Source organism: Alosa sapidissima, chromosome 20 (assembly GCF_018492685.1).
Source record: "Alosa sapidissima isolate fAloSap1 chromosome 20, fAloSap1.pri, whole genome shotgun sequence".
NCBI lineage: Eukaryota > Metazoa > Chordata > Actinopteri > Clupeiformes > Clupeidae > Alosa > Alosa sapidissima.
This window is the reverse complement of record NC_055976.1, coordinates 8,099,568-8,384,806: the sequence shown is the minus strand read 5'-3', so window position 1 is coordinate 8,384,806 and position 285,239 is coordinate 8,099,568. Positions and strand designations below refer to the sequence as shown.

The 285,239-nt window shown below is 42.7% G+C and overlaps 17 protein-coding genes, 5 long non-coding RNA genes and 1 other non-coding gene across 37 annotated transcripts in view; 7 read left to right on the top strand and 16 right to left on the bottom strand.

Moving 5' to 3' along the window:
- The window catches only part of drp2 (dystrophin related protein 2), a 138,809-nt gene extending 121,009 nt beyond the window's left edge, over window positions 1-17,800 (bottom strand). Inside the window, 1 exon segment of the mRNA XM_042074445.1 lies at window positions 17,285-17,800. The gene's annotated coding sequence lies outside the window, so the exon portion shown is untranslated.
- On the top strand, window positions 9,293-16,454 carry LOC121694324. The gene is made up of 3 exons (XR_006025728.1): window positions 9,293-9,558; window positions 14,668-15,441; window positions 16,355-16,454. It is a non-coding gene; the product is annotated as an uncharacterized LOC121694324 (long non-coding RNA).
- A 605-nt stretch (window positions 17,801-18,405) lies between the features above and the next one.
- On the bottom strand, window positions 18,406-35,055 carry cenpi (centromere protein I). Its single transcript, XM_042075120.1, has 20 exons — window positions 34,772-35,055; window positions 33,923-34,060; window positions 32,589-32,707; window positions 32,238-32,345; window positions 31,413-31,461; window positions 30,969-31,015; window positions 30,468-30,557; window positions 30,106-30,234; window positions 29,092-29,223; window positions 27,278-27,398; window positions 25,615-25,709; window positions 25,018-25,135; window positions 24,712-24,776; window positions 24,222-24,331; window positions 22,602-22,737; window positions 22,063-22,187; window positions 21,121-21,172; window positions 20,416-20,634; window positions 19,063-19,104; window positions 18,406-18,912 (listed from the first exon to the last, which is right to left on the bottom strand). Exons 1-20 carry the CDS (start codon window positions 34,944-34,946, stop codon window positions 18,712-18,714), a joined length of 2,271 nt encoding a protein of 756 aa, XP_041931054.1. The 5' UTR covers window positions 34,947-35,055; the 3' UTR covers window positions 18,406-18,711.
- A 585-nt stretch (window positions 35,056-35,640) lies between these two features.
- On the bottom strand, window positions 35,641-38,309 carry tmem35 (transmembrane protein 35). Its single transcript, XM_042074541.1, has 2 exons — window positions 38,082-38,309; window positions 35,641-36,989 (listed from the first exon to the last, which is right to left on the bottom strand). The coding sequence occupies exons 1-2, from the start codon at window positions 38,199-38,201 to the stop codon at window positions 36,627-36,629; spliced, it is 483 nt and encodes a 160-aa protein (XP_041930475.1). The 5' UTR covers window positions 38,202-38,309; the 3' UTR covers window positions 35,641-36,626.
- Window positions 38,310-38,829: 520 nt separating this feature from the next.
- On the bottom strand, window positions 38,830-44,651 carry arl13a (ADP-ribosylation factor-like 13A). 3 transcript variants are annotated; one of them, XM_042074648.1, is made up of 10 exons: window positions 44,591-44,651; window positions 43,046-43,153; window positions 42,654-42,724; window positions 42,131-42,380; window positions 41,780-41,885; window positions 41,149-41,348; window positions 40,930-41,023; window positions 40,488-40,764; window positions 40,005-40,121; window positions 38,830-39,683 (listed from the first exon to the last, which is right to left on the bottom strand). In XM_042074648.1, the coding sequence occupies exons 1-10, from the start codon at window positions 44,608-44,610 to the stop codon at window positions 39,586-39,588; spliced, it is 1,341 nt and encodes a 446-aa protein (XP_041930582.1). In that variant the 5' UTR covers window positions 44,611-44,651; the 3' UTR covers window positions 38,830-39,585. The 3 variants fall into 3 exon arrangements, with proteins under 3 accessions (XP_041930582.1, XP_041930580.1, XP_041930581.1); XM_042074646.1 differs by lacking the exon at window positions 44,591-44,651 and adding an exon at window positions 43,772-43,882; XM_042074647.1 differs by lacking the exon at window positions 44,591-44,651 and adding an exon at window positions 43,772-43,882 and having other exon boundaries at window positions 38,830-39,650.
- Window positions 44,652-49,272: 4,621 nt separating this feature from the next.
- xkrx (XK related X-linked) lies at window positions 49,273-57,406 on the top strand. The gene is made up of 3 exons (XM_042073869.1): window positions 49,273-50,490; window positions 54,705-54,967; window positions 55,432-57,406. The coding sequence occupies exons 1-3, from the start codon at window positions 50,126-50,128 to the stop codon at window positions 56,349-56,351; spliced, it is 1,548 nt and encodes a 515-aa protein (XP_041929803.1). The 5' UTR covers window positions 49,273-50,125; the 3' UTR covers window positions 56,352-57,406.
- A 351-nt stretch (window positions 57,407-57,757) lies between these two features.
- Window positions 57,758-63,347, top strand: nox1 (NADPH oxidase 1). Its single transcript, XM_042073862.1, has 13 exons — window positions 57,758-57,853; window positions 58,001-58,096; window positions 58,491-58,601; window positions 58,915-58,999; window positions 59,567-59,712; window positions 59,831-60,012; window positions 60,715-60,841; window positions 61,023-61,115; window positions 61,389-61,630; window positions 61,977-62,139; window positions 62,359-62,505; window positions 62,745-62,869; window positions 62,986-63,347. Exons 1-13 carry the CDS (start codon window positions 57,809-57,811, stop codon window positions 63,110-63,112), a joined length of 1,689 nt encoding a protein of 562 aa, XP_041929796.1. The 5' UTR covers window positions 57,758-57,808; the 3' UTR covers window positions 63,113-63,347.
- A 487-nt stretch (window positions 63,348-63,834) lies between these two features.
- Window positions 63,835-82,342, bottom strand: cstf2 (cleavage stimulation factor, 3' pre-RNA, subunit 2). Of its 5 annotated transcripts, none has more exons than XM_042073863.1 (15): window positions 82,204-82,342; window positions 81,622-81,700; window positions 81,267-81,442; window positions 80,473-80,609; window positions 79,867-79,986; window positions 79,425-79,547; window positions 76,806-76,905; window positions 76,272-76,334; window positions 75,378-75,437; window positions 71,970-72,120; window positions 69,596-69,768; window positions 68,383-68,522; window positions 68,204-68,284; window positions 64,570-64,693; window positions 63,835-64,149 (listed from the first exon to the last, which is right to left on the bottom strand). In XM_042073863.1, the coding sequence occupies exons 1-14, from the start codon at window positions 82,280-82,282 to the stop codon at window positions 64,571-64,573; spliced, it is 1,605 nt and encodes a 534-aa protein (XP_041929797.1). In that variant the 5' UTR covers window positions 82,283-82,342; the 3' UTR covers window positions 63,835-64,149; window position 64,570. The 5 variants fall into 5 exon arrangements, with proteins under 5 accessions (XP_041929797.1, XP_041929799.1, XP_041929798.1 ...); XM_042073865.1 differs by having other exon boundaries at window positions 68,428-68,522; XM_042073864.1 differs by having other exon boundaries at window positions 81,273-81,442.
- Window positions 82,343-83,154: 812 nt separating this feature from the next.
- trnav-uac lies at window positions 83,155-83,227 on the bottom strand. The gene has a single exon. It is a non-coding gene; the product is annotated as a tRNA-Val (tRNA).
- A 1,957-nt stretch (window positions 83,228-85,184) lies between these two features.
- On the top strand, window positions 85,185-107,067 carry bcorl1 (BCL6 corepressor-like 1). Of its 4 annotated transcripts, none has more exons than XM_042074644.1 (13): window positions 85,185-85,441; window positions 90,132-90,286; window positions 94,685-94,779; window positions 95,049-97,670; window positions 98,519-98,666; window positions 101,008-101,520; window positions 101,975-102,186; window positions 102,495-102,743; window positions 102,892-103,058; window positions 103,407-103,552; window positions 103,999-104,076; window positions 104,484-104,652; window positions 104,918-107,067. In XM_042074644.1, the coding sequence occupies exons 3-13, from the start codon at window positions 94,774-94,776 to the stop codon at window positions 105,360-105,362; spliced, it is 4,755 nt and encodes a 1,584-aa protein (XP_041930578.1). In that variant the 5' UTR covers window positions 85,185-85,441; window positions 90,132-90,286; window positions 94,685-94,773; the 3' UTR covers window positions 105,363-107,067. The 4 variants fall into 4 exon arrangements, with proteins under 4 accessions (XP_041930578.1, XP_041930577.1, XP_041930576.1 ...); XM_042074643.1 differs by having other exon boundaries at window positions 90,132-90,290; XM_042074642.1 differs by lacking the exon at window positions 90,132-90,286.
- Window positions 107,068-120,372: 13,305 nt separating this feature from the next.
- On the bottom strand, window positions 120,373-122,488 carry mid1ip1l (MID1 interacting protein 1, like). Its single transcript, XM_042075005.1, has 2 exons — window positions 122,331-122,488; window positions 120,373-121,849 (listed from the first exon to the last, which is right to left on the bottom strand). Exon 2 carries the CDS (start codon window positions 121,757-121,759, stop codon window positions 121,274-121,276), a length of 486 nt encoding a protein of 161 aa, XP_041930939.1. The 5' UTR covers window positions 121,760-121,849; window positions 122,331-122,488; the 3' UTR covers window positions 120,373-121,273.
- Window positions 122,489-124,549: 2,061 nt separating this feature from the next.
- On the bottom strand, window positions 124,550-130,246 carry tspan7 (tetraspanin 7). The gene is made up of 8 exons (XM_042073951.1): window positions 130,014-130,246; window positions 128,786-128,974; window positions 128,510-128,584; window positions 128,308-128,403; window positions 127,414-127,569; window positions 126,304-126,387; window positions 125,900-125,999; window positions 124,550-125,558 (listed from the first exon to the last, which is right to left on the bottom strand). The coding sequence occupies exons 1-7, from the start codon at window positions 130,098-130,100 to the stop codon at window positions 125,931-125,933; spliced, it is 756 nt and encodes a 251-aa protein (XP_041929885.1). The 5' UTR covers window positions 130,101-130,246; the 3' UTR covers window positions 124,550-125,558; window positions 125,900-125,930.
- A 5,283-nt stretch (window positions 130,247-135,529) lies between these two features.
- srpx2 (sushi-repeat containing protein X-linked 2) lies at window positions 135,530-145,972 on the top strand. Its single transcript, XM_042073947.1, has 10 exons — window positions 135,530-136,089; window positions 140,220-140,297; window positions 140,984-141,175; window positions 141,320-141,496; window positions 142,024-142,147; window positions 142,242-142,363; window positions 142,943-143,122; window positions 143,736-143,869; window positions 144,280-144,401; window positions 145,250-145,972. Exons 1-10 carry the CDS (start codon window positions 136,017-136,019, stop codon window positions 145,428-145,430), a joined length of 1,383 nt encoding a protein of 460 aa, XP_041929881.1. The 5' UTR covers window positions 135,530-136,016; the 3' UTR covers window positions 145,431-145,972.
- sytl4 (synaptotagmin-like 4) lies at window positions 145,727-156,319 on the bottom strand. Of its 4 annotated transcripts, none has more exons than XM_042073943.1 (17): window positions 156,134-156,319; window positions 153,979-154,107; window positions 153,335-153,550; window positions 152,747-152,856; window positions 152,328-152,451; window positions 151,846-151,980; window positions 151,477-151,624; window positions 151,262-151,361; window positions 151,045-151,148; window positions 150,778-150,867; window positions 150,302-150,480; window positions 149,426-149,528; window positions 148,479-148,640; window positions 147,785-147,890; window positions 147,510-147,621; window positions 147,107-147,315; window positions 145,727-146,576 (listed from the first exon to the last, which is right to left on the bottom strand). In XM_042073943.1, the coding sequence occupies exons 2-17, from the start codon at window positions 154,083-154,085 to the stop codon at window positions 146,434-146,436; spliced, it is 2,148 nt and encodes a 715-aa protein (XP_041929877.1). In that variant the 5' UTR covers window positions 154,086-154,107; window positions 156,134-156,319; the 3' UTR covers window positions 145,727-146,433. The 4 variants fall into 4 exon arrangements, with proteins under 4 accessions (XP_041929877.1, XP_041929880.1, XP_041929879.1 ...); XM_042073946.1 differs by having other exon boundaries at window positions 147,510-147,618; XM_042073945.1 differs by having other exon boundaries at window positions 153,979-154,103.
- A 496-nt stretch (window positions 156,320-156,815) lies between these two features.
- Window positions 156,816-160,110, bottom strand: trmt12 (tRNA methyltransferase 12 homolog). Of its 2 annotated transcripts, XM_042073948.1 has the most exons (7): window positions 159,899-160,110; window positions 159,434-159,602; window positions 158,923-159,118; window positions 158,606-158,753; window positions 158,153-158,262; window positions 157,871-158,028; window positions 156,816-157,292 (listed from the first exon to the last, which is right to left on the bottom strand). In XM_042073948.1, exons 1-7 carry the CDS (start codon window positions 159,949-159,951, stop codon window positions 156,864-156,866), a joined length of 1,263 nt encoding a protein of 420 aa, XP_041929882.1. In that variant the 5' UTR covers window positions 159,952-160,110; the 3' UTR covers window positions 156,816-156,863. The 2 variants fall into 2 exon arrangements, with proteins under 2 accessions (XP_041929882.1, XP_041929883.1); XM_042073949.1 differs by lacking the exons at window positions 159,434-159,602; window positions 159,899-160,110 and adding an exon at window positions 159,287-159,419.
- On the top strand, window positions 159,596-162,027 carry LOC121694039. Its single transcript, XR_006025655.1, has 3 exons — window positions 159,596-159,938; window positions 161,158-161,198; window positions 161,520-162,027. It is a non-coding gene; the product is annotated as an uncharacterized LOC121694039 (long non-coding RNA).
- A 2,674-nt stretch (window positions 162,028-164,701) lies between these two features.
- Window positions 164,702-189,026, top strand: zdhhc9 (zinc finger DHHC-type palmitoyltransferase 9). 2 transcript variants are annotated; one of them, XM_042074036.1, is made up of 9 exons: window positions 164,702-165,667; window positions 174,383-174,543; window positions 178,919-179,077; window positions 180,717-180,854; window positions 181,217-181,265; window positions 181,983-182,085; window positions 183,790-183,893; window positions 184,286-184,400; window positions 185,497-189,026. In XM_042074036.1, exons 1-9 carry the CDS (start codon window positions 165,501-165,503, stop codon window positions 185,686-185,688), a joined length of 1,188 nt encoding a protein of 395 aa, XP_041929970.1. In that variant the 5' UTR covers window positions 164,702-165,500; the 3' UTR covers window positions 185,689-189,026. The 2 variants fall into 2 exon arrangements, with proteins under 2 accessions (XP_041929970.1, XP_041929971.1); XM_042074037.1 differs by lacking the exon at window positions 164,702-165,667 and adding an exon at window positions 169,264-169,381.
- A 1,002-nt stretch (window positions 189,027-190,028) lies between these two features.
- On the bottom strand, window positions 190,029-199,470 carry sash3 (SAM and SH3 domain containing 3). The gene is made up of 8 exons (XM_042074038.1): window positions 199,272-199,470; window positions 195,856-195,951; window positions 193,466-193,588; window positions 192,926-193,067; window positions 192,567-192,727; window positions 191,772-191,984; window positions 191,389-191,533; window positions 190,029-191,176 (listed from the first exon to the last, which is right to left on the bottom strand). Exons 1-8 carry the CDS (start codon window positions 199,332-199,334, stop codon window positions 190,953-190,955), a joined length of 1,167 nt encoding a protein of 388 aa, XP_041929972.1. The 5' UTR covers window positions 199,335-199,470; the 3' UTR covers window positions 190,029-190,952.
- Window positions 199,471-202,465: 2,995 nt separating this feature from the next.
- On the bottom strand, window positions 202,466-215,141 carry xpnpep2 (X-prolyl aminopeptidase (aminopeptidase P) 2, membrane-bound). The gene is made up of 21 exons (XM_042075213.1): window positions 214,943-215,141; window positions 214,468-214,532; window positions 213,907-214,017; window positions 212,447-212,510; window positions 212,095-212,199; window positions 211,906-211,992; window positions 210,332-210,475; window positions 209,766-209,867; window positions 209,352-209,433; window positions 208,819-209,017; window positions 208,261-208,350; window positions 207,099-207,208; window positions 206,779-206,856; window positions 206,525-206,596; window positions 206,328-206,388; window positions 205,902-205,971; window positions 205,671-205,775; window positions 205,389-205,448; window positions 204,572-204,648; window positions 204,222-204,311; window positions 202,466-203,102 (listed from the first exon to the last, which is right to left on the bottom strand). Exons 1-21 carry the CDS (start codon window positions 215,124-215,126, stop codon window positions 202,902-202,904), a joined length of 2,157 nt encoding a protein of 718 aa, XP_041931147.1. The 5' UTR covers window positions 215,127-215,141; the 3' UTR covers window positions 202,466-202,901.
- An 8,667-nt stretch (window positions 215,142-223,808) lies between these two features.
- On the bottom strand, window positions 223,809-224,489 carry LOC121695065. The gene is made up of 3 exons (XR_006025993.1): window positions 224,378-224,489; window positions 224,103-224,273; window positions 223,809-223,963 (listed from the first exon to the last, which is right to left on the bottom strand). It is a non-coding gene; the product is annotated as an uncharacterized LOC121695065 (long non-coding RNA).
- A 10,207-nt stretch (window positions 224,490-234,696) lies between these two features.
- LOC121694379 (macrophage-expressed gene 1 protein-like) lies at window positions 234,697-237,552 on the bottom strand. Its single transcript, XM_042074527.1, is given in 3 exon segments — window positions 234,697-236,584; window positions 236,587-236,617; window positions 236,840-237,552. Coding segments are annotated over 3 exon segments (2,091 nt in total). The 5' UTR covers window positions 237,287-237,552; the 3' UTR covers window positions 234,697-234,971.
- Window positions 237,553-253,097: 15,545 nt separating this feature from the next.
- On the bottom strand, window positions 253,098-253,996 carry LOC121694609. Its single transcript, XR_006025839.1, has 2 exons — window positions 253,812-253,996; window positions 253,098-253,744 (listed from the first exon to the last, which is right to left on the bottom strand). It is a non-coding gene; the product is annotated as an uncharacterized LOC121694609 (long non-coding RNA).
- Window positions 253,997-260,073: 6,077 nt separating this feature from the next.
- On the bottom strand, window positions 260,074-264,737 carry LOC121695001. Its single transcript, XR_006025976.1, has 3 exons — window positions 264,598-264,737; window positions 261,114-261,250; window positions 260,074-260,945 (listed from the first exon to the last, which is right to left on the bottom strand). It is a non-coding gene; the product is annotated as an uncharacterized LOC121695001 (long non-coding RNA).
- Between the last annotated feature and the right edge of the window lie 20,502 nt (window positions 264,738-285,239).

The window sequence follows — 285,239 nt, the reverse complement described above, 5'->3', positions numbered from 1 at the left end:
TAAATTTACTGCACCGAGACACACAGAGACACGGCGAGCACGAAAGAGCAACGCTCTGAGTTAATTACAGAACAATAACGCAGCGAGAAGCGGCTCCTCTTACCTCTGTCTGCTCTGGCCTCTCACTATCCCTGCCAATTAATTCAGCCTCCAGATCAGTGGGGCCCCCAATCACCGCTAACAGGAACTCTCTCTCTCTCTCTCTCTCTCTCTCTCTATCTATCTGCCTCTCTCTCTATCTTTAATGTCACTTTCAGGAGAGAAAATGAGCGGCTGTAAATTTGCTGCACATTCCCAATCACCATCCCCTCCTTGCGGCAGCATGGGGCTGTATTCATATTTGATGAGCAGCTATAGCTCAAATCAAAGACTAAAGCTACTAAGGCTGGCAATGAGCTTAGATCACAGTAGAACACAGGGAATGGGGTGGGGGGAGGGGGGGAGGGGGGAGCTGGGTTAGACAGGAGAGTTAATCAAATTGAAGGTAGAAAAAAAGTGTTAAGAGAAAGAGAAGAGGGAGAAAACGACGGAATGATAGATAAGAGACAAGCGGATGTGAAGAGGAGAAGAGGAGAGGATGAGAAGCTAAAGCCAGGCAGAAAGAGGTAAAGGAAGATAGTGAAGCGCCTGAGAGTGGCTGGTGGCCACCACCACCACCACGCCCTCCATCCCACCAGCCCCCTGCTTCATTCACATATCCGTGAAATGTCAGCCTTTTCAGCGGCAGCCGAAAATTGAGCAGCAAACTCGTCTTGACCTCAGGCTAGAAGGAGCGAGCGACTCGGAGAGAGAAAAAGAGAGGGTGGGAGAGCGAGAAAGAGGGAGGAAACGAGAGAACGGAGGAAAAAAGCCTTGTCATTTCCACACTGCAGAGAGCAAACTAATCTGTGAGGCTTGGCTGAGGTGGGTGTGGATAGGGTGTGTGTGTGTGTGTGTGTGTGTGTGTGATGGCAGGGGGGTGCAGAGGCAGCAGCTGCCACAGATGAGCAGCTCCTCCTTATTATTTAAAAAAAAAAAGGAAACGTCTCCAACATTTATTTCCGAACGTTAATTTCAGCGCGCTATCGGCCCTGTTTCAGGGGTGAGGGATGAAGGCAGCGCGGGAACAAATTGCTTTTATGTTCGGGAGCGCCTTCCCCACCGGACACCGCTGGAGCGGGGAGCAGCATCCGCTCTAATTAAATTCCCCCTGTCGTATTTAAAATGATAAGATGTAATTAGAGCATTTTAGTTCCATTTATATATATAAAAAAGACGCACCACTCTTGGGTTCCCCCCCCACCCACAACCCCGTTCTTGCCATTCTGCTCTTTCCTGAGTTGCGTTTTTTTTTTTTTTTTTGGTGCAGTGTTTGGGGTGTGCCGCAACGGTGGAGAAAGTTCCGCATGCAATTAGCTACAATTTGGCGAGTTGCTATAGAGATGACCGTCGTCTTCATTTGGCAGTTGGAAGCACGGGCAAACAAACGCGCGTGCCGCACACCTACCAGTCCACCTGCTGTGGGTTTTATATGCCATTCATGCTGCACGCGGACAGGAGGGAGCAATCACTCACACATACCTGCACACACACGCTCACATTCCACAACACCCCCCCCCCCCCCCCCCCCCCCACACACACACACACACACACACACACCATCAGCATCCATCCATCCATCACTTGTCCTGTTGCACGTTTTCAGAAAATTCATCTTCACAACACACTCACTCACTCATACACACACCTGTCACTCTACCACACACACTTTCCGCAGATGCCCCTATCTCTGCGAAAGCAGCCTGCTTCTCCATCACCTGTGGTGTGAAGTGAGAGAAGAGGGGGGGGGGGGGGGAGACGAAAAAAATATATAGAACACAGCCATCTACCTCTCACTTTCTCCCTCCTTTTCTCCCTCCTGCCACACTTTCCCTGTCCTCCATCACGCACTACCCAGCCCTCCAGCCCTCCAGCCCTCCAGCCCTCCAGCCCTCTCGGTGGGGCGGGAAGGGGACGGAAGACGTGTGACTCCGTGGGGGAAAAGCTTCTCCAGTCACCTTCAGCCTTACCGTGCCGCCCCGACTCTCCAGAGAGAGAGAGAGAGAGAGAGAGAGAGAAAGAGAAAGAGAAAGAGGTAGAGGAGAGTGTGTCAGATGAGATCAATAGAAGTCCCAGACATTAAGGGGCCTCTCCTTTCATTCTCTCTGAATGGTGAGCCGTCCCACCTTTAAAACGCCCACCTTCCACTCCCTCACCCCACCCCCCTCTTTCACCTTCAGCTGGGGCAAAAAGGGAGGAAACCATTAGAGACGGCTTCCTTTCTTTTCATTTCTCCCCAGGTTCTGTTCTTTCAGCTCTTTTTTCCCCCCTCTCTCTCTCTCTCTCTCTCTCTCTCGCTCTCTCTCTGACTCCCATTTATTCCTTGTCCCACTTGCGAGATGAGAAACCAGCTGGTGGCTGTCTGGGTTTTTGTGAGCAAAGCGAGAAGGTGAAGGTTCAGGTAAAATGGCCAGGTGAGCTCAGGATATGTCCTGGTGAAAGGATTATAATCGGAATGGCCGAAGTACGATAATTCCTCATCGTTTCCCCTTATTTAAATTCACAGCGTCATCCAGAGGGAGTGTGGGCAGGTCAGTAAATAAGGAAGTCGGCAAGCAATTAAGTGAACATATAAACAGACCATCTCAACAAGGACAAACTAAATTGTAGAGGCCTACCGGGTACCTTGGAAACAAGTGGATGTGTGGAGAAATAAAAAAAAAAAAAGAATGTGCCATGGACATGTTTTTTTCAGCTGTTGCTTCCTTACGAAGTAGGATTCATTAGCCAGCACTAGCTCATGAGTTTGTTTTTCAGTGGGCAGAGTAAAGTTATGAAAGTGGGGGAGGTGTGTGCGTGAGTGTGCGTGAGTGTGTGTGTGTGTGTGTGTGTGTGTGTGGAGTAGATACAGAAGGAAGAGTGGGAATGAAAGGTAGTATTATGAGATAGCCATACTGCCTAATGACTCTAGAAATGCCTGCTAATAGATGGCATCTCAATACAGTCGTTTGCCTGGAGTCTAATGAGCACTCAGAGGGGGGTGGGGTTGGGGGTGGTGTGGGCTGTCTCCATTTGGTTGACATCTGTGTGTGTTTGCTTTGAATTTCCATGACGCAGGATAGGGAACAGACACACGCACACACACACATGGACACATAGAAATCTGCAATCAGCGTCTGTCATAAATCAGATACAATGTAGAGTGATAACGAGACACAGGGCTAGGTGAGTGGAATGCAAAACGCTGGGCAGAGAATGAAGGTAATTACTGAATCCAATTACATGGGTGTGTGTGTGTGTGTGTGTGTGTGTGTGTGTGTGTGTGTGCAGCAAAGGGAAAGACGAAATGAGTTGGAGAAATTTGTGTGTGTGTTTGTGTGACAGCATGTTCTTTCACACACAAGCTCTTTACAGGAACACTGCTTCTACACTAACAGTCTGTTATGTGTGGGCGAGGCAATACAGATTCCAACAACAGAATCCCTCCCTCTCTTGCTATACTGTTATACTTTGCCACACACACACACACACACACACACACACACACCACTCCCCATCACACTGCCAAGACAGTGGGCTGTAATATATGCCACCCGACCATTCAGTGATTCTCCTCGTACTGCTGCGTACTGCTGAGCAGGCCAAATTGCCCCACATTGTTCCCAGCTTAAACAGGCCACAGGGTCTTAAGTCAAACCGGCAAGACAGATTGTTCTGCCTGTATAGTAATCGCTTAACTTCATTATTTTTCACAGCAGAAACGAGAGCTTTTCCAATTTGGGGTGCCCATGTCGCACTGGGCAATGTGACAGGAGGCACAAAGTTTGGGCCGTTTCACAGCGAGGCTGGCAACAACAGGTGGAGCTCTAATGAGAGAGCGCCGTTGGTATGGGTACCAACACTCAGCCAAGCCACGTCATTACAGTGTCTTATATTTCAGCAGAACTTATATTCAGGGGTCACAAGAACATAAAGGAAGCAAGGTAGGTGAGAATAGCAGTAGAAGAGTCAATACAGTACGATACAACACGATAGCCCTCTGCAGCAGCAAAATAAAGATCAGGATCAGCATTAAAGTTTAATATGTTCTCATTGAGTTATGGCAATCGCATTTTGCCACCTACTTCAAAATCTTGCAACAACTACTGAGCGAATCCATACTCCGGATACAGAATACTTACTCAGGAAAAGGATGTGTCCTGGGGTGATTAAAATCCTGGCTGGCTGGCTGGCTGGGAGTTCAAGACATGCTCAATCCATCCCTGTAATGACTTATGATATGATTTACACCATTCCTGTAACCTCTTACATCAGCGACTCAACAGCAACATCTATGCAGTGTATTCATATGTAGTAGGCATTGCGGTCTGGAGAGAGGGGCTTCTCATGCGCTTACTGTGGACCTTGAATTATCCACCTCCACAACTGGTCTACTGATCCAGAGAACACTCAGAGAGCAGATGTAGGTGAGGATGAGCATTAGGTGAATATGGGGCCGGGGGGGGGGGGGGGGGGGGTTTGTATTCGTGACGGTGCAGATAGGTACAAGAGGTGAGGTAGCAGGCCTACAGTGGGGTGCGGTGGTGGGGTGGCTGAGGGGTGGGAGGGTGGTGTCAGGTCTAATTAGCAAGCGGTGCTGGAGGATCATTACTCAGCCGGCGGGAGATGAAGGTCTGCGCCGGGAGCGGCGGCTTCACCTTAAAGAGATTTACACCCGCGCCGCCTTCCCCCTCCAGCGCAACGACAGGCCCTTTGATAAGGGCAAGCCTCCCCCTGTGATAGTCTCACGCACACACACACACACAGACACACACACAATAGCACACAATAACACACTAACACACACACTCTCTCTTTCTCGCTCTCACTCACACACAAATGTACAGAGATGTGTCTGCACAAAGGCACAACCACTCATATGCATTCTAAAAAAAACCTCCTTTCCAATTATCGGTTCCTATGCATCGTCTGGGAAAGCCGCGGGCCTAAATGTCAAGTTTTCCTTAAAATGAACAAAAACTCTGTCTGTGCTCTCTCTCCCTCTCTCTCACTTGGCATACAAACCCTCCAGTTGACAAACCCTCCATCTTTTTCTCACATCAAAGACATCCAGCACCTCCTCCACCCAATCCCACCCACATGTACACTAAACAAGATCCCCTCCTATCCCTGGGGGGCCCGATCGAAGCACCCTTCCAGTTAGCCATCGTGGTGGCTGACCTGCTTCCACCACAAGGCTCAGCATCGACAGCTCTCAATCAATAACACCCCCACACCCCACCCAACCCCCCGCACTTGATAACTCACAACTCCCATTCAGCAATTAAAGACCCACACTCTTCCACGGGCTTCTCCATGCCACAATCATTCACAGGTCCTCTTTTTTTTTCATTAAAATGGGCTCGTGGCCAACAATCTATGGCGTCGGCGGCAAAGCTGTGGTCTCTGTGGTCTGCATTAGGAGAGTCACGTTTGAGAACTCACCACAAAAAAAAAAAATCAATGCTTGCTCTTATTACGTCTCACCACTTTGTCATGCAGTACAGTTGTCTGTTTTAAGCTGCAATGCTGTAATGAGTCGTCCTACGGATGCTTGGATCCTCCTCCTCTTCTTCTGCAGGTTATTATCAGGGAAGATGGGATATTGAGCCCTGATGTTTAATGTATGAAGGCCCAATCTCTGTTTTGACTAAGCATTAATATCCCAGCTTAGCATGACAGACTAAGACAGCTGTGTGATGTGAGCCTTGAAAAACTGTGCTTGTTGATGGCTGCCGCCGCCGACGACTGCTGCTTGTTTTTACATCTGTGTTTGGGCTCCAAATAAGAAGCAAAGCCAACACATGTGCACGCACACACACACGGGTCAAGTGCAAGATGAAAATCCTGGTGCATAATTAGTGAGTAATGTGTTGGACGTGGGAGGCGTGTGGGCCGAGGGCTCAATGCAGTGAGGCTACTGGAGATTTGCGGATCTCACAGCTGGGCTGGAGTTTCATATAGAGTGATACGAATGTCTAAAAAATCTCATTGCAGACATCTTGATGAAAAACAACAGGCCGTCTATAATGAGCTCACTGAAAATGAATTCATCCCCACAAGAAACACATGGCATTGTTATTGTCACCGTCACATTATGAAAGACAAACTAAATTGGCTACTACCCACCAAATTAAGGAGTGTCCTTAAATGCTCCATAGAGACTCCTACTGTATGCAAGGCAAGGGTCTATTAATTTCAATGGCCCATGATTCAGCTAAAAGAGTTTGATATTTACTTAATCTTTACTTTATCTTTTTCAAAATGGTGCTTCACGGGGCTTAGCTAATTAGGTGCCATCTTACAGATGTAGACAACGTAGAGTACAACGTATGTTGTCGATCAGATTAGCGGTTCCATAGACTCTATGAGTGGTTCAGATGACAATTTTCTGCTGGGAGGATCAGTCAATCCATAGTCCAGATGACGATTTGAAGCCATTGGAAAAGTGGCACATAATTGGTTTGTTTGTGAACATGGTGCCCAAAGTAAGCACATGTCAGACGCCATTTTTAAAGATGGTGGCGGCCAGCTGCGATGCTAACTGGCTGAAGCTATTCCCTCCACCCGTCTGCTGCGGAGACCACGGTAGGATGGGAAATGTAGTCCTCAGCCTGCTAAGGCGCTTCTCTCAGCCACCACTTCCTGACCCATCTGCTGTGCTGCTGTCCAGCTCAGCCCCTGTGATCTATTTCTCCCCAACGCCCCCTGTCCCCAGTTCTCTGGCCCAAGCCCAGAGCTTGTTTAATAATTCATGCTGCGCAGGCTCCCTGCAGAGGTGCACGGGCGTCCCCTCACCCTCTCTTGGCCTGGTGGGGCTTTGCGTGCTGGAGCGCTCTGCCACGCACTGGGTCCCTTCGGCCCACACCTGCTCTGCCTCGCCCGGCAGCCCATGGTGACGAGGCTGACACTGGCATGCCAGAACACGAACACGAACACACACACACACACAGAGACACACACACACACACACACACACAACTCAACACAACACAACACAACACAACACACACAGACACACACACACACACACACACACACAACACAACACAACACAACACAACACAACACACAGACACACCCCCACACAACACAACACACACACACACACACACACGGTGCCCTGAGCACGGTCAGGTCTTTAAGCCTGGCAAGACATGGCCTCGCCTCGCCCTCAAAGCTTCTCCATTTAAAAAGCGAGGCCTGGTCCACTTTAGGTCCATGGGCCCTGGGAGGCAAAGCCCTGCCAAATCTCTGTGTCCCGTATTAGCAGCATGAAAGGCTGTGGATACGGCCTGACAGCCCGAATTTGGGTGAGAACTTTTGATGTTCCAGAAAAAAAACGGGAGCGCACGCAGGCACGATCTGAGCCGAAAGAAAACAGAGGCGAGCGAGGGGGAGAAAAATAAGGGGGGGGGGGGGGGGGGGTTTGAGAAGAAGAAAGAGAGACAAAGCCGCACGCTCAAAGACCCAAAACCATGCCTGAAGGAGGAAAGCAACGCTACTCCAGCCGTATTGAGGTCATCATCTCTCTCTCTCTCTCTCTCTCTCTCTCTCTCTCTCTCTCTCTCTCTCTCTCTGCTTGCACCTCTTGCCTCCTATTATGGCACAGACATCTGCTCCGATGATTGCGTCGTCAAGTCTTGACGGAAAGGCAAGCCGAGATCGTATCAGAGGCTCGTCATTTTCAGCGGGGTCCATTTGCATTTTAAATGTGACGCAAGGCATCTTTCATTCAGGCGAGTGGGGGGGGGGGGGGGACACACACACACACACTATGCATAACATGAGATCTCGTTTGAAAAGCACAAAAGCCACGCTCGCTAATGATGCCGGATGGCAATGAGAGGAAACGCTGAGGCCATCTTAAATCCAATCCGAGGTGGCTGCCGAAGCCGAACAAATTTTTTCCTACATCCCGCCGATCGTTCCAACCTCACCCAACCCATCACACCTGTCAGGTGAGGGGCCCTCCGGGAACTGATCAAGGGAGCGACGGTGCAGCCGCTCCCTGTACAGTAAACACTGAATGTGCTCTCCATGTTTGCCTGGTGGCGGAATAATGAATCCGGCGCATACTAAACACTCGTTTAGCATCTCCAACAACTGCATGTAATTTCAATTAATAATGATGATGAACAGTCATTAACAAAGCAGCATGGCTAAATGAATCATCACCGTCTTGATCGAAAAAGAGCCCCATTTTGTTGGTGGCTAGTGTGAGCTGTAGGGCAACCAAACACGCACGCACGCACGCACACACACACACACTAATCCAGTCTGCAGGAGTTTAGAGGCCGAGAGCTGTGCAGGATTCCCATTTGCCAGCTATTTTATGCGAGCCCTGCTCCTGCTCTCCTGTCAAAGCCCTGAGATGGGTAGCGCTAACCTGGGGATAGGTTTAGGCTGCAATTCTCTCTGTAACACCCTGTTTAATTCAATCCCTCTTCTTTATTATCCATTAAATTTGACATTGAATGGAAATGTGCCTTTGGCTCAAATAGGCTTGCCGGGTGTTTTGCAAGAAAGACACATGCAGATACACCTTGGGGGACCATATAGTATTATACAACCAAACTGAAAAGGGAAACATTTTGTCAAACAAACAAATAGTGCCCTCCCTGTGAAAAAAATGGAATGCTATTTATTTCCATGGAAATGGGGACATTAAACCTTGAAGAGATAACAAGAGAGAATTACTTAGGAAAGGTTAGACAAGATTGGATAAGCAGAACGATGCGGGACATTTCTGAGACTCGCCAGAAGCATCCAAGGACATTTCCCTCAAATAGTGCACACACGATAGAAGGTAATCTACGCCAGTAAGAGTCCTGAGTGAGGATTCCACATAAGAATCATCTCTGAGAGATATCGGAGATGCCACTTGCACTTAGTTGACATTTTTTTTCTGCGAGCAGCACTAGGGAATTTTCCACCACTCTGCTTCCTGGCACCCGCATGAGTCAGTGTATTTGTTTGGTACAGTATTTGGTATTTTCGACTGGCGAGATCGAGCGAGAGCGGAGGTCTTACGAGATGAGATTTAAATCCGCCATGAGGTTTGTGCCAGGTTCGCATTCATTGCTTTATTTCTCTCTCCGCCTCTCTCTCTTTTTTTTACGTGACTCACCGCTTTTCTTCACCCAGACGTAGAACTCAGAGGAGCAGTGCTCTAAACATAAAAGGGCAGGGTGAGAAATGATTAGCATTTCCTAGCGGACCTTACAGTAGCACAGCTTGTAACCTGTAACCCGACCTAGGCATGTGTTTGTGCTTTTTGAACAACAGAAAAGAGGGAAAAAGGGCAGAGAGTGAGAACAGATGTTAATCCAGAAGGGTCCGCCACAGCTTATCTCAGGTCATCTGTGGGACATTGAGGAGTTCAGCTGCACAGGAGAGAGAAGAGGACAGAGAGTGTGTAGCGGTACCCATGACCACGCTGCATTTCACATGCTTACTTCTGCACATCTGGAAGACAAGCTTGATTGCGTGTCTAGAAAGGTCAATTTCTTTCCTCCCTCAAAAAAATGTGTAAAGATGAGAAGGTCAAGCCTGAGATATAATAACATGGCTGAACTACCCAAATGAGATTCAGTGGGTGGGCTTCTGGCAACCATGAGTTAGTCTTGTATGCACTGCTGTGGTTTGGCAAAGAATATTGACAATTTAGCAAAAAAACAAAACAAAGTGAATCCGAAATGGAGTGAGGGGAGATACAAGAACCTAATTCTCTCCTCTCGTCAACACTCCCTCCTGCCTTGCAGGCCAGCGCGAATAATGATCACCCTGGACAGAGCAAGTTCCCACTGTTTCCATAGGAACCAATCACCTAACAACAAACCTACCGACACTATTGTCAAGTCAAGACAACCTAATGAGATAAACATCATCATCATCATCATCATCATCAACCAAATCTCAAAGGTAGAAGATGAAGAAACACTTTTGAGAGGGTAAAAGGGAGAGAGAGAGAGACAGAGAGAGAGAGAGAGATAAACAGACAGGGAGAGAGGGAGAGAGGGGGGAGAGAGAGGGAGAGAGGGGGGGGGAGAGAGGAGAGGGAGAGAGGGAGAGGGAGAGAGAGAGAGAGAGAGAGGAGAGAGAGAGAATAAGAAAACAAGCTTCGGAATTACAGCATTTCCTCCTCCACCTTCCTCATCAGCCCTCACAGTCAAGACAAAAGACAAAGATCGGCTCACGCTTCAGACCGCACACACAAGATCCGCGCAATTATGAATGGTGAGGAGTCAAAAGGAGAATGAGCAGGTCTCCGTTTCAATAACTCTCCGGGGCCGGTGTGTTATAATGGGCCGCATTAGAGTTAAATTGCTGTTTGAAAAAAGGGCTAGACTACAGAAAAAGCGATTAATATGCGGGCCTCCGTTTTAATAAGAAAGGAATTATGAGGTGTAATGATAAAAAATCAAGACAGTACCCCCGGAGACCGGGAGGCAATGGATCTGACGGATGCTGGAATACAGGGTAATCACCTACCCTTCTCAATTACTACAGAACATCTAATGCTGTTCTCCATCCCCCCCGAAGATTTCAATGCATGCTGGCCAGCCCACCGTTAACAACTGACAAAACAGCTATATACATATTTCGCAGGGTCCCTGGCAGTTCAGTCATAATTAAAGGAGAAAATATGCAGTATCGAGAGCGCTCAACAGGTTCAATACATCCTAATTAAAACTGCCTCCATCCACTCTACACTCGTCTTCTTTCACAAGGGATAGAAGGAGAGAGTGTGAGAGAGAAAGGGGGGATGGAGAAAGAGCGGAGAGCAATGTATATCCTTCTGCCCATGTGAATAAACGCCATCCATTCATCGTGCGTACGGTGACACCAATCCAAACGGAGCATCTCTGCTCTTAATGAATGCCCTCCCCCCCCCCCGCCTCCCTCCACCTCTCTCCCCCCTCCAATACACTGCATTCCGGCAGCCTGACAAACAGCATGGCAAGCGCAGCCACTAATGGAGCAAGCACTCGCACGTCCCAAATAACAGCAGACAGAATTCATTACCGCGCCGGTGGAGTGACCTTTTCAGTTTGATAAATCATAAAGAGCCAGTCGGAGCGGGAGCCCAAGCGCCGCTAGGCCCCGCCGGATGTGTGGGGAAGGCCGAGGCCCTGTGATAACCGATCTCTTTCCCCAGGTCTGGAGCGGTTATCGACCAGGCCAGCACACGGCACACACAAATACACACGCACGCAGAGATACGCTTGCACTCTCTCTCTCACACACACACGCACACACACACGCTCGCATGCAGACAACCTCACACACAGACATGCTCTCTCTCTTTTTCACATACTCTCACTCACTCACTCTCACACCACACACACACACACACACACACACACACACACACACACAGAGACATTAGTAAAGCTGAATCCAGGCCTGAGAGAGTCCTCCTGTCCATCTTCTCTCCTCCCTGCATATGGCCAGTGGCAAGGGTCCGCTGCAACCGCTGCTCGAATGTCAGCCACCACTGACAAAAGCACAACACTAAAAGACAGCCCCTACCCTGCCATTTAGACATAGAGCCCCTCCAATTGCTACACATCAACCTGAAACCTGTCATGCTCATTTGCTCTCTCTCTCTCTCCCCTTTTCTTTCCCTCCCTCTAACTTTCTCTCTCTCCTTCATTCTACCTCATTCATTCTGACTATAAATCTCCTTTGGGGAAGCATTAAAAAAAAAGAGCTCCCGAAAAGCTCTTCCCTTTTTTTCTTGGAGAAAGCAGAAAATGGGCTTTTTTCCCCCCTCCACTCCCCCATCGCCCCCCCCCAACCACCACCACCATTGTTCAGATGCTGAGTGGCCTGTTGCAGTTAATTTGATCCAGTCAGCCTCTGAATGGAATATTTCAATCACCACCCAAGTAGAACACTGAACTAATGACATACACCACCAACGGGTGGGGAGGAGAGCTTCTTCACTCCGCGCAGCCTAATGGATGTTTAAAAATAAACAACAAACCAAGGCTACAAAAACCTGGATTCCTTAGAAGGCAAAGACCAACACATGCTACGCTATTCATGCCGTGCCGCCAAAAACGTCAGCTGGGGTAGCGCAGATGAATTAATCACAACTTGTAATATCTCAATCCGCGCATGTGATTCGAAGATGGAGAATGTATTACTTTGTCACATCACGCCAGTCAATGAGCTTTAATCATTTGTCTGACAGATGGGCTTTTGAAGACATTTCCCGTAGTCTTGTCTGACATCCAAAAGCACACTCTGCCTGATCTTCCCCTCATACACATACAAAAACTTTCAACCAAGAGTGCACAGAATTTGTAACCCTGTTTACATAAAGGGCCATTGTCAAATTGCCATAAAAATACCCCTTTCTGCCTTGACAGATCAAAATGAAATTGAAGAGAGTAACATAGGAATGAAAAGCAATTACCCTTCATGAGCACCTCAAGTCATCCATCTCAGAGCCTTGCGGAATTGCCAGGGCTTTTACAAGAACAGAACATGAGCCAGAATACATACACACAGGCACACACATACTACGAACAGTGTAGTCTACTGTAAATATCAAAGACAAGAGCTGGGGGTGGCTTATTTCATAGAGATAGATGGTGGAAAGGTTGGCAGGACAGAGAAGCTAATCAGAGGCAGCTCTAGGCAACAAAAATGGCAATCAACTACAGAATAGTGAGGTAATATATGTGTGTGTGTGTGTGTGTATGTGTGTCTGTGTGTCTGTGTATTTAACAGAGATAGAGAGCAAGGACGGGAGTCTGTACACCTAAAGATACAATGCATTAGTGCAAAATACAACACGAATAGAGACTTAATTTATTAAATACCACTCATTCCTCACCACAAAACGCACTCAAATAATTTAGCTTTGTTTAATCTTTAATTTGCACCAATCACACTGTTTAAATATTCATCTGTGTTTGCAGACTAATAGGTTGCTGGCGATGCTTCCTGTGAAAGCCATTAGCAAGGCTAAGGCAGGGGCGTCTCCTGCTAAATCCAGAGGCCATTAAGACAAATTAAAAGCAGGCCACTGCGGCAGCCAGCTACCGTACCCTCGACTCTCTGCAACCCCAATAGCGCAACTGGAGTGACCGAAACCAGTCAAATCAAGGCCCTCGCATCTCCACAGAGGCAAAGCTCTGCTCCACTTGAAGTTCTCTCTGAACTGCAGTTCCCACATAAACTACATTTAGCATCTGTGGCCTAATCTGTTATGATAGAATTAGGGGGATTCGCTTTACTGTGTTTCTGCCTATTACTGACTAATTATTACAATCTGGAGAGAGGGCCAGAGAGACCCTTAGCCTGTGTTAGTGTGAGTGCCAAAAAAATAAAAACTGTCTATTTCTGTGATGCTTTTATTCTGCATTCTGCATTAGATGTTTAGGGGATAATTTCCGTCTGAATTGACACAGTTTTGTGGGAAAAGTGGTGGTGGAGGACGTACTCGCTGGAGAGAGCAGAGGGAGAGCGAGGCTAAATAAATATATTTACTCGGCGAGCCGAAGCATTATTCAACCCCCACCGTGTTTGAAAGGCTGACAAAACGCCAGACGAGAAAGGCGCATACGTCAACACGCTCCAGGGTGGCAGGAGGGGGGGGGGGGGGGGGGGGGGGGGTGTGGGAGCACACCGGTGCCTTACCGCAACTCAAGAGTGCTGCTGTCGCCTGACAGACAAAAGAGCGAATGCCTGCCCTGTTCCGCCACGCACGTCAGTAGGAAGGGGCAGATGGGATATCTCACTCAAAGCACAACAACTCCAAAAAATAATACACAGGCAACAAAAAAAAAAAAAAAAAGAAGGCAGTGTATGAATCATGGTTTCTCTGCATCTCTCTCCTACTAATTTCCTGTCTGATCTTGACTAAGGCTAAGGGTCATCTTGAATTTCCCCTTGGGGATCAATAAAGTATCTATCTATCTATCTATCTATCCATCATAAAGGCTAAACAAAAAAAAACACTAGGAAATTCTCGGCTGGTCCTCTTTTTTTTCCTGTCACTCTTCCAAATTATCCAACCAACCCTCTTGCTTGCTTGCTTTCCATTTCCCCCTTATCTATTACAATCTCCCGGCCTGTCTCTCTGGCTCACCCAGTTTACCTCTGTACCACCTCTTCCATCTCCTGTGGTCGGGAGGGGCAGCAGAGCGCCGTCTCTGCCAACCAGCCTCGCTCCCTCTCTCTCCAGCTCCTTTGCAACGAGGCAGCTTCTGGCCAGCCTCCGTAAATAAGCCACATAAACGTGTCACCACAGACAACTGGCACACACAGCAGCACCATTCAGAGCTAACGGGGGGTGGAATGAACACGGTGGAGGTGGTGGTGAGTAAAGGGGGCAGGGGACGTCGGTTAGCAGATTTTAAATCATGGCCCCTGCGGTCGCCGCAGACCCGGGTCACCAGCCCCACAGGCGTGTGGATTTATAGAGTTAGCAAATTGCTTTTCTATCCCCATTCCTTCCCCCTCTTTCTTTCTTTCGCCCTCTTTCTGACTCCATCCATCCTCCCCCTATCACACACTGGGAGGCAGTGACAGACAGGGTTAAAGGGCGCGCGGACAGGGTTGTTTTATGCATTCGCTTGTTCCTCTCTGCAGGCTGAGTGAAGGCTTTACACACACCAAGGCCGGAGAGACGGAGGCATGAAGGGAAAAGGGAGACAGTTCGATGATCAACACATGCTCCGCCACCTCGTCGTAGCTTGCAGTGGCCACTCCGTGCATCCATCCTTCTGATGCGCCTCTGTCCACTCCAGAGGACACAGTCGAGGAGCGGCGCGAGACACTCCTGTTGACTGCCTGCCCGCCGTCAGCCACTGTGACTCTGATGACTAAAGACATGGCTCTGTCTCGCATCTCCTGAGGGGGAAACTTCAGTCTGTTTTGACATCTTTTTTTCCCCTCTTTTGAATTCTTCCAGAGTATCCACTCACTCTCCACTGAAAGGCAGGGAGGCAGAAGAAAAATCTTTAAGGTGAAGGGGCTCATTTTCACTGCATGGCGTGTGCGTTCCATCACTGCTGCGGTGTAGCTGTGTGTGTGTATTCACACCTGGTATCTCTCTAATGCGGGGCTGCTGCTCTGCCACTACCAACTTTCATTGTATCTTCACAAAACCACTTCCGACACGCTTGACTTTTGTGTGAAAAACAAGCGTCAGTTCTATTTTCTAGATGGCTCACGGTTGCAGCACAGTTCGAGCCACGTGTCTCACGGCAGCAGCGTGAACACTCTAACCTGGACCAACACTGGAGTTGGAGTGTGAAGATCAGGAGTGGGCAAACTTTTTTGCGGGCTGACTCATACTATTAAGAGCCGCACAGGTGTCTGGAACATTCCGACACAGTGGGTCGTCTACCTGTTCATCTGATGGTGAGTAAAATTAGTAAAAGTGCCTGACAAGATTGGATTCCAGCAGAGTAAGCAGGAAGCCAAGAAAATATGTAATGGGCTCCGGAGTGCTTTCAGCCTGCTGGCGAACGCCCACCTCTAGGCACTCATTCAAGAACCTTACCTGAGCAATATCACACAGGAAATGACATTTTCAAAGATTAGGCTACAACACGGGCATTGGAAAAGTAACAAAATGTAGCCACCTCCTACTCAGACACATAAACAAACCACCCACACACTCACACAACAGACACACCACACACATCTTTCATACAGCCATAATGAATAATACAGACCTTAAACTACAGCTTAGAGTCAGTTTGAGAGACGGGAAACAAAAGTTTGCACAGCTGAGATCCATTTCTGGGCCACTGAAGCTCCCTGTTCGACATTTCACACGCTCTCAGTCCTGTCAAAACAGGCAAGCTCTCCAAATAACAAAAAAGGCTGCCATTTATCATTAGACGGCATTGACAGTGTGGCTCCTTTCTCTCTTAGCTGAGGGCTTTTACAGTAATGAGATTAAGTGGTTGTAAAATATTCATAGCGCATATCTGAGCTGTCTCAGCTAGCTGAGAGTGAGTGAAGGACTTGTGTGGGTATGCTGAAACTAGGAGTCTGAGTGACAACTACACACGCCCTCTTGATGCCTGACACATGTTACATGACGGATATGAACAATTAAAAGAATCTCATGCTATGTTAACTGCACTAACACTAATAGAACAAAATTATGTATTTCATATTTTAGACACAGTACTTGATGCAACAGTTTTTATAGAGAATCACCATGACCTGAGTTCAATTCCAACTAATAAGAAAAATGAATATCATACCCAGTTCCCAGTCCATGGACCCACTTTTCCAACGGTCATGAGATTCCCTTTTCCAGACAGATCTGTATGCTCACCGGCTGCTGGAGCTGAGCCACCAGCACCGAGAGGCTGTCGAGGGCTTTAACGAAGATCAAAGGATGTGTCGCACAATGGAGTTTTAAAGAACCTTCAAACCTGTATTTAAAGGCATTGTCAGTCTATAGACGTGGCAAATCCTTAAGCTTAAGAAAAGATAAATGTATCACCCTTTCAAAGGAATTTACGTTATGTCAACTTATGTTTCTTAATCCCATTTTACCCCCTGCGCCCGCACGTGAGGTACGACTGTGTAGACGGAGGTGCCAATACATTGGAAGGGATGGATGGAAGAAAAGTCTTCAAATCTAACCGAGTATTGTAGTCCTATCAGTGGCCCAATTCGCACTTCGGCTGAACTTGGAATTTTGTCTCTGCCCATTTCTAAATAAATAGCCTATATTGCTGTTAAGAGTCTACCCAAAAAAGCTTGCGTTAGCAGCAAAGACTGTCTTTACGACGCATCCGGAAATTATAGCTTGCTGGACAGCTCCGGAGCAGAAACCTGTGACAAAAAATCTGGGGAAAAGCCAGTAGTCATATATTCCCATGTCATACCTCTCTGGAGTGCATGCAGAAATCAGTGGCAAATGAAGTGGTGAGTCTTGAATTTACGCCAAAACATACCCTACTCCTCTGGTTTCATTAGGCTAAATGTAAACGTGTTCCGCCACGACAGCCTGGATTATGCAGTTACGTTTAGTACATCGCACGACATTCTGTGGTAAAATTAAAAGGGAAGACCAAACCGGTGAACTGCCATCAACGGTCATGTATGTAGGCTACCTCATTTTAAGAATGTACCAAATTGCTCTCAAGTATAATTAGAAACAACATATGACGTGACTAAATCATGACATAGTTTTCATCAAACATCACGACCACTTGACACTTTTACCACAAAGTCTTACCTTGTTCTTCTCAGACGGAGTATCTCTCCTTTGTGAAACCTCGAAGTGCCATGGAAAATAACTGCTCGCACGACTGAAATAATCTCGAACGAGGAAGGCAAATAAGCGGAAAGTGAGGGGAGACTTGCTCGTTGACGAACATTTCAAACAGCGGCACACTTCTATTCAGGTCTCCAGAGCGCTGCTACGTCGGAGGGTCTCACATCAACGTTGACATCAGAGAGGTTTAAGGTGGATCTTCGTGCCATAAGAGATGTTCTTCGGTGGGATGTTCTTAATATTCTTCATCGGCAATGTACAACGGGCAGAGCCTATCTTTGTCAATAGAGAAATCATTTGCAATTGCGCAGTTACCTTTAACGACGATTCAATACCCACCGTTTCTGTAGTTTTGGCGATATGTGCCAATCCTTTGCTGCGTAAACTTAAGAACTCGCCACTCTGCGTGCCCATCCAGGGTTTGATGGTTATGCAGGTTGCACCCTAAATAGCTTACCACCAGGCAACGCCATCTCATTTAGACACATTTAAAAAGTCTATATTTACATGTGAACTTCGATATGTAGCATACTGTTTTAATTAGTACATATATTTTGTAATCATTTTAGATGACAGAGGGCTATGAAAAAAATATAGCACGCTAATGTAAGCATTTGTTTACATACATCTAAAAAAAACACCCACCCCTTTGTTGGCTAGTAGTACAGACGAAATAACTCAAGCAATACAAATAAACCATATGTGCGTCCGAGGGAAGTAGATGTGCAAACTCCACAGATCATCCCTCCTGCACCAGAGTCGTTCTGTTATCTGTTACATCTGTTTTGCACACAGGCAGCACCTTTTCAAGATGGTGTGTTCCTATGAGCCAAGTAATAGTCCAGATGGATCTGTCAATTAGGGTAAAATGCTGTTTTCCAGATGGTTGAGTCAGTGAGTGCAATAGATATTGATGTTTTTCCCCAAAATTGAATTTCAGCACATACATTTTTCAGTAGAACACAAATCCACAATTCACTGAAAGGTTGCAGGGACCCAAGAGGCAAAAGAAAGGAACACAAAAAACTTTTTGTTATGGAAAAGTTTATTGTTATGATACAAAAAGCTTTGAATTAATGTTCTTAATTACTGCAAAAAGTTGTGAAGTAGACAAAAGTTTTGGCACAAACATGAGTATGACCGAGTAAAGCAGTGATGAAAAATAATTACACAAACAAAATGCAATATACAAAGCTATTTACACAGACATCTCCTTAAAGAGTCTTTTTATGTCAATGGCATCCCAAAGACACTTGAAATAAATTATGTACAGTTTCATAAAGACGGGTAATGTGTTTTAAGCAGGTCGTCATGTTCCATTTATACTTATGACTATGGTGGTTTAAAAAAAAATAAGTTGAGAGTTGTAAGGTGAGGCATGGCAACTCTTAAGACAGCGCCGTCGATGATGACGCCTCCGCTGTCGGCTGGCTGGGCTGCGAGGGTTGGCTGAGAGGCTGGCCACTGCTCGGCCGCCCATCGCTGTGCCGGGTCACTGTTGGGTTGATGTTAACCTTAATGAAGTCCCTCAGGCCGTCAAAGCCCTGCGTGAAGAGGAACTCTACATACCACTCCCAGTACTTCCCAGCCTGGAGCGAGGGAGAGGGAAAAGAGGCGAGAGACGCAAAATCAGCACTGGTGACTCTGGGACACTGGGAATGCTGCGGATTTGAGTGCGGGAAAAAAAGCGTTTTACATAACGTTTTTAACGAACGCTAGCGATAATTGAAGAGGGTTACCTTGATGGAGTTCAGGTCGATGTCTGCGCGCTCCGGCCAACACTGATGAAGAGAACATATAAATATTCATCCACTGTCTCCCTCCACCAGTCCCTCTCTCTCTGTCCGCCCCCCTTCTTCTAAATCTCAGTTGAACACTGCTGGATGTTGCAGTAGCAGGACCAAAAAAAGGTGCCTGTATTATTAAACATGACGAAAAAACTGCAGGGCTCATACGGCGGCATGAATAATAAAATGTGATTCTGTATTAATGGAGCCTTCTATGAAAGATACATGAATACCGCATTCATCTCCATGTCCGGCCTTAAACTTATTAACCAAACGGGCCTCCACCGTGTCTCCTCGGGCACAGAGCACCTCCGGAGATCAAAGCCCCCGTTACCAACTGGGCCACATCATGTCTGAGTGGACTCTGCCGTGAAGAGGCTCCCAGACAGCTGCCATTTATGAAGCGAGACTTCAAATGTTTACCCTTTCATCTTAAATTCATCACAGACCGTGATTACGATACGCAGGACAAGCAAAACTCCCATAATACACAGACTGTTAACAAGTTAGTACTTGTGCACTACACTGTGGTGTTGTGTGTGTAGTTGTGACTTCTACCTGTGCGGTACCCTTTATGAGGACAATATCACAAACATTGTGTTCAAACAATATACACAAACGTTATGTACAATGCAATACAATAACAATTCTTTTTACACGACTCTTCACAATGCAAGTAGAACGCTCCATTGACTTGAATAGGATTTCCCAAAGTTCTAGCGGTCATTATTTTCGACTAAAGGGCCTCTGAAAAAAAAAAAATGACCGCTGTCAATGGCAACGGAGTTTGTGCTTCTAATTCAGGTCACTCCGCAACTACTGGAACTTCATTCAAAAGTGAAAAGCAGACGGTTGATCAGCTGTGTTCTAAAGAATGTTTGATTCAAGCTCAGCGTGTGCGAACTATGTTTCTCAGCAAAAGCTGTTGCGAGCTATGTTTCGAGCTCAACGTGTGCAAACTATGTTTCTCAGCATTTCCCCTGGGGATCAATAAAGTATCTATCTATCTAAAAGCCACGATGAACGGTAACAAATAGGCTATAGCCTAGGCTATGTAGGCTAAAGAGTCATATCGTGGGGAGTTTATTGTTTCGTTTTGGCAAGTAGCCGTGTAATAAGCGCAATAATGTATAGAACGCTGGTCATTATTGAGAAAATAAGTCCCTTCAGGGCGGAACAAGACCTCTCCACTGCGCGTCGGAGTCCGGTTCACCCTGTCAGGATTTATTTTCCCAATAATGACCGGCATTCTATACATTATCCCTTACATATATATTGCATGTATGTGGTGTTGTCCTTTCTGACCTGTTGATGGAAGTCTATTGCGTAGTTGAGGAAAGCTGGATGGTGGATGAGGTCGAAGCAGTTAGAGTGGTCACCCACTTTGGTTCGCTCCAGCAGCGCTTCGCTGACCTGGATGCCCGACCTCGGGCTGAAGCTCCTGGAGTTCCACAGGTGGGCCACCATGGCAACCAGATAGGAATTAAACTCCTGGTAGACACTACGGTTGATGTGGATGGACAGCTGCGGAGCAGGGGAAAGGGGTCTCCATAAGTGAATGCATAAACGAGTAGAGCTGCTCACTCCTCATTGAAATACATGCAAATCTGTACATGTAGTAGGACACGGGCCATAAAGCCAAAGAGACACTCCTCCCCTAATCCCTGCTATTACAGCAAGCAGAGCAGATGTAAAACACAGCACATAATTCATGGACAGCAGGGCCCTGGACTCAGTGGGTGGCCGGCATCCTGCCTGATCAGAGATAGAGCAGAGCCTCCCCATGTCAGATTTTTTTATGGAAGTGCGCCTTCATCTAGAATGAGAAAAGTAAGGGACTATAGCAGACGCCCGAGGGGCTTTCATTATGGATTCCTAATGCGCAGCTGGAGGGTTCTTTACAAATGCATCCTTTATTAGTAAATTATGCAGCAGCTAAACTAAAAATGAAAATGGAGGGGTAAGGGGAGATAACCTCTGATTTCTGTGTGAAAAGCTCTGGGATTATACCTCTTTTTGCTTCTTCTGTTCTTCCTTGGCAGATGTCAGATTTTGCCTATACCTGCGAAAACATACAAAAAAAATTGATTACCACTTTTTAAAATCCTAAAGCAACTTTTAATACCAGGCTAAGACTGATGCTATAACTGCTATTCTCAGAAATGTTGTTCCCAAAACCAGTTGTCGGTATACACTGGATGGTGTCTGGCATTTGTTTCTTTAACTAAAGTTAGTATAACACAGCAAGACATTTAAAGAAAATGTCCTAAGGCTTTTATTAAATAAGGACAGAATATAGGCATAGCACAACAGTCTCTGCATTTGCTTAAGTAAAGCACACTATAATAATTAAGGTCTGCACTGTGCACTCTATGGCTTAAATGGCAACCGAAGAGCAAAACAATTTGTGCCATTCAGGTCGGTGCTAATGGGCCTTTTAGCAGGGAATATACAATAATTAGTTATGCTTAGTATTCAGTGATACCCTGCCACTTGTAACCCCCATTTCGATCGAGGCGGATTAAAATCATTTTTTGCTTTTCAACTTTGCGATAATGCCGGAGACACAATTTCTCGGCTGGCTTCCGGTGTCAAGTCAAATTAGTGGGACGAGCTAATGAGCCTGCAAATGAGTGTGCGCCATGCTCTGACTGGACGTGCCTGACAGACTACTTCCGCCACGACCGTGAACCCTGGGGGCAGCGCGTCAGCCCACCGATTTTGTTCGCCCGACTAGTTTACTCAAAAATCCCCCCCTGGTCCAGCAGTGAGAGCGAGACGGACGCACTCAGGGGTTATCCGACTCTCGAGCGCACGCTCATCACACAGAGAGGCAAAACTGAAACTGGAAGGAGGTGCACAGTTAAACCATGCATACTGCAACAGAAAAGGATCGAGTGGGGGGTCTGTGTGTGTGTGTGTGTGTGTGTGTGTGTGTTGTCCGATCGCTACCTGAACATGATGTACCCAAGCCGATCAACGGAGACTGGGTCAGTGGCCAGGAGCGCTGGGTAGAAGACGCCGGGGGGCAACATGACAAACAGGGGCAAGCTGTACTTAAGGAACATGTCGGACACCTGCAGTGAACACAGTTCAGTGACAACAGAGAGGATATGGAGTGGATTTACAGAGACATACAGACTCACACACAGACATGTGTAGTAGTGCAGTGGTAGGCATCGCCGCTTTGAATGCAGTCAGTCAGGGTTTAATTCCTGAAAGTCTTTGTTCGTACATTTGGATAGACGTTCGGCTAAATACTCTTGACATGCATAAATACATAGTACAAACATTAAATACAAAATAAATATAAATCAAGTCTATATAAATTAATATTCCATCTCGAAGTATAGCTAAGCCGATTTAACACTTACGCCAGAAAGGAATAGTTAATATCAATAATCATATCTAAATAGAGGAGCTCATTGGAAAGTAACGAAGGATGCCAATAAGGAAGTGGAATGAGAGAGGTGGGGGTTTGTGTGCTCTACCGTCTCGTAGAAGCCCAGGGCATGGTGGAGCAGCAGGGTGTGTCCACGCTCCAACTGCAGACCCGCTGAGGTCAGGCGGCCCACAAACTGCACCAGCTTCAGCACAGAGTCCAGGAACCCCGACAGACTCAGGCTCCTGGAAGAGGATGGACAGACAGACAGACAGACACACACACACACACACACACTTTTTAGGTCGGTACAATTCGAATACCGATTCACGCTAACTCAACCCGTGCCAACTTTTTGTACAAAAGGAGAGCGCATCTGGGTAAGACTAGTGCAAAATCATTGCAGGCCAATGTTATCTAGTTAAAAACCACTTAGCCTGGTTGGTAAGACAAAAACAATGGTGGACTGTGGTGAAATGACACATTAAATACTGAATAAACATGTTCATCCTATTATATTCATGCGCAGGCTATAGTTTAGGCAACAGGTCCTGACGTTGTTGTGTGCACAGAGAAGCATGTGCAGAATATAGTTGGCCTCTTTCAAGTGATGAGCATAATTGTAGCCTAGTTGTCTTAATTCAGCTCTCTGTCTAAGCTTCAGCTGTTCGAGCGGTAGAAAGAACCGCATATCAATAGATGGCAGCGTGATTTGGCAGTGGTGCTTTGGTCCTGGATGAAATTAGTCATTTTTTCCCCATGTCTTAATTGTAACCCTGCATTTGAGAAACACCTGGTGAAAATAAGCATTCTACATAGCATTCTATTGAGCAGCGCATTAAAAAGGCATATTGTAAAATATAACATTTTACATTACATTACATTTAACAGTTTTTGTTGGGCTAAACTTGGCAGCTCCACCTATTACTTTAATCACCAACTCGTGATGATCGTGGTTGAGAAAGCTGGAGCAGCAGCAGTGGAAAACACACTTTACAGATGTGCAAGCAAGTTAATGTCATAAACTGTTAATGTTTTGACACAGTACAACCATGTCACTATCAAATAGAGGACACCAATAAAGTTCATTTAAATGTTGCGATCATCTTTACCGTTGCCGTACCGTTACCAGTGCACAGTGTTTGATTTGAGACAACACTATTCACACAGGGCTCACAGGGCGCTGAATTAAAGTGTACTGACGGAAATATGCCATTTGAGACGGAGTGATTAGCCGCGTGCGTGTACACACGTAGACGGAGCATTGAGACCTGTACTCAATAACATGGGGTTAACTGGGGGGGAAAAACACGGCCACCAAAACAACTCTGCAGCCGAAAACAAAGTGGCCCTGTGGGGCAGAGGTGTAAATCACCCACTACATCAGCTCTGCTGAGAGAGAGAGAGAGAGAGAGAGAGAGAGAGAGAGAGAGAGAGAGAGAGAGAGAGAGAGAGAGAGAGAGAGAGGCATTTGGGAAGACGGCCGTGGCAGCCCACGCACTGATCTGCTGACCCGGGCCCGTCACGCCTTTCAGCAGAGATATTAATTTCTCCACAAGAAAATCGAAAAAGAGAGAGCGATAGAGACGGGGGGGGGGGGGGGGGCGGCAGATAGGAGGACAGAGTGAGGATGGAAGGAGGGTCCAGGGAGGGAGGGAGGAGAGAGAGAGAGAGAGAGAGAGAGAGAGAGAGAGAGAGAGAGAGAGAGAGAGAGAAAGGAGTGACTTACATGTTGCTGCGGTTGTTGAGACTGATGTCCAGCCCCTCCTCCTGGGCACAGATGGAATGCCAGGTCAGCCACTTCCGCAGCATGCTGGTCAGACACTCAATGACACTGCACTGCAAGTGGGAGAGAGAGAAACAAGACAAGTGGGATGGAAAGAAGATGGAGTGATAGAGAGAGAGAAATAAGGTGTAGTAGGGATGGATGAGTTAGTACAGGTTGAGAGATATTTGGTACCAAACTGAATGTGTAGACAACGGCGTGTAGAGGGGGGCAAAAGTTCCTCAGGCTGTGTTATGACTGGACTCCAGCTAAGAGATCCCTAACAGGGCCGCCACTATGCACAAGTGCTCTGCATGAGAATGAATGGCGGGGCCGGGCCAGCCAAGGTTACCCACGGTGTGGAAGGAAGAGAACTGGAGCGGAGGGGGTGAAGAGAAGGAGAAAGAGAAAGGAAAGAGACAGATTAAAAAATGGAGGAAGAAAATGAACTCACCTTGAAGAACACGGAGGAGGTGAAGTACAGCTGCATCAAAGGCTCGAAGAGAGCGTCCTTAATGTCTGCAGAGAAATGTCAAATAATTAAACAAATAACTAACCACAGACCGACAGACAGTCAGACAGGTGTGTGTATGTGTCAACATGACTTGTGATGGGGGATGTTGCGCAACACCTGTTTCATTCCAGCTTTAGCTGATGACCAGGACCATGTTTTTGAACTCTTAAGCATAAACAGAAATGTGCACAACTAGTATGTATACTCTCTCTCTCACACACACACACACACACACACAGCACTCACAGGAGCTGGGCACCAGTGGAATGTCGCTGAGCAGCTCCAGTATCTGCGGCCGGTGGAGGAAGCCATCCCACACTTGCAGGAACTTGAAGAGGAAGCCCTCTGTGCTGGAGAAGCCCTCCTGTCAGGACACACACAGACAGACACAAGCATGGATGAGCGGCAGCCTGCCTAACTGCCTAATCAGTTATTCACTAATGTGGCCGCAGATGACGTGCAGGGTGATTCAGACTGACAGGGCTGGTCCATGGGGAGGAGGGGGTCTCAGGTGAGGAGACACAGAGATAAACCCACAGAGATAGAGAGAGGGAGAGAGAGAGAGAGAAAAGAGAGAAAGAGAGAGAGAGAGAGAGAGAGAGAGAGAGAAGAACCAAGAGTTCTGCCAAGCACACTTTTTCTAGGGCACTTGGCTTGCACAACAACTTCTTGTAAAGAGAGAGAGAAGGCCAAAAGTGCGCTACGGGTCAGTCCCTCTCCGCCGGGGATATGGCTTGGAGGTAGGTGTTCATGTCGCTGAGATTTGGGGGATGGCTGTCAGGGGACGTGGCTGTCAGACGTGTGAGACGTGGGGACAGGAGAGGGGGCGCAGGGGTCACTGACCTGGAGGAAGTGTTGTGTGGAGACGAGCATGCTGAGGAAGTGCGAGGCTTCGGCCATACTCTCCGGGCTACCGTCCGCAGGACCAAACAGGAACTCTGGATCACAAACACAAAAGAATGGAAATGTGTAGATGACTAAAACACGCTAAAAAAAACGCTGGCGTCCACATTGTATCTCCTGTCATGAAACTGGTTCCTAAATACAGCAGGGTAGACCGATCGCTGTGCTTCTCACCAACATTCCGAAAGGTGACATTGGACAAGAATTTCTTCAAGGCATTTTCAGCAAGTGTTCTACACTCAATAGACCTGAAACTCAATTAAAAAGTGATTTAGGGGAGCTGGCAACTGGCTACAGAGTGTTAGTGAACTGCTTCCACTTCCCTTTATAATAGAGCTTTTCCTCCTGAGGCCAGGTCACCTGCTGCCAGGGACTGAAAACTTTCCGATTTTCATTTTGGTTCGTTCTGAGCAAAAACATTATTTTTTTTGTTCCTGTTCCAGTGTTCCAAGGCCTCTCCTCTAAATGGTAACCGGCTAGAACATTATAGAAGAATGGTTAATAACGTTCCTTTAAAAATTACATTGTTTTCCCAAATCGATTTATGGTCGGTGGCACAATACTATAGACTTTTTTTTGCCCAGCAGCCTTAAAGCTTAAATCAAAGCACATTCAATACCAAGGCTAACTGTTAAACACTTACTGTGCTTGAATTCAGGCATGGGGCGAGATTTGAAAGTAGGCAAGTAGGCCTACATCATATTAAATCTTAAAAAAATGTCTGATAGCCTAACTTAAGGCACAGAAAATGTCTTGCTTTAAGCCCTGTAATACAGTGGTTCTTAAACTAGGGGTCGGGACCCCCGGGAGGGGTCGACAAAAATATTGGAGGGGTCGCAAAATGATTTGCAGTCTGAATTTAAAGACATTTTTAGTCAAAGGCTGCCATTGACATAATGCTTTTGATGTGGACATAGCCAACCTATGAGAGAAGAAATTTTCTGACTCTGCTTCCAATGCCCATCTCGCAACATTTCAAAACCAACTTGGCCCATGTTTTTTGGGGGATCGCCAGACAAAAAGTTTAAGAACTTCTGCAGTAATAGACTTACCTATGTGTGGTGCTACCAACTGCATGACAGGCCTATAGATATTTTCCCAGTGTCTCTGGTAGCCTATGTCATTTCACAAAATGTTTCAGTAATTTAGGCTACATACTGTACTTGGAAAAGATAGTTAGATAATGTTGGATATGAAAATCCTTTTTATCAACAGTGTCTACAGGGGAGACACTGATTCATAACATCTGACTAAATTCATCCTATTAGGGGTCTGGGGAACATTGTGTGGGCAGGTCACTTTCCAAGCCTATAGACTTTTGAATAATATTCAAAAAAAGGTTAAAGGTGCTATAAGCGATGCCACATGTTTTTTAGGCTAAAACATGTCATTTACAGTAAAAAACACGATCTCTGTGGACAGCACATGCTCCAAAAAGAGCACCTTTAATCGGAAGGATAAATATTGTTATTAACCGGTTATCTAAAATTAAAAATAAAGTTTTCACTCCGGAACAAGTGAAATTGGCTTTGTTCCTGTTTTCGGGTTACGTTCATTCAAAAACTGTAGGTTTTCATAAAGTGAGTGAATTAAGAGACCGTACCTTCGTGCAGCGCGTGGCCCAGCCAGAAGTTGAGGCGGAGGAAGGCCGACTCGTCCTGCACACAGTCCAGGTAATGCAGAGCCAAAGCGGAGCTGAGCAGAGAGCCCATCTGAGCTGGCAGCTGCAATCCCAAACAAACAAAGCCAAAGTAAACAAACATGAGTCACAATAGAATTAGAAATCTCGCACGAGCCAATCAGAGAGCCGGGAGAGTGTGTGAAAAAAGGTGAGAGAAGTCAGTCCACTGAGAGTAAGCGTGGGGTTTATGGGTTAGGCTTGGTGGGGACCGCCGGTGACTGCAGAGCTCTGGGTTTCGAGGCGCAGGCTGCACGACAGCTCCTCTTTTGCTCATTACACCGAGAAAAAGAGTGGAACTAAAGTGGTTGGCGAGCGCCACGCGGCCCAGAACCAACCCAGAGAGACAGCTCTGCCGGGGAGACGAGCCCGGCGCTCAGCCAAAGTGAAAAACAGCGGCGCGTGTACATGATCTCACATTCCACCACAACTCACTGAGCATTGTGTTACACCCATTTATTCAGCACTATGCCATCACAATTCATCATCCTGATGACCACCACACACACACACACACACACCACACACCACACACACACACACACACACACACACACACACACACACACACACACACACACACACGATCTCTAACCATTCGCCGCTCTCACTGCTCAAACAGCTGCCTAACAATATGGGTGATGTGTGTTCCGAAATATAAATAAATAATTGTGTGCGGGTGGCAGATTGTCATTGGACATGGGCGAGCCTGCTCATAATTAAGGAGCAAATGCATCAGTCATTACCACAGGAACAGCGACTGGGGAACTGGAGGGGATGTGGAGTGTGACGGCTAAGAGTGCCTGGGCGCGCGTGTGTGTGTGTGTGTGTGTGTGTGTGCGCGCGTGTGTGTGTGTGTGTGCGCGTGTGTGTGTGCGTGTGGGATGGGGGTAGTGGCAGAGGGGATGAGAATCAATGATGCTTTTTCTGGGGCACTGTGACGGATTTGTTTTCTGCGCCGTGATTGAGTGCTGTGTGCTTGACTGCTCTGCATCGCCTCTCCGCCAGGCTCGGGTGTGAGTGTGTTGTGTGCTATATGTTGCGTGTGTGTGTGTGTGTGTGTGGGGGGGGGGGGGGTTGATAGGAGAGCGAGCCTGTCGCAGAGGCTTGTGGCGAGCACTGCCTGAGCCCAAGCTCCAAGGCTGGACTGAAGGAGGGCCGAGGCTGCGGCAGCGGAGTTGGTGGGAAGGGTTTATGTGGCGTGAAGCGGAAAGCGTCCAGAAAGCTTTTTAAAAAGAGATTCGTCAGCGCTGCTGCCCGGGTCAGCTAAGCGGGTGCCGAGGTCACTGTTGGAACGAGGCCCTCTGATCATCGTTTGTGTTGTTTCATTTTCCCAAGACGTGTCACGCGCTTGTTCTAATCACATTTCTAATTAGTCTACTCAGTGATGCATCGCCACGCGGCGTAATTGATGTGAGGCCGGATATTAGCTGCCGCTGATGGACTGCGGCTAAATACACGCATCAATTTTACATGAACAAAGTGACGAGATGGGAGTCTCTCGCAGAATCTTTTTTTAGCCACTGGTATGCTCGGAAGCATCAGACGCACGGCACACAAGCTGAAGTGAGGCAACGATCCCAGCCTGGAAACAGTGACGCAGCTCCACCTTGTGTTAATGAGAAAATATTACAACAACATAGAGGCATCATGTCATGAAGTCATAAATATTTGACTCACTCGGACTGTGTGTGTGTGTGTGTGTGTGTGTGTGTGTGTGTGTGTGTGTGTGTGTTTACCTCAATACTGTTCAGGTTGTCTAGCAGCTCGTTGAAGGAGCTCAGCTGCTGCAGGCACACCCCTCTCCTGGCGTTGGGACCCGAGCTCTCCATTGCTGGAGTCAAGGCCGGCACCTCCAGGTGATGGAATTTCTATGCAAGAGACATTGAGTGAATGAGTGTGTGTGAGTGTGTGTGAGCGTGTGTGTGTACACACATAAAAGAGGTGAAAGGGAGAGATGAAGAAGGAAATGAAGGCGTCAGCAACTCTCATTCTCCTCCATCTCTCGCCCTGGTCCCCTGGATCTTTCCCTTCAGCTTTCCTTCACAGGTCAGAGCCCATCAGCTCCAGGTACTTGGAATTTACACCGCATTCAAGAGACATTAGATGAGCCGCTGAGTTGCAAAACGACTCGCTGCAGCTTTTATCAAAATTGCGCTCGAGCTCAATGCCATGCTTGACTGGCCCCGAAAACGACTTGCGCCTGGCCAAAAAAAGTTATCATTGAAATTACCACAGGACATAAACACGAGAAACTCCTGGCTCATCTTGTTTTTTAAAGCGATATCGTATTTGACTCGTTTATCAAGCGACTTCGGAGGGCCCATCCACACACTGACGCGAGGAAAAACGTAAAACCCCTGTGGTTACCTGAGACATAGTAGGCAGCACAGCAGCAGTCTGAATTATGTCTTTAACACACACACACACACACACACGCGCGCACTTGCGCACGCACGCACGCACACACGCACACACACACACACGGACACACACGCACGCACGCACACGCACGCACCCGCACGCACCTTAAAGGACATTTTTTGTGCCTGAAGTTATCGGACATTTTTGAAGACATTTTGCATAATCTACTTTCAAATCTTAAACGGTCCTGCCCACTTCTGAATACCAGTGTCTGAGAACATTGAGAACATTAAGCACGCACACACACACACACACACACACACACACATAATATACTACACTTAAGAAGCTGTGAGACTGGAATGAAAGTGCCTGCCATCTCCACATACCCTTTTCCTTGAGTCGGACTTCCGCACACCTAGTGTGAGTTCCATGCTGGGAGCCTCTTTTCCGGCATTCCTCCTCTTCAGCGCAGCTAGCGCTGCCTTCCAAGTGGTGCTGTGGTTCTTGAAGCCAGCCTGCATGAGCACACACAACAAGGTGTCAACAGAATGCACAGATACCATACCGTTTCTATTACCATCTTTAACCTTTTTGTTATATCCTCATAAACATAAACACTACAACAGTTAAAAAAGAAGAGAAGAGTAGTGCAACAAATAAAATCAACTTGGCTGTATTGACACAGTAGGCATTGTCTGTGTGTGTTAAGTTAAGTTGAGGAAATTAATGCATGGCAAAGCCGACAGACCCTCATCCTGGACGGCATAGTGAGAGTGACCATCTCTGGACAGAAGACTTTGTAGAGGGCCAGTAATTGCATTAGGTACGGCTGTTTGCCCTGTTGAGGAAGTAGACAAAACAATTCAATTCTCTATCCAGAAAAATAAAGTAGTTTGCTGAAATAACATAGAACGAGGCCTGTTATGTTTCTGAAACACATAGAAACTGTTTATGTCTAACTCATAATAACACATGGTTTGTTTGGAAAAGCGCAAGCATCTCTCCCTTGATTTTCTCCCAGAATGCACCTTTTTTTACAAACATTGTTATGTTCCTTTCTTCCTGTGGTTGAAAAATAAAAAAAAACATCATTCCACTTTAACAACTACAAAAGTACTGCTAACCTAAATTGCACCCTGAAAAATCTCTTCATTCAGAAAAATCAATAATAAAAAAAAAAAAACACACACACAATTTAAAAACCAATCTACACCAAAAGGCTAGAATAGATCATTTCAGATTTATTTACCATTCTGCCTTGAATGTCCAACAGCTTTCGAACTCGGAAGGGCTTCACTGGGAGAGACAAAAACAGACACAGGGTGATGAAGCAGTTTGGAGGTGAGTGCCGACACCATTCAAGAGAAAAGGAATGTATAGATTTATGCCATGCTGCCTAGCACGGCTCGAGTTCACACCAGCTTAATAACGCCAACTCTTACGAAATGCCTCGTATACTTTGCCGATGACATTATGTGAGGCTGGAGGCCACAGTGCTTTCAGATCACATCTATCCAGACCAGTCTCCAAGAGTAACATGTGGCATGTAGTGAGTGCAAAACTAATCTTAACAAGAAGTTAACACACTGGGAAACAATACGAGGAAAAAGGGACGAAGTCACAATAAATCCATTACTGGGCCGAAAGTGCAAACGTGGCTAGGGTAACAAAAAACCTTAGCACTCTTTCTTACCATGTCCTTTTATGGTTAGAAGGTATAACAGGTGGCAGATGAAGGGACACTGTGGGCAAAGAAGGGAAAAAATACACACAATCAAGAATGGCTGTGGACTGGGGTACAAAGCAATTTCCTAAAGGTTTGCTTAAGTGAAACCTCCCAGTAAAAGCTATTTGAAATGACTTCCATAGAACACCAGTTCACATGAAATCACTTATGAAAGTCTGTGTGCATTTCAATGAAAAATCCGGAGGATAATGCTTCATGGAAATGTGAAATCAGAACAAAAAGCTGAGATATTTCTAGGCCTGTCACTTTCACAAAAAATAACAAAAATGTTTCTCCTCTGCTCTCTCTTGTCATTTCAACACATGTTGGCGGATAAAATTCAGATTGAATTTCAATATTCAATTTTGAAGCGACAGACCCAGATATCATACACAGGATGGCCTTTCTGCCCTGTCATCTTACAAGCTAAATTTGATTAGCTTATTAGCCAATCTGTACCCACAACTACCGTCCAAACCCTCCCCCATCCCACTGAGTGGCCTTCTAAAGGGAATCTCATTAGGGATATGAAATTTCCCCAACAACCAGAGGTGCATTCAAACTAGCAAAATAGGTGAATGTTTTCCGTTTTCCGTTTGCCTTGAGTTCTCCACGAACATTTGCAATCAGTCGCAAACAGTTCAAGGAGGTTGTTCTCTGTGGTTGTACAGTGGAACTGGGTGTGAGAACCACGTGAGAAATGTAAACATATTCGCCACGAACATTTGCCATTGTTTGCTGAATTTGAATGCACCTCAGTTGTGGGCCACTCATAACTGCCACCGGACTCACCAAACTTTCATCAATCACAAAGCTGAAGATGAAGCCATAGATGGCCCTTAGGTTGTCTTTACAGTCAATCATGTCAAACATCGTCAGCACCCAGCGCAGGAAAAGGATCTGCGGAACACGTTAAAACACCAGATAAGTCACCAACCACCACTAAATTATCTCTTCAAACAAATGTTGGGGGATGTAAATAACAACATGCAAAGGTAATGAATTACAAGTGATCAAAAAATTAAGTCATGCTCGAGAATAATTATTAAAATACAGGCATGATATGTCGTCACTATCTGTCAAAGGGTAAAAACATTGCAAGATTTACAATCATTTTGCAAACCGTTTTAGGATGTTCTTTACCTGCATGGATTGGGGCATTTTCTGTGTGCAGAGCCATGAGAATCCTCTGACCACAGCTTCCTGGGGCACTACTGAAGCCGGAATCAGGAACCGCAGCACCCGCGACGATATCGAGCTCCCTGGGTAGGGAACACAGTTAGCTTAACAGACTGCTACTGCAATTATCCATTATTATTATACGGCTCTTCACAATGCAAGTAGAACGCTCCATTGACTTGAATGGGATTTCCGAAAGTTCTAGCGGTCATTATTTCTTGGGTAAGGACCTCTGAAAACAAGAATGACCGCTGTCAATGGCAACGGAGTTTGTGCTTGGAACTTCATTCAAAAGTGAAAGCAGACGGTTGATCAGCTGTGTTCTAAAGAATGTTTGATTCAAGTTCAGCGTGTGTTACGAACTATTTGTTTCTCAGCAAAAGCCACGACGAAACGGTAACAAATAAGTGTAAAGAGACATATCATGGAGTTTATTTTTTCGTTTTGGCAAGTAGCCGTATAATAAGCGGGATAATGTATAGAACGCCGGTCATCATGGGAAAATAAGTCCCTTCAGGGCGAAACAAGACCACTCCGCTGGCGCGTCGGGGTCCGGTTCGCCCTGTCGGGACTTATTTTCCCCATAATGACCGGCGTTCTATACATTATCCCTTACATAATCAATAAACAACATGACCATCTGTTAACTTCTTTGTGTTTCATACCAACTGGACTGTCCTTTCTGTTCAACGGTTCTTCTCAAACAACATTGGCTCATACCAAGTATAGAAATATTAACACAATTCTAATCAAATTTAAGATTTGCTCTCAGGATCCCCCTACAGTTAAGAGGCGAACAACAAACTAACAAACAAACTAAGTACGTGTCTTTTGCAACAAAGTATGAACATGACTCCGATATAATATAGAGAGGGTGGAGGATGCACCGACAGCAGTCTGTAGAAAAAGATTTCCGAATTCCTGTAGCATAGCACTAGCAGCTCTTTTCCATTTCAATTTCGGAGGGGGGATGGAGGAGGGTCAGTTTCCTACCCGAATCGAGAGAGATGCTAGGACGGTAATCGCCTACAGAGGGCTGCTCAGACTATAGCAGATGTGCCGTTTGTAATGTTATGAAGTTATGTGCCATCAAAATGATTTTGGAAATGCTATGTTAAGGTCAAAAAACTGTTAAGGGTGCCTTTAACTTTGTGTCCTTCATGTGTCCTTCAGAGACCCTTGCTTAAATAGTTACGTCCACTAATCAAAAACAGGACTATGTACTTTTCACGACACGTAAGAATAGTTAATAGCAAAGATGTAAGAAGAGTAATTGACATACAACAGCAAATACTTACTGCAGCGCAGACTCATGGCGAACTCCAGCATGATGGAGACGGCATCTGGGGGAAGCCCCTGAGCCAGGGCCATCCTCTCCACCCGGTCTAGGTGCCCTAACAACTCATCATTCCCATTCACAGGCGTGCCTGCTTTAACTGAGACCAAAATCAGACAACAAATTATGCCATCAGCAAATGCCAGCAGAATTTATATTCTAAAAGACTAAGCATATCAGGTCATTTAATGGTGGATATGTGATTACGATAGTATGTACTGTGACCTACCCTACAGCAACTGTAGTTAAAGACTATGTCACTCAAAACAGTTTATGTGGTGCAATCCGATCTAATACCTACTATAAGTAAGTATAAGTATAAGTATATATATACTCTACCCGGCAGTAACCATAACTAGTTCGACCCGTATAGTTGATAACATTAATGTAATTGTTGTGACACGTTGACACAGTGAAACATCACAAGATAACGTGACAAATGGCCAATGTTGACGTTAGCCCTAGGCAATGCTATACCGTCGAATACACTGTATTTAAATTTCAACAAAGGGCATCTATGTACTGATTATATAAACATTATCGCAAACGACACTTGTCCTTTTAATATTTTACTCAGTTTCATACGGGCTCCTGAGAGTTTGCTAACCTGTTTGTTAGCCATCATAGTTAGCTACCGTTGGGTAACTTTAGCTTTAACTAGCTATCATAAGCTTTAGTAGTTAACGTTACATCAAACAAGTTGTGTAGTTCAGTATGCAACTCTTAAGTAGCTCAATGGCAATAGCACTAACAGTCTCCCCAGAACGTAAAAAAACAAGTGTGATATAGAAACATTAACGTTAAATGTTACCTTGGGAGAAGTACTTAAACGCCACCAAAAAGGGAGCCTCCGCCTCACTTTTCCTCTTCGCATTTTCTGCTAGACGCAAACTTCTGTTGCTTGAACTAACGTTACAAGAAGAATCGTGTTCATCTGAACAATTTGTCGCTCTACCTAACTCAGACAGACTAGATGACTTCGTCATTGTTGATGAACTCAAAAGGTAAACATTCAGTTCTTCTTGCTACATTTTCCCATTTTCGACCGAATGAATTCAAACAAATATCAAATCCTTCCCGCGACCGTTTGCGCAGGCGCACTTTGGCTCCTAATGGTCACGTGGTTATGTGACGTCAGCTTGCGTTGGTTCAGAACATTTTGAAGGCAGGATAATTCACATTTACAAGGATACAAGGATACAAGGATACAAGGAAGTTTATTGTCACATGCATATAGTTACTGGAAGTAAGAAATGCAGTGAAATTATGTCTGGTGTCAGCCTATTTGTGCATTAATGGGGGGGGGGGGGGGGTAAAAAGTGCAGTAGAAGAGGGGTTTAGTAGATTAAGTGGCAAGGGCTGCATAAAAAAGGTGGGGGAGGATTGGGATTGGGTGGGGGGCACCAACAAGGAGCACCCAAGATTTACTTACAATCAATGCACAAAATTATGACTTTATCAGTTAAACCCGAGATACATACTTACATATGGGCATATGGGGAAATGTCGCCAAAATGGCTTTATTTACATTATAAAATCAGATGTTTCTGTGCATGTCTGTCCTCCCTCCACCAGGGGATGTAATAGTCTAGACTGTCAGAAGCAGGTCATATCAGGAGCCACACACTTTGGTCTACTACCAAAATATGACTTACCTGACTTTAAATAAAGCAGAACTCATTTTGGTGGGATAAGTCTTTATTAGGTGCTCATTTCCAAATGGCAATTGATTTACTGAATGTGGTACAGCAGAAGCATAAAATTCTTTACCTATTTCCCAGCATGATATGTTATATGCTGACCTTTTTTAAAAAATAAACATTTTGGGAGATAAATCTGGGGATGAAAAGGGTTCTTAGCTCAACTTAACATACATTAACATTTTCCATTTAAAAACAAATTATCGGCATGTTTCCTCCTCTTTACGAGTCTGTGGAATGAGAAGGCATTGTTTCTTCATGCATACAAAATAGTATCTCTTACGGAGAGTAATTTTTTTAAACACAACATAAAAAAGGAGCAAAAAACATGGGACTAAAATCACTACCATTATACAACAACATTATGATAAATTCAACCAATGTAATCAACTTTAATGATTCAACAACTAAATAAAAAATAAATAGCCTACTTAAACCTTGGGGAATTAACTAAACTAAAAAACACACAGTTTTGTATCAGGTCATTTATAAAAGCATCAAGTGTAGTCTTTACTGTAAAATTAGTCCTTTCAGCATAACATTACTTATTCTTCAACAGTAGGAGTTATTTCAACTGCTTGGCTGTTATGGATCATGACCTTTGATGTGGAACCTACGTAAACAGAAAACATAGAAAAGGAATAACAGATTGATGGTTGCAACGCGTGTCTTCCTTCCCCTTCACAGAGCTACATATCAAACAGTTGCCACAAGGGTGAATAGAGACAACACAGAGGCTATGAGCAGTGTTACTGCCTCTTTGATGACCATGGTTGGACAGAACATAAGAGAGCTGATGAGTGTGATAACCGGTCAGGCAGGTTGGCCAGGACGGGGCTTTGGTGAATGGAGATCACTCTGTGGCGACTGTCTTTTGTCTGGACACCAATCTCTTTTATCCAGCATAAAATGTCCTCTCTCTGGCCCTGGCCTGTCCTCCGGCCAAGCCAGGGGGGAGAGGCAGGACTAGGAGAGCTTGACTTTGTTCTTTTCCTGGGCGCCAACTTGCGCTTCCCGGCTCTCCTCCCGCTCTGGCCGGTCGTCGCTCTGGCGGGCGATGAGCAGGCGACACGTGAGCAGGATGCCGAACACCAGGGCGTGGGCATAGCGTTTGAGGGGATCCCCCACCAGCTGGTGGAAGAACAGCACGGCCAGCATGACCAGCAGGAGCAGGAAGTTGGCCACGTCTTTGGGTTTCCCTGGAACCAGGGTGAGGACCACACCACAGCTCACTTCCAAGGTGCCGATGATCTTACGCAAAAGCACTGAGCTCACACCAATCTTTTTCAGTCCTGGCAAGGCCTTGGCATAACTCTTGTAGGCCCTTTTCTGCAAATCAAAAATTGAAAAAGTTAACAATCAGTCAAAACAAGTAAGCAAGAACAGGAAATAATCTATAATGACACATATGCCTTCTAGAGGTTGGCTGAGGCCTTTTCTCCTTATTAAGGCTTTCTATTCACAAGTGTCACTTTAAGAAAGTACTGCAAAATCTAAACAGGCTACAGTAGCGCCATAATTAGGCATGCCTGGTAGGGAGTTTAAACTGGGGGATGGGCAGCCCTATTGTTCAAATCAGCCTTTTCAATTTAGTTTAAACCTTACAGGTCAGGGAAAACTCATGAGACTTTCACAATTTATGGGTCCAAATATGCATACTCATGCTAATGCAAAAGTGTACCGCTCAGATGGTTTCAGTGCTGGCTCAAACTAGTAAATGACATGAGGCAAATAGGCTACTCCACCAGCAAAGACAGGCTAGTTAGTACATACCTAAGCTGAAGCATGGCATGCACATATTAACCGGTCTAGCTCAACAGCCGACAGTTCAGCATCAGCGTCAGCATCAGCACCAGCCGGCGCAGATAGAATTTGCTCGAAAGCGCCGCCATTACCGAAGTAAGAAATTATTAACATAGCTAAAGAAATGTAACAATCCTATCTTTTCCATGTAAATGTGGTAACATGACCACATGTGAAAGTCCATTTTAACCAAATTACAAGGGAAAATACAATGTCTCCATATAGCATGACCAATGGCTGACACCATTTAGCTTTACGTGTGATTGATCTAACTTTCATTAAATATATTAAGGTTGGTAACTCATAAACACGCCTCTATGCCGAATCTGAAAACGAATAATTTATCCGTGTATTTGTATTTTCAAAACGAATTTCACGTTGTGCTGCGGGCTATGCAGAAAAGAGCACCATATGGCAATAATGCTCTGGATGAGCGCATATGGGTAATTATGCTATGGAAATAAAAATGAATGAATGAATGAACAACAATTGTGTGTGATGAAAATCGGGAAAAAAACGTTACCGTCAATACAGTAAATCTAACAATACTGCTGTGACCCAGGTGCACCAGATGCCCTCGATGTGGCTATCGCAGGATGCAGCGCGACGACCACTTACCATTTCATTGTACGCATCTTTGCTCAGTCTTGGCGTGAGTTTAATAGTGCCCATGAAAACAAAAAATAGACCCAGTGCAAAAGAGAGGGCAACAATGGTTATTGTCCTTGGTGAGGCCATCTTCGGTTAATTTCCCTGCAGAGTCCTACGATCCGAAAATAGGCTATCCGTTGCTGTGTTCGCCTACTGTAGCCTAACACTAGGTTACCCACAGTGGCCTGTGCAGAAGATACATGTAGGGGGATGGGCTCGCAGCGAATCAAATATGGCGACGTGCCACTTTGTTACAGGGTCCAAGTGTCCTTTGTTTTGAATGCCACAATCAAGTTATTTTTCAACACATGCACGTGGAATATCGTGCAGACTATTATTCAAGACATTTTTCTTATTTTCAAAGTGATGTACAAGGCTGCTTATTGTCTCTGGGTATTATTTCTGCAATGTATTATGGCAAGAGAAACCTAATAGCCTATCCCATTGTTTACATTTAGGCATTTCATCAGGTCATTCTTAGTGACCTAAATGTTGCCACTGTGACCCACTGATGTAGTATGGATGAATAGATTTCCATATCTAACCAAAACAAATGAGTAACAATTCAAGGCAACCAGTCAAAACAGTGCCATGGTATACAAAGTTTCACATTGAAAGAGTGTCAATGGAAATTCCAGTTAGAAGTATTTGTTTAGGCTATCAACAAAAAACAAGATGGTAGAAAATATGTATCTTGTTTTATTTAAATGGGAAACATCTGTGAAGTCTGTAGTCATATAACATCAGTTCTACACACATCCACCTCTGAAAATGCAGACAACGTCCTGCCATACATGGTCACAGTATGTGATTAAAAAAAAAATTGGCAACATTCTTCATCTGGCAACTAAAACAATTTCAACATCAGTTCTTTTGAAAAGTGTCCCCCTTTTTTACAAGAGGAACTATAGAAAAGAAATTCACACCAGCATAAAGAACAGAGTAAACATAAATAAATATCAGATCTTATCATCAAATGGACTGTCGAATGCCACTACATACGTTTACATACAAATATAAATAATCATGTACAGCAAAATCACATTGTTTGGTCTTACCACAGTACATGTATAACATTTGAAATACATTATACACATTCAAAACACAGCAGTCATTTCCTTTTTTCAGCGTTGAACTAGCCTACATTTTTATTGGTTTCAGGTAGAACATCAGTTGACTGTGAGAATGGATGCAGACATCCTAGAAGCCATTGACATGAGATGGACTTATCCAGGGTTAGGTCGCTGCTCGTCTCTGGAATGCGCCGTTTCTGCTGCCTCTGGGAACAAGTCTCAGATAGGCCTCGTGTCCTGAAAAGTAGGTTTGGCTGGCGCTCCTCAGAGAAGCGGCTACACAAGGATAAGTCACCAAGGAGGAGCCACGGCAAGCTCATAAACCCCTGGACAGCTGTGCGGAGGCCAGCTTATGGGGTCATCACATGGCCAAGACTTCTGCCAGAGCGGTCGGGTGGTCACCGCTCCAGACCCTGGTCTTGCTCTCTCTCCTGCTCCTGCTCCCGTTCCTGCTCCTGTCGGGCTTTTAGAGCCAAAATTGCTTTTCTGTAAAGATCTATCAGGAAACAGGGAAAATTGGACACATTTGGTTTCACAGGTCCTACAGTATGCACATGGGCTGCCCCCATCTGGTCAAGGAGGGAACTGCACCTCTTGGTCTCTTCTTGTTCCTCTCTCTCTCTGTGTGGTTTTTTCACACTAATGTGTCTCTGGCTGTAAATTTAAGCTTACATTGGCCAATAAAAACGCCTTATCGATGAAAGAGGCTGCTGAAGTTCTGGGTCATGACATCCTGCTGGACCAGACTTTGGGTGCCCACTACTTCTACCACAGTTGGCACAGTTCACAGGATCACGGCTACAACACTTGTACTTACCAAAAGTGGCCGAGAGATCCACAGGCTGAGTGTATGCTGCTGGCACTTCAGTGTTGATCTTGTTTTTCCGTTTGACCTTGATTGTCTTTTTCTTCTTTCTCTTCTCCCCCTTCTCCCCTGAAACGCATGTCACCAGACTAGAAATGATGGAGTGCTTTGCAGTCAGTAGGTGCAGGGGCGCAGCTAGAACATTTAGGCCCTATGACAGACAATAGTTCTGGGCCCCCCAATATTATATAGTATTATTATTATTATTACTATTATTATTATTATTATTATTATTATGGGGGCCCCCTGTCAGTGCTCGGCCCTTAGAATCATCCTAACTTTCCCCGCTCCCTAGCGGCGCCCCTGAGTAGGTGACTTACACAATAAATGCAAGAAGCCAGTCATGTAGATTTTCTGTTAAGATGGTAGGTAACCTTAGTGTGTTTTGCACTCAATAATGCTAAAAGACATTGTCAGCAGCACTTCACTGTATACCTTTGGAGGGTTTGGAGTCATCGGTGTCGAGAGATTCAGGCAGATCCAAGGTCTCCTCTTTCACTTTTACTTTTCGCTTGAGTTTGCTTCGTTTCCCTGGCAACAGGGCGCTGCTGGCTTTCTCCTTCTCGCTGTTGTGCTCCTGTTCGGCCTCGGCAGCCTCACCTTCATCAACCTCCTCTTCACCGTTCTCATTCTCCCTACTGTTTTTGGCATTCTCCTTCTTTATTTTCCCCTTTACCTTTTTTTTCTTTAGCTTCTTTTTCAGGGAGTCCTCCTAGAAGATTTCAAATTAAATTTCAGACATTGAGCTCCTCAACCATTCCATTGATCCATTCAATCCATTGATGACTGCCCTCCATGACTAACCACAAAACAAGGATAACCTGCAATGGAAGGGTGTCATGAAGAGTGAAGGGCAAGGAAGAAAGAATTGATTTACCCTGTTCAGAATATCTCGGATAGGCTGCAGTGAGCTGCCTCCTTTCGATTTCTTGGTCTTTTCCTTGCGCAAGTCACTTTTGCTTCCAGGATGCCTGAACAAGAATGACAAAATACAAACCAGTATTGTTAAATTTGTTTTGTGGTAAGGGAACATCTTTACTGAACACAAGGTGGCAGTTTTGAGCCATAGGCTACTGCAGAGAAGCGGCGCTCTAACCTCTGCTCTCTGGTCTTGCGGCGACCTTTCTCTCGTTTCTTTTCCCTCTCGTCCTGCCCATAGGGCTTCCGCGCGTCACGTATGATGCGCGCACAGAGCTCGGAGTAGTCAAGGCTCACGGCCCGAAGTAGCCAGCGCAAACCCCTCAGCGTCTTCCTGTCTGACCACCTCCTCAGGTCCAGTAAGGCTGAGCACGGCTCCTGTGAGACAATACAGAAGGGACGGGATGGGTCAGTTCACATCAGTTCACTGTCCAGACTTCGGTATAGTATTCATAGATACTGTATAACAGACATGTATCTATTTTTAAATATAACATAAAAGTAATGCATGGCCATAGCTAATCAGTCACCAGTTCATAAACATACAGTAAGTATGACTTCCAGATCTCCATGTTTGAGTTAGTGTTGAAGCTGATGCTCATCACTGGCACTGAGGTCAAAAACAGCTGATAAACTGTTTTTATACCATGTGTAGGTGTAGATGGATTGTTGTGGTGAAGATGGATGGATTAACAGGTGAAGATGGATTGTTGTGGCTGGGGTGTATAGAAGCATCGCTTTGGACAAAAGCGTCTGCTAAATACAATGACCATAATCATAACCATAGAAGTAGTTTTTTTTTAACTCACGATGTGACACAAAGACCGGCTTTTGTTGACAAGCTGCTCCAGTGAGAGAATTTCAATCAGCTCACTCCCAAGCATGGAATTCACTTTGTCTTGCTTGTTGGCTAACCTGAAGATTGGTACATGGAAAAAAGAATAATGTGAGAGACAGGAATGAACAAAATCTGTGTCTGTGTGCTGTGAGTGAAACCTACAACGCAACATTTACATTTACCTTTACAACAGGGGTGAGATGCATCATGTCACACACAAAATACTTCTACTTTTTCTACTATATATACTATACAGACTGGGTTGTATTTACAGTGCACACAAGCAGGTGCATTTTTATATGTCTTGTGTGAGTTGGCTTACACCAGGAAAGGTTTCCCAGCCACCCTGGGCTGCCTCAGGATGTCCACCATCTCCTCCTTGACCTCCTTGATCCGGGCCCGGTCACTGGAGTCCACCACGAAAATGAAGCCATGAGCCTCTCCGTAGTGCGCCGTCCAGGCCTCCCGTTCCTCTGGAGCTCCTCCCATGTCCAGCACGGTCACCAGGAAGTTCTCCACTCGCAGCTCAGTGCGTACACAGCCTTGGGTGGGACCCACCTCACCTGGGGGCACTGCAGCAAGAGAGCGGTCATCAGTCAAGTACAAAAGCCAGCGCAGCGCAGAAACAAGACCATCTTTTGAATTTAAAGACATTAGTTCAATATTTGTCTTTTTTTTAGCTGATTTGGTTACCGCCTACTAGATTATCTCTGGTAAAATATGCCCCTAATTCTAAATAATAAGTTCTTAACATGGTAAGGACGTCTACTGTACACTGTCATTTTAATATGAATAATATGAATACCAATCACAAAAAGAAGACTTGAAGTGCAATAATTCATTACCTCCCAACATTCCTCTGATTGAGGAGGTTTTCCCTGCATTGTCAAGACCAACCACAAGCACTGTTGCTTTCCTGTTAAAAGAAAATATAAACAGTAGGCTTATAATATCAGTGTGCCCACTGGCAGCATTGAGAGGCTGCTCGTACACTCTCAAGGGAATCCTGTGTTCAAGACCGTCATAGTATTAATGAGTCATGGGGATTACTGCCATCTAATCCTTCTAATAATAACAAATGGTGACTAAACACTGAAGGTATTGCCACACTGTGAGGTAATATTCAGCATATGGTGGTCCTGATTATGTTACTAAGCAAGCACAGAGAATCATTATGAAAACAGGATGAGAATAATGTGACGGTAAGATGACATTACAGCTACAAACGGACGAGTACCTCATGGGTTGCTGGAACTTGGAGACCCAGCTGCAGCAGTTGCCAATCAGGTTGAACATGTTGAGCTGCGGGGAGCAGAGTGGCAACCATCTTCTCCTCAGATCATACCTACAACACCACACATGCACAGCATCTCTCAGGAGGGCTGCACGCCAACTCTGTTCACAGGAGCCAGTAAGACATTGCCACTACTGGCCAACTAAGCTCATGTTGTCAAGCGTCTAAAAGAGGAGGTAGAGGATTATAAATGTTTTCACAAGCAACCAGGTTAAAATACAGATTCTTCATATGCATACATTACAAAGATTTTTGAATAATGCTAAAATAATAGATATATTTTTGAATTTGCTATCCTGTTGTCGTATGGATACATAGGTCGGAAAAATAAAATCACATGGCATGAGGAATGTACAACACGGCACATGGCGGCACAACATACAGTAGCAAATGGTGAGAGTATCATATTATGTTGAGATGAACTAGTCTTTTCAGTACATTACTACATATTTTCAGTACATTACTAATACTAATTTAAAAAACAACATCTGAATTGGTCAAGAAAATAGTTCTTCAAAACTTTTTCCCACAACATTTTTCCACTTCACCAAAGAACTGTAAGGAACCACAACTGCCACATATCTCATTATCTCCATCTATTCCATCGTGTGTTCTACAAGTGTTCTACCCACTTGAATCCTAACCCACACCAACAGCAGCCTCTCTTACCAGTAGAAATTATACAGTCTGGGCTCCATAGCTCGCAATTGTTCTTCAAACCTAGTACAACTGACAGATATGGTTCTTGACATTTTCTATCACCCATCCACACTTAAGATAGCTGTTGTTCTAAGAGAGTATCCCCCTCTACCTTCTGAATCATGGCTTCATTTGGGTTTCCAGGCACAGCCTTCGGATTTGTCTGGGTAGGATAATGGCGTCTACACCTGTACCACACAAAAGCCCATAGCTACGTGTGACATTAACAGGTGTGTTTGGGTATGGGGGGAGGCTTTAGGCTACGGAGATCACTCAGTCTGCCTCATCCTTCTGTTCTCAGCATCTGTTTGAGGTAAGCTCCTCTAGGCTGGTCTGAGAACATTAAAGGGTCTCTTTTTATCCCGACCTCAAAACAGAATGACCCATTTTTAAGTGTTGTCCATGTTCTCAGCCCTGCAGTAATGTAATTACATGTACTCACTGCATGTGTGAGTTTTGGAGTGTTGCCTCCTCTCCATATCTGAGACCGAGGCCAACATAACCATACAATACTCCTTAGTTAGTAAAACCTAAGGTTATTTTGTTTACTGTAGATTTGTTGAACATTTAAACAAGCATATTGGGAGTTCTTTGCAGTATAGATAATCTGTATGTAGCTCGCATATAAGTGAGTTGTCTGTAAACACAGTAAAGCCTGTGTTAATCCTCCAAGAGAAACTACTTGGCAAGTAAGTCTGTGCATATGAGATTGCAATCGAACATTGCACCTCTACATGTGGGTATAATGACGAAAGTAATATGAAGTAATCTCTGAAGTAGCCTACTTACAGCAATATGTCTGTCTCCATGTGGTTGTTTGTTTTCTCCACTGTAACATCTTGACCCTCCAGTAAAGAAAACTCCTCAGGCTCCAATTATGTCAGTAATCCCCTGGTCACCCCATATGGGAGGTGCCAGGCATGACATGTCAATCACAGCCTCTCAGCCAATCTGTGATCTGTCTATTTATACTGGCCAGTGCTCAGAGCACAGCATAGTGATTATTTGGGTGAGATGAGATCTATTTCCTGCCGCAGGTTAGCTGACCTGTGACATCGGGTGAGTCACCTGGGTTAAGAGGACACATGTCAACACGACTCTGTAGTTGCTAGTCAGTGTTGCTGAGAAAGGCAAGAGATTACTCTGCAAGGGAACAGTGGGTTCCAACGATTTCTACACGCAATAACTATGTTCTTATGCTTCACACACACTCCAGACTGCATGCACTGATGAATTGTAGATTCATTTTCGACCACATTTTGACATTTGTACATGACTTTTCAATATTTGTTTAAGGTCCAAAAGAAAACAAGCGGAATATGAATCATCTGAATTATTTCATGAATGTTTAAACTACAGTCTATAGAAGAAGGGAGGTCACCCCAGTGCAAAATCAGTTGAATGTCAAATGATTCAGAATGGCATGACCTTTCAATATTTGTATTAAGTTGACAAATAAAGTTGGCTATTTCATCTTTTGAACAATCAAAAACCATTTAGAAAGACCATACCAAAAGCACAGGCCTGAAAGTAGTAAAAAACTAAATTCAACAAAAGTGAATATACCTGACCTGTGACTACTGACACAAGTCAGAAAACCTGTGATTACTAATGCAAAATAGCATACCCTAATTGCACTAAAAATAACTGTGGAACTTTCCCAGGTTTGGACTGATGGAGCTGTTATTACATGTGTGCCTGCATTACTGCATTACATATGTGCCTATCTGCATGTCTTGGGTCAGTTGAGACTATGATAGATGTGTTCTGTTGAGATGGGGGTCCAGCATGTTTGGCAGGAACGGAGCCTGGGCAACCACAGCAATTGGTTCTGAGAGTTCTGAGTTCTGAGAGTGAAACGTGAATGTGGGATGGTGGTGATATGGGGCTGCACGAGGGCAGAAGGGGTTGGGGAGAACATATTTATTATAGGCAGCATACTGTGAAAATCAATCGAGTTTCTGAAGAAGAAAAATGTGAAAACTATAACCTGGCCAAATATGTTGCCTGACTTGAATCCAGTTGAATACATTTGAGCTTTAAAGGGAAGGGTAGAGAAACACAAAGCCTCCAGACAAACAGCCAGGGGCAGAGAAACATACTGAGTAGGACTCTTGTCATAATAATATAGGTAGACAAAGGAAGTATTGAATAAATAATATGTTCATCTTAGTAATGAAAGGGGTGCTGACTGGGTTGTGTATAGTTATATAGTTATAGTTATGAATAGCCTCTGTACTTGAAGGAGAACACGAGAATTTAACATTTTCTATCCTAAATGGCTCTCTGGACCTGTTCCATTGGATGGATTCAGAATGTGTACAGGATTAACTAATTTATTTTACAATTTTGGAACCAATTCACATTTAAGTGATATTGCACAGGGATGTACCCACCTTAGTACACTGCAAACTGCATTGTGTTTTAATGAAATAATGCTGTAATGACTAGTTCCAAGATTCCTAATGTTATTATAGGCTATTCACATAAAACCAATTGTAATGGCACAAATTGTGACAATGTATGCTGCTGTATCCTGTGCTTGCCACTAGAGGGCTGTAAATCCTGCCTTCTTGTGAGGTCTGTGAGATTTTTTATTTAAAATGATGTCATGAGTTTTAAAGTAAATGACCGAATTGGCATTTGCGGAAACTGGCTTCCTGCCCAATGGGTCCTTAGGCTGTAAACAGAAAGTAGCCCCTGTCTAAATGTTTACAGCAACAACATACCCGGAAACAGGCCCTCTGCCGCCTCCATATCAAATCATATTAATGCGGTTCTAGTGCCTGTGACTACTCTGCAGGGTGTGATGTCAGCAAATGACCCCCACGAGCTTATTCCTTTCTCCCTTTCGTTGTCTCTGCCTTTTCATCTCTCTGCTTCATCCCCTTAAGTCATTAGAGAAAGGTCCAATCAGAGAGTTCTCTCATCTGCTGACTATACTCAGGCGAGTCGATCGTCCAGTTGGACTGGACACCACACACATAGCGGGCCAGAGAGGGATCAGTAATTGGACACTCACACTTCACTACACGACACTACATTACACTATACACACACACAAACACACATATGCCTATCTGCTGTTGCATTTTCACTGGCGCTGATATTTTTCCTGGAATAGAGATATTAATATAAGCCTATTATACAACATTTGACTTTCTTAGTGTACCGGTATTTTGTGTTCTCAAATTTCTTCTTCACATTCTGCGCTAAATAAGTACTATGCACCTTTCAAACAAATCACCACATATACTTCTGTTCACAGCGAATATTGTTCTTTGCGCCCACTTGGCGTGTGTTTTCCTCCAGCGGGTCCTGTTACAGCATACTTTAACCAGATTATGTCTCAGCCTGCAGTCTGAGCCTTTGCCCCTAGGTGGACTGAAGAGCCATCAGTCACACAGGCTGGCTACACCCACTCGACTGTGAGAGAGGTGGAGCTGTTAAGACTGACAGGTAGTTTTCAGTATGAGTGCATCGGTCTTGATCTTGGTTGGCTTCCTTGAGAGGGAGGTACCGGGCCTCCCAGGTGTCAAGCTGACAAACCAGCCTACATGGCAACATTCTATAGACATAACGCAAACAAGAGCCACTTGCCTTGGCCTACCTGAGCTGACAACTCTGAAACCATTCATAAGAAACTACACTCACTCACTCCGAACTGAGGTGACAGGGGGAAACAACAGAGTGTCCACAGTGATTTGCGTTTTTTTCTTGCGGCTTCTTTCTGATCATGTGTATTTGACCTTCTCTATTCTATTTTTCAGCGAGCATGAGAAAACATGAGGTGAACAGAAGTACATGTGGATCATAATAAAAAAATATCTCTGTGATTATGGACATGAAGTTAATTTGATTTGTTTTGGATAAATAAACATAGACTTAAAATGACTGAGATTCACTGCCTTCCTCCTCTAACAAACGTCCACTTTAGCAGTGTAACAATACTAGTCCTGAGCAGGTCATGCAAAGCACTGGGGGGAATGAAAGCTCCTATTTGATTTGGATTAGAATAACAACCACATTCAAACAGAACTAACACAGAACTGAACAGGTGGTGGCCCTAATCTTCCTCCCCATACAGATTCCTACTTTACCAGTTCATGTTTGCTTTTTCACAATTGCGCAAACACACAAAACTCGATAGCTTAAATCAATATAAAAAAAATGTCGTTTTACATTCTTCCTGGAGAATTTACAGCTCTTACACGCCCACGTCTCCTTACTTCATGAAAGGGAAACAGAGAGTGCTGAGCTAGGGGTGATCAAAATACTAAGTGCTGCTTCCAGTGCAATACAAAGTGTTTGGTGGAAGTCAACAGAGAAGCCCTAGAACTGTCTGGCTGACTCACAGTGCAGCCTGACATTGAACCTGAGCCAAACGCTGCAGACGACCTAAAAAGGAATCTGAGGAAGGCAGACCCCTCTTTGTGTACAGAGCCAACATCCTGGCTAAAACATGGGCCGATAGAAAATATGTGCTTGAACAATACTTTAGCTTTCAGAAACTGCAGAAAGTAGCATTTAGTCAGTGATCCCACAGCAATGTTTCCTGTAAAAACAAATGGGGAAGCAAGCTGTCCCTAAATACCAGAAACTGGTCATCTCCATAGTGTGTTGTAATCAGGGGTGTAGCAGAAGATGCATAGGCAGTCCTGATGGCCCCCCACATTATGTATATATTCCAAACTTTTCAAGGGCCCTCCATCCCCTTGGGGCCCTAGTAATCAGTACTGGTTTTACCCCCAGTACTGGTGTAATAATTGAATAATCATTTGTAAAAAGGTTTGGGAAAGAACGGTGGACTACCCCTATGCCTTTATGTTCCAGTGTCCCTGCCCTGTGTATTACTTGTGTGTATCCCTTAGGACTTAGGCTACTTAGTATTTAGAGAAGTGTTCAACTGGGGTTCAACTTCATGGAAACATCATGGAATTTGTTAGAGGCTCAGCCAAAGTAAATTGAGCCATAATAGGTTAGATAAATGTGCCTCTTTGAACATAGTTTCCAAAATTATATTTATCCATTGAGTGTTTCAAATCATGCCTAAATATGGGAATGCAATTTCCTTTCTAAGACCCTAATAGTTCTTGATAAAATAAAATAAAATAAAATAAAATATCTCAGTAAAACAAGACTACGGAGCCCCTAAGGGGACATGAGCAAAAAAAATCTAAAGTTTACGTGTACGCACATGAAAGTTTCACGTGAGCACATGAAAGTTTCGTGTGTGCACGCAAAACCTTTTTACATGAAATTTTCATGTGCGCACATTAAAGTTTCACGTGAGCATATAAAAGTTTCAGGTGAGCACATGAAAGTTTCAGATTTTGTTTTGCTCATGTCCCCTTAGGGGCTCCGTAGGTTTCACTTTTTAACACCAAACATTCTCCATGTCCATGTGTGATTTTTTTTAGGAAGGGGAATTGAAACAGCTTTCGCGTTTAGACTTATTTCCCCGCCATAGGCCGCTTCAAACAGAGTTTTTATTAAAACCCCTCCCCTAAATAGCATGGCATAAAAATAGACGCATAGTGTCTTTTCGGGCACAGCTGTGCGGTGTAGCCTTCTTTGTTTGAATTCACAGGACTCTAGGACCTGGCGGATACAGGACAGGCGATCGGGGTTGACTTGTCAGTGCATGCAGTGTGTGGAATCGTGGACACACCTGGCTTTAAAGTTTTACAATTGCCTTTACAATTCGCGCCTTGGACGATTCCAATTTGGACCCACGGATGAACTTCGTGGAAATTAATCTTAAAGGCTTACATGGTTTCGTTTTGTGGTCGACTGGCAACACGCGATATTTCACCGCTGCCTGTGCGAACAAGTGAACGCTGCAACTTTTCTGTAATTTTGAAAAGGACCGACTGTGCTTCTGTAGGGATGGAGGCAACTTCATGTTTGTGTTTACATGCACTATTCATCAAAATTGACCTGATGGGAAGTGGTTTCATATGATCATTTAGGTGACGTCATCTTAAAATAAGCGAATGAACAATACGGTCTTCTCTTTTGACGCCCCAGCAAGGAACCCACAAGGAGATACTATGTATCAAGCAAACAGTTTCGCCACGGGATCAATCTGTATTTCTAATGTTTCTAATGGACTTGTTTCAGAAGACCACATTTTGCATCAAAGTTTCTAGGGATAGAACGTACACGCGTTTCCTTCTTCATTTCTTCAATCCTCTCGTGTTTGTAGAAACAATGCTTGTAGAAACAATGTCTGGGACTGTTTGAAACAGTGAAAACTTTTGAATGACTTCGTCGGGTTTTTAGTCATCCAGCCTCATATTTGGAGCTCCGTACTGTAGGCTAATGGAGAGGAAAGACACAGCGGCGGAAAATGAAATCGTGGAGGTCCAGCCGCAGCAGCACCCCCAGCCGGCATCCAAGCCCGAAAACGGGGAGGTCGTCTTGGTCATCAACCACAGCCAAGTCCATCTACCCCTCAGCGTGCTACTTGCCACAGTGCTTTGGTGTGCTGAGGTAGTTTGCGCGTCTATACTCAGCAAACTGTACCATGACAGCGAAGACGATACTTGGATGGGCTTGACCATCGCCTTCATGCTTATACCGGCGGTGCTGATTCAGCTGACGCTGACCTTCATTCACAGGGATTTGGGCATGGACAGGCCCCTGGTCCTGTTCATGCACATGCTGATGTTGGGGCCATTGATAAGGTAATCCGGGCATCATGGCACAGGTTTTGAATGTGGTCTGTCTCATACTAAACTATTCTTAAACCACCAGCGAGCTTTATGAGTATGAGGCTGCATGGTTCACATGCATGGAACCTTGCTAACCACTAAAGGTGGAGACCGTTGTCCCACCCCAGGTCCAACAAGCCCATTGCAGATAGCATATCTTTGAAGTCGTGTATATTTTTGTGAACTTCAGCATACTTAACCTTATTTTAATATTCATTCTTTTTGTTTGACATTTTTCATTGCAGTCCTTACTTGTTTTTGTTCCAGAACTCTACTCTGGTTTGTAGACTTTTGAATAGGCCTTTAGGGTATATGGACTATGGTGCTTGTAAAATGTGCTCAGGCCTGTCCTATATACATAGTGACTCACTTTTCAGGTGCCACTTTCAGGGTGGAGTCAAAAGTTGTTTAAATCAGTGTTTAGCCTACAAGGAGGGGGTTGGCTTAGCAAGAAGTTGTTATTCAGTGTATGTAACCAAACCGTTCCAGGTGCACTGGAACCACTGTCCTCTTTTGAACTGTTGACACTCATACATTTACATCAGCGATGAAGTGTTTCTATTTCCTGTAAACCAAAACTCTTCAGAATTACAAGTCAAGTCACTCAGGAGAAATGCCTCAAGAATTCTCAGGAGGAGACTGACTAAAACTCCCCAATTCGGAACAGATACAGGCCTCGGTCACACACACGATGCATCGGCCCTTTGGGTGTAACATGTTAGCTATGCCCTATAAATGCTGTGAAGCCTGTGTGTAGCTCCCAACTCCTCCCACAGTAGTAGTTTCCAGTAGAGATTTGAATACTTTCTGTGAACCCAGCTCTCGTTGCACGCTGGCATTTTTTCCCATTTAAGGGACAGCTGGTTCTGACTTGCACTCATCCCCTCAGTAGGATTCCTCATGGCCAGTGTACAGTGCATACAGATGTGATCACAGCAGTAGAAGTACAACCAATAGGAGGTACCAGAGAATAGACCAAATCAAATTACTTTTTTTTATGAATGAATGCTAGTGTAAAGTGGAATATATAGACATTAATGTATATCATAGATCCATTAGCCTCTGTGTATGTCTATCACTATGTCTTACAAAGAGTTTCCATGTACGTGGAACTACTCATAATGATTTTTCCACTTATTCCTCACCAGACCACTTAGGTAGGCAGAAGGTTGCCTTTTGCAGTTCATAATTCATTTGTGTAACGATGGTGGAAATGATTAGTGGATCCATTACTCTTAAGAGGTCCACTGAAGCCCAGCGTTCAGGCAGTCTACTCTGCGGCTACTGTTTGATTAAATCTGCTGAGTAGTCGGAGACTGCCATTAGAGGTCCGGTTTTAAGAGCATCCAGCGCATTTTGCTTGCACAGAGAAAATACACTTCTGGCCTGTTACACCCTTCCTTTCCCGGTTCATGGAGCTGTCAAACGTTGGGGTGAACAGGGAGTCACTGTGAGCTGGAGCTAAACAGATGGCTCTGTAATTATGTCCACCCACCAGCCAGGAGGCCAAGAGGGACGCCATTCTCTGTACTCCTCCAAGGAAGCTGCATATCATAACCCAGGCAGAGCTTCCTGTCTCAACACTGCTGTCAATCTAGGCCTGTAGAGTTGTGATGTCGCCTGGTGAGAAAATATTAGCTATGTGTTGACCGCGATAAACATGCAATGTGTTTTTGCCTCCTCATATCAGACAGAAGTGGTTAGTGCTTAGAACGTTCTCATGAAAAAAAGCAACTACAGAATGCTCTCTGACTCTCCAGTTGGCTACATGTTAGTTTTGGAAAGACAATGACAGTGTTGTCTCTGTGTATTGTCTTTGTCTGCTATGACTTTGTAACGCCAGTTCAATCCAGTTTGTGTGTCCACAAATGCCAGTCCAATCCAGTGTCTGAGTTTTTATAGCATAAGAGAGAGCCAGGCCTGGGGATGCTCGCGGAGGTCTAACACAGCTGTCCGAGATGCTGAGCGGAGGGACCTCCATAGCCATTATCCTGCCGTCCGCAAACAAAGCATCAGCTCAGAGACGTGCAGCCATCTCCACGATAACAGCTCCTCCGTGCCACAGAGCTGCCTCTGTTGTTGCCACTTCCCACCCGTTACCCGGGTAACACCAAGGCCCAAGGTTTCGCAAGTGACCATGTATGCTTGTTCAGCTGCTCATGTTATTTAATTGGCGAAAGGGTTGAGTATTTCGTTTTTAGTCTTTAGTTTGAGTGTTTGTCTGAGGTGAATCTTGACACAAGCACTGTCAAGCATAGCAGCAGGTCAGATTGAAACACTATCCCTTATAGTCCTTATCTCATGTGCCTTGTTGTGGAATTAGCATGTTTTGTATTTCAACATGAGGCACAGTGTATTGAAATGGTCAGTAAAAAACAATCTGTACGCTGCTGTTAGAGTTAATATTATAAGTTAGAGACTTGTGAACTGGATATAGTTTTAACTTTTCTGTGTATAACTTACCCGTTATATGGCTAATGTAGATATGATTCATTACACGTTATGTGTCATTATGAGATTATTAGATATCTCTTACTTTATGTTTAGGGTGAAAGTCGCTTTGACATGCCTTGCTTACCTTCCAGTGTGATTTGGATTTGATGTTAAAGTGTTTAAGTTAAAAAAGAGGTGTTGTAAAAGATTGCTCCCAGTTGTGAACACCAGAATCAGAAATCTGGGTCAAATCCAGAACAATTTTGGTGAATATCTTCAAAAGTAAAGAATGCTGAAAAATGTTGCATACCGTACTTTCCAATTTTGTATTGGAGAATATGTCATTGACTCATAGTTGATCATCTGATATGTACAGAGCTGAGTGGTGTTATTGTTTGTTGCAATATCAGCATTGCATATTGAAGAAGGCCGTTGCACAGCAGTTGTAGTCACCAGGAACTTCAGGGTTGTGGTAACAGTTGCACATATGGGATGACTTTTTGTTTTTTCTTTTGTTTTGGCTTCTCCTTTTGACTGAACGCATCCCACATACAGTACCCTTCTTTTACACCTCTAAAGAACCATTGTTGAATATAAATGTCTCACTGATGTCTGTGTTGTGTTTAGTGTGTTGTATTGTATTGTATTGTATTGTATTGTAAAAGCAGAGCTGTAAAATCTGGCTAATGTGTCACTGCACTTGTGACCAGCCTCTAACATCTGTATCAGCCAGACTCATAGCCATGAACCTCAATATCTCCACAATCTGGTCTCACCAAGTGATAAGGAACTTATGAAGAAGGAGCCAAGTTTTGTGTCATCTGTGTACCAGCACAAATAGACACACACACACACACACACACACACACACACACACACACACACACACACACACACACCCTTTGAAACACTCTCCCATGAGGTTTTCTGCTGACTTCAGAGACGGTGTTCTTTCTCCATGGCTATATGGTGAGGCAGTAGCAGTTACCCACGAACACAGCAGGGATTCTGTTGGGCTTGCTTTGGCAGCTTATCTAAGCTCTATCCTTCCTTGTTTCGGTTGCATTATACAGCCTGGAGCCATTCATGCTGACACTGGCTCAATATACCAGTTTTTAATCATTGTCTATTTGCTTTAGTTAGCTGAAGTCATTGTGTAAGGTTCTTCCCTCTGGAAGAACAGGAAGCGTGACTGGCAGGGGAGGCTTGATTGCCTCTTTCAGTACATCAAATTAGTCTGCTTGGAAAAGACTGTGGAAGATACAGTATCTTTGGAGCAGAGCAGATGACATTCTACAGTATAACGCTAATGTATTTCAGTTTATCAGTGGTTGTGTGGATGAGCTCATAACAAAACTAGCATATGCTGTCAGCTCATGCCACTGCGGAAAGAAGCCGTGCTTGAGAGAGAGGGAGGGAGGGTGAGGTTGTTGAACACACCCCTGTCTAGTGTTACAGTGTGAGTAAGAAGAGAGGCCTGAGAAATGCTGGTATTTGTTGCATGCAGGTGCCCTCTTGTGGATTAAAATGACACCACGTGTACTTGGGGACTGACACTGTGCAACGGGTTATTTGTTTTGATTGTCACTTTGAAATCCCAATTAAAGATGGAAGCCTCTCTAGCACTGACCTAGTAGAATCTAAGTCTGAATTAAACAGTTGAACTAACAGAGCTTCTATTGAACAGCGCAAGTAAGAGATCCTCACCACAACCATGTACTGACCTCCTTCCCTTTGTCCCTGGTGTCCGGCAGGTGCATCGAGGCGCTGGTGACGTACGGCCGGGCGGGGAGGCAGGAGGAGCCGTACGTGACCATCAGCCGCAAGAAGAAGCTGAAGAAAGGCAAGGGGCTGCCCATGGAGTGGGAGATCGGCCACTCGGAGCGCCGGCTGGCCGTCCACCGCAACGCTTTCAAGCGCACGGCCATCATCCAGGCCTTCCTGGGCTCCACGCCACAGCTCACCCTGCAGCTCTACGTCACCATCCAGGAGAAATACGTCTTCTTCCACGCCAGGTGTATGTGTCTATGCAGTAGGGCAGGAGATGTTGGGATCAGCCCAGCAGGGGGAATTAGGAGGGGACTTCTACTGAAGCGGTGTTCACATAGCTGGGTTTCTTGGTCTACACCAAAATAGGAAAAGTATGCGTTGTTGCATTTAAGCTTACGTGCAGTTGGGTTTAGGCATATTGGTATATTACAAAAGATGTCAGTTGCTGTAGTAGTTTTTTTTGGAGCTCTGTCTTTTCTCTTTTGAGTCTCTGTTGAGTTATCAAGATGTGTTTTACTTTACATTTAGCCTTTTCTTCTTTAATTTTGTCTATGTACTGTACCTTCAGAACCATACAACTATTGTCTGTATTGTAACCTCAGTTCAGACAAGACAGGTAGACTTGGTCCACTGCTCACATCTAGGTGGTGGTGGTGGTGATTCCCCTGGCCATCTTACCCACTCTCTTCTCTCCCCTCCTCTAATCCCCAGTCATTCTGATGATCATCACGCTCGTCTCCATCACCTACGGTGCCCTGGTGTGCAGTGTGCTGGCCATCAACATCAAGTACGACGAGTACAAGGTGCGCGTGCGTTCCCATGCCTACCTGTGCATGGTGCTGTGGCGCGGGCTGGAGATCGCCACGCGCGTGGTCTCCCTGGTGCTCTTCTGCACGGCGCTCAACCTCTGGATCATCCCCGTGGGCCTGGCCAACCTGCTCTTCTTCTTCTTCCTGCCGTGGGTGGAGTTCTGGGCTCGGCGAGGCTCGCTGCCCGAGAACGTGGAGAAGGACCTGAGCAAGGTGGGCACGGTGATGGTGCTGAGCATGGTGACGCTGCTGTACGCCTGCATCAACGTCTTCTGCTGGTCGGCGGTGCAGCTCAACCTGGCCGACCACGACCTGATCGAGAAGAAGCCGCGCTGGAACCGCGTGGCGCTCTACTACTCGGCGCGCTTCGCCGAGAACGTGCTGCTGACCGTGCTCTGGTACCTGTACAAGTCGGACTTCTACGAGTACGTGTGCGCACCGCTGCTGGTGGTTCAGCTGGTGGTGTGCTACGGCCTGGCCGTCTTCTTCATGCTCCTCTTCTACCAGTTCTGCCACCCGTGCCGACGCCTCTTCCACCACAACGTGGAGGACTTCCTGAGCTGCTTCTGCTGTCGACGCAGCAAGCCCAAGGAGAAGGACGTGGAGGAGCAGCGGGAACCCTCTTTGACAGAGGACAAGGAGGAGGCCTCTCCAGAACCTTTACTAGAACCCGCTAAGGAACATCCACCAGAGTCGGTGGTACAGTTGCCACCAGATGACGAGCCTCCACCTAATGCTCACGTTGATCAGATTGGAGATCGGGAAACAGACGAAGACCTTGTTGACACAGTTAATCATAACTCGGTGAAGGTTGAGGCTTGACTGGGGCCATACACTGTGTAAGCACACAACACTGAATCTGAGTTACAGTACATGGTACTTGTGTTGAGGACAATCACCACTGACTGAGAGTTGAGGTTGGTGGAGATGGTGCAATACTGCCCCCTGCTGGAGTCTTAGAAAGATAGCAATTTGACCTCAGGGAAGTGAGGGGGAGGAAGCCAGACTGGTATGGAATTATCTTTCTGTTGGTTGATGTTCTGTAAATACACGTTTACTGAGCTAATCTCTTTTGTCTAAATGTCTAACATGGCTTCACAGACAGCTTGTATTATTGAGCTGAGCCTGAGTTTGTTTTTCGCATTGTTCACATCTGGACAGTGTGTAGGAAGTTCAGATGGTTGATCCTTCTAGTCCAGTGACGGTGGACCACAGGAAATGCAGGAATGTTCCAGAGCTGGAGATGCACAAAGGCTCCCTTCACGAAGGCTGCATGGTGTCGGACACGTCAGTCCAGGTGTGTGGGACAGGAGCCAAAAGTGGCCTTTTCTGGTGGGAATAACCTGGTAACCTGGGGCATCCCCCTCGAGACTACTCCCCTCTCACACTAACACCAGTGGACATGCTCCAGTCTCTGAAGCAGGCATTAGCACTCTGTGTCTGAATGCACTTTTAAGTTCAAATTAACACTGCCATTGGAGAGGTGGTAGAGAACGACTATTTCCTTACAGTTCAACACTGAAATTTGTTGTGTGCTTGAGACAAGAGTATGAGAGGGAAAAATGTATGTTGGAAATGCATGGGACCTACAAGTTTACGTTTGGTAACAATTGCCATATTTAATTTAATTTTGATATTGTGTTGTCAGTGGCTTGAAACCATATAAATATGCAACAGTAGTTTTTTTTATTTGTGTATAGGCTATATGTGTGACAATTGCTGTTGATCCAAGTTATTGGTGTTGTATGTATATACTTGTAATGATTCACACTGAGTTGATTTTTCTTTTGAAGTGCCTTGAAACTACTTCATGATGTCCTTATGAATGAATGAATGAATGAATGAATGAATAAATAAATAAACAAATGGTTGTTTAACATTGTGTGTTATTTATTTTAACAAAGTAATACAATACAATACACATTTCAATTAAATGTTTTCTAATGTGTATGATGGGATGATGAGACCCAAATCTTGATGGAATGCAAGGGAAATAGAGATGGAATTATAGTAAAACTTTCATTTTGGCTACGTGGGGATGATCAGCGTAAGTCGTTTTTTTAAATGTCACTAAAAATGACTTCTATTGTCTATTGTGCTAAGATATGATACGAATTGCACGTTTGCACTTAAAAGAACATTCCTGCATTTCGCAACGCTATTTTTTCCCCCTATCTCTGGACTGACCCGATGGGTGGAGTCTGGACAGGACGGCGACAGGTAGCCTATATAAAGGATGCGATTCACCTGTAAGTAGCATGCTGGTCTAAAGAGCGAACATGGGGAATTGGATTATTAATCACGGGTTCACCGCCTTCTTATTGGTAAACACATTGTTTTGTCGTTTTTCGTGAGGAGGGTTCTATTTATAAACTAATCAAGACGGTATTTTTACTTTATTGTTGTGAGAAATGGTTTCGATCGTGTTTAAATGTCATATGGATGTAGGCTAATTATCTTGTTTTCTGCAGTTCATATGGATGGGCATCAACATATTTCTGTTCGTCTGGTTCTATTTCTTTTACGATCTGGGAGATCAGTTCATCTACACAAGACATCTTTTGGGGGTGAGTTGCTTTATCATTAATGATATTGTTAGAGCTGTCAAATAAAACATTAGCAATATAGACATATTTATTAAAAGTAAAAGTTGAATATATGGTAGGCCTATTTAATTTAAAAGGAGTCTTAGCCTACACTGTCCAGTTACGATTGAATGAGCAGATAGCCTATAAAAATGGCAGACACGGCTATGTTTTTGACATTAATGAACATTGGTTATATAGCAGTCAGATGCTGTAACAGATAACAGATGTCAGATGCTGTAACAAAATATATTAAATAAATAACGTGACGTGGTGTAAGTTTACACACATGGGTGTAGAGATGGAAAATTATCAGATAATTTGAATCGGGGCTGTTGGTGAGCATGAGTGCATTATTGGTGTGGTGTGATTTCAGTCTGCGCTGGCATGGGCTCGTGCTCCTGCTGCTGTGCTCAACTTCAACTGCATGCTCATTCTGCTGCCAGTCTGCCGCAACCTGCTCTCTCTCATACGAGGAACTTTCATGGTAAGTGACAAACTGGTCTTGTGTGTGTGTGTGAGTGAGAGAGAGAGAGAGAGTGTGTGTGTGTGCGTCTGTGTGTTTTTGTCTGTGTGAGTGTGAGAGAGAGAGTGTGTGTGTGTGTGTCTGTGTGAGAGAGAGAGAGTGTGTGTGTGTCTGTGTGTGTCTGTCTGTGTGAGTGTGAGTGAGAGAGAGAGAGAGAGAGTGTGTGTGTGTGTGTGTGTGTGTGTGTGTGTGTGTGTGTTAGTTACCTGCTGAGAAACGTGTATGTCTGGAAAAAGTATTCATGACAACTGCTCTCCTCTTGCTTATGTCTTAGTGCTGTGGGCGAACCATGAGGAAACAGATTGACCATAATATCAGTTTCCACAAACTCGTTGCTTACATGATCGGTTTAATGACGGGTAAATATTTCATTTATTTTCAATGTACAATTTAAAGTAATTCCCTATATGAAAGATTTTGTCACTTTATACAGCTTTTAACACATGCAACTCCCTCTGAAAGTCTTCTTGACTGAAATTCCAAAGAGCCCCAAAATAAGCCAAATATTAACCAAAGGTGAACTCCAAACAAAGCTGATTTTCGGATAGGCAGTTTTCAGGCATGTGTTAGAAGAGGATAAAAAGCACTTTCTTGTTTAGGTCATCTGTTATTTTTTAACCCTTATGTTGTATACACATTCCTAAAGCTAGAAAAAAGGTAAGCACTTCTTCCTTGTAATGGATCCTACTCTTAAGTTAATGCAGCTTCTAGGCTTGGTGCTCTTGAGAGGTCAATTAAACTCTGAATGCACCATTCAGTCATTAATCCACTGATAAACATAACTGTACCTCTGCCATTAGAACCACAATACCAAACGAGTTGAAAGGTCAGGTCACAATGTCATTATTTGCCATTGCTGTAAAATAGGATAAACAAACATTGTAACAACAAATCCTGATTGTACTTCATTTGTATTTTGTTTGTAGCGGTTCACACAGTTGCACATTTGCTGAATGTGGAATGGTACTATAACAGCTTCCGAGGGGAATATGATGCTCTGAGCGATGCACTGTCTGCTCTGGAGGACGAAGGCAACACCACCTACCTGAATCCTATTCGATCACACACCACTGTAAGTTTGGAGAAATCAACGTAGTTTTATGCATTAAGATTTGGCAGTTCAGTTCAGTGAACTGGTTCAGTGACTTGTGGGATTGACCTGTACCATATGCTCTGTGCCCCTCGCCCAGACTCCCACTCTTTTTGCTTTCACCTCATTGGCTGGGATCACGGGGGTGATCATCACGCTCTCGCTCATTCTCATTATCACCTCTTCCATGGAGGTCATCCGCCGCAGCTACTTTGAGGTCTTCTGGTACACGCACCACCTGTTTGTGGTGTTCTTCATTGGGCTGGTCATCCATGGAGCAGGGTAAGGGTCCAGTTTGTTTAGCCACATAATTGCCATGTAGTAACTGTAGGAAAGTGGACATGTCAGACACAACTGGTAGTACATCATCGGACATTCACTTTAGTTTATTTTAACCTGGCTGGTGGATCATTTAAAACCTCATTTGATGTGGGTAGAGGAAAAAAGATGCAAAAATGGAAGCTCATGTCCAAGATACATTTGGGAAAGGACAACAAAGACATACGCATTACAAAGGCATTACATTAAAATGTTACTGTATAATATAGTATATCAAGGACAAATTACTATCAGATGAGAACAGGTGTTTCTGTCTTTTTCTTTTCAAGTGTTTCTGTCTATTTTCAAACAGCCAGCTAAAAGAGCCTATAGCCCATGTTGATGACGACTACGTCAGGAGAGTTAGAATTATGACTAATGCTGGAAAACCATAAGCCTTTATCTTGGCATCATAAAAATATATTGATTATTGTGTTGAGGCTGGGGTATAAAATAAATATAGATCTACTTTCATAAATAAATTATATGTTGTTAATTTTCTCCATGTGACCACTTGCCCATTAATGAGCCAAGCTGTCAAAAGTGCTGACTCTGAAGTTAATTGCATTGAAATACAATATATAATACAATGAATTCAAAAATATCTATTTATAGCAGGCATGGCTGGTATACCTTCTTTAATAATCGCTTTGCTTCCTCTTCTAGGCGGATTGTGCGGAGTCAACAGACCACAGACCCCCCACATAACACAAGTTTTTGTTTTAGTCAACCTGAGCAATGGGGCCAAATTCCTGAGTGCCCGATACCTCAGTTTGCTGGAGGATTCCCACAGGTGAGGTCCAAGACAAGCACAGTCAAGTTCAGCTGGCCTCATGTAGACACTACATATATATAAATGACAATGTTATACACAGTACAGTACATTTACCATACATACATACATACATACATACATAAACAATCAGGTCATTTTTTCATCTTGTCTTAACTATTTTAACTCGTCTCCTACACAGACTTGGATGTGGGTGATTGGGCCAATGTTCCTCTACTTGTGTGAGCGTTTGCTGCGCTTCATTCGCTACACACAGAAGGTCGAATACAGAAAGGTGAGTGTGTCCTGAAGAGACCCTTACATTTGATTCATTTAGCATCAAAAATGTCTATATAGATGTCTATAGAAACGTAATGCACAGGTAGGGTGTCTTCCTTGAGAATCTATCTCTTGACCTTGGTGTTCTGGACACCGTTCTCTAATCAGCAGATCTATATTAACATGCATGAGTCATGGTTAATATCGGTGTCATGAATACATTAGCGTGCATGCCATAGGTTTACCTGTGTTTCCACATTATCACTACGTTTCCTTGTCTCTCTCTCAGATTGTGATCCGGCCATCCAAAGTGCTAGAGCTGCAGCTGACGAAGAAAGGCTTCAAGATGGACGTCGGCCAGTACGTCTTCCTCAACTGCCCGTCCATCTCGCAGCTGGAGTGGCACCCGTTCACCATGACCTCGGCACCCGAGGAGGACTTCTTCAGCGTGCACATCCGCTCCGCTGGGGACTGGACGCAGAAACTCATCAGCATGGTGGAGCAGCTGCCCGAGGGAGCTCAGGGGCCAAAGTGAGTTTAGTCTCGGACAGAAAGCACCTATCTGGCTTACATCATTCTATGATTAGGATTCTATTTGATCATTTTTATATGCAGAAAAAAACATATTGTGCTTATCAACAAATGATTTATAATGTGTTCCAGAAGATCTATATTGTGGTAAATGTAGACTATAGTACTTATCATAATGCCTGATTTTTGGAATATTCTTTTTTTGACCAACCAGACATCATATTAGTGCACCAAGCAAATTGGCATTTTGTATGCTCCTGTGGATCCAATAAAGATGAAACTATAACACAATACAATTGACAGAAGGCTTTGAGTCTGTACCAAACATGCATCATCTCCCTCACAGAATGGGAGTGGACGGCCCTTTTGGCACTGCCAGCGAGGACGTGTTTGACTACGAGGTCGCCATGCTAGTCGGGGCCGGGATTGGGGTGACCCCTTTCGCCTCCATCATGAAATCCATCTGGTACAAGTTCAAGGAATCTAATCCCAAGCTGCGCACAAGGAAGGTATGTGACTTTGAGCTGGCTGGTGAAGAAGGTCACAGAGTGCTCACAAGCATGTTGTCCAACTGGTGTTAGTGCCAGACAGTACAGCGAGACTTTTTTGTTCAGTGTCCAATCTCAATGTGTCTGGAATGGACTGTGTGGTGCTCGGTGTTCCATGACGCGTAGGGTAGCAGGCTGTGTTTATAAATAGCCTTTTTGGTGTCTCCTTCCTGGTTGCAGATTTACTTCTACTGGCTGTGCAGGGAGACGCACGCTTTCGAATGGTTCGCCGACCTCCTGCAGGTGCTGGAGTCGGAGATGGAGGAGAGAGGCATGGGGGACTTCCTCACTTACAAGCTCTACCTCACAGGCTGGGACAAAAGCCATGTATGTACGCATGTACACAAGCTGTTGCTAGGCTTTCAGACTTGGGCTGGCTGTGACACATTTGCACCTGAAACGTCTTGTTCCGGCTGTTTCCAGGAAAAAATTGGAAACAAAATTTGTCACAGTTATGTAAAAATGTGCTAAATTTAAAGTGCTACAGTGCTTAAGTACACTTTGTGGTTACACTGATTGATTCACAAAAGGTTTCACACCTGTGCATCATTGCAATGTATTTGTAGGCAACGCACGCAATGGTTCATTTTGATGAGGACACAGATATTGTCACTGGACTGAAGCAGAAGACCCACTATGGCAGGCCAAATTGGGACAAAGAATTTGAGCAAATTCGCAAAGAGAACCCCACGTAGGTTTTTCCCATATTTTTACTCTGTACTTCCCTGTTGAGCGACCGTATATCTGCAGATCTAGAGAAGAGGGCACACTGAATAATGTCATTTCCTGCGTCCTTTCTCCCTGCAGTTCCACGGTCGGCAGTTTTCTCTGCGGCCCTGCAGTCTTGGCCAAGACTCTGGAGAAGAAATGTGTCAAGTACTCAGACGTAGACCCCCGGAAAACAAGGTTTTACTTCAACAAGGAGAACTTCTGAGCGACAATGTGCTGGAAAGATGGACAATGTTGTTGTTTCTTGATGAGCCTGCAGTTCAACCTGCTATTGCCTGATTCTTTAAGGATTTTTTTTTGGGGGGGGGGGGGGTTAGGCCACTGCCACTGGAATTAACAGGGTCTTATCTATAAGGACAAGAAATTCACTTGACTGGTTACATTGTGTGCTGTGCATACGAAGGCATCTATTATTGTTTCCAATAAATACTTGATATTTCTGGGTTTGCACTGATACTGCCAAGTTCGCTGGAGATTTGTATTTGATTATGTTAGTTGGGTGGTCTCTAAATAGTTGGGTAGTGCCTCATGTGTAATGTGCCTCAAATGTTTTATGCAACACTAAACGGTTTCCAGGTAGAGGTTCTTGTGCCAGTAAATGACATTTTTATCTATGAATCATTTGTAAAAGGTTCCTGTTAACCCAAGGCACAGGGATCCTTTGTCTGTGTAGGACTTGATTTTCACAAACAAGGAAATGTGGTTTCATGGAAACTACATTACACCTTTTTTAAGTTGTGTTACAGGAATCTCCTCTTCTATAGATGTCTATTAGACTGCTATTGAAATATTGTTGCCTCATATCATTTGACACTTGCAACCCGTTCATCTAGGTCCGAAAGACAAATATATCTGTTTCTGTGAGTACAAAATCCTGTTTCTTGTCATTTCTTGGGGCAAATAACAAATAGAACAAGACAATGAGGGTGATTTTCTCTTTTTATTGACAAAATGTTTTCCAGATAGCCGAGGTTCCAGTAACAAAACAAAATTTAATTTGCAAACAGTGCGACTTGCGAGTCTGCCCTGGTCCGTTTCAGCCCAGATGTGAACTTGGATGTTCCTTTTCAGACGGAAAACTTAATCTCTCTTCACACTCCCATCTAAAACCATAAGACTAATATACAAAAAACAAACAACTACAATAGTACGCCGATGAGAATGTTTTTGGAGCCAAATCCCAGGAGGTTCACAGGATGGTTTCCCTGGCCGTTACAAAATGGATTCAATTGCATGACACTCCTGAAATCAAAGAGCAAAAACGCACAGTATATTAGGATCGCTACAATACAACTCCTCAAGATCATAGCCAGAATATCATGACAACTGTACAAACAGGTTACACAATGCATGCAGACAAAGGGACAATAACTGAGGAGGAGTGTTACAGATTAGCTGATGAGTGATCCTGCAATTATGATGGTCACTCAGCACCACATAACGCAGTGATGCAGTGGATCTGGTCTGACTGCTTCCATTTACTTTGTGTACCTCTGTGCATTTGCCTGCACTGGTATTGTTCTTGACTTGCCCTTTTCTAAATAAAACGTGAGAGTGTGCATTCACCTCCAGCGCCACGGGTCTTGAGCAAGCTAGGACTTGCATGATGTGTTTGTGTGTGTGTGTGTCTCTCAATAAGTGTGAGTGTGTGTGTGTGTGTACCTTAGGGTGCTCCAGCAGTCTTCTGAATCTGTTCTTTCAGGATGAGGATGCTTTGCCTCTGCTCTGGCGGCAACATGGCAATCTGTTCTGGGGTCAGCTGCAAAACCTGCATGATCAGGGCGGCCTGGAGAGAACACACACAGACACACACACACACACACACACACACTGGGACTGTGAGAGGCTGTTTTAAAATCTTTTGTGAGTGTCATACCTCATTAGCAAGTCATGGTTGTCTACCGTTTTTGAATTCAGCAAAGACCAATTGATAGACATCCAAAGTAAAAATAAGGCGTGGAACAGTACTCAAACAAGAATTTCAAAACCACAAGGACCCACACAGCAAAAGTACAATAATCAAAAACGCTGTTCGAAAACCTCTGAACATCAGTCTTCAAGCTCCACCAACAGTGGTCAGCTATCTAAGTGGATATGCATTATTCAGCCATTATAGGCGGCGAGAAACCTCACTGAGAGCAAAAAACCACCCTGGCAGCGCAGTGGCTCCAGTGACACTGCAACACACCGATGGTTACAGAAAACAACAAAAGGCATAGAACAGTGAACACGCAACAACAAAATGACAGAGACCAGAATTAAAGGAGAGGAAGCAGCAAAAGAGTTACAAAATAAACTGTAAAGGGAGTCGTCCTGGGGGAGAGTCGTAGCGATAGCCTAGAAATCTAGACGCACCCTAGCGGCAGCAAATGTAATTTGCAGCCAGGGTAGTCTAGCAACTCTCCGTTGGAAAAATGAAACTTCTATCAGGCCAATCACATCGTGTATAGAGTGGGCGACGGTTCCGTGTGAATTTCCTGCTACTTGAAAACAAAGAATACTCGCGACTCGAGTTAAGCTTTTTTTTTTAATTGACAAAAGTTTGATCAAGGAAAATGCATGGGACTCACGAGTTATAGCACTATCCTATTGTGTGCAGAGGAAATTTGAAAGACAACCGTTTATCCCGCCCCTCGGATTGAGCAGTGCCAATGGTAAGTTCCCAGACCCTACCATCTTGATGTGGGTCTGGCTCGTCAGGCTATCGTAGCGTAGCATTAGTGCCGGCATCCCGTACCACAAAATGTAAATGTAAAATGTAAATCAGGTTTATTGGCCAAGTATACTTGCATATACATGGAATCTGTTCTCTGCATTTTACCCATCTGGGGGTAGTGTATAACACACGCACACACACATTCAAACACACACACAGACATTTACATCGATTGTCTGGCGTTATAATTTATTTGCCTCGTGTGTACTTTGGAGTGGCTAAGACTGTCTTTAGTAGCAGGCTAACACATACTGATGACTTGCGCTAGCCTAGCAACTGCGAGCTCTGCAACTAGAAGGACTGGATGAAACGTGTTGAAAACGGTCTCCACTGATAAATATCACACTTGCTAACTTGGAAATGAGGTCCTATGTCCAAAATCCTGAACCATCCCTTTAATCCTCGTGCCAGGGGAGCAGGTGGGGGTTAGATGCAGACACAGGTGAGCATATGTCTGAACACAAAAGGTTAATAAAACCCAGGTAAACTCATACCTATGATGACATTTCATGCAAAGCATATAAGGTTATAAACTAAGATCATAATCAAATTGACAGACTGCCACTATTTTGCAAAGATGGGTAGTTCCCATGAACAACCATTGTACTGTTCTCTATGTGTTATGCACATCCACTATGTGAAGTTAAAAAGCAAACCAAACTAGCTAAGATAACAATCACTGCATTGCGATTTAACCGTAGGCTATGGCCAGATTGTCGCGATAGCCTTTATGTAGACAGGACTTTGGCTACCACTTGGATGAGAATGATAATTTAGGTGCTATGATAAAAAGAAGAGACAGTCAAGGGGGGCATTGTGGCGCAACTGGTTACAGCGCCCGTGCCATATTCGAGTCCATGTGCCCATGGAGACCTGGGTCTGAGTCCTGCCCGGGTCATTTCCCCATTCCACCCCATCTCTCTCCACTATCCTGTCAGATTAAAGAAAAGACTGTCTTAAAAGGGCAACTTTCGATCCCCAGGATCTTCTTAGCCAGTTCATCTTGGGGCAAGAAATATGTTGCCCTTTTAAGGGAAATAAAATACATGTTTTCAGACCTGCCTTGCCTTATTAGCATTATCAATCATCATCATTATTGAACCTATATTGTGCGCCATACCCCGATAATATATTTTGCATTAACTCTGGCTCCTCCCCTCAATTAAACCATCTGGAGTATTTACTCCAGGTATGCAACAAGTCCCACCCGTGCAATGTCATGTTTGAACACTCGAGTCAGTTTGAGATCCAGACCTCATTACTCGGGCATTGTCCGGAGGTCACGTCTGAAAACAGCTAGAGGAGGTGCTTTCTTTGAAATTGAAATCTTTGAACAACTACATTTAAAACCTTTGTTGTGCTAGCTGTATTTCCAAAATGATTCAGAAGGGGATTAATGTACAACTTTCTACAAGTTTAACTGCACCAGTATTTTGCGGTTGTATTGATGTCAGGCACCCCCTTTCTCCTTGGTTCTGTACAAATCTTGTCAAGTCACCATTTTGACATTAAAAAATGGTGAGGAGTTTGCATCTATGGGGCAGGGTAGTGCCCACAGAGACCTAGATTCTAACCTGGCCTGAGGTCATTTCCTGAACCCCGTCCCCATATGTCTCCCACTCATTTCCTGCCATCTCTTCATATATACACAGCTGGTATATTGCTGTAGGGCACTGTCAAACCTGACAACTATTTTGAGTAAGTTTGTGTGCACTGTAGGGGCACATAATGAATTTAATAAATAAATAAATCAAATATTTTTACTAGACTCAATCTAAATGAAAGAAATGATCAAATGCTACGAGAATGGTTTTGTGGATTATACGCCTATTAATGTTGATAATCAGTATAAGTTTAAGTACACACTTTTGATCCCGTGAGGGAAATTTGGTCTCTGCATTTATCCCAATCCGTGAATTAGTGAAACACACTGCACACAGTGAACACACAGTGAGGTGAAGCACACACTAATCCCGGCGCAGTGAGCTCCCTGCAACAACAGCGGCGCTCGGGGAGCAGTGAGGGGTTAGGTGCCTTGCTCAAGGGCACTTCAGCCGTGCCTACTGGTCGAGGTTCGAACCGGCAACCCTCCGGTTACAAGTCCGAAGCGCTAACCAGTAGGCCACGGCTGGCCCTGATCAATCACCACCCTGTTATGAAGACGTTATCAAACATACACTCCTCTGAAATGTTCGATAAGGTATTCCAGAGGGGTACAGCTATTATCATCCCATCTAGTGCTGAACAGCAAATCATTTGCAAAGTTGATCAAAGCACTAATAGAACTTCTATCTTGTCCAGCCAGGTGGTCCCGTTTCTCAACATACTTTGCTGATTGCATCTCTGCTAGTTGGCAGCCATGCCACTCCAGTTTATATAAGGGCACACATTCACCACTGTCAGCCAACCGATCCATAAACAATCCTAGCCAATCAACACTAGGGAAGGGAGGAGTGTAAACTGATTGGCGGTTGAGCTAAAATATGAACAATCTTTAGGGAATCTGACACCGAATCTAAGACTGCATCCCATAAAGACTTTTAGACGATGCAGAAAGAAAATGTCCGCTGTCCTCCATACCTTCTCCTGGTCCTGAGACGAGACCTGGCTTTGGCCAGGACTGAATCCGCCGGACTGAGGAACTCCAGACATACCAGGACCCTAATTGAAACAAGAACACACACACACAATTTATTTGGCATCTGACATCCTAATGCTGTTAATAGCTTATGAGTCTTTCCAGACCAGCTGTGTTGTACCGGTCTGCTGGTGGGGGGTGCAGTGGCCTGCATAGAGTGAGGCACCTGTCCAGGCATCCCGCTGGACATGGGGACCCTCTGGCCAGCCACGGGGCCCCGCGCGTCCACTGCCCTGGGGTCTCGGCCTCCCGGCATCGGTGCTGAAGGAGAGGAAAGAGAATCCCGCGTCCCATAATTTATCTCTGTAATACTGTAACTACTTCCTGTAATGAGACTACTGAAACAATTAATATAGCAAGATTGCTTCCTGAAATTGAATACAGCGGTGACACAATAAAAAATTGCCTGGAGTGTTAGGTTATGTTTTTCATAAAACCTCAAGCACACAACACACTCTCAACAATAACCAGCATATTCAGCCCTGCTTAACTCTGTGTGCTTAAACATCTAATATAATGGCTTACAGCAGGCATGTAACTCTTTGTGCAATATTGTTTAATGAAACACTGATGACGAGTCGTGACAATGCGGGTTTTCTATGTGCTCTGTGTTTATTTAAGAATGATTAATTGCTGCAAACTAGGTTGTTCATGAAAAATGTATTTTCAGGCTGGGATATAAAATAAGACTGTCACTGATAATAACTGTGTCCCTGCTCCAGCGTCTGAAAAACAAAAAAATAACGGTACCTTCAAAATCTTATCTCAATATGTTTATGGTTAAGATTAGCTCTTCGCTCACAAACAAGACTAAGGTTGAGGATGTAGTGTATACTGACTGGGGCATTGATTGACTGAGAAACTGCAGGCAAAGTATATTACAAAAACATCTGATCAGGATTTCACTTATTTTTTGCTTGGCAAGATTCGGAAACCAGTGTCTTGTAATCCTAAAGGAACGGTCAATAAACTCACAACATGTTTCATAATATTTAAGACATGACTTAAATATTCATTATCCATGAATACTCTCATTTCTAAATCTGTTATATGCAATTTGAAGATGTGCTTTAGTGTTTGCTTATTTGATTTGGCTGGAGAGAATCATGCAAATATAAGAGTTGCAGTATGATTACAATATGTTATTGCTCAATCATGAGAAGTGCCAACATTTCACCACACAGTGTCTCTATTACCCAGTAAGTCATCAGTGTCTCATGTGAAGTGACAGTCAAGCTCAACATTCAGTGTCTCTTCAGATGCACACAAACCACTACTGATCACAACTCTGAACCAGCCTCGATCGCACCTCGCAGCGTGATGGCCTGCGTTACCTCTAGCCTCCATGGGTGGGCCTCTCTGGTCCATCATTGGTCCTCTGGGTTCTACCATCATGCCCCTGGGCTCGTTCATAGGTGGGCCCCTCATGTCGTGCGGTCCGCGCATGTCCGGAGGTCCCATGTGCATGGGTGGGCCCTGATGTGGCGGCGGCCCCATGAAGCCACGGCTGGGTCGACACACACAAACGCATCGGTCACTTGACCCCCAGAGTCACTGCACAGAAGGGACTGGACCTCCAATTTATATTAAGTTACGATGTCCAACTCACATTCTGACTGTTCCTTTGTCATTCGGTCTAGTAGGATTACTTATTTTTACATGGGGGTTTATAGAGGATGGTGAAGTACCACTGGTTTTGTTTACGTGTATATGTGGTGTATACTGAGGAACAGTCATATTAAAAAGATGACATAGAATGGAAAATCGTTTTTTTACCTTGGCTTTGTTGATTAAGAAGAGTTCGGGGCATGGCCACAAAGCTACCATGAACAGGAAACACAGTTGTCTCCTATTTCATATGTGCAGTAAATCTCAGACTTCTGACTACTAAAAAAACGGGCTAATCTCAGACAGCAACGCAGATACAGACTGTGACGCAAACCATCCCCCAGATCACCGGCCCATTCCACGTTACGCCATCACTTCAAGTTGGAGATTTGGGAGGAGATTGCTGGAGTCTATTCTCGACATCACGGGATCATCATTTCCTTGTGAAGGGCAGTCTATGAGCTGCTAAATTGAGCCATTTCATTCTCCAGTCAAATAACAGGATTGTAAATGGGCTTGTAAAATAGTATCTGAGCATGTTTTTGAGAGCTCGAAGTTGCATACCTTCCATGTTAACATCAGAGAACAAGGTGAAGTACTGGATTCATCCATGCCATGTCATCTTTAAGTTTCACATAGATCTCTGTTTCTCAAGGTCACCAAATACTGTAGGTACGAAAAAACCCCCAAAAACAATTGGTGCTACCTAGTTCGAGTTTTTGCAGGCAACAGCTAGAGGAGCCAGGCAGCTACAGTGGGAGCATCTTTAAAATCACAGCCCCAGAGTGTAAAACTGTAGCTGCCTGGCTACTCTAGCTGTTGACTGCAGCAACTCGAGCTGGGTAGCACCGATTGTTTTAAGTATAAGTATAAGTATAGTATTAAGTATATATATTTTTTTGATCCCGTGAGGGAAATTCGGTCTCTGCATTTAACCGAATCGGTGAATTAGTGAACCACAAACAGCACACAGTGAACACACAGTGAGGTGAAGCACACACTAATCCCGGCGCAGTGAGCTGCCTGCTACAACGGCGGCGCTCGGGGAGCAGTGAGGGGTTAGGTGCCTTGCTCAAGAGTGCCTGTCCAGAGTGCTAACCAGTGGGCCACGGCTGCCCCCACTACTATGCATCCTGAAGTCCCCTTGGCTTTTGGAATTAAAATAGCCCCACATCACCACATACCCTTCGCCATACCTAGAGATTTGCATGGTGTATTTTTCAGTTAGACTATTAGCTGGTTTGATTTGCATTGAACTCAATGAACATCAAACCAGCTAATAGACTTAACAAAAAAAAACAAAAAAAAAAAAAAAAAAAAAAAAAAAACCAACAACACACACCATGCCAATCTCTAGGTATGGTAAAGGGTATGTGGTGATGTAGGGATATTTTAATTCCAAAGGCCAAGGGAACTTTATCAGGATGCATAGTATCCTGGATCCATAAAATAAGTGGCCTTTCAAAATAAAAAAAATCTGCCTGCCTCTATAGGAATTTAACATAGGGGTCGAATACTTATTACCCCTGTATTTTAAGGAAGAACATCTATTTATTTACGATACATTCTTCATTCACTAAAATTGGTGTTTGGGTTGGATTTTTAATCATTTTTTTAATTAAGGCATTAAGATCAATTTCTAACAGATTATTTTATATTCCTCTTTTTAGTCAACTTTAGCATGGGTTCAAATACTTATTCTCCCCACTGTATATGTGATTTAAGTAATCAAGGTGAAATCCAGATATCAAATCTTGACTTTTGATCAGAATGCCACCCCTATAAAATCAGGGGCTTGTAACCATTGATTCTGGCACACAAACACAGATAGACAGGAAAAAAAGAACAAAAAACAAACCTCTCTCTTTCATTCATTGAAATATTCACATAGCTATGCCTCGGAGACTCTGGATGTGATGCGTGTGTGTGATGGTTGCGGAATGTCAAGGTTTTCATTTCCGTGCCAAAATGGTCACAGGCGAGAGCATTCACCTAGTCTCAGGTGTTGCTCACGCTAATCAATGGAAACCGAGACTCTCCGCGGCCGTCACACACACGCAGCTCATCCAGAGTGCCCGGGGAGCGTCACGCTACACCTACCTGGGCTCCACCACATCCCCCGTGACATTGAGCAGCGTCCCCCCTCGGGGATCGTTGGGTCCATCACCCAGCAGGCCCCTGGGGGGAACGCCGGTGGGGCCAGGAGGAGGGACACCACCCCGCATGGGTGCCCGAGGGTCGGCCATGGGCACTGCACAGAGAGAGGAGAAAAAGAGGAGAGGAGGTCTTTCATTAGCAGCTCAATGAAAAAAAAAAAACACACCAAACTCCATACATCTGAGCTCATGGCGGAAAAGGGCACATACAGGGTTTTCTTCCTGCACAGAGAGTTGCGAAGCAGCCACCTCGATCAAATTCCGTGCCGCCTCTGAACCCCAAAAAATGTCTAATACAACCCCAAATCAAAGTTGGGATGTTGTGTATGCAAACAGAATGTGATAATATACTTAAGATATACAAGTCTCGTAAACCCATATTTAGCAGCAAAAAGAACATAGACAACATATCAAATTGTGGACTATTTCATGGAAAATATATGTACATTTTGAATTTGATGCCAGCAACATGTTTCAAAAAAAGTTGGGATGGTGACATGTGTACCACCGTGCTGCTTCACCTCTTCATTTAATAAAATTCCATAAATGTTTATGAACTGAGGAGACCAGTTGCTAGAGTTGACAATAAATGTTGTCCCATTCCTGCTCGATATAGGATTTCTGTTGCTCAACAGAATGGGGTATTCTTAATCATGTTTTTCATTTCATCATGCACCTAATTTGACAGGTCTGAAGACAGGCCATTTTAGCACCTGGACTCTTCCTCTATGTAGAAATACTGTTTAAATATGTGCAGAATTCATATTCATTCCTGATATATTCAAGGTCTTCCCTGGAAAAGACATTGTCTGGATGGCAGTATATGTTGTTCAAAACCTGTATACATCATTCATAATTGATTGTGCCTTCCCAAATGTGCAAGATACCCAAGCTGTAAACATTAATGCACCCCCACACCGTCATAGATGCTGGGTTTCAAACTGAGCACTAAAACAAGTTGAATACTTGGATAGGCCCTCTTTAGCCCAGATTAGTCCATGATTTCCAAAAATTTGATTGGTCTAACCAAAGGATCTTTTTCCACTTTACCTCAGTCCATTTTAAACAAGCTCAGGCTCAGATAAGACAGTGGTATTTCTGTTTCATGTCTGAATACAATTTTGGCTGTTACATGATAAAGTTTACAATAGCATTTCTGAACTGAGTATCAAGTTGTGCTCATAGACAATAGTTATCAAAAGTTTTCCTGAGCCCATACAATTATTTTCTTTACAGAAACAGGTCTGGTTTTAATGGAGTGCCATCTGATGTCCAAAAGACCACAGCCATCCAATATTGTTGTTTAGCTCTATCCCTTTTTTGCAAAGATTTCTCTGGATTCTCTAAATATTTTAAGGATTATGTACTTTAGATGACAAACTCCCCAAATACTTCACTATTTAATTTTAAGAAGCATTAAAATTGCATTGTTTCATCATTTGTCTACACAAGTTCACACGGAATTATAAATACCTCCACATCTTTACTTCTAAGAGACTCTGCCTCTCTGGGATTCTCTTTTTCATACCCAATCATGTTGCCAGTTAACCTAATTAGTTGTGAGACAATCCTCCTTTTGTTTTCTTTATCATTACACAACTTTACCAGCATTTTGTTGCCCCGTCCCAACTTTTTTTGAAACATGTTGCTGGTATCAAATTCAAAATGAACATATATTTTCCATGAAATAGCAAATTTGTCATTTGCAACATTTGATATGTCTGTGTGTCTTTTTTTCAATTAAATATTAATTTACAAAATTTGCAGATTACCACACTCTGTTTTATTTGCATTTTACACAACGTTCCAACCTTTTCTGATTTAGGAGTTGTACTTGTTTTCACGAAAAGCATAATTTCCTAACATGCATTGCGGCTCTACGGCGATGCAGTGCCGCTGTATCGCAATCAGTGCATCAGCCATTATCAAAATTGCCAAAGAATAGGACAAACGTGCTGGATTTCCTTCTTTTGACGCTGCAGAATGAGTCCTGTGCAACCCTGCTTTTGCGGCTCTTCAAACAGGTGTGAATATTACCACCATTACAACCAAGCAAACCCAACAAGTGGCAGGTGCTGGTGGAGGTGAGAATCTGAGTGCGAATGAGGATCATTTTCTCCTAGATAAAACCCTGATGTATCACTCAACTTGATATACGTTGACCACTGCGCTGCGCGTCAGGACCTATTTCCCGATAATGACGAGCGTTCTATATATTATCCCTTACATGTAGCTTTTTGCATGGACTTATGATGTTTCCTTGTGCCATCATTTGTGGAATGCAGATTGATGAGAATTCCGCCTCAACATTCTCTTCATTGTAAAGGCTGATATAAAACACACACACACACACACACACACACACACACACACACACACACACACACACACACATGCTCGCCTGGAGAAGCTTGTTCACCGCTCCACACAAGCATGAAACAACAAAACCGACTGGTAATAACATGAATCCAGTTATTATAGTTTGGGAACAGGTTTACACCATAGACTGTAAAAAATAGGTTTACACCTATAACTTCAGACATATTAAAGGGGAACCGGTTGACACAAGAGCTGAGTAGAACACAGCAAATCACGGCACAGGACACCACACGGCATGACACAGCACGACACAGCACGACAAAATAATCATTACAGAAGAAAATAGATTAAGGAGACCTAAAACAAATAAAATGTGAATGTTTGACTAATGCTTACTGTAGGTGAATGTTTGACTAAGGCTTACATTAGAAAGCTGTAGGGAAGCCTTTTGCTTATTGACTGAAGCTGAAACTTGAATAATGACAGCTCTGAATAATGTCACATCATACACACAATGCATCCAGGCATTGCCCCATGTGTGTGAACACAATTGCCACCGGAGCGGAAACAAAAGACGAGAAGACAAAGTTTCTTTGTTTCTGTGGCAGCCGGCTCTAGCTGGAAATTTGGCAGTGTCAATAAAAGATTACCTGAATCGATTTATAATACAGATAATTCAAGGACACCAGTCTAACCAGTTGCCCATACAAAGGATCTTGGTAGATGATCAAGATAGAATTTTCATGATAAGTTCCCACACTATTCCCAAGATCATCACAATGGAAATGGACAGGTGCGATAACAATGCTACGAGATGCACTGTTATGGAACTGTCAAAAGTCACCAATCGGACCCATTAATTCATCAACTCCTCAGAAAGATTCTGGCTTTTTGGGGAGAGCTGTGCAGGGGGACACTGCATGTCTGAGAAGAGTGGGTGTCCTGCCTGCGTCTGAGTTTAGTTGTGATTGGCGGTGAGGACGGGGCCCTGCGGTGTCAGTGATACCTTGGGGCCCTGCTGTGTCAGTGATACCTTGGGGCCGCTCTCCCGCGGCCTGGCTGGCTGCTCCCACAGGAGAGTCCTGAAGGCTTCCTGGGCCAGCATTAAAACAGATAGACAGAGCAGAGACACAGAGAGCTCAGAGGGTGCATTAGCGCCGTCCGACGAGGGGGGGGGGGGGGGGGGGGGGGTGGTGGTGGTTGGGGGAGGACTGAGAGACCAGGCTAATGGAAAGAAAAGAAAAGAAAAGAAAAGAAAAGAAAAGAAAAGAAAAGAAAAGAAAAGAAAAGAAAAGAAAAGAAAAGAAAAGGAGAGAGAGAGAGAGAGAGAGAGAGAGAGAGAGAGAGAGAGAGAGAGAGAGAGAGAGAGAGAGAGAGAGAGAGAGAGAGAGAGAGAGAGAGAGAGAGAGAGAGAGAGAGAGAGAGAGAGAGCGCGCATCACGTTGAGGGCAACTGAAGCGCTTGTCAGTCTGAAGGGCAGGGTCATGTGAGGCAGACCAGAAGTGCAGCCATGAAGGGACAATGAGCAAGGGACACTGGGAGAAATGTTGCCCTTCGTGGCAGAGCAGGAGGAAGTAATGACGACTGGGGTAAACAGGGAAGGTGAACACAAAGCACATGCTGCCCTCTAGAGGATTGAAACATGCCAACTACAAACACATGGGAGACTGCAGGAGGGAGGAGAACAGCACAGGAAGACTAGAGATGAAGTACAGGACCATATGAAGCTGTGCACGAGGAAACACATAACACAACACATACAGAGTAACAGGACACATCAACGTGGCTGACGCCTTGTGATCAGTCTGATGTGATCAAGCCCATAACAGGACTCACAGCTCTCGTGTTGTGCGTGGATGACATGTGGTACAAGCTGTGGTGTTATGTGGTGGTGGGACATGTAGAAAAGACGGACACAAATCAGTACCTTGTCCCCTGTCCATTGGCATAGGGCCACCCTGGGGCATACCCATCTGCGGTTGCATCCCTCCTGTGGACACAGAGCACCCCTGGTTATGCTAGTGTACATTTTTGTCTTTGGGTGCTGCAGTAAAATGAGGTGTTCATAAAGAGGCTATAACAAGAAGGTATGTTGCGTGATGTCAGCAAGGTATGTTGCGTGATGTCAGCATATCATTGCATGGATGTACAGCATCCATCTTAGACAATCAATAGTTATTAATGACAGACTGAAGCCCTATTCAGACAGGGCTAGCAGCAGGGTTATGTACATTTACCACAGGACATCTGCAATATGTATGGCCTATTCACATGGGATAAGATAAATGACAGATTTACACACTGCTGATACACCCAAAACAGCAGTGTGTATTTTCCCCAAACATAATTAAGAGCTGCAAGCATCCGACAAACTACACGCTACAGGCATTACATTACCCCCAAGTAAAACACAATGTGTCCGAGTAGGGCTCAAGTCTGAGCAGCTGTGGGGTGAGTTTACCTGCTGGCCCCACTGGGCCTTGCCCTGGCATGGGTCCTGGCACACCTCCCATCTGGGGAGGCTGCATCATCTGAGGGGCTCCGTTCACATGCATCCCGGGCTGCAACAGCACACAGAGAGGTAACAGTGACTTAAAAGGTATACTATGCAGTTTCAGGTATTTTTGGCGACGACTCTAGCGCTCCCCCTAAAGTCGTGATATATTTATGTTTTACTTCGCCATTATAAACAGCCTACTTCTCATGGCTTGTTCCCCCTGTACACAATGGGAATACTTTTGTTGTGGAGGCAAAGGACTAACAACAGGCAAAACTATCCAAAGAACTATATCTTCTGACAAGGTAATGTTTCACGATTCTCGCAAGATGTCTTCAGGTCGGTATTTGTTCAAGTTGCATTGCTGGTTCTCTCGGCAGCGACCCAGTACAGCTATGCTCTGTGGTAATGCTAGATGTTTACCATCAAATTGGCTTTGTAAAGGTTATATTAAGGTAAAAATCTTGCATAGTGTGCCTTTAAGGAAGTGGCATGCTCCTCCATGCACATTTGCGTATGGTGAAGACGTGCGTGATTGCCGTGCGGTCACAATTGTTGGGAGGCACACGACACCCCCCACATGTCGTCTTGATGACGCAATTCTCGTCACGCACCATGTGCACGGTACACAGTTACTATACCAGACCCATTACTCTCCCAAAAGATCACTCATGATCTATGCAATGCATAGATAAAATGAACTTAATAGCGTAAGAGAGAGAAGAGTCTAAAACTGTCCACTGATGATCCGCATAAAAATGTCATCAAAAGAAATATTTAGGCGACCGTGTTATTGAGCCTAATATTTATGATAAGAATAAGGTGACTCATATTATATGATTCAAATTATTATGGGATTATAGGCCATCCCTCATTATTGACTATACATTATTACATTTGCATTTATTCATTTGGCAGATGCTTTTATTCAAAGTGACTTGCAGCAATAGAATAACATTTAAGCTACAGTGTAGAGGAGACCATAGCTAGGAATTACCACTGCATCTGTAAATGCCAGTACTAGAGAATAGGAGTGCCTACATTTTAAGTACTACTCAACGTATGGTAGGAGAAGTAGAAGAGAAGGTAGAGGGAAGAGTGGTAGTGTAGTGGTTAAGGAGCTGGGCTAGCATGCAGGAGCCTGAAAGGTTGTGGGTTCAATTCCCAGCTTCCACCGTTGTGCCCTTGAGCAAGGCACTTAACCCCAAGTTGCTCCGGGGACAATGTAGTCTCTTGTAAATAGAATTGACATATGTAAGTCACTTTGGATGAAAAGTGTCTGCTAAATGAACTAGCTGTACCACAAAGCAGTACAAAATATGACCTGCACATTCTCTCTACAAAAATAAATCACACTGATCAAATTGGCTCCATCCCCTACTCATGCAACTTTTGTGTATGTAAATGAGTGTGTTTGCGCTTGTGTGGGTGGGGGTAATGGGGTGTGTGTGTGTGTTCGCTTGTGAGTGTGTGTGTGTGTGGGATTAATGGTGTGTGTGTGTGTTCGCTTGTGAGTGGGTGTAATGGTGTGTGTGTGTGTGTGTGTGTGCGCGCATGTATCTTTATGTGTGTGTGTTTGCGTGTGTTAATGAGTACATGTGTGTGTGTGCATTCTACACTTCAAATTCCATGCAGTTTTGAACCTGTCAGCCAAAGATACCTGTGATTACATGCCTTGTTTTTCCTTCTTCATTTTTTGACTAGGTGGCGCTATACATCAAATGAGTGGATATGGGATGGGTTGACATGGCCCCTGGAGGCCAACATACAAAAAAATTGCCATTCTAGGCCCTACAGTTCCGGAGATATTCACAGAAAACTGTGTCTAGCCATTACTGAAGGAGAAAAAAATAAAAAATAAATAAAAAATAAAAGAATCCTGAAGAAATAAAAAACTGACTAAACCTTTATGACCGCAGCTTCGCTGCGCAGTGGTCATAATAAATGGAAGAGAGGGAAGAGAGGTTGTGAGAAGCGCTAGGAGAGGAGGTAGTAGTGTCTTCAAAAGTTTCCTGAAGACAGAGAGGGACACCCCTGCTCTGGAGGGACTTGGCAGATCATTCCACCATCGGGGGACCACAGATGAAAAAAGCATTGCAGTGGTCAAGGCATGAGAGAACCATGATCTGTACAAGGAGCTGAGGCGTATTGGGTTAGGTACAGTCTTATTGTCCTTATATTGAATAGTGCAAAGTGGCATGACCAGGCGACAGAGGCAAAATTATCCCACTTCTCATACAATTAATTGCCATTTCTCCAGAGTATCTATATTTTAACCATGTTGTTAACATCAATGCATTACTTGCTGACTAAGTTACAATAAAGCATTACATTAAGTGAAGTGACCATTTGGAAGAGATGAAAATTGGATGTACAAAATGCCTTGTCAGTGGCAGCAGTGATTATTCCTTGTCTGTGCTCATCAAGAAATATAGGAACTCAGAATGCTACCAATACCATTTATTGGAACTTTCTGCAGCATTCTGAGGAGGAGTATCATAGCAACTATAATCACAGGGTATCAATGTGCACTAAAGCAAAGCTAAGAAGGTTGTATTGGAGTAGAGTGGGAGGGGGACTCACCATGGGCTGAGGCTGGGAAACGGGGACGTTGGGCAGGGGCAACGGTTGGCTGGTGGCAGGGGCCGCCGCAGCCTGATTGCTGGGGATCAGGGGCTGTACTGGGGCCTGGCGATGCAGCATTTTCTGCCCAGTGGAGAGAGCAAATGGGTTAATGAACTATCAGCGTTTACTGGAGCATTCGGACTTGAAATACGGTCATATCCTCTATAGAGATGCGATATTAAAACTTAGTTGATTCCAAAAATTAGGACTAAATTAGTGTGGTCAAATTCAGAAATTTTGTGAACATGTGCGCGCGCACACACACACACACTTGAATTTCCCCTGGGGATCAATAAAGTATCTATCTACACACACACACAGAGTCATAATCACACTTCCACGTATAAGAGTTCTGAGCTTATTGACATACTTGCATCCAAATAAACATAGATCATCATACCAAAGCAATCTCTGGGTCAACAATCCTCATGACCACCTGAGCCTGGAGCAGGGCATAGGCCAGCTGAGGGTTCTGCAGCAGCATGTTCCGGGCCTCCTGTGGGCTGTTCTGCACGCACAGCTACACCGGCCACAGGTGAAAAAAGAAAACAATCAGAACAATTTCTTCGCAATTGCCCTAACACAAGGAATGCAATGGCCAAGCTGTGAACCAACACCACAAACAGGGTGCACATGCCAGGCCTGAAGACAGAAATGCTAAACTCTTAAGCTAAAGCTATTTGGCTCCAAAAACATACAGTATTATGGGCTAGCCTAGAGGACAACAATCAGGACATTTCTACAACATGCTATTTTCTGACACAGGGAAAGAAGAAACTGTGGTAAATGGTGCTATGCTCTACAAGGAAGTATTAATGAGTGTTTCACTACACTGGAATATGACGGGTCTTTTCTGCACAATATAACCATGGCATGTATGATATGCGTCCTAAGGCACGATTCACCAAATGTTCGAATTATACCTATCTGTGTAAAAAAGTGTCAGCATATTTTGTTTGTATTCTTGCAATAGAGAGGTGAGGGTCTCTCTCCCTCCTCCACACACCTTCATCTGTTTCATCAGCTCGAACATCTGCTCTGGGGGCAGGCTGGCCACTGCACGACTGATGGACTCCGGGGCCTCCTCTGTGCTGCAGCCGTCACCGTACGGGGACTCGATGATGGGAGCGCCAGTTCCCAAACCTGCGGGGGACGACAGCCATGGACTGAACCTCAAAGGCACATGCTGTAGTGACTTGCTACTCTAAAACCCTAACGTTAGGGTTGCTACTTCAGACACTTGACAACTTAATAACTATTTCAGAATAATTAACTGAATTGAATTGATAACTTAATACACAATCAACAAATACAAAGTATTAACCCTTTTAAAACAAACTATGGCAAATAAAGATGCAAACCCTTGGTTGTTCAGAGTGGACTCAAACTTTTTACAATACTTTTATAATACTTGTAAAATTCTCCTTACTGTCCGGGAATTGACTAGCTACTAAGACAACATCCAAGCATCCAGGACAAGGAATTGTCAATTTCTCATTACCAAAGGGCTTTGTTTGAAGGGGCTTAAAAGGGAGAGACCAGAGCTGTAAGTGATTGGTTATTGAGGGTCGTAACAGCCAAGATCACAGTCCATAGGTTTAAACACAAAAAACAATACCAACATCCAAGACACCTTACAGTATCTACACTTGTTTTAAGGCATTTATTATGTCAATATTTCAACTGGAAGCTACATAAAAAACGGTATTGTTGGTGACAATGAGTATTGAAACCAAGCAAATAGCAGTGGTAGACAAAAAAAAAAGTTGATTGAAATGACAAACACACATACAAACTCACTCATACTTTTAAGCTCTTCTTTGTTCTTTTCACTGGCAGCATTATCAACTCGCAGGGCTCTACCACTGAATTCTCTCCCATTCAGGTTCCGCATGGCACTGAGAGCAGTCTCTTGGTCCTGATACTCACAGAAGCCATATCCCTTCGGCTTGCCAGTCTCTCTGTCGTACACTAACCTACCAACATAAAAACAAACTTTATGTGTAGGTCTGAAATTTGACTTTCCAATGTAGGACTGAATTGCTGCAACCAAAGAACCGTGACGTGAAAGAGTGTCTGCTCAGTCCTTTCAAGATTGTCTTGCATACTGAGTCTAACTGTAATTTTCACACCAACAGCAGCATTTGATCCTTACCTGAAGCTCACCACCAGTCCCACTTCTGAGAAGATATCTTTCAGTTGCTCTTCTGTGGCCTCATAAGGTATGTTTCCCACTAACAAATCGCAACCGGATTAGGAAGTCATTCATATGAGCATCTTTGATGAGACATTTCTGAGCTGAAACACCTGACCTATGCCATGACTAACTGTTAAGAAAGAATGCTTTTTCTAGAAGCTAGTGATTGTAATCTAACCTAGATTAACTGTAACCATCTAACTGTTAACTGTGCGACTAACGCTTCGTAACTTTAGCATCACACTCTTCCTGATTAGACGAGTCATCTTAAGCGCTAACGTAAACATTTATATTGATAACGTTGCTATTGCCAACAAATTACAATTTAGTACAGAATGATGCTAGTTAGCGCATTTAATATACAGCCAACTTTGACTATAAGTAGCTCAAGTCGAGTAAATTAGTGTACCTAGCTAGATGACATTATTAGCGTCCAAGCTAGCTAGCAAGACTCTCTAACAAGAGCATAACGCTATCTATTTTCCAAATAATAACCTGGGTTAACGATACCAAATGCGTTCGCATTACAACATTACATACCAAAAACTGAACGCAAAGAACGGTCTACAGCTGGATCTCTCGCTGCAGCAGCTGCAGCAGCAGCGGCTAAATTCGCCATGTTGAACAGAAGTAACTTGTCGTTTGACACGGAAACACTACTTGTTTGAGTGTAACAACATCCGGAGATTCTAATATGAGTAAATTAAAGGTTCAGAAGACGACGAATTTCTGCCCAGCAGCTGCACCAAAACCCGTTTATCGGGTCATTGGGCGGTTGGTCAATGTTGGAACAAATTACAAGTTAACCTAAAAAACATGAAACCCAGCTCATTTAAAATATGTTCATAATCGTACTGTTGGCTAACTTTTCAAATCATGTAGCTTTGGATAAAAGCGTCTGCTCACCTCTAACTTTAACATTGGGTTTGGAGAATGGTAGACTAGGCCTAATGAATTCATGCGTCTATGCAGGGAAAAAAATAAATTCTGAGCACATTTGTTTGATCAAGGCCATTTCACAAAGGAATTCAAGGCTTCAAGAAGAACACTAGTCTGGAGTGCACTCCCCAGAAGTCCCCACCAACATATGAACAAATAAAACTTGATATAGAAAATATTTCAATGAGACAGCAGATGGCGCCCCATTACTACGGGATATCGAACAACCGGCTAATCTCTGCTCAATGTTGGAGTGTTGAAGTCGGATTGTATCTTTGAAATCGCTGACTGTCGCTACGTTACATTTTTTTTCTATAGATGGAACAGGGGAAGTATATGAGACAAATATGTTGTAGGCCTACATTAAAGTAATTGTTATTGCGTCCCATGGGTAGCCATACCTATAGGCTACCGATATCAAGGCTCATAGCGAATTGTAGACAAACACATATTCTGGCAACATACTCCACTAATTTCCCCTCTGTGATTGCCCTGTGGACTGGGTTGAGAAAATCACTAAAGTTGTGACAAGAAAGGAAGAAGAAAAGCATTTGGTTCCACTGGGGCTCGAACCCAGGACCTTCTGCGTGTAAAGCAGACGTGATAACCGCTACACTATGGAACCTTGCGGTCATAATATGGAAGAATAACAGTATATAAACATTCAGTGGTATTGCGATTCTTCTAATTTATAAATATGTTTATTTTGGTTAGTTAGTGCCATGTCTCGGACATAAAGTAATCAACAAATAGAGAGTGAGGTCAAAGGTGATTTCTTCGCCTGCCATGCAAAATCTTCGACAGCTGCGTAAACAACCGTTAGCCTCTTCAGATTAACGTTGTCAATGATGTTGTGCAGTTAACCCAACTGTTTTTGTCAAGGCAGACTAGGCTATATAACGATATAGATTCTCGTATTCCCAGCACGCGCTTTGCACAATATTTGCATATTATGGTAGAGTATGTAACATGTCAAGGGTTCTATAGCCTACGACGAATGCAGTCATATTAACCATATCGACAGGCTACACCACAGTGGCTGTAGCTAGGAATGAAACATTGTGTGCAGCATATGCGTGGCATGGAATGTTGACATAACATACAATGTACCGGAGAGATGTGGCACATTCTGATGAGAACAATAAATGTAGCCAAATGTAACACGCAACTGCATCGTACATTTTCACGCTGTTTTTTTAACGCTGTTGTATAGCAAGCGGTAGTCGACAAGTACCTGAATGAAATTAACTAGGTGAATTTTCTGAAAAGCTTACTGGGTACATGTTGGGAAGTCAACAGCGCTAGTCTCAAATCAGCGGACTACAGATCGTGGTGTGCACGTGCTGATAACGGTGCACATTTACAATAATTGCCAAGTGAATAGTGGAGAAATAGGCCTAGGCTCACTTTAGCCTTGTTTCTTCGGCCTTATGGGCTATGGTTTCTTGGTGCAATAAATGAACATCGGCTATTACAAACATGTAGTACTATTCAAACTATCTGAAGGTAGGCCTATGTCATGTCAGCCAATCTCTTATAGTTTAAATTGAATGATATGCTGTCAGGGGAGGGCTGGAGGCACTCAGATCAGTTATTTTCTCATCCATACAGTCCTGTCTGAGTTTAGGAAGAGATGCTCTTTAGATTGTCAAAGAAGCTCACTAAACTATCCTTTGCATGTGGTGTCATAGCATCTATCAAAATAGATAAGGTAGACTTATTCCTAAATTGTAGATCGTTTGTAGGCTAAAGAGGGATGGCGTAGCCTATAGGGGACCTTCACACCTATTCAGTACGATGCATTCACGTGAATAGGCCTTCATAGGTTGTACAGCTTTCCATTTTTAATTTGGCACAAAACAATGGCATCCCTAAAACAAAAGAGGAAGTGGTAAAAAGACTTTGAGGCACACTCGCATTACAAAGACTGACGGTTACTAGAGCCAAAATAGACACAAATCGATCATGTTACATGATCTGGCAGACTGTATCTGTAGCCTAGTTCATAGGGCAAGAGTTGCAGCCTGACGATAGGCAGACTTGTAGGCCTACGTGCCAAGCAGGGGACACAATCGAGAATGCACTGAAAACTTTGACATGCGCGCATTCATTCTTGTGCACTGCTCTCCAAGTTTGCAACACTGTTTTGCAGCCCAACTGTTTCAATAATGGGGATTTTTTTTTGCTGTTGTTATGAAATAACAGTGAAATGATGGTAGTAATCGTTTTCCATTTAAGTTTGGCAGAAAACAATCTCTACCAAGTTTATGATGAACATTGAATGTTAATATGTTCTGTTATTAACAGTAGGCCTAACGTTTTTATTTGTTCCTCTATCTGTTTTGTTATTAGGCCTAGATTATGGACAGTGCTGATAATTTAGGCTAAGATGCTGGACGCTTAAAAAGACTGGTCTTTAAAATGCCTCGTCCATATAGACATGTAATTGCCACAGACTTTCAACATTTATAGTTTTTAATTACTTTAGTCGTTTTGATGAGTGGCATTTAAGGGTTTTGTGTGATTTTAAATACATTAACAATTTATCCTACCGAAGCCTGCATGTGTCCGGACGGCCTCAACCTGCATTTATTCACCTGTAGCGGGGAGTTAGCCGGCTTTAGGACCCAGGGTCCGCGATTTTCCTCTCCAGCTGCTGCGGTCTGAAAACTGGCGAAGAGGGAAGATCGAGAGGAGAAACCCAAATTTCACACCGGATTAAATACACTTGAAAACCACACTCTTGCCTGTGCCGAAAGTCACAACTTCGAATTCCCCATCTTGTATTGGTGATTCAAGCTCACTTGGAAATCCAAAGGGAATCCATTTGGGGCGTAAGGTAAGGCGGCGCAATACCATGCGATTACTAATAACAAAGGCGCTACTGGCGAGCGAGGGGGCATTAAAGGGGGCATTGCACAACGCCATGGAGGGCGACTGTCAACTCTCTAAACTTTATACTTTCATACGAGTGTCCTAAACTTCACGCACTGTTACAGAAATATGGCTTGATAGGTTTAGACGCATTGAAAAGGGGGTTACACAATATCCAACAACTATTGGGGGCAGTTCTACTCAAATTTCAGGGTTCCCTAAACGTGTGTCGGAGGTGAACTATATTATTGAGAATTTTAAGACCCAGACGAGAGAAGTAAATACAGCACTGACTGGGAATGAGCTGACTGTGCTTGTTGACTACCGCATGTGACCGCTGATTATTTTCAACGCGTCTGCATCAGACATCGTTGCATCCCACATTCAACCTGTCATCTATAGGTAGGGTACTGGAGAGAAGAATAACGGCGAGGGTTTGGGTGGCTGATCCGCTAGGCTGGGGTAAAATACTACGTAGTCTAATTTGCCATTTCCTCTGCAATTTAGGCTGGCGAAGAGTTTTTTTCGGACAATTAATAGTTGTCTTAGTGCGTAAATGCAATTCTAACATTGGGTTGGACCAACAGGATTGTGTTGCCTAGATGTGGCTTTCTGGTCGCTTTAGTTTATGGGATACATTTGGTCGTTCTAGGCTGAAACACAGATAAGGCCTTGGACCATATTATATAGTGTGCTGTACAACTCGGGCTTAGGCGCTGGACTTTGTAATGTTCTTATGTATCAGGTTCATAAGACTAGGCTATATTAAAAATAGTTTGCTTCAGTCTCCATAACTGAAGTAGCGCCAGCTACTGACTTAAACAAAACGTTCGACAAGTAGCGGGGAGTAGGCTATCCTCGATAATTGGGGAAGCTTCGCGTAGTCGGTCACTGCCGGGATCGCATGCCTCGGTGTGCCTGCCATTTAGCGGTCTCGGGTAAATCTAGTTCCTGCTAACGTTGTGCACGTGAGGTCTGCGGACCAACAAACAGGCGACGGTGCGTTCTCACCTTCAGTTGGAGTCGTAACGTTTGGCCATTTCATTTCGGTGGTTTATGAAAAGACTTGGCAAGGTTTATGAGGCATGCCAGCCATGCTATCGTTGACATGAAATGGATAATATCCACATAGGCTAAAATAGCCTATTTATTCAGCCTTTCGTGTCTGTAAAAGGCATCAACAACCTGCCAAGGAGATGAGCTGTAGACTACTTTACGCTTTCGCTTTATCCACCAAGTCGTTGCATACAAAATCGGCTGTGCACTTAGAAGCCCATTTGGAGAAATAGGTCATCGTTTGGCATGTATAATGGCATGGAATTGTTTATTTTGACAAAGTAATTTCTGCCTTTCTAATGTAGGATAAAAAGTGGTAAAGTTACTCTGTATCTGCCTGCTTGGCAAATACCGTTTGTTCATTACTCTTGTGTTCTCAGCTAAATTGGCCTAGGCCTATATTGACCTCCCGCGTCTTCGTCATGTTCTTTCTTGGTGTAAACAGGGTGTCAAGGTGTGTGAAAACTGTCCCTGTGCAGAGAATCTGGTTGCCTTCCCTTCTCAACCCCACCATTCTATCCCGTTTGACCTTGCACATAGGCTGCCTGAGACTATTTTGTCTGGAATAGAAGGTTTTGCGAAATACAAAAAAGAAAGAAACTGAAATGTGGAAGGTTCATTTATAAATTCACAGCTACCGTATCTAGGCCTACACGGAACACACGTTCTAATGGGAAAACCTTTGTGTTCTTATTGTTGTTTTCATTGCAAACATGCTGCGGACTTGCTGTAGACTTTTACCATGTAGGAATGATAACCACGTCGTGACTATTCACCGTAGGCCTAATGATCTTGGCGCCAGGTGCACATCTCTAACAATCACACACACACAAAATGACAGCTGTATATGTCAAAGTATCAGAAATGGACTGTATAACAGGCTTGTGCCCAGGAAAAGTTGCTTTGCCTTTGGTTTGGACCAGAGTTAAGTATGACAGGGTTGTCCTTGACTTTCATGCCTTGTGAGAATTTATGTAGACCTTGGTACCCTTTTGATTTGGAGTAGTCTATACATATATACATGCTCATGGAAACATCAAATGGCGAGCTTATGGACAGATGATTCACTGTTGGGGTGTGTGTGGTTCAGTGGTTAAAACCTGCTGTGAAAATAAAGGTAAGGTAAATGTGATGCAAACCACTGCCGTGAGGCATGCAGGACCTAAAGGAGGACAGAACAGGACAGGATGAAAGAAGAAATAGAATAAGGGAGTGAAGGTCAGTGTTAAGAGAATATGGGGAGGGGATGAGGGGGTTGAATTGTAAACAGATCATGTAATGGTCAGAAAGTGGTTTTACGATCCAGCTGGCTCACAATGTATTCCTCAAACAATGGATTTGGGCTATACTCACACTTTTGGCCTCTCGTTATAGATTTTCTCATTTGTTTGAAGACTTTTCTGCATTCAGAAGTCATATCCCCAAAAAAGAAAACACGACTTCTAAACAGAATCTTGCTGAATAATATACTCACAAACATAGACTGTCACCCGGGATGTACTAGTCTTCTAAGCACTGGACTTTTCCCCTTTGCCAGTGCTAGTTTAGTAGTCTCTTAGTAGGATCTAGGTTGTAAGTCTGATATCTGCTGATAGTGCACTGTAATGGAAAACATTTTTAATTAAGGCTGATTTGCTGCTTGAAGACCTGTTTCTCAGCCCTTATTGTAAGCAGACTATGTGTGATACTGCATCAATGTCTTACGTCTGGAATATTGAATTGTTGTGGGAGAACCTGAGATATTGAACACCATCCAGGATTTATGCTAAATGACAGGTCCTGAAAGTGCTTCTAATGAGTCCTTCCATCTCCTGACAAGATCTTGTCTTTTGTTTAATTGATCCATCTCTCCATCAATCTAATTTTACAGATATTGTGTACTGTGGTTATATTTACATGGACAAAAGTAACATTTTATTTCACTTGTTATTCATAAGATTGTTCTTCTGAGATCTGAACAGTTATTGAAATGAGATTGTGTTACCAAATCTCACGTGAACATGGGGGAATAGATGCCAACAGTATTAATCAGTTTAAATAGATGACAAAAAGTCAGTGATGTAATAGGGAATTCAGAAAGAGTATACTGTATGTCTTCATACAAGTTAAGTTCAAAGATAGTCTCTTTTTGTGTCGGTTCACTTTGGCACTGAGACTTCAGCATGAGACTTGAGACTTTGGCATCTGTGACTGAATCTGAATCAGTTATGTTTGCCATTTCCTGTTCTAAAGTCCCATTCATGCATAGGTATTGTTCATAATAATTCTTAAAATGACACTGTTTTACACTGTTATTGTGAACCAGTGTGCTTGATCCTTGCATTCCTGGGCACAATAATGGTCCTGAAATCCTGTCCTTGGGTACAAAGTAGATAAATGAATATTATGATTATGTTTAAATGCTCATAAAATGATTTTAAAAATATCTACAATATCAATGTAACAGTGATGTTACACATATGACGTTGAAATGAATGGACTGCTTCACTGTTTGTAGCACTGGTAGTGTCAAATAAAAAAAGATGCCACTGAAAAAAACAACTCTGAAAAACGAACTATGCAGATAGGGCTGCTAACGATATGCTGCTGATATACGTTATGATATGAATGCGCATGACCCTTAACCAGCGTTTGGCCCTAGAAGCTTATAAGTGCTGTGGTTTGTCTGGAGATATAAAGGTATGGTATGTTCAACAACTCTACATTATAGGCTATATATCAAATCACTTTGACATGCGCAAATATCCAGAGTCACCATAAGAGGAGTTTACTGCTTACACGTGTGGCCAATGAGACCGTGGATTATTCATTTGAGTGTTCTTCAAGCAATCATAATTCCCGCTAAGACATTTTTTTGAGAATTTGCAGTGGGGGTTGCCATGGCTTAATGAATTGCTGAAATTTAACAGGCGGCTGCGAGGAATGGTTAGGCCTATTTAAACTTCTCGTCTACTCTTGGGTCATATAGGTCCATGCTTTTGAATGAGGTCACGTTATAAGTCACACAGAAGCCACAATACAACAACAATAAAGGCATCACTAAACCCCAAAGGGAAAAGCAACATGTAGTCAGTTGATGATGCCAGTGAAAAGAACACCAGGGTGATTGCTGTAGGGATATTATCTTTACACTCACCCTGTCCTCGCCTCCGCATGTGGTTAATTACGTTGCAGTGTTTGGACACACCACCTCTACCTCCCTAAACTCTTTTAATGTGTGTGTGTGTGTGTGTGTGTCTGTTTCGGTTTGACCCCGTGGAGAGGTTCACCATACGTTGCGCCTCGCCTATCCGTAAAATAGAAGAGTTTGGATAAGGTACTCTGCTGTCTGTATTTCTTAAACTCCCAAAGCAATTCGTTAAAATGGGATGGTCTATCAAATACTATGTGTATTTTCACTTTGCTACTTAGCTAAGCTTTCTCAGTTTAGCGCACCGTTGCGATCCCCTTTCCCCTTGAGCGGCTGGACTGTAGCATTGCATGCTGGTACCTGCAGTCCCTACTCCTCCCTTCTTATGGTTGCCAGAGCTAGGGCGTGTGTGGTAGTATACTACAAATCCCATTTTGAAAATCCTCCATCTGCCCCTCTCTCCCACCAGACCAGAGACAGATACGGTACGGACTGTCTTGACGAAACCCCCCTGGACTTTCAGAACCGAAAACCGACGAGATTAGTGGACTGCAACGGCTGAGATCCAGAAACGCGAAATTCTCACATCTCCTGATATATGCTTATCATCTGTACGCAGGACGAGTGGGTTGGTGGTTGTTTCTGCAATTTGACATCGTTATCAGGCTCGCTAATTACCTTTTGGAATTATTCAGTGTTGTAGACGAAAGAAATAGCTTCTGGTCTCTGTCGTCTGGGTTTTATTATTTATCAATGCAGAGGCACCATGATGTGGGCCGTTTAGAGACTGTCTTACACATTTTTCGTGTCACACAGTCGGAGACGGCTTGTCTTCACATTGCCCAGCAATGTGTAATGCAGACCGATAGTCGCTTCGGGGAGACTTCGCTGCGCAGGGATCTGAAATTTGTTCGTGTTATTTCAAACATCTATGCTAAGTAAGATCGCATGTTGTTCTCTCTGTGTCGCACGCGTTACAGTTGCTAGTTAATAATAAGTTGAGTGCTGCATTGTTGTTAAACATTCTGTTAGTTTTCTAACACTTCATGAGGGAATGAGCACGAGAGACAGGCAAAGTGCGATGTTTCCTCGTGCGGGCGATGTCAACCTCTTGATATTGTCTGACATTCACTCGTCTTTTCCCTACGAGCTTATTATCAGCAAAAGACGTCATAAAAACTGACCGGCCTCGTGGTGTTATTGACGGATTGAAAAGATGGTTATTGGAGTTTGGAATGTTTGCTCAGGGCTATTTAGCGCTGCGTTGATATTGGCCGACGTTTTGGGGGGAACGTGTCGTGTAGTTTGGCTCATTGTGGTCTTGCGAGTGTGCATCTACGATGTGTTCGATTTGGCAAAGGAAATGCTGTTTGGCAGTCGTCTAGTTCAGATATATCCACTGAAACGCAGAAGAACCTATTCATCACACCTTTCCAGTAGATGTGATCACTGCTGAAACAGTGATTATTTACACCACGTTTGACTGACTGAACATTTCGTTTCACCTGAGAACTGGCGTGCCCTCGTATTGTGTGATACGATTGTTCGCCAGCCCGAACGAGCGAGTGGGCTGGTCGGAGTTTGAGCAAAAACATGGTCACGAAAAAGACCATTTATAATCACCCTATTGGCCTACCCTCACGTCGGAATAATTCTTCCTAATATAGACCACTCGTCTGTCGTCGACCGTGACTGTTTTCTGCATCATCTATCGCAGACTTGTCACTCGGATGCGTCTCCTTTGTGCATATGGGCTTCAGGCTGCGCTGCTGACTGACCGGGAGGGATCGAGCAGCTCCCGTCTGGAAAGCACTTGGGTTTTCTGGATACTCTGGGCATGGATAGGTCTTACTTCGGTAGCGTTAACCTCTAGCCTATACTTTCGTATAGACAAACGAGGACTCTGATACATATAGGCTAGGAATGTATTGAACACCAATATGATTATAGGATAATCCATTTGATTACCCGAAAAAAATAAATGATGCATTTCTCCAGTGGATCAACTTACGTACCCGAAGTAGCTGAATCTGCTGTACGGTATTATTAGAGTTGCATTCTATGGACTATTATGCATTAGGTAACCTATAAGTCTAATGATATTCTGCCTAGTTATCCAACGGGTCAGTTTGATGAGTAGTGGCTCTTCCCCCGGCATAGTCCATCACGGGAAGACATAATTATCCAGAGGGGAAACATTCTCTCTCTCACACACACACGCACACGCCACACTGCCAGAGAATGTACATTTTTGGGGCTCTGGGAAAACGTTGCCAAAATTGCCAACTATGTAGGCTAGTGTTTCCATATCAAGAGGGGACGCACGGGCTCTCGCGAACTAATTGCTAGGGCTGGTCATCGTCAGATGCACAGATCACTCTCTCTCTCTTGTTTAGTGAATGTTTTTATTTTGTCTGGTGTGTTGTTCAACGATCTTGGTGATTAGTGGTCAATATTGAGGTATCTTTTTCTATGCCATTCTGCAGATTCCCATGTTCCAGTTATCACTTCAGTTATGCTATATGGACGTAGAAGACCACAGTAGTGTGAACTATATCGTATTTTAGTCCACCTTTATAAACAAACGTGCCTAATTGGCCCTGCAATTAACCCCCCCAAAAGGCGGGGTCTTCCAAGGATGAGTTGAGCGGGCTGTAGCGGTTGCTCTCTCCTGCTCTCTCTCTCGCGCTCGCTCTCTGATCGCCACAATAAAGATGGGTTTTGCTGTTGGTGCTTTGTCAAGAATGTTGTTGTCTGTAGTGGTATCGAAGCAACTAGCAAAGTGCTGTTCCTGTATCCCTTCCCAAAAGCTTCTCCGCTCTTTTCAAGTAATCTCCTGTATCGCCCTGTTTGGCCCTCCTTCGGTAGTTCTGTGAATGAGGCTGTGGCCACTCCTTCCCTCTCTACATGTGTAGGATGAGCAAGGTCACTGACTGATCACAGATGTAAACCCACCTCCACCCACCTTCCTCCAGCGTTGGGCTGTCAGAGGCATGGTCAGGGTCAGACGAAAGAGGCGAAGGGAGAGCACACAAGCAGAGGAGGAACAGATTCTTGTCTGGAGTCAAGCTTGAAATTATGTACTGGGACAAGGTTTCTGCCTTAGCACTGGTTTGGGTTGCAGAAGGTTGCACAGGCTTGTTAAATTAGTTTTGTTTAATCCTTGTAAGGTGTTCATATTTTTGTTACTCAGCCAATGTTCCCAGGTCTGCTGGACCCACTACATTATTAGGCTTTTAAAGCAATACAGCCATAATCATTTATGTAAAAATACTTATCAGATGTTTATTTTAGTTCCATTACCAATGTAATATAGACATCATTTATGGTTCATATTTGCCATTTACCCCTGTGAGCTCACATTTTTGATCATATGAATGATTTTTGTTTATTTTTTTTGGTGAGAAAATTAGGAAATTCAATTATAAACAAGGTAAAAAATAGAAACAATATTTTTCATCATTGATGCTTATTTCTTAGAATTTAATCAGAACAGGTGCAAGTGCTTTAAATGTAATGATTTTGTAACTTTGAGTGGGAATAGCAGATGCAGAAAGACAAAATTTCCGCACACAGAGACCTACACTCAGACATGCACACACACACACAAACACACAGCAGGCCCAGTTAGGAGGTGGACATAGTTGAGGTACATAGCACCTACAATTATTGCACTCGGGTCCAGCAGACCCAAACACCACATATGTAATAGTTATGTGTGTGTGGGGGGGGGGGGATACGGTGTGCAGTCATTAAAAACAGTTATTTTGTATGTTGACAGAAAATGATACAAGACCAATGAGTCTGAGTTTAAAGAAATAATAAATAGCATAATTTGTCCCACAGTCCCCCAATGCGTGCGTTACAAGGGTTAAGATCAACAGATAGTTTTTTTTTTTTTTTATGTGCCACATCTTACGCTGAAACGAGGCAGTGACAAAGTCACTGGTTAGAGAACTGTCACATATGACTTTCTGTTTGGTTGTGGTCGCCTAATCTTTCCTGCTGATTTCTGAAAATCCCTCTTGGTGGTGTTTCAAGTATGTTATGTATAGTCCACAGTAGGCTATGTGTGAGGGATACTAAAATGTATTGTAGGAAGATGCTGTCTTAACCTTGGTTCTGCTTCTCTCTAAGACATATGTTGCTCGCAGTCCGTCCATTCCTGTACTGAAGTGCAACATTTAGGAAATTGTGACATTTATTGTAAGGAACCATTTCTCACTCACAGGAAGTTTGGTAGTCATAACAAGTATTGCTTGTTACACATGGTAGAAATGAAATCCCACAATGCTTCTGCAATTCAGTAATGCCCCTTAATATTTTTTTTGTCAGTATTTTAACAAACATTCTGTGTAAAAATCTAAGTCCAAAAATGGAAGTGAAAATTGTGGAAAAATTGTGTTTCAGCTATGTGACAGCCATAACAGTGTGCTATCAAAACATACACAACCTATCTTAAGCTCTAGGGTTATTCCTCTCTTTCTTTTAGAACTTAAGGCTTCTCTGACTTATGTAGGCCTACTTTCTTCACTGGGTAGTACTCTTCCCCCTTGGGCATACGGTCAGCTACCGCTAGTCATACCCTTGAAGAAAATATGCAATTTAGTGAATGAAGGAACTGAAGAATGTCAAAAGAAATAGGTCCTTTGGCTAGAAACATTATTTTGTTTTGTGTTTGTCCATACCTCATGACATCACGATTACAGAATTAGTTGTAGGGCTGTAAATCAATTCCATCCAATCCATCCAATCATTCATTCGAGTTAATTAATCTTTGTACATGTTTATGTATTATGATCTAATTGTGTTGACAATACAAGCCATCCCAATAAAGCAAGAAGAATCCAATTATAAACATCTTCCTGCTTTTATGTACTGTCCAGGCTTGTTGTCTCTACTACTTTCAATATGACAATGATCTCAGATTTGATAGAGTAAGATTTCATCATTTTAGGCTGTAGTCTTATGATTTTTCAGGATTATTAATGTATTTTTCAGGATTATTCATTTATTTTTCAGTGCCTGGCTCTATACGCAGAGGACCTTTCACTTCAGTTTGCACTTGAAGTCTCACCACCCTTGAGGAATGCAGTGTTAAAAGAACGCATATGCAGGTACATTTATTCATTTGCACAATTAATGGGTTGTTTTTATCTTCTATTACGAGACCACATGATCAACTCCATTGAAATATAAACAGAATTTCCTAAATATATCATTTGTATTAAATTAGTTTTAAATTATCACTGCATCACTGTGCTGTGTAATGGGAAATATTATTGTTCTATCATGCTTGGGGCACTTGTAAAAATAACACTAACTAGCATATTATCCATGGGGGGAAAAACAGCAGTTCATCCGACAGCTCTGTTTATGTCTACAGGTGGATCCCTCTCCAATGAATATAGGGGATGGAGGTACAGTGAGCCGAGAGAGCGGAGCTCCAGCCAGGGCATCCGGGACCATGGTGGGCAACCCCCCGCAGACACTTCCCCCCGAGCTCCGAGGAGACGTACCGCACAGCCAGCAGGGAAAGCTGAGGACCGCCCCCGACTGCAAGACACCGGACGCGTGTTCGGAGGCCACTCACTCCAACTACTGCTCTGACGCCCTTCCCCCGTCCCAGAAGGGTCATCATACTCCAGTTCCGGGCCCCCCGGCCATGAATTCCACTTTACACGAGAGAGCGGAGTGCCACAAGGCCAAGGCCGACGGCAGCGCCGGGGTCTACCCTGCTCACCCGTGGACTGGCGGGAAAAAGGCTGGCGTGGAGGGCCCTGTGAATGCAAGTCATGGGGCAATGGGCATGAATAAGAAGAACTGTGCTCCAGGCCCCTCGGTCATTAGCCTCCCCCCTGGCTTCCAGTGTTCCACGCTGTTCCTTTCCTCCACCAACTTCCCCTCTCCACTCTGTAAGATCACCCTGCCTCCGGGCACCGGGCAGATCGCTGCACTGAGAAAGGCCACGGCCAGCCAGTTCCAGAAGGTACCCGAGGGTGCCCAGCAAACCCCACCGAACGCCCAGAGCCCGGGCGTGGCCCCTCTGCTGCACACGTACCCATACCACTTCCAAGCAGGGCGAGGCCCCGCTTCCGAAAAGAGACCCCCCTCGACAAAGCTCCGATGCGACGCGTCCAGCAGCAAAAACTCTAAGCTGGGGATAGAGCAAAAGACTCCCGCTGCTTCTGCAGTGTCCCCCAGCATCACCGTCCCAATTCAGCCCCAACCGCCCTCTCCCGCACCCCCAACGCGCTTCACTATCTCCCCCTCGGCTGCCATCTGTTGCAGCCCTGCACTGGCCAATGTTACCACTCCTAAGTTACTGAACCTCATGGACAAAGGTCCACCTTACCGCAGTGCTGATAAGACACCATTAGCGTATTTGAAACTGAAGTCTCCATCCGCCACAGAGGAGCACTCTGTTGGATGCTCTATCGAGGAGAGGGATGTACCTCTGGATCTGTCCTCCAAGTCCAAACGACAGAAGAGCAACACCAGTGAACTCCAGAGCAACCCCACGCCTGCCACAGAGCATCGCCCAACTGAGGGTAATCAAAAGAATGTCCCAAATACTCTGAAAAGGACCCAGGCCACTGGTTTTGCTTCAGCTCCATATTCCATTTTGCCGGACACCCAGAGAAATGGCTCTAATCCAAAGCCCCCTTCATCCAAGCTGTTCAACCATCAAACACTTGAGCCAGCAACATCCTGGTCCAAACATTCAACCATCAGCACCATCCCCGGGACCTATGTTGGTGTTGCTAGTCCAATTCTAGCTTCAACTCTACGCAGCAAAGACGGTAAAGGGGCAGCTTTTGTGGAAGACCTCCAAAGTTTCGCTAAGCAGGAGACCATCTCCATTGTGGACCAAGGGGAGCAGCTTTCCTCTCTTGGGAAGGAGCCGCCATTTGCGGCGAAAAGCTCCCAGCACAGCAAAAGCGTCAAACTCCCAAACAGCACTAGCTCTGTTGGAGCACAGGCGTATCCCTCCAAGGACACTCTCCCCACGGGCCTGCCACCTCCGGCCAACTCGCACCTCCATCGGAAGGGTGCCAGCGGCAAGGCCCCAATCTCGTACCCTCCCGCTGGCATCAAGCCGCTGTGGGAAAAACCTGCTGTGCTCCCTCAGGGGACATCGGTCCAGCGAAAGGCCGTCCAGGGAAGTCCCAAAACCAAGGCGGCAGCTAGCTGCGAGGGAACAGTGTTCCACCCTCCTCCCAAGCTGGAAGATGAGAAGTGGGGGATAAATAACAAGTCTCCTCTGTCGAACTTGGAGTCCATAGTCAAGCAAAAGGCCCTGGAGACCACAGCTCTCACTGGTGAGACGTACTGTGGACTGTCCTCTGTTGGGTCCCGGAGACCAGAGATAACAAGCCCTCTCACGGGGTGCCAGAACTCTCCGCTGCAGCCGCCAGCCCCTGTTGGAATCCCACCTTTCCGATCAGTGGAGAGGAGGGACTCAAAGCCGGAGAGAACCTCCTTTACAGGGGAGCCCATGCAAACCAGCAAACGCCCAGAGAAACTGCTCGCTGCAGGGCAGAGAGAGAATAGTATGGACAGGCGTGGGAAGTCGGAGGAGAGCAAGGCGAGCAAGGAAAGCGAAGCACCCAGCAAAAATTCCTGGTCGAACCAATTGTCCAGTGGTGACAGTCAGGGCAGCAGGGAGGAGACGGAGAAAGATGTAACTGAGAAAAGAGCAGCGGAGATTGAGAAAGAGGAGAAGTCAGCAGCCCAGAAGGAGCCCTCATCACAAATAAAGGTCGAGGGCATCGCACTGTCCATGCTTCAGGGTCAAACTGCCGTGGAGACAAAGGTGGAGAGGAGAACTAACGGCACCAAAGAAGCCTCCGCTTTCAGTGACCGAGGCACCGCGGACAAACAGAAGGCCAGTCCGAAAAAGGCAGGGAAGGAGAAAGCAACACTAGAGAGGCCGAAGAAAACCCCTCCTAAGAGACCACTGGACAAGCACAGCCCTAATGCGAAGCAAGGGAGTCTCCTCAAGAAGGTGAGTTCTGCTTGTTAAATGTTTCTGCAAGCTTTGTAAACTTGGATGAGTTTTTGCATGCCTTTTCAAAAGAACAACTGGATGACTGTGACCACCTGTGTGTGTCATTTTGGTGTTTTCTTTGAACGATAAATAAGATTGCAATGACAAAATTGTTCATTGTGAGTGTTTTCACAATAGTAAATTGAAGTCAAAATATTTTCAATTATTGAAAGAAGTTTATCTGCTCTAGGGAAAAAATCTTCAACTTCTTTTGACTATTGGAAATATTTCAATATTGTTTATTTTAATTGTTATTTAATTATGTGTACATTTGGGTAAAGCAACATATAAGATGATTAATAAATGTACATAACAGGGGCATTTATGGCTATGTTTAAATTATTTTATTATCATTGCAAGGCAGTTCGGTTTAGTTGATTACAGGCATAATAGTTTTGTATAAGAGTATATTTTGATATAATTATAATACCCAGTGAGTTTACTAAGGGAAAGATAAAATATTGATCCTTGTGAAATTCTGCAGGATATTGAAATGTTTTTGAATTTGTCATTTAGGCAGCATTGTTTATACACTTGTACCCTTAACCAGGCCAACAACCTTCCTCCATTTGGACGACAAAACATATATGAAATAAAATATATATATATATATATATATATAACTCTGCAGCAAATCTTTGCTTTCTTTTGACACATTTTCTGTGGTTTACACATGAGAAAAGAAAGTAGTGGATTGTTGGTTGAGTGGATTAAGTGCTTGTATAGATCTCCACATTAAAAGTATAGGCATATGAGTGCATCCACCTGCTGTAGCCTGTCTTTGCGTGTGTGTGTTGCTGCCACAGAGAAAGGTGTCGCCCGCAGCACCAGACCAGGGCCTTGAGAAGGAGGCGTCCGCCCCACAGCCAAAGGAGGGGACGAAGCGGCGTAAGGGGAAGATTGCTGACCCTACCTTGGCACCAGAGACCCCCGGACCAGCTTCCAGCAAAGCAGGTAACTCAGTTAGTCACTCCGAGACTCGCTCAGTCATGGCTTACTCATCATGTCTAAATAAACATGGCCCAGAAATACAGAGTCCAGAAATGTGGAGATCTAGAAGAGCTGGGATTCCACAAAATGTATATCCACAATCACACATTCTACATTTTTTTACATTGAATTATTATTTTTATTATTATTATTTTGTTTTGTCCAAAATGCTGTGCAGATGATGTAGCTACTGAAGCTCTACCAGACATGGGCAGTATTTCAATTATATGTATTTAAAATACGTATTTAATTACTTTAGCGTATTTTGTAATTTGTATTTTGCAGGATTGGAAAAACTCAAATGTAGTTTGTAACAAAATACTTTGAGGGATTGTATTTGAGTATTTCAACTACTTAAATACTTCTCAAATAAGCCAAAATGTCATCACTCAATTAAATATACTACCCGCTATAACCATGGCAATAGGCAATGCTTATCATAAAGCCAAAGGCCAGAATCTTGGTGAATCTGGTTTTAAGAATAGGCTGGGTGCCTGGAGATATCCTTTGGGCAATTCCCTATATTTAACTGTAAAGTTGACCTAAACATTTCATTACCTTTTTGGAAGAAAAGCATGAAATGTTTACCCATTTTCCATTTTCCTTGCTGTGGTATGCCACATTGTGACCAACTTAAAGGTGTTAGATCCAACTTTCTTCTATTACGATCCCCTCTGAACATGTGTAAAGTTGAAAAAAATGAAAAGAAAAGTCAATTGTGGGAGCCAAAATGGTCAACTTTATCACCCTTCTGTAAGGACAACATGGGGTGTAAACCCAATTTGTTTGTTTATGTCATTTTTTGTCACCCTGTAGACAACTTAAAGCCCCTTAGAACCCTTTAAAACATGTCAGGAAGTTGAAAGAAATTAAAAAAGTAACTAGGAGCTTGAATTGTCAGCTGTGTTAAGTGCTACAAGACTAAAATTTGAAATAAGATACTGAGGGAGAATATTAGGACCACGGCCTTTGACCCCATGACCTTGAGTACCTAATAGCTGATGTTCATTCTTACTACAGGACAGTATTAAAACTTGGATTTGACATGAGGATTTATGTAAAAGGAGTAACATCCGCTGAAGTGTCCTGATAATGCAGAAATAATGGAGGAGACGGAGACTAAGACCTCCCGGAGTGGAATTCTCTCCCAAGTTAATTAATTCCGTATATATTGGGACATCTTATAGGTTGTTATTCTGTTTATCCCCCATGTTGCCAGCAGGCATGCATTTATAGCACAACAAGGGAAATGTAGTTCAGTTTAAAAAGAGGCCGACCTGTTCAATTTGTTGTACTACTTTCATTGGTTACGGAAAATGATGGTGGGTAGTTTGCTTTGTTACAGTTGATACCACTGTTGCGAAGCCTCCTTGTCAGTTCAATCATTGTTTACATTGATATGGGATGGTGATTACATTTTTTACCAGATCTACTTCATAGGTGCCCCAATGTACAGAATTAATAGCCGCTGCCAGCCAATCAAAAATAGTATTTCTTGTCTCTTGGGGATACATTTTCAATAATATGCCTTGTTAGTAAACCATGATTATTTTGTGGGTATTTTTGCATTTCCAAATGACTAATTACTTGTATTTTAATTAAATACATTTTTCACATCAGTATTTTGTATTTTATTTTGTTACATTTCATGAGCCAGTATTTGTAATTTGTAACAAAATAGTTTTTGATGTATTTGTGCCACCTCTGAGCTCTGCTAGGGTTGTAACGATTTAGGGAAAATATCTAATTGTGATTTTTTTTCTGACTGATAATGTGATTGTGATTTGATTTGCGATATAATACATTCCTTGACTCCTTTGCCTCTTCCACTCACTACTTCTGCTAGCCTCTTTTTGCCGCACATTTGTCATACCGTGGTGCCTGTGGTGCTTTGTCAAGTTGGTACATGCTCGTTGTGTTGCTTCAGGAGGTCGCAACTGCTTGACTGTAGGATCTTGCATAGTTGCTTTGTCTGCTTGTTATCACTCCTGGTAAACCCAAAATACTCGCAAATAAACATTGTTGCAAAGCTGACAATTAAATGCAGCCTTTGTGATTTGCAAAGTACTTAACGCTAATACAGAAGTGGCGGTTGCAAAAAAGAGAGATTTTCAGATGTTTCTTGTAAAGGATTCAGCAGAGGAATCTTTTCCGCAACCATACAACCAAAAAAAGGTGTCAGGGTTGAGACTTGACTTTACCTTGATGTGTGGATTAAATAAAAAGTGCAATAGTAGTGAAGCCTGTTTGTAGGAATAACCAGAGAGGCATTGGTTAGAGCTCCTGTGGTGTTTTTGTCCTACAGATGCTGAGAGCACCCCTGCTACCGGTTCCAGGGGCCCCACAGATAATCAGGCATCCCACAACAGCCCCAGCCGGCCAGGCAAGGAGACGCCCGCCTCCCTTGACACCCCCAGCTCCAGGCCGAGGAGGGGCAGACGCCGCTCGGAGGAGATGCTACAAAGCGACTGGGGCTTTGCCGCCACGTCTCCTCCCCCTCCTCCTCCTCCTCCTCCTCATCCACCACCCGCAGAACCCCCCAGCGGCACACCTCCGCCCCCGGCTAGCACTCCTGCGGTCCCCGTGCGCAGACCCCGGGGCAGGCCGCGGCTCAACCCCCTGCCGGAGGACGCCGAGCTGGGGAAGGCCAGGCCGACACCGTCCGCCGAGGCAGAGACACCCGCCATGAAGAAAAGACGGAGATGCAGAAATAGGAAGTACCAGAATGGGGAGTACATCACGGACAAGCACAAGGCCGTGGATGGTGAGAGGGAAGAGCGGTACACCTCAACCAGGCAGAGCGCTCGAATGGGAACAGGTAGGCGCATTCTCCTCAGTCGCCTCAATAATTTAAATGAAGTTTGAAATGGATTTCGGGGCAGTGATTAGGCATTACTGTGGATTAATTATACGGCATATTTGAAAACTTAAGAGTTGGATCCATCTGGAAATAAATGAAAGTGCTCTTGGCATGAAATGTCATGTGTATCAAAGGTTGCCTATTGGGCTGTGGAAATGGACTATAAAAGCACTGAAGAATATGTTTCTATGGAAAGGAAACATGTTTATATCCATCATTTTGTCAGTATCCATTAGTTAGATAGTGACCCCTACAGATGCAGTGTCTTGTGTGCGTCTTGAGTTTTTCTTTCTCGTTCAATGTGGCATTCATTTTTTTCCTGAGGGGAAACATTGTATCCCTGATTACTCCTGAGCCCTTTGGGCCTTGTTGCTTTGTTACCTGTGGTGACTGGTGTTCTGTGCGGTCACAGATGCGAGGACTGGCATGTACCCGCGCCTCAGCGCCACGCTGACCCGCCGATCGCCGAGCCCGGACCTCAGTCCCCGGAGACCTTTGTTCACACGCTCCGGTTCCATCCGGCGCCAGGACGGCCAAAGCCCCGTGGACTCCACGGACAAGCCGGCGGGGAAGAGGAAGTTCAAGAGCAAGCATTTAATCACGGACTCCGAAGACCAGAAGAAGGTGAGAACTTGGCGAAGGCAGTTAATCGTTCATCCCCCAATTTCAGCCAGTTAGCGTCTCGATCCTGTGTGTGTGAGGGGTGGGCCGATGGTTGACACAGTTGGTCCTGTGCTGCCCCCTTGTGGCTTAAATAATCACTGCATGATGGTGGATTTATTCCTCTTGCCCTCTTCCACAAGAGGCAGGCCGCTTGCGTGCCAACCCTCTTTTATGATGACGCATGCTCTGCTCATGCTCATGCACATTTTTTTGTTATTCGTTCTTTCCCCCCCCCCCCTAACCCCGCCCTCTCTCTCCCCTTTTCTTAGCTGAAGACCAAACGCGGAAGCTTGGGCAAGGACGAGGAGAGCCCTGTGGCTAAGAAGCCGGGGGGCACTTTGGCCTCTCCCAAGGGGCTGCCCTCGCCGGTGCCCGTCAGGAAAGGCCCCTCGGGGAGGGGAGGAGTGGCTCCTGAGTCGCCCCCAGGTCGCCCCGTTCCCCCCGAGGTCCGACGGCTGATTGTCAATAAAAACGCTGGGGAGACTTTGCTTCAAAGGGCTGCCCGCCTAGGGTACCAGGTACGTCTCTGCCAGCTCTCCCACCACTCTTTGCATATTTCATACACCCGCAGTCTTCCCCCACCATCCGATTAAGATAGTGAAATGGTCGTCACTTTTCATCGTGTGCAGCACTTTCAGGAACCCTGTTCTCTGCTTTTTACTGTAGGATGTGGTTCTTTACTGCCTGGAGAAAGACGCACAAGAGGTCAATCGCCGCGACAACGCCGGGTACACAGCACTCCATGAGGCGTGCGCCCGTGGCTGGACACACATAGTGCAGCTGCTCCTGGAGCACGGGGCCGACGTCAACTGCAGCGCGCAGGACGGCACACGGTGAGGAGTAGGGGCCACAGGACAGTGGTCATCCTAAAGCTGTCCGTGCGACTCTGACTATGTTGTGTTGGATAGTGAAAACATAACTGGGTTCGTTCCACATTTTTGATTGACATGAGTTCTGTATACAGTTGAAGCTGTGTGAAATCAGGTTTGTGTTGTGTAGTCATCATGACCCAGTTTCTTATGGTTCTGCTGCATAGCCGTGTGGTGGCAGGTTGTTGAAATTCATGTATTTCAACCAAGTATGTAGTAGAAACAACAGAGGATTTCGGGTGTGTTGAAAGTGTATTTGCTGTCAGTAAACCCCAAGCTTGAAGGACATACGCTACGTGTGTTTCTTTGTAGGCCGATTCATGATGCGGTGGCGGCCGATAACCTCCCTGCTGCGTGGATTCTGCTTCACCACGGGGCTGACCCCACTCTGGCCACCTACTCTGGACAGACTGTGGTCAAGCTGGCCCAGAGCCCAACAATGAAGAGCTTTCTCAAAGGTGCCAGGATTCAACATGTTGCTTGATTCTGATGTTGTGGCTTATGAAAGTCTGTCACTTCTGTTCAAAGAACACTGACAGTAAAAACTAAATTAACTTGATACCCATACAAAATACAGGAAGTGCTATTTCACTTTTCTTTGTATTTAAAAACAGGGAAACATCATAATACTTTATATATGTGTTATGCAGTGCTTTTTAGATTAGGTTAAATTTGCTCTACACTAGGCAGTATTGCCCAGGTTCTAGTCAAGTATTGTGTTGAAAATGTTCACTTACCTTTTTAATATCAACATACGACATGTACCTCATCAAGGTATATCTGTAAATACTGTAGCAATGTGTTAATAGTTTTTGCTCTCCTGGAATTGCCTTGTGGAGTTTTTGAGATGGGGCTATGTAGCTGCTTTGAGGTCGTTAACCTTGAGTTTGCTCTCTCTCTGCAGAGTATTTCACTGACTTGGAGGGACGCACTGACCAGGACCCCAGCCTTCCGTGGGAGTTCTACAGCAGCGCGGTGTTCGGTGAGAGCCTACTGCTCTTATTATTTCATTCCACCTCGGGGATGACACCTATCCGCTTAATCCCTGTCACTGCACAGGCTGTCACGAGATTAAACCGCCGACATTTTCATTATGTGTCATTTGATATAATACCGTGACATTTGCTGTGTCTCCATCTTAGCATTGACCACGTTTCCTCATGGAAGGAATAGCCTATTAAAATAGGACCTTCATGCACACATGAAGGGTATATTTCAAATGAACATGCTTTCTGTCCAGATTGAATTTCTCTGAAACCTTTTCGGTGAATTGATTGAAAAGAATGTGAACCATCCACTAGGGGGAGTGTCATGCACATTGAAAACCTGAGGTGTGATTTTCCGTAATCCACTGGGTGATGTGGTCTCCCTCTCATCTTGCCTTGCCAGAAACGGACGAGGACCCGTGCTGGGACTTTCTATTGTCCGGGCCTGATGAGGACGACGGTGGGTCGGAGTCCGGCCAAGACAAGGATTCGGATGCCGACTGCTTGTTGTTTGAGTTCTCCTCCGAGCCACTCTTGCCCTGTTACCACGTTCAAGTAGCATTGACACAAGGGTGAGTCCCCCAGCTAATCATTATTTAAGCTGTTTGTGTGGACTTTTAGGATCAGTTTCTCTGGTAAACATAAATATACACTCTAAAAGTCTTGAGTAACATGTCTTACCTCCAACAACAATGAACACACTTTTTTTTCCCTCTCAGAGGTTTTCAATAGTAAAAATTACTACTTTATATGCAGTCTCCAAAATAACATGATATACTTGCACAAAAGTATACTAATATGTTGAGTATGAATGAATGTGAACTTTGACCCACGCAGGTTCTGCAACTGGTTCCTGTTGTCTGACGTCCTGAAACGGCTAAAGATGTCGGCTCGGATCTTCCGGGCGCGCTATCCGCACTTGGAGGTGGCGAGCATCCCCAAGGTGGAGCTGAAGAAGCAGGTGTCCATCAGCCAGACCAACTCACCGCCCACGGAGCTGCATGCGGACGAGGAAGACGAGGAGAAGGAGGAGGAGCAGGAGGAGGAAGAGGAGGAAGGAGATGAGACAGGCGTGCTGGTGGATCTTGTGCGCTGCGTGCCTGAGCTACAGGGACTGTTAGGCTCCTCCATCCAGCTCCTCCGAGCAGATGACGAGGACGATGAGGAGGAGGAAGAGGAGGAGAAGAAGAAGAAGACGAAGAAAAAGGAGAGGGAGAGATCCGAGGAAGAGCGTGATAGGAGGAAGAGGAGGAGTGATGGCAACAGACTATGTAGCCGGTAGCTGTACCTCTCACCCCCCCACTCCCCCCCCCGCCCCAGCTGAACCCAAACCTGAACGGAATCTAAACCTTTAACCCAAACCCTGCCAGAGCTCGACCTCACTCCCCAGGCTTCTCCAGAGAGCACTAGATCAAAATGAACCTGTGACAGAAGTGCCGTCCGTTATTGTGACCTTGGGAAAAGACGAGTTTATCCCATGTCGGGTCAGGGTGTGTGTGTGTGTGTGTGTGTGTGTGTGTGTGTGTGTGTAGGGAGGGGGTGGGTGGGTTATACTATGGCAACCAGTTTCCTGTTAACCAGTACCAGCACTTTCTACGTTTCAGCTTCTCCAGAGGAGACCTTGTTTGTTTTTGGTTTGTTTTGTTTTTTCACAGGCTCGCTGTTGACCTTTGACCTCTGTATTGTAAAACGCAGAGGTCACTGGCCAGTGATGTCACTTCTTACGGTAATGCCACTGAGGGACTGATGATGGGGGAGGAATGGGTAGTGTTGGGGAGCAACTTTCAGGTTACCTCCTGTGGGTGATTTTTCATGCCCTGACAATTGAAACACCAACTCGCGGTTTTATGATAATCCATAGGTGTACTTGTAAATATATACTGTATGTATATCTTGCCAGCAGGGTGAACATATGGTTGTAATGTATGCTTGATATTTGTTTTGCAGGGGGTTGTTTTTGTTTTCAGACGGTGGGGTTTTTCTTTCTTCCAGGGAGATAATCCAAGGCTTTTTTTGTTGTGATTTTTCCCCCTTCTTTAATTGGTGAACTCTTGTGTGCAGCTAAGAAGCTTACTTTCAGCTCACTGTGGCAAAAGGGCCACTGAGCCAGATGGCTGACGGTAAACCTGTGTGAACCCCAGCGTTCAGCCGGGAAGGCCCTGGGAGAGAGAAGACAGCCACGCATCACCTCATCTGAAATCAAAATGGCCTCCTCCAGCACCCCCCACCCCTCCCTACCCTCTTACTGAGGTGACTGGAATGAAAAAGTATTGTGGCGCTTTGTACCTGACTGCCGTGCTTCTAAATTTGGTCCTGTACAACATTTTTTTTTTTTTTTTTTTTTTTTTTAAAAGCGATTCTGCAGGCTTGTGTTGATTTGAGGAGAGAAGGATGGAGCTATTCGACCTCACCTTGATGCCCACAATAAGCACTTTGTGTCTTAAACATCTACGAGGGCTGATTTAAGAGATGACAAAGGAAGTGCTGGCTCTTCTGCTTTCACTAATGCAGTAATTTTGAAATCGTTGACAATAAGACAGGACGCCATTTTCTTTTTATTACTGGAGATGAAGTGGGGCATCGGACAGTTAAGATGAGACTCATGTTCTTCTTCCTGTCTCCGCTTCCCTGTGTCATGGCCTGAGTCATACAACACTAATTTTTAGTTGACACTGAGCATGGTCTTTTATTTCCTTCTCTCCTCATTTTGTTTGCCGTGCATTTACGTGATAATCGTTTTTGAATCATGCCATTATGCCAGTATTTTGGGCTCCTACAAAAATCTGGTGGAACAAATAAATATGAAGGTTTATGAGCTTGAATAACTAGATTCCAGGACCTGGGGTGATTGTCATCCTTTAATTTTGATGTTATTGACCTCATGAAATGGACTTGTGGTTGGTGATTATTTTTCAGTCTGTTTGATTCTCCCAGACCCCCCTCCCCACTTCCAGTCAAAAATAAAACAAAACAAAAAATTCAGTCAACACTGAAACCTGCACTTTGCTCCACTGCAACACTATCAAGAGGGTCGGAAAACAACAGCTATCCCTCTCCAGTCTCCCCTTCCAACCCACCCCTCCCCAGTTGGCGAACAGGCTCCAGAAAAATGGAGTGTGTGTGTAATGTTTTTTGTGTTCTTTACACTGTTAAATTGTCATTTGTGCTTAATTTAATAGTCATTAATATATTTGACCTTTTTGTGTATTTGAAAAATGATATATGGAAAAATGGCTTTGTATGGTTGGTGCTTTATTTGAAATGTACAAATGATCCTTTTGCCCAGAGATTGGTTTTTGTTCCCCTCTCATTGCAGACAGTATTTTAACAAGCGAAGGTACAGTTTTATTGTACTGGTGCTAAGCTAGATTTTGTGTTGACAATCAATGATGTTTTGTTTGAAATTTAAAGGAAAAAAAACAATAAATGATATTTAAATGAAGAAACCTGAAACAATGAGACTAAGAAATAGTTTCATTATACATGGAAGATGGAATTAAATGGAACATACATTTTGACAATGCATAGAAACAGAAGGCCAAAGAACCCTTAGCCTTAGTTTCATCCCTGAGAGTGGTTCCCAAAGTTTCCTTTATCTTTTGGACAAACGGGGATGTTTCAGTGGTCACGAGGGAGGCAAAGGCTGACATAGTAACTACCAACGCCCGCATCATACATCTTTGTAAACCTCCGTTTTGAGGTCTCCCGACGTTGGGCAGGTGTTGGGAGAGAGTCGCGGAACAAAACCCAGACATGTACAGTATGAATAACGTTTGATTGCACGTGCCTTTAGTTAGGTAGGCTAGTGGACCACGCTTGTTTTGTCAAGAAATCCACGTTAATTGGGGGACATTGGATAACTAAATGTGTGCTATATACTACAAAGACGTAGGCTACTTTTTAAACTCTCAAGGTAGTGACTGGGGTGGGGTCTAGTCTCTGTCAGCTGCCTGCTAGCCTACACTCATTTTGATGTAGGCCTAATGCCACCAAAATTGACTTGTGACTTATCAAGTCCACACGCACACTTGCCCAAGATTTGTATCGGATCCGCCTGGGGACACCCTTCGAAAAAAATGGACAGGATCGAATAAAAGGTTTGATCTTGAGTTATTTATGAATTAATTCAGAGGCACCTCAGACCAGGATTCTCAGTTCACACCTGCTACACCCGCGCCAATGAGGATCCCAGTGCGCCAAATTCGAAATAGAAGTAGGATTAGAGTTCCTGTTTTGTCTAGCCTTACAAAAAGTGACAACAGTTTTTTGTGCCAAAATCGCATTTTTCTTATGTCAAAACTGCATTGTTTGAGAAATTCCTTGCAGTTGATGTGCAGAAATGCAGTATTTTGGACATGACTAATGTAGTGCAACCCAAACTTCAGAAAGTCATTACTGCAGTTATTTTTTGATTACCGGGGGGGCAGTTCCCAGAGTCCAGTAGGCCTAATAGGTTGAGCAGAACTGCATCTGGTCGAATTGTCAGAGAAACGTGGAAGGACATATGGCTTAATATAGGCCAAATCTGTTCATTTGATTAGGATAAACATGTTTATTTACTTTGTTTTTAGTTGCAGTTCTTTATATGGAGAAGTTTTGTGTGAAAAGAAAGATATAACTAAACCAATCATTGGCATAAGGCAGGAATTATTAGAGCAGGAACGCCTAGTTTATAGACACCGCATGGAGGCGCTAGTGATTCACTTTTGTGTCTGCTGAAGTTTGGTGGTTAATTAAATTGAAACAGGATTGACATCCTTCTCTTTTAGGCGGGTCAAATCTGTAACGGCTCTTTTTACAGCACCCTGATGTATTTCACAGTGAATATGAACCAGCCTACATCCAGGAAACAGCACATTTCAGGGCCCAGTAGGCAGCTTGGTAGTATCTTAAGCATTTGCTGATGCAAATTTGTGAAATGTAGAAACAACTGCCTGAAAATATTGTTGACATTTTTCCTAAAATGACCATTTAAAAAAAAAAAAAAAGTGGTAGCCTTCAGATCACCAGTTACAGTGAGGGTGACTATAGTGATGGTGCCCACCTACTATGTCAAATATGTGGCCCGAGGGCTCAACATTTCTCACATTCTTGAAACTGTAGGCCTACATTCTGAAAAGGAAGGCATTTTGATTGAGTGTACATCAGGATTTCAGACTGAATGAAATGTCTTTGTGGCCTATGTAACGATAAATTGGAAATAAATTAAAACTCTTGGCTACTAAGCACCCTATCTTTCTGAGGAATTTGCTCCATGACATGTTGCTAACAGGTAGATTAAGATCTTAGCCACCAGGAGTCAGTAGTTATAACTGGTGGAGGACAATGAATTGAGTGTTTGGATATCCTAGAGCCATGGAGCCCAAAGCCAGCCTCACTTGTGTCACTTGATGGACAACTACCTCAGTTTGAGTAGTCTTCCAGTTTTTCTTTTTTGCTCTGTTAAATAAATCATTTAGACCTAACATATTTAAATGTAACAGTGAAATACATGTAAATGAGATCATGCTTGGAAGCAACAGCTGTTTAGGACATTAGTTAATTACGTAATTTATATCCAGTTACCTGTAATCTCTCATAAATTACGGCATTTCCTTACAACACAGCTATGTGTTAATCACAGTTACATAGAATTCCATGCTTATTAGCTGATAGCATGTAATTCCTGACTGTACAGCAAACAAAACTAGAAAAGCATTTCCTGAAGGAAATATAGTGCATGAAAATGCTAAAATATGATGTAAAATATCATACAGAGTAAAAACAAACTATATTGGTTGCTAGGTAGATGAGGTTTAATATAGTTGGAATGGCTGAACAGTTAAATAGGTGGATAGTTTAAATGGTTAAATTATTTAGGTAGATAGTTGACGATAACTGACAGTTGGAATGGCTCTAATGTTTGCTAGCAGTTATGTTAACTATGTTAACAAAGATAATAATGCTAACCAAGTTACTTAACTTAGTTAATTTAGCTAATGTTTTCTAGCAGTTTTTTTTCTATGTTAACAATGCTAACTATGTGACTTAGCTAATGATTTATAGCAGTTATGCTAAAATACTAAGAATGCTAACATGCTAACCATATGACTTAGCTAACTTGGCTATTCATTTTTAGCAGTTATGTTAAGAATGCTAACTATGTTAACCATGTTACTTAGCTAACTTAGCTAATGTTTTCTAATAGTTTTGTCAAAAATGATAACTATGCTAGCAATGCTAACTAGCATGTTAACTATGCTAATGTGACTTAGCTAACTTAACTAATAATTTTTAGTAGTTATGTTAACTATGCTAACTAGCATGCTAACAATGTTAAAATGCTAACTATGTTAACCATGTGACTTAGCTAACCTAGCTAATCATTTTTATTAGTTATGCTAACTATGCTAACTAACATGCTAACTATGTTAACCATGTGACTTAGCTAATCATTTTTAACAGTTATGCTAACTATGCTAACTAGCATGCTAACTATGCTAACCATGTTACTTAGCCAACCATAGCTAATCATTTTTAGTACTAATGCTAACTATGCTAACTAGCATGTTAACATGCTAACTATGCTAACCATGTTACTTAGCTACAGTGGGTAGGAGTCATAGTTGATGACAAGTAACAGTTACAATGGCTGAACAGTTAAAAAGTTCAGTAGTTTAAAGGGATAATTGTTTAACAGTGAAATATTGTAGTGAGGACTTTTATTTTGAAACAGTTTTTGGCAGAGGAAGTAGTTGAACAGGGTGTGTAGTCTTAATAGAGCCAGTTTGTATGCTTAAAGCAAAGATTCTATAGTTAACTAAGATGAATCATAAGACGATTCATCAATGGAACGAAATGGCACTAGTTCCGGACTCCTAAATGGGCGTGTCAAAACATAAACTTTTCTCTGAATAAGCAATAATAACATATACATATAATTTTGTATACTATTTTACAGTCATTGTTTGTGTGTGATGCCAATGAAACACTCTTTCGGACACGCAATGAATAATTTAATTTTGCCCCGTTAACCGAGCTAGCTAGCTAGCTAGCTAACGTTAGCATAGTAAACGGAAAGTGAATGGGAATGTTCGCTAGCTAGCTAGCAGCTAAGAACTTTGGTTAAACTTATATATTGTTGCAAACAAACCTGAAATAACATATGTTCAGCAACTTTGTGGTAGTCTACTAGTTCTAGCAAAAAATATGTTAGGTTAGTTTATCAACCATCTCTGAGTCTAGAGCCTCTGAGAAAAGGTGGCTGTGCACCAGAGCTTTGAGGAGACAGTGACAGATCACGAACAAAGCTATTTTTGTCTTTATTTGTTTCGTTGGAAAATACAATTTCAATGTCGGAATGTTAGGGAGACATGTGGCTTCTAGAAAATGGGTTCAAAACTTACATCGCTGAATGTAGGGCTAAGGGATTGGTCATATTCCGTGAAAATGTTCATTTCTGCCATAGGAATACATAGACACTGGACCTACCGCTAGACTCCTAAATGGGCGTGACTGCTTCGAACCCCACGTCACAACGTGCCAGAATTTACCCTCTTATGAATCGTCTCGCTTTATCAACCGTCTCTGCTTAAAGCCTGAGAAACTGACAGTTGATCCTGGTGGCCTGGCCACCTGGCAGAGGATTCTAATTGCTGTGATGTCATAAAGGGCAATGTTTAGTCAATGGGGAAATTTTGATAGTTTTTAATTAATAGTTTAAAAAGTATAAAAGTTACAAAGATGAAAAATACATAGCACTCTTGTCCTAAGACCTACGTAACATAGTTTAAAAGAAGTTTCTACGTTAAACGGTTGAAGCTGCATTAAACGCGTTAGAAGAAGAAGAAGCCTAGGAAGAACAGTACAGTTTCATGCACTGTAATAAGAAGCCTAGGAAGAACAGTACAGTGCATTTTCATGCACTGTAAAAAGCCTTGGAAGAACAATACAGTGCATTTTCATGCACTGTAATAAGAAGAAGCCAGGAAGAACAGTACAGTGAATTTGTATGCCCTGTAATTAAACATCCATTCTGGGGAAGACCAGTTATCAGTTTGCATTCATCCTTGTGTGTGATAACAGGGGAATCCGTGCTGTAAAACAGCTGGGCTCTGTACAGACATCTGACCGTGAGTCACAGCATAGTGCTGCACACACACCCCTTAACCCACGTACGCATTCCCATGCCATAATCCTTCACTGACATACAGACATAGCATAGATCCCCCCACCCGTGATTGGTTTCTGGCCTGCTGCTGCTCAGGTGGTCGCACTCCATGATTGGTTTACACAGCAGTGCAAAGTATACATGTAAATCTGTAGGGTAACTACAGTTCGTGCAGTCGTCTCGGAGAGGAATGGTCTCTGCTGGATACTGTAATATCTGACTCAGACTGAAACCATGCTGAACGTCAAAGTGTGTTTGCATCAACATTAGAGAGGTGTTTTGGGGCCGATTTTTTAAGGTGGCTGATCTCACTCTTGTTTCGAAAGAAAGTGTTTGAAGTGTAGAAAACCACATTCAGTTTACAGACTTGACATGGAACAAAGTGTTCAAAGCCATGGTTAACTTGCTGAGGAGAGGAAAACATTTGTTTAGTGTCTTTCCTGTTGGTCTTTAGTTGGAACTTCTAAAAGAACAACCCAGTGATCTCATACGGATTCAAATTTCACAGTCACTCCAGCGAGCCCCTGTAAATCTGCTGTGCTGATTGGTTCTCTTCAGTAGGGCAGTGGGTTCCTATTGGTTTAAAACTGGGACAGGTCTCTACAAGATCCACTGGCATTTCATAATGGCAGCACCTAGAGAAGAACCACATGAGCATTCCTCAGAAAAGTATTCCTTGCTATATTCTATTGAGTAGGTTTACTAGATTCATGTGGCATCCATTTTGTGTTTATTTTTGTATAAAGAAATGGAAATTGACTAGTGATTGCTGTAAAAGCATTTATAAGGATGAACTGATTTGAAAAGAAATGCCTCCACAAGACTACATTTATGGATGAAGTTAACGTTTTCAGCATATTAAAAAAATGCACTGACAGTTTGACCCAGGGGCACTTTTGACTGCACATAATCTGTCACCAGACACATTGAGCTAAAACTGAACATGGTGACTTAATTAAGTCCCTTGAAGCTCAGTGTTAATTACCTTACCTTGAGTAGCAGTACTCTTACAGTACAGAGTGTCATCTCAGTTTAACGGGATAACACTGAAGAGAAGCTCTTTGCACTCGTCTTACTGACTCAAAGGAGATTGTTGGTTTGAAAAAGAGGCAAACTATCATTAACCTCGAGGAATACAGATTTACTGATAGGTCCATTGCAGAGCTACCACTTTGTTCAACACCAGTGAAACAACCTTTTTACTTGTGCAGTCCAGAGGAAACTTAACACCTCAAGGGCCACAGGGAATGCAGATATGGTATGAGATATGCTGAATGGCCCAAACACCAAATCAAATATCAGAATGGACTTTTTAGCTATTTGAATCATTCCTTACATTTCTGTATAAAGTATTGATATTTCTCAGTGTAGTGGTTAAAAAACACATGCACATGCATTTATGTTTAAAAAAAAACAGTTTGTGAAAAACAGCCCTTCCCCCTGAGTAGCTCGGCGCTGTTGCGGTTACCATCTACTGAAGTGTGAAAAAAAAATTGTGAAAAAAAAACTCTTTTATTTCATGTTTGCACTTCAAGCATCCAGTAGCAGAATGCTAAATCATATATACCCTATGTGAAATCTCACTCTTGCCTGTTTTTGGAAAGTTCAGTGGGTTTTATCGCCTGGACTGATTATGTAACTTAAAAAAAAAAACACACACACACAAAAGGGGAGGGGGCAGAGTGAGTGAGCGAGCCTCTGCAGCTTAGAAACTTCCTTTACAAAACTTCCTTTTCAGCCATTTCCCATTCAAGCTGCATGCAGTTGCTTGCTTTGGCCCACTGGATAAAGCATCTCAATGTAGCTCAGACAGACATTGAAAATGTAGTTTAACATTTTTGTAGAACAATGCAATGTGATTACAGTCACTTTCTCCTGCACGGTGTGAATATCAATAAGGAAAACATTTTCACCAGTAAATCCATGCATTCTGTCGACCAGTGAAACCTGCCTGACCTAGTGCTACTTCTGAACTGGTGTAGCCCCATGCCTGACCCGATTTCATTCAAAGGACCTGTAAAGGGAGTGCTTTTGTCCACCATTATGTCACTGAGGTGAATGCCTGCGAGTGCAGGTCTGAATGCAAATGAGAGGTTAACCTGTGTGCAAATGGTAGATTATGTGTCACTATTTCTGTCCCGTTGGCCCTGTCCTGAACAACTATCCCTGGACACTAAATTTAGCCGCTATTAAGAGCTTCTGCCAGTCACGTATTGCCACACATCACCGTCTGCCACTCGGACTAAATCATGCCTGCTGGCCGGTCAGCAAGTGTTGCTAACACGATCCACACGTGGACAGGCATTTCTCTACAGTCTAGACAGTGATCACAGTCCAATTAGAGTTCATAGTTCATCAGATTCAGCCTTTTACTTATTGGCCTGCTTTTGCTTATGATCTCGGCCTTATCGCCCAATAATTATTAGAAGTCAGACGTCTGATGGACATGCAGATCATGTCTTTATTGCGTCCGTCGGTCCAAGACCAATTCTGGAAGACTGCAGGACGTGCAAACTAGGCTATTTTGTAGTCTAACTATGACCCCATTTGGACGTCAATAGGACTACCTATTTAACCTGTTTTGGACGTTATACAAAGGTCCTGTGGAAATCAATACTGGACGTCATCTGGCGTTACACTCTGCACCTGAAATTGGATGTCCAAAATAGGTCTCTTTGCGCAGTGGGCGTGGTCATGGCTTTAGCAACACATCAATATAAAGTGGGCAAAGCAGGAGAATAAGAGGAAGATGGACAGACACGTAAACAGACAGAGAAACAGACCGAAAAAATAAAGGTAGAGGAAAACAGAAAAGAGACTGACAATTTCTTCACCATGTTGCACAACAGAAAAAGGCAACACAAACCACACAATTATTGCATGTAGGCCTGCATTATTTCCACATAGCCCAGATGCTCAGATTCAACTTGTGCTGAGAGAAGCAGAAGCTGTGAAGATTACAATCAGACGTGAATGATAAATTGTTTACAATCCTTAAACTATTTTTTCCCTAAAACTCAGTAAAGGCCACCGGTCAAATCTATCTCAGCAGACTTAAGACATGGCATTTGACGTATGCCTGACACTGACTCTCCTGTCTAAACTACAAACAGACCCACTTCAGTGGGGGTATCAGTGCAGGAGCCTTGGGCCTGGGGCAGTGCTTGCTGTGAAGTTGCAAACCTGAGAACTTAGTAGCCACTGTTGTGTTAAATTATATTGATATAAACCTGATTAAACCACCATGGAGGCAAGCACTGACCTATGTTCATCTTTTCCTCTTATCTTGTCATATAGGCTATAACGAAGCACTTGTGCATTCAGGTTATAAAGTAATCAGTAAATGTTTTTTTCTAATTCACCACATATTCTATCACAAATGCACACAGAGTATTGATTGCAGCGCAAAGAGATAACATTGCTGATCAATATGAACTACTGGCCTTAGTAAGTGGGTGAATCTATCTGTGCAGGCGAAAGAACAGTAGGTGGAACCATGGAGACGACTTGTATCAGGCAGTAAACAGCCCCGGCTGGTCTCCACGCCCATCTGTCTGGTTACATAACCTCGTCTGCTCGGAACATTCTTAGGGTATAGAGTTTTTTTGTGTGTGTGTTGTGTGGGCATGCTAGTCATAGCCTTGCTGAGGAAGTTGTGTATGGCTGGGTTAGTGTGTGTGTGTGTGTGTGTGTGTGAGAGAGAGAGAGAGAGAGAGAGAAAGAGAGACTGTGTGCATGTATGACAATTCTATGGCTGTATGAAACGTGCTGTGTACTTTTGCTCCACCTTGGTTTTTGTTCAAGAGACTTTCTGCACGTACTGTTCGATTTCCTCATACGCTCATGGAGGCTTAGTACAGAAGGGGTGTGTGTGTGTGTGTATGTTTGTGTGTGTGTGTGTGTGTGGGGGGGGGGGGGGAGGGGGTGCACCCAGTTAGATTAGGTTTGTCTGTGTGCATGCCATGCAGTATCAGAATAGCGGGTTGTTTCCAACATCTTTGCACTGACATAGAGCAAAGAGTAAAGCACAGGGAAAAACTCCACTCATACAGACCTACAGTGCTGTGGAGACTCTGGTTGTAGCCCAAGGGGCTGCTGTTTCCTCCAGAAGTTGGGGGTGGGTCACAGCCCGGGCCCTCATGCTGAAAGCTGCTCGGTGGTATAGCCATCTGCAGAAATGAGGAACACCATGTTCCAGTCTTTACAGCTGTGGCCAGACAAAAGATTTATCCTGAGGGGGTGAACGGCACCGCTGCCCTCCAAAACTGAGAGTGTTTTTGTTTTCGACCACTGGAAAACAAACCTTAAAGAATGCATTCCTCACACTATCTAGACTAGAGCATACTGGTTTTGTCTTTTATCAATAGTGAGCTCAAGATCAAAAACATCACCCCAGTTAAATAGTAACCCACAGCCAGAGTTGAGGAAGCTACTTTAAAAGCATAGCTTAACAAACTACCAATTTCTTCTCTTCTCTTACCGCAAAGCTATCCTACAGAGACATTTGGTTAGATTAATTGAAAAAAGTGGTTCAAACTACTTTGCAAAAGAAAAGATCAAATTCACAATGTACTACATGTGATGTGAAATGTGATTAAAGGCAACAATGCCTACTTGTTCACTGATCATACCTAAACCAAAAAGTAAGATTCATTCTGTATATCTTTTTTGATTTGGTTGATGGTGTTGCATTAGAGAGAGTAGAGGGTGTATTTACTCTTGGCTTGCATAACTCATAAGTAAAAACATACGTTTTGTCGGTGGAGCTAGTGAGTGACATATTTGCTGAAGTATGGCCACGGTGAATCATCCTCGGGCTAAGATTTGGTAGGTTCATGCATTAATACATTATTGTCTGAGCACTGATCAATGACCACCCTTTTTTGCAGTACACAAAAGTCAAGTGTGTGGTAGTGGCTACCTGACCGGTACCTTGTCAACAGGGCATACATTCACAGTAAAGCAAAACGATGGAGGGCCTGGTCAAAGGACTAGAGAAACATATGATGCCAAACTGTTTTTAGTGGTTTTAATGACACGAAAAATGCCAAAAAGTAATTTTAATACTTATACTGTAGTTAAACCATGTCTGCTGTAAAGTATGCAAAATGAAGTTCAACTAGGTGTTGTTCACTAGTCTCCAACACTGCCCAGAGTGCTGATCTTTCCCCTACAAAAAAGCGCTCAGATGATTACTTCAGGGGGAAGTGTTAAGATCAAGGACAATATTTAAACCAACAGTTTTACCAGCACAGCATCTCCTCTCCCATAAAACAGTGATAGCAATAAAATGATACAACTTTATGGAAATAGTGTGCCAATTAACACCACCCTGCCAACTCACCAGTCCTGTTACAGTTGGCATATCTGTGCAGTTTCAAGTGAAGCTGAACTGATTCTGCAGAAGATCCATGACACCTTCGCCCCCCCCACACACACACACACCACACCACACCCAACCTCCACTCCCTCCCCCCTTGAAGAACAGGGAGGCTGTGGCGAGCGAGTGGCCTTCACATGTGTCTCCTTCTGGAGATGCTGCATGGTAGTGAACTGCTGCTGCTGCCGCTGCTGTGGCAGCGTCCTGACCCTGATTACTCCACACAAGGCAGCCCTTTGTGAGACATGGTGTGAGCAGAGGCATCAAACCAGCTGATGTTGCGTAATAGGGTGGCCTCTTCAAGCGTCACTAACCACAGTCAGGCACTGGCCATTACAGTAGAAGCACAGGCCCAGCAAACATGTTTAGATCTTTGGAGTGCATCGAGGAGATGGGAGTTGTTTACAATGTCGGTGAAGACGTTGAAAAGAATAATTTTGTCTTACGATCAGCACATGCATGTACTTTTCATGTCTCTAAATTAAATCAAACTAAATTAAGATAGCCCAGTGCTTTTGAATTTAGAATGAAGCTGATTATAACAAATCATGACTTAAACTTAATAAAATATTAGCAAAAATGTACCTAGAATATAAAATACCTGTCCATTGGTTAAACTTTTGCTTTTATGAATTTGATATATATTTATTGTCCGATTTTATTTATTGGGAAAAAGTTAAAACTATACATGTTAAAATAAAATGAAAGCAAAGTCAAGACAATATATCTGTGTCTGGCTGATACCCGAGCATGCTGTATATTTCAGATGCCCTTTTACACAAGAGAAAACTTGGCCTCTGTGGGGTCATATCTGATGTCTAATGGTGAAGGCAACTGTCATAATGTCTACCGTGCCAGATGCCAGCTTTATGGCTATTGGGCAACACCGAGCAATAAATGTTGACATGGCATGTGAGCATGACAAGGGCAGCTGGGTGAGATACGCTTGCAGTCTGGAGAGCGGTGCCAAGTCTCATCATACCGATCACGCAGTGTCTGCATGCTCACCGGCATGGGCAGACTACTGTACCAAAACTGTGCAAGTCCTGGTATATTCACTGATGCCACTGTTTAACTCCACTCGATGTACGTCACAGAGTCTTTTGTTTATGTGTTCACAACATAATTAGAGAGCATGTCAGTCTACTGATAGAGGTCTTAGAGGAAGTTTACTCCCTTCCACTAATGTTTAATGAAGGTTTGGTGCAGAAACATTAAACTTGTTTCATTACTTATCTTTTCCCCTCTATCTGAGCCCTTAACTCACCAGTTGACCGCATGACCCTGACTCAGTCTTGCATCTGCCTTTTGCAACTTCGTTTTCACACCACTGTGGGAGCCAAGTTGGATGTCCTTCAAGGAGACCGGAGTCCGTGTCGTGTGGTAACGTGGACAGTGCCCCTGGCTCCACACACACATGGAAGATTCACAGCAGCGTTCACTCTCACTCAACGTGATTTGCATCTCTCATGTCCCTTAGAACTCACCACGTTCTGGATTGCCTCGACTCCATGTTTATTCTACAGAAGACACACAAGCACGACATGCATAACAAAATATGATGAATACAAACCCTAATCTCCACTTAAATTTAATTTGGGGGATTTGCGTTAGATTTAGAGTGGGTTTACATCTCCCACTCCCCTTCTTCTCCGTAAGCCTGTGTGTGCACAACAGATGCCCTGGTGAATCCCATTATTTTTTTTATTTCATTTGTGTCCATTCAGATAGGCTTCTAGTGGCCGCCTGGCCCAGTTAGCGCACAGATGAGGGTGACCTAGTTCACTTGAGTGGGCAGCCGAGGGTCTGACTATAGCATTCTGCCTTTGATTGCACTCATTCAACACTTTCATTGAGTCATGGGTAGCACTGTCCACCACGGGTATGTGGCTTTTGTCCACCACATGTATGTGGCTTTATATAGGCTACATTATGGCTTAGTTGGCTATGATGGCTGCATTTGACATCTCGGTTGACACCAACATCTCTCAACCTCTGTTTCCGTCTCACAGTCATGCAGATATCCATGGCTCTTTCTGTCGGCAATCACTGTGCAACCCACTAGAGTGCTAAAAAAAATGCTCATTTCCAATTGGCTATTAATTTTGGGACTGTTGCCGAGGAAAATGTATACAGAAAGAGAGATAATTTTGAGCTTTGTGTATCTAAGAAACAATATATATTTGTGGGACACCATGAGGTGACAAACACTTAACGGTCCAAGCTAAAGCCTTTTCTACTTCTCTCCTACTTGTACATAGTAAGGATAGTAAAAAGATGAATCATAATCAACCTGGGTCACAGCACAGCTGCCCCCTTCCGTATAAGGCAGCATTATCTGCAACTACAACAGGCCATCAAAAGATTAGTTAAGATGTAAATGGCCTTAGATACAAATGTCTTGGTCTGCAGCATGACTGAAGTGACAAAATCATTTGAGTCCAGACCAGCAGATTTTCTGGCTTTTTCAAGCACCTCTCTGACCAAAGCTGAAATGGCCTGAGCACACTCCGCTTTGGTTAGAGGTAAAGACACCCTCATATGGTGTCAAACACAAGAGTATCATAGTATTGGATGAACCAATTAAAACTCAACCAAGGTTTGGGTTGCTAACCAACTGCAATGCACTTATGGTTTACCCATCGCACATCAAGTAATGTAATGTGCCAAGAGTCTCAGGCGTTCCACCACATTAAAAATCAAATCTACAAAAGCAGCATAGGAGATCCACAACTGTCAAGAGAAAGAATCCAGAGTCAGAGGTGTGTTTTAATGCTTTATTCAACAGTTGTACTGCATTACAGTTCAATATAAAATTCTTTTGAAATATTTTCGGACAGACATAAAAATTAGTGGTTTTACAATACCATGACATATGGAGAGCGTATCTGCGTAAAGTGATACATCAAGTCACATGTAAAATCTTACACAGCTGAACAGAACTGGGATACAAGAAACCAAGGCACACTGTATGACATCAGGAGTGCATCAGAGTAACAAGGGGCCAACAGAAAAACATTTAATGGGCCAAAAGGACAAGCCAATACAAAGGAGGTACAGAATTGCCAGCATTCAATGTCTCCTATAGTCAAAACAGTCCGGACCTGGATGTGGGTCCATCACCCCAATCCCCTTCTCCCTCACCACCTCCCCCCATGAGTGGCACATACACTCAAACACAAAGATTGGGTCAACATGTAGAATCCTGAGTGCACAATACAGGGTGCTGGAAATGCAGCAAGTTGATGCAGGCGCCTGTTGATGGCACAGACTATCAAGTTTAATAGTAGGCTATGATAAAATCAACTTTTAAAAAAAAGTTACATGGGGGTCTCCTGATCTTACATAACAGCACCTTTAGTTCTGAGTCACGTGGCCATTACAGAGCAAGCTACATGGGCAGAGATTAGATCAAGAATGGTTTACCGTTTAAACACTGTTGGCAGTGTGTGGCTGCATGGGAGCACATTACTGAACCACAGCTCAGGCTGTAGCAGAAAAGAAAAGGAAGGTCACAAGTTAGTCATTTTGATGAGCCGTGACCTATCAAAATGGTAGCACAGGAATCTAGACACCCTGTAGTTGTGCTGAGGTTACAGCCCATTCCGCTCCCCTTTCAAAAATGTGCTCCTAGGAGCAGTGTTCCGACATGTAACTCCCATTTCTATCTCATGAGGCTTCCACCCCCAATCTCCCTCTTGTAACGATTCGTGAGGTGGTCTGCCTGCACTGTGAGCTTGGACAAGACTCCGAACAGTCCCCTTAGATGGAAGTGAAACTCGCCCTCAAGATCAGAGCCATCCTCGGGTGGCACGCCGCTCTTCTCCTGGTGCTCCTCTTGCTTGACTGCCATTTCCAGGAAGCTGGCACCGCTGCTCATCTCTCGTTTCAGCAGGCCCCACTCCATATCATTTTTGATAGACTTGAGCAGAAGATAATGTTCGTACATGTCCCTTTGTTTACTCGGTATAGCCGGTTCGTTATTGTTGTGATTGACGGGCTCTTTACTCTCCTGCTCCTCCAACGGCACGTCCCTAAGCAGGCTTGGCACCATGATGGTCTCGTCCATGTTGTTGGCTGCGGCCATGAAACGGTTCATCACGTTGAGGAGGGAGTGCTTGTTGCAAGGGTCGCTGCTGATTTGCATCATGGTGAACGGAGACTTGGGGTACAAGGTATCCTTCCTGATTAAGATGGAGGCTTGAGTGTAGAGCTGGCAGTTGGATCCAATTGATAAAGCCTGTGTTAGAATATAAAAATAAAATAAACATTTATATATAAATAAATAAAAACATTTATGAACTCGGGCTACGAGTTCACAGCACACGGCACAATGCGCTTCATTTCAATGAGCATTACCTTCTAGAATTACACTAGAAAACACATTTAACCTAATCTATGAAATCACAGACCTAGAGGCTAAACTGTGTCGCAGGGGCATTAAGAGCTTATCCAACTCTTATAGGAACGAATACAACAGCCTCAAAGTCCATTACGTTAAGCAACACAGGACACGTTCGTTTCGATAACATAATAGCCTAAAAAGCGTTTTTGGAAAAGCAAATGTGTGGCAAAGCACTTCAGTTTGCATCCCTCAATTCCGGGTGAAATAATAGCTAGCCATGCCAGATAGCACAAAATGTCCTCAATTCATTTGACCTTGCAGCCCAAGTGAAAAGAATGAATAACATCACACGAAACGATTCCATTGCAATTCTTACCTAGATCAGCTTCTGTTCAGGGAGAAATGATGGGTAACTCTTGTGTTTATTCGAGTTGCTCTAGCATTATTTAAGGTAACTCCCAACCCTGGAGAAGACAATCAGCTTCCTCATACTCTCACAGCTGAGCAGGGGGTTTTATATGGGGGATGCCGGCAGGACTGACTGCTGCGATAACCAATCAGAGAAGACAAGGATGACAGGGTTTCTATAGGACACAAGAGCTGCGAAAAAGATATCGTCTCTGGTTGCACTTAACCTCTGATTCAACTGTCTTTTAGCGTTTAATGCAGGTTATGTGATTGTAAAAACGTAACGGTGAAAGTAACTAACCACAAAATGGCCCATCGACGTTGAATGAAAAGAACCATCTTATCCCATTTACAAATGAAGTCATTGTTTCCTTAAGCCTACTTCGTATCCGGAGGACTTACATATTGGGCTTTATCAGATTGGCGCGTGAAGTGCACCATTCTAGGCATTGAGATTTTTTTAGTTAACAATAATAGCAGAGAGGGTTAAAGCTAGTAATCAAGGATCTTTGATAATAGCCTCACTTTTTTTGATTGAACGTGAGAACGTGGATCACTCAACTTTCAATGTGTAGACTGGTTGCACATGAAGTGGATGAGTAGTTCTTTGCTGCCCCCTTCCGTATAATTTGCGATATATATATATATATATATATATATATATATATATATATATATATATATATATATATATATATGTATATATATATATATATATATATATATATATATATATATATATATATAATAAATACCTCTCCTTACAAGACCATACATTTACATTATACATGTGCTGGTCATATAATTAGAATATCATCAAAACGTTGATTTATGTCAGTAATTCCATTCAAAAAGTGAAACTTGTATATTATATCCATTCATTACACACAGACTGATACATTTCAAATGTTTATTTCTTTTAATTTTAATGACTATAACTGACAACTAATGAAAATCCCAAATTCAGTATCTCAGAAAATTAGAATATTACTTAAGACCAATACACAAATGAAATGTTGGCCAACTGAAAAGTATGAACAACATGAGCATGTACAGCACTCAATACTTAGTTGGGGCTCCTTTTGCCTGAATTACTGCAGCAATGCGGCGTGGTATGGAGTCGATCAATCTGTGGCACTGCTCAGGAGTTATGAGAGCCCAGTTTGCTCTGATAGTGGCCTTCAGCTCTTCTGCATTGTTGGGTCTGGCATATCGAATCTTCCTCTTCACAATACCCCATAGATTTTCTATGGGGTTAAGTCCTGTTGGAAAATTAAATCTGCATCTCCATAAAGTTGGTCAGCAGCAGGAAGCATGAAATGCTCTAAAACTTTCTGATAGACGGCTGCGTTGACCCTGGACCTCAGAAAACACAGTGGACCAACACCAGCAGATGACATGGCACCCCAAACCATCACTGACTGTGGAAACTTTACACTGGACTTCAAGCAACATGGATTCTGCACCCCTCTTTTCTTCCTCCAGACTCTGGGACCTTGATTTCCAAAGGAAATGCAAAATGTACTCTCATCAGAGAACATAACTTTGGACCACTCCGCAGCAGTCCAGTCCTTTTTGTCTTTAGCCCAGGCGAGATGCTTCTGACGCCATCTCTTGTTCAAGAGTGGCTTGACACAAGGAATGCGACAGCTAAACCCATGTCTTGCATACGTCTGTGCGTGGTGGTTCTTGAAGCACTGACTCCAGCTGCAGTCCACTCTTTGTGAATCTCCCTCAAATTTTTGAATGGGTTTTGTTTCACAATCGTCTCCCGGATGCAGTCATCCCTATTGCTTGTACATTTTTTTCCTACCACATCTTTTTCTTCCCGTCGCCTCTCTATTAATGTGCTTGGACACAGAGCTCTGTGAACAGCCAGCCTCTTTAGCAATGACCTTTTGGGTCTTGCTTGTGCAAGGTGTCAATGGTCGTCTTTTGGACAACTGTCAAATCAGCAGTCTTCCCTATGATTGTGTAGCCTACTGAACTAGACTGAGAGACCATTTAAATGCCTGTGCAGGTGTTTTGAGTTAATTAGCTGATTAGTGTGGCACCAGGTGTCTTCAATATTGAACCTTTTTAAAATATTCTAATTTTCTGAGATACTGAATTTGGGGTTTTCATTAGTTGTCTGTTATAATCATCAAAATGAAAAGAAATAAACACTTGAAATATATCAACACAAGACAATGTTTAGTTCTTTTTTTTATTTTATTTTGGATGCCATTTCCACACCTGATCAAATAATACTGAAATGAATTATGAGAGGGCTTAATTATTAATAATAATAATAATAATAATAATACAACAGATTCAGAGATTCCATCAATTAATATGAATGTACTTTACAATGAAACATGGATACCAGGAACTTTAAGCCGGGCAAGAGACGACCCTTTTATCTCATAACACCTACTAGTTAAGTAGTGAAATGTGTGAATAAACTGGCATACACTCCAGTGAACCTGTTCTCTCAACACGTAGTTCACTTGCTAGCATACTTCTTCTTTGGGAGACCGAGTAGCCCTCCAGTCTCCACCAAATGTAATCTTTTCTACCCAGATTCAGAATTCAGCTTCTACATCTGCACTGAACAATTCACATTATTTAACGCTACAATAAATTTGCTTGTTTTAAAGTAATGCCATTTATCCACTGACACAAAAAAGCACAAGTCAATTCTACATCATATATCTATAACCAATGTAAACTCTAGATACTTTTAAAGCTGTGCTGCTCTTTGCATGGATGCTGGGAGGACCAAAAAAAGACAGAGGGACATCTGGTGTTCAATTCTCAAAGTCACCATTCCTTTCAGGGAAGGCATACTACAAGCTAATATATGGAGTGCAGAGAAAAGACTGCTACAAAAAGTAAAGTAATCAATCATCTGAAAGCTTGCCTTCCCATGCCTTAAACTGAACTGCAAACAATCAGAACAACCCACACACAAAAAAATAATAACAAAATCTTGGCACATAAATCATGGATAATTATACTCATATCAAATCCCTTATCTGGTATATTCCACTCTATACATGGTCATCAACACCGAGAACTATATGGTTTTTTTTTTTTAAAAGCAGCTGGAGTATTGTCTAAAAAGAAATGGACAGCTAAGGTGTGTGTATATATAAAACTTAAAAGACTACAGGCTCCCTTTGTGCAAGCCTCCATCTTGTTTAGCCACCAATTCCTAAAAGGGAGAAGGGAATAACAAGGGGATTAGTCTTTTGCCAACAACTCTCACCATGCCACATAGCAGGGCAGTGCCTTACATAGAATAGAATAGGAAATGCTTTTATTATTTGTCTTGTCCATATTATGTTACTTAAATAGTCATGCTCTCCAAGCAATTTGTTAATTTGCTAGAATAGTGTATAGCTCAGTCTGAGTCACCCCTTTTGCCCATTTACAGAGCATGGAGTGGAAACAAAAAGAGAGGTTTAAGTGCTACAGTACCATTAGGAGTCATTAAAGAATACAATTGTGGACAGGACAATAAAACAAACGGACAAAAAATAACACAACACTTACCAGCATTAAGTGTAGCTGAGTCAAGGAACTGCTAAACCATTTCATACTGGTTATTGGTAATGTATCGAGACAAGCAGCAGGCCAAGAATATTCCAATAAGCTAAAAGGAGATGAGTAAACAATAGATGTTTGCACTGAGACAATAGAATGAAAGTTGTTTTCATCCACAATCATTTATGAAAACAAAACATTCCTCTAATATATATATATATATATATATATATATATATATATATATATATATATATATATATATATATATATATATATATATATCCGATTATAATGACTCCAACAGATAAGAAATTAAATAGGTCATATGAGCACTTTGCCAGATTTATGACTTTTGGTATCTATGGAAAAAAACAATAACACTCAAAAGATCCACCTATATTTTTTCTCACCTGGAAGAAAGCGATTCCAAATGATATTCCAGCTACGACTCCCAGGTTTGACTCCATTGTACTGGTCACAAGTGAGAAACAGCCCTAGAGAGGAAAGTAAAAGACATACCCATCAGAGCATGGCACCCAAACATTCCAAAAGCACAACTTTAGCTTCAACCTATCCAATGAAGTTAGAAGTTTGCAAGTAGAGTTTACACAAAACATCAAGAGAATGAAAGGGTGATACAATTTAATAAGCTTACCTTTGTTGGGTGATTGCAATAATGACTAATTATTACAGATTTGATAATGCAGATAATGTAGATTTGTAGAGGTTACATAACATTACATACAAACCATGCATTCAGCCAAAGATCCTTAATTATTTATGATTTCAACTCTCTCTGGTTCAACTGCTTTTATAGAGTGCTTTGCATTTCCTTGGAAAAATGGTTAACAACAGCAGGCAGCAGTATACTGCTGTAGCAAAGAGGACGCATGAATGTAAAAGGTTTAAAAACCCTGCTTTTTCAATTCGGATTTGGGCCACTTCGGATCACATCTGATTTGGATGTGATCCAAATCAGATACAGGTCTGATTTCAACGTGGCCGCAGTTTGGAGCGCACTCTCTGATGTGGGTTATAGCATTACTCAGTGGAAATGGAAGAGAGTTACGAAGGTAGTCAGTCAGTAGATCAGGCTATCTGCAAGTTATGTGTGTGGTTGTTTCTTGATGTTTTGCATGTGCAGGTCAGTTTAACACTCACCAGTCCACACTGGGGTAGGAATCTGATATTGGCCACATTTAATAAAAACAATGTCAACAGCCACACATAAAATAAATGTGAGCAAAATAAAATCATAATTGACCATTAAGACTTGCGGTGTGTCCCTAGCCTAAGTATGGGATGATTTTTGAAATCTTCAATGTGCAATGCTATTGAACTACATTAATTCCCCAAAGAGAAGCTTCAAAGGATCAATACGTTTCTCAGCACTGAGGACTTAAGGACAGTTGTACTAAAAATTCTAATTCTAAAAGCATGGGAGGTACTATTTGAATAAGCTATTTAAAACATTATACAAAATAGGAAACCAGTAAACTTTTAACAAAAAAGGCACATACACTGTTGTACACCACAGTGGCAGCTAGGGTTATGTTCTTGAGGTCCACAGAACTGCAGGCAGAAAGTTCTTTACAGCAGCTCTCAGGGATGCCATTATTTGCAAAGTACGGCCTTTCCTGCCAGTCAGTGTAGTTCTGCAATCCACAGCACTTCAGCTGCACAAAAAAAAATTATATTATTTTGAGAGAGAAATATAATGTAAATGCCATTCTGGTGGTTTGAAATGGGTTTGGGGACAGTCGGTTAAGTCACAAGATATTAGAACAAATTAAACAGACACATTGAAGCGGATTGTTAAAGCAACACCAAAGAGTTTTTTGTACCTTAAAATAATGTTTCCAAAATAGTTTCCAAAATCAACTCTTAACAGGGTGAACGGCAATTCTGCATTCGCTTCGCGGCCCTCTATCGGCTATAACCGCACTATGTAAGTTTGCCAGATCGGGTAGCGGATCTGTAGTTCGATGGAATGAGACATAAGAAACTACAAATTTGACTTGCATCTGATGTCGCAATACATCGTACTTTTATAAGTCATGCAAAATATTCTAACTTGGTGTCTGTGGACATCGTTATTTGCAAAGCCGGTGCTGGATAAACAAATAACGTGTGTGCGACAGAGGGAAAGTTCTTTGGTGTTGCTTCAACAGAGCCAGCTCTAAGAACATTTAGAGCGCTGGGGATGATACTGTAGATGAACTATCTATTAAAGCCTTTGATAAAGGAGTATGAAAGAATAAAACAATGTATTTAAAGGGGTAGCAACCCAAATATTTCCAAGAAGGCACCTAAGTCTAAAACATAGATTTCAGCTTTGCTCCAAAGATGAGCTTTCAGTAGTCAGAAGAACATGGACACTTTCCAACTGACAGAAACATTTACAAGTCACCTACATTTCTCTGAATTCTATCCACAGCATTGCTTCTGGCATCTGTGTGGTTGTAGGTATTAAGAGCATCTATGTAGACTCCCTTCAGGAGTCCTTTGATCTGAAATTTGAAGAGAGCATGTCATTTAGAACAATGAAAGGGATTTCAGTTCTGGAATGTGCCATTGATGTGCCAGGGATACTGTTGTGATACAGTGGGACTTTACCTCATGTCTGAAGATGAAACCAGAGATGCCTGCTACTAGTTCGGCAAGGAATACCAATATCAAGAACATTGCATACTGAGGAAATGGGCAGATACAATAAAACAAAGATTACTACCTTAAAACACTTTCAACACAAAATGTTGAAAAGCCAACACTCTAGATCACATCCTGACGCATTTACATTGAAATACATAATATCATTTACAACCTTAAAAATATTTTTTTCTAAAAAAACATAGGGCATAGCGGTAATGGAATCTAATGGGTGATTCTAACCAGTTTCAGCATCCACGGACTGCCTCGACATGTGGCAAAACAACCGAACAGGCCAAAGATGACGATGATGGCTCCGGTCCCGATGAGAACATATGGTGCATTGGTGGTATTCTCAGTGTCAAGGTGGAGGTAGGGCTCCAGGCTCACCTTACCCCATACCCCTACTGCTAGCAGGATCACTCCTGTGATCTGGGAGAGAGACATAGGGTAAAGTTAAACACCAGTCCCCGAGGGGATTTTAAATCTAGTGGAGTTAAAAGTGAAATTTTTGAAGACGTCTAGCCAAGCCAGTTTGATAACAATACCCTTGGCTCACCTTGTAATTTCTGTTATCTGGATCTGGCTTAAGTGTACCAGACTAATGTGCTCAAAAACAACAAAAGTATTTAACTTTACTTTATATATTTCCATACATGTTTGACAGTTACAATATTATTTATGCCAATGTGGTCTATTTCAACATGTAGGCATAGGAAGCTTTCACCAACTCCACACGTCTAATTTATTTGAACTCCTGCGGCTGTTTTGAAGCGCATGTCTGTTCAGGGTGTCATTAGCAAGAAGCCATCAGGCCATCTGGCTCGGTTGATAAAGACTACACGGCAATAAATGGCAAAGAGATGTAAACGTGCTGCTCTGAACTTCGAACCCCAAAAGCCACGTTCAATAAATTGATACAAAGATAACGCCAGTGAAGTTTTTGTAACACATTAGTGATTTGTATTGATGTTTTGTATGTTTTTCTTTATGTCGAACACGCACAGAATGTTTATCATGATATTTTTATGCACAAATGGCAGAATTCACATGGTTACCACGACCCGCTGAGACCAATAAGTTCAATAAATAACATGCATGGAAAAAAGCAGCCAAATGCATCTGATGCAACATGACCCAAGACTATTTAAACAGCTGTGATGGACAGGCAAGCGACAACATCTGCGATATTCTTTGCTAGCTAACTTTTTTATTTTAGGGGAGACTTGACGACCTAACAAGTGGTTTGAAATGAGTAGGCTATATCTTGACATAGGCTAAATCACGAGGGGCGGGGGGGAATTCCTAACTTAACTTCCTAACAAGCTAAATTACTCCAATCAATACCTTAAACAGCTGCTTGTTCGCTAGCAACATCGAAAACTTTAGCCCATTGTTTTCTTCTCCATCAATGGTTGCTAGCAGCATAGATAGCTGGCATTGGTTGTTTATTGAAAACCATCACACTTACCCAAAATATGAGACTGTACGAAATAAGAAACGTCTTGAGACATGTTATCACAGGCTTGGTTTGTAGCCTTCTGGATGGCGGAGACATCCTGTCTTTTAACAAGTTTGACAAACGGGCTGTTGGAATATGTAGGTTAAGAAGAGAACCTTGCCAATGTCTTTCAGCTGGAAAACTTTTTCTGCCGACGCTTCCAAGCGAAAGGGAAATGTCGTCATGAGTAGGGATTCAGTTTCCGGCTGGAAAATAGAGGAGGGTCATGTCTTTTTATTCTTTGTTGAGGGGAGGGTCACCTAACTTATGTATTAATGAAAACAGCAAAAAATCAAAGTGGCTTGTTTGATTGTTGATTTCTGTCGCCATATAACGTTCTCTTTCGTTCCATAGCTCTGTCAACATTGAAAATAAGGGAGATTTCCCGGGTTTCTCACGCAAAATGTCAACATCCGTCCCCATTAAGGTTGGAAGGGTTGGAGCAACAAAGTAGCCAGTTTATCCAACCCTAAAGTTTAGTTTAGCCCTAAAAAAAAACTAAATTTAACTTTGGTTTACTTGTAGTTTACCGTGTAGCCTAGCCTAACTTTAAACAGTGTGCATGCTTATAAAGCATACTTGTGCTTCATTCATCCACACATCCAGCTCCTAACGTTTTGACAAGCATTTCTACCAATTGACCTTGTTCCTGCCCATCTCTAGCTTTGCTGTCTCCATCCTTTCTGTTTTTGTTGTTTGCAAAAAAATATATAGTGGGCCCTATTTATTGGTAACCAGCAACAAGTGCAATTTGTTAATCGCTGTCATTCTCCCTCCTGCCAACAAAAATGTGTTACGTTCCAAGTAGCAGTGCGTAATTCTGCTAGCCTGGCGAGCCAGACCCACATTAAAATGTAGGGTCTGGGCACTCACCGTTCGCAGTGCTCAGTCAGAGGGGCGGGATAATCAGTTGTCTTTCAAATTCCCTCTGCACGCAATAGGAAGCAATAGGATATTTGTTTTCAAGTAGCAGGGAATTCAAGCCAAACCACTCTGCCATCAATCATTATGTTAAGCCCACCAAACGACTCTATACACGATTTCAATGCCCTGATTAAGTTTCGATTTCTGGAGCTCACAAGCCAACGGAGAGTTGCTAGACTAGCCCTAGCGCTAGGGGCGCGTCTAGATTTCTAGGCTATAATTCTGCTTCATAAAGTTGAACAAATACATTGGTCATATAAATAGCCAGTTTATGGTCTACAGTGTAGAGTTGGTAAGTTATGGTAGACCAACTTGGAGTGAATATACAGGGGGATTTCTTTGGCTCCTGGCAGGTGCGCACGTAGACATAGCCTACGAATCGTGCTCTCACGACAACCACGTCGTTTACTTAAATAGGCCTGTAGGTTAACATCAATCTGAGTTTGCATTCAAGCAAGCAAAACGATGATTTGAATACATCTGTTTCTCTGGAAGGGCAAGGGGTAACAACAGGACAACACAGAGACAGGCCAGAATGCAGGACTAATGTTATGAGAGTATTACAGTAATATGGGATATTCTACGGGAAAATATTAAAACGGCAAGACAGCGGGGAAAAGTTAAAATGATAGGCCTAAACCCAGAAAAAGTTGGCATGTTAGGTATTTTTCGGTCCCAGAGATTATTTGTGAAATTGTGCAAACACCTTTTCAAGTCATTTGAGAAGGAAGGAGTGTAGCAAGCTCCCAAATTGACGCTCATCTGAGAAATTGAGTTTTGGATAATGTTCAGCTTCGGCAACTTTACAATGACTGAGGAAGCCTAGAGATGAGTCCACAGCAACAAGTTCATGTGTTGAATTTGTTATTACCCAGTGTGCTTTGTTGAATGGTCTCAATGTTTTATTGTTTTATTTCATGTGAATACTTAGCCTACTAGAGGAGTAACTTATTTCAAGTAGGCTATGCAGTTGCAGGAAGTGTGCATTTAGTTTCCATGCTTGTTGTGTTTCCACAACAATGTTAGTGAGTAAATCTACTGAAATGGCCACCATCTTGGTGAAGTGTGATGTGTAAGATCAGAAAGCAGAGGGTGAGTTCAGAACGACAGTGTAAGTTGATGTGTTTTCATAGCGCTTTATAGCGTGGGTGGAAAGTATTGACAATTGGCCGGGGAGGGTCATGATTTTTATGAAAGGGCTGCTGGAGGGTCGGTGATTATTTTCTTGCAGGCAGGGGAGGGTCATGGAACTTTTCATTGGAGCGCTCAAAATTCCTTGGTGACCCCGTTTATAAATAACGAGCGGTCCCTAAACACTATTGTTCCGTCTAGTAATGTCTACTTTTGATATTCTGGCCTAGGCTACACTTGACTTTGGCCAAAGGGCAGAGAAGAAGACAAATTCTGTCTTATTACTTCTAATCATGATTTATCAATTAGGCTAGTGTGGACACACTAACCCACACTTTGCAAAGCGTCAAATTGCCCTCCATGTAGTCAAACAAAATTCAGGAAAAAATAATCAGCATTATTGGTATAATGGTAGCAGGCCTTTATTTTGTCTGTCGCATGACAGAATGAAATGTTAGGCTATCATGCTGTTCAGTGATTGCCACACATTTTGTGGGTGAGCAATGTTAATAATGTTATATTCCAAAATGCTTTTTAAAATGTTCTTTTTCTGCAGTCTATTACGCAGACACGCTATACTTTCAGTAACTGTAATTTAACAATTTGCACATTATTCAAGTAGTTAAATCTCTTTTGGCCATTTTATCTGTTAACTTGACCTACTGAAACAAATGTCCACACATGGAAAGAAATTTACCCCCCATTGCTTCTCCACTGTAATTGAACCCCCTTTGACCTGCACTCTTTTGTCTTATCTTGACCACTCTGGCGGCATGCCATGTTGACAATTGCATTGTATTTATACTGTTATTTAACAGGGACAATGCACAGTGTACTAAGCCACATTAGGTTAGGCACAAAGGTTAATTACAGTGCATGAAAATGCACTGTACTGTTCTTCCTAGGCTTCTTCTTCTTCTTCTTCTTCTTCTTCTTCTTCTTCTAACGCAATTAATGCAGCTTCAACCGTTTAACATAGAAACTTCATTCAAACTATGTTAAGTAGGTCTTACTTAGGACATCTGGGCTTTGTATTTTTCATCTTTGTAACTTTTATACTTTTTAAACTATTCATTAAAAACTACTCAAAATTTCCCCATAGACTTAACATTGGGCTGATGACATCAGAATTGGGCCGTTAAGCAATTAGAATCCTAGGCCAGGTGGCCAGGCCACCTGCACCCTATCAGTTTCTCAGGCTTTAAGCATACAGTCTCATTCTCTTAAGACTACACATCCTGTTCAACTGTTTCCTCTGTCCACAACATAATTTAACCATTTAAACTATCCACCTTAACTGTTCAGTCATTCCAACTATATTAAACCTCATCTACCTAGCAAATAATTTAACCATTTAAACTATCCACCTATTTAACTGTTCAGTCATTCCAACTATATTAAACCTCATCTACCTAGTTCAGTCATTCCAACTATATTAAACCTCATCTACCTAGCAAATAATTTAACCTTTTAAACTATCCACCTATTTAACTGTTCAGTCATTCCAACTATATTAAACCTCATCTACCTAGTTCAGTCATTCCAACTATATTAAACCTCATCTACTTAGTTCAGTCATTCCAACTACAGTATTAAACCTCATCTACCTAGCAAATAATTTAACCATTTAAACTATCCACCTATTTAACTGTCCAGTCATTCCAACTACATTAAACCTCATCTACCTAGAAAATAATTTAACCTTTTAAACTATCCACCTATTTAACTGTTCAGTCATTCCAACTATATTAAACCTCATCTACCTAGTTCAGTCATTCCAACTATATTAAACCTCATCTACCTAGTTCAGTCATTCCAACTACAGTATTAAACCTCATCTACCTAGCAAATAGTTTAACATTTAAACTATCCACCTATTTAACTGTCCAGTCATTCCAACTATATTTAACCTCATCTACCTAGCAAATAATTTAACCTTTTAAACTATCCACCTATTTGACTGTTCAGTCATTCCAACTATATTAAACCTCATCATGTTGGTTGCCAATTAGCACATCATCTGTTTTAACAATATATTTCACACCATATGTTTTGCATTTTCATGCACTGGTAATTCCCTGGAATTGCATTTTCTAGTTTCCATCTGTAGTCCCTGTTTACTGTATACAGTACTGTTGTACAGTAAACTGTAGCCTATACAGTGCATCTGGAAAGTTTTCAGACCCTTTCGAGTTTTTCACCACATTTTGTTATGTTTCAGACTTATATTAAAATGGATTCAATTCGTTTTTTTCTCATCAATCTACACTATTCCAACACTTCACAAAAAGCAGGTTTTTGAAGTGTTTTATAAATGTACAAAAAATAAAAGCATGAAATATCTCATTTACATAAGTAGGCCTATTCAGTCCCTTTGTTATGACGCTTGCAATTGACCTGTAGTGCATCCTACTTCTATCAATGGTCCTTGAGATGCTTCTACAACTTGATAGGAGTCCACCTGTGCCTAATTCACTGGACATTATTAAGAGAGGCACACATCTCTTTATATAAGGTCTCACAGTTGATGGTGTATGTCAGTGAAAACCAAGCCACAAGGTTGAGTGAATTGCGAGACAGGGTTGTGTAGGCACAGATTGGGGATGGATACAAGAAACATTTTGCAGCATTGAATGTGAAGGATGCTGCAAAGCAAGAGCTTTGTAGCATCCTTCATTCTCAAATGGAAGTTTGGAACAACCAACAGTCTTCCTAGATCTGTCCGGTCAGCCAAAATGAGTAACCCGGGATGAAGGGCCTTGATCAGACAGGTAACCAAGGACCCAATGCTCACTGTGAATGAGATCCAGAGTTCCTATGAGAGGATGAGAGAAGAGTAAAGGACAAACATCAGTGCAGCACTCCCCCAATCAGGCCTTTATGGTAGAGTGGACAGATGGAAGCCATTTTTTTTACCTTATTCTTGAAAGATTGTAGTCTTTTGAGTAAAGCCGACAAAGTTGTTTGGTGTAAGGAGCACAGTGGTTCCTCATTGGTGAGTATAGAGTTTTGCATTCTTGTGCTAGTTTTTGGACTTGCAAGAAGGGTTTGAAGACTCACCTGTTCGCATTACACTCAATTAATTAGCTTACAAAGTCATGGTTTGTATGTTTACGGTTTGTTAATATAAAACGAATTATTTTCATTGTTAATTTGATATGGGGCAGCCGTGGCCTACTGGTTAGCGCTTCGGACTTCTAACCGGAGGATTGCCGGTTCGAACCCTGACCAGTAAGCACGGCTGACGTGCCCTTGAGCAAGGCACCTAACCCCTCATCACTGCTCCCCGCGCGCCGCTGTTGCAGGCAGCTCACTGCGCCGGGATTAGTGTGTGCTTCACCTCACTGTGTTCGCGGAGTGTGTTTCACTAATTCACAGATTGGGATAAATGCAGAGACCAAATTTCCCTCATGGGATCAAAAGAGTATATATACTTATACATATTGTTGTTTATTGCTATTATGTGTAATGTAGACTTTTCACACTTTATTTCAAATTATTATTTTCAACTAATGTGTAATGTAAAGCTACTTATATTGTGAAGAAATAGCTTGCAAAGCTGCTCTAAAGTAGCTTCCCCGTGAACTGACTGATTGAAACTGTGACCACCCGCCGGCGTACATTCAGTTGGGGGACTAGCGCACTAGCGGCAGAACTTTCCGAACTTGACGACAGAAGACGAAGGGAACGAACACTGTTGTTCTTACATCTAACTTTCGTTGGCAAACGAATCTATAAATATCAGTGATATTTACAACACGTTCACTTTAATTATCTTTTAAAAACCTCGCGGTAACACAATAGCGTTTCTGAATGCTTGGCGTTTTTAGAGATAGGGCAACTAACTTTGGAATTCTCCACTCTCGCTGCATGCGTCAGCTGTTAAGTTATCCAAATACACAACAACGTTAGAACCTGATGGCAAAACTTTGCATTGTTTTGTTGTTAGAGGCGCACTTTGTATCCTGGATTCATGGGCATTACACTGAAGGTAGGATTTGGCTATCAATCAACTTTTTTGTCTAAAAGCATATTGTTTATTTCCACCGTGACTTGTTAACGTCTTTGAAATTGTTATTAGTTATAGTATGTTGCCTACTGGCCTAATGTTACACTGAATAAGCTAGTGGCCTAAGAATTAGACCATGGCTTTAATATGCAACGGCATTCCATGCAGTGGAGTGGAGACATACCTCCTTCACCGCAGTAATAATGTTCATATTAGAAGCAGCTGCGTTAAGTTGATCTCCTCACAATGAGAAACAGAATGTTATTAATTCAGAGGTGCATTGAATCCTTCCTCTGGGGATATTCCATTCAATTTTTAGAGTTTGGTCATGTGAGGTTTTATTTGGATCATCTTGATATAGACTAACTTATTCATGAAAAGTAAAATGAACATCAATCTAAGCTATGCTGTGCTCCTCGGTTACAAAGGCTGTTACTGTTTTGTTCTGGCTGCTGTTGAAGTTGAAGGGATCTACTGTAGGCTAGAAGTATCAAACTCATAATGGGAACAATGTGTCAAGCAATCTTCAAGACAAGTTAAGCCAAGTACCAGTTTCTCTGTTTGTGGTAGCCTATAAGGCACGCCAAGGTAGGCTATGTCTGTCTCAACTCAACCATTTGTATCAACAGAAACCTCGTGGAATCTTTTCATATGGTCATGCTTTTCACTTGCCTATCTAGAAGAACATCAACCAGTGCTGGTGTTGCTGTTTAAGATACTCTGATACCTGCTGTGTCTACTCTCCTCATCTATAATTAACTTAGACCCCAATTTAAACTCTTTATCACAAGAAAATTGCTAAGGACCCCAAAACCACCTGTGCTGAAGCCATAATTTAAACCCACCTGAAATTAGCCTACACCTGTTTTAAGTATCTTTAAAGTCAACACTTAATGAAACTGAGACTGCTGATCGAAACAGCCCCACCATTTGTTACATGATGCAAAAAAGCACCATCAGCAGTTTCATTATCATGTTATTCAATGTTTTTATTTTCTTAAAAGTTCACACCCCTGGCACAATAATGAATGGTTTCAGGAATTTTTACAATTATTTTGTATCCTATGGCTGGATCCTGACAAATGTTTGCCATTCTCCTTCTGTATGAGTAGAACACAGGACAACTTCATATGTTTTTCAGCACTTTGGGTGGTGTTCCTTAGCCAAAGTTGCCCTAAGTTGCATGCTTTCCAGGTAAAGTAAGCAGCACTCTATAAACAGCTTGCCTTGGATGCTTCAGCTGAAGCAGGCTGTGTCATAGTCTCGGTATTTTACAACCTCATCAGTGTTAGTCGGCCAGCCCAAGTGACTATGTGGTCAGCCCCCAGTTACCTTTGTGAGCTGCAGTGGAACATGGAAAACTGACTGCTGGAGGATTGCCTGAAGGCAGTCGGTGCATTAAGACAGTAGTGTGTCATACTCAGTCATTCTGTTCAGGCTACTGTTGGTAATTCCCTGTGCTATTTACAATTTAGCTGAGCATCAATCTCTAGGCCTCTTCAATTTCTTTAAAGATGAAAAGTTTAAAATTACAGTGAGTTTGTGGCAAGTCTACTGCTTTAGGCTTGTAGCATTCTCTAGAGTCTAGTGCACGCTGTAGCATACACAGCTGTAAAGGTTATGTCACTTGCATGAATGTGTTTTGTAGCTGAACGACTTAGTCCATTCATTCAAGACATGAAGAGTAGTTGTCAAATAAGATTTTGTTCAGGTTAACCCTTCATCTGCTGACAGACCCCTCCCAAGGTTTTCAGCCCTTGTGAAAACCTTCAGATAGGTTTCACGCTGCTGTTGGTGGTCCAATAATTGGGCCAATTATATTTGTGGATCCTTGATGCAGATGTACAGTAGCACTCCCTAGATTTAGCATGGGCAGTCTATTCAGCCAAGATATCTGGGCCTAAAACTCAAATCTGCAATAAGGTTCTGTGAAGAGTTCTGTGAAGACTTTAGTGTGTACACATGACATATTGGAAGCAAAAACAAAGGAACCTCTATGCATATCTGAGCTAAGCACTCAAATATTCTGGCAGATTGGTGTGTTTTTTTTAACTTTGGGGTCACACCCAACAAATCCAGGCACAGACTATCCATAATTTGAATCAGCGTGTATCCACATGTTGACTCAAATTTACAAACAAGAAAAACATGGAACCTCCTAAATCGATCTGTTGTCTATATCTGTTATAACATTTAAGGGAACATGGCACAGAAAAGGGTTAATAGAGTTTGAGAAAAATGGCGTTTTAATGAACACAATCTGTCAACATTTGTGTTTGATTCACAATGCTCTCTGAGTATTTGTGTGCTGGCCTAGGCACACATGTTTGCCACGTTGTGCTCTGAAACAATTGTGTCTTGACATGTTTAATGAGGACGAGCAACAGCTACTTCTATTTTGTACTGTACAAATTCCTTATTCACCTGGTTTGAAATGACTTGAGTACAGATGTTTGTAGTCGTTGGCCCGAATTGCTCCACTAATAACTTTGTTCATGTCAAAACACATCCTGCTGTAAACAGCAAGTTCAAATTGCAGAACAAATATAGTTTTGCTGACTCTGACTTTTCTGATCTCTCCCCACGTACACTCTACCACAATGATGGAAAAATCCTGAATGTGATGGCTCGCCATCAAAAGCAAGTGAGAAGCCCATTGGCTGAATGTAGCTGTAGAATGAAACAGGATCAGCTTTAGATGGTGGAAAAAATGACTAAATAGAAGGTATCATGGAAAGGAAATGATGTACATTTCTTTTTCCCCTTCACCAAACTGACTGTGCACAATTTATCAGGCAGAGGCCTGCAGAAGACTGGCGTGATTCTCTTTACCAACAGCATGCGTGGTAATTACTGGAATTAATCATGTCAATTGATCATGACAAAAATTCTTTCAAGTAGTCCATTTAACTCTGCACAGAATGTGCAAGTGTGCAGAGCATGAATAAGCAGGAAAAAGGCCGCCGGGGTTTGCCATGGTCTTCTGGGCGCCCCTAATCTCAAAACCAGGTGTTTGTAGTTTTCCATTTATCAAACCTACATCCTCTAAACAGGGGGATATGCAGCATGGGCTGCCAAACAGTTGGTCTGGAACAATCGGAGACTCCACTGAGACCCTTTACTGACCTACATTTACAGTTATATGAAACTCATCAGTGCTGGCTTTCATGCTGAAATTGGTTTAAAGATTGCATAACACTGTTTTTCCAGGGACTTTTTGAGGGTCTTACTATCATTGGAATCAAAATCAAAGAATTCTACTGGGTTCTCACATCTATCAACGCACATGTCCGTTCTGCATATCAGTGCAGAATGATGGAGTTCTGCTTGATGACTTAGTAAACCTTAATGCACCATTTCGGTTAAAGACCTCAACCCAAATAGGGTGTAAAGAATTACCTTTTAAAGAAGATCGTAAAAGCTGTAAAGATATGGTCTCCAAAATTAACCATCATGCGAGCGATGTCTAAGAGTCAAATAAGAATACTGAATAAGAATCTTCTAAATAGTTTGGTCAGTTTAACCCCTCACCTGCCATGTAAGCCATACTCAGGGTTTTAGGCATTGGTAGCAGCATGCCATTTCAAACCCGTCCATCTCAAGTCTGCAATTAGGTTGTTTGTTTCTGTAATATCGTGTGATAGAGCACATCAGTGCTCTACAACTTGGGCCAATTATTTTGCTTGATGCAGAGAACTAGTAGGGGCCTTGCCCAACAAACCTGCATGCAGGTGCAGACAATCCACAAGAATAGAAACATTATCTACAAGATGACTCAAATTATCAAATTATTTATTAATAAAGTAATGGAGCACTCTAAATGTTCACAGGATCTATTATCTAGCTATAACAGAATCAATGACCTATCCATGAACACTTTTCTGCTCCATTATGTTCCATAACGTTTTTTTTCAATTTTGAGCCATCGTTTGGATACATTTTTCCACACTGTTGAATGGTCCAGGCCTTTTGCACCACAACACTTCCTCCACACCCCATGGGCACGCGGGTCATAATTAAGCTAAATTCATGCGTCACAGTTTCTTTCTGTGTGGCTCTATAACCCCTGGTCAGTGATGTCAGTGGTTTGTTTGTGGTTTCATGTTCGGCAGTGACGACATACGATACGTACAATGAGGTCCTGCATGAGGAGGAGGAACCTTATTACACCCCACAGCTAGACTACAGCAGTGAGTATACACACGCATCTCAAACAGTTCACCCCACAGCTAGACTACAGCAATGAGTATGCACACGCATCTCAAACAGTTCACCCCACAGCTAGACTACAGCAGTGAGTATACACACGCATCTCAAACAGTTCACCCCACAGCTAGACTACAGCAGTGAGTATGCACACGAATCTCAAACAGTTCACCCCACAGCTAGACTACAGCAGTGAGTATACACACGCATCTCAAACAGTTCACCCCACAGCTAGACTACAGCAATGAGTATGCACACGCATCTCAAACAGTTCACCCCACAGCTAGACTACAGCAGTGAGTATACACACGCATCTCAAACAGTTCACCCCACAGCTAGACTACAGCAGTGAGTATACACACGCATCTCAAACAGTTCACTCCACCTACATTATTACCATCTACATCTGCTACTGTCACTAGTACACCCCACAGCTAGACCACAACAATAAGTATACACCAGCATCTCAAACAGTTCACTCTATATTATCTATCTATATTATTCAGCATCTTCTACGGTCTCTTCAATAGCTATGCTGGTTACTGGTACTCCACATCTGGTCACCATTTGAATTGTACTAAACAGCATCATGATGTGATCACTCGCCCTGCCTGCACTCCTGGGAGAATGACGTGTGCGCGTGCGTGTGTGTTGTGTTTTTTCCTGGCAGATCCGCGCTGGTGCCACACTCTGAAGCTGCCCAATGGAGACGTGTCCTGCTCCTCCCCGCGCAGCCGGAACCACTACGGCTCGCTGGGCACGCGCTGCGAGCTGTCCTGTGACCGCGGCTACAAGCTGGTGGGGCGACCATCGGTGCAGTGCATGTCCAATCGTCGCTGGTCCGGCACTGGCCACTGTCGGAGTATGTGCTCTTTTTTTTTTTTCTTTCTTTGTTGACGAACCAGTCTTCTGTAAATCTGAATCATAAATTGCTTTTGAAGTAGCTGGTAACATCAAAGTGGTCACATCATCTTAAAATTGTCCTCTGTCCATCGCTGATGACCAGGGGCCCGTTGTCACGTTCTGCCTGTGATCCAGCACGGGACGTTCCACTGCTCGGAGAACGTGATGGTGGACTCCAGGTGTGAGTACCTGTGCCACCCCGGGTACCAGCTGGAGGGAGACCACGTGCGCATATGCCAGGACGGTGGGAGCTGGACTGGCTCGGAGCCTCTCTGTGCAGGTGCTTCCCTACGGTTTGGCTTGATATGGTGTGATATATACTATGTAAAGAGCTCCACTACTGCTGGAGAGACGATTCTAACGAAGCACAAGACAAAAATGAGTGACAAAACTACAGCACATGCAGCTCACCATATACATTTTGGAGTACCTCTCATTTGATCAAATTAAACCACTTCAAGATGAGGCTTTCAGAATGTATGATGAAATAACTGGACTTGTGTGGTGGAAATAATGACTTGTACTTTGTTTTGTACACAGGTAATTTTTGGATCATATCCAAGGAAGAGTAAACACATATCTTGTTGTTGCATATGTTGTGTCCTTTTAAGATATATCAGGGAATAGTGGCTAGACCCTTCCCCCACACACACTGGATCACTATTTTGTTTAGATAGCCAGTGTGAGGCACTTGGATACTTTCCCCACAGGATGTTTACCTTATTAGAGCCAACTTTTGCTAGCTCTCTTTTTTGTAGACAAGAAAATCCTGCTCTGAATTGTTGGCTTAAAATTGGCTGTTTCCAGACAATGAGCCTCCGAAAATAAAGTGCCCCGAGTCCAAAGTTAAGGTGGCGGAGCCCGGAAAACTCACGGCCCGGGTGTCTTGGAATCGGCCTCACACCTCGGACACCTCTGGCAAAACGCTTGAGTATGCCCGACGTAGCAATGCCATCTCATTATAGCCAAATTCTGTGCCTGCTGGCCTCATTTAAACTAACGCCTGTCTTGCCACTCTCTTGCAGCCTCATGCGCGTGGGCCCTGAGTCTGGGTCTATGTTCGCCGAGGGGATCCACATCATCCGCTACCGTGTGTACGATCAGGCCCGCAACAGAGCTGCCTGCAAGTTCAATGTGCGCGTGGAGGGTAAGTCAGGAAGGTTCCGGACTAGGTGGCCGGGAAAAAAACAACCTGTTTACGGATGCCTGCCATAATGATGGGATTCACGCAAGGCCAGTCTTTGTTTATATTCAAGAGCTGGGAGTGTGCAAACAGGCTCCATTTGATTAGTTTTGATCTTGGACTGGTAACTTGAGACTTGTTTTGGATGACCTTATAATGTGTTATTTGTAGCTGTGTTGCTATGGCAATTGGAGAGTGCATCATGGTCAGAGAAAGGCGTCCAAGGCCAGAGATTTTACACTGGGGAGTTTTCTTCTAAATAACAAAGGTTGTTGTAAAATTGTGATCTTCAGATGTTTAATCTCAACAGCAGAGTATTTATCTTGATGGGAACTATTTTTGGAATATAGCTACATTTTCTTTTTTTCTTATTTATTTTCATCTATTTTAGTCTATTCTGGCATAAAACTACATGTGTGTTGAATAGTAGTTTCACAGAAGGTAGCGTTGTAGGAGAGGTGGAAGCCTCTCTGTGATGTAGTCAGAGAAAGCGTGCCCTTTTAAAGTTAAACATTAACGCTACCTGTGTTTCCTTGCCAACAGTCCGAAAGTGCCCAGCGCTAAAACCACCTCTCCATGGTTACCTGACCTGCTCGTCGGACTTGAACAACTACGGCGCCACCTGCGAATACCACTGCGACAGCGGCTACGAGAGGAGCGGTGCGGCCACCCGTGTGTGTCGCTTTGACCGCAGCTGGTCGGACGAGCCGCCTTATTGTGTGTGTGAGTGCCACTAATGAGCACTGTCATGTTGCCCGGCTGGAATTACTCATCATCTTCTGACATCGATGACTCACACGGACACACACACACACACACACACACACACACGCACCCACACACTCACTATGTGGGCAAACATGCTCTGTATGGCTAAGCAGATCTTAACCACCCGCAAACATTTACAGAAAGGGCTGTGGAGGAGAGAAATAATAAAAGGGTTAGTCAGTCCCCTGCCTTCACAAACTGGCAAAGCTTATCCTATAATTAGATTACAATGTAGAAATGTCTTGAAACAAAGCCAGAAATTTGGCAAACATGGACTCCATCATCTTCCAACTAGGCTGCAATTACTTTCAAATCCAAATAAAACTACTCAACAACTGCTCATAAGTCAATACTTTAAAAATTACATTTGGACTGTTTTAAGAAATAGGGCAGTACGTTATATCATGTTACAGTGCCTTACCCACACACTAGATTAGTCTTCTCTGAAAATAGGATCACGAGATCCAGTACTGTAGCTCACTCAGCTCCATGTACACAGATGATGTACCCTGCTGTTGCACTCTTTATAATATAATGAGTTATGCTTTGTGTGTCTGTGTATGTCCAGTGATGCACATCAATACAGATGTGAAGACTGCAGCTGCGTTGCTCGATCAGTTCTATGAGAAGAGGAGACTGCTGGTTGTGTCCACACCAAATGTTGCCAACCCGTACTACAAGATCCAAAATGTTATGTTACAGGTGAGCCACTGATACTGACTTACTGTGTCTGACAAGCATGTAACCACAGGTAGTCAATTGGAAATAATATAAAATAAGCCCCACCAAACATCTGAAAGGGTGTCAATATACCAATTAGCAACTGAAGTCCTATATGGTCATTGGCATCATATCGATGGTCTGCACCACCAGCACTGCTTGACCCAGAAATCTACAGGTATTAACCTGTTAAGGAGTGAATTATTTTCCTGGTTCCTTCTAGAATTCTATGCAAACGATCTATAGTTTGTGTTCTTTATACAGTCTATGGGGAAAATCTCTGAGTGTTATTGTCGCACCATAGTGCGGAACTCTCGGTTTGCGAACATTCTAATCACATATTTGTGACCGTATTCCTCATATTGTCGTATGTCCGTGTGTGATGGATACAGAAGGCGGACTGTGGTCTGGATCTGCGTCGTGTGACTGTGATTGAGCTGCTGGGGGTGGAGCCTCGGCAGGTGGGGCGCATCAAGGGACATTACCTGGACTCACAGGTCATCGAGGGCCTCAGGTAGGCTAATGTAACATCCATATGTAGGTCGGTGTGACATGAAACAGACATGCATTACTCACCAATTTTCCTCTCAAATATCATAAGCTGTCTGTTTATCAGGTATTAAGTCATTAAGGGCCTCAGGTAACAGAGCTTCTTAAGTAAGGAAGGGAAATCAGTAAGACATACAACAGATCGGCACAAATTACCCCCCTAATCCCGTTAAAATTTCATTCAGATGGATGCCTCTCTACAAGTGACGGTTTCTTAAAAGAACAAACTATTATGGAATGTATTTCTAGTTCTGGTAATTGACCTTGTTTGGTAACAGCTTGTTCACTTATAATAACAAAGATCTCACTGCACACCACCACTCTCTATTCGAGCATTCCTTTCCTCTCTTAGCAATTCAGTTCCATTCAACTCCATATACTGAATTTAGTGCCATTAACAATTGAATGGCCTGAAGATGCTTTGCAGAGCCCAGAGCCTGAACCCCCCTGGAGCAACACTTAGGTGACTAGATTAAGGACGAACTTCCTTTAAAAATGGAAGAGACCTCGAGCAGAAACATGACTCAACTTGTTCGTTTGGGGCCAGCCAGGTAGTGAGATAAGAAGGGGGGGAGGGGGAGGGGGGGAGAGAGGGAGAAGGGATAATCAGAGCAGCAAGCAGCATAACACACATGTATCAGAATAAACATATTAGTGTACCTGACACATGCATGAGGCTATGAAAATTAGAAGATGGCCAAGATGCATGGAGGATTAATGGTTGATGAAGTGGGATGGAAACCGCATTCAAGGTATTGAAGGTCAGCTCCGTAGGCATGCAGAAGCTGTGAGTGAATTGTGTGTTTCTATCAGGCAAGCTCTTCACATCTCCACCTCCTACTTCATCATGGTGCTGGTGGACGAGGACGGCATTGACCGCGAGCGCTTCATGAACCCTACCGGCTCCACGGAGCTCTACGCCTACATAGAGGACTACCTGCTGGAGGAGGAGGAGAGGGAACGTCTGGAGATCAATAGGGACATGTGCGAGTGAGAGTGACCTGTGGTGACCTGCTCCACGGCCTAGGGACCTCACATGCTTTTTCACAGACTGGGGGCATGCTCGGACACCGGAATCCTCCCCATGTGGCACAACTAGAGCAAGGCAGACCAAGACCTTAGGCTGGATGAGGGGACTTAGTGCAGTAGTAATGTCAAGAGCACATGTGTGCTTTTGGCTCAGTAGTGATGTTACTGTTAAAGCATATCATCAGTTCAAGAACCTGTATTAAACCAAGCAAATGAAATACATATGAAATGCAGGTGAGAATCGGGCACAGTCAGACAACATAGGTTGTTGAAAGTTTATTATATTACTTTTGAGGTGAATGACTTTATGTGATGTATTTAAAAAGTGCATTTAAAAGGAGAGAACAGAGAATATAAAAGTTATGTTTGGAGTCCTTGGACAGTTTGTCACTGAAGAGGAATGTGTAACGATAGAGGGACACATTTACATTAAGTAACTGTTAACGTGTTCAAATAACAACAATAAAAAAATGAACAAACATATAAATAAAACATGATGAGAACTGATATTTTCTGTGTAATTCTGTGTTCTTTCTGTGTGGAGTTCAACCTATTTTGCAGTCAGTCAAGGTTTGCCTTGCATTTTGACCACAGTGAAACAAAACCATTAGATGACAATGACATACACAAACACACCACAAATGTAATCCAACACTTCATCCAACCTAAAGTTAAAAGAGACAACTCAACATAAAATTTGCAACTATAGAACATAATCCCTTCAACAGAAATATATATATACATGTATATGCTTCATAAATGTAGATTTTTTTAAAATCTTTAAATCTATTTTATAAAACATTCTGCTTTGGCATTGTAGAACTCAGCATTACAAATGATAATCCCAGCTCTTGTACGCGACACCTTTGTTGACTGAGCTAGCGGAGCGAGAGGGGAGTTTCGTAAGAGGCCCGGCGCAGTGGCAGGCTGTCGCCTCGTCGTGAGCCTCTCGGTGGGGACGGCTGTCCTCATTTGCTCTTCCCCATGGAGGCGCGCAGGGGAAGAGTGCCCTCTGCCCACGAGTCGGGGTACTGCATGACGCGCTCCCACAGGCTTACCTCCTCTGGGGAAGACTCCGCCAGCCACTCCTCTTTGCCGGACTGCAGAGTGACTGCCGTGGGTGCAGAGTCAAAAAAAACATCAATCAGCAAGGCACACACACACACACACACACACACACACACACACACACACACACACACACAAAAACAAACATGTACACTGGATACAGTCCAAAACACCAACTCCACCTAGGTCAAACTGATCTTGGAATTATTCAGCTGTGTCTACAGTTCAAGGGTTCTGAACTTTGCAACATCATGCAATTTGCACAATCATGACGTTTAGATCTAAAAAGACAGAATGGCATCTTCTGTACATTTTAAACATAGAAAAATACTATGTTGTACATATGAATTTAGATCAAATGTTCAGTACAAACATTCAATGCTGTGTGAAATTGTAATATCAAGAAAGTACAATTAAATAAAGTACAATCTATTCAAGGAGGTGCTTCAAAAAGCTATTACCAATACAGTGCAGTGTAAAATCAGAGAAAACACTACAATAATTATCTGAATTTATATCGCTCCAAATCCCAATGAAAAATAATCGATGAGAAGCGAGTGAGGTGCTCCTCACCTGTCCCTGTGCTCAGACGCACGCCTCCCAGAAAGTCGTTGCTAGACAGCGCCTCCCGGTCCCACACGGTCAGTTCTAGACACATGGTCCTCAGCTGCTCCACACTCACGTCCTTGTAGACAAATGTGTGGTTGTAGTGCGGGTTCAGTGTCTTCTTGGCCACCGGAGTCTTCCTCTTAGTGGATTTGCTGTTGGATGGCAGCAGATACCTGGGATCGATCCAAAGAGCACCAAATAATTCAAAAAGAAAAAAAGAAATCAGATTATATTTTTGGAAAACATAAATGAACAATAATCATTTAAACAATTCCTTATAATACTTATATTAATATTTGTGTGAAACAAAAGCACATTGGACTGCATTGTGCAATACGAGCAGTATTGAAACAGTTGAGCTACCAACCCTTTTACAAAGGAGTCTGAGGTGCCCCCTGCCTTCATGGCTGTTAGATTCCTGGCTTCTTTGATCAGGACATGCAGCTCTGCCTCTCCTTTACCTTTCCCCTTCTTTCCTGCTGGTGGAAGAGAGAGCAAGCGCTCAGAACTCAGTGGGGGGGAAATTACTTGATCATCCTCACTGTTTACTCAGTGTTGATACTTCACACTCATTGTTAATTCTGAATAACAAATCATGGTACAGTGTGGAACATTTACTTAAAAAAGCATTGAAATTGGTACCTTTAGACTTATCTGTCAATGTGTTTTTGGCTGTGATGTACTTCAGGGAGATCACCAACTCCCCTTTGTACTGTGAGAATGGAGTGTGCTGGAGAGAGGAGGGCACCTGCAACAACACAGACAGAGCAGAGGACACGACATGAGCAGTCTCCCTACATCTACCGCCACTGCAGAACGAGGAAACTGACCCATGGAGGAATGAGGAACTTAGGGCTGGGCAGTGACACAGACTCGGAATGCTGGCCTCATATGTTTCCCTGTGGTAGCTTGGACAAAAGCTCACTGGCTGGCAGCCCACACAGGCCTGGCCTGATGCCTGAGCCCGGTCTGGGTTCTGGGATCATGAATTGTGGATGCCTGGGTTTTAGTGGGATTGTCTGTGTAATACGAGCGGTCACATTACAGTAGCGAAATGGTGGTCTTTATATTGAGACAGACTGAATGGAGCCTTTATATGGTAATAAACATTGAGTTGTTATTATTGTGACATGTATTGATGTTAATAAATAGATGTTAATGCTTCTCTCATTATTGTATGGAATGGACATAACACGTTGTGTCTCAGCGTCACTCACTAATTACACTACATGAATTCCTGACGTGCCACCTGTGGAAAGGCAATTAGAGACCACTGCTGTGTGTGTGTGTGTGTGTGTGTGTGTGTGTGTGTGTGTGTCTGCAGTCAAGCGCTCACCCTTCCCCTAAGGGCCACACACTGCTGGTGGCCAGAGTCGATGTCGTGACAGTCTAGCGGGACCTCCACCTCTCCCAGGAAGGCGTTGCGGCCAAAGCGGTCATAGTGCCAGACGGAGAGCTGCAGCGTGCGGGTGGTGACCTGAGAACGGCTTATAGAGTACTAGAGAGAGAGAGAGAGAGAGAGAGAGAGAGAGACAGAGAGAGCACAACAGGGAGGGGGAACGGATGAATGAAGAAAAAAGGTAATTAAGAAAGGGAAAAATGGTGTCAAATATGTATCGACTCTATTGATGTCAGCCACAATGAATTGTTTTCTGGAACACAGGTGTTCATTACAATGCTCTTGCCTCTGTTTGGGCGTGTGGCACGCAGACCTTCAAGTCTACTCAACACGTCCTGTTTGCTCAGTGGATTAACTAAAGGGCTGGCACCAAAAAAAATCAATATTTGTCTGCTGGTGATAACCCTGTACTTATCGTCGATTTCCGCAGCAGCCCTAAGAACCTGCCAGAGGTCAGCTAATTGCCTGCTCTAACACTGCCTGTCACGCAGACCCAGTAATCAAGCGCTTATAATTACAGCCAGTCTCCTGCATCATTTCTTTAGTCAGTGGCAAATTGCTGCATATTCATTGCCTTGGCATGTTTTGTAGTAACCTTTTGCACAGTAGGTTGAATAAACTCATAAAAATATAAAATATAAAAATATTTTTATCAAGGCAATTAATAAGATACCACACATGTGGAAAAATGTGTTCCCAAAAGGCAGTAACTATTCATATTTGTACAACACCCTACTTCGAAATACTAAGATGGGAAAAATGAGCAGTGACTGGAAGTCCTTAATTTGGAAAACATTTGGAGGTAGCGGAGTGTGGTTGTTAGTCAGCAGACGTTTGGTGGTAAGTCAGGAATCCAAAAAAAACGGCTCTTCGGGCCCCCGTACCTTCAGGGTCTCGTTGTAGATGGGGTTGATGTTGTTGCGCTTGGTGGCCGTCTTCTTCTTGCCCTGGCGAGACTTGTCTGGCAGGAGGTAGCACTTCACATACCTGTGCAAGACCGAGAAGCGAGACAGACATCAGTTCCAAGGTGAGCGACTCATCAACCTACCACTCCCCGGCTCAAATCCCTCCCCACCCACACAGAACCACACGTGTGTCTGCAGTGGCTAAAAGTAGAACACAGTGTGCTGATTCAAAGAAAAAATTATGTTTTTTTTCTCTGATAGAGTCAAAATGAACTCGCCTACTGGGTGGACCCTTTCCCACAAGTGGAGGGGTTTTTTAAAAAGAGGAACAGAAAAGAGTACAAACTGACCTCATGCAAGTGAAATACTTATACTATATACACTATTATACTAGTCAAAATTACACAGAAAAACAGCAGCAATGCTGTAGGATCAGTCTGCTAGAAAGTTGTGGTAATGCATTAGATCAAATATCTAGCAACTCTCATCAGTGAGACTCCAGGTGTTCTGTGTTAGGCACATTGTGTGATGGGAATAGGAATGTCTACTCTATTCTAATTCTATGTTCTATATTCTAATTCTTATTCTATGTTCAGTCCCGCAGTCCAGGGAGGCTACGTCGGGCACGTAACTGAAGCGTTCCGTTCGCGTAGCGTCTGCTGCAACAATTAGCTTCCACTGTAATCAATGGAACTGGCCTCACCAGACGTGACAGTGGCTAGAAAATATTAGATCAGCCTTTAACTGCAGACACTATTTTTACGCTTGGCGAACGGAGTGCTTCAGCTTTGTGCCTGGTGTGGCCTCCCCCGTGAGGCCTGCCGCTGTTCCTGTTCTGCTGAGTGGGCCACTTACGGATTGCAGCGCTGTTTCACCGCGTCAGCGTAGGCCAGCCCCCGGCATTCCTTCACCAGGATGGACAGCGTCTGGCTGCGCTCCTGGAAGCTGATGGAGAAGAGGATGTCTCCAGTCACCTCCACACAGTCGTAATCTCCCGCCTCACTGTACACGCTCATCATACTGCCCAGAGTGCTCTGTTGGGGGCAGCAACAACACCTGAACACCACATCATGTAAACACTCTAAACTGACTCTAGACAGTAGGGACATGTGACATTAGAAAAAACATTAAAAAAAATGTATTCAGGATGTAACCAAAAGAGCCAATAGCCAAGTCAAGATTATATACAAACTACAAGTCTCTCTACAGTTGGCATAAGTGTCAATAGAAAAAAATAGATAAATAAAAGACGTAATTAATGACCATTAATACAGCAAGCGTATATGTGTCTCTAAATGTGATTCTTTAATGATGTAAATCAGTGTATTTACTGGGGAACTGCGGAGACTTGAGGTGCTATCACCCATGTTCCTTCTGTGTATGGTCACCAGGTTATCAATGTCTTCATCTTCTTCATCGTCCTGTTTGTGTGGCACAGCAGACACAATACAGTTGTATCAGTCACCAGCAGGTGTCCAAAAATACTACTGCAGATCTATGCAAACTAATATGCAAATATCAACTCAACCCTGTGATATGTGTGGATAGTTTATTGTGGATGTGATGCAAATGTCATGAGAGAGACTAAAGCTGCTTACAGTTACATTCAGGCCAGGTACAGACTTGCTCCGGTCACCCATTGACCCGTCTGTGGTGCGGACACCATCTTCACGCAGGTCTAAAGTCGATGTCGGCCGACTACCTGAAAAAAAAAGCGGAAGAGGCTACTGTTAATCAGAGAATTTTTGAGATGGCATTCAAAGAGCAGGATGCTAGGGAACTACTGTGTGACAAAAGCAGGAAACAGGAAACTACCTGAGATTTTGTGCACCCGTCTGACGCTTTTCTTGAACAGCCTATCAACCTCTGGGTCCGCCACTTCTGAGGGCTGATTGAGCCTGTATCTCAAAGAGGCCTGAGAGAAACCATTAAGAACATTTAATGAGAGTAGTTTTTTATTTACTGACAAAAATACCCAAAGATGGGTGAAAGAAGGTGAAAAGGGAATAGCTGGAGTGAAAGATTCTTACGGTCTCTGGTTCAGGTATGGGACTGGGGGGCTTGCTGGATTTGGACGGCCCAGCGAGACTGGAGACTGTCGAGCCTGCAGGACTGTGCTGAGTGAGACTGGACACTGTGGAGCCTGCAGGACTGTGCTGAGGAGACTTGATACCTTTCCTGATGGCAGAACACGACACTATTAACATCTGAAATAAAACCTTGGACGTGTGGCAAATGCGTCACCGCTCCACGACACTGCCGCCAGCTTCAGAGACAACTGATTTATTCTGCTTTGTCCTTTAAAGCGTTCCTGGCGACAGACGGACACCCATCATTAATTCATGGGGCACAGCCGGGAGACAGGCATGTTTTTTTTTTTTTTGGCCGCGCTCGCTTACCGGGGAAGAGCCGGAGTGCTGTGGGATGACTCGGTGCTGGTGCGGCTGCTGCACAGGCTGGACTTCTCGGCCGACTCTGTGACACTCCGCTGCGGCTCCCGCGCCTCAGGCAGCTCCAACACGTTTGACAGCTGCCTGTAATGACAGCAGCAGCAGCAGCAGCATCGTTCATCATCCTGCACACATACTTATCAGTTTGCATCACATCACTGGCAGATGTTTCATTCACAGTCATAGATAATAAAAACATTCATCCAGTATTCTTTTCACTGGACATCAAGCCCATTACTACAGTTTCGTACCATCTACAGACTGTTGCAAAATTATTCAATCAACATGGACCCATCATCAACCCATTTTCCCTGTAGGAGAAAAACACTGAACACTGAAGTGGTATTCAAATGTGAAATAACAAAATGGAAAATGATCATGCGTGCCACAGTAACATAGTGCTTCTGCTCAGAGCAGTCTCTTGCCCTCACCCCTTGTTGGAGGGAGCATGGTCCTTCTTTCTGGGTCGTGGGACTGGAACAGCTGAAGCAGCTGGGCTGGGCTTTAACTCTGTGCTGTTCAAAAGCAGGTCCCCCGCAGTCTCTCGCTTCTTCACTAAAAAAACAGAGGTGTTATGCTTAGTCATAATTAGATCATAGTCAGATTTTATCTGAAGACATGCTTCAAGCTTACAGCATCACATCAGCATTACAGTGCAACCAAAGTATACGTGTAAACTAATATTCACTGTGTATTTAGGCGTTATTTCACACCCAAGTCAAAAATGTCATTGTATAAAGGAATTGTATAAAGAAGAAACGGTTTCATTCACTGCATTCCACAGGAAACAGTGAGTGCAGTTCACACCTTCCTGTTCACCAAAAATCACACAGAGACTTCCTATACTCACAGGGCGGGCGCTTCTTGAGTGAGGCTCGGACAATATCATGCCCTGGAGCTGTTGAGAACCGGTTCACCCTCTGGTCGTAGAACCAGTCTCCGGAGCACTTCTTTAGATCACTGGGAGGAACACACGGCACTGGTCAAACAGTAAAACATTTACCCAGCAAGCCACGGACCACCTCCTTTTTCCACACTGGTGTTTATTTTCCACCCTAAACTGGGGCACTCTAGAGTAGGGGCCATTACAATGGGGGTGGAAATGGAATGGCAACTTTTTGTTCACTAACATTCATTGAAGTCAGTGTTTAATCTGTAGTAAGCCACCATGTGTACATTCAAGTCTGAGAATGGGGGGGTTGTGTGCAACAGAAACAATTGAAGTTCATAAAATTATACAAGGTAATACATGGCTTAATAAGTAACAGTATTATTGATTGATATTACTCTAAAAACTACCCTAAGGTAGTTTTGCATGTGCAGATGAGATGAGAGAGGTCTGATGATAGATTCTCATCCTTCTAGTTGTCATTCCAGTTTGCTCAAAGGCTAGTACTGTTAAAAAAATAAAAATAAAATGTGAGAGAGACAGTCTTACACTTCTTTGGAACACACAGTGCACACCCAGGCACCATTGGGTTGCACCAGGCGGCAGTTCCGGCAAACGTGGTGTTTGCACACCCGGCACTGGCTCGCCCCGCCAAGGACTCTGCCCAGGGACTCCTGACACCGACCGCAACTGCGCTCGCTGTACCGGCCGCTGCCGCGCTTAGCCCCCTTCCGCTTCATGTCTAGCACCTCCAGCTTCAACCTCCTACGGCAGAACCCAGGTTACACTAGAGGTTATCAATGTGTTTCTGTTGTCTTACTCCATCTCATGGAGCATGAGAGGAGATGGAGGAGCATGTTGCACACCTAATAGTGTTTACTTGGTGCAGCTTCAGATATTAGGCAGCATTTATGAGAAACAAGTATCTGCATTGTTCTTTACACACAGACACACAAAAACAGCTATTGATAGGTCAAGTGACTTGCTATATGTTGCTGATGGATATACAAAATAATCCAAAATAAAACAAAATACAAAATAAATGATAATTAAAAGACAAATAACACTTTGTATGTTTTTTAGTAGGAGATGTTGCACATATTGCACTTCCTGTCAACAGGGATCTCAACAATAAAAACTCCAGAAAGTTGCTTAGGGCAGCATGGTATTTCAAGGGCAGGGTATGTCATTACCTGACCCTCAGCTCCTCAGCCCGTCTGAGCTCCTCATCTCTCTTTAGCACTTCCAGGATGACCTCCCGCTCCGACTCGGTCAGAAAGGCCACGTTCACCTCCAGCATCCTGAACCTCTCACCCAGCTATCTAAACACACACACACACACACACACACACACACAAACACACAGCATATATATTTACACCAAAATATCACCAAAAATCAACAATCATCGTCGGAAAGTCCAATCGGCATAGTTCATATCATACATTTACATCTAGCACAAAGTATTGACTTAAACAGGTTCTGTTCTTGCCTGCCAGCGTCTCCACGTGTAAACAATAAATCTGCATCTTATAGGGGCCATAGGAGATGGCAAAGAATGGTAAAGGGATAGAGAGCGGTGGAAGGGAATGTTAAGAGGGGGCTATAGAGGGCACTCAGTGGATAAAGTGACCTTTCCTTCTCTCTCCCATGTGGGAAGGGCACCATGCAGAGAGCCTGCTGCTGCCAGCCAGTCAGGGGTTCGACACTCTGCCCTGCAGGGGCAGGCTAATTAAGATCGCAACGATAACAAAACAGAAGCATTAAACAACATGCCCACAACAACACTGATGGGTCAGGCAGAGGTTTGCTGTAAGCAGGATGAAGTCAAGTGCTCATGTCTGAACATAAACAGTCAGATGGATGGTTCAAACATCTTGGGAGTGGAATTGAGTTACATGAACACAAAATACCAGGGGGCTGAAATTAACTTTCAAGGCCCAAACATGGATAATCTATATATTGTATTGTACCCAACCAATTTGTTTAATAGTCACATTTGAATTGAATTTGAATGAAGATCATAGGCCATAAGCTACAGCAAGTTAATATCACACTAATAGTATCCAGAACAAGGAAATTATTTATTTCCAAAAACATACCAAAGAGGTGAGAGGAATGAAATATCGATCTTAGTTAGACAGCTCTAAATAAATGCTGAACAGTGACCTTCATGGCCAAGTAGGCTAAATTTGTCATAGTTTGCTCTGTGTTATTCCAGGTTTGACAGAGACAAGGCAGGGCATGGGAATATCGTCACAGGCTGACCTCCTTTCATGGGTGCAGCCAGGACGATGTTGAGGCCGGTGGTGGAATTGGCTGTGCCCTGTCCCACAGGCTCACCCTGGCAGACGTTCTCAAGAAGGCGAACAGGGAAAAAAACAAGGGCAGCATGAGCTCAACCGCATATCACTGGGTTCCCACCCTCTAGGGATACACAGGCAAGGGTGGAGTGCCGTAGATAATTATTTATTCAATGCTGATATTTAGTTTGCTGGCGACAGCTTGACATGCACAGTATCTATTCCATGGAGTGACTCAATCGTTATTGCAGTATCCTTATTTGCGCCTGTTAATACCACATCCACTAAAAACGCCAAGGACACCACCCGTCAAAGCGAAAGGGAAGTTGTCGCAATTAAAAAATATAAATATAGCCTATGCTCCATCAATATAGCAAGAAAGTAGCCTACAACGAATTTCTAAAGTGCTTATCAGGCTATCAACTGTGTTGTTAGAAAACAAACCTGCTTAAATACATCTTATGGCGGTGAATACCAAGGCTGCAACTTGGCAACACAACACAATGGACCCCTAACATAGCCAAGCCATTTAAAAAGTTGGGGAAATATGGTGACAGGACAGCATAACGCTGTTACAACTAGTGAGATAAACAGCCTGCCCACGAATATTAAAAAATAATATTTTCCTATTACCATCACCAAGCAACCATAAATTAGCTTCAAATGCAAAGCAGAAAACATCATCCAAGACGGTCAGACAAAAAACGAATGGAATATGTCAAACAGCACACAGATTCCACTCGAGCTGAATCGCCGACAAGATATCGAGGAAATACAAGTTATTTCCGTAACACGCCGATTATGATCAGCTGGATATAAGTATACTGATTAGTCAACAATGTTACACAAGAGGCGAAAAAATCGCATAAAATCTGTTTGCAAGTGGCTACAAATGTATGAAGGAACTGAAGTGTCGAAGACAGGCTTCCCTTCGCGAGTAAAATATTCTAACGATACCTGTCTAAGTAAACCGACTTAAATGTTTCCACTTTGTAACATTCTAGTATCTCTCAAACAATTATTCCAAGCAGTCTAGGTTACTTACCAAAGCCCTTCAAGTAGTCTGTCCACCACTTCCACGCTCTTCCTCTTGGTGTTTCCCACGAAACCTCCTTTACAAGTCGTTTGAGCAATGCCAAAACAATCTCATTCCCGGAAGGTGGACAACTTTTTTTCCCTCAAGATACTGTGCTATGTGCTAAGAGGTTTTGTAACAGGTGTCTACATGGGCCCATGGATGAAACTCTATCCGCAAATGAGCACCACCCTTTTCACTTGTAGTCTACGTAAGGATAAAAAAAAACACGCATCTGCATCCTTACGCATTATTATTATAATTAAGGAATGATTATTATTTTCTGTCAGTGGCATGAAGTATAACATTTATTTGAACTAGGTAGGCCTATTTACCATTGCTATTTTGTTTTGGTTGTGTTTTGATTTTATAAGAGGATAGTAATCCACAACATATATCATCGAATTGCTAGTAGGTCTACACATTCAGCAAACAAAAATCTCCTAACAACCGCTAGCTGCCCATTCCGCACTGTATGACACTGTTTTTGCAAAAAAGCATCTGCTAACGAATCTAAACAAAAACATAAATACAAACAAACGCGAAATCCCTGACTGTGCCTTTAACATAATAAGTAAAACTGCAGTTCTGAGTGGTATAAGTATAAACATACAGATATGACTCCTGAAATTACTTGAGACATCACACATGGTTGCAATTAGACATATAGTAAGTGTGCAGATACAGAAAAACGAGCATGTCACAGTGGTGTACATTCTAAATCAAGCACTATATGATGGATATGTGGGGCATAGGACTTCACATGCTCAATGTGCATAATACGAGTCCTCCACGCCCCTCCAGCCAAGTCTGTCAATAGTTTAGCACACCGTGTGGCTGTGTCCTCTGCCCAGGTCCTCCATGCTTCTCTGTCTCTGTGGCTGCCCCGGGGAGCGTTCAGCGAAACCCGCGTCTTGTTCTCCCCCTCAGCGGCGATTTGTTCATCTGCGGCGGGCAGAGCAGCTTGACGCCTGGTGTCTGTGCTGGGCACTGCCGAGCTGACGTTCTGGTGGATGTGCAGGACACCACCCGTGTCTCTCCTCAGCAGACGGCAAGCCACGGGCCAGCCCTCCTCTGAGCTGGGGATGAGGCCCAGATTAACCCGGTCTGCTAGGTCCTCCAGGGGGAGCTGCAGGAGGACAGTGATGACATGGCCTGTCAGCTTTTAGGTTAGATCTCAATCATGATGTGGCCATGACTTACAATCTTTTTGCGATCAGAAATTTGCCATAGTGCCTTTTCTGACTTATTAGGATATTACAAAAAGACATTTCTGATATTTGCGATGACAATGATACTACTTTGCAATATATTTTCTTTTCAAATTAGATGAAAATGGCAAATTAACTAATCATCAAACACTCAACATGAAAACATGGAGCCCAAGCTAACTAACACTCAAAGGGAAACCTTCCCTTGACAACATTCACCACCAATGGGCATACTGCTTTATGAAAATTACAGTGGAAAGAGCTTATAAAATTACAGTGGAAAGAGCTTATCAAAAGATATTTATCAGCCGCAATAACTAAACTGGAAAGGCAAGATGCAAATAAATAACAAGTTCATGGATTGTATTTCCAAGGAAGACTATAAAGTGATAGAAATAAAGTGCACTGTAAATCCCTTGGGGGGGAAAGCATCTGAAAGGTAAATTTAATGTTAATGTAAATGTATTTCATAATTAAAACTGTTGACATGTTTTACTTTTCTGTTATCTCCCTGGTGGACAGTACAGCGGTCTGACACTTTGTTTAACTGCAGGTTCCTCTTCAGAGCTTTCACAGCATCTGGGTTCCACTCACACGCATGGACGTGAGCAGCACCTGCGTGCACCAGGTAAGGAAGGGTGAAATATCCAATACCTGTAGAAGTGAGTGAGAAGATCATGTCAGTTAAAGCATTAAGCACCAGAGCCAATGCAAACACAAACACAATTTCAAGCTGATTAAAAGCACCGTTCAACACCATGTGGCTATAATGTGTTACCTGCATACAGATCCACAACAGTTTCTCCGCTGCAGTTGAAAGAGGCTATTCTCAGTTTCTCAGTGATATTCCCAAATGAGAACATACACTTGGTAATGTCAAACTCATACCTGAAATATAAAGGAGTATAGACCAATGTTATAAATAAATTAATATTTTACATGACTTTTAACACTAGCATTTTGACCTTGTGTTGTAGTCTGAAAATGTAATTATCATTGGATTAGAATTCCGAAAATCTGAGATACAGTACATTAGAAATAAATTTGGGTGACCGGATCAACGTACAATAAATGTCCACGTATCTCTCTCCTATTTTTTTTTTAAGTAAGCACCTCTTGTTTATCTGTGAAATAGAAAATCAGAGTCTATATCTCTGTGTGAACTGAACTGAGACATCTATTCTTGGTTTTGAACATTAAGTAGTTCAGATAGGAAAAAAGGTAGTTTTACCTTATCTTATTGTCCACATGTGTAACATGGCTGTCTCCCAGCAACATGATCACTAGTGGAGTTCTGAAGCAATCCTTTGAGATCTGTTTAATTTGTGCCAGGCGCTTTGCACCCAGGCCATGAGCAACTGTAGACCACAACTCTATTCCTACAGTAAACAAAAATTCAAATAGAAAGAATCTGCATACAACAAATCACACCAGAATCAAACTAGCTACTAAAATAAACACATTATCATCAAGGTTGATGTGAAGGGACAAAAGGTTAAAAGTAAGATTATGTATAGGCCTAAGTTAAAACTCTGAACTTTGACTCACCTATATTTTTCCATGCAGGTAGAGTGAAGCAGTTTTCTCCGATAACAACCAAATCTCCATGGCGCTGCCAGCTTTGAGGTAGGTCACTCTTCAGATCCTCATTCCAGCGGACTCCATGAGATGACAGCTGATCCTGTAGAGCCTCAACAAGTTTCTCACTACAACACTTTGCTTTTTCCTTCTTGGATGGCTGGGCCTGTCAGGAAATAGCAACACAAACACAACACAATGAAAAGATCTTGAACTTCATATTCCACAACTGAGATGTACAAAGTAAACAATGCACATGTAGCCTAAATTGATTTAAATTATGCTTCAATTATTCAATTATTTAATTTATTATACAAAAATAGTTTAAAATTACACTAATTGGGTTTCCATTCATTTAATTCGCGCATTCATTAAAATGAAGAAAATTCGCATCTGCGTGCGTTTCCATCCACGGTGATGGGCTAATTAAACATGGACAATCTAATGAAGTGCTTAATTAGATACCGCTGCATCGGCCCACCTGGATTTGCACAATTTCACACATGCTACCGTGGGCCACACTGCACTGAAGAGTTGATAGATCCAGCTGTGGCAATGAGGATGGCACGATTGGCAAGGTCACTGTTCCATCCGAGTGCTTCTGTATGCTGTATCTCAGGTCCAAGGCACCTTTACTCTGCAAGTGTTTTCTACAAGGAGGACATGAACAACTGAATTATTCTCTCTTTAGCCCCTTCCTTCATTTTACTGGTAAACCTTCCAGCAGCTGGTTTGAGCTCGGCTAACTTGCATTGGAATAGGTCTATACGAAACGGCTATTGCCCTGCACGTCTGGAAATTCGCCCACTTTGCTCTATCTTGTCAGAGGAATTCACATACCTAGGTATAACCTTTGCATTGTAAAACGTTTAAGCAAGTAACGGTAAAACAACCGCAGTTAGCCTGACTAGCATAGCTAAATGGATGGGCTGACTGAGTTACTGACCTGCAAAGCTGGCCGTATCTTTGAGGAACTTTCAACGAAGGTACCATTTTCATTTTCTACTTTAAATTAATATGCATAACACCAATGATGACAAAAAAAAAAAACACGAATTCCATTCTACAGACAATGAGTGGTCGTAGTTTCAGCAACGTCCTCCTGAGCTAGGAGAACCACTGTTTCTGTAGCACCTAAACCCGGAACATAAACAGTGCTGCACACGTGGGGTTTATCTCGAATGAGAACTTTTTAGTCTCAACTGGCACGCTGCTTCAATTTTCTTCTCAGATTTTTTTTTCATATTTTGGTCACAATTTCATCAATTTATGCAAGCTAGATTAGGAACATTGGACCTTTATTGCGGTTTTCCTCACTAGGCGGAGACATTGCATACGACATCAAAATTCCTCGAGTTATTGTAACGATTTATTTTGGCAGTAGATAAATGTAAGAGGTGGGATAATAACGACAACGTACATTAAGCAGTAGCCTACCCGATAGACCTAAGTCGGAGTTGGGCTACTTGCCAATTATATGTTACATTGTTGCGTGTTTTATATATTGTATCAACCATGGAAACCGCAATATTGTACCAATCATGGGAATGTTACATGCTAGCCTACATATTCTCAGAGTAAATTCTCGGCTAAAATCTAACTTCATGATTGAGAGTAATATATTTGAAGCTTGTTAACAAGAAAATGGTAAAAGGTGGTTAGTGCTAGACAAATGAGGGGGAAATGAATATTGTAGGGGGAAATTACAGCGTGTTCCCACCCCAACAATCATCACCAAATCCCAGCACACACAACAAACTCAAGTATGCTTAAAAAGTACATGTTCAGGAAGTAGAGAGTTTTTAATAAATTCATGAAATTACGTATATCCTGTTCCCTACCAGATAAATAACTTATGTAAGTCTCACCGGTGCAGAAATAATGACAAAAAAAACCAACAAAATGGCATGATGTCAATGCATCGTAGGCCTCTCTAGGTGCATAAGGAATGAGCTTTTATGTAATGCCACAGTATGAACAAGTCTACAAATGTGTTATTCTAGAATAGTATTGTTCAGGAATATGGCCTCCGAATCTGCACTGAAGGAACTTTGTTTAATAGTTACAGGAAGGTCATTTGAGGGTAAATGTGTTTTATCATATTGTATATGAGTAAATTATAAAAACAGTTTTGAGTGATTGTCATTATTAATAATAAATTAATAAATTATTAGAATATTTAATATTATCATCTTTGTTTTACAGGGTGAGGGCTGAATCCAGAAGAAATGTGACATTCACTGATGGTATTTATTGGTATACAAGTGGGAATCTATAAGACACAGTTAGTTATCTTACATTTAGTCATAATTACTTACAGTGCAAGCTTATTACATTAATCAGTGAATTAGCTGGCAGAGGAAAGGACATTTCCTGGATGTAGTTTGATTGGATAGAATAAAAAATGATGCTCTGATAATTATAATTATCTGATACTGATAATTACCTGTGACTGATAATTGATAGGTAGTATCTTTCTCACCCCTGGAAGTCATTTATGCATTTATTGTATTGGGTTTATTAAGTCACTTGGTTTGATCTCAACTGAATCCCTCTCCCATCAACAGGAATGGGATGGCACCTGTGACATATGAAGTTAAATTGACGACACCAAAAACAATTTGACTCTGGGACAGCCCTAAGCTCTCGCAAACTTAGCAGGAGTGTGCCTCAAAGTCTGTGAGTGGGGACACTAGGGGTTAGGCCTTTTAGTCCATGAGCCAGGGGGGTTGATCGGTATCATCGGGGGGACAAATGCTATCATTGTTTTTTGGCAAGGTATACAGCCCTAGTACTAGAAAAATCACGATAGCAGTGCAGGGGTGGTAGCGAAATCATCAATTTTTTCAGCTCATGAAGTTACTAACCCCCTAAGATAAATTCCGTTTTTAAAATCTGGTGTATATCTTGTTTGTGCTCATGGTAGGGATATTGTCAATATTCTATAATATGGTGCTTGGTATCATTGGAAAGGGGACCTTTTAGGCTTTCATTTAAGCCCAGTGCTGAATCTGTCTGACAAACACAGGCGCCACATGACTTCTTTAAACCAGAAATAACACACATTTTCTCACAATTTCCTAAACTGTATGCTTTCTTTTATCCCTGTGGCTTGAAAGAACACCAGGGACACAAAACTCAACAACTTCAATACTCAAGGCACTCTGATGATTCAGAAAATGTACAATATATAAAATATAGTCATACTATTTATTTGTGAGAGCCTTAAATTAGACTTGTGTGGCCAGCACAAGTCTTCAAAATAGAATGGAGCCAATAGAATGGACAAATAGAATACCCTATTAGTCCAGGGCCAAATGGCCTAGTTTTTTAAGATACCTCCACCCAATTATTTTATTAATTAGAATACAATAATTACATTAATTATTTTATTAATTACAATACAATAATTACATTATTTGCTTTGTCACATATATCTTTGGAAGTAATGATCAGAAACTCACCAAATTTGGACTGTATGTTCCCAGGTCGTGGCCCATACAATGAAGTGATAAATTAACCATTTTTATTTAACACACACACACACAAATCACAAAGGGGGTCTGATCAGATTTAGAATCGTAGAGGCCTCAGATTTGGTGGCCATTTATTAAAGAAAAATCTGACACATATGGGTTTTGTTAGGTGAAAAGAGATTGAAATCAGAAACTACCAACTATACAGTTAAATATTATACCATAAATCAATGTCATTTTTCACACACTCATGAACATATCCCTTAAATATATAAATAATTAAAAAAATATAAATTTTGGCTCCTGCAATACCAAATTGTATCATATGCAAGGTCATGTATTGTGACATTTTTATCCAAAGCGACAAAAAAGGGAACAATAAAGGTACAGTGCGACTAGGACATGTTAGTGTAGCAATAAGCACTACTCGCATAGAATGGGATAACCGTTCAATGCTAGATTAAGCATGCCCAATTGTTTGTAGTGCTAGCAGAGGAGGTACCCTCGAAAGAGTTGGGTCTTCAGGAGGTTATTGAAGATAGTGTAGCACCCACCTGTGTGATGCACGGCAGCCATTATGCGCCAGAACGCTCACCACACACTAGCTTGCAGCCTCCATTGATTGGATTTAAGTAGACAAGAAAGCGGCTTTTACAGGGATGTCTTACATACTTAAAGCCCCACCGTGCTCCACAGATGAGCAGGTATGTTTTGAAACCTATGGGTTTCACCCAAACCCCCCCCCCCCCCCCCCCCCGAATGGAGAAGCCCTTGGCTGCAGTGTGCAGATACTTGCCTGGATGCAAGAAAATACTCCGTTTGCAGAGTTTTTTTGGATCCACTAGGTGTCACTACAGAGCAGTGGACCCTGACATTCTTATTTCAAGGGACAGAATCACATACAGAGCTGGACATGATACGTCCTCAGATGGAAAGCCTAGACCTATAGAATGAGGTGTAACATTCCCAATTCCCATTCACTTCGCAAAGACAAGAATAGGGTGACAGAAGTGTTATAGGAGATTGATGCAGTGGATGCAAAAATGAAAACAAACTAGAACATACAGTTATGATTTAATAATGCATCACAGTTTGGTTTTGCACATTTCTTTCTGATGAAAAATATGTTTGACACTCTCAGTGGCATAACAATAAAGTGCATTGCTTTTGCTCTTAAGTTTAAATCAATGTGTTATGCCTCTGTGTGCCCCTAGCCATTAAAATGCAGGCGTAACAGAAAGGTATATGATGAGGTCTTCTCTGGGGTTTTTTTCAAGGACGTAGATTTAGCTGTTAACTGTTTTTTTTTCTTCTGTATTTTCAGCAATGCAGCATTATTGGTAGACTCAGATTGAAGTCAAGCAACCCAAGCAATTTTGATGCCAAGTTAATCATATTTATAATCTGCAAATAAATAAATGAATTCAAAATAATGCAGGTAAAAAGAAATCCATGCATCTTCTACATCCTCAGTCTTGATAACATATATGCTTTGTGTCTGTCTAAGTAAATCTAACTGCTCAGTTTAGATAACAAGCAACAAAAACACCAGCAACCTGCCATTCAGAATCGAATCTCCCAGGAGTGTCTGACTGCATGTAATTCAGTAAGCAGTTGTGTGTAGCACACAGGGGGATGTGATAAGCTGCAGTTTTACTGCTCATCCTTGGCAGGCTCTGACAAATCATAAATTACCCATGGACTTCCAGAGCAGATTTAAATAGAAAGAGTCCCTGGTGAAGATGCAAAGATGGAGGTTACCAGCCTCCGGTAGCTCCATCCTCGGTGGGAGGAGAGCAAGAGGAGGATGAACGGGCCTCTTCTTTTTACCCTCCTCATCCTGGCTGGTCCAATGTGGCCATGCATCAGTGAGATTTCCACTGACATCCATTCAGCATGGATTATTATGTTCAATTCAACTGGGCTCCGCATGACCTATGGTATATCATATCCAACAGAAATATGCCTTCTGTGAAACCAGCTTTAATGTGCCATCAAGCAAAGATAGGTCACTATCATTTGTAATGTTATGACTTGCAGGTAGCAAACGCCTTTAGTAACATATTTGGAAGGGTATAACAATGTTGCCAATTACAATAGGCTAATTTTTAGTCATGCAGTTTGGTGTAAAAATTGTTGCGAGACCTGTACAGAAATGCAATAGCTGCAAACGTTCGTGGTTGCTCACCGCCTTTGTTCTCAGTTTCTTTCATACAAGGTACTATCCCTTTAAGAAAAGACATTTCAATCTAGGCGTGTTTCCTCCCTCCCATTGATTAGAAACGAACCCAGCTCCCATCCAGTGGGGAGGTAAAGCGCTCCTATACGGAATCTTTTTGTCGCAATTTGGGTGAATCTTCATGAAATAGAGCATTAAGAACGACGTAAAAGATTTTTGAAATAAATGTGTAATGCGCTAGAAGATTGTTAACCACGTTAGTGGACCTGTACAGGACGTCTCATCGAAATGGCATGAATGTCAACGGGTCAAGGTCCACTCTTTTGATGCCAGTGTCAAGATTTACCAACGTGCGTTTACGAGAATAAAAACCTGCCTTACTCACCTAGGCAACGCGACTGGGGTGAAGACAGATATCCTGGAAATGCCAGAATGTGAGATTTATGACCACCGCTTGATTTTGCGCATTGAGAAGAACTTTGATTGAGAAGAAAATATGGATTTCGTTTTTCATCCAGGACCAGACATGCTATATGATGTGACTTTAAAGTACTGTACAGACAATTCCACATTTTCTGAACGAAGAAATACATTTGCTGTTTAAAAGCTACTGAATTGGATACCTTCTCGGTATTATAGCCTATGCTATCTAAGGCTAGCGTCGGATGGTGAAGACAAGAAGCGATATTCTACAAGAGCATATGATTCGTAGGGCTGCTTGCACGCTGACATTTCCATGAATTTGCGATATATCTGGAAAATTTCGATTGGCAATGACTGTGACAAATTCACTCCTGACAGTTTACTCAAACAGTTAGCCCAGCAATATTAAACGATTTGATTTTTATATTTTCTATTTCATCATTATTGACTATTTGTAATCACTGTTCATCATGTCGGCTGTAATGATAGCCAGAAAGGGTACCCGAAAATGGGAGAAGCTCCCGGGAAAGAACACTTTTTGCTGTGACGGCCGCGTTATGATGGCCCGTCAGAAAGGCGTGTTTTACCTAACTCTGTTCCTCATCATCGGGACCTGCTCCTTGTTCTTCGCTTTTGAGTGAGTATGCACTGATGCAACCAATATGAATAGCGTTCACGATTCACGGGAACATGATGAAGATAGTAAAGCATGTAAAGGCGGTTATTGCGCTGCTTATGCTGATGTAATGTAGTATTGAACCATATAAGGGAATCAAAACAAACGAAGGCCTGGGCTGTGTCTTTTGTGCAGCCGAGGATAGTAGGTGTTGACATCCTCAAACTGATGCGCTTAAGATGACAGGGAGAAGACCATAAAAAAAAAAAGACTACATTTGCGTAAAACGGTTTATTACCTGTTAGTTACATTCTATTTTGCTTATATTTTATAAGATATGCACTGGCATAACAGGCCTACAGTCATATGTTCACACGTGATCTTCAATACTTCACAATATCCACCTCTGGTTGGTTCATAGAGGCGTCTGCTTGTGGTTGGATAATCATAAAACCCATTGTTTGTTCATGATTCCTTTCGTTCCCATCCTGATGCAATTGGACAATGCACGCTTGTGTCATGCATGATATAATCTCCTATTTATCAGGGTATTGAGAGTTTAACCTATGATCCCGACCCGACCTATGTGCATCAGGCTTTAAGTGATGTGAGGAAATTGATGACTAGTGACACTCACTGCTGACCCAGCCCTAGATGGCCGAGACTGTGGTGTTGCTTGATGGATACCCATATGTGAAAACCTGATCTTTAAAAACCTCTACACACACATAGCACTTAGTGTGCTTGGAAGTGTGGAGGTTCTGGATCAATGAAAGCTAAAAGCAAATGTAAATATTTGAAATCCCAGAAGCCCTGTGATCTTCAATTTGAGTGATCTCTTTTCTCGACCAGCATGCATTGAATTGTGTGATTCTCCAGTTGTTTTTCCTGAGAGGTCTATTTTTTATGTCTTCAGACTTTTTTTTTTGTGAGAAAAAAAAAAGATTTAAAAAGTCTTCAGTGTTTTACTACTTCAGGGCTAGTGTCGATCCTAAAGTGATTCAACATCATTAATGTGAAAACACAGGCCAGTGTATCTGGTTTTCATTACTTAATTCTGATATTCTGGGCCCTTGGGCGTCCTCACATTTTGTTTGTGATGTTTACTGAGGGAACAACTATTTCCAGCTCACAAATGAAACCACATTGCCAGCAGGCTGTCAGCAGACGCTGATGGCAAGAGGGTTGTTAGTACACAACACTTGTATCACAGACATCCATAATTATAACGCCACTTTGGAATGGAAAATTGGGATCTTGCTGACCAAACACACAAGCCATTTTTCAGAGCCATCTTAGTCCTCTTAGATGTAACACCCACCCAGTAGCATAATGGTGGTAGGTAGCCGACAGTATGTTACTGTAATGCGAGTAAAGTGGAGATATTCTGATGTGTTGGCTAGATGCCTAGCCTGCACTTGCTCTTCCCAGTAATGGATATGATACTTCTAAGGCTGCTTTTTTAAAATAAATGAAGCAGATGCCTTTTTGTTCAGTGGTATGTGAAGAATGAACAGATAAGACATTAAGTCAATGTAGCAGTTTTGTTACAGCAATGTTACACTTGATTTTCCATAATGATACTAAACTCTAGACAATGTTTAAATTTCTCTTTAGTCCGTGTCACTAATTGAGTTTATGTTCATGATCTGTGAGACTCCAGCTGGCAGGCTTTTGCAGGGGAAATTGGTTGAATTCGAGATGTGTTCTTTGTGTGAGCTTTTCGGCATCGAATGGATGATGCAGTCTGTGATTTAGCTGAAAATGAGATCGGAGAACAGAGCGGCAGTGTCCTTGTGGACGCGCTGGCGCTCGTCCAAGAACAACTGGGTAGTGCTCTTATCGCTCAGCAATCAGTGGGAGATGGGCAGGGACAGGCGGGCCCAGTCTTGGGGGCTGTTTATTCACATGGACAAACTAAACTGCTCATGACAAACATATTACGCCTTAATTAGTAGCTGCATCTAAAAGATCTCCCTACTCTCCCAGGCCGAGTTAATGGATCTGAAACGCTTCATGGAGTGATTAACCCATTGTGTGCACTGTATGTGGCCTATATACAACTTCTAAATTCATGGTTCAAAAATGAGTTGTTCATATGTGTCCTTAGTATGTTTCTCTCTGCGCTGAGTGTCTGGTTGTGGCTCTGGTTACTCTTGGTGGGCTGTGGTCACCTGCTTTTGTGTAGCCTATGCAGTTCCCGACTACAGCTCAAGCTGTCCGTGGGGAGAGACCACGGTTCTATGCTCTCGAGATATAGTAGCCTTGGAGAGAGGGGCAATGTGTCAGCAAGCCCGTGGGTCTCTTCCTCAGCTCACTCTCCGCTCTCCTGTGCTGTGGCTGGCTCAGGCAGGCTGTGCTGTTTGTGCATAGCACATAATGGGAATTGTAAATGGAAATTGTCTATGTTTGTGGTGTGTGTGTGTGTCTGTGTGTGTTTGTGTGTGTGTGTGTGTCTTGCACAGCAGTGGAAGACAGCCAACAACTGAGAGGCATTAGACCACCGGCTGACCGCTCCATCAAGTAGAACTGTGCGTGTGTGTATGCACACACACATGTCTGTGTTGCCATTGTGAAATGAGCTAGAGGATTTGTGCCGTGCTGACCTTGCAGACTGGCCGCGGCCAAAGAAGAGTGTCCGTCCATGGTGTGTCCCCAGCCTGCCTCTCTGTGCCAATGGCCCCTTTAGGCCCGGGGGCACTAGGGCACGGAGACCCTGTCTGCCGTCCGCGGTCAGCAAGGACACTCTGGTAGTCTGCCCCAATCGAAAATAGCCTCGCTAGTTTCATTTGACTATTCATGAAGCGTCAGATTGAGAGGTAGTACTGCTGTTTCAGTGTTTATTTCCCAGTGTTTCTCAGGGACTGTCAGAGTTGCGCTCCTATTTCTCATGTGCAGCCTGAGTCATGCTGCTTCAGTTTCTTCTTGGTTGCACACAGCATTGATTTTTTGGGGAAATGCAATTTACCCTGTTTGCTGTCTTCCTTTGGCTATAATCGCATCACCGACGTTATTTTGATTCAAATTTCCGTTCGGTTTCCTAATGTAATCATTAAAAAAATGACCCAACATGGTGAATAGTGCCACGTGTCTGTTCATGGAGAGGTCTTGATTCAGCCATATGGTACTTCCAGTAGCTCCACAGTGTCTTCCATATTTTCTACATTCTGAACAGAGGCACAGGGTGCAATGTATAGGATTAATTTTCATCATAACCCAGCCTTTCCCTGAGTATAGAATCATGTTAGTTCTATTATGCTGCCATAAGCTGCCTCAGCGCTGAACCCGTGGGCGTTTGATAAGTTGCTGTGTTGTGTGAGTTGTGGATCGGACTCATTACAGAGGTCGGTTGCTCTCTCCCACAGGGAAAATAAGAGATTCTTGTTCAGCAATAGCACCAAGTCAGCCAGACGGCTTCATTGTTTTCCGTTGCCTCATTTACTGGGGAGGCGTTTGACACGCTTTTTTTTTTTTTTGTAGTCGTCGTGGTGGATGGGGCGTTGTCATGGCTGGAGGTCCCAGCATGCTCGGGGCTCTGCCAGAACAACACCTTCGCCATCGGAAAATGTCTCCACCACAAAGTCACCGTGGTGAAATAGACAAAATGGCTCTCTAGCCCATAAGCATGCCTGGAAGTGTGCGGGAAATGGATGGGTCTTGTTCTATAAGGGTGCTTAGCATTCATCATCATTGCCGCTGTTCCTTGCTGGAAATGACTCCCGGGTGGATGCTGAGGTGAGCTGCCAGAGGGGCTGTACAAAGTGGGGGTTGGCCTGAACAGAATGCCTAAGTAGTGGCACTACATAATTAATCTGTCTTGTGATTCACTCGGCTCCTAAATAGATACATTCAGAATTAAGTATTCATTATCAGACCTTTCCCTGCTGGTGATGGCTAAGGTTCCAGCATGAGGGCTATGACCTCGTGAATTTTCATCTTAGGAAGGGTGGCATTTTACACTGAGCTTTACAGGGTGAATCATCTCTAGAAGGGTGTTTTTAACCCTAACCCAAAAACACCCTTTATTTTTTTTTATTATTATTATTATTATTATTTTTTAATCCAGTACTGGAATTTATTTTATAACATAACATAACAATAGCACGTTGAAGAATGCTTCATCATACATTACATTTAGGTTCAAGTTGTGGTATAATAATGGGAAAGTAATATGTTTAGTTACATTTACATTTATTTTATTATATTTACACTTTTATCCAAAGTTATTTAGTTTTAATCATACAGGCAGAGATGATCAAACATGACTGACTCAGTGGAAGCATTCTTCAAAGTGTTATTGTCATGTATTTATAGACCGGCCTAAATATCTGTCTTTGTTTTTTTGTATGATTTCTCAAAAGTAGTTTGCAATGCTGTCAGGTTATTTTAGGCATAGGCCCAGATACCTGCGTTGTAGAGGGAAAGCCATGAGCCTTGCCCAGCCATTTCCACTGTCATCAGAAAGTCAGTGTTGTTTATAATATCTTTTTGCTTCATCCACACACATATAAGTGAGGGATTTAGTATGGGTTGTTAAAGGGTCAGAAGACACCAGCGTTGTTTTAAAGGACTAGAGAGAGATTGCAAGTGGAATTATTTTCCAGAACCTGAAGAGCATACCTTGAAATGTGCCGTTGTGTAATATCTGTTATCAAACCTTAACATTTGCCCATGCAAATGCCTTTCCAACGTGTGCTATCAGTTGCACTCCAAGTTCAGGACAATGCTAGGATTATGTCAGGTGCCTTCACATTGAAAAAGCAACACCTTCATGCTTGCAGTGCTATCATGCTGCTGTTTACACATTTACAGAGGGAGGTTCCTTTTATTTCCAAGTGGTTTACCAACTGGCCGTAATCCTCCTATTTTAAAATGTCATGTTGGTGATTTGCTGCTGCAGTAGTAAATAACCACATTATATGCTTCATTTGCACAGTAGAAGAGGGACCATTGGGTCAGATGAAAAACTAAAGGCTGCTGTTTTTGGTTTGCCCAAAGTGAAAGACTGGGTGTTCTAGTCAAACTAGATATTTTGAATCACTCTGACTGGTTATGCTGATTTCCTTAACCAGAGTCGGTGTCCTTGAATGTGCATTCTTTCTTGCATTTTCTTTCTGAGAATCTGGTGTTATGGCATAGATTCAGTTTATTTTGCACCAAAGGGCGTTGAGTTACTCAGGTCAAAACCTGCAGGATCATTATTAGATATTTTAGATGTGCCCACGCTTCATTAATGGTTAACTAGCCTAGTTGTTTATTTGAGAACCTCTGCTTTCTTAGCTTTGTGGCAGTTTGCCCAAAGAAGCAGAAGGAATTGAAATATCCTGGCAGATAATGGAAGCACATCTGTTGCATCAGGAAGGGGCCATTTTGCACCACGTTTAGCAACAGACGGTTATTTATTCAACCCACCCTCTTTCCATCTCCACCACTGTATTAATGCAAAGGGAACGAACGGCAAACATGCTTCTGTTTCCTGAAAAATAAGCCATCACCATCTATCAGAGGAAGCAGCTCTCTCCGCTGTCATATTCATTTGGACTCAATGCTCGGGGCTACACGCTAGATTGTGTTAATTGGCTGGCTTGGCTGTTTATATCTAGAGATTAACGTGCTAATGTGGAGGTGTGAATGGGATCCCCTCTCATCACCTGCATCCTCATCCTCCTACTGGGCACTGTCCATTCTGTGGAGGACGATAAATAGACAATTATGGGTGATGATTTTTTTTCTAGACCTTTCTGTCCGCCCTACCTCAGCCATATCATGGGCCTTGGTGTGGTCTGCTGCAAGTGGCAGCAGCAGTTGCAGCCGTATTGATTGAGCTTGTTGTCAGGCTACCTCTGTCCACTCCCCTGCAATCTCCTCTCTCCCCATTTCCTGCACGGCCAAGGCAAACAAGATGGACGACTTGGAGCACGTGCTGTGGTTGTGCAAGTCGTTTTCCTATTTGCTTGAGTGCTGTTTAAGGGTGTGTGTGTGTGTGTGTGTGTGTGTGTGTGTGTGTGTGTGTGTGTGTGTCTGGATTTGTGTGTTTTGTCACTTTGGCAGTATTATAAATGGTAGATCCATTGTTAACTGTTCCAATTTCCATTAACCAGACTAGTTTGGCCAGTTTAACTGAACAACCCTTCATATTGTCCCCAACCCTTTACACCATAGTCACCATAGTTAGAACACTGTTGTCACCAACCCAGGTCGACCCATGTTGGCACCATTGGTCAATGTTTACATGTACATATTAAGGTTAGTTTTGCATTGGATTATTTTCATGGCAGGTTATAGAGGAAACATATCCTGTAGTCCCCCCTCCCTCACCTTTCTCCACCCACAGGCAGTACAGAGAGCAATAATGAAATGCTGAGTTCATACATTTTCCATCGCTGACACGGTAATATAAAAAAGTTAACACTTTCATTTTGAAACCTTCTCAAACATCGTCTCTCAATTGTATTGATTCATGGCATTGGAGGGTGAGGATTTCTCAGCTCGCTGGTCTCTGATGGGAACTGATGATGTCTGATGTGTAAAGCACGCACACACACACACACACACACACACACACACACACACACACACACACACACACACATACAGATAGACAGACATAAGTGCACACATACACACGTGACACATGCACACATACACACACTTACTGTATGCACACACACACGAGTAGCACACTCAGGATATTCTCATGCCACACACACACACACACACACACACACACACACACACACACACACACACATACACACATACAGATAGACAGACATAAGTGCACACATACACACGTGACACATGCACACATACACACACTTACTGTATGCACACACACACGAGTAGCACACTCAGGATATTCTCATGCCACACACACACACACACACACACACACACACACACACACACACACACACACACAAACACACACACACTCCTTTGGAATTGATTGTTGCTCTGCTGTACTTGATGGAAAGAGCTCAGAGGTATTCCTGTCAGGCTGCTGTGACCAGTGGAAAGTTTTATCGACCGGATTCATGGTTTCAGTTTTTCCAATGCTGTCTACAGTATGTGAGTGTATGTGTGAGAGAGAGAGAGAGAGAGAGAGAGAGAGAGAGAGAGAGAGAGAGAGAGAGAGACATACAGAGAGAGAAAGAGTAGGAAACAGAAAGAGAGTAGGAAACAGGAGAGTGGGGCCCAAACCTGCCAAACAGGCCCACCACGTCTCTGGTATGCTGATTCACTGGCCTGTACCTGCAGAACATTCTTTCAGGGCAGGTGGATCATTTTCCTTACAGATCATCTCCTTGAAAATCTGTGAGAAAACCAAGCAGCGTAACATTCCTGTTACTGTTCGCTCTCTGCCACATCTCTTTCTCTCTCTCTTCTCGCTCTATCTCTATCTCTCATGCACTCACAAACACACACACTCACAGTCGCAAACACACACTCAGAGTACGCTGGCACTCTTCCAGTGGACATGACTAGGCTTCAGATCACTTAGACTGGGATATAATATGTGGCTCCCATTCTTCTGTAGTGCAGTGGGTGGTGCAGACTGCTCACGGGGGCACAGGAGCCAGTCAAGGGTTTGTTCTCATCATGAGTCAGGGCAAATGGGATGTGAGGGGGGAGTGGAGGGTGGGGTGGGGTGGGGTGGGGGTTGGGGGGGGTACTCATATATCCAGCAGGTATGAGAGAGAAGGCACTGGCCCCATCCTCTCTCTGCTTGTTGTCCTCCAGGCTCAAAATGAAATCCCCCCCCCCCCCCCCCCCTCAGACTTCATGAGATTGTTCTGTTCAGCGTTTCGCGCAGGACACGGGCAGCAGGGCGTCCTCGAGCAATCTCATTCCGAGGCTGCCGCGTCCTTTGGGGATAACGCACATGGAAGGAGACACCGGCCACGCCGATCCCTAATCCATACATCACAGCGCATCACGAGCGCGCATCACCCCCCCCCCCACCCCCACTCCACCTCCCCTCAGCAAGGGTGGAGGAGAGAGAGAGAGAAAGAGAGAGAGAGAGAGAGAGAGAGAGGCTGTCTCCTCTATAAATAGCGCTTGCTGTAGTGCAGGACTGCTGCGCAGGCTGCCAGTCACCTGCGGCTCGCCTGGCCTCTCTGCCCGCCCTCCTCCACCACCGACAAGGAAGTGCTTTTTAAGTGCACGCAGCATTATGTGCTCTATACAGTATGTCAACCAACCAGATGCCTGTGAAAGAGTGCTAGCGGGTGGGGCTAAGGGTGGATGGGTAGTTGGCTGAATACAGTAATTACCGAGTGTTGTGTTACTCCCCTGGTATGGCACTGAGAGAGAATAATGGCCAAATGCATGATGCTTTCTCTCTCGGGCAGGCTGCAGCTGGAGCCTTTGGCTGGCCTTTAATAGTGACCGTCCTCCTCAAAAGCTCTTGAGATGAAAAAGGCAGCTGCTTCTCATTGTTGATGGAAGGCTTTTACAGCTGTGTGCTGATGTTAAATGAGTTCTGATCAAAATGTTTACTATGTGTTCACATAGAGCTGAGTTTTTATATAGGTTCTGCCCCCCCCCCCACGCCCTGTTTTGGCAGTCCTCTTGTAAGGTGGGCATGGTGGAGCAGAGGTCACCATTGGTCAACCCGGGTTTCATTCCCACAGTTGCGAGTCTGTTGCTTTGGATAAATGCGTCTGCTAAATCAGTCATCTTTAACTATATACCGTAACCTTAACCTCCTCTCTTTCGTTTTCCTTCCTGCAGGTGTCCTTACCTGGCGGTCCACCTCTCCCCCGCCATCCCCGTCTTCGCCATCGTCCTCTTCCTCTTCGTCATGGCCATGCTGCTGAGGACCAGCTTCAGTGACCCGGGGGTCTTACCGCGAGCCCTTCCAGAGGAGGCGGCCTTCATCGAGATGGAGATCGGTGAGCTGCTTCCTCCAATACCAAATCTCCTCCTTTTGTAGCTTCTTCTCTCCACCCTTTATGTTGTGGGCCTCTGAGGAGGAGACATCTAAGAGAAATAATACACCAATCCAATAGAAGCCCTTTTGCCATCTTAATGGCAGGATGCCTGGACCAGGTCCTTGAAATCCACCCTCTACAGTTCCGACACACAACCTCAATCTAGCCCTTTAATGTGCTCATTTGGCGTGCTGCCCTCACTCTGCCATCTTAACGGGGAATTTAAATTCATCAGCGGAGCATCCTCCTCCCTCTCCTCCTCACTCTGTGTCTTACCACTTGTAGACCTGGAGGATGTGTGAGGGGACGCAGGGCCCTGGCTAGATGCCTCACCAAGCGCACAGTTTACACTCTCCAGACCTCGCCACTAAGAACAAGTATTCAACTGAGAGGCTGCGAACAAGGGTCCAGTCAGTTGGAGGAGGATTATAATTAAACCCAGTGAGATGTAATGAGTAATCACATGTTTTCTGGTTGAATCTGGATCTGAGATGTTATCCGTAGTGAACACCTATCAAGCTAGTAACAAAGCATTACAGTGCTGTTACTGCCAACGCGTCATCATCAAGTGCTCTTTCATCTCTGTTGATTTATTTATGCCAATGTGACCCTGTGGTGACTAAGACTGGGTCTGTGTGTTCATCTGTAAGGATCAGAGGTTGGCCAGCCACCACTGCTGTTCACTCATGTTCAAAGGACCTACCAGATATTTGTGCCATGTTTGATTCCATTACAATTCAGACAACCAATTTATCAAGTAATAGATCAGATCAAAATATATTTTCTTTGTCAGTGTAGATACCTTATTTTACAATGAAGCAATTGAGAAAAGCATAACATTGAAACTCTGCAGTTGCATAAGTATATCGAACTTGTTTCTTCAGTAGGCCCACAGAGCTGGGTGATTTGCACTAAGAAGATAAGTTTCTGAACACTGGAGGGCAAATGGTCAAATGTGTCAACTCTCTGCATAGCTGAGTAAGAGTGAAAGAAGTTTGCCCGGTCAAAGAATCTCTCTAAAGACTACTGCTCCTCAAAACATAAATAACCATGACTAAGCAAACCTAACTCAGACAAAGACTGACGCAACATCACAACATTATTTTATGGCAGATCCTGTCATTTGTTATTGGCTTTTAAGTAATCGACTTAACATAACATAACATGACATAATGACTTGATTACAGTATCTAATCTGTAATGTTTACGACATGGTTACGTTACTTCATGTTACGTCATGACATGGGATTAAAGTCCTATGTGCTATGTGTTAATAATGTCACATCAGATTTAGATAGGGGGTTTAAGTTCACAGAACAGAACAGAAGCTGACATGAACTAGTATTTTACACCATAGAAGCACTGAGTAAAGCAGATTTTGCAGATTTTTTGGTTAGTAAACTGCTAACAGAATAACTCATTGAGATCAGCAATCCTCTTTTAAGGGTTTATTATTTGATACTACCACTAATCTTACAGGTGGCTAATATTTCTCAGTATTTTGATTCATAACTCATAATCCCAGGTAGTTTGGGAGAATTAATGTAAAAGCAATATCTATCAATATCTAAGTCTAGCCTCACCCTTTTCTGCAAAAATGTCTGTCTGTCTGCAGTAGCCATGCTGTCAATGTTCTACTTCAGTTGTTTGTGTGTGCATGTGTGTGTATGTCTGGATGTGCATGGACATGTGTGTGTCAATGTGTGTGTGTGTATGTCCATGAATGTGTGTGCGCACGTTTGTGTGTGTGTGTGTGTGTGTGTGTGTGTGTGTGTGTATGTGTGTGGTGTGGATTTCTGTCTCTTTGTCCTTGACTCGCCCCTCCACTGACAGTAGAGACGGGGGAAAAGATCTTCATTTCAAACGAGACACTGAAGAAAAGACTGAAATCAGCCCAAAGCCATATTCGTTACGACAGCCAACAGGTTGATATGAAGACCAAGACACTCACAGTTCTTGTAAATCGTGTTTTGGAGTGACAGCTATTGGCAATTAAGCAGTTCAGGTTTGGCCCATTGCTGCACAATCTTTGTCATTAAACCTTTGAGCTGACGCTATTAATCATAACATAAATAGATAAGGAGTTGGGTGCTGTCACTGCCACGCCTGAGGCTCAGTTTGCACAGTGTGTGTGTGTTTTTTGTCTGCTTGGCCCCTGCAGCACTCGTGCCACTCCATTACCCAGCTTACAGGGGGTGCTGCAGTGCTCAGGAAAATGGATCACTTTGACTTATTTTGCTCTCACTCTTCTAGGACTCCATTTTCTTCTCTCTCTCTCTCTCTTTGTCTTTCTCCTCTCTCTCTCTCTCTCTCTCTCTCTCTCTCTCTCTCTCTCTCTCTCTCTCTCTCTCTCTCTCTCTCTCTCTCTCTCTGTGTTTTGTTTTGTATGTGTCTGTGTGCCTTTGAGGTTTAAAACACTATTCTTGGCTGTCGTCAAGGTTGTGATGAAGCGTGGGTTAGACTGAGCGCAGGCAAGAGAATTTCTCCACAGACACACACACACACACACGCCCGTGCTGCAGGCGACCACCAGCCCGTGGCTGTTGTGTTCCGCCGTCGCTACAGCTAGTTAATGACCAGGTCCTTCAGGAATGCTAATCAGAGGAAGTATCTTCCTGGAATACGGAATGGCTTCCTGAGGATAATGCCCCTTTTTTCCGGTGAGGGGAGAATACAAAGCCGGCCAGCATGCGAGGGCGTGACACGTCGATGGCGCGGAGGGAAGTGCAGTCACACGCGGAAACCCTGAAGGATGTGTGCTAAGCCCTCAGTGACCTCACAAACTCTGTTTGGCTCTAGGTGTGGCCGCAGATGGTGTTAAACCCCTGGTGTTTTATTTGTTTTAGTATTTTTGTATTGTTCGGGTGAAGGCATTCCAAATTAAGAAATATAGTACATTGATGTTCTTTCCTATGGTAATCAGTTTTTTTTAAGTATTCCTTCCTGACGTTTCTATCTTAAGTGAGCTATTATTAAACCTTTGGCTTACAATCAATAAAGAAATAAAAGAGCTTTGTTTCCCCTGCTGATATAAAGGTTGTTAAACACGAGTGTTTCAAACGGAATGGCAGGTTACAGTATGACAAGTGTGCTGCCACCGTTGTTTATTCCAAGGCCCAAAGTCCACTCATGGTGACTACATCTTCCAAGCCTGCTGTCTTGCAGTAAAATTGATTATTAACTTGTCTTTCTGTATTGAATCTAATTTGAAATTGAGACTGGTAAGCCTTGCTCTATTTATATAGAAATACCTTTTAGTACTTACTAGTAGTATACCTTTATTTCATTCTCGGAAAGTTAATTGAGAGAAGCCCTCATTTATAATGAAGCCGAGATTGCATGGTCATGTTTTGTCATGGTTATACACTACATAGTAGAGGGAGACGAAGGTACATTAAAATACAATAAATAAAATAATGCAAAATGAATAAATAGATAAAACTAGAGAAAAATAGACTTTAAATCAACAACTGTGGCTTAGTCCTCCTGTTTCACCTGTAGACACCATCATTAAGAGTCAACTAATAGCCATCCAAGGCCTCCCTGAGTGACGTGAAGGCATTATACTGAACTGTCCAACTTTGTTTGATTTTCTCGACATATCCGGACACAGGAAGTCATATTAAGCGAAGTCCTTGGCGTTCGAGCCATAAATAAGGACATAAATAAAAGTGTAAATCGTCATGCAGGCTGCGCTGTGATAACAGATCATCGTAAATAAGCAGGCAGCAGCCAGGATGCCGTGGTCGTGTGCCGTCTGCGCTGACGTTCCCAAGGTCCCCCACCAAGCATTTATCACAGCGCCAGAGTCCCCATGTGCTGCTCTTGTCCGCACATGAGGAGACAACGCCAGCAAAACACATGTACACACACACAAACACACAAACACACACACACACACACACACACACACACACACACACGCAAACACACATGTACACACACACACACACGCAAACACACATGTACACACACACACAAACACACATGTACACACACACACAAACACATACACTCACACAAACACACACATTGGCACACATTGACACACAAACACACATGCACATATTGTGGTGTTTTGTTTTTGTGCTGTTGTTATATCTTGCCAAGTGAACTTTACACATTTTTTGTTGTAAATTTGGTTTGGTTGGTGTATTTCAGTAGATGCTGAACTGTGTAATACAGACCAACTTCCCCACCCCCAGGAATGTCAAACATGGAATAACACTAGTTGAGACACCGCCATTGTGGTTTACAGTATGAATTTATGTGTGTTGTCTGTAAGTAGCAAAGCATCCAGATATCATGCTCTTCTCCTCTCCTGTCTGCTCCACAGAGGCGGCCAATGGGAACGTGCCTGCGGGACAGCGGCCCCCACCGCGCATCAGAAACGTCCAGATCAACAACCAGATTGTGAAGCTGAAGTACTGCTACACCTGCAAGATCTTTCGCCCACCCAGAGCCTCCCACTGCAGCATCTGTGACAACTGCGTGGGTGAGTGAGCTAGTGGTGTGTGTGTGTGTGTGTGTGTGTGTGTGTGTGTGTGTGTGTGTGTGTGTGTGTGTGTGTTTTCTTTTCCACACTTACATATCCTAGCCACACAAATACTCCACCTCAAAGAGGTTACTTGAAATTAAAACAGGCTATTATATACACAGTTCTAATTTGCGCAGTTCTCCACTATCAGAGATATAGAGAACTGAATTGAGTTCCCGTCAGGGAACTAATATCCCTTAGTTAGATCTGAACTAATAGCCCTTAGTTAGATCTCAAATAATATCCCTTAGTTAGATCTGAACTAATATCCCTTAGTTAGATCTGAACTAATATCCCTTAGTTAGATCTCAAATAATATCCCTTAGTTAGATCTGAACTAATATCCCTTAGTTAAATTTGTGGTTGACTCAAGAGTGTTTACTTGTGTGAAGTAGTTGTCTACCACAGGTTTTTACAGCTAAAGGTTGGCCCAGTGTTATTATATTGCTTTCTATGTACACAGCCATGTAATTGGATCTTTCTCCGTAATAACAGTAATTTAGTCAGGGATGACTCAAATATGACCGTAGTGGTGACACACACACCTACACACACACACACACACACACACACACACACACACATGCACTACACACACACACACACACACACACACACACACACACACACACAGACATGCACTGCACTCAGACACACACATATACGCACACTCACACACCACACACCACACATGAACTTCCCTCACAAACACACACACATACACACTCACACACACAAATACACACATACACACATACACACACATACACCATGAGTGGTTTGAGGAGATTAGCGAGCACAGAGGAGTCTCAGTATCAGCCTCTCTGCCCAGCCACAGCCAACACAAAGCCGTCTGTCAGAGTCCTGTGCACCTGCTGCAGTCTGTCTTTGACACACACACACACACTGACATACACACACACACGCAGGCACACACACACTCTGATGCAAATGCAGGCAGACACACACACACAATGTGACGCAGCACGATACACTCGGCTGCTTTGTCATGAGTCCTCTGATCCGTTCGCGGTCTGTCATCAGATGAAAAAAAACGTGCGGCGATGAATATGGCGCTCTCCAGCCAGTGTCCCCAAACACAGACGCAGGCTGTCGCTTCTGTCCACTCACTCGGCTCATCGCTCCCTCCATTAGACGAGCCGCGTGGGTGAACTGAACTCTCCTTCATCCGTGTCCCTCTGTCTGCTGGCAGAGCTCAGAGCTGGCGGCCACAGACAGAGATGCCGAGGGAGGGCTTTCCCTGAGATACTACAATACCCACAAGCCCCCAGGCTCTCTACAAATGTTGGAAACTCAATCTAAGTGTTGCACTATACTCAAAGATGGACTTGTTTTTTGGGTTTCATGTTTTTCTTTTAAAAACAGTGATTTGAAAGTCTGTTGAGGCTTTCCCTTCATATTTTTGCACAGCGTTCAAATGTTTCAGCTGGTATGAATGACTGAACGTTCTGTTCTCTGTTCCTGGTGGAAGGCTCCTGTTGGAATGTTGCATAGTTTGGATCCTGCACTAACATGTCCGTTGCTCTCTCTCTCTCTCTTTCTCTCTCTCTCTCTCTCCCTCTCTCTCCCACCCCAGACCGTTTTGACCACCACTGCCCCTGGGTGGGGAACTGCGTGGGGAAGAGGAACTACCGCTACTTCTACCTGTTTACGCTCTCCCTCTCCCTGCTCACCATCTACATCTTTGCCTTTGACATCGTCCACGTGGTGCTACGTAAGTGAAAAGCTGGCTCACTGTATATTGAGCTCATGGACCAATACTGATTAGTTCCAAACCCCTTTTTTTCTTAAGCTTTTCCTTATAGGTGTGCGTGTGCGTGTGCGTGTGCGTGTGCGTGTGCGTGTGCGTGTGCGTGTGCGTGTGCGTGTGCGTGTGTGTGTGTGTGTGTGTGTGTGCGTGTGTGTGGGCTTGCATGCGTGTGTGTGTGTCTGTGTGTCTGTGTTCATGTGCGTGACACTGCCCAATTCGTGCATGACAGAGGCTGTTCCTGTGTACTGCTCTGTTGTTCTAAACCATGTAAACTCTAGCTTGTCGTGCTGCATATCCAATGGCATCTCCCCCCCCCTCCCTTTCAGGCTCTGTGGATTCCGGGTTTGTGAACACGCTGAAGGAGACCCCTGGAACATATCCTTTCAAACCACGTCTGACAGGAGAGCGCTCCCTCTGGACGCCAAACCAGCCGAGAAATTAAAAATGTTTGACACTGGCTCTGACAGACTTTTTAATCTGATTACACATTTCGTTTTGCCAACAGGCTGGTTTGACTAACAGAGGTGGCCTGAGGAGGAAGTCGTACTTTCGTTTGTTTAGAATTCCAAGAATGTCTCTTGCATTAGGCTAAGCTGGCCAGTCTAAACTAATCAGGAGCAGAGTTTAATCCTTGCCATACACACTATGGAATGTTTGTGAAGTTAGCAGAAAACTTCATATACAGATAAATATTCAGTATATAGGTCATGTATACTCATGACGACTTGCTAGTTCAAGCAACATGCACGAGGGGGAACAACTCCATTTTAGACACCTCTTGTTTGATTATATGAGTAGTATATGTTCACAATAGTCAAATGTAAAATTTGTATTAAGCTTTTGACGTGACAGCTAAACTAAACAAACTAACAAGTCAGTGAAAGTGACAAACATATCCATAATGTCTTCACTATATATGCTGGTGACATGAAGTATGTCATTGGTCACAGATGACTACCATAAGCTTAGTTCAGGATTCTTGAATGGCGGTCCAGGGTGATGGGTTGAAGCTGAATGGGTGCTACCTTGTTGTTGTTGTTGTTGTGGTGGTTGTTGTTGTTGTTGTTGTTGTTGCCTTGACTCTTGTGTCACTGTGCTGGAGGTGGTGGTGTGCTTCTTCACCCTCTGGTCCGTGGTGGGGCTGACCGGCTTCCACACATACCTGATCTCCCTCAACCAGACCACCAACGAAGACGTAAGTGTTCATACTGCTAACCAGGCTTCTCTCTCCTCCTCCTTTCTCTCTCTCTATTTATATCTCTATATCTATCTATCTATCTATCTCTCTATCTCTCCCCTTCTCAATCCCCTTAGCTCTGTGTGGTCTGTTACAGTGGGTGCTCAAGGCCAGCTTCTGTCTGTATCTCAAATCTACAGACTTGACTCACAAAAGACAACATTGCACAGTTACTGTGGCATGTGTGCAGTCCAGTGTGAGAGGTTTAATGAGTAATGACGGGGTGATGACAACTCCACACAGCGGCACGATTGCCTCCCTCCCTCCCTTACATTTCTCCGAGGGTTCAATTTGACCGCACGATGACCGGTGAGATAAAAATTAGCCAGTAATCAGTAAAGGGATGCAGTACATTAATGGGGGCTTAATGACTTATTTATGAACGTTGCTGTGCCGGACAGGTTTTGTGTGTGTGGACTGGTGGCTGTCCTGTCCGCAGGTCAGGGATGGATGGTCACCAGGTCACAGCGTGAGGCCGAGGGGCACGCAGCCAGAGTGGCTTAGCCAGGTCTCGCCCCGTCATGCTGTTTTTAGACATATCAATACCCTTTAGGGCTGGCTCAGCTGCCCAGTGCACGCACGCACACACACACACACACACACACACACACACACACACACACACAGACAGACAGGCACACTTACAGACAGACAAAGACACACACTGACACACAGACACATACACACAAACGCACACAACGACGCACACACAAACACACACAAACGCACACAATGACACACACTTGCCCCTTTTCAGACATAGTGGTGTGATATGAAATGACAGAGGTTATGGAGAGGGTATTTCCATTAGGTTTTGCATACTGCTGTGGCTGGTTCAGGTGCTGCATTGAAAAGGTTTCTGCATTGAAATAAAACTGCTCTTTTAGTATTGAGGCTGCTGGAGTGCAGCGACACATGAAGAAGCCCCAGAATTGGCCATCTTATTCCATCAGTGTCTGTATGCTTCTATTAAGCCCCTCATGCAGCTGAAGAAACTCTAAGTTGATGATGAGGATTTGCTTAAAATGTCTCCTAATCTTCCATCTGATTCCCATTTTAATATTGTTTTCCATCGTGCCTTCAAGAATTTGTTACATCCAAGAAATAAATCCCTTATGTTGGTGTATGACAGCACTTAATTCCAAAATATCTGGTCCGAGTGTGTGTTTTGGTATGCAGATTGGAGTCTGTCTTTATTTAAACATCCATCTGCGGATTCAGGCGTTACACTGAGGGATAGAGCTCTGATGAGGACAACCTTGACCAGTCCATGCTATATGCGTGTGATCTTGAGGGGAGAAAAGGTGTCTTCAATTCCTCACCGTGTCTTTTTGTAGGTAAAGTGCTACACTGCAGGAACACAGGCTGAGAAAGAAATGGTGCTTTTAGGTAAGTTATAGTGTAAGTGCAGGAGAGGTCTTTCCGCAGCAGTTGGAGTCGTTTGGTGAAAGTGAAAGCAACCAAGCGGAGATGGAAAGAGAATTAAAGAGAGAGGAAAAGAGAGCAATAAAGATGGAGAGAGAGAGAGAGAGAGAGAGAGAACAAGGAAACAGCTAAACAGCTGTTGGGCTCAGGATAAAGCTGCCAGAATCCAGGGTGGATTTCATCTCTGTCCTACTTTTTGGGGCTCAGTAACACAAGGCTGCTTTTGACTTTCCGCAGATCAAAGGCTCGTGGTCGGGGAAGAACCGGGTGCAGAACCCTTACAGTCACAAGAACATCATTAAGAACTGTTGTGAGGTCCTGTGTGGCCCGCCCTATCCCAGGTATGTATGCAGTGTGCATTTCACATCCTACCTTATCCTACATTTTTGACATTTCTAGTCTTGTTTTTCCTTGTTCTACTCCTCCTCCACCTCCTCCTCTCTCCCTCTCTCTCTCCCTCTCCCTCTCTCTCCCTCTCTCCCTCTTTCTCTCTCTCCCTCTCTCTCTCTATCTCTCTCCCTCTCCCTCCCTCTCTCTCCCTCTTTCTCTCTCTCTCCCTCTCTCTCTCTCTCTCTCTCTCTCTCTCTCTCTCTCTCTCTCTCTCTCTCTCTCTCTCTCTCTCTCTCTCTCTCTCTCTGTGTTCATACTCCGCTCTACTGCTTTGCTGTGGGTATTGAGTGCATGTCAGACCAGTAGCTCATGTGGCGTGGTGGTTTCTGCGGTGTGTGTGTAGTGTGCTGGACAGGAGAGGGGTGGTGCTGGACGACGCGGCAGCTCTGGCCAAATCTGATGCTCCTGCCGCCTCCACTGCTGTCAACAAGGGGAGCAACCCTGTGCCACAGACCACAGTGAGCCAACTGACACACACACACACACACACACACACACACACACACACACACGGACACATTGATGCACACACACACACACACACGCGCACACACACGCACACACATGCACTTATACACACACACAGACGCACACACACACACACACACGCACACACACGCACACACATGCACTTATACACACACACAGACGCACACACACACAGACATACACAGACACACACACATACAGAGACACCTACAAATAAACATACACTTATGATCTCTCCCTATCTCTCTCACTGTTCACAAAGCAAGACCGTCTGTGTGTCTGGCACACAAGCCACTGCATGCTGCCAGAGCAAGCGGATGTAGTACAGTGAGCGTGCTCCAAAAATGAAAGGACCAAAATCAATTACAGGAGGAAGCGGGTGGGCAGAGAACAAACAGAGAGAGAGGAGAGGAGAAGAAGAAGAAAGGGATGACCAGTGGTCAAGCAATAGACAACAGATTCATTCATTAGTTGCTCTTTTCTTGATTATGTGCAAATGCATTTGGCTGGACATTGTGGAGTCCTTTAGCATTTTAACAGTCATGTTGAAATGTTTCCCAACCCAAATTAGGGTTGTTTATAGTAATATAGTTTTCAGAACATAATGCCTTCTGGTGACCTTTTGTTTTTTTCCCCCTTTTTCCTTTTTCTTTTATTCCAGACAAGACAAGTGTTGTCATTTTCACTTGGTTGCCTTATCTCATACAGACGATTAAGGGAAGAGTTAGTGGTGTCATTCCTGTACAGTACTGTAGGCTAAAGGTCTGATGGTATGGATCACTTCATCCATATTTTTGAGGACCTCTTAAAGCTGACATCAGGCGATGGGACCAACATAGAAGCCATGGCAAGCAAAGCAAATGTAGAATATCCTGCAATTAGTTGTGCATCTCAAAATAGTATTATCAGTTTTGGCTGAGGGGTTCACATCAACACATTTATGATGCTCTGTGACTTTGACTCCTTAGTCAAAGTTAGAACACTCGCTTTGTGTTTTTTGTAATTATAAAATTAAAAAAATTGCAAAATGCTATAACCATAACCATAAATGTTTTATTTCTCCAGAAAACCACAGCGCCACTGATTCCCAATGAGCACACTCCAGACGATGCGAAGCCCAGCATTGCAGCGCTGCCGGAGAAGAGCCACTCCCCCCCTGAAGAGGAGAAAGCAGCCTCCCCAGCGGACGTGCCCTCCAAGTCCCCCACTGATGTCCGATTCCCCGACGGCTCCAAGGAATTGAGCCAGAAGTTGTAGAAGAAGGTTACTCGGAGACTCAGCTCTGAGTTTCTGCTCCACTTTCAAAATGCACTGGGCGTTTCAAGCCTAAACCCAAGCTGAAATCTACCTGGTCTAAACCTCAACCTTGGACCTGGACTCAGAGAGTGTGTTTATGTTTGTTATTGGTTGAGAGGCTTCCAGAGACATCCTCCATGCTACACACTGGGCGTGGACGAAAACCTTTTAGAGTGTGGATCCAGCCAACTGTTCTAGGATCAGCAGAGTATAGCCTGCACCGCGGCAACAGAACTACTGTCTTTCCTTTTGAACATTGCATGAAAACAAAAAAAACAGTTATACAAACAAGCGAATGATGGGGTGTTGGTGAACTCACTTTGAAATGGCTGATCGTTCTCCATTGAGCTGATTGCTAGCTGCTGGCTGTGTGTCTGTTTTTCTTTTGTTATTTTGTACGGCTTGAGATTGCCATCAGTTGATGTTCCCTTAATCCCCTTTTTTCAAATCAAATCAACTGATTGTTCTTCAAATGTGAATATCTGCCCTCTGCAATTGTATCCAGCGCAATTGTAATAGACAGTGCTCCCCCTGGTGGACATGTGCATACACATCAAAACATGCTTCAGAATCAGCCCTCGGCTTCTGCTTACAGTACCCAAATGTCCCTATGCAATACCTACAGATAGGCACTAGAGCTTTTTGGTTGAGACAGTGGGCCAACACAGCTGTCGAATATATATAGATGTCTCTAAACTGCAAACTTTAAAGTTACTCATAGATTTGGAGTGGCAATGGGGTAGATTGCACATAGAGATCATATTAATGTGTAACCATGAAGAGGTCTTTGATGTTTAAATAATGCTGCCAAACTACTGGTCTTTCCACTCTATACTCAAAACTTAAAAATGGAAGCAGTCAAAGGGGAATTTGATGTTGATATGAGCTTTAGGACATAATAAAGCATGTACAATGCCATCTAGGAATCTATGAAGAAGGATTGGTGAATGGTGAGCAAAGGGAGAGTAAAGGACTTTAGGCCACAATCCAGATCCATTCAGTAGTGTTTGCACTGAAGGTCCCTTCTCCTGAGAGCAAACCATTGGCTTCTCTGGGAGTTTTGAGTCAGAAGTCCTCCGATTCCTTCTTTATACATAACATTAGACGCTGTGTCCTTCCTTGCCCTTGTGTCCTGTTGAGGACACACCAGGACTGCTGTTGATCGACTACTAGTAACAGTGCCTTATCTACAAGCTGCACTATCATCTATCCAGGCCATCTGCAAACCAACTCTCCCAGGTCTCACATGCGTGGTACTACGTCTACTTGTACAGTGTGCAGATTAGGGAAGGAATACTCTAACTGTTTTTTTTTACTAGTACCATGGAGACATCGAAATGCACAGACATGAGAAGTGAAAATGCAAAGCCATTGTGTAAATGTATATAATTGCATATGCTGTGTGGAAGTGCACATGTGTTTGAAACTCCTCTGGGTTATTTCGTTATGAAAATAGTGTTTTTTTAGCCTGGTCAAAAAGCATTTGTATGTCTCTGCGTGCATATTCACTTCATTTTTGGAGGAGGAGGAGAAGGAGGAGGGGGGAGGAATGACAGATAGGTAACTTTGTCCTTATCTGTGCATGCTTGACTGTTTTTCAAGGCCTCCAAGGGGAGCCATTTTCATTCTTGACATACCAGACCGCTTCCCATGAAGCCTCACTCACCTCTTCTTTTTGCCATTCATATTTTCCTCCTGTCATTCTCCTCTCTCTCTCTCTCTCTCTCTCTCTCTCTCTCTCTCTCTCTCCTCTCTCTCGCCACTGAGCAGCGGGGTTCTCTCCCACTCGGTGGATGAAAGTATGCTCACTCGAGTGCCGCGCTGCACCAGCCTCTGAAGATGTGTGCGGCACTCTCATTATCTAGCCCTGAGACATGAGAGACCCCACCCCACCCCGCCCCACTCTTCCATCCATTCCACCCATCTGTTCTCTGTTCATTTCACACTAAGTGGAGAAAGAGACAGGAATGAGAGAGTTCACTGCAGCAGTGGATGTGTTGGGGGTAGTGTGGAGTGGGAAGGGGTGGGGGGGGGTGGTGGCTGAATTTGGTTGCTAAGGCAACCCAGAGGCATGATAGAGAAACTGCATTCCATTATTGAAAGAGATGTTTTGATGTGCAAGATGTTGGAGCAGTGTTAGTCTGCAAAGAGTGAAGGCTGTTATGGTATAGTGTGACTAGAGCAGTTGTGTCTACTTGTCCCCATTAGTGGCCGCCATCTGGCTTTGTTACGATGTGTACTTTATCTTTTTCTAGCGCCCAGAAGAAAAAGTATTCTTTTACATTCTTTAGATATGTGGTACAGTATGAGAAAGAATGAGATAGTGAGGACATATTGTGTAGCCTTTAGTTTCTTTATTTCTTGCTTGTGTCAAGAAACGGATAGCATGCTACTCTCTCTCTCTCTTTGTCTCTCTCGCCTTCTCTCTCTCTCTTTCTCGTTTCTCTCTCTTTCTCTTTTTCTCTCTGTGTGTTTTTTTATGGGTAAAGTAAATGAGCTGTGAAAGCAAGCGCTGAACCAGTATTATTATGCTTGAGTGTTGTCTGGGTGAGTTCAGACTGTAGGTGTTGCTGCATTCAACATCTGTCAACCCATGCCACCATTAGAGGGGAGGGCCAACCCATGCCACTATTAGAGGGCAGGGCCAACCCATGCCACCATTAGAGGGGAGGGCCAGTGGCACCACGCGTGGAGCACAAGTGTCACTACCTGGCCCTGATTGGTTGCCAGCTCGGTGGCATGGTGGTTGGGTTTGACAGCTGAGTGGTTGGATTGATGGCAGAGGGGTTTCTCACACTCCCCAGCCGTCTGAAGAAGAAATATTTATTTATCTCCCTGTATGTTTATGTTGATCCCAAGAATAGATCTTTCATTAGGAGGTTGGCCATTCACTGAATGCTTCCAGAATTTGCCTTGCTGATGTGTGTTCCAGCTCTGGTATATTTGGTATGATGTCAGACTGTGGTGTTCTGTGAAGGCGTGTAGAGAGTGAAGACTGTATACTGTGATAATGGGCATAATGCACTTCATACTCTTACCCCCAGTTTCCCTAAGTTATGACATCCAGAGGATCATTAATGTCTAAGTTGTTGAAATATTTTAAAGCCTGAGCTCAGAATTATTTCCCTGGATGATAACATGCTCTTGATATCTCACTAGAGGAGGATAGTCGGTTTATGGTTACATTTAGCAACAAACAACATTGCTTCTCTTTTGCTGCAGTTTTTCTCTCTGTGTTTTCATCACTGTAGCTACAATCCTGGCCTTCACAGTAAAACAAAAACACATTTAGTAAAATATCTGATAGTAAAATATTTGATAGTGAACAGTGGTAAACTGTAGATTTAGATTTTGATTTGATTATCAGACCTCAGTTTAACCTCATTTATCAAGAAGCGACAGGTGTGTGTTCTGCTTAACCTGTCTGCATGCAGGAAATGGAATTGAAGAATTAGATGTAAGTGTGGCTGAATCATGGTTGATGACTCTTAATCTTGACTAATCTTTTTTTGTCTAAATCAGGATTTACATGAACAACATGGGTGAAAGCATGCACTCTGGTTTTTGTACTGAGATGAGTCAAACCAAAAAATGGGTAAAATCCAGAAGAAAAGTGAAGTGTTTCGTAACATTTTTTTATTTTATTTATTTGATCAGTACAGACCAAATACAACCTGTCGTCTGCCTGACTCCACTCTGCACAAATATGAGTAATGTTTAAAGTCAACATCTAACCTGTGTGCATATTGACTAAAGGCATTGTATGGCTGTTTGCTTGGGTATTAACAGAAGTGAGTGAAATCGTGGACTTTCATTGGTGTTTTATTGCTATTCTGAGGGACCCTTTAAAAATCAAGTGAAGAGAGTTGAGATAAAATCGACATGGAAAAGGAAGTTGTGTCAGTACTGTCTGTACTGTCTGTTAGTGTTAGCTTTCAGGAAATTCTGATTTTCACCTGGAGTGGTGCGTACATGTATGGAGTTTATGCGTGTTTGATGTTAATACCTAATACAGACCAGATGTAAGGTTTTTAAACAGCCTGGTCTCAATCTATACGGTACATTATACAGTATATATAAATACATTACAAATGTATCACAAATGGATTCTGTTTATGTTCACTTTACTTTGTATTATCACTGTGATTTATGTAAATTCCCATATATCCTTCACTTCTTTTTACATGATGGATACATTGGTGTGTATGTTCATTAAATTATATATTGTCTTATTACTCCGAGTTTACTGAGTTTTCACAGGCTTTTCAGAAGTGTGTATAAAATGCTCGTAGTTGATCTCGGAGATTTTTGTATGTTTTATTCAAAGATATTATTCCAGCCACAAGAGGAAAGGTGTAAAGAAAATCCAGTTAGTTACAATCATTATTTCTCCCAACCTCTGAAACTAGACTTACATCCATTAGAAAAACTAAATTACACCCACAATGCACTACAAACACCTTGCAGTCAACAATTGAAGTTGATATTCAGCTTTGTACAGAGTGCTACACTTTATAGCATGAAAAGCAGAGAACGGTACAAAACAGGTGTAATACTCATTCAATGTCAAACAGTCCATTTTAAGCAATGTAAAATGTACACTAAAGTCAAACAACTTTCTCAACAACTTAATTCAACTTACTCAACAACTTACTCAACTCAAAACTCTTAAGGAACTCTTATAGGAAATAAGTTCCTATATTTTCAATAAAACAACACCAAAAAACAACAACAAATAAAACAATAGCAAAAACAATAGCACAGTTACAGACATACAGTATCCAGCACAGACACACAATTTTAAAATGGATGAAGAGAGGGTACCTAAAATAATGGGCATACAGTACATATATAGTACAGTACAGTACATGTATATCAGACAGACAAAGAAATGCACAGTTTAACAGTTAAAAGTAAAGCATCTACAGCCGTATCCTTCAGAAATGACACAATTCATACACATTATACTTTCATGTTTACTCAAATACACAAGTGCTCAAAGTACCAAAGCTTTGCATAAAACTTGCAAATGTACTTAGACCAAAGTATGCGTAGAAATCTCAGTTTTCATTGTTCATGGGAATATCACCTCGGCACAGGTTGAACTCTGACATGTGCTTCTACATGACGAGCAATGCCTTTTTCCTTCAGAAGAAATTGCCGGAAATTCACAGGGGTTCTAGTAGTAGGTTCTAAAGATTCTCCTGTTGTAAAGGTTCTGCTTTTCAGGAACCCTGGTCCAGGGCCAGGTCCTGCAGTTGTTCCTGCACGTCCTTGAGCTTGTTCTCCTGCTCCTCCACATCTGGAGTCGATTCAGCCTGCGGTTCCGTCTCCGGCTCTTCACGTCCATTCTCCAGGTTCTCTGTGCTCTCGAAACACCCAGAGTCCCGTGGAACCTCAGGCTTCTCCTCTGTCTTTTCCTCTTCCTCCACATCAGACTCACCCTCATCTGACAAAGAAAACAGAGTCACCATAAGCACATGGTATGGACTTACATTTAATGGACTGTTAGGATTATAAGGGTTAAAATGATGTAGGCATACTGGAACAATAATAGTAATAGCATGATAAGTAGTAGTTGTATCATTATTTATTTTCTAACTATTTATTATTATTATTATTATTATTATTATTATTATTATTAAAGAGTTTGGAGCTCACATTCGTGCAGCAGCTCCACGGCGGTCAGTATCCTGGTGCGGTACTCGGGGTCAGTGATGTTCAGCTCATTCAGGTGGGACTCCTTCAGGCTGCCGAAGTCCTCCAGAGACTGGAAGCCCTGCATGGACAGCAGGGAGCCCAGGTCCTGCACACAACACAATGAGTTGGAGAGACTGGAGATTGGTTGAGCCTGTCATTCTAAGACCTCAGCCCTAGACAGATGCATTGTTTTGCTATGGCTATGTATTTTCTGAGAAGATCAGAGTGGCATGTTTTGAGCATGTACTTCTATGCTGTGAATTTCTTTGCCCACATTTCCCATGTGTTTGTGTTGGGGGAAACAAGATTGCATGCAAACAGGAGTTTACAGAAGTGGGTCTTACGGTTAGGCCGATTTTGTCCAGGACTTCCTCCAGGGTTTTGGGTTTGGGTTTGTTGCGGCGGTCCTGGCTGGAGAACCGCTTCCTCTTGGCCGGTGCGATCTCCTCGGGCATGATGGTGACGTAGATGAACTTGAAGGAGCCTACTTTGTTGTTAAGTTTGCCGGTCCAAGTGCCAACAGGAGGCTTGTCAATGATCTGAATGATGTCACCTTTCTGTGGAGGGGAAAAGGGTGCAGATATATATTCAGCATTCAGTACATCTGACTGTACAGTCAATCAAATCAGATAATGCCAAATTACATAAAATAGATGTTTCTCCATACAGTCCGAATTCAGATATTTGTCCATGCAGACCTACATTGGAAGTGAACAAAAAGTGGAGGTTTCTTTTTCCTGTAGGCAACATTCAACACAGTTACTGTGTGCTTCTGTAGGTAGCAGTATTCAGGAGTGGCCAGGACCATATTTACTTCAATCATCAACCTGTGACTTGAACTCCGCTGAGGTTGAGTTAGCATATCTAGGGCTCCGCTGAGGGTGAGCTAGCATATCTAGGGCTCCACTGAGGGTGAGCTAGCATATCTAAGTCTCAAGTCTGTGCCATGCCAAGTGTGCTCCCCCCAATGAACTGAAGCCAGAGGCTTTTAATGATCATAACCAGCAGAAACAGAAAGGGAGGGGACACAACCTCTGATGATGTTATTCCCTGCATGACTTTCCCTTTATGTTTCTTGCACTGAAGTAACCAAAGAAAGATGGGCTGATCTGAGCTGGTCTGAAGTCAGCTGGTCTCACCTGTAGTTTCAGGGACTCAAAATCGTAGGGGCTGGGGGTGAAGTCGGTGTGCACCTTCGCTCTGCCACAGAAGGGCCCGCTGTATGGGGCCGGCGTGCTGTCGTCCAGTTTCATGCTGTCTCGCTGGCTGTAGCCACTGTCCAGACTCTGTCTGTCCCCACCTGAAAGACACACCAGCTCATATGGTCAGTGTGAATCCCAGCATATGAGCATGTCACTCATCACAGCATTCAAGATCTGATTTGTGTGTGTGTGTGTGTGTGTGTGTGTGTGTGTGTGTGTGTGTGTGTGTGTGTGTGTGTGTGTGTGTGTGTGTGTGTGCGTGTGTGTGTGTGTGTTTAGAGAAGGGCTTTGCATACATCCTGAGAGCTGTCGAGAGACCGGACTGGGCAGCGTGTCCCCAGAGCCATTGGAGCAGACGGAAGTTCGTTGTCCTGGAGTCAGATCGGGAGTGAAGTCACTGGACGCCGGGGACACAGGTCCGTCCTCCCCACTGTCTATCTGTGCAGAACATCACAAAACACCTCAGTCAGTCACCCTTGTTCGTAACCAAGAAGGTCAGCAAAATGATACCAAATGAAATGGTCAGTGGGAAAATATCTCTGTAGTTTCATAGACAAAAGGAGGGTCACCGCCTCTAGTGAACACACCAGCAATGTCTAATATGGCCACAAGGGGGCACACTTGTCAATCTTTTTGAAAGCACAGCTCTCCGCCTCTTGGTTATTTATTTTGCAATGCAGTTATCTGTTATTGTTTAAAAGTGACAAAAATGGAGACTCATGGATCAGTGAATGAATGTTTGGTCCATTACCACAATTCACAACAGATCAACTATCTGTTCAAACATTTCAAGCGACCAAACAACAGCATGTGACCAACTGGTGTCCGACACTCACTCCTTCCTCTGCCAGAGCCTTCTGGACCATCTTGGATGTTTTGCGAGTCATGGTACGGGTGATGATTTTCCTCCACTTCCCTGGTTTGTTTTTTCCAGTGTCTTCATGGCCTGGCCCCTCAGCCTGCAAGATGACAATGACAGCGGTCATACATCAGTAGGATATATTTTTAGTTGAGAGAAGTTAGATTCTTGGGTTCTATTAGAATTTTCATGTTCAGGTCAGCTGTAGTGAAATCAGCTTATCTTATTGTTTATTATGAAGGAAATGAGCAGAAATGTTCAAAGTGAACTCCCTGAACTGCATGCACAAACAGGATAGGAAATAGGTTTGCAGGTTTTACACACACACACACACACACACACACACACACACACACACACACTGACAGTGGTGATGAAATAATGACAAAAGGTGTAACTTTCAGTCTAACACTGCACAGAACATCATATGAAGTCTTAAGACGGTGTTCTGTGTCAGGGCCACTGCTGATTAAGCTGTAAGACTTCAAATTCCATGTGGAAACGTTGTTAACACAGGACCTTAAAACATGAACCAATTATTATTATGGGATTTTACTTCTGGCTTATTCAGACAAGCAGTTTGCTTTGTCAAGCTTATCAGTGGGGCTAACAGAGACATGCAAATGCTTGGGATATGAAAATGACTCAATCAGTTCAGAAAAGGCGAGAATACTAAATATGGTGACATTCAATCAAGTGGTGACATTTTAAAAAGTATTTGTTATAGACAAAAAGCATGAGGTGCAATGATGAACAGTAATAAATATACACAATACAGAATTCCAAAAAATGAACATTAGAGAGCATTTCTAGTTTCTATTCAATCTTTGTTCCTGACACTATCAACCAATATATATTATAGACCCTTTCATCAATAAAAACAAAAACAATGCTTGAACGTTCTATTTGGGCCCCAATCTACTTCCTCTGCATTAAGATAACATATGGAATGTTAAAATGGAAGTCTTGTGGGGCCAACTATGATGCTGATAATGGAACTCTCTTGAAAGAGTCCATAGACATATTAGAAATGTTACTATAGGCACAGGAAATGATACAGATTAAAAGCTAGCGCACAGCCACCACAATACTGAACCGCCTGGTGTGTTAACTTGAAATAGCTCAGACTTCCTGTTAAACAAAAGACATTTCTGCAAATGTGTTCAGCTTCACGATCGACTCATAAGGTCGCACCTCTGCATCTCCCTTAATCTCTGATCGGGCCTTTTCCACACACACATGCATGCGGTCTCATCCACCTTCTCAAGCCTGACAGACATACTGAGAGGGATATCCCCACTAAAAGGTGCAGCGCACAAGATGTTCTGATCTGCTGACTGAAGCTTCGGTTTGCAATGACCTTCATCTTCTTGCATAACAGTATTGGTAGACACCACCACCATAGGCTATAGTCACCACACAGTGAGTCACCAGAGCCCCTCGGCCTCAGGCTGCAAGGCTGACAGGCACTGTGAGAGATGAGAGGTGGGCCCAGGGCATTCAGTGGAAGCTCACGTGAGAAACCACAGCAAACAGAGAGAAGACACATTTCTTAGCCACTTCTGCGTTGATAAAGTGTGACAGTGTATTCAGGCCAAATGTACAGACGTAGATGGAGTTATTTATGGTGTTGTCCACATGATAATCTTAAATGATGGCATGTGCCTTGCCTGATTAATGTGGAACAAATGGTTCAGTGTGATGGAGGCTATTTAGTGACTGCTGCACTCTGACACACTAAATGAAAAGACTGTCATCTCAACTGAACTCTGCAGTTTCTCTGGACTAGATAGCTCATAACGGGAAACACACTAACCCCTATAGTGTTGCAGGAGTTGATCTTATTGCTCAATACATGATATTGTATAGACCAGTGCAAGCAGCATATAAGGTCTTTCTTATCAAACTCAGTTAAAGGTTGTTTCAATAGTTTTCTCATGTGTTGTTTGTTTTACTTACGAGGGGAAAGGTTTTCTGTACACTGTTTGAGTTTTGTTATGGCTCATTGCTAGTACTTCCATTTTTGTGCACTTTTAGGAAGCACAGAGCAGTTCCTATATGTATATTTATGTTCTGCCTGACATTTAGTGTGTCTTATTATGACAATGTCTGCACAGGTAAACAGCCCTAATTCAGAAAGAGCAATCAGTAATCACTTTATTACACTAGACTGAACTCGCTCCACTCCATATGTCTGTTTGTCGTCGCTTATCTTGTTTTTCAGTGTCAAGTCCCCCCCATGCCACTGTCAAGATGAGGGACGACCCTAACTCTAACCCAGAAATACTCATCATAGGACATATTGTCACGTATGGTTGTGTAGTGTTATGGTGTGGGTCATTGCAGCTGGTTTGGTAGGACACTTACGGTCTCATCCAGGATGGATTCTGGGTCTGCCACCACAGGTGAGGATGGCTTGGGCTTCATGAAGTCTTTGAAGCTGCTGGACCTTTGCAGGGTCAGCTGTATGAGAGAAGACAAAGAAGACATGCAGAGAGGAGAGAGAGAGGAGGAGGGCAATTAGATAGCAGGCTGAGCAGATTGGGCAATCAGTGTAAGTGGTGATTACCGTGTGCACTGACCAAAACAGCAAGGAATGTCAATATTTATAATGCTACATTGATTACAATTATCTATGACAAATCCCATCTGTTAAATAGGCATAGGAGGACAATCATACTTTGTGTGATTTTGGACATCCCTTTGTTTTTAATCACAGAAATCAGTTTTCCTTTTAGTTGCAGAAAGAAAATGTTTACTGCTTCAAGGTTCATTAACCATTACTATTTGCAGCCCATCAAAACAGAAACAGATTAAAAAAAAACCCTCTTCATGAACAGAACGAGAGTTAGATAAGGACCCTGCTCAGGCGTAGGCCGAAACCTAAGATAAACATAAGATAGACATGATCATATACTGATATTCAGCTGTGTGCACAGCATCCTTTATCTTTACACAGCAAGCATCAATGTCCATCACGCTGTATTAGATAAAACAATATCACTAGATGCTTGTAATGCTAGCCATTAAATGCTTCCATTGGACTTTGAGTGCATACGCTGATCAATATTTACTGTCCATAATGACACACATTTGCAGAGAGAGACAGACAGAGAGAGAGAGAGAGTGAGAGAGAGAGAGAGAGAGAGACAGAGAGAGAGAGAGAGAGAGAGCCATGTACAGGATGCAGTGATAACTTGCTGCTTCCCAAAAGGCTTATGAGTAAGGCAGCAGTGACGCACCAGCAGAAGTAGCACTGCAATTTATTGTGTCAGAGTGTGGGGGTGACTCAACTGACAAGAAACCATTAAAACCCTACTGTGGTAAAGTAATGGTCCGAGTCTCAACACACAGACATGCAAACAAACAACACAACAAACATCTGACACACAACAAACAAACTGAAGCAATGCTGTTGCTGAGTGCTTGGTGGAGTCTCAGAGAACAGTACTATGGCAGCTGTCTATGATACTACACAATGGACCAACTCCAGAACCCCACAACTCAACCCATGGTGGTGATTGGAGTGTGACCTCTAAGTGCTGAAGTGTCGCATTACTTTCTGTCAGTTACTCTCTTTTTTTTTCTTTTATCGTCGCTCCTCACTCTTCTAACAGGAAACAGGAGACTCAGCGCCAACTGCCGTGCAGAAGCCACCGGCATAAAGCTCGTCTGTCTAGACCTCAACCAGTTGATTACATAAAGTGATTTGAGGGCTTGCATGAAATATAAGCAAGTAAGGTGCTTTCATTATGTTTCATGTTGGTGGGACGAGATGTCAGCAATTCAGGCTACAGTAAGTAACACAGAGGAAAGCACATCAACGGTGCTGATGCGCAGCCGAAACTGTAAACTAGATCTGTTGGCAGGATGCAGGAAGCGCCCTTCACACAAAGTTTCATCACTTTTTCATCAGAAAACTGACATAGATTTCCATGAATCAAATCTAGCTGCTCTAAGCTGATCTTAGCTGCTCATGTGGTTTAACTAGAGAAAAATACAGCACAGCACAAATACTATCTGAGGGGATGTAAATAATCTATCTGGTATATCTGACCAACTTAGTGTGTGTAGTACTATCATGGTCATGCTAAAGCCTTATTGTCACAACGTTAACCAAACATATGTATGACTCACATGTCACATTACTTGAATGCAACAGCAGCAAACACACTTAAACAAACTTAAATATGGGGAGACATGTGTTTGTGTTAGCAGCATCACTTCAACCTGTATCAGTACAAGTGTATTTTCAAAAAGAGATTTTGGTCCACCATGAAAATATTGTCATTGCCATCACAGTCAGTGTGAATAATATTGGTCTTTTTTTTTTTAGGCCTACTGGAACATTCTGGCTCTACAAATATCCAGTGTCTGTTATTACAGTCAATGATCCATCGTCACCAAGGAAACCGTGCTATGGCGGGGCTTCTCAAACTGCAACTGGTAACACCCCTGTGATGAGATTTGGATTGAGCTGAACATTGCACCACTATTCAGAGTTACAGAGAAATTAGATCATCTTCCTCAATTATTATTTCTAACCTCAACTAGATGCACTTACATGTCTCTGCTGTTTCCTCATCCCTTCCACAAAACATCCACCATTTCATTTGCTATTACAGTAATTTCCTATGTTTTAGCTGCATTGTGTATAAACCACAGGACAGTGTTTTATGCAAGTAAAAAAAAACAACAACATATTAATACCATATTAACTCCCGCCGTGTATTAACCTCTTAGCTGAAGAAATTTTGCAAAATCAATGTATAAACCTCGGCTAATAGTTGGGAAATTACGGTATAGCTTGGATCATGTCATTAGCCAACTTATTCCTCAGTCTAAGTCAACTCTAGAAGACTTGTTACAACATCTGGTTAAGACACAAAAGACAAGTATCCAATTGAAAAGAAGGTCAGTGGTGAGCTGTGTAGGAGGAGGTGGAACCACTGGTACCAGCTCACGACAGCCTGTGAAGAAACCTCGGTTTGAGTCAAACGGCAGGTGTAAAGGTTGTGTCCCCTGGCCTCCTAATTGGTGTTGCAAGGGTGCAGGTTTTGTCAGCTAGCGGTTGTGCGTCAAGGCCAGACTACTCATTTACACAGGAAACAGTGCTCGTCTATTATCTACCAAATCAGCCATCCATGGATAAGTTTCCATCTAATCCAGACTCACTACTGTTGCTACCAAATGACTCAAACAAGACATTTTAAAAAATAAATAAATAATCTATGGTTGTTAAGGGAAGATAAAAGTCAGGAAATGTTTAAGCCTTAAGTATGTCATATGCATGCTGTTCTGTAGAGTGAAACATATGCCAGCCTAAAAGAGCTGTGGTCTACTCAACCTCACACATCCTGTTGTTCTGGCAGATGAGCAGAGTGCCGGTTTATATTACTCCTCTCACTAAGCATCAGAGCAGAGTTAGTCCTGCAGTGTAAATATGTGACTCCTGGAGTACATCTTGTTTCTCTGATACCTGTTTTTGTTATAGCAACAGTAAACTGAGGGACAAAATCATCTTATGCATGCTGAAAAAAATCATTCTTAACGGTTAACACACCAATAGCCCATCTGTAGTGTTCTGCCAACTTCATCCAGATCACACACTCATACACATTAACATGTTATTTAACTCAGAGCAGGAATGGCCTTCACTCTTACAGTGGGATTGTACCCTTCATAAACACATCCCATGGCAAAACACTATGTCAATCAGGCAACACAGTTATAGCCTGCACACAGAGACAGACAGACAGACAGACACACACACACACACATACCTTCTTTTTTTGGCCCGCCACCTGCTCCTTCTCGGAGGCATTGGAGGGCTTTCGCCGCAACATCTTCTGGACGGTGTTGAGTGCGCGTACGGCCTAGGAGACTGCCGGGGGGTCAAAGTGGAAATCCAGTCCTTCCTCTGACTCCGGATCAGATCAGATGTGTGCCGATACAAGACTGACAGCCCAGTGTGAACAGAAGCCTTTGTTTCTCTCCTCGCTGTGAAGCGCAGTGTGGGAGGAAGTCACATGACTAAGCAGGAACTTCTTTTTTTTGACAAAGGACATGTCAAGTTAGTCTTTCAGTAAGTTGGTAGAAGTTAGGTGGTAAAGTTAGTTTCAAATATGCAGCAAAATGATCAAAACATTCAACTCATTTGATTTGAGTAATAGGATTCCTCTACAAGTTTGTATCTGACACTACTGGCTGCTACTGAATAACACCTATATTAAATGTAATTATTTTCCTTTGAAATTATATCACACTGCATATTTTTATTGCTCAATTTACACAAACACATTGAGAAAAACATCACTCAGGACATCGTTGCTGCATATGTCGTGACAACAGTTGCAGAACATGTTTTTGTCATTTCTCCTCGCTTGACGTTTCTGCCTCTTGCAAAACCATCTATATTGAAACAAATACAACTCAAAATGAGTCATCCAACACTTAGCACGACAACTTGCACTTACTGGCAACAACATCTTACTTCTACAATTTCTTCTGATCACATCCTAGTCCTAACATCTAACATCATTTTAAACCATTTTCATTATGAAACTGGCAAACCTTTTTCATTTTTGATTTGCAGAGGAATGCTTTGGGGACTGAGACATGTGACAGTAATGTTTGGCAGGCCAGGGAGCACAAAGTGCAGAGACCATAGAGTCTAATGGCTGGGTGGTGGATTTGATAGTACCTGTGACTTATCTTTTGTCAGGACACCCACAGAGTCCTTGTTCTTTAAAAATGAAAGCACTAGTGAGGTTTTGTGGGTGCAGTTAGACTACAAACCTAAGTGCTCTCTGGCAGGTAAAAAGACAATGTGAGAGAGGCCACTGAACTGTCTAATGCTGGGGGGAAGAAAAACAAAGGGTAGGACTTAAGGTTTGATGTTTCTGCCTTAGATATTAGAGATTCAGAAACGTACAGGCTTAACTCTCTCTCATTCTCTCTTTCTCTCAAACATACTCACACACACACACACTTTTCTCTCTTTCACACACATACAAACACAGACATAGACAAATGCGAACACAAACGCATACACACAAACACTCTCTTTAATACAGAATAGCAGATGCACTCAAGTGGAGGAGACAGAGTAGAAACTGGGGAAATGCACCCTGCTTTGCCTATGTACCTTGCCTAATGAGACAAAAATGTGAAAATAGACTGAAGAGGAAGTCTGCGTGCATGACAGTGTATTTGTGTGTGTGCCTGTGTGTGTGTGTTTGGATATTTCTGCATTGCCGACAGACCACATGATACTAGGATGCCCTAGTTTTGCTCCGTTGGCTCTAGTGTCAAATGCAACTAGTAGGTGCGTTCAAGCCTGACCATGCATACAGCTGATGGCTAACTTCAATGCTGCTCACACACTCACACTCACATTAGCAACAGGTTTCATCGAGCGCTGCAGAACTCGCAGAGTTGCGAACGTGACATGTGAACCTTCCTATAAACCCTCTGTTGGTTTCTCACCTCACAGCGATGAGATCATTTCATCTCTTCCCACTAAGTTCCTCTTTCCATAGTTCCGCTCCTCCAGGCTCCATCTGCAGACCAGAGCCACAGCGCATACTGTATGGTCATCATTAAAAAGCACGCTTGTGCGCTCTCTAGTAGTGCCACAGACTTTCTAATGAGGAGACACAGCACTCAAAAAATCCTCCAAAGAAATGCATGGGGATAGTTTGTGAATACATTGTGCCAATCATGTGTTGTGATCTCGCCGCTGGGGCAAGGTTGGTGTTGTGAAGCCTTGGGGACGTGCATTTCTGCCCGAATAGATGCCCTATAAGTGCGCAAAAAGCATTGCAATATGGCCGCCGAGTGGAGGGACTTGCCTAAAAGTACTTTGGTAGTGCTCTCTCTCTCTACAGTCCTGTTCGTGCCTCTGTTGGATTTACCGTCTATCTAGAAAAAGAGGTGGCCGGCAGTCACACTGTTGTTCTGTTCTTCTGTGTCTCACAGTTATAAAAACAGTGCACTTTTCACAGTTCACTCCCCTGAGACATAGACACTTGCATAAAACAGTCATTTCTACACAGTACACCCAAAACTTGACCACAGCAGTGGACTTGCAAGGTGAAGATGAATATCCACAAGCCAACACACATTTTTCCTACACCTGTTCTTTACCACTGATATTGAGGGTGCCCAACCTTTACTTTAACATGATATATATTTGTTGGTTTATCGAAACCTGTCATTTCATCCCTGCATGATGAAAATGTGAATATAATGTGTCACTCAACAACAAGAATAATATGCACAAACTGGAGAAGAACTCTGGTCCCTGCAGAAAAGGTCTCTGTGGCCCTTTAAGGGCCCTGGTCCCTATAAACAGAAAAGGTCTCTGTGGCACTTTAAGGGCCCTGAGCCCTATAAACAGAAAAGGTCTCTGTGGCACTTTAAGGGCCCTGGTCCCTACAGACAGAAACAGGCCCTGTGGCACTTTAAGGGCCCTGGTCCCTACAGACAGAAACAGGCCCTGTGGCACTTTAAGGGCCCTGCCACTCTGCTGCTCTAATTCCGCTTCCGTGCCTGCGAGGCCAGCAGAAGTGTGCAAGTGCAGCGCAAGGCCGCGTCTGAAACCACATTCACACCCTCCCGCGGCTCTGACGGAACCCGTTGCCTGGCAACAGGCACCTTCGCTGGCAGCAGTGTTTCTCACATGGCAGAGAGAGACAAACCTCAAGATGCGCCCAGGCTCCTGGAGATGAAGGGCCAAGCGTTTAAAGCCGTGCCGTGAGAAGGCCTCCTGTTGTGCAACCACCAGTGAAACAGCGCCGCCATCCATCTCTGAGAATTAGCACGCTATTTAAATCCCCACTTTCAATGCACGTGTCAGTGTTTACTGGTCTATATGTCAGTCACCACATGTCAGTCAGTGTTTCTATGGTTATAGCACAGTTAGAGGTCAACGTGAAACATATATTAAGCAACCAAACACTCACTTTCCCTCATATAGATGTGTAAGCCTTGTTGTCATATTTTATTAAATTATAAATAAGAATAGACTTTTTTTTCTAAATACACACATATTTGGCTTTTTACAGTTCATAAACAAAATTAAAATACAGTAAAAGAAGAAAATTAACAAAATTATAATAACTTAATTGAACATGAATGCTGACTTATGAGCACATCACAGTAACTCACAGACAAATGAGGAGGTTGTTTATGATCGAAACACATACTACAGAAGCGAGAGAATGAAGGTAGGAAACCAAGAACGAGTAAAAGATGTAGAACAGAGGGGCAGACATTAGGGGAAAACATTCTGAAACAAGCAGGTGATGGAGTCCCAGTGAAAACAACATGATGATGTGAAGAGAAACCGTGTGTGAAAGACACAAACAAAAATAAAGATCAAAGTGAAAAGAGTGGGGCAGAGGAGGATCTCAGAGGAAGTGGTGGAGGAGTGCGGTGGGGATGAGGTAGAGGAGCAGGGAGAGGGAGCAGATGGGGGCGGAGGCGCTGGTGGTCTGGAAGGGCTTTGTGTGCTCCATCATCCAGTCATGCACCTCCTTCAGGCCCTGCCTCTCCAGCTCCGGCCCCATCTTATCACGGATGGTCTGGTAGTAGCGGTCCAGCCACTGCAACTGGGGTGGACACACACACACACGCACACACACAACACACACACATAGACACACACACACACACACACACACACACACACACACACACACACACACAGACACGTGCGCGCAACCACGCATGCACACACACCAGAGAAGGATAATTCATTTTAATCTGTTGTTATAGATGATCTATATAGAGCACTTTCCATAGGACTTGAAACATCTAACTACTTGCTTTAAAAGTTCTTTGGTAAAACCTTTAAGTTCCTTAATCCACTCAATCACCCTCTAATGGCCTATCAACTTTTACAGCCTTTTCAATCACTAAGCTTGTAATTAGAACTATAATGGCTCAGAAGTAAATTCAGTTTTTAATGATTCTTTTGTGCCAAGGAGTGTGTCTGTATTTGGATGACATGTACCCTTTCCTTGTCATCCTAAAGGTATTGTGTAATTACAGTTACTCTGATTTATTGCTATCATCATATAAGTAACCATAAAAGTAAAATGTGAAGATCTTATGTGGATTTGTAATAATAAGTGAGGTTTACAACAAAGATCAATCAAGGTTTTAATAAATAAAAAAATTACCCAAAGTAACTGGGGATTGTAGATAACTAATAAAAACCCGTGAAATATGTATTACTGTGCCCAGATGTGCGCATCTAGAAAGTTTCTGAGAAGAGAGATGTCGGGGGTTTTTCAAAGGAAGCCAGCACATTAGCATAGAGAGCAGCAAACCTCAACACCACAAGGATTAGAGGTGTCAAAGCTCTACTGAACAAATGCAGGCTCCACACAGACACATACACCCACCCCCCGCCCACTCACACACACACACACACACACACACACACACACACACACACACACACACACACACACACACACACACACACACACACACACACACACACACCTCCTGCAGCACAATATGTTACCTTGGCTCCCTCTCCTGTGCTTGTCTTTCAGCATAAATTCTGCATAAATCTCAATGCGCCAGAGAGGCAGGCAGACAGTATGGTTGCCACTCCATCATAGTCACCGCATTTTGTCAGACCTCTGGATTGGAGCCCAGCTACACAAGCTGACAAGGACACCGTGAGAGGCGACTTGAAGGCTGACAGAGTCGTTTACCTGCTGCGGACTCATGATTGAAGTGTCGATCAGCTTCCGGTCATAGGGAACCAGAGACACGGTGTCGAAGGTCAAGAAGTTATTGCCATACTGGATGAGAGAGAACATGGATCAACTATGTATGTCTATAACCTACATGTACAGTATAATAAGCAAAAATATGTATACATACATACACAACATCAGAATCATAAGAGCATCTTATGAACTACAATATGTATGCCCCGTAATAATAATAAAATAATTGTAAAATTGTAAAATAATGATAAAAATAATAATATATGTTGTAAAAATACTTTGCGAACAATGGATGCTTCACAGTACATACAGTGGAATAAAATCAATGTTACCGGTGTTTGAACTGGAACCAAGACAGCAACATCCTCAATTCTAATGCCAAAGTCATTCTCTTTGTAATATCCAGGCTCTAATGAATAAAAAGGTAATAAATATTAACAGCTTAAAATAAACTCAACCCAACACTATATGCTGAATCTGTAAGAATAGGTCTGGTGGCACATGGGGAGGGGAACAAAAACAAAACAAACAAAAAAGCAGAAGAAAAGATTCACTGCTGCTGCCATGCACTTCATAGAAGTCAACGCTGTTGATGTTTTTGTCTTTGCCCGTCATCAGAACATTCGTGAACAAAGGATATGATATTGGGTGAGGTCTCCTTTCTTAACACAATAATAAAAACACAGTCGACTCTAAAGACTTTCTTTCCAAACAGTTAGTAAAGTAAAGTTATCTTCACCAGGTGTCTGTCAGTATAGTGGATAGTTTGAGTGAGTCTGAATCAGGCTCTGTAATGTGGGATCAGTGAGAGGCAAACAACAGGCCCCCTAAGACCCAACTAAGAAGAATCCCAGTCTGGCTGTTCTTCACCAAGCGCCCAGACTACACTGCAGTGAGGGACTCTGAGGAGAATACTAAAATGTATCTGTATAAATGTATCTGTCTGTCTTGAATTTCCCCATGGGGATCAATAAAGTATCTATCTATCTATCTATCTATCTATCTATCTATCTATCTGTCTGTCTGGCTGCTGAACTTCAAAACAGTCAGAATCTGCCACCATCACTGAATCCACCTTCACTGGACTGAGTTAAACACATGAGAAGGGAATGTGAGGGGTTATGGCTCTAAAAACAGGAGTGCTCTTACCTATGGAAGTGAACATGCCCTCTTTAAAGGGGATATTGTTGGACTGGAAACCCACAGGCCCTGTTGGAATTGTTTTACGTAGCATCAGAACACAGAGTAGCGTAATGAACAGATATGTCGACGACACTATGTACAGGCATAAGTTCAATGAGCCACTCCCTTAAATGCAAAAACAGTAAGGTGACATGCTCTGCCATGACAACTGATTAAACATTGAAATATCTAACGTAACTTGAAATTGGCAAAGCCATCAAAACATCACGAAGTTTGTGCCAGACTCACATTCATGAACTCCAAAGTAATTGCCCACACCATGGCCTGTGCCATGACCATAGTTCAGTCCGACCTCCCACAATGCCCGGCGGCCCAGCATCTCCATGTTGATACCTACATGAACATCAATGTGAGCGGCCATGAAATTACTCAAGAGAGCCGCCAGAGACATTACGGAGACCCCTTGTGGAGGGACTACAGTAATCACGCAATTCAACTCAATTGAACGTGTGCACAAACCTCTTGTTCCATCAGGGAAGATGTTTCTAGAAATTTCAATGTTACCCATCAGCACACGAGTAAAGGCCTCCTACAGGTTGTTGAAAAAAAGAAAAATTAGTAAACTTTCTCACAAGGACACGTCAATGTTCAAAGAGGACACACGTTCAATCTTCAAAGAGGACACAACATCGTAGTTATTCATATTTAAACAGCTAACACGGATATAGTTCAGCTAAAGGTCAGACAGAAGCCTCAGTAGAATACATTAAGCCCCCCAAAGTGAACAACTCTTATGCGCATTTGTAGGATGCACTGTGACCGTGATTAATGCAAATCTCACTTAAACGAGCATCACACAGTCATACACATTAACATCTTATTCAACTCAGAGCAGGCATGGCCTTCACTCTTACAGTGTAACGCCAGCCAACCCCACTGGCTTACCTTCTGAAAGTCAGTGGGAGTGCCCCAATGTACTGTTCGGGTGATGTCAGTTGTTCCGTCCCTATTGGGGCAAAACATCATCACGACAACAACACAGGTCAGTCAGACTCTGCAGACAAGTAATGTCTCATTTAAAAAGTCCTTTTCACTGTAAACATATTAGCTAGACAGCTGCTGATCATGCTGATCATACTTACAGGTATTGGCCACCAGAATCCACAAGATACATCTCATTTATAGTCAGGGCTCGTGACGTCCCTTCAGAAGGACTGCAAAATAGAAGGGTATTGTGAATACAGGAAACACTTCACCAATACTACTACTAGTCTACTAATAATAATAATAACACATATAAAACATATCATGTACACAGCGCTTTTCAAAAACACTCAGTCACATTAGTCTCACTCAGAATATACTACATTGAAATGTGAGGGCAGGTGCTTCTTGCCTGTAGTGTGCAAGAGCAGCGTTGGGTCCACTTGCAGAGATGGTCTCAAAGCTGGGACCCCTGCTGAAGTTCTGTTTGCTGCAAAGTCATGAAATCAGCAGTTGACCAAGCACTCAACTTATAAAGAGACATTCCATTCCAAAACACTGATATACTAATCAAATAGTAACTGTGCCTGTATGTGTGCATGTGGATATGTTTATCTGTATGCATACATAAATGTGTGTGTTTGTGTGTGTGTGTGTGTGTGTGTGTGTGTGTGTGTGTGTGTGTGTGTGTGTGTGTGTGTGTGTGTGTGTGTGTGTCTGATTTCCAATTACCTGCGGCGCTCGTTGACATAATGTGCTGCTGTGAGCTCGGTCTCTTTCCCCCCAGGGACACTCTTCTCCAACCAGATCAGGAGCTCCATGACTGCCACCGCGTCCCTCACCTTCACACAGGGAACAGCAGAGAGGACTAGCTCACACAGGGAACAGTAGAGAGGACTAGCTCACACAGGGAACAGCAGAGAGGACTAGCTCACACAGGGAACAGTAGAGAGGACTAGCTCACACACTCACTCATTCACTCACATAGGGAACAGTAGAGAGCACTCACTCACTCATTCACTCACACAGGAAACAGTAGAGAGCACTCACTCACTCACACATGAAACAGTAGAGAGCACTCACTCACTCACTCACTCATTCATTCACTCACACAGGAAACAGTAGAGACCACTCACTCACTCACTCACACATGAAACAGTAGAGAGCACTCACTCACTCACACAGGAAACAGTAGAGACCACTCACTCACCCACTCACTCACTCCATCACTCACTCACTCACTCACTCCCTAACACAAGAAAACAGTAGAGGACTCACTCCCTAACACAGGAAATAGTAGAGAGGACTCACTCATTCACAAAGGGAGCAAGCAGCACAAATAGCACACAACTCTACAGCAAGGTAAAGTCTGCCCACAGACAGGGACATCCATCATCCTGTCATCACAGGCGCCTTCCGAGAAAAAACACCACATTACTGCAGCTCAGCATTGAAAACTGCTGTGGCAGAATGCTATTTCACTTCTTACTCTATCTTTTAATAACTGGTTCCAGAACGATATTTGATTTGTGTTTTATCACCTCAATGGCAATGGGCACCATAGGAATAGTACTGATAACTCCCAAACCATAGAGCACAAAACAATAAACATCAAACTTTGCTGGGTTTATCATCAAGAGTGGAATTACATTTTTTAGTTTTCAAATTATGCTAAATGTTTTTTATTTGCAGTCAACCATACACACAAGAAAATTGCATCCAACATAATCTTTCTCTTGGATGGAGGGGAGGGGGGATCAATAGTTACTTAATTTCACTGAAAGCATTTGGGTTAGGAATGCAAATGAGGCTCTTATGTTACGCTGAGAATAAAAAAGGCGAGACAGAGGCAGAAATGGGGTAAAGACATTATGACTACACAATCTAATCTTACATGTGCGTCTCGGAGGATGCGCTGCTCGGTGGGGTCCTTCACAGCTTTGGTGGTGAGTACTGGTGAGTAATCAGATGTCATTAACTTGTCCTGAAACAAACAAACAAACAAACAAACAACTGATTAAGGGAGCTATTTTGTTCCGAATCAAAAAACGAACCGCTATGAGTATGAAGTTTGATTGGAAACGAGCCAACACCCCCTCTTCAAGGCGCTCTCGGTCCGTTAGTTTTGTTCCAAAACAGAGAGCGATTGCTGCTTTCACATATACCTAATTGAATTGATCTTTGGGGGAAAGCTCCACATTCCGATTCAGGTATGAAAACGCCCTTATACTTATCTAAACAGTATATAAATTGTACAATGGGTTCAGAGTATGATAAGACACAGCTGGTACTCATCACAAGGTTATGGTATAAATACCTCAAGAAACAGAGAGATAAGGCCTAACAACACCTGACAGTAAGGGTAATGGTAAGCAGACTAGAGGAGAAAAATATGGCCAATTTAGTCCATCTCTGTGGGAGAGGATCTACTCATGCTGATCCAAGGCCTTACCTCCGGGATGAGCTCGTAGAGCGCCTGGTTGGTGTACTCTGTCCCTACCCACACCCTTGTATTTGGCCGCAGCAGGTAGGATTTCAGGAGGTTTCGCTCGTTACCGTACTCAATCAGCTGCACACAGTCGGGCGTGTAACAGGTTGCGTTCAAGTATGTCTTCAGGTCGTCTGGCACACGAGCTGTGTGCACAAACAGCCTATGGAGAGAATGAGCAAAAGGAAGTAAGAGAGAGAGATAATGAGAGACAGACACAGATAGTCAGAGAGTGAGTGAGAGAGACAGAGAGAGAAGAAAGATAATTAGAAAAATCCTCTATGATGTATTATCTCGTATATCATCTAGTTGTATTCTTCAACCACAAACACTTTGGAATTGATTTTCCCAAACAAATATCATGTTTTATACCATGTTCACAACAAAACAGAGCTAAAACACATACAGTATAACCACACTGTGACTGGACTAGAAAGCTCATTGACAACACTGGACGACGTGAGGACATGAAGGTGAGAAGGAGGCAGGACACTTGCCAGATCTCATCCGTAGTCACCAGGGTATAGGAGTAGAAGAATGGGTTGTATGGAATATCATTCCCACGAAGGTTAAAGAGCCCTGGGACAACAAGCAACAGCTTTTAGTCATACTCTATATATGTCACCTACGGAGAGGTCATGGAACTAAGAACTAAAAGAAGATTAGAACAACTAGGCTGCCCTAGCCAGGTCTATACTTTATACAAGTACTTGCTTGTGTTACTGGTGTTGTTTGTGGATGATTTGTGTGTCTATGTATATGGGACATACTGATTTTTCTGTTTTGGTTGTATCAATACTGCAAGTTTTTTCAGGTTGAAGGAAATGAAAAGAAAAACATTTATATAGATATATACTGTATATACTGTATATATGTTGTGTGCGTTTGTGTGTACATGTGAGTGTTCTTACAGGCAGTCTCGTCAAGTGCTGAGAGAAGAACAGCGGTGGGCTGGTAAGGGTTCTCCTTCATTATATTCCTGATATGTTTCACCTTCTCTAGCCAAGTCCTTTCTGCCAACGTCAGCAGACACACACACACACACACACACACACACACACACACACACACACAGACACACACACACACACCCACACACAGACACACACACACACACACAGACACACACACACAGTTATTGTAACTACAAGCGACATAAAGAGGAAAATTGGAAGTTATACAACTCCTTGGTCATGTCTTGCTTCAGTGGTCATTACAGTGATAAAACTGATAACTGGCTGTAAAGTCTCCAAACAGGCCATTTATTACTCTGTTTGTCACCAGTTTATGAACATCTGCTCTGTTTGCAGGTATTTATAAGCTCTGGAACCCAAGATAACACAAAGCACACTTTCCCTCTCTCTCCCTCTCTCTCACTCATGCTCTCCCTCTCTCTCTCTCTCTCTCTCTCTCTCTCTCTCGCTCAAACACACACACACACAATCAAACACACACACACAAACAGAAAACAACACACCGATGATGTTGTCCGGCAGACGCACAAGGTTGTCTGGGGGGAGAGGTGGCCGATTGGTCCATACTTTATCTACCAGGTTGGCAGGAATGGACATCAGGTTCCGGCTGGCGGGGGACAGGTTGATGTTATAAAAGTTGAACGTCTCTGCAAAGAACATCACTTGGATTAAGAGAGAGACAGACTGTCTGAATGTTAATCAATAACTCTATCCTGCATCACTGACTCATCAATGTGAACCAATGACCACAATTTAAATAAAGCACACCAATAAAACTTCAAAGATAAGTTGTTCCATACAAATTAATGGTTGTCCTACTGTCAGTGCTAAATTAAACTGCTAAAACTACAGAATATTATTTTTAATATATATAATTTTGGTTACACTTCACTTGACATCTACCTATTGGTACCTATGTATCTGAGAAACATACTATGCCATATGAAGTGCCACAGGGATCCATTCTTGGGCCACTCTTATTTAACTTGTACATGCTCCTCCTTGGTGAAATATTTCAAGAGTACATATCATTGCATATCAGATTGCATGTCATAGCTATGCAGATGACACACAGGTCTACCTTGCATGGTCACCAAATGAATTGAGTCCTATTGACTCCTTATGTCTTTGCCTTGAAAAAGTAAATACCTGGATGCAGCAGACTTTTTTAAGTATAAGTATACTTCAGATCAGAGATTTTGTTTCTAGACAAGATTTTTCTGAAATGCTTCCCCAATATACACCAGATCTACTGGAAGTTGTCAATTTATAGTCCCCAGGGTTAAAACCAAGCAAGGAGAAATCACATTTAGCTATTATGCCACACAGCACTGGAATCAGCTTCCAATAGATATTAGATTTTCCCCAACAATAGAGTGTTTCAAAAAGTAACTAAAAACTGAACTTTTTTATTCTGCATTTATTGATTAGTTTTTAGGTTTATTTTTTATTGATTTATTGATTTTTTTGTTTGTTTTTACCTCTTATTCATTCAGTCTTATTTTCCCCCTTGATCTATTTTATTATTTTATTGTATTAACTACTATTATTATTACTGTTATTCTTTTCTTTTTTTCTTTTAAGCACATTGAGTGACATTCTTTGTATGATAATGTGCTATATAAATAAACTTGAACTTGACAGTGTTGACATAAGAGTGACATGACACTGTCATGAACGTGTCATAAACAAGTCATAAATGTTTATGACATAACGCTTCTGTTATTAAGTGTCATTCGGTTTTTGTCATAACAAATTAGGGTTAGGATTAGGGTTAGGGATAGGGATAGGGATAGGGTTAGGGTTAGAGTTAGGGTTAAAGGTTAGGATTAGGGTGAGGGTTCATGTGTCATGATAGTGTCATGTCATGTTTTTCCATCAAAACTACCAAAGTCTAGAAAGTAAAAACCTTAAGGTTTCCTCAGTTTCACCTCATAGAATGCTAAAAATGATTAATGTAGAGCCCTTAAAGTGTCCTAAAGTTTAAAGTTGTTTTTAGAGTAGCATTTCATTTGTGAGGTAAGGACTCCCCCATAAATAATGAGAACAAAATGGCATATGTTGCATGTGGCCTTACTGACTGAGAAGACATAGGGATCAAAGCCAATCTCCTTCCCCTCCTCAACCTCTCGGATGAGCCAGTCCGTGATGCTGCGTATGGAGACTGTGGGGCCAGACAGGGCAGCCGTGCATTAGTAAGACATCATTAACTATCAGCCTGCTGACGCGGGTTGATAAAATTATATGTGGGTGGGGGATCCCTCACCATCTCTCTCTAGTTCCCAGTTGCAGTCCATCTGACGCTCAGCCTGGACCCAGTATCGGCTGTCTGTCCACAACGTTGCTTTAGTCAGTGTCACAACAGCTGTGCCTGTCAATGAGGATCACATCCAAATGAGGGACTAATAACAGACCATTACAAACACACTACGTACATATTCAGACATAAATATTGTCTATTAACTGGCGGATGTTGTGCCAAAGTCGTGAATTCAGGGACAAAATCAATTTGTTTTATGCCACTGTGGGTGGTTATGGGAAACCAATGGTCGTGCATACAAATGTGTTTATGTTGTGTCATTCCAAAAACAGTGGGCCGAAATGTCATTAAAACTAACCTGCTGAACCAGTGAAGCCAGACATAAAGGCAACCCGAGCATCCCGTGGAGCAATGTACTCACTCTGTGAGAAAAGAGAAAAACAGAACAAAAACAAATATATCTTACAGACTACAGAGGTTGTTTTATTAAAGCAAGCAAAAAGTGTTGTATGGCTTAGATCAGTGTTTTTCAACCACTGTGCCGGGACACACTAGTGTGCCGTGAGAGATCATCAGGTGTGCCGCAGAAAATTACCCAAATGTCACTCACTGATCCAGAAAAGCAACTGTTGCATCAAATAATTTATAACCACATGCTCTCATTGATTGTATGATTGCACTATTTGTGGTATGCAGGCATTGTACAACGGGGGCCTCATATCCAGTATTCACAGAATCATCACATATCCAGTTCATAACAACAATTAAATTAGATATAGTCACCTACAAATGAAACAGAAGGCGCTTGTTTTATTGAGCAGGTCTTGCATTAAAGCCATAATAAGGCCATATCTGTGTATTATTTGAAGTTTTAGGCTATGGTATGTTTATTTTTTCTTCACACAGGATGTTAGTGTGCCGTGGGACATTTTAAGTGTTAAAAGTGTGCCGTGGCACAAAAAAGGTTGAAAAACACTGGCTTAGATACTGAAGCACAACTACCATGGGACAAAAATAATAAAGTTGAATCTAAATCCCAAGATCGTTCTTTCCATGAAAAACACAAAGACATAAAACCAAGGACATATATACACTTGATATCGAAACATTATTACTTATTTGCAAAGGTGGGCAAAAGGATTATCCTATTTACAGTGCAACACATTCTGCTGAGTGATTTCTAGGCAGATGTAAATGCATCCAAGTGTGCTTTCTGCCCTTCCTGTGTTGCGCTGTAAGGCATCCCAATTTTGGCAGCAAATATATCTTGTTCCAGCTGTCAGCTGTTCAACTTAGAGACGGCATTGTTGCCAAATTGCAGGGAGAATGCCTTTCCTGCCCTTGGATAGAAAATGGAGTTCAACAAATAACTTGATCGGTAACGACCCATTAAATAGTTCAGTTAATACAAACAACACCAACAATTGAGAACTAAATAGAATGCACATTAATATGTGTGCCTTTCCTACAACATCTCTTTATTGGGAAATTATTCTGTCCCTGGGATCCACCCTCTCTCTCCTTCCCCTCCATTAATCATGCCATCAGAAGTGGCATGATTAATGGCAGAATGTAAGGGGTGTTTTTATGTAAGGGATGACATCAAGGCTATTCAGTATTATGAAGTGATCTTCTTTCAGAGCTTCTAAGAAAAAATGTGGCATGAGTCAGAACACCAGCAAATTGTGACTGTGGGGAGAAGAGGAGAAATATAAAATGTCTTGGAGGGAAGAAAGAAACAGGGGATGGAGGTAGTGAACGAGAGAAGCAAGAGGAACGTTCACATGAGGAGTGGGTGGGCAGAGGTAAGGTTACTACCAGATGGGCATCTGTGCCAGGGATGATGTAGGCTGTGATGTTCTGCTCCCTCATGACATCTCTCAGAGCCTGCAGCCTTAGTGTGGTGTTCACTGCCGTTGGAGGGAGGTACTGTACACACGCACACACACACACACACAGAGAGAGAGAGAGAGAGAGAGAGCACAGTAAATCAGAGGCACCGCAGAGATTAAAGTTACTGTGCCATGCAGCATGGTACAAATGATGATACTTATTACAGGGACTGGATTACATTTGCAAGCTGACATAGTGATATTGATACTGATCCAGTCTGATACTGATCTCAGTGTGCCGTAAATGTAGCACAGCAGCAAGGATATAAGAAGCCATAAAAAGTAGACTGAGGGAAGGAGGGAGAGAGGGAGGGGTAAGATGACAGAAGAGAGAAAGAAATGGACACAGCGGAAATGAAGTGACAGACTAACACAAGATATGACTAAGTGACACAACGCTGGCTAAAATAGAGAAATGAGAGAGAGAGAGACAGAGAGAGAGAGAGAGAGAGAGAGAGAATTTTAAGTGGGTAGAGGGAGATTTTACTGGTGGAACAGCGGAGCAGTTCCTCTCTGTGGAGCGTGAGCCTTCAGCGAGAGCTCTGCTGGCTCCTGCAAAAAGTTGCAAAGAAATCAGTACAGGAAATAACAATTAGATCTTAAACTAGTGTTAAATTATCCAGGCTGTAGATCTGGAAGAACTATCACTTTAATGAAAACTCCTACATGGTTCTTCAACTTCACTAAAGGTACAGTATTTGAGAGACATGAGAGTTGATAAAGACTCATTGCACAGGAGGGACAGCAACAAAGAACAATTGACATGCACCAGCTGATACAAACTGAAACAGATTCAGCGATCTGTTATGCAGTACATAGCAAAAAGGATTACAGGATGCAGATTTAATTCCCTAACTAAACCAAGAGGCTGATGAAAGACAGCATATGAACTCCCACAGAACATTTACACAATACACATAAATGAAAAAACAGAACTAATATATACAGTAAAGACAATTTACCTGTGAATGCTCCAAAACAAACACATAGAATCCACACAGACCAAGACATTCTGCACCATCTGCCACAAGCTAATCCAGAGAGAAGGAATGACAGCACTGGAGACCTGTGTGTATGTAAGGGAGTGAGTGAGGGAGCAAGTGTGTGTGTGTGTGTGTCTGTGTGTGTGTGTATGGGTGTATGCATATAGAGAGGTTATTTGCATGTGTGTGACACTATCCCTGTTCAAAGGAGTTGTCAGATTGGAGTCATGTGCACTAGCTTAGTGGGAGGAACTACGAATGAGAATGATCTCTGTGCCCCAGCAATAAAAACTGTGTGTGTGTGTGTGTGTGTGTGTGCGCATGTGCCTGTCTGAGCGTGTGTGTGTATCTGTGTCTAACTATATGGTGCACATACCTCAAAAAGCATCCACAAGTCAAGGAGAGAATTCCCTGGCTCCTGTTACGCGATACGGTCAACTGGCATTCTGCCCCACACACACACACACACAAGAGACACACACACACACACACACACACACACACACAGACACACTGTTTTTCTCTATCACACACACACACACACACACACTTCATCATGTATGGGTGTTGTCAGCTGACCTACCTGCATCTAAAGCAATGACCTTCTTTGCTCTGCACTCTACATTCTGCGATGAATTACAACAAGAATGGATTGGATTTATAGGCTTTTTGAATGCTTATAAGTAGGGATAGAAATATGGTGAATATCAATGGAAAAAAGCAATCACATGGGTGGATAAAAAGATGCATCGTTCTGCTTAATTTACTTTTGCTTTGATTGCCAGAAAGACCAATGTGCACGTGAAGAGCTTTTCAATGCAACCCATTCATATCCCAGACACACTGATCAGTAGTTTAGGAGATTCCCCAGGGCCCAGCAGTTTACTGCACTGCAAGGAAGTCATATCTGCTAAAGGAAAAAGTCATTGTCAATATGTCAAGAGTCATATGTCAAGAGTCAATATGTCAAGAGTCATAGTGGTACATGCATTGTCATAGTGGTACATGCAACGATAATCACATGAGATACAAGGATATCAATGTCATTTTACAGTAAACAAGCTCAGTTTTGAAAATAGCCGCAGTGTGCTGCAGCCCTCTCTTGAGTTGGTGTACTTTAGCCTGTGGCCTCTGTCTGGGAATAAGAAGGGAGATTGCAGAGGATGACCTCTGTTATTCTACCGAAGTAGTTAATGTTTGGCCTCCATCTGTTCTGTGGACTAATAAATCAGTGAGTGAGCGAGAGCGAAGACTGAGCGAGAGCGAAAGCCTGAATGAATAAAGTTCTATGCTAGTAGGCTATTTGCCATCATAATAAATTTGTCAGGATGATTCATGACAATATAGTGTGGGAGTTAATGCATGATGACCATGACATAATAATTGTATGAGAGTGTTTCTGTGTAAAAGTAACCTGTGTTGCGTTAACTATGCAACTCAGCCCAGCTTAAACCCACAAACCCACACAGGCAGTAGCCTATACTCAGATGGGGAAGTGGGTGTAGTAGTAGCAAGGAGGCAGAAAACCCTTGGGTGCTACACTGCCTGTCAATAGCACGTCTGATAATGCATATGGAGGGAGGTTCACAGCTACTGTACTGTATATGCTGGTTACCATTATAAACACGCACACATGTAAGATGTCAAAACAACTTCATTGGCAGATCCCTAGACTGACATGTGTGAATAGGGTGAGCTACATCTTCACACTTGACTTAACCTCCTGAGACCCTGCGTCCTCGTATGAGGACATAGCATTTAGGCTTTGCAGGACTTTCTACTTCAATATTCTGAATACATTTTCATTTTTGTTGCCTTCATTTCATAACAGTTATTTGTACCAGTTAGGGGTTTTATTATTTTATTATTACATGTTTTATCAGTGGGCACATGGCAACTGTTGTCATGGTACCATTGTAATTAATGGGGTTGAAACTTGCTTATTATGACCGCCGCTAGCAAAGCGGTCATATAATGATTGTCAATTTCCCCCCCCCCCCCCCCCCATCATCTACTTCCTGAATTTTTGGTCAACGATACCCGGGACACCGAAACACCGGTGCACATGAAATTTGGTGGGTATGTAGCCCCACTAGACTTTTACGGAAAAATTTAGTTTCGTCCCCGGGGGCCACTCCCCCCCGTGCTGCCCCCCCGAACCGCAAAAAAGCAGTTTTTCCTAAATAACTACCTGAACTGTGGCACTGAGGATGAAGAATCTTTTACGGTATGTTGGTCACAAGGGCCCACATCAACCTGGCCCATAATCACTCATTTGTGATTTGCACCCCCCCGGTAAAAAATGAAAATGCAATATTATTCTGCTTTAATCGCCCCTATCTTTAGTTAAGATGTTCAGAACTGCACCAAATTTTATGTGTATGATTGACCTGTCATTCTCTGAGGGTATGCCAAGTTTTGTAGAATTTCATCCATGGGGGGGGGGTCTAAAAAAATTTAGGTTATGTGTACATTTAGTGACTGTACACTCATTGGCCTCTAGATGGCGGTGCACACATATACACATGCACACACACACAGGCACCCACATACTATCGGTATTAGAATGGCCGATACATAATTACAAATTCAGTAGGATTAAAAGAAAGCCAAAATAAATATTCATCTAGTCGTTTGTCCACTAGATTGCGCATCGTTGCAGTGAGACGTAGCCTAATTTTGTTGGAAGTTAAAAGTGGGTTGGAAAAACAATGGACGCTTCCTACAAGGACTGTAGTTTACCGCAGAGAACGTCTAATAAGGGTAGGACGATGTTCACATGAAATGTAATTCCCATTTCTTCTTGAAGCCAAAATAAATCCGAGGATGTTTATCGGACATGCTTGGTTTTTACTGCAGGTACGTTAATCTTATAATATCAATAAGGACCTAGGTAATGTTACCATTAGAGTTGGTTGTGATGGAGGCCAATTTGATTGATTGCATTTGTAGAAAACTATAAATGCAGTTATACCAAGCAAATGTATAGCAGCACTGTAATTGTATCTTTCTACTGTCATTTGTTGCACGTGCTACAAAAATCATTCTGTGCAATGGAAGATTTACCAACGTTACACTGGTCTGATACAGTTTTGCCTATAAGTGCGTGAGACTGAGACGCCTGTTTATTTGTTTTAAGTGCGTGCAGGGTGTGAGAGGGGAATCGATGTGCTTTGATTCCAGCTTGGTAGTTGTAGTCTGTGAAATTAAAAAGCATGTGTGTGTGAAGTATCCAAACAATGACACCTTCATTTCATTATGGCTGCTTTAGCAACACACCTTAAGCTACTGTGTAGTGGGTCCCAGCTTTCTATTAGGATCTAGTTTGTTAGTTACAGTTTTGTCACTCCCTCCCTGAATGCTTTCCACCCTGAACATGGGCAAAATGCACCATTGACATCAATATGTTTTGTATAGAGCTACCACAGGTCAGAGTCCTGCACGGGTTCGGGTACCCGCGGGTACCCGATGGGTGACCCGCACATTTTGATGAAACGGGTGAAAAATATTCTACTGTGTCGGATGCGGGTCGGGTCGGGTCGGACACGGGGGTGACACGGGTCTAAGTCGGAAATGGCCTTTCATAAACATCACGTGCATACGTAACAATATTTTCTACATAGTAACACATCCTAAATAATATGCCTGCAATTCAAGTTGATAAAAGCATTTGAAATGCACGTTTCGTATGTGCCTTCCCAAAACAGGCTCCTATACTTTCACTTTTAAAAATCACATGCGCGGGATCTGCCTGCAGTCTTTCAGAACAAAGTGGCTGCACATTGATTAAAAACGCCTAAAGATGACTCTTTTGACATGTTATGGTGGAGAGAGCATGCTCGCTTAATTCCCAATATTGCCTAGATTGTGAGATTGACATCCCTGCAAGCGAGCGAGATTTCTCCTATAGTGTCACACATCTTATGCATATTTCCATAAAGTTTCACAGGCTAATGCATAATCCGGTGTAGGTTATGACCGAATCATTCTTTCATTTAATGTAGGCTAGCCGTGTTTGAATTCTAAATTAGGCATTTGCGTGGCGATAGCCTTGTAGACGCATCTGCTTGAAAAGTGGTCAAATGTTATCACTCGGGTGTTGAAAAGTAGCGCAGGCTACCACAATACATCATGTAGGATATGCCTGTCAACTTCAGCTGAAGTTGGATCTGCAATGTTAATGGTTGTGTTATTAGTTGCTTAAACGTGTCTGTTAAACTCGGGTACGGGTCGGGTGTCAGTTTTATTTAATGCGGGTCGGGTCGGGTACGGATTTTAACTAGCTCTGGTGTCGGAAAACGGGTCGGATGCGGTTTTAAACATGACGGGTACGGGTGGGTGCGGATTTAAAAAATTGGACCCGTGCAGGACTCTGCCACAGGTAACTCTATACAACCACAGGTGGCAGTGTGGTGACTCTACATAAAACATATTGATGTCAATGGGGCATTTTGCCCATGTTCAGGGTGGAAAATAAAAAAGAAAGATTTGCGTAAGACAAGTCAAATTAGTGTTTTCAAAAAGAAGGGATCATGGAGAATAAAGAAAATCATATTTAAAAAATCTTTGTATATTCCCACAAGGTGTTTGGGTGCTCTGAAAATGATAACCAGTCTGCTGTTCAGACCCTGAAGGGATTTATTTTCTGTTCATTGCTTTTTGTGAGAGTGTTTCTACTTATCTCAGTAAGGAAAATAAATCAAGAGCCTATGTTGAGTACAAATATGTCTTCTGAAGGTTTAAACAGAGCCCAGCCAAAAACTCCAATAAAATTTGTATCAACTTTGAGGGACAGCTATGACCATGCAGGATTATCTAGACCAAACGTGACAATTTTGCTACATACTATTCCTATTTATGTACCAGCATGCAAAATTTGAGCCTCCTACATGGTTTAGTTCTTGCGTTGTGGGCTTGTGAACTTTGACAAAAAAAAGAGGCCGAACAAAATCGACACCAATGGAGCGATTCGTCTTAGGTATGCTATTAGACCCCAGGTATGCCATGCCCTAGACCCGTTACAGTTTGCATACCAGGAGAAAGTGGGCGTGGACGATGGCATCACTTATCTTCTACACAGGACACATTCTCACCTGGACAAGGGGAAAAGTGCTGTGAGAATCATGTTCTTTGATTTCTCAAGTGCTTTTAACACCATTCATCCCCTCAGACTGGGAGACAAGCTCTTGCAGATGGGTGTGGACGCTCACCTGGTAACCTGGATCACAGATTATCTGACGGAGCGACCACAGTTCATCAGACTGAAGAACTGTCTCTGACACTGTGATCAGCAGTACCGGAGCGCCACAGGGAACTGTGCTCTCTCCAGTCCTGTTCACCTTGTACACATCTGACTTCTGCTACAACACTGCATGAGTCATGCCACATGCAGATGTTTTCTGACGATATTGCAATTGTGGGGTGTATCAGGAACGGGCAGGAGCAGGAGTATAGGAGCCTGGAGGAGGACTTTGTGCAATGGTGCAAACTCAATCATCTCCAACTCAACACTTCAAAAGACCAAGGAGATGGTGGTGGATTTCCGCAGGTCTAAGCCCACTCTGCTACCAATCTCCATTGATGGGGTCAATGTCGAGGTGGTAAGCACCTACAAGTACCTGGGTCTCCACTTGGACAATAAACTGGACTGGTCAGCCAACACTGACGCACTCTACAAGAAAGGGCAAAGCAGGCTGTACTTCCTGAGGAGGCTGTGCTCCTTCAATGTGTACAGAAAGCTTCTCAGGATGTTCTACCAGTCTGTTGTTGCCAGCGTCCTCTTTTATGCAGTGGTATGTTAGGGAGGAAGCACAAAGAAGAAGGATGCGGGGCGACTTGACAGGCTGGTAAGGAAAGTTGGCTCTGTAGTGGGAGCTGAACTGGAGTGCATCACTTCAATATCTGATAAAAGGACCCTGAACAAACTGATCAACATCTTGGACAATGAGTGTCATCCACTCCACAGCACTATTGTTAAGCAGAAGAGCCTGATCAGCTGGAGACTTCGCTCACTGCCTTGCACAACAGACAGACTGAGGAAGTCATTCATTCCCAGGGCCATTGAACTGTTCAATGCATCACTTAAGGGAAGAGGAGAAATAGACTTCTCCGCATAGTCTGTCTGCCTCTTCACCACCTCCATGTCTTGAACTGTCTGTCCACTAGCCGCTTTACCGTTGTCTTCTGCCTCACTGTTTGCGTGCTTTATTAGCACATATGTACAACCCCTCCCTCCATGCCACAGCCGAACTGTGACCACACTTATACCTTTCTTAATATAGTTATTTATACATAGATATATAGACTTTATTCTTGCACTGTTGGACTGTTTGAAATACTCATTTGAACCATCACCATGACACTCATTCACAAAGAGCACCTTACCTTATGCACAGAGGACCACAGGCTCAGTCCCTGCTTCAGTCATTGCAAGCGCACCTGATTAATTAATCACCCACTATGTGGATACTGTTTTTTAGAGTTGATTTAGATTAAGTTTTATTTAGTATAATTTGTATTTTAGTATATTTAGTATATTCTTTATCTTCTACAGTCCTTATTGCTTAGTTGTGTTTTTTGATATTATATACTTTTAATTACTCTTTCTGCTGTTAGTGAATGTGTGTGTGTATGTCTGTATGCTACTGTGATCTTGAATTTCCCCTAGGGATCAATAAAGTATCTATCTATCTATCTATCTATCTATCTATCTATCTATCTATCTATCTATGTTTTGTTTTGTTTTTTTAGAATTGAACAGCTGTGGCGGGATGTATTTGGTGGCAAAGGCAGATTCGACTGGAGCCAACCACAGAGATCTATAACAACTGGAGTTTATGTTCCTGAATTGGAGCTGCCTCGTCCTTTGACGACAATGGAACAGGCAAAACTACCAAACCCATCTGTGCCTTTTCCAGAGATAATACCTGTAAAAAGACTGTATCAGATTAATGAAAAGGCTAATCATTTAATAACAGTACATTAAATGAGTGAACAAAATAAATAAATAAATAAATACAACTCACAACAGTGTTAACAAATAAATTAGCATTGGTTCATTAAATCCTTTTTACGCTGTGCCAAAAATAGGTGCCCACAAGATTTTATTGGCCATTTGCATCTTAAAAGACTCATAGTCTTTGTGAATTGGCAATTTTAGAATGATACTGCAGGTATTGGCCTCTGGAAAAGTGTTGGCTTCAGGCTGAAGGAATTCTATGGTTGGCTGGAGGAGAAAGCCATTTGGTGGGATGACTGATGAGCCTGAGACGAATACCATAACCTTCTTAAGTGTCAATGGGGCACATTCTCCTTCTGCAATAAAATAATGAATAAAAGTTGACACATTAACTCCTACACTTCTCCTCACTTATTTCAATGGTTTTCAGATAGATAGATAGATAAATAGATAGATACTCTATTGATCCCCAAGGGGATCCCCAATTGTCAAGGGTTTACATTCAATGTCAATTAGCAAATCTCTCCAATAGTATATGTTTTGAGTTTCTAACTCTCGTGCCCAGGTCCCTGGTGGCGAGTATTGGATTTTAAACAGTGTCGATAGGTCAGCAGCCTTCAAAAGACTTGGATTTTCTACAAACATGTTATAGAATAGATCTGTGTGTTCTCTCATTGCCTCCAAACACACACACTTAATGAGCCTTCACAGAAATTCACAGGGGAAGGATAAGGAATAACTCTTTATCTAATAACGACAAGTTAACACAGATACTCACTGTTGCAATGCAACATGTAGTCTGTCCTCGACGAAGTAGTCAATGGCAGCCTTAACCAGGGCATCTCTCTTCTGCATGCTCCCACAATAGTGAGACAGTCCTCTGCCTCTTCTACTGCTGCTTTTGTCTCTTGGACAGTTATTGCGTCTTTGATCTAAGATGGAATGTCATATTAAATAAGGAAAGTATTGCCTATGTGCACTAAACATGGTACCAGCAAGTACTTCAATAGAACTTCAATAGAACAAGTACTTCAACTGGTATACTTCAATAGAACTCACCTTCAAAAGCTTCTCCTTGAACGACACGTTGCTCACTTCCTCCAGTGTCGCCGGGGGGGGGGGTGCCCATACTGTCAGAGAAAAAACCTGGTGCCACGCCTCCATGAATAACACACACAGAAATCATCCGTGCTATCTGTTGGTATGTTTTTTTTCCAGGGCTGAAAATAGAAAATACCAAGCTGTAAAGTCCACTATGCATCCACTAACTACCATGACCATGTGAAGTGAAGTTCATTATTGTGCTTGCTTACTAATAGTATAAAACACATTTTTTATATTTATTACTGAGGAATATTTTACAGAACTGTTACTAGTTCTGCATGCTATGCTGGAACACCACTGCTAATTGATACAAGATGGTCAAAAAGGTGTCCATACAGCCCAGGCTTATTTGGAAGTTTTAATAGTGAACATAGTAATCGGGTGAGACACTTTTCTGTTTCAGGTCCCTCAAATATGCAGGACTGGTGAATTCACTTCATAAGAATACGTAGGAATTCTCTGGTGGGTCCACCACCATCCACTGCACCTTCAGCGTTGTCCTCCCCATCCACAAAAACGACATCAAGCCTGGCCAGTGGGTTGAAACACCGGCATCTGAAAGCTTGTAGTGAACTTTTCAAAAGGTTGTACACATTTCCTGTATAGTCCCTACAGATATTGATTTGGTTACTCGTTGGGGCTGAACTAAAGTCAGCTTTCTCCTTAAGCGAGTTCAGGATGGTGCCCAAGTTGATCCTGTGTGGAGACAAAAACAAAACAAAAAAACAACTAAAAAAGACATACAGTACATTAGGCTTAAAGGCACAAGAAAAAACAAGTAGTGTAAAGCATATTATACTCCCACCACACAATATGAAAACATGCCTCTCTTGAAGTAAGTACCCATCATGGCCAGGTGAGGACACAAGTTGTGGGGAACAGGACACAGGTGGTGGTGATGGGGACAAAGGTGGTGGTGTGAAATCCAATGGTACAAACTGCAATCAGTCAGTTTTATCAATTAGCTTAATATTTGTGTTGGCATCTTAAGGTTACTCACATGTTAACAGATGAACTCAGAGTTACTGACTCCCAAGTTGTCAGCAATATACTGAATGTCTGAACATCATGTCTCACCTCAGGGTCATCTGAATGAATCCAGTGCACATACAATGTGCATGATCGTGTGATGCCATTCTCCATTAGGGTTCCATCCATAATGCTTTTTAGTCTGTTCAGCGACAAGGCGTCTTGTACATGAACATTTTCAGTGGCATCCTCATTCCCTCCAACAAAGTCAAACAAAACCTAAAAAATAACATTAAAAGGAATTAAACCTGTTTAAACTAGGGACATACTGCATTACATTCACAGCCTGTATCACAGTGACGATAAAATAGTCAGAACTTAACCTGGATGGAATCAGATAGCTGGAATCGTCTTGTTCTTATACATCCACTTGGGTACTTAAATCGCAAGGGCACACCAAAACCAGCCTCAGGTTTTTGTGCCATCCTTATCTGCCTATTATGTATGGCCTGGATGGAAAAAGAATCCCCCATTACATTAGCAATGCAATGTGAATCATAGAAATGGCAAAAGTTTAGTTGCTTCAATGGAATAACTACTGCTTTTGGCTTCTTGGCCCTATATTGTTCAAAAGTTATTGCAAGAACAATAGAGTTCCGTCACTTTCACCTCTTGGATCCCAAAGCATTCAGAGTTGCGAATCTGACATATACCCCTCCTGCGTCTTTCTTCTTTATCAAGGAGTTCCTTCTGCAGATCATCCTGTAATTAGATGTTTAAACGAGGCAATTAATGCCATTTCATCGTAATCAATGCAATTGATCCAAGCCAGGTTGGACCAAGCTGGACACACGGTATAGGCCCAAAAGTTCTAAGCATGAAATAACTTCAAAATCAAGATAACTTTGGGGTATACTCGACATTTTCCAGGATCCAAATAGGGGGGGGGGGGGGGGGGGGGGGTTATGGGCTGGCAGATACTCAATACACAATTGATCAAATGTGTCAAAACCCACATACATTATACCTTTTCTTTGTCAGTAGACAAGGACTGTTCATATTCTTGCTGACGACGTGTGTCTCGCCAGACTTTCAGGGGAGATTCCTGGGAGATGTTTTGTTTTGTTCCTGAAACACGTTTTGGTAAAACATTTGAAATATTCTCAAATTTATAGAAGTGCATTTTCGGCTCAGTGGTTAAAGCGTTTGACTCCCTCCGCACCCTTCTTCCAGGACTGTTTGGATTTCCCCTAAGGCAGTGCAGCGGCGCCTACACAGCTGCCTCACAAACAGCCGAAGTTCACCTCTCAGCTACTGGAGAAGAGCTTCAAAGTCTTTGGATAGGCTGCCCTAGCCCAGAACTCTATCTCACTGCTTCTCGCTTACGTGGTGGAGCTGCAGCTGGAGGTCGGTGCTGCTATCGAAGAGGGGAAGCCGGTGAAGGAGTTGTGAACAGAGATTCGCACCGCGATGGACTTCGTGATGAGGTCCACTCGCTGCACTAACCAGGCGACTGGCAGGGCCATGGAATTGATGGCTGTAGGCCAGAGACATCTTTGGTTAAACCTGTTGAAAATCCCTGACAATGATCGTCTTCTTAGATGCTCCGGTCGACCCGAACACGGTTTTCCGGCTCGGCTGTGCAGGCAATGCAGTCTCACACTCGAGGCAATGCAGTCTCGAGGAGTTGAAGAAGAAGGAGAACGAAGCCTTCAGCTTTCTCCTGCCTCGGAGAATGGCTCCCCCATCGTCTACCCTTTCTGCGCAACGTGCCAGCCAGGGCTCCGAACCGGTTCAAGGAACGAAAACGAAAACCGAAAACGAACGGAATTTTACGGAATTTTACGAGGAGCAGAAACGGAAACGAAAACAAAATGATCTTCAACTGTTCCGGAACAGAAACGTTATTCTGAAATCCACAAAACCGGTTAATAACGTTTTTTTTTTTTGTTCTCTATATATTTTATAAAATTTCACAAAAGCATATCCTATGTCAGGGAGACTATTTCCGGTTGTGCGAAAAACAAGCCCGCATCTACACTGTTAATGTGAGCTAACAAGCCGCTATGTAGCCAACTACTGTAGGCGAACAGCCTAATAATTTGATTTCTGCAGTTTGAAAAAAAAAAAAAAAAAGAATAAATGGACCTTTGGTCCAAATGTGTATATTTTGTCTTGCTGTTGTAATGTAACCTATCCGTCTGCCACTTCGGATCTTAGGCCAGCTCGTAGCGTAGGCTACTGAAACTGATTTGGAAATTGTTTGTAGCCTATGCGTAATAGCCTATTTTGCCTGTCCACGCCTTGTTGTTTTTAAAGTCTGGATTTGAAATGTTTGCGCAATTGTAGCCTATTCTATGTAGAAGAGTTAAACGGGAAATATGAGATAGGCCTTGTCAGCAACAGACAGGTTCGTTTATAAACAGGGTTGGAATTATAGCGCAAGCCTTTGAAGATCTCCATATGGATAAAACTTAGGCTACAATCAGGTAAGGAGTTTAGCACGTATCCAGAAATATTTTTGATAAGAAATTATTTATAGGCATAGGTTAGGCCTACAGTAAGTCTGGCTATGGGATGGATAGCCCATCTGAATGTTTTTGGATGCTGCCTGTGATTTATTATTTTTGGGCATAGCTACGGTAGGCTAAATCAAGGGGAAATAATGAGTAGGGGAGAGCCGGGACAGTTGAAACACTTTTCAATTAAACGTAATTTACATAGCGATCGTACCACACAGAAAGCTAATATTTGGTCACCTACATCTAACCTAACCTACATCTGTCCTCTGTCAAATACAGATGCATTTTCAGCTTTGAACAAAACCGTTATCATGAATGGTACTCCCAAAAGTTTTTATTTTAGATATATTGTTGCAGGGCTATACGTCTTTGTGCATGTCTGTTAACAACTCATTGCCATCATCATGAAGCGTGTATGCAGCGGTTTTTGAAATATCTAATATCTAATAGAAGTGGATGATTCTGCCATGTTTATAGCTAGAACGGTAAGCTTTCCCATTTATATCATGTTTATATTGTTGAAAATATCGTTTCACTAGGTTTTTAGGTGGGTTAGGCCAATGCACATCCAAATAAGTAGGCTTAACGACCCACCGGCCGTCAGTCTCCATAGGATAACATGGGGAAACTCAACCCCCTATCTGGTGGGCCCAAATGTATTTTCATCTTCCTAAAACTGTTTTTCTATGTCTTACCTCCATAAATAATTGTTTAAACACACCTATTTGTGCATTTAATTAAAATACATGGAGTTACAGCCTGGTCGGGACGATTGAAACACGTGTTTCAATCGTCCCGACACAGACATATGTCACTACAGCTTGATTTGCTTTCCATGTAAACAAGCATGCGATATGAAAGTCTGGGATTGTGGAGAACACTAAATGGTCTACTGAATAAGCATTACGTCAAACCTTTAAATGAAAAACACTCATTGATAATCGAAAAAATGTAACCACTAATGAAGTTTACTTTTGCGCATCAAAACTCGTTTATCACTCCGTGATAAAATGACATAGCAGGAAGATATTTGGCTGATAGAAGGAGGTTAACATGCTCTATGTTTTGACCGAAGGACGTCTGTCTATCATCATCACACTCGGAGAAAACTGGATTGTTTCATTCGTCCCGTGTTTCAATCGTCCCGGCTCTCCCCTACGTCTCATCTAAGGTAAAGTCCACAAAAATAGACTTGATAGGCCCGCCAAACACTGCCGGAACTTTAAGAACGAACGATATTTTGCGTTCCGAACCGGTTCAGGACCGATATGTTTGTGGCGGAACGCATGCAAGAACGAAAACGTTAAACATAGGCCTACCTGAACCGTTCGGAACGGAACGTTTGAAAAATAATTTCGTTTTCAAGCCCTGGTGCCAGCCCTTCTCCACATGCTGTGGCGACGAGGCAGGCGCGGCAATGGCCAAGCAACAGGTGGATCCAGACCGCGACGGCTCGCTCAGCTCAACCCGCGGTGATGCGTGGCACTTGGAGGCAGATGTGGCCCAAACACAGCGCTATCCTGCAGCACGGCTCTGGGGATGTTCGCTCACAATGTTGGTCACACAAGTATTTTTACTTGTTACTGACAAAGATACGATACGGTGTTCATTTTAGGACATCCTCAGACTCAGGTGTCAGACTCAGAAAAACATTGGTCATCTTCAGACAAAACTGCCTCAGCGTCAGAAAAACCTCTGTCATCTTCAGACAAAACTGCCTCAGCGTCAGAAAAACCACTGTCATCCTCAGATAAAACTGCTTCAAACCAAACTGCCTCAGAAAAACATCTCTAAGGAATCAGGTCTCAGAAAAAATGCTGTCAGAAAAAGTGGAGTCAGGTCTGGTATTACATCATGGCATAGCACATTTGTCTTTATGGGGGTTTGGGAATAATGATGTGATGATAATGATGCAGGTTTCTTACTGGTAGGTAGTGTACAACTGGGAAACGGTTAGCAAAAGTAAGAAATAATGGTCCAGGTGTCGTTCTGGACTTTCGTGGTGGAAAAATGTTTAACCCACTTTTCCCTAGCTCATTGAATGTACCGTAATCCTACGAAAAACAAATTATTTTGCTGTATGTAGTACGTAGCTTACTCCGGTATGTGCCTTACAGCAGCTGCTAATGTTACTAGCGAAGTGAGGTTAGCTAAGTTACATACATGGATTTCCTACAATGTGTATACCATTGGATCACTTTCTACCTTTACTTATAATTTCTAAATCTAACCAAGCACCAAATGTAACATGCCAGTGACAGAATGAATGTATTAAGCATAATAATAAACTCACCGTTCTGTATCCGTCGTCTTCTTCTGTCCCCACAATAACTTTTCATTTGAGACTTTTTCGTCTGACTCTGTTTTTTCTGACAGCGGTTTTTCTGAGACTGTGGTGTCAAATCCACATTAAATAATACAAACTCAAAAGAAGTCCGCACACAGTGGATGTATACTGCAGATGATGGCTTTAATGCACTCCGGAGCATTAGTGAAGCAAGCAAGTAAGTGAAAGCAAAGTAAGATAACATCCTCTGGCTGTTGTCCAGCCTTTATACCCCTTCAAGTCATCCCAGACAAGACCCTCTATGTTTACAGATAACTGACCAAGTAATATATGGTACTTCACCTTTGCCCTCTCATCCTGTTATTCCTACATTCTTTAGGTTGTGCCATTCTTTAGGTTTTGCTTACATTTCCTGGCACCAAACCTTATCTATGCCATTTTCTGCCAGGCCTGCTCTTTCACTTAAACCAGTCTTCCTTTCCCACACTGAACATACTACAGACTTCAGTTTCACAAAACAATGATATTACACAGAATAAAGATACTACATAAAATATATATAAACTAAAGGATATATGTCAATAAAAGTCACGACAAGACCTGATTTTCTGAGACCTGACTCCACTTTTTCTGACAGTGTTTTTTCTGAGACCTGACTCCACTTTTTCTGACAGTGTTTTTTCTGAGACCTGACTCCTTAGAGATGTTTTTCTGAGGCAGTTTGGTTTGAAGCAGTTTTATCTGAGGATGACAGAGGTTTTTCTTACGCTGAGGCAGTTTTGTCTGAAGATGACAGAAGTTTTTCTGAAGCTGAGGCAGTTTTTATCTGAAGATGACAGATGTTTTTCTGAGTCTGACACCTGAGTCTGGTTTTTCTGACGCTGAGGCAGTTTTATCTGAAGATGACAGAGGTTTTTCTGACGCTGATGCAGTTTTGTCTGAAGATGACAGAGGTTTTTCTGACGCTGAGGCAGTTTTGTCTGAAGATGACCGATGTTTTTCTGAGTCTGACACCTGAGTCTGAGGATGTCCTAAAATGAACACTGTAATACCCTGTTCTGCCTCATACTTGTCTGGTTCCCACGGTTTCACCTCTGGGTCTAGATTTCAACCTCATAGTTCCCCCCCATTGGCAGGGAATTTATGTCAGTGGAAAAAAATGATAAAAATACACAATTATCTCCTGTCCCCACGGCTATAAGTCTCTTGGGCGAGTCGGGTGCTTGTATGAATCTCTCAGGAAACAAAATTTTCTCTCCCGATCAGAACACTCTTGTCACGTACCAGGCGCAGTACCGCTCGCAACCACACGGGGGGAGTATAAGCACAATAATAATTTCGAGCTCTCACAATGCAGGTCAGCCAGCGCTCGCACAATTTCTCCCAGCCTGGCATATGCACGTAAATTCTATAGAGCAGGGCTATCGAGTACAATTTGCGAGAAAGGCCCCACATTTCAGAGGGTTGTTATGACATGCCTCCGGCCACCGAAGGTTTGGAGGGACCCCGTGCTGTTGACACAGGGTGTTCCCATGGGCCTTGCTGTGACACGCAAGGTGGTCACCATGGACGCGTCACTGAGGGGGTGGGGGGCTACACTCGAGGACCAGGTGGTGAGCGGGCGTTGGTCAACGCAACAGCGTCAGCTCCACATAAATATTCTGGAGCTGATGGCAGTCTTATTAGCGCTGAGGCAATTCCTCCCAACGCTATTGCACCACCATGTTCTAATACGCTCAGACAACACCGCAGTGGTGTCGTATATAAATCGGCATGGGGGGTTTACCTGTTCACCTGTTCCCCCACGTGTTGGTGAGGGAGGGGGGACACACAATGATATTAGTAGCGCCATGCCCGTGGTGGCCAAGCAGGCCATGGACGGCAGAGATTTTTCAACTGCTAGCACCCTGGCGCCTCCCCAGCTGCTGAGACCTCCTGTCCCAGTTGGAGGGGGAATTCCTACACACAAACCCAGGTGTTTGGAACCTACACGCCTTCCCCGTGAAAGGGCAAAGCTGAGCTCTGTAGGGCTACCTCCAAATGTTAGCCCCATCTAATAGATCGATCTATGACATGAAATGGGGGATATTCGAGGAGTGGTGTGAACCTAGGGGCATTGTAACTTTCCAGTGCTCCATTGTGGAAGTCCTGACGTTTCTTCAGGAGCTTTTTGAGCAGGGAAAAGCACATTCGATACCTGGCAGCGATATCAGCCTGTCATGTTGGTTATGATGGTGTCACCCCTGGGGCACACCCCCTGGCGTGCATATTTTTGAAGGGCGTCCGTCATCTGCGTCTGCGTCTGAGTTACCACAGTGCCACCTGTGGTTGTATAGAGTAACCTGTGGTAGCTCTATACAAAACATATTGATCTCAATGGTGCATTTTGCCCATGTTCAGGGTGGAAAGTGAAAAAGAAAGATTTGCATAGGACAAGTCAAATTGTTTTTTTTTTTTTTAAAAAAGAAAGGATCATGGAGAATAAAGAAAGAAATATAAAAAAAATCTTTGCATATTCCCACAAGGTGTTTGGGTGCTCTGAAAATGAGAACCAAAATGATTTTTCAGACTTGTAAGGTCTGCTGTTCAGACCCTGAAGGAATTTATTTTCTGTTCATTGTTTTTTGTGAGAGTGTTTCTACTTATCTCAGTAAGGAAAACAAATCAAGAGCCTATGTTGAGTACAAATATGTCTTCTGAAGGCCTAAACAGAGCTCAGCCTTAAACTCCAATAAAATTTGTATCAACTTTGAGGGACAGCTATGACCATGCAGGATTATCCAGACCAAACGTGACGTTTTTGCTACATACTATTCCTGTTTATGTACCAGCATGCAAACTTTGAGCCTCCTACATGGTTTAGTTCTTGCGCTGTGGGCTTGTGAACTTTGACAAAAAAAAGAGGCCGAACAAAATCGACACCTCCCTCCCCCTGTAAAACTGTCTGTATCTTGGAAAGTATTGATCTTACATAAGAGTAATTTTACAGTGTGTCTCCTGGGTAACATAGGTACACCTGGTAATTTTTTCAGAATTTCACGAGTGTCAATGCACATATCTCATGTGTGCAATTTGTTTTTACAAGTTTTATACATTGGAAACACGTACTCACTTCCTGTTGGGTGTGACATTTCACCAAATATGTAGGTTACAATGATGTGCCTCTTTATGTGTGTGTGTGTTTTGACTAGTGACATCAATTAGAACGTTTTTGTGTCTGCCTATGTGTGTGTGCGTGCATGTGCATGAGTGCATGTGCATACATATATGTGTGTGCAGATCTTATATGTTTACAAGGTACAGGCAGGTAAGTGTTATTGTGTGTGTCTGTGTACTGTTATGTGTCTGTGTGTGAGATACAGAGAGAGAAAGAGTGTGTGTGGTGTGTAGTGAGACTCGTGTGTTTTTTGACTGGTCATGTTAATAACATTGTCTTTTTTGTGTGTCAGATTTGTGTGTGCATTTGTGTGTTTGCGTGTGTGTGTGTTAGGGCTTTGACTCCGAACTTCGTAACTTATATTCAAATATTTTGTCAGCATGCATAATGCATTCCATTTTTCGCTGCTTTGGTTGTAGACAGTTACTTGCTCACTGGTGGCCATGATCATTCAGAAACTAGAAACATATAATCAGAAACCGTAAATCAAAATGTATCTTAACTAATGTCTCAACATGTACAGTAACAGTTTATTTAATGTGAAGTTAGTACTTTTGATACATTTTCTAAACAGAAATACAGAACAACTACTACTACTTACCTTAGTAAACGATTATGCACAAACAAGTATGTAACAGTTATATATATTTGGCGTTTACAGTACCTATGGTCTGCGTCGGTGTGGTCTACAGAGAAATACAATAGACATACACATACTGTATGTTAATTCTAAACTAACTATATTCAATGTTACCAGATTAGAAATGTCGAAGTATTGTACCAAAACCTCAAAATTGTCGTTTTTTGAGAAAAATAATCGTACATGAACCAAACGCATAAAATATAGCTATTTTCCAACAATTTTATTTTCCAAATAATTTTACAGCCAATTCAAACAAGTTGTGTTATATGCTCACACTAACTGGCTGCATAACTTTTTTTGCTTTTTTTGTAAGTGCAAAAGATAAGCCGACAGTCCACATTTTGAACTAGACCATAATTAAATTATGATACAGAGGTAAAAAAGTGCACAATTAACACTAGAAAGATTCAAATTCGATCTCTAAGTTACTGCTTCGTTTTGTTAAACTGATCTAAACTGAACTGTCTTCTTCGGCAAAACTGTAGTGTAGTGTTGATGTGCAGGCGACACCGTGTGGTGTCTGTGTGTGTGTGTATACGTGCTTGCGTGCAGGCAGGCGAGCCTGCGAAATGATTCGGGGTCAGAGAGAGAAGCGATAGGATGTGTGTTTGGACGAACGACTGAAATTATCGTACATTATGGTATTTTTTTTATTATTGATCGTACATTGTACATAGGTCAAAATTATCGTACAAATACGATAATTATCGTACATCTGGCAACACTGGAAGGAATAAAGATGGTGTCCAGAAGGAGTCCAGATGGAGTCCAGAAAGTATGATGAAGTATAAAGATGATAAAACTGTCCTTCTAATATAAGGCTGAAAATCACCCCGTCAGAATGACATAATATGGACAAAGTATACATTTCCTGAATCCTTAGAGTTGTGTCAGTATCCCAGTTGTTATGTTTTGTCTCTCTGGTGTTACTTGATGCCACATGACTAAAAGAAAATATATGATTAGGTGGAAATTGTAGGAAAGTGTGTGTGATTAAAAATTTGAAGAGCTCCAGTGTCCACTGTACTGTACTTGCCATACATATTCACAAAAGGGCTTGAATGAAAGCTCAGTGTCCCCTTAAAAATGTTACCAAACACAATAATATAAAACATTGATATATATCCTGAACATGAGCTACCATAATGTTATCTACAGACATGGATCTTTTCAAAAATTATAAGTAACCTTTGCCTTGAGTGGTACCGACATTTGGTCTGGCCCATGGGCTATAACCACTCATTTGTGATTTGCACCCCCCAAATTTCTTGCAAATGCCCGATCATAGAATTGAAATGGTCATGCACACATTTGTCATTGTGTGGATTAAGTACATAATCGGCCGTTCTCTGGGGGCCCCTTTCAGATCGGGGCCTTTGGCAATTGCCTGCTTTGCCTGTCCCGTTGCTACGGCTCTGGCCTTTAGCATGCTATAGCTTACTAGCTATACATATCCATGCTTTTGAAAGCCACTGATTCCCCCTTGGGTGTGTGTGTGTGTGCGTTTGTGTTTCACCAAATATGACTAACATGAAAGAGAAGGGAAAGATGATTAGCTAGGCCCTGCCTGCCTGTATCTCAGCTCATTTTATTCAATCCAATCCTTTCTGTCTGCAAATGAGGAACATAGGTGGATACATAAAGCAAAGCAGTATTCAAATACACAGCAAGTACTGAATCCCTCAACATTCCTCAGTGTTTCAACCCTATTTGTATATTTAAGCCAAAATAAAATTGCAGAGACACAGGTGAAATCATTGCAAGCGCCTCTGATTGATTAATCACCACTATGTGGATACTGTTTTTAGAATTGATTGATGAAGTGTTAGTTAGTATAATTTCTATTTTTGTAATTTGTATTTTAGTATATTTTTATATATTGTATTAAGTGTTAGTATAATTTGTATTTTAGTATATTTAGCATATTCTTTATCTTCTACTGTCCTTACTGCTTAGTTGTGTTTTTATTTTATATACTTTAATTACTCTTTCTGCTGTTAAAGAATGTGTTTGTGTTGTATGTATGCTGCTGAGACCTTGAATTTCCCCTGGGGATCAATAAAGTATCTATCTATCTATCTATCTATCTATCTAAATCATAGGTTTTTATTTGAGAACAGCTTTGTGTACTTACAGTGATAAACACAGAAAAACAGTTTCGGCAACCTCAGCTTTTAAACATGCTGTAGCAATAATGGTATTTTCTTAGTTATTCAAGAAACTTCCAAAGGAAATATTTTTGTTAAAGGTTGAAGATTGTATTTAGTCAAATTTTGTCAAAAGAACAATCTAATCCAATTCAGCACAATGGGCTCAAAATTCTGCATGCTATTCAGGCAACCTCACGCTCACTGAATAACGCTGTTCATCACAAGTTTTCCCCACAATCACTAGTCTGACCATCGTTGTTGAATCTTTCACATCGTACATTCCCTGCAAACCCAGACCTTCGGTTTCTCCACTTCAACAGAAGCACGATTCCTATAATAATGAAGACGAACACGATGCAACCCATAACACTGCCAAATATCTGCCACCCTGATATATTGTTGGATGGGTCCAGGTCCTCAGAAAGGTTTCTGAGATCCTCAGGCTTGGCTCGTCTCCATGCCTTTGTCTCTCCTACTCTGACCCAGGCATTGTCTCCCTCTGTCATGACAGCGATAGTTTTCGTACCAAGCATTTTAACCAGAGGAGGTCTTGTGAAAGGGGGCAAGTTGATGGGCAGCAAATGGTCTGCTGTGAAGACATTCGACTGCACGCAGTAGAGAACTTGGCATCCATCACTGATGGCTGCAAGATGCTGGCTGAACTGTGGGGGGCAGCGCTGAAGACCTTCAGTCAGAGGGTTGCCAGATTTGCAGCTGAAGAATCCTCCAAAAGGCACTGAGTATCGGGCACCTCCTTCATACTCATTACTCAAACACACCATCAGCCCACTGGACAACAGTTTCAGAGGGAAAAATGTTGGTGGACAGCCCTTGGATTTGGTTAAGGGATTCTGTTTTAAAAGGCTATATAGCCCCCCGAAGAGGTATCCTGAAAACTCCACAGTTACATTAGCAGAGTAACACCAGAAAGTGTCAATGCGAGCACGTCTGACATGATAACCATTCCTACAAACTCTCTTAGAACACTTGGAAATAATCCAGCAACTGTATGTTTCATCGTGGCATTCATATTCACTGTAACCCTGCTCTAAGAACTCTGACTGCAACAAAATGGACTTGAATGGTGCTCGACATGAGTAATCTCCAGTGTCTGGATTTACCTGTGCATGGTCCTTACAGATCACATTTGCATCTGATGTGAATTGAGTACACCGCTGGTAAACTCCTCCAAAACTATGTTTGGTTGTCGGACCTTCACAAGAACCATCGTCTATATTGGCCTGGAAGTTAAAATTCTTTGAGTCTGGCTTGATACATCCTGGATGGCTATTGATATTGTAATACCGCTCGACAGCCTGACGCACTAATATTGCCATTTTATTAACGGTTGGCTCTGGGAGGTGGGGAAATGATGCTCTGCTCAGAAAAAAATGCAATGGGACCCCGGCACGGTCAATAGCCACTAGATTATTAAGGGTGCTTTCCTGCCATTTTTGCAGCGTGATTCCCGGATAGAACAAAGCTCCACCATGGCTCTGGGTGAAAGAGTATGTGAGGTTTTCCATATACCAGCGTTCCTCTGTAGTTGGTTGTTTGGATAAGGCATTTAAATTTAAATCAAATTTGCCAAAAAAGCTTGCACTGGCTAACCAAGAAACAGACAACTTATCAGTCTTTTCAACATAAGAGGTTCTGAGGTAGTCCTCATGTATTAGCAAAGCACCAGCTTCAACAGTTGTTATGACATGAGTGCCATAGTTCATTACCAGCTTTTCTGAGAGGTAAGTGGCTTGACGGGTTTGGTTGTTTTCCAAGGCATCTGCAATTTCTTGTGCCTGGCGGGCAAAACGAAAGTCCAAAGTGAAGTCATGTACGCCTTAACTGTGTAGAGGTGATAGCACACCTTCAGAGGAAATAAGAGTTAATCAAAGTTTACAACAATGTGATGGCATCTCAAGTCAAAATTGTCAACTTGGACTTTGAACATAATTATTTTCTAGGTTAATTTAAATAAATCAACATTGTTAAAGGACAATGCCAGCGCAAAATGAACCTAGGGGTTAATAACACATGTGTACCGAGTTCGTCCATTCTTTGGGATATGTTTTCATGCTTTCATACTCACTTCTATACAAGCGGTGACTGATCTTTCCTTCAGTTGATGGCTTTTCACTCGCTTGTTATCACTAGAGAACTTTGCATTTAGAATGGGCAAGAAAGATGCATCTGCGTTGATAGAGCGAGCAGTGGAGCTGTGCTCGTTGTACCACGAAGAGAGGATCTCAGCATTCATCTCCACATCGCTCACCTTCTGGGGGATCACAAACACCTCATCAGGGACAAGATAGACCCCATCCTCAGTAGTGTGACAGTGTCCATAGGTGATGTTCATGACTCGCCCCATGTCCAGGTTCCGAAGGTTGTCCCATCCTCCACCCGGCGACACTCCCAGGGCTGGCATCTTCATGGTTTTCCAGCACTCTTGCAACCCATTGCTTGGCCGAGGGAGAGGCTGAGAATTACAGTGACACAAAAAGCAAAGCAAAATAATGCTTCCTAAGCTGAGACCCATGTCTGATTGAGCTGTGAACAGAAGATCACAATATTAGTACCAGTGATATCATGGATGGCAAAACCAGTTGTGCCACTTTTGAGTATTAACCACCAACCACCATGTAACTCCCTGGGGAGTGGCTGTTAATCACAAGGTATACAAACGTAATTCAATCACAGGATTCTATTTATCCAGTGTGGCAAATAATGATGAATCTGAAGCTGTGACAAAAAGTAATGACCTCCCAGAAGCAGTATGGGGGTAGAATAAGCATAATACACTAAAGACAGGTGTTTTAAAAAACAGACGGCTCTTAAAGGTGCAGTCAGGGATTTTGCAGTTGCATTTGTTTGTGTTTATTTTTATGTTTAAATTGATTAGCAGATGCTGTTGTGCAAAAAATCGAATATTATATTTTTACTAAGGACCAAATGCCAGAGAGGTAGCTCACCCCTACCTTTTGTATTCACAAAGAAATTCCACTTATGGGCAGCTAGCGGTCATGAAGGGATGATTGCTGAATGTGAATTTTTCAATAGTTTATTTTTCTTGCGACTAGTGTTAATTTTGTCACCTATTTTTAATTTAGTCTTAGTCTTGCGACGAAATGTCCTTTTTAGTCTTTCAAATATAATTTTTGTTAGTCAAGTTTTAGTTGACTAAAAGTCTCGTCATTTTAGTCTAGTTTTAGTCAAAAGAAAACTAAAGGTATTTTAGTCTTAGTCAGTTTTAGTCAACACATTTTAGTCTTTTTTTTTTATAACAAATTATTTCTTAACAAATTATTAAAACTTTTTTTTTTTTTTTTTTTTTTTGTCAGTCAGTATGTTTACATGCACAGGTAAGTCGAGCTACAGTTATAGCTCGGCTGGGATTTGACCATAGACAGTAAAAGATTTGACTGGACCACTGTCATATTTGTAGACCAGTGTTTCTCAAAGTGTGGTCCGGGGATCACTGGTGGTCCGCAAGCTATCGCAAGTAGTCCGCGAGCAGATGTGGTAAAATATAATATATATGAGTTGTTTGCAATATTGAACCAACTTGTATGTAAAAACAGTTCTGCAACACTGTCTATGTAAGATATCCCAGTTTAAATCATACAGTATGAATCCACACAATAAGCAAAGTGCAAAGACAATAAGCAAGGTGGTTCATTGAGTAGGCCTATATTGTAGACTAATTATAGGCTACTGTTGAAGTAGGTCTAATCTTTTTTTTTTTAGCTAGGGTTAGTTAAGTGGTCCTGAAACTGAAAAAGTTTGAGAAACACTGTCATAGGCCAAAGTATTAATGTTTTACTCCGCCTTGCTAGATGGCGATATGCGCCCAAACACAACACATTCCCCAAACAGACTCTCCATCTTAGGCATAGCTAACTTGCTAGCGAACTTTCCATATTAGCTTACTTGCTAGCAAACTTTGCATCATCAGTCTAACTAGTTAAATAGTTGACATTACATGATGAACATTTTCGTATGGACATTCTGGGGGATGTTAATTTGTATGAGAGAAGATTCAACTTCTGGGTATGTAGCATTGTGGCATAAAGCTTAGGTAGAGAGTTGCTAGACTAGCCCTGTTGCTGCCACTAGGGGCGCGTCTAGATTTCTAGGTACAGGGTTGCAGCAACAGGACGTAGACTAGCCTACAGGAAAGCTGTTGCGTATGAACTCATTCGGAATATTTTGAAAACGTAACAGCTAGATATTCTGTCTTCTCATTCTGTAGACGAAAATGAAGAGAGATTTTATCTTAGTTTTTATTTCATGCAAAACATTTTAGTCTCGTCTTTTTTCGTCAACATAAATGCATCTTAAGATAGTCTTAGTCAGTGTTTCAGGACATTACTGCCGTCTCGTCATCGTCTCGTCTTAGTCATGAAAAAAAAGGTCGTTGACGAACATATTTCCTCTCGTCTAGTCTGACGAAATTAACACTACTTGCGACATCTGACATACTGTGTGTAGCGTTTATTTCTCTGAAATAAAGTATGGACAGCCTAGAATGGATGTGAACTTGTGACAGGAAAAATATCACTCATGCTGGAGCTAGCTTAATTTTGTTTACATACCGAACTTACATTGGGTCATCAATTTAGGACATTGACTAATCTTCTGCTACTTACCACATCTAGCCCTCTGACCTGGTGAAATATTAACCTAAGTATGTCATCATATGGCCAACTATAAATATGTAATCTGCCTGTTCCCAGGGATGGCAGTATTTCTGATACATGTATTACATGTATAAAATATGTATTTCAAATACAAAGTATTATTTTGTAATTTGTATTTTATTCGGTTGAAGAAAATGGCTCTGTATTTTGTATCAAAATACTTTATTGGTGTGTATTTTTGTATTTTAAAAATACTGCAAAATACTCTATGTGATGGCGTCATAAAAGCACAAAATGATGCAAGGAACCTCTAATTGGTGCTGACTTATATCACTGATTTGAATCTGGTCTGTCCGATTTGTTGTGTAGTTTGAGCAGCCTCACGACACATGATTAAAAGACGTAATCAATGTTATATATATATATAACAATCAATGTTATATATATATATATATACTTTCATAAAGTATATCTAATGATGTGAGTGGAGTGTGGGCACACTGGAAAAACAGTAGATACTACACACAAGTGTAATTGGTATAGGCAACAATGTTTTTTCGCTTCAGCTAATGTGAGAACAGCTGTGTTCAACGAAGCTCACATGTATTTCAGTGACGGCTATTGCTGAAGCGTCAGCTCTGGTGTGAAGTCGTATGCAAGTAAAGGAGCAACGAGCAAGTTTAACTGTGCAAGTTCACAGAGAAAAGGACACCGACAAAGGCAATCAGTCCTATTGCCTATATGTCAATCTTTAACAGAAAAAAATACAGAACTCAATGAACCACAATGACATCAATAGATGGTAAGGTGTTGAGTCAGTGTGTTTGAATTCCCTTCCTTGTAGCATTCCACAGTGGGGAGAAGTTCACCTTATTTAAATAACAATTCTATTTCCTTGTTAGCTGCATACTTGAGGTTGGAGATATTTACTGTAGGCACAGCAAGTTTTCTCACGTAACTTCAAGATACATAGCCTTATGATTCTCTTATTTAGTTCTTGAATTATGAACCTCGAGCACAGATAAACTGTAAAAAAAACACACATATGATTTTGGTCTATTGATTATAATGTGATTAATTAAAAGCTCTGTCAGTCTATTTTCTTAAACTTTTTGTCTGGCGACCCCCCGAAAAACACTGGCCAAGACCCCTGTCTCCAACTGGCAAAATGTGATTTTACTTTGGGAAATGTTGCGGATGTGGAAATTGTCTTCTCTCAAGGGTAGGCTATGTCAACACCAAAGAGGCATAATGTCAATGGCTTCCTTTGACAATCTGATTTATTATTTTCCAAAGGATAAATAGCACTCATCCAATGTATAACTGGAGCTCCTGTGGCGAAAAAAGGCTAGCGTTCTGTCACTGGTAAGCTTATGTACAGCATCTTCAAGCTCATCATTGCAAGAGGCAGAGGTTTAAGTTTGTTTAAACATCTACTTTCGAAGGAACATTATGGAAACACTGTGAATTGGATGCCTAGGCCTACATCTAAAGCTACTGAATATCCTAGTTTTTTAACATGTTGGTCTAAAAACCTTAAGAACCATCATTTTGTGACCCCTCCCATATTTTTGGCAACCGCCAGTTTAAGAACCACTGAGCTAAATGACGTAAATGTAAATGTTGATTCTTAAGATTCTTAACTCTGACTACACAAATTCTGATCACACTACATTACCTTGCATGCTATTGCAGGCAACCAGACCTATTGCCTATATGTCAATCTTTAACAGAAAAAAAATACAGATCTCAATGAACCACAATAACATCAATAGATGGTAAGGTGTTGAGTGTGTTTGAATTCTCTTACTTGTAGCATTCCACAGTGGGGAGAAGTTCGCCTTATTTAAACAACAATTATATTTCCTTATTAGCTGCATACTTAAGGTTGGAGATATTTAGGCACAGCAAGTTTATCACATACGGTACTGAACTTCAAGATACATAGCCTTATGATTCTCTTAGTTCTTGAATTATGAACCTCGAGCACAGAGGTCTGGGTCTGGGGGCATGCTCCCCCAGAATATTTATTTTTTTAAAATAACCCCTTAAATAACAACTTCTGGTGAGATTTTTTGAAAGAAGCATTAACACTTTGAGACCTTGAATTTGTCACTGTATACATCCTATATCTTGTTCTTGTTTATTTTCCAGGACAGTCTGGGATTTGTACCCATCTTGCATAGCTTACAGTATGTCTCTTATGTCAGCATTTATATCAAGGGGAAACCATTTGTGTTTTTATGTCACCAGGAAGCATGTCAGTAGAAATACCGGTGTTACATGGCAACTGGCTCCCATGTTAACTGGCTGCGTTGATGACGTTTCATGATTGATGACGAGTCTTTGACTATGAGGGGCCGTCTAGAACTTAATTCATACTTGGTCTTACACACACTATCATAATCTTGCACATACACCACTATACTCATGCACACTCACTATTATAGTCATTTTACATGTATGTATGAGAGGGTATAGTCGTGTATGTGAGAGAGTATAGTAATGTATGTGAAGGAGTATAGTAGTGAATGTGAGAGAGTATAGTAGTGTATGTGAGAGAGTAAAGAGTATAGTAGTGTATGTGAGAGAGTATAGTAGTGTAGGTGAGAGAGTTTAGTAGTATATGTGAGAGAATATAGTAGTGTATGTGAGAGACTATAGTAGTGTATGTGGGAGACTATAGTAGTGTATATGAGAGAGTATAGTCGTATATGTGAGAGACTATAGTAGTGTATGTGAGAGAGTTTGGTACTGTATGTGAGAGAGTATAGTAGTGTATGTGAGAGAGAGTTTAGTAGTGTATGCGAGAGAGTATAATAGTGTATGCGAGAGAGTTTAGTAGTGTATGCGAGAAGGTATAGTAGTGAATGCAAGAGAGTATAGTAGTGAATGTGAGAGAGTATAGTGGTGTATGCAAGAGAGTATAGTAGTATATGTGAAAGAGTATAGTAGTGTGTGTGAGAGAGTTTGCATGAAACGGAAGGAGTTTGATTTCTCAGTTCCTGATTGGTTTGTCAATGTCACTTCTCTCTAGCTAGCCAATTAAAATCAAGGAAGGGGCGGGACCTACACTGTCAACAATGTTCGTGTAGACCTAGTGGTCGAGGAAAAAATCAGCCAAGTCCTATGTGACTAAATAGTAAACTACTACTGCAAACCGAATGCAAATTAGGCTACAAAGACATGAGGGGTGCCTATTCTATTGTAATAGCCTAGGCTACCAGATTTCTTTTGTCTGGCGAAGTCATATTTTAGTGAACTGAGATCTGAAAGATTGCTGCCATTGCAGTTAGCTAGCATTCCAGCAACATTCCAAAAAGGACATGCATTACAGTTTGACTGGCAGACGTTTTGGTAACCTTGTCTGCTGTTGCCAGTGACTCGTAAGCCGGTGTCCACATCGCTATTTTTGCACTGACAGCCAAAGATTCTAGAACAGAGCTCCGGACAGCGCTCCTTTCAGAGTGCTGCGGGTCAAGTGTTTATTGTTGCTAGGTTACCAAACTATCTACCAGCAGCATGTCTACAAAGACATGAGGGGTGCCTATTAGGGGTTTGCACGGCGTGTCATCAGATCAGGACGTTGCCATATTGGAGATACTCGCCTCATTAGAAAGCATTAGGCACTGAAGTAAATCCCAAACATCGTCAAGGAAAATGGTTAATTATTGCCGTGTTTTAGGTTGTACCAATAGGTCCGACTGAGAAAAACATCTGGTGTAGGTATCGACTTCCAAAAGTTATTAAAAAACCAGGGAGAAAGGAGAATAATGTCAGAAGTTATCAGAGGAAGGGGGGCGCTTGTGGTTGAACTTGGTACTTCGTCTCCCTCACCCAACTTATATGGATCTGCGCTGCCAATAAACCGTAATTTCTCGAAATATCGCACATTTTCTTGTGGTCCAAGTCCTGTCCTATATGCCTTTGCATCTTAGACGCATTTTGATGAGCTTTTCTGTTGCTTAGACACGGCTACAATCACGTAAGATATCCAAACTGCATAATACTTCATTGTACTTTATTCACTGAGTATCGCCAATATGGCCGCGTGCTGGGTTACCATGGTTACCGGCCGGAACGTGACGTCCGTGCAAACCCCTAATTCTATTTTATTCCACTGCTTGGTTGAATTTCCCATTGTCCTACGTAATTTAGAACGACCATTAACCGTATGTTATCTGCACACCTATGAAGTAGATCCATTTTTTGGCCGTATCACACTTGTATATTAATTCGCCAAACTCGTTGTGAAGTTTAAATGAACTGTCACGTTGCATCCGAGCTGTAAAATGCAGACGTTCAGAACATTGCAACATTGTAGCATATGACGGAGGTGGCTTTTAGCTAGATGGATGACAGCAAGTAAAAGTAAGCGAGTAAAATAGCGATGTTTCAAAGTTAAAGTTCATCAGAATCTTGGGATACGCCCGCTTGACAACGGGAGAGATAGAACTAACGACTGGCCTTTGGCCGTAGCAACCATCCATTTAGAACTAGTAATGGCAGTTTGTCCTGTGAGTTGAGAAATTAGTTGATATGTGTCGGAAGAAATTAGTTCTACAAACAAGACAGTTTTAGCGATTAAAACGTTTAAATTGTAACAGGAAATAAACATAACGCAAGTGGCAACAGTGGAATAAGCGGGATAATGGACTCCACGGTGGTCTGTTCACAGAAGTTAATGCACTACGAGGTTTAAACGGCCCTCCGCTTCGCGTCGGGGCTGTTTTACAACCCCGACCGTGCATTAACTTCTGTGAACAGACCACCGTGTCGTCCATTATCCCTTACGTAATTGCCTAGGCTACCAGATCCTTTTGTCTGGCGAAGTCATATTTTAGTGAACTGAGATCTGAAAGATTGCTGCCATTGCAGTTAGCTAGTTAGCTAGCATTCCAGCAAAAAAGTCCTGAAAAATTGCTGTGGGACCTAGCATTTACACTGTCAACACAGTTCCTATAACGTTAAAGGTCCAGTATGTACTGTAGGAAATAATGGAAAATAAACTGTAATGATCACAAAAATGATCACCATATGTTGTCAGAGAGTAAGGAAACACGATGAATTGAAGTAATGGCTTATTTGACAACATTACTCTAACCTGTAAAACCCCGTAAAACCCATTAAAAAAAATGAGTTACGGGGCGGAATCTCTTGGAATTTTCATTTATGTTTTGAACGATTAATTCTAGAATAGCGTATTAATAATGGGCTTGCGCGTCCTTTTATTTGGGTTGCCAAATTAGCAAAGGCCAACTGTCAACAGCTGTCAGTTGTAGGCCTAGTCATGAACGCCTACGAGAGGCAGGCAAATTTCCAAAATTAAAACAAGAAACAAATTAAGTTGACATCGGGAGCTCCCTGAGATGGTGACGTCTTCATCAAACGAAGAATATCAAGTCTGACGCAGAGCTGGCCATATTTCTCCACAACAGGTAGCCTAGGCTAAAATTCATCTGCATCGCTAACTTCAGCTAAATATGTTACGTATGTTTCCGTAATGTATAGCTGGGTCATGGTTGGAGAAACGTTAAAGCAGCTGCAGGTCAACTAATGTTAGCTAGTGCAAACCCCTAGTTAGCTAGCATTAAGCCAGGCAGCAACTAGGGTTTAATATTTTTCCCGAAAATGAGATGTATCAAATCCCGGGAAAAGACGACGCATTTCCAGGGAATCCCGGGAAATAGCTGTTTTTTGTAGTTGTTGTTTTTAGCCCAAGTAATGTATGATAGGCTATCACTCAAATATGCGTTCCCAAATCGCAAACTGACATTTTTATATTATTTGTATCATTATTAGGCCAAAAGAACACAGTTTATGTCCATCGACAAAGTTTGCAATTATCATTTCTGCTGCGTGCGTGATAGGCCTATCTGCCACAGCACTAACTATGAAATGCCAAGTGGATTGTCTAAAACCAATATATTACAGAACTCCATTATAAAAACTGACGAAATCTCCTAAAGTAAACCATAGAATGATTCCTAAACAATTCTGATAAACGAAATCCATGATGTGGCTATTGAGATTTGTTAACGGCTGCAAACGGGAATAATCACTCGAAATTAACCAAATGTTTCTTTATTAAGGCAGGACAGGCATATTTATCTTTTAAACACCACAAAGTTCAAATAAATTTAATAACCCCCCAGAAAACCCTGACAATCCGGTCACACAACATGCACTTTGCGTTTTCATTTTCAAGTCTTTTAAAATGCTCCCATACAAAGCTGGCAGTAGACGTCCTTAGGCGGTAGATACTGCTGCGTAGGCTACTGAATGCAACGTTACCGTAAGACAACAATAGACAACAACTTTCATTTCCCGTTTCCCGTCATAACATTTCCCAGGAATCGGGAAATAGTTTTGATCAGATTTCCCGGGAATCCCGTGTCCTGGGATTAAACCCTAGCAGCAACGACATGCTGCTGGTAGATAGTTTGGTAACCTAGCAACAATAAACACTTGACCCACAGCACTCTGAAAGGAGCGCTGTCCGGAGCTCTGTTCTAGAATTTTTGGCTGTCAGTGCAAAAATAGCGATGTGGACACCGGCTCACGAGTCACTGGCAACAGCAGACAAGGTTACCAAAACGTCTGCCAGCCAAACTGTAATGCATGTCCTTTTTGGAATGTTGCTGGAATGCTAGCTAACTGCAATGGCAGCAATCTTTCAGATCTCAGTTCACTAAAATATGACTTCGCCAGACAAAAGAAATCTGGTAGCCTAGGCTATTACAATAGAATAGGCACCCCTCATGTCTTTGTAGCCTAATTGGGGGCCAAGCAGCGAAGCTACGAGGACCTCATTGTGTTTCTACGTTTTCCTATTATTATTATTATATGCAATGGAAGTCAATGGCAGCCCATAGAACCGTCTGGTAAAAAGTTGGGAAATTTGGCACACTAATTGGGGACGGTCCCATGATTCATGTCACCAAGTTTCATGTCGGCAACTCGAACCCTTTAGCGCCACCAACAGGCCAAAGTTGGAAGTGTGTTCACTCACGTAACTTTTGACCCGTAGGTCCGATTTTCAAAAGTCAGGGGTCGTTGGAATCCTTGGACCAAGCCGAGTTCAACACACTATGACGTCATTTTCCGCCATGATGGATTTTCCGCCATTTTGGATTTCATCAAAAACACTTAAAATGTATCAGGGGTCACATACTTTCTCTGATTCCCACCAAATTTTACACAGATCATCTTCAGACCAAGCCTCACAAAAGTTATCACTTTTCGTCTTCGGAAGTATTACCGTTCGCCCGTAACAGCCAATCAAAATTTGCGGCGAAGCTGCCAAACAGGAAGTGAGCTCATATCTCAGCAACCCTTGCAGTCATCAAATCCAAACTTGGTATATGGACTCAAGACCCCATCAGGAGGACGCTCTAGAAATGTGGTGACCTTTGACCTATAGGGGGCGCTGTAAATCAGTAACATGCCTTTTGGACTGTAGCTGCTGTTGTGCCTAGAATTACAATGTACTAGTGGTGTCTGGTAATACTGTGGAAGATCCTTATGTCGACAGATGGCAATTCATGACATCAACATAATTGATTTGGCCGCCATATTGGATTTAATCAAAACCACTATCAAATTTCCCTAGGTCACAAATTTCCTCGGATCCTCACCAAAATTGGCACAGACCATCTTCAGACCATGCCTCATCAGTGCTTTGATTTCCATAACAATTGACGGAAGCGTTTGCCCGTAGCAGCCAATCGAAATTGGTGGCGAAGCCGCCAAACAGGAAGTGAGCTCATATCTCAGCACCCGTAGCATCTATCAAAACTAGTGATGGGCAAATGAAGCTTTGGTGAACCACTAAACCACAGCAGTGTGAAGCTAGCAACACTAATTAGCAACACTTTTTGCTTTTCAGCTAGTGTCGCTAGGTGCACACTGCTGTGGTTCAGTGGTTCACCAAAGCTTAATTTGCCCATCACTAATCAAAACCAATTGGTGAGCAAACTAAGTACATTGACTCCTAACCTAATTGGGAGAACACACAACCAATCTGGTAACCTTTGACCGCTAGGGGGCGCTGTAATTAGCAAAACCTTTTTTTGCCCGTAGCTGCTGAAGTGTATTATTCTGCCATGGAAGTCTATGGCAGCCCATAGAACCGTCTGGTAAAAAGTTGTGAAGTTTGGCACACTGATTAGAGACAGTCCTGTGATAAATTTCATCAAGTTTTAAGTCGGCACCTCATACACTCTAGCACCACCAACAGGTCAAAGTTGGATGTGCGTTCACGCACCTAACCTTTGACCTGTCGCTCTGAGTTTTCAAAAACCAGATGTTGTTGGTGTCCTTGGACTAAGCTGAGTTCCATGCACCCTATGATGTCAATTTCCGCCATGATGGATTTTCCGCTATATTGAATTTGATCAAAAACACTTAAAAGTTTTCATAGGTCACAAATTTTGTCCGATTGACAAACTTGATGCACATCATCTTCAGAGCATGTCTCACAAATGCATTGCTTTTTGTCTTTCGAACTAAAACCATTTGGCCATAATAGCCAATCGAAATTTGAGGCGAAGCCGCCAAACAGGAAGTGAGCTCATATCTCAGCAACCCCTTCATCTATCATAACCAAACTTAGTCCATGGTCTCAGGACCCAATCAGGGGGACGCTCAAGAAATCTGGTGACCTTTGACCTCTAGGGGGCGCTGTAATTAAGAAACATGCCTTTTGGCCTGTAGCAGCAGTTGTGCTTAGAATTAAAACGCACTAGTGGTGTCTGCTAATACTGTTGGAGGTTCTTAGGCCGACCCAAGCCAACTTGTAATGTCATCATAATTGATTCGGCCGCCATATTGGATTTAATCAAAAACACGTACAAGTTTTCGCAGGCCACAAATTTCAGCAGATCCTCACCAAAATTGGCAGAGACCATCTTCAGACCATGCCTTATCAGTGCATTGCTTTCTGGAATAATTGACAGAAGCATTCGGCTGTAACAGCCAATCGAAATTTGAGGCGAAGCTGCCAAACAGGAAGTGAGGTCATATCTCAGCAACCCTTGCATGTATCAAAGCCAAACTGGGTGCATGGACTCAGGACTCAAACAGGGGGGCACTCAATAAATCTGATGACCTTTGACCTCTAGGGGGCGCTGTAATTAAGAAACATGCCTTTTGGCCTGTAGCTGCTGTTGTGTTTGGAATTAAAATGTACTAGTGGTGTCTGGTAATACTGTTGGAGGTCCTTAGGTCGACCCAAGCCAACTTGTGATGTCATCGTAATTGATTCGGCCACCATATTGGATTTAATCAAAAACACGTACAAGTTTTCACAGGTCACAAATTTCAGTGGATCCTCACCAAAATTGGCATAGACCATCTTCAGACAATGCCTTATCATTGCTTTGCTTTCTGGAACAATTGACAGAAGCATTCGGCTGTAATCGCCAATCAAAATTTGCGGCGAAGCCGTCAAACAGGAAGTGAGCTCATCAGCAACCCTGCCATGTATCATAACCAAACTTACTACATAGATTCATGCCCCCATTAGGAGGACGCACAAAAAATGTGTTGACCTTTGACCTGTAGTGGCTGCTGCGATTAGCAATATTGCATTTTGATCTGTAGTTGCTGATGTGCTGATGTGATCTTTTATTTTTGGATGTGAAACTGATGACAACATGTTCCATCCAGTTCATTCTAATGCGTGCATGGAAGGGCGGGGCAGGACGGGGTGGGACGGGCAGGGGTGATTAGGTGGGGGGGCTGGCTGGCGGAGGCAGTGGCAATACTCAGCTCTGTTTCAGCCCTACAAAATCAGTTATGTTTGATGTGACACTTGTTGAAAGTGTTGATCGCGAGTGTCTGCTGAGTTCTATCTTGTCGCCGTGGTTACTCCGGCCTATTCTGCTTGGCCCCCTCATTGCTGCTTGCAGCTATATTTAGCATTCGGTTTGCAGTAGTAGTTTAATATTTAGTCACATAGGACTTCGCTGATTTTTTCCTTGACCACTAGGTCTACACGAACATTGTTGACAGTGTAGGTCCCGCCCCTTTCTTGATTTTAATTGGCTAGCTAGAGAGAAGTGACATTGACAAACCAATCAGGAACTGAGAAATCAAACTCCTTCCGTTTCATGCAAACTCTCTCACACACACCACTATACTCTCTCACATATACTAGTATACTCTCTCGCATACACCACTATACTCTCTCACATTCACTACTATACTCTCTTGCATTCACTACTATACCTTCTCGCATACACTACTAAACTCTCTCGCATACACTACTAAACTCTCTCGCATACACTATTATACTCTCTCGCATACACTACTAAACTCTCTCGCATACACTAGTATACTCTCTCGCATACACTACTTTAGTCTCTCACATATATGACTATACTCTCTCATATACACTACTATAGTCTCTCACATACACTACTATAGTCTCACACACTACTATAGTCTCTCACATACACTACTATAGTCTCTCACATATACTACTATACTCTTTACTCTCTCACATACACTACTATACTCTCTCACATACACTACTATACTCTCTCACATACACAACTATACCCTCTCATACATACATGTAAAATGACTATAATAGTGAGTGTGCATGAGTATAGTGGTGTATGTACAAGATTATGATAGTGTGTGTAAGACCAAGTATGAATTAAGGCCTAGATGGCCCCTCATAATGACAGATGTGGCCGCTTGCAGATTTGTCACTTTCTGATATACTAGAGACGCACACAAATATGCATGACATGTTTAAAAGTCAAAATGTATGTATGTAGTACTATATGCATTGGACCATGAATATGCCACCCAAAAAACAAACACCTAAATTAACTCCACGTGGGTATAGAGCCACGAATAAATTGACTTTTTTTCTCGGTAATAGTGTCTATCCACTTGCGCCACGAACCAGCTGACGGTACTCACAGAAATTGACTTCAGTTGTATGATTAAAAGTCAGCTAACGTTATTATAATTGTAACAAGTTAACATAGCTGTTCATGTTATCTGGCTACCATGTTATCATGCTACCGTTCCCCAAGCCATTTAGTAGGCCTTCAAAGTATCATGGTTAAGTTTTACAAACGTTTCACTGAGGTTAGGCTGTGGCCGCCCCTACCTGAAGTGTCTGTAGAGCCACATGAACGTCAGCAAATAAATTAAATTAAAATGTGTTGCCTAATTGTGTATCCTTTTGTCCAGCCTATTCTTTTAAGAATTCAGTTCATGAAACACAGGCATTGAAACGCACATTGCAATGGGCAGGAGAAGTCTATAACGTGTCCATATTTTACACAAACTTTGAGCACAGGGAGAGTCAAAACTCTTGCTGACATGTAAACATGGGTTTGATGTTTTTTTGATACTTTATTTCCCTAAGTTGGTGCTTCTCCTGTGGCGCAACAGGTTAATGCCTTTACATTGCTTTTTCACGCAGTCGACATGGGTTCAATCCTCATCACACTTTTTTATTATTATTATTTATTTACTTTTAGACCAGCAACGTTTCCTCAATTTAGGCTACAGATACTAGGTGGCCACAGAGAGCCTGACCAGCAGTCAGTGAAATGTTTGAAAACTTAAACATGATACTTTGAAGACTTACTGGCTTGGGCAACTGCTGTAGCAAGACAACACCATCAGCCATGTTAACTTGCTACAATCATCAGCTGACTTCTTCTAATTGTATAGACTAAGTCAAGTAAATTTCCCTTGATTTATCAGCTGGTTCGTGGTGCAAGTACGTAGATGAATGGTTATCATGTAAGAGTTTATTTAGGAAGCAAGTTCGATACCCACGTGGAGTTATTATTTGGGTATTTATTTTTTTAGTGGCATATTCATGGTCCAGTGTACTGTATGTAGCGTACTACAGACAATTTTGACATTTAAATATGTCATGCATATTTGTATTTGTTCGTCTCCAGTTTCCATCAGAAAGTGACAAATCTGCAAGCGGCCACATCTGTCAAAGAAACGTCATCACTCGTGAAACATCATCAACGCAGCCAGTTAACATGGGTGCCAGATGCCATGTAACACCGGGATTGTTCTCTTTTTTTAATGTCTGTCCCGGAAAATAGATAATCTTTCCCGGGACACCAAATGACACGTTTTTTGGTGCAAATGCACTTCTATTTTTTTTTTTTAAGTATTCCCTAGTTTCACTTTCAATAAAACCTACGTTCCGCTCCTGCAATGATTGTATCCAACTGCCAGAGGCAGGGATACGCTTATTTGATTGGTTGTAGCCTAATGCAGACCTGCGAAACGAAAGTTTACCTTAAAGGGGTGGTTCAGGATTTTGGACATAGGACCTCATTTCCAAGTAAGCAAGTGTGATATTTATCAGTGGAGACCGTTTTCAGCACGTTTCATCCAGTCCTTCTAATTGCAGAGTTCGCAGGTGCTAGGCTAGCGCAAGTCAACGGTATGTGCTAGCCTGCCACTAAAGACAGTCTTACCCACTCCAAAGTACACCTGAGGCAAATTCCAGACAATCGATGTAAATGTCTGTTGATAGAATAGTGTAAGAAATACAACTACCCTTGCATCGCGTTGCAATAGTTATACTTTGGTCCCTAAAGTCGTTAGTAGTCATTTTGCAACTCAGCGGCGGACTGATATTACCAAGGCTACTACTAGGTATCCCCATTGGAGTGCGCTTTACTGTTTACTTTTCGGCGCAGTACTACTAACCGGAGCAAGTATAATTCCACCGCTGCTAAGAAACTAGTCCCTCAAAATGTAATGCCATCGTTGAAATGCAAGGATAGAATAACGTTAGAAATAACACTGTCAATACAGACATTTACATCGATAGTCTGGCATTATAATTTATTTGCCTCGGGTGTACTTTGGAGTGGGTAAGACTGTCTTTAGTGGCAGGCTAGCACATACCGTTGACTTGCGCTAGCCTAGCACCTGCGAACTCTGCAATTAGAAGGACTGGATGAAACGTGTTGAAAACGGTCTCCACTGATAAATATCACACTTGCTTACTTGGAAATGAGGTCCTATGTCCAAAATCCTGAACCACCCCTTTAACCATCACCTAACTACCGGCCCCGCGCAGGATGTCCAAGTGAGTGCGTGCCGGTAGGCAACAGATTGCAGAGGGGGAGCCTGGTAAGAAATTACGATTCGATTTGGTTTGATAAAATGGGGCGCGAGACGGAGGAGAATATAGGCCTACAATCAACGTCAGCTAGCCTGACGAGCCGGCGAAGAACAACGTCGACAGGGTGAAAGTTTGAGTGGGTAACTTATTATGCATAGTAGCCTATTGTTAATGTTTTATGGATTAGCCTTATTTAAAAGAGCAGGTGAAGGGCATTATAATAACCGTATAGACTCAGCAACCTTAAAGTGACAATGAATGCATCATTTATAGTTAAACAGTAGGCTACTCTTTTGCAGCATTTGTTAATAAGTTATTATTTAAAACCAGTAATAGGTTTTTTTTTGGGGGGGGGTCGGTCAGCAATTAATGTCCCAGCAATGAATGGTTTTTTGAGGACTGCACTAAGAGCCAATCGCTGGCCAGACTACGCCACCCTGGGCCTAGAGAACACACAATTGCACACAGGTTCGTATACACGAGGTGGAGACGTGAATTCCAGGGAAAACATGACCAAGTTTATTGAACTGAAGCCAGGGAAAAGGGGGGTAGCTGCAAAAAGACAAGACTAATAAAACTAGTTAGGAAAGTAAAAAAATATTTATTATGTTGTCTTGTTGCTCTTTTACTAACAGATTCCATAGGGGAGGCACAATGGAGCAGAATGAGCAAGGCAGGGGCTTACCTGGGGGAGGCAGACTACTGATAATGTGCCCTAGAGCCCACACACATGCATAGCAAAAAAGCTCAAATCGTAACACCGCAGACCACAGCAAACATTCTGATAATTCACACCAAAATGTGCATCTTTACTGCACCACCACTAAGTGACTAGCCTCCTGCCAGCGAGAACCCTGCCTGCCAAATTAACAAACAATTGAAAGTTGTCGCTCCCAGACTCTATGGATAGGCGGACACTTGATAACTAAGACAAGTAAAGTAAAACAAAAGGGTACAAGTACAATGGAGTCAGTTGCCAAGTGCAAGCAAAGCTAAACAGAAACCAAACAAAACTAAGACAAGACAAGGAAAGACCGCAGCACGACCTACGCTGAGGGCAAAGTGGATGGAAACGCCGTGCTACCTGGAAGACAAACAAGACACATCAAACCTGATACCATTTCCCCAAACATCCATTTATTTTAGAGCTATACATACCCATATTCTTCTCTATGCCAATTTTCCTACTGACAGCAGAAGAGGATAGCATAGCCATCCATCTACAGGGCTACAGAGAAATGGAGTTTAGCTAAACCAAGCACATTTTAGTCTACAGCATTAGGGCAGCAACATACCTGCTGGTCGGTAGACCCCAGTGCTCAGCCGAGGGACAAACAGTGGAACCTACCGAGGTTTTTGCTGTAGAGCTCCTAAAGTAGCACATGGTGGGCCTAATTGAATGATTGGCCGCACCCACTCATTAGCAGAGGGGCCAGGAGAGACCAGGAGGAAAGAGCAAGCAAGCAGACAAGGTCTGCCTGCTACACAGAGACCAAATTTTCCTCACGGGATCAAAAGAGTATATATACGTAAACTTATACTATATTGATATGGCATGATGGCAATATGAAAAAAAAAACACAGCCAACAATTGTGGCCAAAAATATCCAAGCAACACTCAGGTGTGAGGAACCACTGCAGGTTTATTCATGATACCGGGAGCAGGTCACTAGGAACAGCATGTTACAGTAACACTACTCAAAGTTCTCTAGGGCGAAGCCCCATCTTATGCATGTTAATTACATTGGTAATACAAATCACATGAGTACAATGGTCTTTTCCAAAAATCCTCATACATGCAGAAATACAACAATACATATACACTTCTTGGACATAGCATGTGATCCATGCGGCATACGCAAGTCATGTGGCTACTCCAAGTAAGTAAATAATTGGTCAATACAATACATACACATCCTTCAGCATTTTCTTGCCATAGTCCAGTTCCTGTTGAGATATTCCTAATATTACTGCCTCAGGCAGAATACCCTTAACCCTTGTGACAAAGGGGGTCGCATGACCTTTATTAGAAAGTCGTGACATGGAGAGAGCAAATGACAGACAAAGCAAAGTTGATGCACATTGAATGTATAGACAGCATACACAAAATATAAGAAAATGAAACGTTAATCACTTCTATTTCATAAAATGTTAGTAATCCAAAATTTCTCCTTCACAATGGTATGAGATTACAATAGCCTATGATTAAATGTAATGTATTAATATTCAACTAAGGTAGACTGCTGTTGTTCACAGCACTAAGCTATTTATGGTTACTGAGTACTGACATACTCTGAGTCTCTGGCCCTCTCTTAGAGCCAGGCATAGTGAGCTGGCCCTCTGAAGAAAAAGTTTGGGGACCACTGCCTTAGGGGGTGTGCTGCCCCCTGCAGGCAACACCCGAAAATTGTTAGACGCCAGTCCTTTCCCTGTTGAAACCTTCCTAACGGGATGTTAGAACGTACAATTTTACAAGTTACAAGTATTTATTATAAGCCGAGTGTCTTCCCTATTTGACATATATATCCTTTACCCATAATTTAAGTTGTTAGGCGGATTTCCCCTTGGAAGTTGATCAGGTTTCCAAGGGGAGTTAAGCACAAAGTTTTAGATGATTTTTTTTAAAAAGATGATGAGATGAGATGTTTGACCTCAGGTTGTCTGAGGACACAGGTTATAAAAGTTGGCACAACCATTGGTTTTATTGTGATAATCTGCAGCATCACCACAACCAAACACTAGTTTTTAAACACAGAAAAATACCCTTGTCTCATATAAATGGGAATCAGAACACCAGGGCATATGGTTATCATATAGTGAAAAGTTTATATAGGATAAATATTGATTTCAGAATAAAAGGAGGCACGATAAGATAACTTCAAGTACTAACACAGCATTAGAAAAAAGCCGTCAGACGGCAAAAGATCCAGGCAGATTGCCACTGAAGGGACCCTCCAGCCCAGCTGTCTACTTGAGGCCTGAAGCTCCATCTGCAATGCAAGTAAGTTGCAAGTTGTACAATGTTTTAAAGAAGCCCTATGCAGGTCTGGTTATTCCTTCGCTGTTTCTGGGTTTTCGCCTAATTAGGGCTCGCATTTTTCACAACATACTGTAGCTCTCCCTGCAGATTCGGTAGCAAGTGACTGCTACGCTAGCCAGCGATCTAGCCATCAAGAAACCAAGCTAAACACACAAAGGGCTCACAATAAAACGGTCCAGCAAACACATTGTTCAAGAGACTATCAAATCACATTACAAAAACGAAGTTCACCCAAGGGTAGGCTACTTACAATTTCAACAGCAACAAAGCCAAGTCGGAGTCCATTTTGCAGTCTTCTTAGAAACTACAATCTGACTACATTTTCGAGGCGCGATTGGATACTTCCGATGAGTTACATCTGGATGTGTTCGGACCGCGACCAGAAAGTTGCATATTCGGTTTTTCCGCGGAGAAGCGCTAGGGGGAGACGTAGCATTGAAGTGTTGGTATGATAAGGGGTCAGATTCCAAAAATAATTCCGTGGAAATGCATGGATTCCAGTTGCTGCTACTGGAAGCAACTGAATCCATGCATTTCCACTGAATTATTTTTGGTGATCTGATCCCTTATCATACCTGTTCATTCGTACTCGTCGCTCGACTTATCGTGACTAAATTCAAGATGGCGTCGAACGGTAAAATTCCTTAAGGTACTGTCTGTATAAATCGTTTTGTAAATAAACTACCAGTGCTTTTGTAAAGTTCTCCATGTCTCGTTTTAAATGTCGAGGCTCTCGGAAGTCTACCAATGAAGTATGGAGCTACAGTACTTTGAGCCTCATAAATGGTGTAAAACAGTGATTTATTTGCATGGCTAGGCCGATGCCCGAGGCACTACAACGAAACACTGTTGGTAGCATTGGCTAACTAGCGCCAGATTTCTGAGTGCAGGGGACAAGCTGAGGTGAGCTATGAGACATACGTTCACACTCGGTATCATGTTTCAAGACACTTTAGGTCAAAATCACACCGGAATTATCCTTTAATGGGCAGCCGTGGCCTCCGGTTACAAGTCCGAAGTGCTAACCAGTAGGCCACGGCTGAAGTGCCCTTAAGCAAGGCACCTAACCCCTCACTGCTCCCAGAGTGCCGCTGTTGTTGCAGGCAGCTCACTGCGCCGGGATTAGTGTGTGCTTCACCTCACTGTGTGTTCACTGTGTGCAGTGTGTTTCACTAATTCACGGATTGGGATAAATGCAGAGACCAAATTTCCCTCACGGGATCAAAAGAGTATATATACTTATACTTATGTCACTAGGAAGCATGCTAGTAGAAATATATATATATATTCATATCTGTGTAAGTGGGATTGTCCAGAATCTGGCAATATAAGAACCATGATGGTGGGATACTCTATGGCTAAGCAATTTACAAAATGCATGTACTGACATCAATAGTTTACATTAGAACACATCAGAATTTCGGATTTCAGAATTTCAAAGTTGGAGACCATGTAGAAATGTGTAATTTCAAAACAGGCTTACTCTGGAACCACATATTGCCATATTGTACAGAGACATGCTTTATATCCTCGTATTCGGTAAGGTATGCTGTTTGTCGTGATATAGGGTTTGCCATGCGTTGAGTGAAGAGTTTGTGAGATTACCGAGAGTAATGGGTCTGTAGAGTTGCGTAGAAAATTCAAATCTGATTACATTTCACGTAAGTTCAACGCTAATTTTCTCGCAAACCATTTATCACAGCAACTTGGCGCTAATAACATTGGAAAGCTTAGGTTTCGCTCATTCGTGATATGCTGTGTGATATCTGTGTGACGAGTAATTGGTGAACTATTTAGTTGAACCTGGACTTGAGATTTTACTGGGACAACAGTACTGGGTCTGTAAAAAGGCTCTAGTGACGGCCCTGCTAAGGTAGAACAAAATCCTGGACGATTTTGAAATTCTGGCCAGATGCATTTTTTTAAAGGCCAGGACACACCAACATGATTATCGGCCATCGGACGTGGTTGGACAGTCCGGCGAGGTCGGTGACTTGAGTCGGTTCGGTGTGTCCTGGTCGCGCCATCGTCAGGTGGAGTCGGCGTTCAATTTAGCCGATTTGATATGTCGAATCGACCAGTGGCAGGCGGCCTCAAAGACCAATCTGGTGGAGCGCTAGCTACCAAACATTATCTCGGATTAGTATGACCATTAGCCCTACATTCAGCGATGTAAGTTATGAACCCTTTTTGATAAACAATCCTAACATATTTTTGCTAGAACTAGTAGACTACCACACAATTGCTTAACATACAGTATGTTATTTCAGGTTAGTTTGCAACAACATACAAGTTTACCCAAAGTCTTTAGTTGCTACCTAGCTAGCGAACATCACTAGCAGTTCCCATTCACTTTGCGTTTACAAAAAAAAAAATATTTGTATTATATAATATTTATTCCGGGTCCGAAAGAGTGTTGGCATCACACACAAGCAATGGCAATAAAATAGTACACAATATATATTTATATATTTTTATTGCTTAATATATTTTTATTGCTTAATCAGAGAAGTCTGAAACGAGTGCCATTTTGTTCCATTGGCAAATCCTTTGACTAATCTAGTCTTTTCGGCTAAATATTTTAGCGCCGCCTGCAGTAACTGGAAATGTCTTGCGCACGCGCAGAATGTACGCCCGGCTTCTCTTCGGTGTGTGCCGAGGCACTTTTTTGACCAGCTCGGGGAGACAGGAGCTGACTGATCCGTCCGACAGCTTTTCTGCCGATGGTCGGCCGTCTGGTCACCTGACATTATTTGACCAACCGGGTTGACACTTCAGCGTGTGAAATTGGGGGTGTGGCGTGAGAGTGTGTGAAGCCAATCAAATGAGTGAGTCTCACAGCTATTGCGTGAGAGTTGGCAGCCCTGCTATGAGGACGGAGCTTGTTTAGACGAGCCACAAGCTTGTTCTCGTGTTCTAGTCAAGCACCCAGCACTACCGATACAGCTGCTGCCCTGGTGGCATCTATGTTCTTTCCCACAAAGACAAACTGGAACGCTAAAGTGCTACAAGCCAGGCAATTACGTCACGTTTGCGCGTACAACTTGGGCAGTATGAGCCAAATGGATAGGCATTAGACTTGTTGCTTTCGGTGCCCTCTCTACCTCCCTCCCTCCATGTGTGCAACGGTGAGCGCACACAGTCACAGGCAGCCCCTCTCAGCGCTCAGCCCAATTGTGGTGGTATTTCTTGGCTTGTGTAAAGGAGGTGAGTGGTGATGAACGGATAACTAAACTGCATTGCCTCGAGTTTACAGCTAACTTGCTAGACGAAAACAATGTAGTGTAATTTCAACGTGATTCTTGCAAACGAAGCCTACAGCATGAGCTACAATATCTAAAACCTAAAACGTTAGCTCCCTCTCTGACGCCTTTAGACCTGTTAAACCACATCATATCAATATGTATAGTGCTTTACATTGTCAGATTAATCTAACTACAGTATGTCTCAATTAAGTTCAATCAAAAATGCCCTCCTCCACCTTTGGTGCTTCCCTACCTTCTAGCTGCAGTGTATATCCTTAGCAATATGCTAGATATAGCATATTGGGTCTTGAAATATTCACAGGAATCCATAGAAATTGAATAATCATGTAATTTTATCCAATATTAGTTGTGCAGATTTATATTTTTGTGTAATTATTCCATATTTAGTGTAGTCATTCCATATCAGAACCCCTGAAATATAATTCAAATGCAAGCATGAAATAAGGCCAAACTAGGTGGGAACAGTGGCCACTGAAGCAGGTGCTGTGAAGAGTGTGAGAGTGAAGTGGAAAAAACGTGAATATATCACATAGGACTTAATTACTTACATAAAGACAGCATTTACCCCTGAAAGCTTAAGTTTACTTGTATATTAGCTTGTTTGGTGAGACATTTAGTCTATAGATGCAAACAGGATAGTAAAAAAGTGAAAGAAGTAAACCAAAATACCACAGTAAACCAAAATCTGAAAATTAGCCTACAGTACATGGGGAAAATGTTATGCTTGTAGTGTCCTACTTTAAACATTAACTGCATCATTTTGATTGAAGGCTCCTCAACTAATAACTAGGGTTATTCATACTAGTTAGTTCCTTGCCAATAGATCTTCATCAATACACAATATAGACAGCCTTCCCTATATAAAAGAAGGGATTTTATAATTCTTCTAATGAAGACCTTTGTGTCTTTGTGAATCGATTATTTTGTAGAAATCTGTTGAGTATTACATATTTGCATGGGTGTGAGGGTATTTTCGGTTAGTCAGAGATTTGCTTGCCTATTACCCACTTGTTTTAAAGCATTTTTTATTTGAAAAATTATGCAAAGTTCCCTTTTTCATTCGAGCCCCTGTCCCCCAAAATCTCTGTGCAAGGCCCTGCACTTATGTGATACTGTGGAGAGGATCCCTGTAGACAACCCCTGTAGAATATTTTAACTTTAAGTGCAGAAAGGCACCATGCGAGTTGATTTAAAATCCAATGTTAATCCAATCGAGTTAGCTATAGAGCAGGTAAAAATCTTCAAGCTGGCTGGTGAAATAATAGTTCTTTATTTTGGCTACCACAGGAACAACTCAACGAATGTTACAGCAGTATTCAGCATACAAAAGTTACAAAGTAAGCCAAGCAAAAAAAGTGCAGAGCCAGAGCACTCATGGTCAGATATAGTGAAATTAGAATACAGATTAAAACAAATGGCGCTCCACACGTGTCTGTCTGAGGGGGGAAGCAATCAGTGACAGGAAGGTCCAAATAAGGGCTTCCTGGGCGGGTTCCCCGAAGTACCTTTTTAATGTAAATATGGGAAAACTCGCTGGAGAAATCCAGCGAGTTTTCACATAGATCTCTGTTTCTCGAGGTCACCGAATACTGTCAGTATGAAAAAAAACCCCGAAAAACAATCGGTTTTACCTAGCTCGAGTTGCTACAGCCAGCAGCTAATGTAGCCAGGCAGCTACAGCACTACACTCTGTGGGCATGTAAATGGGAGTTCACGGACATGCCGCCAGAGTGTAGCTCGTGTTTTTTCCATACAAACAGTACTTGGTGACCTTGAGAAGTGGAGATCTATGTGAAAACTCGCCGGATTTCTCCTTTAAGTACATCATTTGGCATTGTAGAAACAAAAGTCCCAATAACAACTGTAAAAACTTACTTAAAAAAAATGTGAATTGAAAACAGTGAATTGAATTAAATTTTGCTTCAGCTGGAAAACACATAAAAAGTTTATGTACATTTAATGTAGAGCAAAGCGATTTTGTTGTTTTCATAATCGGTGGAGTTCATAATTGATGATTAATCAATTAATCTGAATAATTGCACAGCCTATATCTATGTTGACTGTGTTGTCTGATCATTGCTTCTTGAACCCATTAGATGGTTGAGGTGGTTGAGGTGGTGGATCTTCAAAATAAAGCAGAGACATCACATGAGAGGCTTTGGAGTAATATTATAACTTATTAGTATGCCTTCAGGCAGTAGGCTAAGTGGTGAAATATTACTGTGTTAGACTAACTTCAACTTGGACAGGTAAATAAACATTAAGTCCCATTAACAACTGTAAAGACTTACTTTTAAATAGGCCAACTACAATAATTAGAAATCCAACAGCTAATATTATTGCTGCAATACTGTATAGGACATCAGACGAAGCATAGAGATTTGCCACATTTATCCCAATCCCAGCACCGACGAACTTCACTCCACTCCTGAAAAAATTGAACACATGTGAATTGTTGAAGTTTATTTGCTTGTGTATTTATTTGTTTATTTGGCCCATGTCCCCTGGGTCTGAAGGTTTCAGTTACAATAGGCTAACAGTTAATCCCTAAATAGATGCTCCCAATTTGGTACCCAATATATCAACAAAAAAAACATGGTGCCATCCAATATTCAGATTGATGCTTTGGAAATTATTGGGAATGTTGCATTGGTACTTAAGTAGATAGTGCCTCATTTGCATATTCAAACAAATACATAAAACAAATTGTAATACATAAAATATGTATTGTAATGTAAACAACTGGGGGAGTTAAGTTTTAATTGTGGTATCTAATATATTTATTTATTTTATTTTTCTCACCTGTGTTACTACTATCGGCTAGCCTGGCTAACGCCAGGCCTCATCTCATTGAGATGGGGTCTGGGAACTACACATTAATTTTCTCGTATTTGAGACGTGGTTTACGAATGCCTAGAACCGTTTATTGGCCGCTACGAATTTCTATCAAATGCGTCTGTACGTACATGTAGCTCATAGCCTCTTCAGTGTGTCGCATAGACGTTGTCATCGTCTTGCTGTCTCCCCTCCATTCTGTGATTGGTTCCTTCGTTGAGGTGAAAATCAGTCTATGGAATCCAGACTGCCTAGCAGCGCAAATAAAATCACGTGCAAGGCAACGTGGGGAAACCCAGGCTAACTATCGGCTACTTTATTTACTTAGTGCTTCCACAACTGCTAAAATAAGGCTCAAATATACTGCCACCTATCAGTTTCAATATTTAAGACACCAAAACATGTGATGCATTTGCCCAACATAGGGCCATCACTAGAGCCAAAACTATAATGCTGCGCAGTTAGGGTATTGTTAAAGTGAGAAAGCAAATCGAGGGGTGTTACCTTTTCCAAAACTTGATTTAACTTTGACCTTTGACCACATATTGTGCACATAAAGTAATTAAGACAGTTCTAAACAGTTATTTACTGCGGAGTACTTTATCCAAGATATCTTATCCAAGATACTTGGCTAGATACGTGGCTAGTGGCCAGCATGATTGCAAGCTACCATATTTGCTAGCAGAAACATTTATGATCTTTAAATGATTTTGTAGCTTACTATGGGATCAGTTATTTGATGTATAAACAGTAGTAGTCCATCAAATGTGTTTTACAATAGGTAATCATACCCAAATTGGTTTGCTAAGATTTGTATTTTATTTTATTGTGTCCCACTTTGACACTTTACCAATATAGCCAATATAACATAATTACAGAAAGCTTAATCAAGATTGAAAGTCATTATTCTGTGTATCGGTGTTGCCTTAATCCTATACATGTCGTTTGGCCGTCCTTTTCAACTCACATTACTATAAAAATCCCATAAAACTGGCTCCCAATTCATTTCTATGGAGCCATAAGCTCCCAATGCATTTCTATGGAGCCGTAAGTTGAAGCTGTCGGAGTGTGCCTGCCTGCGCGGAGCTAATGAACTGCCATTGGCTCATCTGCGTTCGATGGGCGGGGCTTGCGATCGGTCAATTACGAAGCTGGGCTGGGCTGTTTGTGTCTGTGAAGATGTGTGAATGTAACTTTTGACTCGTATGTCCGATTTTCAAAAATGAAGTACCGTTGGAGTCCTTGAATGAAGCCCAGTTCAATGCCTAGCCAGCACCAGTTGTAAAGGTCATGTAAAAAAGATGTCCATCTTTTTTTTTTTTAAAGCCAATCCATATCAAACAAATCTTTGTAGATCTGCTGTAGACCATGTACATGACCTGTATACACATGGGTTGGCTTGGATTGGCTTTAAATGATGTGACCTGACAGAGTGACCTGCATACTTTAAACTGCATACACATTGATTGGCTTTAACCCTAGCTACCACCATAGCAACCATGTTATTTAGCATAGCAACCACCAGTACCCTAGCAACACCCTATATACCATCTAAATTTCCCTAGCAACCACCTCTATAATGTCGACCTAGCAACCACCATAACATCCAACATGATTACCCTAACAACCATGTTATTTTGCATAGCAACCACCATATGTACCCTAGCAACCATACTAATCACCATAACAACACCCTAGCAATCCTCTTAATTACCCTAGCAACAATCTTGCAACCACCACTATAATGTGACCCTAACACCATAGCAACCAGCATAGCAACCATGTTATTCATGCGTTTTGGCTTCTTGGATGTTGTGTTAATGCAGATAACTTTTGATCCGTGTGCCCGATTTTCAGAAATGAGGTACTGTTGCAATCCTTTTGGCAAACTGCATCTGATCAATTGCACTCTTGCAGTTCCTCGGGAACACAATTCAAGTTACTTTATGTACTCTTTATTTTATTATTTTTTTCTTATGTATTATGACATTTTGTATTATATATTATTTTGTTATTATTCATTTAATCATTAGTAATGCACTTTGGGTCAACCCTATTGCATTAAATTATCCATTACCCCCACCACATACACACCTAACCCCCATACACACACACCATTGAATACATGAGAATAAATTACCAATGAGTACATGAGAATAAATTACTTGAACTTGAACTTAGATGTGCTATATAAATAAATTGACTTGACTTGACACTCTCAGTAGGACAGCAGACTTGATAAAAAAAAGGGAGCTGGAGCACACTGATAGTGTCGAAACGTTAGTCAAGTGTTTGCACTGAAATAAAAGACTGCAAGCGATCAGTGTGCTCCAGCTTCCTCTCTTTAAACTCTGTCATCTTGTTTTCTTCTCTCCTGACTCAGTTAAACAAAACCTCAAATCATTAATTGGCTTTCAGTTACACACTGCTGATTGGCAGAAACTCACAAGATAAAAAAACACATTTACAGACACTTTCACAGCAATACATTATTTTACAACATTTTTACAATGTTCTTTTAAACTACCACGAAGGCATATTTAAACGTTGTACTTAGACATGAATTCAATAATTTAAGGATGGTCCTACAGTTGTTATATGACATTAGGATTATTGTTAAAAGTGGCAAAGAACCTAACATTTCCAAAATTGTCCCACCTTATCAGTGTTCACCTGTGTTTCCCCTGGACTCTTATTTATGAAAACTCATCTGCAACAAATCTAGGTTTTGGCTTATAGAAAATATTACAATCAAGAGATTGTAAGAGAACATAACATTTCCAAAATTGTCCCACTATCAGTCTTCACCTGTGTTTCCCCTGGACTCTTATTTATATGAAAACTCATCTGCAACAAATCTACTGTAGGTTTTGGCTTATAGAAAATATTACAATCAAGTAACCTTCAGAACATCAGTTACAACAATTATTTTCTACTTACATCTCGAGATGCATCTTTTAAAGAAGTCTTTTACTTTGCAGAAATGTTTTTGGGTGCTGCCTTTGTTTCTTGGTGTTTCTTACTTTCACTATCATTTCCTGGAAGAGGTAACGTGTGTAGTGATGTGCACTTCCTCAAAAGTTCAGTTCACACAGATTAACCGCCACCACCTCGGCTGTACATTTAGTAATACATTTAGTGAAGGAAACAAGGAAGAAATGAAAAGAGGATGGAGGAATCAAGGAGAGGCAGATATGGGGCAATTCCACGCAAAACTGTTACATCCATAACGCCAACACAATACCATGGTATTTAGTTGGCGTTATGGACGTGACAGTTTTGCGTGGAATTGCCCTATGATGTCATGCTCACTCACGCATCACTTTTAAGAGACGTCCATTACTGATGATGCAGCGCATCACCTCTTCGGATAGAATAAACCATAGACAGTAAAAGAAATGGACACAGCCACCCCATAGGACTTCAATAGAGACAAGTGAAGCCAATTTGAATCTTTTTTACGGGTGAAGCCTTATGCATTCCGTGGCAGCAAGGCATCAAGACATGTCCAAATCAAATATTTGTATAAAATTCTGCCTTCCAAAATACAAATATATGAAATATATAAATATTAAAATTTTACCTGTTTAAACATACATGTTACACTCATACTCACACAGTGTTACAACTTTCCCCAAGGGCACTTGCTGCATAAAATGAAATGTTACAAGAGTCAATTTTGAGCAACAAGAAAAACCTATTAAAAAGCAAAACAGTTTACTGTCTCCAGTCTAGTACACGGAATAGTTTTTTGTTTGTGTTTTACCAGTTTTTGATTCTAATCCAATGATAAGTATCATTTTGTCTGAATTAGCTAGCCTCAACAATTGAAATGCATGGAGGCTGTACTTCCTCACTCTCTCCAGTTCTATATAATATCTCCATGTTTGTGTCCCTATTGAAAGTAGCCTACCTACAGACATCTAACAATGGGGATCAGGTTGAGATCTGCTGGAATTCTCTGTTCTGTCTTCCACCTATATCCACTTCCTTGAATGACCTTGGCTTACGTGCAAATACTCTTGGAATGTGTGGTTTTGTGTTCAGATTGTTCTCAGTGATCCTCACATTGGATGATTTGTATTTGATGAACAAACAGGCAGTGTGTCGCACATAATTGAATGCAGCTTTGTGGTTACCCTCTTCCTCCTCAAAAGTGAAATTTGTTAATAATTCCTTAGTGGTATAGAGGTTTCTTTGTTCCAGAAAATAGCCCTATCACCACTGGTTTACTTGGACTTGGTGCAGCAGCATCAATAGGTGGGTTTACGTGGACAGTTTTTTTGTCATTCTGATTAAATTATTCCAATTGAAAAAATTGTGCTGTTTGTTTACATGGGGTACATTCTATTCTGATCAGGTACTCTCAAGCACTTTAGAATCTGTGATCGGAATTGCTATTGCTTTCTTTTCCTTGAGAAAATACAGCAGGCAATCCCATAGACCGTATACATGGGTGTTCAATCGGAATAGGAACTGAATACACCACCTCTTTCATTCAGATTGAAATTCTAATGGGATCAGGCATTTTCATTCCAATTGTAGTGTTTATATGATAATTTCTATTTCAATTGAGCCGTTATTCTGTTTCTAATCGGACTAGAAGTGTCCATGTAAACATGGCTAGTAATTACATCCACATATGCTGCTCATCTAAACCTTTGGTCAATGAGTTTTTAGGCCTTGTGGACTCTTTTAACCTTGTGCAGTCAGTTATGGCCCCAACACATCAGAAGGGACACACACTAGACCTAGTGTTGTCCTCTGGTTTCTCAGTTTCCAATGTTAAAATAGTTGATACTGGTGTATCTGACCATTTTATGATTTTATTTTAATCTTCACTGTTTTGTCCCCCCCTCCACCCCCCTCATCCTACTCCCTTGTCAGAGCTATTGATTCCACCACAGCCTCACAGTTCACTAATACTTCTATGCTCTCTTTCACCTGCAGTCTTAGATTCTCTTTCCACCTGCACCGACACTGAGGATCTACTTATTCTTTTTAATACATCTTGCCTTGCCACTCTTGATTCTGTAGCTCCTTTAAAACAAAAGCGGTGTAAATCCAATAGGTCAACTACTCCTTAGCTAAATTCCACTACCTGTTCGCTCAGAAAGGCTTGTAGGAAAGCAGAGCGAAAATGGAAAAAAGATAAACTACAGGTCTCCTATGATATATTTAGAGATTCTCTTAAGGCTTATCAAATCACTGTCAAAGCAGCAAAGGCAGCTTTCTATGCTGAGCTTATTCAAAAAAATGCTCACAGACCAAAAGTGTTGTTTAACACAATTAATTCTATCATAAATCCTCCTACTACAATGTCCTCTCTTCCTGCTACAACAGAAACCTGTGAGATGTTTCTCAATTTCTTTATTGACAAAATTGACAACATAAAGTTTCATATCACACCCTCAACTTCTGATCCTGCTTTGTATCAGTCTGTAGTTTGCTGCCTCCAACAATTCCAACCAGTCTCTTCCTCACAGTTGTCAGACGTGGTCTCTCATATGAAGCCCTCTTCTTGCCACTCTGATATTCTTCCATCTCACCTTTTCAAAGAAGCTTTTGCGGCTATTTTGCCCTTTTATCTTGAGCATCATTAACCCTTAAAGGTGTAGGTTTTTGAACGTTCTAAGTTCCGCAACAATTGAATGTTCTAAAATTCTATGTTGAATTCAATGAACCCAGATATTCTTTAGAACGTTCATTTCTCAACATTCCCGTCACACCAGTGTGACGGTACTCCTTTAAGGGTTAATAGCTCCCTGGCTAATGGAGTAGTACCCTCTGGCTTTAAACACTCTATTGTGCAACCTCTCCTGAAAAAACCTTCCCTCGATCCCATTGATTTGAAAAATTATAGGCCCATTTCTAAACTGCCCTTTCTCTCTAAGATCTTAGAAAAAGTCTCTTCCTATTTAAACACCTCTAATATCCTTGACAAGTTTCAATCTGGTTTTAGACCACTTCATAGTACAGAGTCTGCCTTACTTAAGGTCCATAATGATCTAATGCTCTCTGTTGACTCTGGCTCTTGTGCCCTATTGGTCCTGTTAGATCTTAGTGCTGCTTTTGACACCATTGACCACAAGATCCTTTTAAAACGCCTGGATGTTGAAGTTGGTCTGCAAGGCACTGTATTAAATTGGTTCAGATCTTACTTAACTGATAGATCTTTTTCAGTGCATTTAGGCAATGCTTCATCGTCATCTGCTCCCATTAAGTGTTGTGTCCCCCAGGGTTCTATTTTAGGGCCTCTATTTTTTTTTATACATGCTTCCCCTGGGCTCCATTTTCAATCAATTCAATATTCGTTACCACTGCTACGCAGATGATACCCAATTTTATATACCGGTGGCCTCTGAAAATTCCTGCTCATTGACAAACCTTTTTCTTTGTCTTAATGACATTAAAAATTGGCTAACAACTTGGCTAACAACTTTTTACAGCTAAATGACAGCAAAACAGAAGTAATCATTTTTGGACCACCAAATTCTGTCAACAATGTAAGCAAGTCTCTTGGCCCTCTGTCTGTTAACCTAGGTGTTTTCCTAGACTCTTCTATGACTTTTAATAAGCAAGTCAACAGCGTTGTCAAGGGAAGTTTTTACCAACTTAGGACAATAGCAAAGCTCAAGTCTTCTCTCTCCTACAGTGATTTAGAAATCCTTATCCTTATACTTATACTACTATAACTTGTCTTTATTTCCTCTAGGCTTGATTATTGCAACTCACTGTATGTAGGTGTAACTAAATCTACTCTAAACAAACTCCAGCTGGTCCAAAATGCTGCAGCCAGATTACTGACTGGATCTAAGAAACGTGACCACATTTCACCTGTGTTGGCTAAACAAAGAATTAATTTTAAAATTCTTCTGCTTGTTTTCAAAGCTTTACATGGTTTAGCACCTCAGTATTTATGTGATCTTTTAATTCCTTACTGTCCTCCTAGACCTCTCCGATCATCTTCCCAGTGTCTTCTTTGTGTTCCTTCTGCCTCTCTTAAATCCAAAGGTGACAGAGCTTTCTCTGTCTTTGCTCTCCTGCTTTGGAATAGCCTTCCTGATGTTGTGAAATCCTGCCCCACTATTAGTAGTTTTAAATCCAACCTAAAGACCTACCTCTTCTCCCTAGCTTTTAACACTCCCTGACTCCCTCACCTCTCCCTTTTTTTTATATGTTTATATGTATGTATATGTATTATTATGACCGCCGCTAGCAAAGCTATAATGATTGTCAAAGTTTTTTTTTTTTTTCCCCCGTCATCTACTTCCTGAATTTTTGGTCAACGATACCCGGGACACCGAAACACCGGTGCACATGAAATTTGGTGGGTATGTAGCCCCACTAGACTTTTACGGAAAAAATTTGTTTCGTCCCCGGGGGCCACTCCCCCCCCCCATAAAAAATTAGGTTATGTGTACATTTAGTGACTGTACACTCATTGGCCTGTAGATGGCAGTGCACACATATACACATGCACACACACACAGGCACTCACATACTATCGATATTAGAACGGCTGATACATAATTACAAATTCAGTAGGATTAAAAGAAAGCCAAATATTCATCATCATCATGCTTGCATTTCCAGTATTGGTGATAAGTAGTCGTTTGTCCACTAGATGGCGCATCGTTGCAGTGAGACGTAATTTTGTTGGAAGTTAAAAGTGGACAATGGACGCTTCCTACAAGGACTGTAGTTTACCGCAGAGAACGTCTAATAAGGATAGGACGATGTTCACATGAAATGTAATTCCCATTTCTTCTTGAAGCCGAAATAAATCTGAGGATGTTTATCGGACATGCTTGGTTTTTACTGCAGGTACGTTAATCTTATAATATCAATAAGGACCTAGGTACAATAATGTTACCGTTAGCGTTGGTTGAGTGATGGAGGCCAATTTGATTGATTGCATTTGTAGAAAACTACTATAAATGCGGTTATACCAAGCACATTGATAGCAGCACTGTAATTGTATCTTTCGACTGTCATTTGTTGCACGTGCTACAAAAATCATTCTGTGCAATGGAAGATTTACCAACGTTACACCGGTCTGATACAGTTTTGCCTATACATGCGTGAGACTGAGACGCCTGTTTATTTGTTTTAAGTGCGTGCAGGGTGTGAGAGGGGAATCGATGTGCTTTGATTCCAGCTTGGTAGTTGTAGTCTGTGAAATTAAAAAGCACGTGTGTGTGAAGTATCCAAACAATGACACCTTCATTTCATGGCTGCTTTAGCAACACACCTTAAGCTACTGTGTAGTGGGTCCCATTTAGAAGTGGCTACTTCATTCGCGCTTTCCTTGACTCATGGAGCTGCGTGAATTTTATTACAACTTTTCGCCACGATATGGCAGTTTAAGTCCGCTTTATACTGTAAGGCGTAAGCCATTGGTTTCCCAAGGAGATTTTATTTGTGTCGCCAGCATAGCCTATTGACAATTTATGTTGTAAATAGGCCTACAGTACCTTATAAGCCTACCTGTAGCTTAGGGAAGCTAACAGCTTTTTATTAGGATCTAGTTTGTTAGTTACAGTTTTGTCATAACTCCCTGATGCATTTTTGCATTTAGAATAGCCAGAGCGTGGATATCTCAATCAGAAAATTAAACAATATCGGGTGCCTATGGACTAGGCTGGGTGAACCCAGCCTGATCTGCCAGGTATTTATTTTTTGATTTCTTAAAAGATTGAGCTTGGTCTGGTGAAAGCCAGACTAGCCATGGACCTCAGTTACACAATGCAAGGGAACATGAATCAGCCTATATTTGCACGAACAATAACGGACAACAGCTCTTCACCTTTGGCCCGTTAAAATGTGTATGAACAGTCTAGCGACGCATTTCATCAAGGCCCATTTGGACATGTCAGTTATTTGCACCACTGGTTAGATGTAAAACAGCATTTCGTTTCAGACTACTGTTACTTAATTTGTGCATTAACAATAAAGTTTCAGACTACTGTTACTTAATTTGTGCATTGACAATAAAGTATCACATGAACTAAAGATGACTAAAATCTTATGTAGAAGAAGAAACATTCACAAAAAATCCATCCATCCAAAAATGACCTTTGTCAAAACGGCATGGAACTGACAGAGATTTTTTTGTTTATTAATAAATAAATAAATAAATAAAAATGTAACATTATGCTGATACCTTTTGCTTTTCCCAAATACAATGTAGCCTACAGGTGTAAGTGACCTTTCATCAATCCAGTTGCAATGGATGAACTGTGATGAACTGCCCTACTTGTGATTGTTTAGAGATTTTAAAGGTTTTATAACAATGCTACATCTTCTTTGGCTATTCTACATCACCTTTTCAGTACCAGTAGGCTACTTTCTGTGCAGCCGCGCACACACACTCAGGCATGCCAAACAAGCATACACAAAAGTTTCAAGAGTGGGGGATGGAGTAAAAGATGGAGACAAATTGAAGTGTGATTTATTTTCGCGGAACGGATGTACAGGACTGAGCGGCGGTCATATTTTGTACTGCGGTACATCTAGTTGTTGTTATTATTATTATTATTATTATCATTTATTATTATTATTTTATGTAAAGCACTTTGGTGCAATGCTATTTCTTTGAAATGTGCTATATAAATAAATTTGACTTGACTTGACTTGACTTATGACTTGACTGAGAATCTCTATTCCGATTGAGACGTTATTCCGTTTTTAATCGGATTGAAAGTGTCCATGTATACGTGACTGCTGTAAGTCTGGTGGTCCAGTGAGGATATTGTGGTCTCTGAAATGTACTCCAGGGGAAATAAAATATGGAGGACAGTAGGGTCACAAAAGATCCCTGTTCCACAGAGTGCACTGACCAATCTGCTTATACCCTTGCCTGGCAACAACCTTGTTTGGACTCTGGACTGTGTTCTTGTTATTGTTCTTTAGTCTGAATGGAACAGCAGGTTGAATGTAATTATAAAATTATTGGTGTAAAACATGGATAAACGTGATCATGCCATTTGCAATTGTTGCAGTATACAGTTAAAAAGCTGTCCCAGCTCCATCTGAGTAATACATATCTAATCCTGGGAAGTATTTCTTTCAGCTTTTCAGACATAATAGTAATTCCAAAACACATAAAATCTCTCTGAATATTCAACAGTAATATTGAGCTGCTCATCTTGTCAAATGAGTGATTCCTAAGTTACTATGTAGAACTTATATAGCTGTAGTTCTTTTATAGAACTAAAGGTATTTTCAGGTATATTCAGAGGTGTGAACACTAGATGGTGCTCTTGATCACGTATATCACTGGAATCTCTTTTGAATTCTGACTTCTGAATGTGAAGGAGAAGTGCTACAGTCAAGACAGCTGTTTACACTTTTAATATAAGTCAATATATTTTGATAGATTACCAACCATCTCTAAGTAATTACATCCCTCCTTTAATATGAAATGTATATAACTTATATAATATAACTTATAATTGCATGCCTAATAAAGAATTTAATGAAATTAAATTAATTAAATCTATTCTAGTCAAAAAATATATCTTTAAAACAGTATTCATGGAGTGCTGTGAAATATCAAAAAGAATTAAATGCCCTCACTCTGCTAAAAACTCCCATACATGTATTATGTGCTGCAACGTTTCGACCCGGCTGGGTCTTCCTCAGGCAAATGTCATTCAAGCGTATAAATAGAGCATATACCTGCTCAGTTGTGAAACATAACACCTGAGACAGAGATACTGGCTAGATAGAACAAGTGAGCGGTAAAACATCAATACATTTAAATAAATACAGGTACATATTTAATCTGTAATAAGTAATACATTTTAAGAACATGAAAGAAAAGTCAGATAGACTGAAGTGGCAATATGGCATAAAATGATACTGGGAACCACACTGCATACAAATATTATGATATTTCCATACAGAATTATTGTGAACTACTGAAAGAAAAATGCTGCAGAAAAATTAAAAGATCTTTCACATGTGCATTGCAAGTGAATATAACTCAATTCACAGAAGACATACTAGTCTTATGTGCACTGTGAATGCAACTGTGCAGTAGGGGGAACCAGAGACCACTGAATTCTACATGCAGAGACAATGCCTGGGTAAGACACCCAACCCTTTTTTATTGTATAAAACATGCTGGTGTGTCAAGTACACTGGCCATTTAGTGTGTCCATGCACATAAAACACACAATCAAACACCCAAATACAGAATCACACCCATGTATCCACAGCAGTGATACTGGCACGTGTTAGCTGTGCTCTCACTGAGACTTCTCAGAGCTCTCAGTATTTGCACAAATGAGCTCTGTGCTCAAAGTTATCATCAGTATTAATAAAGGGTAGCCGTGGCAACGGCTCCCCAGTCGTGCGGGAGCTGAGGCTGCTGCAAAAGGCCACCAGCAGTAATAGTGCAGAGACTCCAGAGCGTGGCAGGGTGGCATCCACCCACAGATGACACTACCGTTTCACATTAACCAGCGCTCCTGTGAGCACACAGCGAAGTTACCTCCAACTACGTGCACTAGGAAATGTGTACGCAACACAACACCGTGAGAAAATAAGGAAGGAAGGGAAGAGAGGGAGTGAGAAATGTTCAAACTTTGGGTTCTATATCCAGAGGCTTTGTGACTTGTGTCACGTAACACTGCACACATTTTGCTCCTACATCATCAGTCTTTTTTTTTTTAAAGCTGTGAGTAAACAGAACTAGTGGGGAACAAGGTCACTGAGTTCCTCTGCAACATATCAGCCATTGTTTGCTGTGCCTTTTTCAGGTCTCTGTTAGGCTGATTGCGAATAAAACCCATTTCCTTCAGATTAGATCACATGAGCCGCAGTTTGCCTTTGGCCAGCACAGTTTTCCTTAACTTCATTCCAAATGATAATAGTTCCAAAAGCTCACCATAACTGCTCCAGATAAAAGCTTGTATAATTTGCGTAAAGCTGGGATCACAGTTTAAGGTCCAACACTCTAAACCCGCCCCCCTCCTTCATGTGACATTGGAGCTCAGTTCAGATCAGATTGTATTATGCTTCATGGGGTGAGAGATTGAGGAGAAACTGGGTAAGGCTGTTTCATTCTCAGTCATTCACGGCCAACGTTTCCCAACATCTTGAGGTCATTTAAGACTTGTAGCCAAGAGAATCTGAGAATCAATGAAATAATAACATACAACCTTTTTCCACTTTCCAGTAACGTAATGTACAGAGTAGATTTTGGACAGTGCGCCATTAGAGGAACATCTACCCTATCATTGTGATGACAAGGAGCCCCTTAACCAGAACTGAGTGCAGAAGTCAAATTGAAACCAGACTGTTGTGAATGACGGTCAAAGAAACCTGAGTCAGTTTTACCATGTAGCAAGTCAAAGGACCAATAGGAGGATCTCCTTTGGATGTGTTGGATGATGTGGGTCCAACACCTCATAAGGTAATCTTAGAGCTCAGTATGAGGAGAAAATTGTGTGATTTATTTTTCAAAAAGTAATAAAATTTGTCGTTGTAATAGGGTTAGCTGAATTTACAACAGCTTTGCTTCTCAGGGTTCTGGCTCCAAGGCATACTTGCATGGGAAGACGTAAATAATTTTACAGAGGAAGAAAAAAGATTGCTGGATGCCAAAGTACACTCAACGTGAGGAATTATCTTCAGCTGAGGTACATGAAAAGCCTGCATTTAACTCAATGGTTGCGTTCAAACCCTTCAAAGCTCTTCCTATGTCTTCCTTATGTCACTCAAGAAGAAGGGAGGCAGTTTTTACTCCCACACAAAGAATGCTGGTAGTTGCTGAGGAGGTCTCTTTGGAGATCAGGGCTGCAGGTGAGGGGAGGGCGCTGTCAGCTGTCTGTCTCTCTCGGACGGATGAGTCGGTAGGTGCCTTTGATGCCAACGCTGTGCTCACCCCAGCAGAGGGGGGGGGAGAAGTAAATGGGGGGCGAGATACTGAGGAATGGAGGGATTATGGAGGCCAGACAGGGTCACCCAGGGTGGAGGCCACGCTTCCCGCTCAGCTCTGATTGAGCATGCTGAAGGACTTTTTTCCCCTCCAACATAAACAGCAGGTGGTCTGCTGGGAGGAAAGACGTTCAAAGGTTGATGGAAGGTTGATGTTCAAACATACTTAGATATACATTTGCACATATATGCAGATGTTGTGCATACACACCCTAATGAACTCACTCACTCTGTCTCACACAGACACACACACACACACACATACACAAACACACACACAGAAACACACACTTACAGTATTGATTCAGAACAGGCCTACTCTAATCAAGAGAGTAGACATAATATTTTGCCTGGGGTTCTTGGCTCAGTAATCATAAATAGTATAGGTGGGTGTGATGGCCATAGTCTCTCTCACGCTATTCACTGGACATGTGTACGAAACAATGTAAAATACAGTCCAACACCATTTTAATGAACTTTGCTGTAAGGCAGCATTATTTTCTCATCACATTAAATCACAGATGCCCCTGTTTAGAACTCACCTCCCTTATAAATATTTATCAAACAGGGAAAGGGGTGAGGGATACTGTTGGAAACAAAATCCGGCCAAGGCTCTTTTTTGCAGAGTTAGAGGAGAAACTGAAGATCCTATTAAAGTCTGCCCTGTTAAATATTCATGGGCGAGAAAAGCGACATTTTGGCAACGCCTGATCGAGAGGACAATGGTGGAGTTAGAAACGTCCAGAACAACCTCAACTATTTAGCACAGGCACCAGTAAAGATTCTACAGTAACTAAGAACATCTTATGAGAAGCAATGAAAACCAGGTCTGTTTCTACCACTGAAGTGGGGAATAGATATCCACTGTCATGTTTGAAGAAGACTTAACCCTTTGAGATTTATAGGAAATTGCATGAATGAGGACCAGATGGAGACTCATGTTCTTGCAAAGGCTTTGTGTTGAAATGGCTGTCTGTCAGATGGAACTCCTACTAAGGAGGACCTTTCTGTCCTAGAAGAAACAGATGAGGGGGGGACTACTGAGAAGGATGAAAGAACATAAACAAGCTGTGTTTTTCTTTCTGTCTTTCTTTCTACTCTTTTTTTTGTCTCAGTCTTTTCTGTAGGCCTTCAGAAGTCTGCCTGCTCTGGCTGCAGTCTGGTGCTGCCCAGTCAGCTGATGAATCCAAAAGAGCTCAGCTTGCCAGCAGGCCAAGTGAAGGATCGGAGCTGAAGTGGCAGCTGTAATGTTGTTGCAACTAGCTGGATTTACAAGTGGGGCATGTTTGGCAGGGATTTGGTGCTGGGTGCTGTGGAACTACCAAAGAGGGGACAGGAGGGCAGTAAGGCTACTAACCCTGTGGTACTGCAAGACAGAAATGGACTGTTCCCTTCATCCATCAGGGAGACATTACAGGAGCCTTAGGTCTCGCACCAGCAGACTCAGAAACAGTTTTTACCATAGCATCATATATTTTGCAAACACTCAGACCCAGAATTACCCCCCTACCCCACTCCCCCTATACAGCCATGGAGCATTTCACTCCCCTTTTACACCATGGCCCTTATTGCTCTTTGCACATGAACTGTGATTGACTTGGGTCTCAGTGGCCTCCAATTTGTTTGCACTTGCTATTTAATATATATCTATTTATACTGTTAGTATGGCCTGTAAACACTGTCTCAACAACACAACAACAAAACTCTCTACTATTTACACTACTGCTAAGATGTAAAACTGCATTTTATTGTACTGGTATTTTATTTGTGCAGTGACAATAGAGTTGAATCTGTTCTAATTTAATCTAAAAAGTATGATAGAAAGAGAAACGGAGACAGACAGACAAATTGGCAGAGGGAAGACAGAAGTGTGTGGGGATATGTGTGCTTATATGTTTGTGTGTGTATGTGCCTGTGTGTGTGTGTGTGTGTGTGTGTGTGTGTGTGTGTGTGTGTGTGTGTGTGCACGTACATCTCCCTCTTACTCACAGAGACAAATTTCCAGTGTCCAGCAATTTCCAGCAAGGTATACTGTACTGGACAGCTCTTACAGAGGTCTTACTTATGAGGTCACTGCATTGTGTAAGGGAAGCAGAGATGAGCAACTTATGTGTGCACACATAAACATGCACACACACACACACGTCATGCACATATGCACGCCAATACATCACTCATCAGAAAATAGGGCCAGGTCAGAGTACGGAGATGAAATTATGAGTGAAGTTGTTAAAGGGGAACTTGTCAGAGCCAAATCGTTTTGGATGGATTCACTTCCAAAGAAGCTTCAATTTCATTTCTCCTGTGAGATCCTTCTGAATGAATCATGAGCCAGCGAGAGTTCTGTCATTTCCTGTCTCATCTCAACCCGTGGCTTAAAAAGAGAGAGAGAAAGCAGAATGTGGACTACAGTTGGCCACCAACGTGTGAAAGTCAGTTAAGCATGTTGATTTTGGAACTACAGTAGACATAAAGAACATCATAAGGATCTATGACCCCTGAGTGACTGTGTGACACTAGGCAGACAGAGTGAATCTGTATTACTAAAAGTGTGCAAAAGGTGAGCGTATTGCACAAGTTTATACAGTGTAGGACGTCTTGTTTTAGTTGGCACATAGACTATATATACAGTCTTTGAGTTGGCCAATAAAGATTACCTCCAGTCTATCTTCCACTTCCAAGATTGTAGTATGTGTTTCTCATTAGATGGCAAAACCCACTGGGGTCACAGCTACTTGACCCTATTTTAGGATCAAGTTGACCCGCTCGGTCTCTGTTCGAGCAATATCACCGACGGAGGTGGAAAGGTCATTCAGATTTTGGCAAAGAAACGCTAGTGACAAGCGTAGATGAAGAAAGGAGAAAGCTTGCGCTTTGAACGATAACATGACCTGAGCGACACAGACAAAGCGCGGACATGCCATAGTGAGATTAGAAGAAGCGAAGCCCAACGGCGCTTCCCCCTGAACGGCAGCCATTTTGGCATCGAGCATATCATTGTTTAATGCTGTTCATTCATTCCCATCTGTCACTTAAAATACAATTCCGCTCGGTTGTGTTTATTCCTGACAATCACTCACCACTCCGCGCGCCTTACCTCTGCTGTGATTAAAATGATAGAGAATTCATTCCAGCATGTTGTTTATGACAGGGGGCAGGAAGGCCAGGGAGGTAGCATTGTTTAATTTCAAAATATTTGCACGGGTAAAACATGATGAAGTCTACAGGGTCTACCCTCCTCCTTGTCTGAGGTGGAGGAGGAGAACAGGAAGGTGGAGATGCTCTAAAAATAGCCTAACTGGACTTAACTGGACTTTTTTTTTTTTACACAAACAATGCACCGCGTGTTGGACCATCAGACTTCCCCCGGTCGATATTCTGAGCCTGTTAATGACGTCCGGCAGCCAGCGAAGGAGCGCCGAAGCCAGACGAGCGCCCGTGTGCTGCTGGAGGATATTGACTGGGGGACTGAAGGAAAACATCCAAACAAGTGGAGCGAGGGAGCGAGTAAACAGGAAAATAACAAGGTGGGGGGTGGAGAGGGGAGGGGTTCAAGTGCAGGTTGCGCTCAGGGCCACTGGGCACGCTTCGTCTCCTGCTGCCGCCTGTCTTTGCGTACCGCCATCAGCTTCCTCACACTCTGGCATCCTGCCTCAAACCTGATCTCTGTGTGTGTGTTTGCTTGCATGTATGCGTGTCAATTGTGGTGTGGTGGGCGATTGTGTTTCTGTGGGGCTTTCAACGGCCTTCAAGTGTTTGTCCCCGGTCTATGGGTTTGTTTGTCCACTGGTGCCAATTTATTGCGGCTGTTAATTTGCTGCGGGAAGTTTTACTTTAATTTAAGCGCGTCTGATATAGCCAAACTCAATACTGATGAATTCCACAGCACCTGGTTTCTGGCCAAAAGTTTAAACACACACCCCTAATCCGGACATTCTGGATAGTCATTCAGTTGACCATTTGGCTATTCTGGCTTGATTAGCAGGGTATTTTTAAATTCCTCCCTGTCTATGTAAAGTCTAATCATGGATAAGGTCTAACTATATTTCCTGCAGGCAAAATAAGCTGGAAACCCATAACAAAGAGGCCATGGCAGGTAATTGCCTATTAGTAAGACATATGTATATAAATTGCATGGCATTATTACACACTAAAGCACATGACATAATTACATTACAGTGAGTTGTTTTTCCACCTGTGAGATTTCCTTTGCTTAAAGAGGACTTAACTTTGTGATTAGAAAAACAACAAAAAACCTTTGCAGGCTTTCTGCTCACCACATCAAGTATGCCAGCCTCCCACTTGGCAGACAAACAGGGGTTTGAGAGGGGATTTACTTGCCGCCTAACCTGACCCCTGAAACTCTGGACAATAAAGGCCTAAGACCAGATCTACCATAGGGCAAGAGCAAAAAATAACTCTGCTTAGTAAACTCTGAGAGAAAGAGGATTTTTTCACCCATCTTGAGTCCATCTGACACATCTCAAGAGCTTTGCAATGACCTACCATGACCCTGACACAGTGGAGGGACCGGTTGTCTGCGCAGTCAGTCAAGTTGGCCCATTGTGTCCATTTAAAAAAGAACTCTCATTGGGATTGAGGAGGAAAGTGTATGCCTGTATGTATATGCAGGATAGACTAACAGGCATTAGGCTGTATCCTATTTTTTCTTAGCCCCTGTGACAATGGAAAACTATTTCTAAAATACATAGACTACTAACAAATGAAATGTACTGTACATGTTGCAGGAGTATTGATTCTATTCTCGCGAAATCATCAGGAAATCTTTTATTGAAAAACACCTCAGAGACATGAACTTTTTTTTTTCTAAAGCAAAATACTGTAGATGTAGGCTACTGTACCTTTAAACAATGCATATCTTAATGAGTGGCCAGCCTTACTAAAGCCAAACTTTTGCTGTTTTGATACCGAAAGCCAGAAAGTGATCAGAGATGCATCTTTTTTTAACCTCACACAGGTGATGCTTCCTCAGTCTCTGTTGACCAGTGGAAAAGAGAAGCATAGAATAGGCACGCACACAGCCTGCACCGTGTATCAAACACAGTCAGCCTGTTAGCCCTGACCTCTGCAAACGCTTTCCCTCTCTGGTGACAAGAGCTATTTTTATCTCATTATATCCTTGGCAACTCTTATTCCTCGGCTATCACCTGTCACTGCAACCCCACTCTTCCATCCATTTAACATTTACAGCGATATGAAATGTAACCTTTGATTCTGTCACTCTTGCATTCTCTCTCTGCAACAATCAGCAGCACTGAAGATGCCTCTCAAGTCACCCAATCAGCCACCGCTTTCATGGAAAGGTAAAGTTATATGCTGTTAAAAATGAAATAATACACTTTCAAGACGAAAATACTTATATACGAATTGAATTGAATTTAGGAGCAAAAATGGCAGTCTCCAAAGGTGGCTAAGTTAGATAGCTGAGGGAACTGCTCATGATTTCTAAGATTGATGTTCGCCCCATTACCTTCATATTATTTTGCATGCTATAGGCTGTAATACAGATGAAAGCATTAGATGTGCTATCTGAATATGGTGATATGATAACATAGGCGATATGTCGCGTAACAGTGTTTTTTCGAGCAAACTATTAGTCGACAACACATCAATAACGAGATTCGAGAACGAGAACGAAATTCATGAGTCAGTTTAATGTTAGTCTAGAATCGAACAGGGATGGTATATGCTATCTAGCATTGACTGAGATGCTATTAGTCCTTGCAGGTTAACATTCCCCTCCCCTTAGAGTAATTTTATTTCCTTAGGCAACGTTGCCAAATTGGGGGGGGAAACCCTGTTATGTAATCTACTGGGTGTAGGCCTATGCAAGAAACAGTCTCAATTGTGAGTGTTTCACTAAATTAAATAGATATGCTAAATTAAATAGATATGCTAGGTAGCTAACATAATGTAACATTGCTAACCAGATTTTTACTGCCCTTTTAAAGCCTAACTTACTGTTTTCCAACCTGAGGCTACTACTTTGGTGAGATCTAGGCTACTTGTTTCTACAAACTCCAGCTCCACTCACTGATGTGAAATGTTTGTCTTTTGAAGGTCTTACCTTAGGTCTTTTGAAGGACTCCTGATAACGTACAGTAGGTAAGGGCCTTCATACAACAAACTACAAATCCACTTGTCCCCCTCAATCCAACTGTAAGTCTGCAGTTTTGTGTATTTATGTAGGGCCTAGCCTATGTGGTTGTATTGGCTACACTAGACTAAAGAGGTGGGCAGTCACACTGCACTAATCAGTTTCCCATACAAGGCTGTGTTTGCTTTTGAATGCTACATTAGTGTGAAAAGAAAAACAGGATATTTTTGAACTGACAGGTTTAAAGTAAATGGGAATTTAAATGATGCATGGAGGGGACATAGTAAGGTCCCTCTGTGGTTTATAGAGAGGTCTTAAGTGTGCTGATTAAAGTTTTTGATAGTGGCTCTTTAGATTTAAAAACAGCCCAGACACACTTCTCAAACTGGTAATCAGAAGTATTTTGAAATGAATGCTGCACACACACACACACACACACACACACATACACAAAATGACTACCATGAAGAGCGCCCAGATCAGTTCAGAGGCTCACTTGTCCTGTGTCAGGAGACATCAACCCCAGATTGTCAAAGCAGATGACTGTAAACTAACCAATGGCTCCCCAATTGTGTGGCCCTTTGCCCTTTTCTGTTGATTCATTATCTAAACCTGCAGTCACTAAAAGCAAAGCAAAACAGCCTAGACGCTAGCAAAACAACGTTAGGACACTGTAAATCGAAAAGCAGGTCCTGAGACACCAGGTTCTGAAGCAGGGCAGCACCATTGGGTGTCTTGGCAGTCCCAGGTTGCAAAGGCTGTGGGGGAAAGCAGGGTAGCCGTTATCCCTGGAATCTAAACACGCGCCAGGGGAGGGCAGCCATCACAGAGAATTTCCTGATTGTACATCTAACCTTTCAACACGTCCTGCAGTGTACTATGGCTGTTAACACTCTGTGGTCTGGAATGGACACACTCGCTTTCATGTAAGCATACACGCAAACTGGGCCACAGTAGCCTTCCGCTCTCATTGAGGGTCTGTTTTTGTGGTAGAGGACTAAGGGGGTAAAATTACACAAAAAGAGTAGAAAACTATAAGTTAGAACTATTAAGCTGTAGGTGTGATGTATAGAAATGTAGGGTATTTGCATGTAATACTGAACACAGTCCTACCAATGATTGTTAATCGCTTGAAGCTCAAATAGGGTGGTCACAGTTTCAAGGAGACACTACAGGGGTCTTAAAAATAGCTGTGCTTGGAAAGCTTAAACAGAGGTGTTAGTGTCTGCTTAACACTGGAGTTTGGTAGGCGATGGCTGCTCTTACAGCAGCCTGTTACGTGTGTGGCAGTGAAAAAAAAACTGAGCAAGAGGATTTTATGCCAAAGCATCATTGTAGTACTTCATTTGAACAAGACCTTCTGGGGGAGTTTAAGTAGGACTAAAAGTAGACACCCCCTCAGGAGACCCTGTTAAACCAGTAGTAATACCACTGAATGTTGTCATAATGTGCAACATAAATACAGAAACACTCCCTTTGATTTTATCTTGACAGTATAGTTTATGTAATCAATTACAATTTTCAAGCCCAGATCTACCTCTCTCATAACTGTAGTGTATTGTTTATATAAGGTTGTTAGAGCTGAGCAAATTGTACAATTTGTAACAGACGTGATTGATTATAAAACCAAGTCTTTGCTTTGAGACAGTCCTGTACTCAGAGACTTGAACAGCAGCAGGTGTTACTTATTAGGGTTAGATGGTTCTGTAATGTTGTTTTATGCCTTGTCCTGTTGACAAGAGTGTGTCAGATGTTATACACCAGATACACCAGAGTGCAGACAACTGGACCAGACCAGCCACAATAATGAAATCAGCAATTGATGTTTCGCATCTCTGGGTCGTCCGTAATCATACATCAAAGCCCACCACAGATGGGCATCCTTCAAGCATGAGTTCAAGATGTCAGCAGGCACAGGATGCATTGAAAGGGAAGCTTTCTTTAATGTTTTGTGTTTGGCGTAAGAGTTACTTCTCTCTGAACTCTATTGTTTCCACTGGGTCCTTGTGCCAAAATGCTGCCTGGTTGATACAGTAATGACACATTTGATATCTCTGTTCACCTGTCAACCTGAAATGCTACCGCACGTTATCTCAAAAGGTAATGAAACTGCTCATCAGTTATCACAGTTATCTTCTATGATGTTCCTGTGACAGGAGCGCTTTTTGAAGGAGGCTGCTCATCGTGGTTCGGCTGAAGCAGCTGAATAGCCCTAATGCATCTACAATACTAGGAGATAAATAGATAAATCAGTTCATGTCACAGTCCAGTGGTGTTGTTCATTCTGAAACATTCTGAGCCACTGTGTGCTAGTCAAAACAAGGGAGCCTTGCCAAAAATGAACAACTGGAGTATATCAAGTCCACAGGTGGTTTTATGTGTCGCCACTGACCCACCGCTCTGCTGAGACAATGCTGAAATTCCTGGCTTCCTCAGTGGATATGGAAGTAATGACCGAAGCTGACATTCTTAGGCATTTCCTCGACGCACGCTGCGTTTGTTACCTTGAGCGTCTTCAGCCGGCCGCATATTTTCCAGACGATGCATCCTCTGAACCGCCCCGCGTGCAGAGATTTCGAGAGGGCCGTTGAGCAGGTGTGAGGCCAATGAGGACTTTCCAAGGATGTCAACTGAATGGAAGAGCTGCTAATGCTCTTTCCTTATAGCCTTGAAAACAAAAGGACTGGAATTCAAGAGGATGCATACCTACATGCTTCAGATGGCAAAGATAAGACTCATTCTGAATAGGAACTTGAGCCATGGGCCAAGATATTGTCTCTACACTGTAGGGGGATTTTTTTGTATTTGCTTAAGGTTTTCCACCCAACTTACACTGACAACACAGTAAAGCTTCAACAACAAAACAGATATGGAGACAAACAGTAATGTTTACTCACTGAAAACAATAACAGTAAACGGGAACAAGGTGCACTTGGAAATATAGACTTATGATCCAAGCAACGCAGCATTTTCCCCTCATAAGGCCCCTCATAGGGCCTTTAAAAAATAAAACAAAACAGAAAATATTTCTGAAATCACCATGGTGATTACAGAGGAGATGGGCTTAAAAGCAGAAATTGCATGTAATTGTTCTGTCTCAGCTTGAATGGCTTTTGCTGGGAGTTTGTGACACAGGGTCCAAGCAAATAAGCCCTCAGCTTGCAAATAAGCCCTCAGCTTGCCATCCCGGCAATGACGCCAGCAGCGGGAGAAAAGCAATTTCAGCTTTCAAAATGTACTCTATAAATATGTTGACTTGATTTCAGCTCTGAGTTGGAAAAAAAAGCAAAATCATTGTCACTGGCTCTGTGCTCTATATTGCCACCTGCAATTTGGCATTCAGTTTGCTTGAATGGATTTTCTGGTTGATTTTGAATGGTACAGGCAGAACACAGTATTCACCAGTTTAACTTTCCAATTGGTGTTCTGGTGTTGAATAATGTAGTTGTTGCTGTGTGTAGAGCTGTGTTGAAGTAGTTCTTCCCAAAAACATTTGTATAGACACAGATGTGTATGATTAATTTTCTGTGTCTGAGTTAGCTATAACTCAAATAAAAAAAATGTTTACATTATAACATTGGGGTAACAAACACATACAGTTGAGCCTGTAGCTATATTGGTGTACCAGATGTAAATAGTTGGGAAAAAAACTTTCTAGTGTTCCATAAGGTTGTGGAGATTGTCTCTCCAAACCACTATTTGTAAGCAAAAGGAAAACCGTGAGTCCGCCATGGTCGCCATGACCACTAGTGAAGCCCCAGCTGGCTTGTCACTGTGTTTTAATGAGGCGTCTTTGATTGATGATTCTATTACTGTACCACCGCACACCGTGTCACCTCCAGATGCATCCAAGGCCCCAGCCAGCATCTCCCCACAAGGATGTCACCTAATTTGTTTGTATTGAAGGAAACAAATACATTAGCAAAACAAACAAACAGAAATATCTTCCAGCATTCACTTCCTGGCGATAAGGAAGTCCTCGCTTGCCACTGCTGGGACCCGTGAGCTGTCAGGCGCTGATGGCTGTGGTGGTGGCCGCAAGTGAGGCCAGTTCCTGTGGGATTGTGGGATTGGACTTGGCTCCTTCTGCACTTGGTCATAAGGGGGAACTGAGGAAGAAGGAGGGGGGGGGGGTCGGAGAAAAGACATGGGAGTTGTTTAAGGCTTTTAACGCAAAGTGAAGAAAAAAACGCACTCTGGACAGCTGTTCTTTCATTCGCAGGAATTGCCGAAGCGAAGCGCAACCGGGAAGGGACAAAGATCGGAGGCAGGGCCGCCACAACAAACAAGGCACAGAGCAGATCAAGGTGCTCCCCCCATCATCACCCTGCACGCTATATGAGCCACATTAGTCAGGCCTGACAAACCCCAGCTCCCTGCTCACTGAAGACAGAGCTGAAGGTGAAAATGACAAACCGCATGCAGTAGAAAATAGCCAGCATAGCAGTAAAATAACAGCCCGGGGGCGCTAAAATGGGGGAGGGGAAAAATAACTTTCTCTATCAGTGTTTCATGG

What these genes read in the sequence shown, in the direction of transcription:
- cenpi (XM_042075120.1), bottom strand. Translation starts at nt 34,946, where the DNA reads ATGACGAAGTCATCTAGTCTGTCTGAGTTAGGTAGAGCGACAAATTGT. An exon ending in GTTTAAGTACTTCTCCCAAG is followed by an intron (nt 34,061 to 34,771) that starts GTAACATTTAAC and finishes TTTTGGTCTCAG; the next exon opens with TTAAAGCAGGCACGCCTGTG. An exon ending in CCTCCTCCGTGTTCTTCAAG is followed by an intron (nt 24,332 to 24,711) that starts GTGAGTTCATTT and finishes TCCCACTTGCAG; the next exon opens with TGCAGTGTCATTGAGTGTCT.
- tmem35 (XM_042074541.1), bottom strand. Translation starts at nt 38,201, where the DNA reads ATGGCCTCACCAAGGACAATAACCATTGTTGCCCTCTCTTTTGCACTG. An exon ending in AAGATGCGTACAATGAAATG is followed by an intron (nt 36,990 to 38,081) that starts GTAAGTGGTCGT and finishes TTTGATTTGCAG; the next exon opens with AAAAGGGCCTACAAGAGTTA.
- arl13a (XM_042074646.1), bottom strand. Translation starts at nt 43,854, where the DNA reads ATGTCAAGAACCATATCTGTCAGTTGTACTAGGTTTGAAGAACAATTG. An exon ending in AATCAGAGGAATGTTGGGAG is followed by an intron (nt 42,381 to 42,653) that starts GTAATGAATTAT and finishes CTCTTGCTGCAG; the next exon opens with TGCCCCCAGGTGAGGTGGGT. An exon ending in TGACTCCAAACCCTCCAAAG is followed by an intron (nt 40,122 to 40,487) that starts GTATACAGTGAA and finishes CATGCGTTTCAG; the next exon opens with GGGAGAAGGGGGAGAAGAGA.
- xkrx (XM_042073869.1), top strand. Translation starts at nt 50,126, where the DNA reads ATGGAGAGGAAAGACACAGCGGCGGAAAATGAAATCGTGGAGGTCCAG. An exon ending in ATGTTGGGGCCATTGATAAG is followed by an intron (nt 50,491 to 54,704) that starts GTAATCCGGGCA and finishes GGTGTCCGGCAG; the next exon opens with GTGCATCGAGGCGCTGGTGA. An exon ending in CGTCTTCTTCCACGCCAGGT is followed by an intron (nt 54,968 to 55,431) that starts GTATGTGTCTAT and finishes TCTAATCCCCAG; the next exon opens with TCATTCTGATGATCATCACG.
- nox1 (XM_042073862.1), top strand. Translation starts at nt 57,809, where the DNA reads ATGGGGAATTGGATTATTAATCACGGGTTCACCGCCTTCTTATTG. An exon ending in ACACAAGACATCTTTTGGGG is followed by an intron (nt 58,097 to 58,490) that starts GTGAGTTGCTTT and finishes GTGTGATTTCAG; the next exon opens with TCTGCGCTGGCATGGGCTCG. An exon ending in CTATTCGATCACACACCACT is followed by an intron (nt 59,713 to 59,830) that starts GTAAGTTTGGAG and finishes CCCCTCGCCCAG; the next exon opens with ACTCCCACTCTTTTTGCTTT.
- cstf2 (XM_042073863.1), bottom strand. Translation starts at nt 82,282, where the DNA reads ATGGCGAATTTAGCCGCTGCTGCTGCAGCTGCTGCAGCGAGAGATCCA. An exon ending in AGCTGATGAAACAGATGAAG is followed by an intron (nt 79,987 to 80,472) that starts GTGTGTGGAGGA and finishes TGGCCGGTGTAG; the next exon opens with CTGTGCGTGCAGAACAGCCC. An exon ending in CGTCTCAGGACCAGGAGAAG is followed by an intron (nt 64,694 to 68,203) that starts GTATGGAGGACA and finishes TGTTCTCTCCAG; the next exon opens with GCCGCCCTGATCATGCAGGT.
- bcorl1 (XM_042074642.1), top strand. An exon ending in ACTCCGAAGACCAGAAGAAG is followed by an intron (nt 102,187 to 102,494) that starts GTGAGAACTTGG and finishes CCCTTTTCTTAG; the next exon opens with CTGAAGACCAAACGCGGAAG. An exon ending in AATGAAGAGCTTTCTCAAAG is followed by an intron (nt 103,553 to 103,998) that starts GTGCCAGGATTC and finishes CTCTCTCTGCAG; the next exon opens with AGTATTTCACTGACTTGGAG.
- mid1ip1l (XM_042075005.1), bottom strand. Translation starts at nt 121,759, where the DNA reads ATGATGCAAATCAGCAGCGACCCTTGCAACAAGCACTCCCTCCTCAAC.
- tspan7 (XM_042073951.1), bottom strand. Translation starts at nt 130,100, where the DNA reads ATGTCTCCGCCATCCAGAAGGCTACAAACCAAGCCTGTGATAACATGT. An exon ending in CGTACAGTCTCATATTTTGG is followed by an intron (nt 128,975 to 130,013) that starts GTAAGTGTGATG and finishes TCTCTCTCCCAG; the next exon opens with ATCACAGGAGTGATCCTGCT. An exon ending in GTCCGTGGATGCTGAAACTG is followed by an intron (nt 128,585 to 128,785) that starts GTTAGAATCACC and finishes CCATTTCCTCAG; the next exon opens with TATGCAATGTTCTTGATATT.
- srpx2 (XM_042073947.1), top strand. Translation starts at nt 136,017, where the DNA reads ATGGCAAAACTTTGCATTGTTTTGTTGTTAGAGGCGCACTTTGTATCC. An exon ending in CCCACAGCTAGACTACAGCA is followed by an intron (nt 140,298 to 140,983) that starts GTGAGTATACAC and finishes TTTTCCTGGCAG; the next exon opens with ATCCGCGCTGGTGCCACACT. An exon ending in TCCAAAATGTTATGTTACAG is followed by an intron (nt 143,870 to 144,279) that starts GTGAGCCACTGA and finishes TGATGGATACAG; the next exon opens with AAGGCGGACTGTGGTCTGGA.
- sytl4 (XM_042073943.1), bottom strand. Translation starts at nt 154,085, where the DNA reads ATGCTGGAGGTGAACGTGGCCTTTCTGACCGAGTCGGAGCGGGAGGTC. An exon ending in TCTACAACGAGACCCTGAAG is followed by an intron (nt 148,641 to 149,425) that starts GTACGGGGGCCC and finishes CTCTCTCTCTAG; the next exon opens with TACTCTATAAGCCGTTCTCA. An exon ending in GCGTCTGAGCACAGGGACAG is followed by an intron (nt 146,577 to 147,106) that starts GTGAGGAGCACC and finishes CACCCACGGCAG; the next exon opens with TCACTCTGCAGTCCGGCAAA.
- trmt12 (XM_042073948.1), bottom strand. Translation starts at nt 159,951, where the DNA reads ATGAAAATGGTACCTTCGTTGAAAGTTCCTCAAAGATACGGCCAGCTT. An exon ending in AGATACGGCCAGCTTTGCAG is followed by an intron (nt 159,603 to 159,898) that starts GTCAGTAACTCA and finishes TCCTCCTTGTAG; the next exon opens with AAAACACTTGCAGAGTAAAG. An exon ending in CATGTGGACAATAAGATAAG is followed by an intron (nt 158,263 to 158,605) that starts GTAAAACTACCT and finishes TTTATATTTCAG; the next exon opens with GTATGAGTTTGACATTACCA.
- zdhhc9 (XM_042074036.1), top strand. Translation starts at nt 165,501, where the DNA reads ATGTCGGCTGTAATGATAGCCAGAAAGGGTACCCGAAAATGGGAGAAG. An exon ending in CTTCATCGAGATGGAGATCG is followed by an intron (nt 174,544 to 178,918) that starts GTGAGCTGCTTC and finishes TCTGCTCCACAG; the next exon opens with AGGCGGCCAATGGGAACGTG. An exon ending in ACCAGACCACCAACGAAGAC is followed by an intron (nt 182,086 to 183,789) that starts GTAAGTGTTCAT and finishes GACTTTCCGCAG; the next exon opens with ATCAAAGGCTCGTGGTCGGG.
- sash3 (XM_042074038.1), bottom strand. Translation starts at nt 199,334, where the DNA reads ATGTTGCGGCGAAAGCCCTCCAATGCCTCCGAGAAGGAGCAGGTGGCG. An exon ending in CTCTCGACAGCTCTCAGGAT is followed by an intron (nt 192,728 to 192,925) that starts GTATGCAAAGCC and finishes TGTGTCTTTCAG; the next exon opens with GTGGGGACAGACAGAGTCTG. An exon ending in CGTGGAGCTGCTGCACGAAT is followed by an intron (nt 191,177 to 191,388) that starts GTGAGCTCCAAA and finishes TTTCTTTGTCAG; the next exon opens with ATGAGGGTGAGTCTGATGTG.
- xpnpep2 (XM_042075213.1), bottom strand. Translation starts at nt 215,126, where the DNA reads ATGCATACACCCATACACACACACACAGACACACACACACACACACTT. An exon ending in GTGACTACGGATGAGATCTG is followed by an intron (nt 209,018 to 209,351) that starts GCAAGTGTCCTG and finishes TTCTCTCCATAG; the next exon opens with GCTGTTTGTGCACACAGCTC. An exon ending in TGGTTCCAGTTCAAACACCG is followed by an intron (nt 204,312 to 204,571) that starts GTAACATTGATT and finishes TCTCTCATCCAG; the next exon opens with TATGGCAATAACTTCTTGAC.